This window comes from Trichosurus vulpecula, chromosome 6, assembly GCF_011100635.1.
Source record: "Trichosurus vulpecula isolate mTriVul1 chromosome 6, mTriVul1.pri, whole genome shotgun sequence".
In the NCBI taxonomy this organism is placed as follows: Eukaryota; Metazoa; Chordata; class Mammalia; order Diprotodontia; family Phalangeridae; genus Trichosurus; species Trichosurus vulpecula.
Window position 1 is genome coordinate 193,871,097 of NC_050578.1, and position 288,358 is coordinate 194,159,454.

General features: G+C 40.2%; 3 protein-coding genes and 1 pseudogene across 4 annotated transcripts; 3 read left to right on the top strand and 1 right to left on the bottom strand.

Moving 5' to 3' along the window:
- Positions 1 to 14,643: 14,643 nt before the first annotated feature.
- On the top strand, positions 14,644 to 173,885 carry PROM1 (prominin 1). Its single transcript, XM_036763550.1, has 26 exons — positions 14,644 to 15,007; positions 85,580 to 85,638; positions 94,584 to 94,789; positions 114,242 to 114,362; positions 116,762 to 116,825; positions 118,878 to 118,967; positions 122,752 to 122,969; positions 123,873 to 123,947; positions 128,054 to 128,117; positions 131,019 to 131,178; positions 136,889 to 137,041; positions 143,387 to 143,510; positions 144,508 to 144,611; positions 147,512 to 147,596; positions 150,184 to 150,330; positions 150,768 to 150,839; positions 154,500 to 154,592; positions 156,991 to 157,044; positions 158,119 to 158,199; positions 158,326 to 158,394; positions 161,109 to 161,201; positions 166,730 to 166,845; positions 167,450 to 167,473; positions 167,875 to 167,943; positions 172,553 to 172,592; positions 173,500 to 173,885. The coding sequence occupies exons 1-25, from the start codon at positions 14,785 to 14,787 to the stop codon at positions 172,569 to 172,571; spliced, it is 2,583 nt and encodes an 860-aa protein (XP_036619445.1). The 5' UTR covers positions 14,644 to 14,784; the 3' UTR covers positions 172,572 to 172,592; positions 173,500 to 173,885.
- A 17,806-nt stretch (positions 173,886 to 191,691) lies between these two features.
- Positions 191,692 to 192,363, top strand: FGFBP2 (fibroblast growth factor binding protein 2). The gene has a single exon (XM_036762704.1). The coding sequence runs from the start codon at positions 191,692 to 191,694 to the stop codon at positions 192,361 to 192,363; it is 672 nt and encodes a 223-aa protein (XP_036618599.1).
- Positions 192,364 to 210,605: 18,242 nt separating this feature from the next.
- On the bottom strand, positions 210,606 to 211,018 carry LOC118852591 (annotated as a pseudogene).
- A 16,478-nt stretch (positions 211,019 to 227,496) lies between these two features.
- FGFBP1 (fibroblast growth factor binding protein 1) lies at positions 227,497 to 230,049 on the top strand. 2 transcript variants are annotated; one of them, XM_036765081.1, is made up of 2 exons: positions 227,497 to 227,555; positions 229,151 to 230,049. In XM_036765081.1, exon 2 carries the CDS (start codon positions 229,173 to 229,175, stop codon positions 229,863 to 229,865), a length of 693 nt encoding a protein of 230 aa, XP_036620976.1. In that variant the 5' UTR covers positions 227,497 to 227,555; positions 229,151 to 229,172; the 3' UTR covers positions 229,866 to 230,049. The 2 variants fall into 2 exon arrangements, with proteins under 2 accessions (XP_036620976.1, XP_036620977.1); XM_036765082.1 differs by having other exon boundaries at positions 227,527 to 227,550; positions 229,151 to 229,902.
- The last annotated feature ends 58,309 nt before the right edge of the window (positions 230,050 to 288,358 follow it).

The window sequence follows — 288,358 nt, forward strand, 5'->3', positions numbered from 1 at the left end:
TTTCCAGGATCCATGGCTATAATAATCTCTTGTTCCCAGGTGTTAGATATGAGTTCTATGGTTCAAAACATCTCCGCCATGACCTGTGTAGATTGTTGCGGCCAGGTGTTGCCTGTTTAGATTGTAAAGGTCAGGACCCTGGAGGAGCGGAGTGTAAGTATGAAGTAGGTGGGCATTGGTCAACAAGTGGGGAACTTTTAGGGCTGAAACGCACAAGCCAGGATGCTGTGTGTGCCTTGATCAGCCACCCTCAAGGCTTGGGGGGGAATCTATGTTTGCCTCACCTGGCTCCCATTGAGGCTTGGGGAGGATTTAGAGGAATGCACAAGTTGTGCCTGTCTCAATCCCCATGGAGAAGTAGGGGGAGTTGCGCCCTGCCCCCCCCCCCAGCCCCTGTGAGAAGCTTGATTAGGGAATGCTGTAGGAGTTGGTGCTCATCAACCCTGGTAAGAAGGTTAGATAGAATAAAGTCTGCGTTGTTTCATCGTTAACCCCTTTGAAGCTGTCTTTCCTTTATAAAAGCAGATCAAAAAACCCGTGCTAGCAGGCTATCCTGGGTGTGCTAGGGTGCTTGCTAATATACCAGGCCAAGCTGAAGCATTGTAAAGAGAAGACTTCAGGAGAGGGGTCGCTTTAGGTAACTAAAATTGGTTTGGTTCATGGGATCTTAGATTTAGACTAGAGGGGGATCTCAGGCTCTCTGGCCTAACACCCTCTTTTCAAAGATGAGTAGCTGCAGAGAGCTTAGTGCCTTGCCCAGGATCACACAGGTAGTCAGTTGCAGAAGCCTGTTCCTCCAGCCAATCAGTGCTGAAGTTTTTCTACTACACTGTGTTGTGGAAAAACTTTTGGAATAGTATCGGGACCTAGAAGGACTTAGTTGTATTGCTCCTGCAGCATTAATACCATTGTTGTGGTCTCAGGGCATTGTGAACTCCAAAACGGAAGGGCCAAGGGCGCAGGTCTGCCTTGAAAGAATTCGACCACTCGAGCCTTCTTTCAGTCAGACAAGGATTATTGTGTTGTCAGTAGAAGCTGGTGAGATTTTAACAACCCGAGCAATTTAATGGGGGCGGACTGGACGCTTCTATGCAGACTGTTGGAAGATCTGGAGGGGATGAAGGAGTGGCAAGTAGCCTGGATGGGGCCGGGTGCAGCTGAGGAGGGCTGCAATGAAAGGGCAGTTAAAAGGATTAGTGACTGGGAAGGGCCCGGTGCCTTAGGCAATTGCCAGAGATCTGAGTTCAGGCACTGGGTTGTATGCGAAAGTTTCTGTAGCTTTTAAGTGTCCTTGTCCCATCCCCATCACCTACCCAGCTAGGCAGGGAACTGAGTGCCTTGCCTGGAGTCAGGAAGAAGCAGAGGCTTACTAGCTGTGTGGCCCCAAGCAAGTCACTCAACCCTGTTTGCCTCGGTTTCCTCATCTATAAAAGGAGCTGGAGAAGGAAATGACAAACCACTCCAGTATCTTTGCCGAGAAAACTTCAAACAGCATCAGGAAGAGTCAGAGGTGACTGTACAACAACTCCCCAGTTAGCCAGGGTCGTTTTCTCCTGGCCCGATTTGTTTATATTTTCATTTTGTTTGTTTTTGGTCCAGAACTCAAATCAGTTTAGGGAGCTTCCAGGGTGAAAACTCCCACTTAGAATTCTTTTGTAACCTATACTTTTAGAGAGCCCCTGAGGTTGGGTGACTTGTATAACTCAGCTGGTACATGTCAGATGTATAACTTGAACTCAGGTCTCCTATACCAATGACACCAAGCCAGGCTGCCTCTATTGAGTGGTTAATAATAATAATAAATCACATTGTGAGAAAATGCGGTTTTGGGGATCACTGGACTTCCTAGGCAGGGCCACAGTCCTGAGGAAGAACCCTGTGACAATCCCTAAGGAAGGCTGTGCAGACCACAGGACTCCCAGGGGAAGGCCAAGTGGTAGGCCTAGATTCTTGACCAAGACCAGACCCTAGATAAGCTTGAACTGGTTCAAGGCGTTTGGCTTCTCGAATTCCCGACTGCCTTCTCAAAAAGCATGTGCATGCGTACAAGCCTCTGACCTCTCACCTGACCGACCCTGAGGCCTGGTTTCTGCTAAAGCTTGGGGAGTGAGGGAGGTGGGGGAAGTACACCTTTAGTTCTGTGGAAACAAAACTCCTCCTCCCATTTCTTACAACATGGAATTGCGCTTTAAGGTTTGCAAAGCAGCTTCCTTGCCACATTTCATAGAACTAGGTCTAGACACTATCTTTTGCAATCTCAGATACTATTAGGCACAGCCCCATTTCCAGTAAGCTCCTAATATCATGGTCCTGATCTCTATCAACATTTAATTAAACTTTATGTATTTGTCCAAAAGGTGGATTGTACTGGCTGTGTTTGAGATGTGTGATTGGGTGGGAAGGAGGAAGAGTAAAATAGTTCCCTCAAGGCATAAATCATCTACCAGGATGTTTTCCCTCCTCTACCCAGGCTTCCAACCCTATCAAATTAATTAGTAATTGCTTATCTACTAAATATTGTATTATCCAAGTTGAAAGTTAACTTCTTGAAGCCTGGGGCTGCTTCTTATTTTGTCCTTATATATACCCCAGTGTCAAGCTCTGGGCACTAATAAATGTGGATTGTTGAATGTGGTTACAAAGGAACGGGGAGAAAGCCAAGATGCTGCATGAGAAACTGAACCCTCTCCTGCAGCAGTTACCCACCTCACTTTGGTAGCAGATATGGCGGTTATCAACTACGATTTCAGGGAAGTGGGCCACATTTTCAAAAACGCCTAAAAGTTACCCAGAAGCGACCCCTTCGCTTCTATAAAGGTCATCCAAGGAGATAAATGTGTAGCACTTGCCAATGAGAGAGCCAAGGTGCAGGGACTGCAAAGACAATGAGATCTCAGGTTGGAGGACATAGGCTGGAATCCTGGGCTGGGTAAATTATTAAGGCTTCCAATACTTTGGGCTCACAAGCAAACTGCTTTTTTGTCCTTTACAAGGTCCTGCCCCTGCCTCGAAATATGTGTGAGAAACAGGAGAAACTCGGAGATGGACGGTAAAGACCCAGAACCTGCCTAATGAGATTTCTTTTTTTTATAGTTCTTGGTAAGCCCCAGGGCACTACTGCAAACTGGGACTAGAACAGTCCGGTCTCCTGAGTGCCTGAGGCCAACCTAGTTTACGGCTGCACATTCCGTAATAGATTTAAAATAAAAGGCACCACCGTACAGAACCCCTCTGGAGGAGCACATTTTCTACTTTTCCCAACCTAGCTCTCAACCGGAGGTCTTTACAAGTGCAAGAATCTGGGGGAGGGGAGGAGGAAGGGAAGGTGAAGAACACATTTTCTTATAAATTCAAAATTCTGCAGCACTTGATACACCCCCTCCACCCCCAGTCCAATCACTAGGACTTAAGCACCACTTTGAGAGCGCAACAGGTCCCCCAGTTTCTCGGATATTCCAAGCGAGGTTGGCTGCAAAGCTATGCGGCCTCCTTACCTCCCGGTTGGGGGTAGGGGGGAGGGGGAGGGCGGTGACTTAGGCCAAGCCGCTGTCCTACGCTAAGTACGAACCTCCTAAAGTAGAAAAGCCCCCTCCCTCTCTCCTTCGGGAGTCTGAGCCGGGTTCCGTGCACCCTGCACAGGCTGGTACGCGGTTGGAGGCGGGGGCGGCGTGGGAGTGCAGGCAGAGGAGGGGAGGGGTCTCCGGAACCCCAGCTGGTGGTCCCCTGAAATGGGAGGCTGGGTTCCGTGACTCATAAATCATTCATGAGCCGGGGCTTCGAGGATTGCTGAGCACGGAGCGAGTAAGGGAGGCTGGCTTGTGTGCGGGCAGAGAGACTCTACGCTCTCCGGGAAGAGGAAAAAGAGGAGGAGAAGGCTGCAGTGGTAGCAGCAGCAGCTGCTGCTGGAGGGCAGCGGGAGCCCGCGACGTAGCCTTGTCCCTGGCCGCAGCTGCAGCCCTCCAACTAGGTGTTAAGGAGAGTAGAAGGGAGAGAGGAGAAGCAGCTGCAAGCAGCTGCTGGGTGGTGAGTACCCTCCCCTTTGGGTCCTCTTTCCAGTAGCTGGGAAAATACCTATGGAAAGAAGAGGAACTTAGGGGAGACTGCGTGCACTTGGAAGCCAAGGGAAGTGATGGTCTGGGGGAAGTGGGGAGGGAATAGGGTAGTGCCTCCCACCAACCCTGCATCCAGTGTTAGGGGTGTATGGCAGGAGCTCCAGTGGGGCGAATGGGGCTGCGGGCAAAAAGAGGCATTCGACCTCTGGAGGTGGAGGCAGGTCGAGGTCGGGGATGGATTTGGGGCCGGGGCGAGGACGCTGGGAATTGGGGCTAGAAGGCGGGGGCACGGGGCGCAAACAGGGAGCGAACTTTTGACTGCTGTAATTTTCCAGCGGCGCAGATTAGGGGTTTTCGCTTTACAGTGGGGCAGGCTTTAGGGGAAGAGACGTGAGGGGAAAGCGGTCTGTGTTGGGAGAATAGAGTGGAAAGACTCATCCCGCCCTCCGCCCCCATGTTGTGACTTTATCCGAGGTCCTTAGGGACCTCGGGCTCACCTTCTGGGAAGCTGAGAGTTGTAGGGAGGGCAGCTAGGAGTGAGGCAGTGGGGGGCATAATGGGAGACGGGCTTGTTTCGGGACATGGGCTTGATTACTAAGGTGGAAGATGGGGATCTCCTTCAGGACGAGGATTCCCCGAGGAATCTATATTGATCTTCCCTCCCGCTTTGCTCCCCCGTTGGGAAGGTATGGAGATGATGCATTACCTAGTTTGCAGGAATGGAGAAGCAGAAATAACCAGTAGAGGGGTCACAGGAGCTCCGTTGTCGTCCCCCCCCCCAATCGTCGCCCCCACCTCTTTGCTCCCGTGGGATTTTGGCTAAAGGCATCTTCCTCCTTATCCCTGGGAAATCACACAGAGCCTTCTTAAACTAGGACCCTGCGGGGAAGAGGAAAGGAAAAACTGGAAGCTTTCGATTATTCGGTGGTGGCAGAAGCGCCGGCTTTGCCCACGGGTAGGAGGTGGGGATGGGTTGAGGGAAGGGCTCAGGGGCGAGGGGATTGGGGCACGGATCCGCAGCCAGCCCGGGCTTAGTCCCTAGACACTGGCCCCGGACAACAAAGGAGAGAAAATGGAGAGAGGTGGAGCTTGGTTTCAGCCTAGGAGTTTAGGCGCCTTTGACCACCCCCTCCTGAAACCCTCCGAGTCCGGGCAGGGCTTAGCCCAGTCTCGCTCCTGGGCAACTAGACTGTGCAGAAGGTAGAGCCCTGGCTGTGGGGGCCCTGGATGCCGTTATCCCTCCCCAGCCTGAAGAGGCTGCTTCGGGGTTACGCTCTCTACTGAGCAAGTTACAGTCAAGTTACTCCGGGTAACACCCACGCGCCCCTTCCCCAACGTCCCCCTCCCTTTCATCTGGTAAATTCCTAGAGTCCGGCTGCCTCTCCGTCCACTCCTTCCCTCGGCTTCCTTTGAAACTCCATTGTATTCCTCTGCTTTGGTGCACCGGAGCCACGGAGGGGGTTTGGAGGGGGCAGCCAGTGTGTTGAGCTGGTGGGTTCTGCTGGCTGCCTAGAGAATACTTAAAAAGATAAAGGGGTGGGGAGAAAGCCCTCTTTCTCCGCTTGTGACCATCGGTTGCTATAGGGAGAGGTTTGGGATCTGAGTCACAGGCAACATGTATCTTTTCCATTGGGACCATTCCACCGAGTTGAACGTTTAAGGGAGTCGCAGATAATTGATTTTTTTTAAGGCAATAAAGTGTCAAATAGAGACTACTAGGATTCTTCTGTTCTCTCCTCCCCATGCCCCCACCTCTCATTGGAGTCTAAGTAAGTGGTTCTGCATACGTAGAAGAGAGAAGTCTGTCTATAGTGGAAAGCAGTGCACTGGATTTAGAGCAGACAAGGGCCTGGAAATTTTAGGATTTATAGCTGGAAGGTTATTTCCCCCTCATTTTTCAGATGAGAAACTGAAACCCAGCAAATGTATAACCCAGAAATAAAGGTTTAAGACTTGCTAAGGTGACAAAGGTATTAACTATCTCAGCCAGGTTAGGAACCGAGACCCTCTGATTTTAAATCCACCCTCATTTAGGTGCAAAGAGCCATGAATTTAGAAGTGTTAATTTCAGATGCCCAGATGAACTTACTTTATGTTCTTTTTGAGGTAGTTGTTTTTGCTTTGAATCCAGGATCTCTCCCACCTTATGTGTAATACTCATACATCTAGAGTTAGTTCTAGCCCAGACTTGGGGACTATCCAGCGGGATCAACCCTGGACAAATTAATGTAAGCTGCCTAACACTTGGTTTCTTCATCTATAAAACAAGGAGGTTGAATTAGCTGATTTCCCTTCTAGCTTCCAAATTCTCTACTCATCCCCCCCCCAAACCCTTCCAGAGTCTGTCTTCTACTTAACCCCCAGAAAACCCAGCCAGAGAGAGAACTGAAATTAGGCCAAGTAGCAAAGATAGAGATTGTTTGAAAGCAGGAACCCTTATTGAAAGGACCCTCAAGTGGAAGCAGTGATTCTGTTGAGCACCACAGGGCAGATCCATGAGTGATGGGTTAGAAGTCCCCAAAACCTTGGGAACAACTAAAGCTGTCCAAAAGAGGAATGTCATGCCTCCTGGGGCAGTGGTTTCATCATTGGGGAGACCCTCAAGTTTGAGGCTATATTACCACTTGTCAGGTATGTTATCGAGGGAAATGCCTTTTGGGTAGGAGTTAGGCTGGATGGTGGCTGGGATTCTTTTGCACTGAAATTATGTGAGATTTTGTTGTACATGTGTCTGCTTCCCTCTGTTCATACCTCTTCCTCTTTCCTCCTAACCTAGAAATTCAGAACCCTCAGCAAGATTATCATTCGAATAAAGCACTTCAATGGTTCTATGTGGATATCCTGCCCTAAGGCATGATAATGTGGGATAGTCACTGAGGGAGTTGTTGGAAGAGCCGAGAGCAGTCACAAAAATATCTGCTCTAAAGCCGTCGTTAAAACCCTAGTGCTGCTTTAAATCTAGTGTAGACCATAATTTGAAAGCTTAGCTGTGCACAGAACGCCATTGTGGGCTACCCAAAAGAATTAACATGCCCGCCCTGACTGAACTTCCTAATCTGATTTGGAAGATAAAATAAGACATAAGAACATTAATGTGAAACAGGCTAGCCATTGGCAGAATGGCAAAGCAGCCTTATTCTCTTTTCCCTTCTGGTTGTGTCTTTTCTCCCTTTAGAGGGGCATTGAATATTGGACTTGACTAGGATAACCAGGATTCAGGTCTTTGCTCTAGAGGAGGGATGGGGAACCTTTAGCTGCTGCAGGTTCCTCACCCTTGCCTAGAGCTTCATTTTGTGGCCTTGGGCCAATGACTTTACCTAAGCCTCAATTTTATCATTTGTAAAAAGGAGTTTCAAATTAGATGGCCCCTACTGTCCCTTCCAGCTCTAAGTAATGGTTTTTTAAATTCCTCCACTGTGGTACCACATCTCTAAATCTGTCTACCCCAAGGAGCCACTGTTGTCACCTTTTCTCTTTGCTTCTACACACAGGATTCAAAGGCCTGTAATCTTTATGCTACCGAAACCTGGTTCCACTGGCTGAGTTTGGTTTTAGCCCAGGAATCTTATGCCTGAAATTTAGAAAGAATTGCCATCCCTGGATGGTGGTGATATTTTTTTAGCTCATGATGTAGCCAATTCAGTTTTAACAATTCTCTCCCAAGTAGCAGTATGGCACTGGAAACGAATTTAAAAAGACTAATGCTCAGTAAGTCTGGAAAGCCAGGTTGGAGTTACTCATGTGGTAACTTCTGAATACAAGATGCTTTACATACAGGTCAGGCTCTGTGGCAAAACCAAATCGTTTCTGAATTTTTACTGGCTTCCAAAGGAGTGCTATAAGGTAGGATGACTTTTTGAGGGATGCTCCCCAAGTGGTGCTGTAAAGTGGGATGACTTTGGGGCGGGGTTGTTCCCAGGTAGTGCTATAAGATGGGTGCCTGTAGAATGGGGAGGCTCATAGAAGAGGGGAGGAGAAGTCCTTTGAATTTTCCGTTGGGTTAAATGTAACTTCACCTATATTCAGTGTTTTGTTAACCTGGATGTTTGCATAGGAGGTCAAGGTCCTCTTCTCACTGGGAAGACTCAAAACATGAACCAAATTCTGATACTCGCTAGGGAAACCCCTGAGTGGGGGGTTATAACATTACATTATATAATAACATAACATAACATTATATAATAAGAAGCCTCCAAGACTGAGGTCTTTGTGAACATAAAATTTAGTAGTGAATCACAGGTTATAATCCTGAGACTAGCCTAGTTCACTTTACTTTCCTGAAATGGAACAGGTTGCACTATACTTGTGGTGGCCTTGTATCTGGTTTCGGCTGCCCCTCTACATCATGGATTTGCTAATTGGGCAGGTTGTGACTTGGAATATTTTGCATCCTAAATCTCATTTTATTTTCTGCCAGTTGCTGAAAATGAAGTAAGCTTTACCTAACAGCAAAGCATATAGTATCTTATTCCACCCTGGGCCAATCACACATTTATTAATCACCTACCATGTGCTGGGCCTGAAGGATACAAAGACTGACAGGAAATGGCTCCTATTTTCAAAGAGCTTGCCTCCTGTTGTGAGGAGGACAAGTACACAGAAAGACAATACAAACATATACAAAGTAATTTTGTGGGGTATTTGCAGCTGTTGGGGGTGTCAGGATCAGCCCTGAACTTTGAAAGGCAGTAGGGATTCCACTAATCAGAGGTGAATTGGATGTCTGGTCCAGATGTGGGCGGTAGCTGGGCAAAGGATTGAGGAAGGAGACATAATGTTAGGTGCCAGGATTAGCAAGGAAGCCAGTTTGACTGGAATGTAGAGTGTGTGGGAAAGTAAAGCACAGTCTTCCTGGAGAGGTAGCCTGGGCTCAGATTGTGAAGGTCTCTAGATGTCTCACAGAATTTCTGTGCCGTAGATCTAGTTAGGCAACAATGGAATCCTCTAGGCTTTCTTGAGCCGGGAAGTGGCGTGGCCAGACTTGGGATTTCAGAATATTCCTTTGGCGGCTTTGTGGAAGAAAAACTAGACCGGGGAGATATTGGAGAATAAGCCTAGGCAAAGGGTAATCAGGCCTTGAACTTGAGTAGATTGTGTTAAAAAGTTGTGAGGCTAGAGGTGGTATCTACAAGACTCGACGATGTTAAGAGAGAGCAGGTGAGGATGATTCCTGGCTTGTAAACGTGGGTGACAGAAGGTATGATGGTGCCCTCAAAAGACAGAGCAGAGTGAGGAGGAGAAGAGGTGAGGATGACTCCTGGCTTGTAAACATGGGTGATAGAAGGTATGATGGTGCCCTCAAAAGACAGAGCAGAATGAGGAGGAGAGGAGGGTTTAGGAGAAAAGATAATAGTTCTTTTTCTGGGTATGATGTACCATGGAATAAGCCCTGGCTCAGGAATTGGGATCTGCATTCTGGTGTTTATTCTCTTTGTGATTTTGAGAAAGGCTTACCCTTTCTAGGCTCCAGTTTCCTCATCTGTAAAATGAAGCTTTTGGAGCAGAAGACCTCTCTGTGCCCCTTTTAGCTTGAGATCTGTGATTCTCAGTTGAATAGTGCAGCTGGGACATCCACTTGGAGATAGCTAGGCAGTTGATGATGGGGGACTGGAGTTTGGAAGAGAAACTAGAGGTGTCTATAGAGATCTAGTAAGAGTTAACTGCACAGAGATGCTACTTTAACCTGTAGAAATAACTGAGAAGGAGCAGAGGTATGGGAGAGAGGCAGAGAGTGAGAGAGGTGAGAGGCAGAGGGCAAGAGAAGTACACACAGATGAGCTACGGATGGTGATCTAACAAAAGAGATCTAGGAGAAGCTAGATAGGTAGGAGAACCAAAAGAGGGAGGAGAGTGTCATGAAAAACCTAGAAAGAAGAGATTGGCTAGGAGGAGGGGATATCTGTAATAATTGTGTGCTGCTGAAAGGTCAGGAAGCATGAGGACTTAGAAGTGATCATCTGGCAATTAAGAGATCACTGATAACCTTGGAGAGAATAGTTTTAGTTGAGTGAATTTGGAAGCTAGAAGGCAAGAAGTGAGAGGGAGGTGAGAAAGCTCAGTAGGGAGTATAGACATCTTTTTCTGGAATTTTGGTTATGGAAGAAAGGTGTGGATGAACTGGACCATAGCTGTATGCTGTAAGTTTAGGGGAACTATATTCTCTTCTCTTCGGATATCTCCTCAGAAATAGTAACTTTGAGGTCAAAGAAATGGAATCTGTATATTATGTTGATTCTATTTAAAAAGGGGGGCCTCCACTCCTGTCCCACTTAGATAGTCTAAGATTATAACTAGAGATCTCTTACCCAAGATAGTCTAATGACATGTACTACAGGGGAACCATAAGGGTGACACCAAGGTTCCTCCAGTTAAGGCATTCTCCACCACCACTCAACCTCACAATCACCTGACTGCCTATCTCTACCTTTGAAATAAGAAATATCACTGAGCAGCCTGACTGTCTACCCCACCCTAAAGCTGTGTCATTTCATCTTGCCCAACTCTTTGTGACCCTATTTGGAGTTTTCTTGGCAAAGACACTGGAGTGGTTTGTCATTTCCTTTTCCAGCTCATTTTACAGATGAGGAAACTGAGGCAAACAGGGTTAAGTGACTTGCCCAGGATCACACAGTGTCTGAAGATTGGAAGATCACACAGATTTGAACTCAGGAAGATGTCTTCCTGACCCCAGGCCCTGAAACTCTTACCCACTTCGAGACCTATCTGACCCTAAACCTGTGTAAAACCCAATATGTATCTCTTCTGCAGAGTTGCTGGCCACCTGTTAACTGCCCATTAGCTGATGCTAATTAATTTTTATCTTCTAGCCTTGTCTCTTGATTCACTGACCTCCAGTCAAAAGGACCTAGAGAAGAGGAATAACCCTCCAGGAAGATCTTAGGATCTCGCAGTTGAAGTATTCCCCAACCAAGGTGAGATGTAAGACAAACAAGTGAAGGGATAGGGGATTCAAATGAAAGTCTTTCGAAAGGATGGAGACCCCGGAGATCTAGGCAGATTTGTGAGCAGTTTGAAGGAATGTAGATAAGGATTCCATGAGTAATGAGGCGATTAAAATTAGAGAGAGGGGATGATCGAGGGAGCATGGGATGGAATGGGATCAAAAGGACATGTAAATGGGCTGGTAGTGGCACAGAAAAGGGCTGGCCACCTCTTCCGCTATAAGAAGAAGGAAGAAAGAGGTGGGGGCAGTGATATTGAAGTGATTTGAAATGTAAAATTGGGGAATAAATGGAGCTTTCAACACATGAAGTCATTTTTTACAATGAAGTATGAGAGAAAGAATGATTTGGGTGTTTGGGAGTTGGGAGTGGGAGGGGAAGAAAAGGTTTAGAGCTTATATTGAGGTTAGTGTGACTGAGTTAATGAGGGAAGAGTAAAAGTATTGTTGTGTACCAGTGAGATCAGATAGCAAATTTGTGGCGGATGGATCCAGTTAGCATTCTTCTCTGGCTTCTTCCATTGGTGTTTAGAAGCTGGGAAGAGGAGCGGAAGAGGCATATGGTAGGTGGGAGAATTCCAGACGTGGCGTTTGAAAAGGTTTGAATAGAAATAGGACAAGGTGGCAAGTACCTTAAAGAGAGAAGACAGTGTGAAGTTAAACTAGGGTCAGTATTTTGAAGGGAGGAAAGTGAGGCTGGAGCAGGGGTGATGGTTTGGGAAATCAGAGCAGGGTTGGACTAACTGGAAGGTGGAGTAAGGACTGAGAATAGGTTTAGGAGGAGTGAGCCACAGGGACAGATGGAAGGGTAAGAAGTTGTGGTCATGGGGCAGCTAAGTGGTACAGTGAGTAGAGCACCAGCCTTAGAGTCAGGAGGACCTGAGTTCAAATGCAGCCTCAGACACTTGACACACTTACTAGCTGTGTGACCTTGGACAAGTCACTTAACCCCAATTGCCCTGCCTTCCCCCCTCAAAAAAAAAGTAGCTAAAAGAGCATAAAAAAAAGAAACTAATAAAAAAAAGAAATTGTGGTCGAAGAAGACATCTTCCTTGTAGATTGTGAAGGTGGGAGCATTTAGGACAAGATCAGAGGTATGAGCATCTCTGTATGTGACCAAGTGAAGGTCTAACTCATGGAAGTTGGGGCGGATAAGCTAGGGAGGAGAAATGCTGGAGGAGATCACAAAATATAAATTGAAGTCCCCAAGTATAAAAGAGCAGAGAGGAAGATTGAACCAAGTGCTGAATTCCTTGAGAAAGGAGAATGAGTTAAAGGTTGGTAGGGAAGAGCCACCAGGACCTGGATATAATGATGCTCTTGATGGAGTAACACTCAAAAGAGGAAAAGGCTGCTGAAGGAAGGTGACAAGGGGAGAGTGTGGAAGTGACACCGAGGAACAGGGAGCATACTTCTTCCCCTTCTGGGCCCACTATGATAGTGGGGAGGGGAAGCCAGGCGTAAAACAAGAGAGTCGTTGAACCTATCCTTCAAGTTCAATGGGATCCTCAAATATAGCAACTTGGAAACACTAGCTCTTCCACTTAATATTTGTGAGGACCTTGTTCTCAATTTCCTTTATCCACAAATTAATGGAGGGACTAGAATGCAATAATGTATGAATGCCATATTTCCCCTTAAATAATTAGGGCATTTCAGTAGAAAAAGACTAGAAAAGCATTTGCTAAATAATAAAGTCTAATTATGTCTTAGTTTTTTGTGTGCCCTATATTTTCTTTCCTTTAAAAAAGTGGCTATGGGGGCCTCAAAAACCTGAGCAGCCTAAGCTCTTCTGGACCCCTGAGAGCCAGCCGCTCATTCAACCTGTCTTGTTCCCTAGGAAATAAAACATAGATAGAAGGGAGATGTGGAAACTGAGAAGTAATAACATGAAGTACTTACCCACTCCCTGGGAGAAATCAAGTGGACCTGTCTGCAGTAAGGGAGTCTGCACCCTTCAGAACCCTAGAGGAAAGGCATGGCGAGAGCATATTGTATGACTTCTTAACTTTCCCAGAATAGACTCGCACAATGTTAGAGGTAGAGCTGGAGGGAGCTTTAGAGATCATCCTCGTTCAGCCTTAGCGTTTTACAGATGAAGGTGGATCTGAGTCTTCACCCCCTCCCGCCCCTCCTCTTCCCACTCTCTCAGCATCACTACAAAGTCCTGTTTGACTTCTTTTTATGGCTCAAACTTTTCTTTTTTTGGGGGGGGGGGGAAGGCAATTGGGGTTAAACGACTTGCCCAAGGTCATGCAGCTAGTAAATGTCAATTGTCTGAGCCCGGATTTGAACTCAGGTCCTCCTGACTCCACGGCCAGTGCTCTATTCACTGCACCACCTAGCTGCCCCTCCTTTTGATTTCTAATGTAAAAGCATCCTGAATTTGACAGATAGCACAGACATTCATTGAGTGCTTTCTATGTGCGAGGTACTGGGCTGAGTGCTGGGGGTTCAAATACAAGCCAGTCCCTGCCCTGTAAAAGCTTATATTCATTCATATCATATCATATCATATCATATCATATCATATCATATCATATCATATCATACTTTATATTATATTATATTATATTATATTATATTATATTATATTATGTTATATTATGTTATATTACATTACATTACATTATATTATATTATATCATATGATATATTATATTAATTATATTATATTATATATTATATTAATTATATTATATATGATATGATATGTTATATTATATTATATCATGTCATACTATATTATATTATATTATACTATGTTATATTATATTACATTACATTATATCATATCATATGATATATTATATTAGTTATATTATATATTATATTAATTATATTATATATTATATTAATCATATTATATATTATATTATGTTATATTATATATGATATGATATATTATGTTATATTATATTATATTATACTATATTACATTATATTGTACTATACTATATTATACTATACTGCACTATATTATGTGATATTATACTATATTATACTATAGTCTAATAAGCCATGGCAGGGTGCAGCTTGACGTGGAGATGCCTGGGAATTGGCATGAAGGTCTGGTTCTGAGCAAGATGAGGCAAAAGCTTATCTCAGAGCAGACATCCCAGGGATGAGGTCCAAGGTTCTGGTGCTGGGGAGATCGGGACGTTACCTGGGGTACTATGATGGATAACATGCTGGACTTGGAGTCAGGAAAGCTTGGCTCCATTCCTGTATCTCACACTAGGTCTGCGTGACCCTGAAGTGACTCCTCTGTAAACTGAGGGTGCTGATAAAGGCACCTATTTCTAGGAATTATTTTTAAGGCTCCCCGGTCTTAGTAAATCACCTGACCAACATTAAAGCCTGTGGAAATGTAAGCTGTTGTTCTTAATGTTTACCTTACTGGAGTCTGATATGCATTCTCGTACTTTAGGTGGGAGTTTCTAATTGCAACCTCACCTTTTCCTGGAGTTGCCTGTGAGAGGGGAGGGTGTGAATGTTAAACTGGTTTGTTTTTTTTTATATCTTTGCCAGGGTTGGTGTCTCAGCTCACTCCTGGGAAAGACCTCCTCCATCAGTTCCGAGCAGATGCTCACTTAATCCTAGGGAGGAGGAGCAGCAGCCACCACAGAAGGCTGATGAACACACCTGCCCATGTCACTGGCCTGCTTCACAGAAACCCATCTCTGCCCTTGCCGGGAACGTTTCCCAGCCTCAGAAAAAGAAGCAACCCCCCGAAGACCTTCCCTCATGGTATCTGAATCTTGCTGAACTATGGCTTTTGTCCTCTGCTCACTGCTGTTGCTGGTGCTGCTTGGAGGTCCTATTTCAGAGGGGCAGTCTTTGCACAAGATAACTCCTGGAACTTTGGATCTGGGGTACTTACCTGCTGGAAACTATGAGACCAACCTGCATGTCGATTCTGGGCCAATTGAAATTTTGTTTAGAATTGTCCGAGCCTTCCTTTTTGTGGTGCAGCCCAATCCTTTCCCTGAAGGTAAGTGAGACCAAACAAGTCATTCCTCTTGTTTGATCTTTTTTTCAATCTTCTATATTGCCAGGAGTTTATAAGTGTTGATGGACAAAAGCAAGATGAGTAGTAACTCATTAAATATCTTAGTAATTTGACCACAAGGACATAGAGGAAAGAGTAGGATGTTAAAATCAGGATGATGGGTTGTTTTTTTTTTTTCAGGCTGTCTTGGCTTTTTGTTGGGGAATAAATTTATTGGGGGGGGGGTGCGGGAGGAGTGTAGACACTTAATGGATTTTCCTAAACAACTGAAGGATTTATTATTTCTGAAGGTGAGCTTAGTAATGTTACAGTGCTAGCAGTTAAACTTTAACTCCACGGGCCAAAAGTTAGACTTTGCTTATGGTAAGTGGAGTCCAGGCCAAGCTTGTTTAATCACTTGAGTGTTAAGTAGGATGCACAAACATGAGTTCTAAGAGTCTGGACTGTGGGGGAAGGGGTAGTCTGGTTAACTTGGGGTGTTTGCACCTAATTTATGCACATATTAGCTGTGCCATGTGGGCTGCATCTTTTTAATCCTATTAAAAATAGTTTGTGTTTATATTTATGAGATTATAAAATAAAAATGGCCCTTGGGAAGTATCTGTTAGATTAGGTGTGGAATTTGCATATAGTAGTATTTTACTTTCAGGTTAGCTATCTGTTTCCATTGAACTTAAAAGTTTCCTTGTAGTCATAGTGTGCTTTTTTTTTTTTTAAAAGCAGCTTTCACTTCATTTGTGGAATTGCCGTCATACTTGGATTATTTTGAGGGGTAGTCCTTGATGTATGCTTTGAAAGGCATTTTCATTAAATTAGCAGGAGTTTCCATTTCCAAAAGGTTATATAGTGTGGGTCTGCCACTTTTCATAGGAGGCACCTGTGTTTACACACATATGCACTTAGTAAACTTTTTGATGTTCTTTTTTTATGGAAAAGTTACAGGTTTTTTAATTGAAAGTCAATTTTTTTCCACTTTTAAATTACAAATGTTTCCACTACTTTGGCCAGGCAGTGGAAATATTTTTGGATTCAACAAACTTCAGTAATCATGTAATGCTGTGTCCAGAGCTCGAGGGGTAGGTAGTGTATGTGTTGGGGGGAAGGCAGGGGGTATATCTCACTGCTTCGAAGATGAGGTGAAGGTTGGTAACACTTGTTATTCAAGATTCAGAGTTCTAGGAAAAAGGATCACTTTGAACCCAGAGTCCATTTTTAATTGAAAAAAGTGGAGATTTTTTCAAACATTTATGTTACCACATTAATACTCAAATACAACACTAAGAAGAGGAAAAGGAAAACAAATTATGAATAAGTATAAAAGGAAAACAAATTATGAATAAGTTTAAAAGTATACGCATAATAATCATTATATGCTAACAAGTTATTTCTATGTAGTTTCTCGACAGTATTTTTTAAGTGTGAATATTGTAGATTAAGGAAATGTAGCCTCTGTGGTCTCTGTAGTCTGTATCCGTTTCTGGAGGGTAAAATGCAGATGTTGGGAATTTGCTAATGGAGAAAATGCATTTGCTTTATTTGACGTTTGTAGGGCTCCCCTCCTCCCCCAAGAATCAGTTCCTGTGTAGTATTCTTAGGCATATCATGTAATTAACTAATCCCATAATCTTTCTTTCCATATGTTGTTCCATTTTACTGTCTCTGTTTTTAATGGGAAGGCTACTTTGTAATTTGTTTTTTAAGCGTGTACTGGTTTTTTTAGTTTTCAGTGAATGTGCTAAAGCTAGAAGGCAGCTTTTGGCAGACCATAAAGCTTTAGATGAACTCTGGGGTGTATATCACTCAAGTCCTGCTGTTAATTAGGCTGGGGCTTCAGAAGAATTTCAATCTGAGTGTAATCTGTGAGCTTTGGCCTAGTTTGCTTCTTAATCTTTATCAATACTTTTGTCTTCCAGTTTCAAAGAAAGTGAGTCCCAAATGTTTTAGCAACAGACTAGAAGACTGAAGGAAAAAAAAATTTGCTTAGATTGTGTTGAATAACCTGTTATTGAAAGGATGCCCGCTTAATCAGCTTATTCCCTGATCCACATATATAAATGTGGTAGGATAGAGGTAGTTTACCTTCTGTAATCCTGTTGTACTAGGTTAATAAAGAGAAGGGTAGAATGGTGTATTCTGTAGAATGCTGGACTTCAGTTACTACCCTGCTCAATAAGCTTCTCTGGCTCACTTGTCTCCTGGATAAATACCCACTCTTTTATCTGGTATTTAAGCACATCTTGCTCCAACCTCTCTTTCCATACTATCACATTACTTCCTATGCTATTTCCAGCCAAACTGACCCTTATAACAATATTTTGTCCCTTGCCTTTGTATGCATCGGCTGTCCCCCATGCCCAGAATGCTTTCCTTCTTCTCCACCTCCCTTTAGGGCTCATCTTAAGTGCTACCTTCTAGTGAAGTCATTTCTGAACTACCCCCTCCCTGAATGTTTAGTCATTGTCTCACTTAAATCACATTATATTTGCTTTGTAAATATTTTATATTTACTTAATTGTATGCATGTTGTTCCCATCCCCCCAGAAAGTAAGCTCTGTGAGAGCTTTCATTTTTTTTTTTGACTTTGTATGCTCAGTGCCTAGCCTAGTGTCTGGGATGTAGGGGAATAAGGTAATTAGTCAGAAAGACACTAGTTCACATCTTGCCTTTTACTTAGTAGTTGGGTGATTATGAACAAGTCATTTAAGCTCTCTGAGCCTTCTCAGTTTCCTTTATCTCTAAAATGGAGATAATACCTGTAGTGCCTTTCTCCTGGGTTGCTATGAGGCTCAAATGAGATTAATAATAATAATAATAATAATAATGATAGCTAGCATTTATAGCATTGAAAGGTTTATAAATATCTCCCATTTTAATCATCAGAACAGCCCTAAGAAGTAGGTGCTGTTATTCCCATTTTGCATATGAGGAAACTGAGGCTGAGGTCAAATGACTTGTCTATAGTCAGGGAAGTGTAAGATTTCTTTTTTTTTTTTTTTTGGCAAGGCAGTTGGAGGTTAAGTGACTTGCCCAAGGTCACACAACTAGAAATATCTGAAGCCGGATTTGAATTCCTCCTTACTCAAGGTCCAGTGCAATACACACTGTGCAACCTAGCTATATATCACTTTGCAAACTTTAAAGCCCGTAGTTCAGTTATTTCCTTAGAAAAATTCCCTCGGATAGTAAATGGTTAAGTAATTTGTCCAGCCTCACAGGTGGGACTCTAGCTCTTCTGGCTTTGAGGCAGGTACTCTGTCCCTACGCTGCACTGGCAGCTTTCTGAGGCTTTAAAAAAAGTCAGAACAGCTACTGATCTGCATAGGTAGAGAGCATTTCTTCACTGGGAGTCTACATTGATCAACCCTCAACTTTAGTCTAAATAAAAAATAAGTCGGTGGCTAGAGCTGATATATATAGTTCTTTAAGCTTTTGTCAAATGCTTTACAAACATTTATCTCCCAGAATCACACAGATGGAGAATCGTTGGTCACCAAGTAGTCAAACTGTATGCCAAAAGCAATACTCACATTCTTGACCATTGGTCATAGGAGCCTTTGCTCAAAGCCATTCAGTGAATAGAAGAGATCCACCAGCTCCCAGAGCGACTCATGCCAATTTTTGGACAGTTCTAATTGTCAGAAAGTAGAAATAGGGAGGTGATAACTGCCCTGTACTCTGCCCTCATCAGACCTCATCTGGAGTATTGTGGTGATTTCTGTATGTATGGTTTATGAAAAACATTGATAAAATGCAGAGTATGCAGTTTGGGGCGGGGCAGGGGACCAGGTTACTTTATTCTGTTTTATGTGAGGATCCACTGAAGGAACAGAACACCTTTATAGCCTTTTGGAGGGAAGTCTCAGGGCCATGAGAGCTGGGTTCAAGTATTTGAAGGGCTGTCATGTGGAACAGGGATTAAATTTAAATTTTTCCAATTTGGCCCTCATTGAGGCCAGGGGTAGAACTTGGAGCAATAGATGGGATTTACAAAGGGGCAAATTTAAGCTTGATATTGGGAAAAACAACATGTCAAAAATTAGAGCTGCCCCAAAGTGGAATGAGCTCTCTCAAGAGCTGATGGCTTCCTCTTCCTTGGAGGTCTTCAGGCAGAGGCTGGATGACCACTTCTTTGGGTATGATATAATGGGGATTCCTTTCATGTTTGGTTTGGTTTGGACAACAAGATGGGCACTGAGTTCCCTTCCAACTCTCAAATTCCATGAAGTTTTCCCTGACATCCAGCCTAAAGTTGTCATTTTGCAATTTCCAGCCATTGTTCCTGGTTCAGCCCTCTGGGACCAAACAAAAGAAGCCTAACCAGGTCTCTCTTTTAAGCCCATTCTTTCTCCAGGTTAAACATCCCTCGTCCCTTCAGTTGACCTCCGTGTGACAGACTCAGGTCTATCCTGGATCCTTTCTGTCTTCCTAAACGGTAGTGCCCAGACCTGAACTATTAAAGATGTGATGTGGGCAAAGTGCAAAGGGATTATTGCCTCCTTATTTCTGAAAGTTACGCTTTTCTTAATGCAGCCCACACACTGTTGAATTATATTAGGCCTGTCCTCCATTAAAGCCCCCAGGTTTTTTTTTTCCCAGTAAACTGCTGTTTATAATCATGTGCCCTCCCTCCATGCTGTGCTTGTGAAACTGACATTTTGAACCTAAGTTAAAGACTTAACTGAGAGAAGAAATGATTTGCGACTTCACCTGAATGAATGAGAGTCCAGTCTACAGTACTGGCAGAATTCAGACTTTATATTCTAGGTATGCTGTCTCTTAATCCAGGGGCTTTTCCTAGAAGAGGATGTTACCTCCAGTAGGACAGTAAGTTACTGTGGAAATGGTGAATATTTATGGTAGTAACAGCCTGTACTGCACAAAACAATCTGGATAGTCATGCCATCGAATTGGGATGATGGTGAAGGATTCTTCATTATCTATGACCCCAAATATAGCCATATCCTTTTCTTTATCTCTTTGTCTATGTTCCTCCTCTGTTTCTACCTAATCTACTTATCCCACATATTTTATTTTATGCATTTAAAAACATTATAGTAGTCCATAGTTTCCATCAGACTTCAAGAGGGGACTGTGACACAAAAAAAGATGAAGAATTCCTGCCTGACAGGGCAAGATGATAAGTAGAGTTATTGCAATAAAATATGCCCCCTGAACTTCCCTTATTTCCAAAACTGCCAGTTCTTCTCCCTCCCTACAGCAGCTGTCTGTTGCAGGGACAGATGCAGTCTAAGTGAGGGGTTAGGAAGCAGCAGCTGCAAGAAGCCTACAATGATGGCAAGAGAAGCAAGACAACGAGGCTGGTGAGGCCAAGGGGGTGTTAGTGCAGGCATCTGGCTGGTACCTCCTTCTGTCCACCTCCCTCCAACAGCTGTGGGCCAGCTACAGATGTAGGCTGAGGGAGAAGCCCAGGGCAGCCAGACCAGGTAGTGCAGTGGATAGAATGCTGGGCCCAGAATTAGGAAGGTGAGTTCCACTTCAGCCTAACGATAACTTACTAGTTCTGTGTCTCTGGGCAAAACACTTAACCTCTTTCTGTCTTAGTTTCCTCAACTGTGGGATGGGGATAATAATAGCACCCATCTCCCAGGGTTGGTATGAGGATCAAATGAGGTAATATTTGTAAAGCTCTTAGCAAAGTGTCTGGCACATAGTTGTTGTTGTATTCATCCTTCGTTTTCGAAGAGGAACATGATATCAGGAAAATGATGACATGACTCGCAGTTGACTTTGAATTGAGTGAGGAAGGGCTGCTGACGCATAGTAATTGCTATAGAAACGATAGCTAGAATGGCAGCGATGATGAGGATGAAGGTGATGGTAGCAGAAAATAGAAGGTGGAAAATCAGAGGGAGGCAGATTTCAGTGTCTCAGTTCCACAGACTCCTCACCATTTTGTTTTTTGGAGAAAAAGAGTAGAATACTGAAGCTTCATCTACTAAACAGCTTTCAGTCCTCTCTGTGGGCTGTGAATCATTGGTCTGAACCCTCTAAGACCTTTCTCTATCATTCTGGCTAAATGTGGCTGTCAAACTAGTCGGTGCTGTGGCCCACCTGGAGCTCTTGTTGAATAAATGGGGCTGTGGATGCATATGAAGTGGCCTGGCAGATCTCTAATGTGACCTCTCATGCTGCTAGTTATCTGGAGCCCGCATGTAAAGATAGACTGGGTCATACCCTTTAGAGGCTGCTCAGAAAACAACTCTCCCATTGCAACTAGCTGGGGACCATTTAGAGAAAGAGTTAGATCTGTTAAATAACAGCACCCTTAACAGCTCAGGTTTCTCAGGACCCCAGTTCCAAGAAAAGGCAAGAGAAAAATGGTCCTCCCAAAAAATCTCTATAGAAGAGTTTGGACTGTGCAGACCCTAAGTACATCCAAATCTGTTAGAAGTTTTCCTGTAATTGAAGACTTGGTGCATGATGTCCAAAGAGGGAGAGAGGTAGATGGGGGAGGGTAGAGAAAGGGAAGGAAGGAGAGAGAATGTTTAATTAGCATTTAATGAACTCTAAGTAATGGAGTTAGAAATACTAACCTCACAAAACAGTCTCTACCCTCAAAGAGTTTACGTTCTAATGGAGAAAGTCTCCACTAAAGGGGAGGTGACTTTGGGAAGATGGCAAGCATCACTCTTAAGTGATTTGGGGGTCTGGTTATGGTCAAGATAAGGTGAAAGAAAATTCACCTATCAGAGCCCTAGTCCATGGGTGGGTGGAGGTGGGGGCAAAGATAAGGATGGTGGCCAGAGTGGGCCAAGCACTGTGTCTGACACTGACAGGTGCTCTGTGAATGCTTATTGACTGATCCATATTGCTTTCCTCAAATTCGAAAGGTTAGTTATATAATAAGCCTGCTTGACTTTTATCATCATGAATCCCTTTAAATAATTATTCAGCCTATTTATATTTTCTATCTCATCATTCCATCTTTTATTTGGGGAGGGAGGGGGGAAGGATGCAGTTAAGCTTAAGAAATGGAGCTGTGATTATTCTTCACTGGAGTATGGAAGCTCAAAAGAGGAAAATGTGAGATAAATTATTTAAAGGCCCTTAATAAATGCGCGCACACACACACACACACACACACACACACACACTTTGTAGTGGAGTGAGAAGAGAGTCTGAGGATCTGATTTTGTACTCTGTCTATGCTACTTATTAGAGATATGACCTTGGGAAAGTCACTTAGCCTCCATAATCCTAAAGATGAATTCAATCTCTAAGGTTATTTCAAGATACATAAACCCTGCCATCCTACGTTTTAGAATGCAGATTCCTTGTTAACCATGGTAGACCTCCCTTACCTCTCTAACCCCCTACCATGTAATTCCCATGTGAATGTCTTCTGATATGACTTACTGCAACTTCTAATGCCAAACACAACAAGATTCCTCTCTCTTTCTCTACCTCAGCCAATCAATGAGTGTTCACTGCTAGCAGCTTTTGTCAGCCATGTCTTATTTTTCTCTTTGGGAGGAAAAAAAAAACCCTCAATGGTGTTTCTGAGCATCAGATTGGGACTTCTCTACAGGGATTCTGAATCATGCCCTCTCATGCTTTCAACAAAAATGAGAGAGGAATTTCCCCAAAGACACTGCTGGTAACTTTTCCTTCATAAATACTGTGGACAGGGAAAATGTCTATATTTCAGTCTGATTTTATAGCTCAATAAATGCGATAACTGCCCTGTAGTAGTCTCACAGGAGATCACTTGCTCACCTCACTTATTCTGTTGAGCTGCAAAAGTCCAACATAGATAAATGTGAAGATCTGCTGTGATTATTAAGGATGGGCCTATGTGGATATTAAACCACAGGCCACTTCTTCATATAGTCTATTTGGTGTTTTATAAACTGGCGAGACAAAATGGGCTACTCTCAATGAAGCCATTTGTAACCAGTCTTGTCTTACACAACTGAATTATTCACATAATTCAGGGATGAAGTCTTTTATTTTGTCGGACCTAGCCAGGTAATAGGTTTGTTTAGCTTGATTGCCATTTGGATCGCCTTTATATTAGCTGGATTCCTGTTTTAGTTATTTACTACGCCACCATTCTGCCAGGCTTGAAGTCTTGGGAGTTATTTTTGATTCGTCTCTCTTGAACCAGTCACCAAATCCTATCAACTCTCGCTTCCAAAAAATGCCTCTTTGTACCTGTTCCGCATGATCTATACTCATTAGGGAACGACCAACCTGGTACTTTGGATTTTTGCCGCATGGGTGTAGAATTACTTAATTCAAACTGAAGTTAGTTTAACCTTGAGAAGGTGATTTAAGAAGGTCATGTCTTTAAGTGTTTGAAGGGCTACCATGGACAAGAGGGGCCTGAGAAGGGAGGGTACAACTAGGAGGATTTTATGGAAACTGAACCAGACAAGTTAGGTTTGATTTCAAAAAGCTTCCTAACAATTGGCATTCCATCCCTGAGTGGAATGGGATGCTTTGGGAAATAGTGGATTCCCATTGGAAGCCTTCAGGATTCTTTTTTGGATAGGATGGGGCTAAATGGCCTTGGTATTTCAACCCTTGGAAAATTCTGTAATTTATTTGTGGGATTATGGAATAGCTAGAGGGTAGAATGGATAATTAGTCATTTGAAATTGTAAAAATACTTAAATTTTGCCTTCTTTGAAAAAATCAATGCACAATAGTAAAATTCATTTCTTTTTAAGTATAATAGCTAACATTTATATAGTGCTAACTACCTGCCAAGCACTTTACCAATATTTTCTTATTTGATCCACACAGCAACCCTGAGAGGTAGGTAAGATATTTCTGCAGTTGGACATCCTTGTTTAAACCTCAAGTATGGAAACTCCTGCCTATGTAGACTGTAAGCTTCTTGAGGGCTGGGACTGTTTCTCTTTGTATCTATCTATACTACAGAGAGTATAGATTGTATCTATACTTTGTATAGATACTTCTCTTTGTATCTATACACTATAGTACAGTGCCTGGAATATAGTAAACATTTTAAAAGACTTGTTATGATTGGCTGCCTGAAATTTAGGGTCCTGGACTTGTCTAGGGTCACATCACTTTATGTGTCAAAAATGGGACGTAAGGGACCCCTGCGCCTTTCCATATACTCCCTAGCTGTATCCTTAGGACTCATGGATCTTTCCCATCCATTCCTGTAAATGAACTATCTTTTATTTATTATTTCATCTAGTTAGATGTGGGCCCCTTCAAAGCAACGACTGTCTAACTTGTTCTGTTCATGTCCCAGAACATAAGGGCTTAATAAATGTTTTTTCAGTTCTTTTGATCGTTCCTTTACTTGGAGACCAGCTTTCTATCTACTGCACCAGGCTAGGAAACCCTGAGAGAGACTGAGTAACAGTAAACATGACTCCAGAAAAGGGCTTGTAAATCCTGTTCCTATCTCTGGCTTGTGGGCATTTGAATATTATGCTCTTTTGAACAAGTCTTATCTATCTTACACCTGCTTCCCTAGGGCAAACTGTATGCATGCAGGCATTAGGGAAGGGCACAGGGTTCTGTTCTTTGTGCCTCGTGGATCATCTGAAACTCCTGGGGGTTCCTCGCTGATTAGCAAAAGAATGATGGACTATTGTGAAGGCAGTCCAGGCTTGGGCTAACTGGCCTGTAGGCTGACAGCCTCCCCTGGGAGGCAGGGATCTAGCCTTCTGCATTATGTATAAGCCTCTGGTATATTGGGTAGAACACTGGTGTTGTCTTTGGGAGACTTGTACTGTGATTATAGCTTAGGTCACTTGGAGACATAGCTTCCTCATCTTTGAGATTGGAGAAAACCATGGTTTCACCACCTCTCCTCTGGTGATTATGAGGAAAGTGCTATAGAAAGGATTGCTTCCTGTAAATAAATATGAGGTGCTTTTGTTGGCTTGATTTTTATATTTGTTTATTAATCCCGGCTACCTAGGAAGCTGTATTATAGGTGAGCCATATGAATAAGGGGTGGTGTAGATGGTTGCCCATCTTCCATGGACAGGCATGTGCTTTCCTAAAGAGGCCATCCATCCTGCTTCTGGCAGCTTTGTCATGAAATTTGTGTGGGATGAAAGACCTTCACCAATCAAAAAAAATTAATTTTTAATAAGGAGCCATCTCAGGGTGGGAACAGAAATAAAATTTTATTCAATTCTCGCGAGAATAGGGCATCCTCTGCCAGAAAGGATCTAGCAAGAGAAGCCAAGTACAAGGGACAAAGCACCAATAATTATACCAATTCCTGCCCACCTCTGACCCTTCTCATCATTGGCTGGGAGGTGGACTTACAATCTGAGCACGGAAAAACTAGACAAAGAACTGGGAAATCAAGGCACAGAAACTCCAGTTCCCTTAGTTAATGATTACAACTGAGGTGATATCTATAAATCTAAAGAAGGAGAATAGGATAAAGGGAGGGGGGACCCTCTCCATTCTTCTACAGTACTTTTACAGTAAAGGAAAGCAGGTCACAGTGACCCTATTTCCCGAATAGATATATATATATATATATATATATATATATATGTATATTTATACATGTATTCCCTGGGAAGTCTTCACATTTTATTTTCTCACTACCTCACACAAAATTGTTGTGCTGATGGGGATAGGATCCCAAAGACATGGTCTTTTGGGGGTTCAGATCCCATCCCCATCAGTGCCACCTTGGGCAGATGGTTTATGGTCTGTTTCTTGGCTACCTCATCTGTAAAATGGAAATTGTAATACTATACAACTGGGTGATAGGGTGGATAGAGAGCTTGGACCTGGACATGAGTTCAAAACCAGCCTCAGATGTTTAGTAGCTATATATCTTTATTAAGTCCTTTGATGTCTGCCTCAGTTTCCTTGTCTGTAAAATGGAGATAACAACATGATAACAACACCTGCCTCTCTAGGATTGTTTTGAGGACAAAACGATATGTTCACAAAGTGTTTCATAAATCCAGCAGCCGGGTAGAGCAGTGGATAGAGTGCTGAACTTGTAGTCAGGAAGAGGCCATTTGAAATCCTTTTTCATTCAGTTACTTAGCTGGATGACCTCAAGTAAGTTACTTAACCTCTCTGACTCAGTTTCCTTATTTGTAAAACTTGCATCATAATCACACCTACAGGAGATTGTTTGGACTTGATGAGAAATTTTTAAGTGCTTGGACAACCTTAAAGGGCCATTTAAATGCTATTGTTTCTTTTATTATTTTAATCCTACTTACCTTGCCCTGGAGTTAGAAGGCTCTGTTGAGAAAATGAGCATGACAACAGTTGGGAGAGCAAGGTACAGATGCCCAGGGCTATTTTTGTTAAATAAAACAATCATAATTTATGGGCTTATTGCCTTAGTTGGGAAAGACCTTTGAGGTCATCTAGTATGAGGTTAAGTCGCTTGTCCTGGGTCGCACAGTGAGCAGCACAGCTAGGATTCCTCAGCTGAGATCTCCCGCCCCTAAATCCAAAAAGTGAGGCCCCTTTTGAATGGGACCTGGCATGAATATCTTGATGGCCTCTTCTCTGCCACAGGCCTGCACTACCACAGATTTCAGGAAAAGCATAGGGTTGCCATTGCGCACTCTCCTGGTTGTCACGTGACCTGCAGCAACCAACCATCTTCAGTCTGTCTCTAGTCTAACCTCTCTTCGGGCAGAAGTTTGTAAGTTGTGCAGGTCTGCTCTAGAATTTTGGTTCTCTCTGCTCTAGAATTTTGGTTCTCTCTTCTACTGTATATGAAAGGGATATGGACCTATTATTGTGGGCTGGTTAGAGAAAACCTAAGGAAAAGTCAAAAAATGTTGCAACCCTCAGGAGAGCATTGGGGATCATGGGGACTTGGAAAAGGCTGCTTTTATGGGACTGAGTCACTGGTCACTGGACAAGGTTTAGGGACAAGAGGAACTGACTAAAATGGCTATGGTCCCGAGGCACAGTAACTAAAAAATTTAAATTGAAATATTGCCAAGGAATAGGTTCCATATGTGCATGTCAGGGTAGATAGAAAGTATCATCACATCACGTTGCAAATACAAGTTGGATCCCACCGTGTTCTGCTGTCATTGATGAGGTTTGGGGTTGAGGGGTGCTCAAGACCCCAGAATACCTACATTCCGGGTCCTGCCAAATGAATTGCACCTAAACCTTCTCATCCAAAGAAAAACAAAAGTTTATTAAAAGATTGGCCATATTGGGTAGACTTTTAATTAGCCTGAGCATTTGTGACACTAAAGCCAGTAGGCCAGATTGAGCTGAGCTGAGCGCCTTCATGGAGGCAAGATGGAGGTTATATACAGAAAGATTGTGGGAGGGATCTAGGGTGGCTGAGTAGTCTGGGATGATGGGAGGAGGGGTTTGGGGCATACTGGGGTGACTGGGTTAAGGTCAGACTCCAGGGTGGGAAATAGCTGAAGGCTACCTGGAGATGACAGACAGTAAGAGGGCTAGGTAGGGTATAGATATTTTGATATCTTCAAGGGTGGGAAACAGTCAGAAGGCAGTCGGGGGTAACTAGACAATGGAAGGCCAGGCCTAGGCTATTTGGGCAGGAAAAGCCAGTTCAAGTGGGAAGATTGAGGGTGGGGTTCAAGGGGATTCCCACAGTTTAAACCTTAGCATCTTGAGATCTGTGCCAGACCTATAAGACCTGCTGCCTTCCACTCCTCTTTCTTTCCCTTCACTCCAGGGAAGATCTGAACTCAGGATCTTCTCTCAGACTGAGGAGTGTAGTTAGGAAGTACTTGTGAGCCGAGGACCTAACAACTTAATCTCACTGTAAGAAATGGGAGGAGGAGTTTTGTTTCCACAGAACTAAAGGTGTGCTTCCCCACCCTCCCCCACCCCAGCTTTAGCAGAGACCAGGCCTCAAGGTCAGTCAGGTGAGAGGTCAGAGGCTTGTAGGCATGTGCATACTTTTTGAGAAGGCAGTCTGGGGAATTAGAGAGGCCAAACCCACTTGAACCTGTTCAAGCTTATCTAGGGTCTGGTCTTGGTCAAGAATCCAGGCCTACTGATTTGCATCATTTGCATATGTTAAAGAGGGAAAGTAGGGGAAGTAAAAGAATATAGTTTAATCCTAAACTAAGGCAAGGAAAATCTAATTAACTTCACTTTTGCTTCTGTATCCTTATTATCCTATTTATATAAACTATATAACCTAGGAAAACTATGTAAAAAACAAAGATTGTAAACTAACCATGACTCTAGCAGGAGTGCAGGGAATGGTTACCCCTGCTCCTGCAGCTGTATCAATGTGAGTGTTCCTGCGAGCACTGCACCCACTCTCCCGGGGAGCGTAATAAAATGCCTTCCTCTGCCCACTCTGGTCCTGAATTCTTTGGGTGTGAATGGGCAAATCACATGGATTTTCCTAAGGTCAAGTGAAGGGAAGCAACAGGCAGCGGAAGCTCGCCAGGCTTACTCCTGGATCTTGTCTTGGGGTGTCCTGTGATCCCCGCTGCGGTGTTAAGAGGGCTACCACTCTGGATTCCCTTGGGGAACCCTGTGGTCTGCACAGCCTTCTTAAGGGGACATCACATGGGACTTTCGGCCCTGTCTCGGGAGCCTTGTGATCTTACCGCCATCCTAAGGGGCCATCACTTGGGTCTTCCTTAGGGTCTGACCCCTAGGAGGCCCTGTGATCCCCACAGATTAAGGGATGGCTACCACTTGGTCTTCCTCTGGGAGTCCTGTGGTCTGTACAGCCTTCCCTAGGGATTATCACAGGGTTCTTCTTCAGGACTTTGGCCCTGCCTAGGAAGTCCAGTGATCGCCAAAACCACGTTTCTCACATCACTAAACCTGGTAATACACTTTTTGGTTTGCTGATGAGTCCATGGCCATGCTTCTTTCTGTCATTGCTGCCCAGGGCTCCAAAAAAGCATGGTATGTTAGTGGCCACCAGCAATGGACAAGCCATACAGAAATGATCTTGGAATGATGGGCAAATTGGTTTGAGGCTAGAATCTGGTGGAGAGAAAACATATATAGCTACTCCTCTACCAGGAGGTTTAATTTCTGATCATTGGGTCATACATAATGATTAAATCTGTATAAAATGCATCCTGTCAAATGGCAGAGAGATTGGGGAAACTTTTCCTCCAAGTCCAACATGTAAAAATAGATAAGAAAGATTAAGGGAGCAGAAAGAGCTATGTTAATTGAGCTTTTCTAGTTTTGTTGAAATAAAGCAAGAAAAAAGGCTCTGAGGGTCAGAGTGGACCTTGAACAACATGGATCTGGGTCTCTGAATTTGATGCTGTATTTTGTGAATTTGTCTCATTCCCATCCTTTTGGTGAGGGCACAGTCTCAGGGAACCCCCTTGAATCTGTAATACAGTCTCTGGGAGCCCCCTTGAACTGTCCTTGAATCTTCCAACTAGATCTGGCCTTCCCCTAAGGCCATAAGCCTTACATTATCACTAGGCCCAAATCTCTACCTAGCCTTACCCTTTATTGTCCAGCTACTTCTCACCCTTGATACTATCAGTATCCATGCCTTCAGCTACTTCCAACCCTTAATCCCATTGTCTTGGTTCCTGGACTCTGACCTCATCTCGTCCTCCTTAGACTCCTCCTCAGGACCCTCCCTAAAGCCCTCCTACAATCTTTGTGTATATAATTTCCATCTTGCCTCCATGAAGGGGCTCAGATTCAATCCAACTCAGTTTAGATTGAATCTGGCCTGCTTGTGAAAACAGGTGTCACAAAGAATGGGATTTCTTAAGACAACCCATTATGGTGAATCCCTAATAAACTTTGTCTTTTCCCTTGGCTGAGAAGGCTTGAGTCGAATTCTTTTGGCAGGACCCGGCGTGTTGGTATTTTGGGGTCACGAGCACCCCTAGAAACATGGTTCCCCTACCATCATCATTTTTACTTTAACCTCTTCATTTTGAGCTCCTTAAGGGTAAGGAATATTCTGTCTTTATTTATATTTCCTCTTCATTACCTAGGACTGAACTTTTCAGTATGTGGAAGTTACCTTCCTAGGTGCTATAAAGAGAGGAAGATAGGGTCTCTTTTCTCACACCTATGTAATCGTGAATCATGTTGTTAGATCCTTGGCTCACATATTATTGTATCCTGCTCTGTTGGAGAGAGGATTCTGAGTTCTGATCATCTCAGAGAGCTTCTCCAAGATCACATAATGGGTTAGTAAGAGACCTAGAACTAGAACCCAGATCTCTGGTCTTCCAGTTCAAGGCTCTTTTTACTATGCCAAGTAAAACACTTAATAAATAAAATAAATATAATTTTTAAAAATTTTATATTAAATGGATTATTTTTAAATTACATGACAATTACATATATATGCAAATACATATACAATTAAGTTACATTAAAATATATTAAATTTATTTTATATTACAAAAATAAATATATAAATAAAACAAAAATATACATAAAAATAAATATTTATTGAATGAATGCTAAGAAGCTAAATGGATTGATGGTAGGATAAATTTTGCTTATATTTACTGGGCAGCCTTACTGTTTTAGGTAAAAGCTTGGTACCATTAAATGCATTGAGCAATTTGAATCAATCATCAAGTATTTATTAAGCATCTATTTTTGTACCAGGCACTATACTGGGTGTTGGGCATACATTTAAAAATTCCCAAAGGCAATCTTGACAGCTCTTCTGTTCATTTCTGGGAGGAGCTTATTATCCAACTGCATTGTCCATCCAAGAAGATGCTTGTATAGCTCAACCATTAATTGTATATTATAATCTGGACAAATAGATAGTCTTCATCCATTTGGTTTTTCCTGTATAGATTGTTAAGCTAAACACTTTTGAGTGATTTTTGGATCTCTCTTTTTGGGGGGAGGGTGGTAGGCTCTGTTCTGTTTTGGGCTTGATGAAATGTCTCATTAATAACAGGAAGGGAATAAATTAGAAAATAAGAATAATGAAGAAAAGTTAAAAGAATTTAAATGTGGCAGCCTAGCATTTTATGTAAACAAGTCAGAAGAGAATTGTCCTCAAGGACATGAAGATGGGTGAATAAAAAAAAAGGAGGCTGCTGGTCAGCATCCTCACTGAGGTACGAGAAAGAGAAAATAGGTTTAAATTTTAGCAGCAGGACAGCTATAAGGACTTGTTTCCAGTGCTTAACAACCTTTACTTTAAGAAGGGGATTTATTGAAAGAGATTGTGAAATGTTCTTCCCTGGAGAGCTTTAAGCCTAGGCAACATCATAGCTATTTGGGATGTTTTAAGTAAAACTTGCAGTGGAAGTTGGGGGCAACTTTTAGTTTGTAATAGAGTAAACTTTAAAATGGTGCATTATAGTACCAACTTGAGGAGAAGTAGCTTTTTGGCCACATATCAAAGAATCATTTAACCTTTATAAGTTGACACTGATTTCTGTAGCCAGCATCCTACAAACGGAATAAAGCACTGGTATGTCTTTCAAAGTGGATTTGTGTTTGGAAAAGGGAAGCCATAAACCAGCTTCCCCAAGAGCTCAGGACTCTCTGAATATTTCTTTCGTTTATCTTTCTTGAGATTTCGTTGTCATTTCAAACCTCCAGCATGAGGTACAACTCCAGGTCTTGGTTTTATTGCGGGGATTGCAACAGTGGAAGGTTGGATTTAGTATTCCATTCTCCGTGACTAGGAAAAGAATGTCATTATAAGGCTTCCAAAGGAATGTTCCAAGGAGTTCTTGCCATGCATGGCCTTTTGGAATTCAAAGATGGAGGATTGGTTTGGAGAAGGGAGTATGTGGATATTTTCATGGCAAGAAAGGTGCCTTTAGGCAGTGGTAGGAGTCCATTCAAGGGGGTGGGTGGAAGGAAGACGCATCTTTTACCTTTGGGGTAGATGGTGTCCTGGAAAGGCAGGAGAGAAGGAGGAAGAGCAGGGAATTATGGGCAAATTGAAGTACATATGCAAGTTATAGACCTGGTAAGAGATCCTGCCATAGTAGATAGAGAGTTGTCCTTGGAATCAGGAAGACCTGGGAACGTCTTAACCTCTCAGTGCCATAGACACAGCTTTGATTTTATTAGTTATGGATGGGTTGCTGATCTTAATCAGTGGAAAGAGTTTCCGTACTGGAACTCTTGTACAGGTCTGAAATCACAGGTCTGCTCCCCACTCTTCTCCCTTTCTCCCCCTTCCCCCCAACACATATGGCCTAGTAACTACTGAATGTTTGTCCTTTGTATTTAATGCCCTAGCCCATAAGTTGAAGGAGCTCATCACCACTTTGGCCACGGGGTAGTGAAATTTTAGAACATGGCAGCTCTCCCAGACCTACCTAATAAGGCATAGAGGGATTGTGATTTCTATTCTGGTGAACAGGAGCCTGACACTGTCCCAAATCACAGATCCTTCAAGTATTTAAATGTACCCCAGGTCCTAAGGGATGGATGAGGTAGTCCTTCAGCCTCAGGGCAGGGAGCTTACCTTCTAAGAGGGGATTTCTGATGACTAGCACAGAGATGGTCGAATGCAGAATACATTATTTGAGCATGGTAAAGGCACAAAATGCTATGATAGATCCAAAGAATTTCATTTTACTTTGGATCAGAAAGCTCAGAAAAGGTTTCATGAAATATTGCAATTAAACCACCATCTGAAGATAGTGTAGGATGCAAGTCAGGAGTTAGGGGAGAGGAGAGGATAGAACCTTGGAGGTGACTCATGGGGTTTTTGAAGCAAAATACCTGCCACAGGAACTCATGGCAAGAGATGGGAAAGAAGGCAACATTCCTAGAGCAATGCGCTATTTAGTTAAGGCCAAAGTTAGTCTGAAAAACCTGTTTCAGGGGGGCTGCCTTTTGTTGAGTCATTTGTGTTGTGGATGTTCCCCCTCCTCCCTCAGGCCCTGAGTCTGTGTGCCTTTTTAGAATCTTCTCTATGGAAACCTGCTGTGATAGAGAGGTTCATCTTCTATGTAAACTGACTGATTCATACTCCCATACAGACTGGAACAAGTGCATTTTATCTGGAACTCAGAGTACAGTAAAGGTGAGTTGTATAAAAGAAGGTTAGAAAGGTAGGTAGTTGCTAGATTGTAGAAAGCATCGAATGTCTGCCTCACTAATGTCTTTATCTCTTTGTGTGGGAACCATTATCCATCACTGAGAGCAGGTTGATTTTGTGAAACTTACAACTTTACAAGCATCATGGTTTTCTTTGTTACTGTTCAATCCACAATCCATTTCTTCCTCTTCGTGCCCCTCGGCTCAAGATTTTTTTTTCTCTCTCGCTTTCTCTATTCAAACAACACTCATGCAATTTTCCCAGATGGAAATCTTTAAAGCAAGGATTAAAGGAATAGTTTTGGCTGCCACTGTCAAATTGGCTCCTGGTTTTAGATTGGTTCTTCTATCATTGTTCCTAGAGGTTGATGCCCTCCACATTTGGGAAATACTGGTTTGAGCCTGCCTAAACAAGGGGTTGGCAGGGAAGGAGCGGTCACAGTGGCTTGAAACCAGCCTAAAAAGAAACATAAAGTGACCAACCAGGGCTTCTCCCACTGACTATGTTGTAATCTGAGTCTTTCTGCCTTGGATCTTGTCCAAAAGAAGTTACTAAAAGTGCTTGAAGACCTCTTTATATAGTATGGTGTCATTTATAACTCAGTCCCAATAAATTGACTAAGTATTTGTTGAGTGCTTGTTGTGTGTCTGTTGCTGTTTCAACAAAAACAGCTTTCTGGCTTTAGAGTCAGGAGTCATGGGTACCAGTGTAATCGTTGCTAGCAAGTGCTGAAACCTTGTGAAGGCCAATCTTTCTGCTTTTGATATAGAATAGTAAAATCCCAGAGTTGAAAATGACCTCAGAGGCTGTCTAGTTCATCCGATTCTGAATAGGGATGCTACAGATGGCCATCTGGTCTTTACTTTGAAGACTTCTGATGTGGAGAGCCCAAAATATTCCCCGACAGCCTGTTTTATAGTTTGAGATGGCTCTCATTCAGTGCCTCTTAAACGTTTTTATTCATGGCATGGTATTATTCTGTGCCTTGAAGAATTGTGAGATTCCATTGGGAGACTTGAGCATGTACCGAGTTTGTAACTATAACAGACAATTCATGGTATATCTAATGGAAACTTGGGCGTCCTGCAGCACACGTACCCTTTGAGAAACACTGATCTCTCTGACCTCGTGGTTGGGAAGTTTTCCCATAGTATGTGATCAAGTGTGAATTGGAGTACAATATAGCACCAACATGTTCATTATTCAGTAAATATTCATTGAGCATGTATGTTCAGGGCGTGGTAGAAATAATGATTAAGATGGGATGGGGAAAGGGGAATGACCAGTGTGATTTCAGTTATCAAAGAAGCTTTCAATGAAGATGTGTGACTTTAGCTAGCCCATCAAGGATAAGTGGTATTTTCTAGGAGAATAACAACCTTTTAGCACAATACCTTTTGAGCCCTAGCTTCTTTGGAGATCATCACACTATATTGGGTTTTCCTGAAGCACGACCGGTAGGTGGTACAGTTTATAGAGTTCTGGTTCTGGAGTCAGGAAGACTCATCTTCCTGAGTTCAAATCTGGCCTCAGGTACTTACTAGCTGTGTGACCCTGGGCAAGTCACTTAACCCTGTTTGCCTTAGCTGCTCATCTTTAAAATGAGCTGGAGAAGAAAATGGCAAACCACTCCAGTATCTTTACCATGAAAACCCCAAATGGGGACTTGAAGAGATGGACATGACTGAAGCAATAACAATTAATTACTGAAGTATGGCATTGTATAGTTATAATTGTAAAATTTGGGATAATAAAGCCCTCTTAAATCACATGAGATAACCTTTTTCATGACTAAAGGTAAACTGGAGCCTGAGTGTTGTGGAAAGAATACTCAGTTTGGATGAATGGGACCTGGGGATCCCAGTTTTGTTGTTAACCAGCTGTGAGACCTTGGGTAGATCACTGAACTTCACTGGGCCTCATTCTGCTCATCTGTAAAATCAGAGTCAGATTAGATGACCTATAACATCTTCTAGTTCTTTCAGCCTAAGAGTAAAATTTTACCTGAATGAATCTGAATCTTTGCCTGAATGTGATGCGGCCTACCCCTCTTCTGTTTCTCTTACTGTAGAATGTCTCATCAAAAAGTAACTGTTTGGATCACAGAATTTTAGTGTTTGGAATGGATAGACCATTTGTGCATTTTGATGTTTTGGAAAGGACACCAGACTAGATGTTTTAAAACCTGGCTTTTGCTCCTAGCTGTGTGACCCTGGGTAAGCCACTTAGAAGATCATGGGGACATAGGATTTTGAACTGGAAGAACTTCTTTATGAATCTTCCCATGGTTACTACCTTCCTCTCTTCCCACTCCCCACCCCCTTCGTTTCCATACCAAGGCATTTCTTGGCTGCCAGGATCATAGAGGGGTAAGGGGGAGTGGTACCTACAACAGTAGAGCAAGGTTTTTAAATTTGGGTTTAAAGGGAAAGAACTAAACTGTTTTGAGAAAATTGTATTTCTTAAAGCGCTTTGCCTGGACCCTTCCCCTGCCCCCCCCAACTCTCCTTTGTGGTTACTTTTAGATTATAAGCTCCTGGAGGGCAACCTGGTTTGCTTCACCTTTATGTCCTAGCACCTTGAGAAGTGTCTTGCTGGCAGGAAACATTCAGTTGAATACATGAAGGCACTGTTCTAACCTAGAATGGAAAGCCGTAAAAATGGCTTAGACAGAAGTAGCAAACATCTAAGATGTTCAGATGACATGTGCTTTGTCTAGAGAAGCATTGACCAAGTGTGAGCTGTCTGGCCTGTGTCGATGCCCAGAATTCTGCCCTCCCCCCATGTCTAGCTTTTCAAACTGACTGTATTGTGAATAGGGGAGAGTTAGATTCTGGTCAGGCAGAGGCTAAGGTCTGGAACTGTCAGATATTATATTCCCCTATTAGCCTTCTTTCCGAGGAAGGGATATCTCTGCTTTGGGGCCCAGGAGCTGAGAAGGATATCTGAGGAGGCCTGGATTTGAGCCTCTGTCCTGCATAGCTCAGATACAGTTTTATTCTGGTGGCCAGAAAAACCAGATATACTCATTAAAAGTGATCATAAAATCACTTTTAAAACCTCAAAGCCATAGCTTATCAATTTGGAATGGCTTTAAATGGGCCAAATGACTTAAACCAGAACAAAATGTCAACATCTCTTTTTGTTAGATTTCATAGATAACCAGATAAGTTGAAGAAATAAATGACTCCGGAGAATATTTCTAAAAACCAGAAGCCATGGAACTGAATATTGATTTAAAAAAAAAAAACTAATGTTTTTAGTTTGGTGCCAGCGTTTATTAAATATAACATGTTTGGTAATTGAGACTGAAATTTATAAATGGATCCCTTCCAAACCTAATTGCCCTGAAATGACCTGGCGTACCAGGGAAAGATGGGCTGTAGAAGCTGCTTAATAACCCTGTGTAGGATGGATAACTGAGAGGCCCGAAATAATGAGATTTGGACAGCAGGACTCTGAGGAGTTCGATTGACTATGACATTCTGCTTAATGCAGCCACATCTACCCTAGTATAAGCTGACTGAATCCCAGAGGAAGCCTGCATAGCATGTAATTGAGTTTCTTTAAAAGGTCATACCAAACTATCGCTTGTGAATAGAAATAAAAAGGCTTTGAAGTTCTGACTCACCAACTTTTAAAAACAAGATATATGGCTCGGATGTTTTCTGGAAATGAACAGTGAATTCATAAGGAAATAATAACTTTTCCTAATCGCCTAAAGTTGACAAAGGAACTTGAGTATTTTAGAAATTTTTAGAATTTCAATTAATATTTGCCATCTCCATTAAGATCTTCATCTTAGGCTTCCTTGTTATATGGAACCATGGACAGGCCTATTTAGCTGTAAATAATGATTCAAGTAACTGAGGACCAGCCTGCCCAAGTATTGAGGGGCTTTATCAACAGAAGGTTTGCCACCACTCATTGATTTTCTTTGGCCATCTTAATGATCAGAGAACCATTGAATGAGATTATTTTGTTATATTTTTCTTTCCTTCCCTTTCCCTTCTTTTCTTCTTCTTTTTTTTGAGGGGGGAAGGCAAGGCAGTAGGGGTTAAGTGACTTGCCCAAGGTCACACAGTAAGTGTGTCAAGTGTCTGAGGCCTAATTTGAACTCAGGTCCTCGTGACTCCAGGGCCAGTACTCTACTCAGTGTGCCACCTAGCCACCCCCTTTTCTTTTTCTCGTGTGCAAGCAGATACACTTTTATATATTGGGGAGACCCTATAGTAGACTAGTTGGGCCCAGAGTAGAAGAGGAGGAGGAGAATGCATTTAGTTGCCTTTGGTAAATGGCAAGGTTATTTTAATGACTCCCCAATTCCTCCTAAAACAAAGTCCCATCTTTTTAGTATCAATAGCCTAGTGGTATCATGTGGTTGTAAGACCTAGAACACTGAAGTTTCTAAAGAATTGCAACCATGGGAATAAGCATTTATTAAGCACCTACTGTGTGCCAGACACAGAGCCAGTATTATCTCAGGTAAAGCAGTCCTATAAGGTAGATTTTATTATGATCCCCATTTGAGGAAACTGAGGCAGACAGAGATGAGGTGGGGAGGCAATAGTGGTGTGTCTGATGAGTGTGAACCAGACTACACAAATAAATGACTATGATGAATTGAAGGGAGAGTTGCCATCAAAGTAATGAATGATGAAAGAAGATGAGCCGGTCACATGGTAAGAATGAAACACCTCAGCTGTACATCCCCTGTACTCTCTGGTGTCCTCAATGGCAAGAGAACTTGAGTCAGTCCCCCAGCGTCTTGGGTGGATTGCCTGTGGTAACCCATGGAATCATAGTGAACTAGAGCTGTGCGGTCTAAACCATTGGAGAAATCATTCACAGAGGTGAGATGATGGAAGCAGCGGAGTGGTTGATATGATGTTTTACTCTTTCTGTAATTCTGAAAATATCTATAATAGATAACCATCTGAGGCAATTCATTGCATGCAGTCTTCTGGCTTCCCTGGCTTGGGGGCTTTCTGCTAGGAGGCTTTCCTGAGCCTCTTTTATGTTACCGCCTTCTTTTAAGGTTATCTCTGATTTATCTTCTATATATCTTATTTATATATCGTTTGCATGTTGTCTCCCCCATTCAACTACAAGCTCCTTGAACAGGGACCTTTTTTTGGTGGGGGGAGGCCTTTCTTTATATACCTGCAATTGCGCACGATGCTTGACACATAGTAGGTGCTTAATGCTTGTTGACATGGTTTGATTTTCTTTTTAGGAAATTTTTTCCTATGTCAAGCCTCCATTGATCTCTTTGCAACTCATACCTTCTGCTCCTGATTCTGCCCTCCAGAATCAAAGACCATCAAGAAATCAGCAAGCATTGATTAAGTTCCTGTTTGCCAGGTATTGGGCATGGCACTGAGGCTACAAATACAATGTATGAAACAATCCGTATTCACCAGGAATTTTATTCTAATGCAAGAACACATCCTACCTTTCTGGTATTTAAAGGTAGATAGTATGTTTTTGCCTACCTCATCCCTTTTTTTTTCTTTCTAAGCTCAGTATCCCTGATTCTTTCAAACTCATCTTCATATGGCATGGACTCAAGGCTTGTCACCATTCTGGGATGAATCTAGCTTCTTTGGCAGTAATGGATGCCCTCTAGCCTTCAAGTTGGGGTCAAGAGGGGGCATGTAAGACCAAATGTTAAATTCCCTAGAAAGAAAAACTAAAAAACAAACCAACAAAACCCCCCATAAAAACCTGTGGTTTACTGAATAAAAAGGATTCTTACTGAGCAAGGAGGAGAGGGGGAATTTGACAAAAGGTGAAGACCAAGGTATCAAAAGAGACAATTTGAGTGGATTGTTGTTAGGAGAAACATGAAGTCTAAATCTGGGACAGTCCTCCCCGATGCAGGAGGTGTGATTAGAATTGTCCTTAGAGAGGTCATCTTGGCTCTGTTTTTAAAAAATCATGTAGTGTTCGAGCAAGGGAGATCTTATTATATTGCTTCTCAATAGGGATTTTGTTGTTCACAAGGCTCCGAAGGGGCAGAAAATGGAGTTATTGCTGAGATTGCCTGGGGTGCAGCTAATAACTTTTCCTAAATTGCATCTACGGGAAGCTAAAGGCAGGGTACGTACATATCTGTAAACTCTGCCTTAGTTTGTCTGAGAGCTAGGCTGCTGACCTTCACAGCTCCACACAAAGTATCAAACTTAGGGACTTTTCCCCACTTGATCCTGGTAGGGATACTAGTCCTGATCATCTGTCATTGAGTCATCAGAAAAGACGTCCAGAGGGAAAATTCCTGATTTTTTTTTTAAAATAGGTCTTGGCTACTTTGCTTTCATCTCTGTTGTCGATGTTATCACATTCTGTTTACTCTTAATTGCCATGCATGGTGAAGCCCTGTGAGAGTCTGAAAGAGTCTTAAAGACTATATGGTATTACCTCATTTATTTGGAATTTGGGGGGGGGATGAGCCATTCCATTTAAGTAAACTTTCCAGCCTCAAAACTTGCCCCCCTCAGTGATAAAGCTATTTTTCTGTGAAATTGATCTCATATTACATGGGCATCCTGGCTTGGTGGAAAAGTCACTATACCTTAGCTCTATCTAGAGGCAGCTCTGTCACTAATTAGCTGTGAGGTCTTTGAGCAGTCACTTCACCTCCAAGGGCCACACTTTTCCCCCAGTGCATCATAAAAATGAAGGGGGTGGGCTCAACTATTCCTAAGCTTCATTCCGGCTCTGATATTCCATCTGTACTTCCTTGTCTTCTTTATTATACTGAATAGAATTTAACCTTTCTTTGGATGGCTAAGAAATCTTAGATGTCATTTTTTTTATATTTATAACACAGCAATGCCTTTATAGATGATATAATTTCTGATGGCTATTTTTTTTTTACTCCTTTCTGGTTTTTTTTAAATAGTTTTCTGACTTCTCATCAAGCATTCCTAGCTATTACTTCTTGTTCCAATTGTATGACTTGTCTTTTTTATTTGACTGTTTCTAATCTGGTATGGACTGGGAAAAACCAAGCTTGTTAGTATAGTGTCTAAAGTAGAGGTCCATAGGCTTTAAATGAGAACATAAGAGGGATTAGCACATCCACTTTGACCTCTATTTGGACTGTTTCAGAGTTTTAGAACTTCTAAAATTTCTCAGCTGTGTTTTAGATGGTTGAGGTTGGGAGGTGAGTGAAATATGGATAAATCTACATTTCACTCACCAGCAATGATAGATTATATAAACCAAATACTTAATCACCCCTATTCTCCTCATGTTACCAAGGATGAAATGAAGCAATCAGATGGCAAACTTAAAGCAAGTCAGAGCTCATGCTGTGTCCCTCAGCATAGGTTGGGGAGGAGTGAGGAAGAGATTTTTGTGATGGGAAATCTGGGTATATTTCTAGTTACTTTACATATATAATTAATATTAGGCAGCTAGGTGGTTCAGTAGGTAGAATGCTAGGCCTGAAGTCACGGGGCCTGAGTTCAAATCACTTCTTAGATGCTTACTAGCTTTGAGACCCTGGGCAAATCACTTCCCCATTTTTGCCTCAGTTTCCTTCCTCATCTGTAAAATAAGCTGGAGAAGTCTGGAAGACATCTTCCTGAATTAAAATTTGGTCTCAGGCATTTACTACCTGTGTGACCCTGGACAAGTCATTTAACCCTGTTTGCCTCAGTTTCCTCACCTGTAAAATGAGCTAGAGAAGGAAATGGCAAACCACTCCAGTGTCTCTGCCAAGAAAATCCCAAATGGGAGGGGGTGGAGTGAAGATGGCAGTTGGAAAACAGGGACTCGCTTAAACTCTCCCCCAAATCCCTTCAAGCACCTGTAAAAATGGCTCTGAAGAAATGCCAGAGCTACAGAATCCACGAAATAACAGAGGGAAACAAGTCTTCAGCCCAGGACTGCCTGGATGGTCACTGGGAAGGGTTTATCACACAGTACTGGGAACGGAGCGCAGCCCAGAGTGGACTGCTCTAGGAAGGACCAGGCCAGGAATAGATCTGGTGGAGCAGGCCTGGAATAGATCCAGGCGGAGCAGGCCTTAGGGTCATGAATCACTGACCGGTAGCAGTTACCAGACTTCTCAACCCACAAATGCCAAAGACAACTTAGCTGGTCAGTGGGAAAACTGCTGGATCTGGGTGAGAGAAGTGTGGGGTCCAGGCCCAGCCCTGGGGTGGCAGAGGTGGTGTGGAGGTAGTGCAGCAGCAGCAGCAGCAGGAAGCTCCAGCGGCTACTTCTAGAGCTCTAGCTGCAGCTGCTTCCAGAGTCCCAGGCCCTCCCGGTGGGAGGAATCAAGTGGTGGATCAGAGTGGGAGTGCAGGGAGCACTTTGCTGGTGCAAAGGCAGGATTCTCTTGCTTTGCCCTGCTTGGATCTGGGTCCTGGATCCCCGTTGGTGGTTCTTGGGGAGGAGCAGTGCTGGCCGAGCTTGCTGTGTAGAAGTAGTTCTGAAGCTTGGGACAAAGCACTCTCTACTCTGAAGGTAGTCATACCCTGACAAAAAGCTCAAGGCTCAAGTAGTTGGCTGGGGACATGAGCAACCAGTATAAAAGGACTCAGACTATAGAATCTTTTTTTGGTGACAAAGAAGATCAAAACATACAGCCAGAAGAAGTCAACAAAGTCAAAGAGCCCACATCAAAAGCCTCCAAGAAAAATATGAATTGGTCTCAGGCCATGGAAGAGCTCAAAAAGGATTTGGAAAAGCAAGTAAGAGAAATATAGGAAAAATTGAGAAGATAAATGAGAGTGATGCAAGAAAATCATGAAAAACAAGTCAACAACTTGCTAAAGGGGACCCAAAAAATGCTGAAGAAAATAACGCCTTAAAAAATAGATTAACCCAAATGGCAAAAGAGCTCCAAAAAGCCAATGAGAAGAATTCCTCAAAAGGCAGAATTAGCCAAATGGAAAAGGAGGTCCAAAAGACCACTGAAGAAAATACTATCTTAAAAATTAGATTGGAGCAAGTGACTTTATGAGAAATCAAGACATTATAAAACAGAACCAAAAGAATGAAAAAACGGAAGACAATGTGAAATATCTCATTGGAAAAACCGCTGACCTGGAGAATAGATCCAGGAGAGACAATTTTTTGATCAGGAAAAGAGCCTAGACATCATCTTTCAAGAAATTATTGAGGAAAACTGCCGTGATATTCTAGAACCAGAGGGTAAAATAGAAATTGAAAGAATCCACTGATCACCTCCTGAAAGAGATCCCAAAAAGAAAACTCCTAGGAATATTGTTGCCAAATTCCCAGAGTTCCCAGGTCAAGGAGAAAATATTGCAAGCAGGGAGAAAGAAAAACAATTTGAGTATTGTGGAAACACAATCAAGATAATACAAGATCTAGCAGCTTCTACATTAAGGGATGGGAGGGTTTGGAGTATGATATTCCAGAGGTCAAAGGGGCTAGGATTAAAACCAAGAATCACCTACCCAGCAAAACTGAGTATGATACTCCAGGGCAAAATATGGATTCTCAATAAAATAGGGGACTTTCAAGTTTTCTTGATGAAAAGACCAGAGGTCAATAGAAAATTTAACTGTCAAATACAAGAATCAAGAGAAGCATGAAAAGGTAAACAGGAAAGAGAAACCATAAGGGACTTTATAAAAAGTTGAACTGTTTTGTTTACATTCTTACATGGAAATATATTTGTAACTCATGAAACCTTTCTCAGTATTAGGGTGTAGTTGAAGGGAATATACATATATATATAGGCAAAGGGCACAGGGTGAGTTGAATATGAAGGGATGATATCTAAAAATAAATAAATACAATTAAGGGGTGAGAGAGGAATATATTAGGAGAAGGAGAAAGGGAGAGATAGAATGGAGTAAATTATCTCACATAACAGTGACAAGAAAAAGCAGTTCTATTGGAAGGGAAGAGGGGGCAGGTGAAAGGGAATGAATGAATCTTGCTCTCATTGGATTTGACTTAAGGAAGGAATAACATATACACTCAATTGGGTACCTTACCCTAAAGGAAAGTATGGGGGAAGGGGATAAGAGAGGGGGGATGATAGAAGGGATGGCAGATGGGGGAGGAGTTAATCAGAAGCAAGCACTTTTAAAAAGGGACTGGCTCAAGGGAGAAAATTGAATAAAGGGGAACAGGATAGGTTGGAGGGAAATATAGTTAGTCTTTCACAACATGACTGTTATAGAAGCGTTTTACATGATGATACATGTGTGGCCTATGTTGAATTGCTTGCCTTCTCAAGGAGGGTGCGTGGGGAGGGGAAGAAGGGAGAGAACTTGGAACTCAAAATTCTAAAAACAAATGTTCAAAAAAATTGTTTTTATGTGCAACTGGGAAATAAGATATACAAGCAATGGGGTATAGAAATCTATGTTGCCCTACAAAAAAGTAAGAGGATGGGTGGGAGTGGGGTGACAGAAGGGAGGACAGACTGGGGAAAGGGGCAATCAGAATATGTGCCATCTTGGAATGGGGGGGGTAGAAATGGGGAGAAAATTTGTAATTCAAAATCTTGTGGAAATTAATGTTGAACACTAAAAAATATTAATAAAACAATTTAAAAGCTTTAAAAAAAAACCAAATTGGGTCACAGAGAGTCGGACACGAGTGAAATGACCAAACAGCAACAAAATGTACTCTACAACATAGATGAACTGACCTTCATGTTTCTTACATGTGACCCTCTATTTCCTATCCCCATGCTTTTGCACTGAGAATGCATAGGAGGCTCTTAAAATACCCAGGGTCAGAGGTGATATTAAAAAATCTAATGGAGAGAGTATAGGATTTGGAGCCTACAACTCTGGTTGTAAAACTTAGTATATAATGTCATTCTTCCTTCAGCCAATCAGCTGAGGCCCCCACCGAGGCAGCTCTACTCAAAGTGAGGTGGGAAAGGAGAATGAGCAACTGCAGTTTCAGTCAGAACATCTGGAATCCTGGCTTAGCTACTCTCACTCTCTATGTGTATAGCCTTGAGCAGATCTCTTAACTTCCTCTGGTTCTCATTTTCCAAATACATTTGTAAAATGGGTTGGTTGGACTAGATGAGGGGTGAGAAACCTGCAGCCTCAAGGCCACATGTGGCCCACTAGGTCTTCAAGTGGAGCCCTTTGAATCCAAACTTCACAGAAGAAATCCCTTTAATAAAAGGATTTGTCCTGTAAAACTTGGATTCAGACTAAAGGCTGCACCCAAGGACCTAAAAGGCCATATGTGTCCTTGAGGCCACAAGTCCCTACCCCTGGTCACTGGATGATCTTAGGGTTCCCTTCCAGATCCTGAATCTATTATCCTAATGAAATGTTGCATTGAAAAAAATATTCTGGATTAAGAGCACAATGGCCTTGGGAGAACAGGCTTTTGTTTAAGCTTCTTCCATCAGCAGGTCTTAACTTGGCCCCTCTAACAATCTGGTGAAGCTTATAGCCCCCTTCTCAGAATATTGTTTTTCTTTAATGAAAGAATATGCTATATTTCAGTTAGCAAAATTAAAGATGTAATTTTTTTCCCATCCAAGTGCATGGAGCCCCTGAAATCTATCCACCAGCCCTTTGGGGCTCTGTGTTTCCTGATCTAAGAAGAACTGACTTCAAAGTGAAGGCATAGCCTGCCCAGTATTGTGAATTGGTTGGAAAGTATGTAAGATGAAGCATTTTAGGTCAAAGACTAGTGTCATGGGAATAATGCTGTAAGTGAGGCTTTATATGCTTTACGTACTTTTTTTACATAATTCAGCTACTCCTTTATATAGTCTCGAGCTGAAGGTATGTATGGTTTATAGTATTATCAATTTATTAGAGTTGAAAAGGACACTTTTGAAATCATGCAGTTCACTCACATACCATTTTATAGAGCAGGGGTGGGGAACCTGTGGCCTGGAGGCTGCATGTGGCCCTCTAGGTCCTCAAGTTTGGCCCCTTGACTGAATCCAAAGTTGTCTAGTAGGTTCCCCACCCCTGTGAGAAAGAAACTGACCCCCAGAGATGGGAAATAATTTGCACAAGGGAAGGCCGATATGAAATGATAAGAATCAAGGTTCCAACCCAGGTTCCCTGGCTTTGCAAATGGGATACTCATCCACTATAGCCTTTGTGGACCCCATTCTCCCTCCCCACCCCCACCTTCCAGCTCTTACCAGGGTTTTACAACTAAGATGGTAGAATTTCATGGTAATCTACTAGTAACATTCTTGTCAGACAAAGCTGTCTAAGGCAAAATTATGTGGACATCCTTGGAGGATGATGCTGCTGCTAATGCTTATCTCTTGGGTTGTGTTGTCAGAACAGTAGGTGGGGACGTTAAGGTTCTATGGCATGGGCTAGACATAGGCATCATCAGTTTGATTGGGTTTGGTATGTGGTCATGACTAGCCAGATGCCAATTTGTGAGGCATTGTCAAATTCTGATCCCAGCAGGCTCAGGCGACAGAGTTGCTTAGGAGGGAATATTCTTCCATTGTCAAAGTGGGTAGAAATCTTTAACCAGGAGTTAGTATCTTGAGTGAGGTAGGTGGAGTAAATAAAGTCTCTTTAAACTAGATCTCCCTGGATAACTCTATTCCAAGGGAAAACTTACTTGGTCTTAAAAAGCCTGGTTTCTTAGTGTCAGAAGTGGGGTTCATCACCTAGAACCCGTACTGGGGCAACCTAGCTTATTTTGGTCATTGTGTTCTCTTGGTTCAATAAAGGGCAGCTTTACTGGGATTCTTGGGTTCTTTTTCAACTGGTACCCTAGCATCATAAGATTGTAGAGCCCAGGGGACACCCTAGAGACCATCTAGGCCAACCAGAGGGGAAGTGATTTTCAGATAGCAATGCTCCCTAGCTCTTGGCACTACATAATATTTCCTTGGTACCATATTCTTTTGGATCTAGGATTGGGTTGCTTAGAGGTTCCTGATCAGAACTTTGAAATGCCTGGGCTACATTTTAATTTCTCAAACAATTTAGGAACCTTCCCCTTCCTTCTTTGAGGTGGGATAATGTGATTTTTTTTTTGAAGAAACACATAAATGCTTCAAATGAGCACCTTTTGCATCTTAAAGTGTAGCGTGTTACTATTTTCTTTAATTTGTAGGTACTGGATTTTAAAAAGAGGAAATGCCCGGAGGAAATGTTAGCTTATTTTAAGTAGTGGTTAAGGTTTTCTCCAGGGCATTTGAGACACATCAAAGGAGATTACCTAAATTACTGGAATTATGAGTGTGTAATCTGAAGAGTAATTAGAATAAAGGTAGGAGAATGCTTTAAATCTGGGGGTGGGGGTGGGACTGAGGGGATCCTGGTGCAGGGAGGCTGGGGGTAGAAGAGCAGTACTATCGGGGAGATCTTGAGTTAGGAAAGTATTGCAAGTTTTGAAAGCCCAGGCCTCCGAACCATGACATTCAACATGCGATAGGGATGAACATCTTTTAATCCATTCTTTTTCAAAATGTTATAAGCAATTAGATGTCGGATTTTTTTTTCGTCTTGTTGAAAAAGCTCCAACTTCATAATGAAATTAAGTAGAGATTAAAAAAAAAAGATGTGCTTTATAGCCAATTTTAATAAATTCTACACAGGGATAGCCATAATTCAAGGTAATCTGGAGAATTCTTTTTCTTTATTGTGACAAGTCACAGGATTTAGAGCTGAAAGGAAATTAACTAGATCATCATAAAACCTCGTTTTGAAAGTGAGTTGTTTGTCCTTCATTTTGAAGAGGACCAGTGACCAAAGATTAGGAGAGGTCATATGGCTTGCCCGCAGTCGTCCATCTAATAAGTGGCCAGGCTGGAACTATGGGACAGGTTTTCTGACTCCCAGATCCAGTATTCTTAAGGGAATGATACTCTTTGGGGTTTTGTGGCACAGCTTGTAAAAAGATATGGCTATAAAGAAATGAGAAACTGCACAGTGTGTGGGAAACATTGGGTTGGGAGAGGGATATGAGTCTTGGCTCTGCTCCTGTCTAGCTATGGGACTTGGAGCAAGTCACTTAGTTTCTCTGTACGTCTTAGTTTTCTGATCTGCAAAATCAGGTGGTTAGATTTGATCTAACATCCTAAGATCTTATTCATGTAATGAGACAGATAGTATGGTTAAGTGGTTAGAGAGTTGGACTTAAGAGTCAGGCACACCTGAGTTGAAGTGCCTCTTCAGATACTTAACTAACAGTGAGATCCTCGACTTAACCTTTCTCTGCCTCAGTTTCCTCATAGATTATAAAAAAAATGGGGATAACCATCCCTCACAGGGTGAGAATCAAATGAGTCAGTGTATTTAAAGTGCTTTGCAAACCTTAAAGCATTATGTAAACATTAGTGGATTTACAATTTTAAAAAATTATTTCAATAAAAAACCTCATTGTTTATTGTTACACTTCATATATTTTTAATTACTATTTCATTCTGTAGGAACTGGAAAGTCCAAAATAAAGTCACTGGACCTCAGTTTTTTTCATCTGTAAAATGAAAGGTTTGGATTAGATGACTTTTAAGGCCCTTTACTGCTCTAGACCTAGAATGCTGTGATGCTATGATGTTGTCACTCACTGGCTTTATTTTTTTTTTAAAATTAATTTATTGTCCTGTCTCTGTAAGCCACCTCTTATTCTTTTTGGCATTTTGGCCTTTTAAGGGAGGAAGAGCTTTATTTACTCCTACATATATGACTTTAATCCTTCTAGGCAGAGGTTAGGGAGGTAGGGGAAGAGCTCTCCTTGGGGAGAGGTTGTAGGAATCAAGAAAGTTGCATCCTGTATTGGAAAAAGCCACGTCCTAGCGAAGACCAGCTCACTAACTACTTTGTGGAAATCAGTTAACTTTTTCAGGCCAAAATTTCCTCCTAGGTAGAAGGAAGGGGTTCCATAGCATGATGTAGGTGAAAGTCCCTTCCCAGCAATGACTGTGTCCCTAAATATAAGCTGAGATTCAGGAGTGAGATAGGGTCAGGAGCCAGAGGAAAGTCTTGGCTTTGGCTCCAATATTCATGAAGCAGGAGACTACAGGAGGGAGTCCATAGACAATAACAGTAACAAAATAAGGGAGTGCCCAGTCTTAAAGCCTGTCTGTTTGGGGAGGAGATGTAGGCGTCACGAAAGTAGACACATACTGCACAAACTTCCCAGAAGCTGGTCTTGAGTAAAGTCTTCCCAAGTCAAGAAGCAGTGAGTTAATGGGGTGATCAGGGGAAAGTTTGCATCTGCACAAAGGCATAAAAAACCTGGGAATTTGGGGAAGATGGGATATGGAGTATCTTAGAAATTTATGCATATAATCTTAACTACTAAATAGATAGAGGTTAGTGGGGAGGCATACAGAGACACGAGATGGATTCAGGGTGCCTCCGAATTAGGTGGCCTAATAAAGCCAGTATGCTTTGCATATTTATATGAAGGATTCTTTTGGTGCATTTATTCACAGTGGGGAAACTTGGGTGTTCAGGCTAAGTTTTAATAAAGTATTCCTTTTTATCACAATCCAGGCTTAGGGGTTTCCTTTCTGTTACAGCTAATGAATATACATAAATATAAACTCACTGGAGGTTTGATCTAGCACTCCCTTCCCCCTGCTTGATAGACCTATCTCTGGATGTTAATAAGCGTATGTTTGAAAACAAAGGAGCCATTAAGATTAAACAAACAGAATTAATATTTGGATGGGGGTTTTGTGGAAGTCCTCTCATGGGCTATGGGTTTGAATCCATTTTGCCTGGACCAAATAGATCCCTGCCCAGTAGTCATCACTGATTTCTTGCTGCCTGCTGAATCAGTTCTTCTCCTTTGCTTGGTATTCAAGGCCCCTACAACGTGGTAGTACCCTTTCTTTCTAGCCTTATCTCATTATTCTTTTCCAGATTTTCCATGTTCCAGATAGACTGAACTATTTTCTTTCCTGCCATGATACCTTCATGTTCCTACCTTTATGTCTTTGCTCAAGTTATTCCTATGCAGAATCAAAGAATTTTGAGACTTAGAAGGAACCTCGGTGAACATCTAGTCTGAGCCATGCTCAGATGCAATCTTCATAATAGCATAACTGATGAATGGTCGTCCCACCTCTGCTTGAAGACCTCCATGGAGGAGAAACCTACCACCTTGAAGCAGTCCATTCTACTTATGGATGACTAATCAGTTGTTAGGAAGTTTTCCATCATTAAGTCCAAACTCATCTGGGTGACACAGCGGATAGGGTGCTACACCTGGAATCTGGAAGACCTGAGTTCAAATCTGGACTGAGATATTTCCTAGTTGTGTGACTCTGGGCAGGTCACTTACCTTCTGTGCCTGTCTCAGTTTTCTCCTCTATAAAATGGAAATGATAGCATGTTACTCACAGAGTTGGAAGATCAGCTTTGTAAATCTTAATGGGGGGGGGGGCTGGGCCATTGGGGTTAAGTGACTTACCCAAGGTCACACAGCTAGTAAGCGTGTCAAGTGTCTGAGGCCAGATTTGAACTCAGGTCCTCCTGACTCCAGGGCCGGTGCTCTACTCACTACACCACCTAGCTGCCCCAACTTTGTTAATCTTAAAGGCTGTACATATATGCTAGCTATTACTGTTGTTATTATTAAATTTGTCTCTTAGCAACTTCCATCTCCATTCCTCCTTTTAATGTGTCATCTGGGACCAAACTGAACAATCTTCATCCCTCTTCCAAATGACAGTTCTTCAAACCTTGAACAAAGCTCTCATGTCCTCCCCCTAATTCCTTTTGCCTGTTGAATTTCCACCTTTTCAATGCCACCCACTCGGTGGTCTGGGCACCCCTCACCTTGGGTTTTATGTACTATTTGGGTGCCTCTCTTAATGCACAAATTGTGTATTATAGTCATTTGCATATGTCTTATGTCCGCCCTCTGCTAGAATGGAAACTTCTTGTTGGTCGGGACCATGTCTTATCTAAACTTTGCGTCATTTCCAGTGCAAATCATGACATTCTCTGCATACGTGGTAGGCTTCCTTAGTAAATGTGTGTATTGAATTAGTTTGTACCTATTTTACCATTTCATGTCAGTGTCTTGCATGGTAAAAATATAGAACAGGCTTCCTATGTATTTCTTTTTTGTGCAGGGTCTTAAAGAGAAATACTTCGTTAATTTATTTTGAAAAACATGATGCTGACTGTCTGAAAGCCAGTTAGGTGGTGCAGCGGATAGAGCATTGGGCTTGGAATCAGGAAGACATCTTCATGAATTGAAATCTGACCTCAGATACTAGCTGTTGTGTGACCCTGGGCAAGTCACTTAAGCCTGTTTGCCTTCGTTCCTCGTTGTAAAATGAGCTGGAGAAGGAAATAGCAAACCACTCCAGTGTCTTTGCCAAGAAAAATCCCAAATGGGGCCATGGAGAGTCCACTGAAAGAGCTGAGTAACAACCACAGAAACCAAATGCACAAGGCTATCTGGAGACTTGATTCCTGGGCTTATACATGTTCTAGTCTGTGATGACTGGATCTTCAAGTTGATTTTAGTGAAATCAGGCTGTGTTTTTCAGATCCAGTTCTTAGCATGGAAGGATCAACAACTTTGAAATCAGAGGGCCCTAGATTCATATCTTGGTTCTGTTTCTTACTACCTGTGTGTGACCTAGGACAAGTTATATCCTCTGGTGTTCAATTTTGTCATCTGTGAAATGAAGAAGTTAGACTTAGTCCCTGGGAACTCTAAATTCCATGATTCTTCCAAACTAGTGATTACTAGGGAAGAGATTGGTTGGAGGTTTCCTCCTTGTTGCCCAAGGAAACAAATTTATGGAGCTGGTATTGGCTAGATGAAGATGGTAACATCCCCTAAAGAGGCAAGAGGCTTCATTTAGTAGGCATTCAAGAAATACTTATGAAGTGGAGTGAAAAAATGTTGTCTGTGGTCTATTTAGAGATATTGTAGCATCTCAGAAGTGGAATGAAACGGAACCAGGCAACCTGTATCTGACCAAGACGCCCTTTAGTATCTCTGACAAGTGATCCTCCAGCCTTTGCCAACCTTTGCTAATGATGATAGGGACTATGGCCTCCTGAGGGAGCTTATCCTACCACTGAATAGCTCTAATTGTTAGGAAGTTTCCCCATGTTGACCTTAAGTTTGCCTCACTGCAGTTTACACCCCTTATTCCTTGGTTCTACCCTCTGAGACCCAGCAGCATAAGACCAACAACAATCCTTCTCCCAAGTGACTGTATTCAGATGCTTGAATACAGTAATCATGTCTCCCCTGAATCTCCTCTAGGATAAACAAAATCCCCTATTCCTTCATTCAGTCTTCATGTAGCATGAATGTGAAATCTCTCAAGAATTTCTTAGAGGCAGCTAGGTAGTAAAGTGGATAGAATTCAAATTATGACCTCAGATGTTGACTAGCTATATTGACCTTGGGCAAATCACTTAACCTCTGCCAGCCTCCGTTTGCTCAACTGTAAAATGGGATAACAATAGCTCCTACCACTCAGGGTTGCATGGGGATCAAATGAGATGATGTTTGTAAAACAGCACACTGCTTGGCTTATTTCCCCCCCTCTTTCCAACCAGCACCATTTTGGTTGCCTAACTTTGCATATTCTCCAGCTTTTCAGTGTCCTCCCTAAAATAACATGCCTATAACTTTACACAATATTACAACTATGGTCTGATTAGGACATAATAAAATGGGACTATCATTTACCTCCCCAGATACTTTTGAGTATTCAGGGAATGGTGGGGTCCCTGGAGAAATCAATCTGTAGAGCCCAGTACTCAAAACAGCCAATGAATAATAATGGTAATAGAGAATATTTATATAGTACTTTTAGGTTTACAAAACACTTTACATTTATTATCTCATTTTATCCTCAGAACCATAGTTGAATTTTACATATGAGTAAACTGAGGCAGACAGGTTAAGTTACTGGGAAGTATCTGAGGTCAGATGTGTACTCAAGTCTTCCTAACTTTAGGTGCAGCTCTCTATCCACTCTCTTGACCCGTTCCTACTCACTCCATGCCTATGAATGCCTGTGATGAAAATATCCTTAAATTTGGTGTTATAGACCTAGTGTTCTTAGTAGATACAGCAACAGGGTGTAGGCCAATTGAAAAAGCAAACAAAAAACAATTGGGAAGGGAGAAAAATGAGGTTTAAAGCAAAATGCTATGTTGTAATTAAGAGGTGGTGGAGAGAAATCGGAGAGGACCCAAAAGAAGGTTTACAAAGTTAAGTAGTTTGAGGACTGGCAGAGGCAGAGCTCATTAACGTAATGAGTGGCTTGACTATGGGCCTTTGGTAGGGGAAATAACTGTGAACCTAGACACCATAATGCCCTCCTTACTCAGAAACAGGTTAGCTGATCATTGCTTTCTAGTACAAGTCTGCAACCCAAAGTAATGAAAAGGAATTTTGTGCAGTTGAAATAACTGTCACTCAGCCCGTTCACAAAGGTCTAGTTACTTTTGTGAACGTTGGACCCAAGTTTGAATCCCAGCTCCATTACATGGGGTCCTGTGTGATCTTGGACAAATTTTTTAACTTCGGTTTCCTCATCTATGAATACCTGTAGTACCTACCCTATTGGGTTGCTCAATAAAATAAAATTTCCTATACCAGGTACCCTGCTACATGCTGGTGATACAGAAACAAAAATGAAATAATCCCTGCTTTCAAGAGGCTTTTGTTCTCTAGGCTTTTGTGTATGTAATTATATACAAATATGAGCTAAGAGGAGAGGGAGAAAGGGGGAAGAGAAGGAAAGAACTCATCATGAAAGGAGGTGGTGGTTACAGGAAACAAGGGATTCTGAAAGAAGTTTTAAATATAAATATCTCTGGTATTTGCAAAATGAAGAGGTTGGGCTAATTTTTCTCTCAGGGCCCTTTTAGCTCTAAGTCCTGTGAGTCTCAATTCAGGATTCTAAGGGGTTTGGTTTCCCAGATCCATAAAAGATTAGACATGGATGAAAAAGTGAGGTGGGGTGCTCTCTGGACAATTATATTAACAGCAGAAGCCACATTTAAATGAATGCCTCACATGATGGGAGAGCAGAACATTGAGAGATACAGAATTAGTGAAGTTGAGCAGTATGAGGCCGTTCTGTGTAAGGGCAACTAAACTAGGCTTTATATAGCCCTTGAATTTCATTATAAAGCATTTGTAGTATTTTGTATGTGTATATATAAAATAGCACAGTGTTATAATTCACTCAGTTATAAGCCATCATTCTGTTAAGTTTCAACAGACTCTTTTTTAATAAAGCATAAAAACATGTAATATGTTTTAGAAATTTTTCTATTGAAAATAAAAATGTGGAAAAATTTGGAACCTTTGAGCAGTAAGCTTCAGTTCTGTGGAATATAACTCATGTGCCAGCGCTCCATAAATGAAGCCTTCCTGTCCATTGGTTTAAGGAAGGTTGTCAGCCAGCATGGGAAAACCTAATCTTAACACCGGTTTTGTTTGTCGAATAGGGGAGGACCAGGGCAGTGTGCTGATTCATTTGCTGTGATTGCTTCCTTTTGGTTTATAGTCAGTAGAGCTAAACGATCAATCAGTCAGCCAGCATTTATTAGGCTCTTACTGTGTGCAAGGCACTCTGGATACAAAAGCAAAATGACTTTGGGGTGTTTTGGGGGGCCTTGTACCAGGCCCCTGAGGCCTGGAAAACTTGTTTAATTCCTTGACGGAACCATTGGGCTGAGCTTCAATGAACCTATTTAGTTTTACAGAAAAGTCACTCTTTCATGGAGTAAAAAAAAATTCTGTAGCATCCACACAAGGGTGAAATGTTTTGCAGAATAGAAAGGGATACAATATTTTTTAGACATTAAGGAGCTAAGTAGACTTTACTAGCATGTGTAGAATTAACATTTCCTTGTCTCTTAGTATATAGTGAAAGTATCCCAGGAAAATAGCTTCTTTCTCTCATTTCCCTTCTCCTTCCTTTCCCCTCTCTCCCTCTTTTTTTTTCTAAAAATAATTTTTAAAAATCCATTTATTTTTCACTGCAGCTGTCAATGCCTTCCTCTGTGCTGTTTTCCTACTTTTAATTGAATAACTAGAGTACCTTCTCCCCTAAGAGCTGACACACATTCATTATGTCGTACTAGAATTAATGATGGGGCTCTCTCTCATATCCAGAGGAAGGAGCTCAGGAAACCCCTTGTCATTTCAGTTGCTGTTGCCAAAATATTTGGCACTGTTTAGTGTCCCTTTGACCCCCCTCCATGGCAAATACTCGTGTTTTAATGTTGCTTCATGCTTTATTATGCATGAACATTATCTAGCCAAACCTTACCCTGTGTTGGAGTGTCCCTTAATCACTGAGAATTCTTCAGGGTAAGCAAAAGCTTGTGTTTTACAATGGAATATAGTCCAGAATAGAAATATTGCCCTACATCGTTTATTAGAAGCACATGGTGATGTGGTGCTTGGAATCTTTTGACAATGCTGAGTGCCAGATAAAGGTCTCCTGAAGGATTCATTTGCCTCTTTTAAGAATGATAGACTGTTTTAAAAGACCTGTGTTCTGGGGCTGAAGAACAGCAGCTGTCTTTCAGATAAGTTCAAAAGGATTCCACTCACTGGATTGCATACAAGAGGCAAATGTATAGTAGAAACTGCATGGGGCTTGAAGTAATCGGAAGACCTGCTTCTGCTTCTACCCTGGGTGTGAGGCTTACAACTGCTCGGAACTTCAATTTACTGCCCTGTAAAGTGAGGATTGCTGCCTATGTTACAGGGTTCTTGTGGGAAAAAAGTACTTTTCAAACTGTAAAGTACCATATTAAGGAACTGTAATTATTAATAGCCTTTCTTTTGACTGGTAGCATTAATTAATCATTAGAAAGGCAGTAGAGTGTAGTAGAATATTGGACTTGGAGTCAGGAGGATCTGGTTTAAAATTTGTCTCTGATACTAGCTCTGTGACCTTGAGAAAGTCACTTTCTACAATAATGGTACCTAATTCTCAGGCCCGCCTATGATGATTAAATGAGATAATGCATGTAAAGCACTTTGTAAAGTTCTATATCAGTGGGAGCTATAAATTTTTTTTATATATCAGACTTTGGATTTCATCAGCGTTAGGGAGCTTCCCAATGAGGCCTTCCCTCTACCAACACAGGTCAGTTCACATTTGTTCTACAATTTACTGTCAGAGAGTCTTCTGGGAGGGAATGAGAGGTTAGGTGACCTTTTCCTAGAGTCGCACAGCTAGCGAGCATCAGACCTGAGACCACAACCCAGGTTTTCTTCCCTCCTATCATGTGGCCTCATAATTCTGCTACTGCTACCAACATTATCATAGCAAATCCAGCATTTTCCTATTTTGATTCTAGCCCGTCTATCTTTTAAGGGAGAGAGGCCGTGAATATAGCCAGATTATTAGCTAGGCTCTTGAAACTTGGTCCGTTTGTTGTCCCCCCAACCCCCAACCCTCCCCATCTCTCAGTGGATAGAGCACTGGGCCAGTAATACATGAATTCAAATCTAGCCTGATTCACTTCCTAGCTGTATGACCTTGGGCAAGTCACTTAACCTCGGATTGCCTGACAATGGATTCACTAGATCCATTGGAGAAGGAAATGGCAAACCACTCCAGTATCTTTGCCCAGAAAATCCCAAATGGGGTCATGAAGGGTTGAACATGATTGAAAACAACTGCACAACAACAAAGCTGAATGCCTGGAAAGAATAATTCAATGCATTCAAGGACTTTTTAGGGTCAGTATAGGTGTAGAGGTCGAATCTCATCCAATCTCCTCAAGAGAAATTGAGTCTCAGAGAAGCAAAGTGACTTCCTCAAAATCTTACGGGTCATATGTCTGAGATTCAAATCCCCCATATTTGAAATTGGCTGATCAGGAGGTAAGGGCACAGGTGAATGGGATGGATAATTGTGAAGGCTTCACAGGGTGTGTCTAAGGGAGTAGGAGGGGTTTTGGGATTTGGGCTTATGACTCTGGAAGGTCAGCCTGGAACTGTGGGCATGCCCTTACCCCTCTCTCTCAGATGTTAGAAGATAATGAACTTCCTGTGAGCTGTTTGTTCTCTGCTCCAGGAAGGTCTCTCCTCCCCCTCACCCCATTTCTTCTCCTAGACTTTCAGATGCCACCCTGGCAGTTGAGTTCTGATAGGGAAAAACCTGAATGGACCAGGTCAACCTTGGTCCTCTGTGTAGTTTTTGCGCCTAGACTGTACGTCTACCTCCTAGCCAATGATGAGAAGGGATAGAGGTGGGTGGGAATCTTTTTATTAAAGAGTATAAATTAGGCCAGGTTCCCTTTTACCTCACCTCCTCCATTATGGAGGTATGCCCAAATCTTGCAAGGTTTGTAAAATAAATTTACTTTGTTTCTCCTAAGGATGTCTCTGCTATTATTTAAATATCCTGTCCCATACAGATTGGAGGGCCCACCGAGATTTGCACTCTCCATGTGGGCAGGCACTGGACTCAGGGCTTAGTCAGCATGCGCATCGGAGACTTGTCCCAACTAGCTGAGTGCCTGAGGGCAGGCCTGGTGTATTATGAAGGCAGAATTTATAATTTCAAAGAGAATCATATATATGTCTGAAAGGTTTGGAACTGCAGGATATAAGAAATTCTCAAGGTGGGAGGCAGAAGAATTAAAGCATGTATTTAAACTCCAGAGTAACAGACCCACAAACCAGCATCCCCATTTTGATATTTGGATCAAAAGCCTCCAGGCCCAATAAGTTCACCTCACAAGAGTAACCAGGAGGCCACAGAGAAGCATGATGGTATAAAGTATAATCATATACATGCTTCCCCTCTATGGTAAAAAGATTACCCACTGGCCTCAAGTCCTTGCTCAGCACTCCTCGATCCACACGTAGGTCAGCTCTGCTACTGGCAGCTCCTGCTTCAGCTTCGGCTGTAGCTGTCTCTGGCTCCAACTGAAGCTGTTTTTAACAGTCTGGCTAGCAGCTTCTGTGGGGGTGTAAGACCCACCCACAGCTTCTGCCGGCATGCCGGGGAAGCACAGGTTCTTTAGATCTGCTTAACCAAGGGAAGCAAGGTGAAGGGGTTGACAAGCTTACTTTAATCCAATGCAGGCCCTCCCTGGAGTTAGCCCTACCCCACCAAGCACCCAGCAAGGCTCAATGAGATAAACTGAGTCACTCAAAGAAAACAAAGGCAATTCTGCTTACACCTGGTCTCACTGGAGAGTCACAAACTCGGAGGAGAGGAACTCGGAGAAGCAAAGTAAAAAGGGGGAAATTTGAGTGCACTATGCACTGAGTGGAAATTGGCTGGCCGTGAAATTTTCAGTCGCGAACAGTCATATGCCGTGTGACCCAGGTTAAGTCCTCAGTGTCCTCTGTCTGTGCGATCCAGGAGTGTCGACTGACAGATTTAAAGACTCTAAGAAGACACTGGGGGACTGAGCTAAGATCACGAGGTCTTAGAAAAAACCAAGCCACCTGGCCCTGGAGTGCCAGAGGATTGGAATTTGTGGGGTTTCTAACCCAGAGACCAGGATGACCTGTCTCATGTAAATTGGTTGCAAATCTCAGCGCTTGCTTGGGCAGCCTTGATGAGCTGTACCAAAGTAGAAAGGAGTGGCTCTAGAAAGAGCTCTTAAAATATTTGGCTCAGGTGGGGAAAATGGATTTCCCTTGGTAATGTTGGAAGTGGGTCTGAATTCGAATTTGAAATTGTTCGTGTGAAATGTCTGTCTAGCTAATGTTTTGTCTGTGTTTTTTTGTTCTATGTTCAGGTAAAAATGTTTAACTCTAGGAGACTGAAATGGGCTCCTTTGGTATGAAAATTGTTAGATAAGGAATCAGAGCTGAAGCTGCCAGCCGGGAGGGCTGGGGGCTCTAAATTAAGGGTTGGTTAGATTCTAAAGGAAAAGTCTGTGTATTTTGTTATTGAGTTAGCCTATCTAACATCAGGCAAGTGTTTAAACTGTAGAGGAGAAGTAAAGGGGTCTGTATGAAAAATTGGATGACCACTTTAAAGAGGTTCAGTGGTCTGCTTAGGATGTGGTTGAAAGTTGTTGGTCATTTTAACCTTTAAGTTTTAAGGTAAAAAGAAAGCAGCTGGGAAAAGGAAAAGCTGGGTGAGTGTGTAATTTATTATTTACTTGGAATGCTTGAGGCAGTTTGGGTCAAGATTAGGGAAGAAAGATTGAAATTGGAGATACAGAGGATAAAAAGAAAAAAAAAGTTTCAGTAAAGATTGGGAAAGAAAGGGAGATAGAAGCTGGAAATAAGGGATTTAGGTGGGTTGCAGAATAGCAGCTTGAGACTGCCTGGCTAGCCAGGAGTCCATGTGCTGCTCTTAGCTGCCAAGTGTTCTTGGCCACAGCCTTCCCCCACCCTCCACATTGAAAGACTGTGGGGAGCTGAAGCTAAAAGAAACTTGTAACCTGATTGGGAAATAGGTCTGATTACTTAGTGATGAAAGGTTTTATTGAATCTCTGGGTATTTACTATAAGAAAGATTTTGATTTGTATAATCGTTAAGCTTTGCCCATGTAAGGTATCACTGAATTTTGTTTTCACAGAGATTATATAAAATCATGATTTGAAGCCATATACTAGTGGCTAGGGATAGGAATTAAGCTAGCCCCTTGAAAATTAGCATATCTAACTTGCTCCTTTGTTCTTAGAAAGGCTTCCAGGCCCAAATGTAATACACCTAGGGGAAAGCCGTTAGCAACTGAGAGAGATTTTTCCCCTCCAAGTTATCTGAGAAAGCAGGATGAAGGGGAAACTGAGAAAAATATTTTAGCTTGGTAGAAAGAATGAGTGGGGGAGTTGCAAACCCATGTGCTCTTAAGGACCACTCCATCTTATCTTTCTTAAGAGTCCAAAAGGTTTTTTTTTTGGAAGAGAAGTGCTGGCACCCCTTCCCCCTCAAAATCCTTTTAGGCATTTTGTTAATTGCCACTATGCATAAGATGAAGCTTGGAGAAAGCGGGGTGCCAAATTCAAATCTGGATGGTTCATGAAAGGAGATAATGATATGAAATAAAAGTTTTTCTTTTCTTTTATAAGTTCATTCATGGCCAGGCAAATATTCCTAATATTTGGGCCAGAGGTAGTGAGTGCTGAAGAATATGCTAAATAAATAAAGTGTATTAAAGATATTAATGTATTAATATGTTATGCATGTATTTATATATTAATGTATTAATATAGAAATACCGGAAGTAATAGGATCAACAATTCCTATATGTGATAATCTCGAAATGCAACTGACATCATCTGAAATTTATTGTTTCTGTATTTCTAAAATCATATTGTATTTCTAAAATTCTCTTAGATTATGAAGTTTGAGAAGACCATTATGTGATTTTAGTCTGAGTTTGATGTATGTGAATTGGGTGCTTTTAAAGGATGTCATGAAAATTTGGTGATTTTAAACTGTCATATTTGGTTTAGAAATGTATTTACCTAGACTGAAATGAGTAGTTCACATTTTACATACATAATAATGTTTAGGGCATTATTACATTTCTATAGTATAAATTTTGTTAGAGTTGCATTAGCTTAAGAAGTTGGACAATTGCTGTAACCTAAGAAATTATAACTTTCAAGTTTTGTCTGAAAGTTCAATTGAAATTGTTTTTGCTATAAATCAAGTATTTATACATCTTGTTGGGTCCTCTTGTAATCTCTGTCAATTTAGGATATATTACGAACTGTTAAAATGTGGTTTTATAAATAGTAATCTTTTACAATGCTAAGAGTATTGGGCCTTAGAAATTAAAATGCTACCACTAGTGATTAAAATAATTCCTCTTATAATCTAGATGTTGTTAGATTAAGAATTGTACTTAATTAAGAAATTGCGGTTGTTAACTGAACCAAGGACTTTTGGATATTCAATCGTGTGTGAAGTTTTCAGGGTTAGAGGAATTCCTATGGGCAAAGCTTTTGAAGTCCTGGTAAACTTTGTAATTGTGATAAAGCTAATTTAATTGGGTATGTAATTTATAGAAATTAAGGGTTCTCCTCATTACAACACCTTTTTGACTAAAGAATTTTTGTGATATCTAGAAATTCTGTATTAACAAAGAATTGAGTTGTTATAATACTTTGAAAAATATAGGGGTATGATTTTCAAGCCTGTATCATCTAGAGATATATTTATGTATGTTAATCTGGAGGTTTATGGACTAATTTGTGATGGCACTTTGGGAATTTGTGAATGAATCCCAATGTTTAAAGGTTATTTTGGTTTAAGAAGGAGAGAGACATATCTCATTTTAGAGCTGTCCAAATAATTTTTCTTCATGAAAGTTTAGTGAGAATCCCTGTTTATATCAGGATCAATTTTAAACCGTTTTAAAGAAGGGAAAATACTTTTGAAAAATGCTCTGTAAAATCTTTTTGTATGACTTTCAGAAGGCCTGCTGAATTTCCACCTGTAAGCTAATTGGTTGCAGTTCAAACCTACTGTGAGTTTTCCAAGTTCTGGGTGAGAACCTTATACTTGGGGAATTAATGCTTATCTATAGAAGTCTTGGGGGAGGGTGGTTAAAGCATGTGTTTTAGGTACCCCAAGAAAGGCCCATTTAAGGTCTTATTCTACATTTTTGAGTAAGGAGGCAGTCTGTGCATTCCTTACTCCTCCCCACCCCCCCCTTAGTTTACATAAGAAGAAAGAGTTTTACCTTTGTCCACCTGTCAGAAGGGAAGGAAGGGGGAGGAGCAGCAGTTACTGGGATTTGACTTTTTAATGAAAGAAGGAGAACAGTAGGGGTCAGAAGCCTCCAAACTTGGCTTCTTAAAGTCAGCAGAACTGATAAGATTAGACTAGACTTGAGATGGGGTTTGGTTTGGTTAGTTTTTATTAATGAAGCTTGCCATCTGATGGAAAAGAACCCACCCCCAGGGGGAGATGATATTGCAGATCTCTGTAATCATAGATAAGCAGGTAGTGACAAAAGGGAAGGTATCTGCCAGAATCGGTTACCATTGTGAAAGAAGTTGGTTTTATGGGGAAAAATGGAAAATTGGATAAATGCAAATATGTGAAATCTTGTTGTTTTTAATCAAATGACTAGTTACATTGGTACTCTTGTATAGCCAAATGAAAGATAATATGGTTTCTGAAGTATTAATGGGAATAATTTGGGAAAAAAGGGAAAAGAAGGTTTATGAGATAATATTGTTTACAAATGTAAGGTTGAATCATTATCCCATAGACTAAGGCTGGGATTTAAAGTTATATTGTATCTATGTGAGATAGAGTTCTTAGATGTTTTAAAGTGATAAGAACAATTAAGTATTAATACAAACAGTGTAATTAATTACCACAACTAAATCAGAGACATTTTCAGTTTAGGGAAAATAATTTCAATGTAAGTCTCTTTAGAAGAGATAAGTTGTAGAGTATTTCTGTACTTATGGGAAAAGTTAAATGTGGATTTGATTCTTTCAGATCAGGCATAATTAGAGAAGAATATAAAAATAGAGGAGAAACTGATGCAAATGTGTTAGAGCAATAACTTATGATCTTAATGGGAAAACTTTATGAATAAGGGAGGAAATGCATGCAAGCTATTTAAAGCTAGTTTTAAGGATGTTCCTGAAGCAATGTGAGATTATATTCATTCGATCTTGCCATTCAAAGACTTAATGGGACTGTTAACTGACTTTTTCTGAGCCTAACTCCAGTTGTGAGTATCCAGGAAGGCTGACCTAAGATACCAGCAGCCCTGTGGGAGGGCAGGCATGAGCTGCAGGTATGATTTCTTGGCAAAGTTGAGAGGGCAACTGTTCAGCATGTGCTGAGGTGCGACCCTCTTAACTTGATCCTCTCAACTGAAGCCTGGCAGACTAGGCCTGGCTCAATGCAGCTTGCAGTTTGACATAACTTCTGCCTGGAGTTGATAGGAAGCTGGGGAAAATATGGTCCCCTTACTCTTAAGTCCCTACTCTCTTGGTGGCAAATTTCTATAATCAGAAGGTTTTGTAAGTACAATAAAAAAAATCTATTGATTATGGAACATCTTAGATTACTATAGGACTGGAAGTAGCGTTTTTGCATAGGTCCATATATAAGTTAGATTTTTTTTTCTTGGTAATGGTATGGAGACAATTAGGTCAAGGGCTTGTGAGAATATTATTTTGCTATTTGGTTAATATCAAGCTTGTCTAGGGTTTTGCTACAATTAATAATGTTAAAAGAAGAATGGTTTGTGGTTTATTTTGCAAACGCCATCAAAGAAATATGGCATGACAAAAGTTTATGATATTGTATGTACTGTGATAAAAATTGGTTATTTAATGTGTTTATGTATGTACTGGAGCCTGTTAATTCCTTAAGTGAGATATCATCCTCCTGGTGAGGAAATTAATAATGAGTGAATGTAAGACATAAGAAACTGGGTTCTGATGTGAATTTCTTAAACAGAACAATTGGTCAAGGTTCCAATTGTGAATTTGTAAAACGATCAGGGTTATAAGGATTAGAAATAGTAACTTAAAATTGTGCTAAGGTGATTTTTGTAGGAGAATGGACAGAAAGCTGGTTCCTATAAGAAGACAAGAGGAAGGTGCTGGGATGCTGTGCTGAGAGCAAATGCCAAGGACCAGAAGACTTTGGGTGCTCCCTGCCAGACAGCTATACAGGAAAAGACTTTTTGAATCTTAAAGGGACAATTGCATCATCGTTTTCCTTTGGGTCTCTGTATCTGTATTTACAAAGGGAACTGCCCCCTTTGATTTGTCAATGCGTGGGAGATTTTGAGGAATGGAAACCTTAGAAAAGGGTAATGGGGACGCAATTTATATCAGCAATGATGTGTGAAGCCTTCAAAATCGTAAGAAATCAGAAGGGGGACTGAATGGGATGGATAATTGTGAAGACTTCACAGGGTATGTCTAAGGGAGTAGGAGGGGTTTTGGGATTTGAGCTTGTGACTCTGGAAGGTCAGCCTGGAACTGTGGGCATGCCCTTCCCCCCCTCTCTCAGATGTTAGAAGATAATGAACTTCCTGTGAGCTGTTTGTTCTCTGCTCCAGGAAGGTCTCTCCTCCCCCCCACCCCATTTCTTCTCCTAGACTTTCAGATGCCACCCTGGCAGTTGAGTTCTGATAGGGAAAAACCTGAATGGACCAGGTCAACCTTGGTCCTCTGTGTAGTTTTTGCGCCTAGACTGTAAGCCCACCTCCCAGCCAATGATGAGAAGGGATAGAGGTGGGTGGGAATCTTTTTCATTAAGAGTATAAATTAAGGCAGGTTCCCTTTTACCTCGCCTCCTCCATTATGGAGGTGTGCCCAAATCTTGCAAGGTTTGTAAAATAAATTTACTTTGTTTCTCCTAAAGATGTCTCTCCTATTATTTAAAAATCCTTTCCCATACACAGGCAAGTGGAAGACTTTCAGAAGGGACTCATGTCTTGGTACCAGGAGACCTAGTTCCCATCCTCCTTCAGACACACATTAGTTGTACAACATTTGACAAATCATTTAACTGTCCTGAGCCTCTAATTTCATGGTATTTTGTTCCAATGAGTTTAAATTAACTGCCTTTTTCACTGGGCCACACTGCCTTCTTTTGTGTGTGTCTGGTAGTTATTTTGTTATTCAGTTGTCAAATCCATTGTTGTCTTGGAAACAAGTGCCTCGGGGAAGTTTGTCTTCAGGATTCTTGGAAAGGGATACAGTGGAATTGATGTTAATCCTCAGTTTACATCAACACTGCCTCCATTTCCACACTATTCATGCCTCCCTGCTGCTGTGAGAATGTCCTAAAACCTAGTTGTATTGGCATGGGAGAAAAGGCAAAGCTCCTAAAATTACGAAGTTGAAAAATTCTAGTTTCTGTAATTGTGGAACACAGTTCTCTTTTTTTTTTAAAAAAGAGGAGCAATAGATTTGAGGCCTGAAGCCAACTCTCCACAGTTGCAGTGGGCACCATTTGGTTTAACAATCTGAAATGCCCTGGCCTGTGTAGAGGTATAATGACAGAAATATGCAAGACTTTAACCACACCCAAAAGACAATCAAAGGAAGTAATTTAAAAATGCAGTACCAGCAAAAATCAACTTTTATTCTAATGTGTATGGCCAGATGCAAAGGTCATGGGAGACAAAGGCAAAGGAGGCACTCTGCTTGAGTGGGATTTCTTGAATCTGCCTTATCAGAATGAGCCCCAGGAGGACAGATTGAGAACTAGAAGGGCCCCGTCTAGTCTAATCCCTTTCATTTTATAGGTGAGGAAGCTTGTCCAAGAGAATTTGGATGATTTGCCTAGGGCCGTTCCCCTGGTAACTATAACTGCATGGGGAATTGAACCCAGATTTCCTTTGATCCCTGCCCAGTACTCTGCTACCCTTCTCAAGGTAGAAGGAGACAAGCTGAAATTTGAAATGAAAGTTTACATTCATTTTCAAATACATCACAACTCCACATATTTTGGACTGCTTGATTGGGGAGGGTTGGCCAGGTAGCAATACAGGATAGGCATGTAGAAAGAACCAGGAGATCTGGGTTTAAATCTCAATTCTAGCTGTGTGAACTTCGGGAATGACTTATTGTTTCTTGAGCTTCAGTGTCATAGAATATAAGATGAGGATACTTGTAGTAATGATCTGACAAAGTTATGGTGACAGAATGTATTTAAAAGAATATTGCAAGCTTCAAAACAGTATGTAAATGTTAGTGGGGTATGTCAATATGCATGTGTGTACACATATATAATGAAGTAGCTAGACCATTGACTATATTTTAAGAATATATATAGTTTTCCAGGGCAAGGTGTGGCGGCTCATTCCTATAATCCCTGCTAAAGCTTGCAATTTGGGATTTCCGCATTGCATCAGGCTAAGGTTGATGGGGTAAAAGGTAGCACCAATATGGTGAGTCCGAAGGGTTGGAGGGCCTAGTGAAGGGCCTCTGGGTTGCCGGAGGAGGAGCAAACCAGCCCACGTTGGAAATGGAGCTGATCAAAGCTGATCAGGGTGGTCATTTGCCACTGCACTTTCAGCCTCAGAACTTGATAGGAAGACACAGTCTCAAAGAGACAAAAAAAAAGAAAAACAAAAAAAGAAAAAACAACAAAACAATAATGTAAAGCACATACAGGACAAAAAAGAAGGCTAATAGAAGTGTTGCCTTGTAGAAGTAGCCATAATGAATAGGTAAGCGTGTGTGATTAGTCCTTCAGCTGTTGGCATATAAATGGATACTTCAAAGAGCCTTTATGGTGCTTGAAAATAGTTTCTTGAGCGTGAATGAAATTTTTACTTAATTGATTCATCATCTTTTAAAAAATAAAGCCCCAGTTTTTTTGTCTTAAATCTGAATTACAAATGGTTAGCCTTGCATTAATTTGCTTAACATAACTAGGTTATGGTGGCTTAGAGAGAATTCAGATAGATGTGTATGTTTATTTTCAAAGATTTATAGCTATTCCATGGTTCAGCACAAGATATTTGTCAGAAACACAGGCAAATACTGCCCTGATTTCATTTTCTCTCCTTCCCAATCTGAAATGTACCTGCTGTCCTCTGTACTTCAATCCCTTGTCCCTTTTTCTTAGCAACATTCATTATGTTGCCACACCCCAGTTCTGGTCTATCCTACCTTCCACCTTCTTCACTCCTACTTATATCTTGCTGTTTATGACTGGAAGATATCACACAACCATGTCTGCTGACTGAGTCTATTGCAGATTTATGTTATATAATCTCAACTGGGCCTCACTGGTCTCTAAATGCTAAATCTAATTGCTTTATTGCAGTCCTGATTACTCTTGACTTCTGTGTGGGACGGGATTTTCAAATAATAAGAGAGAGACATCTTTAGGAGAAGCAAAGTAAATTTATTTTACAAACCTTGCAAGATTTGGGCACACCTCCATAATGGAGGAGGGGAAGTGAAAAGGAACCTGTCTTCATTTATGCTCTTAATGAAAAGATTCCCACCCACCTTAATCCCTTCCCACCATTGGCTAGGAGGTGGGCTTACAGCCTAGGCATGAAAACTAGACAGAGGACCAAGGTTGATCTGGTCCATTCAGGTTCTCCCTATTGGAACTCAACTGCCGGGGTGCTGTCTGAAAGTCTAGGAGAAGAAATGGGGTGGAGGGGAAGGAGAGACCTTCCTGGAGCAGAGAACAAATAGCTCACAGGAAGTTCATTATCTTCTAACATCTGAGAGAGAGGGGGAAGGGCATGCCCACAGCTCCAGGCCCTGACCTTCCAGAATCACAAGGCCAAATCCCAAACCTCTCCTACTCCCTTAGACATAACCTGTGAAGTCTTCACAATTATCCATCCCATTCACTTCTGCAATATTTGACACTGCTGTTGTTCCCTGCTTCCCCGATCTTCTCTCCTGTCTAGGTTTTCATGACCCTGCTTTCTTCTGGTTTTCTTTTTATCTGTCCAACTGCTCCTTTCCAGTCTGCTTTGCTGGGTCTTTGTCCATATCATGCTCACTAACCATGGGTGTCCTTCAAGGCTGTGTCTTGTGCCTCTTCTCTTTTGGCTTGAAACTGTCTCACTTGATTACATCAGCTCCTGAATTATCGTCTCAATGCAAATGATTCCCATATCTATATATCCATCCCTGGTCTTAGTTCTGACTACGGTCGTGCCTCTCTAGTTTCCTCTTGGACATGTCCACTTTTATGGTGTCTCGAACTCACCTTGTTGAAAATCCTGTTACTGTATGATCATCCAGTCACCCAAGCTCACAGCCTTGATGCCATCTCACTTATCCAGTCCATTGCCAAATCTTGTTTCTGTCTTCACAACAGCTGTCATTCATCCTCCTCTCTCTACTGCTATATCTGTAATCCTGATTTGATCCTCACCACCTGTTGCCTGGTCTATTACAATAATGGAATTACCTGCTTCAAGTCTCTCCCCACTCCCAATACATCCTCCAGTCAGTGGCCAAGGAGAATTCTCTAAAATACCTGTTTGACTTTGTCACGTATGTCCCTCTCCCCCAGCCCCCTTCAAGGAACTCTGCAATCCCTGGACACCTTCTCTGCCTACTACAACTGACCAAGTCTCTTTTGTGCTTAACAAATGTTCCTACCATCTCCTCAATTGAGCACTGGATAGAGTGTTGGCCCTGGAGTCAGGAAGACTCATCTTTGTGAGGTCAAATCTGGCCTTAGACACTCAGTAGCTGTATGGACCTGGACAAGCCACTTAACCCCATTTACCTCAGTTTCTTCATGAGCTGGAGAAGGAAATGGCAAACCACTCCAGTATCTTTGCTAAGAAAACCCCAAATGGGGTCACAAAGAATCAGACAGGACTTAAAAAGCCACTGAACAACAAATTCCTTCAAATTGTCATCCAATGTCTCTCCTCCCTTTCATAGTCAAACCTCTAAAAAAAAAAGCCTTCCAGAATCGAATTGTCAATTGTACCTCTACAACAGCATGAACTTCCTTTGCCTTCTCTCCATGTAGCAACCACTCTAGCTCACCCTTATCACCTCCCACCTGGACCTGCTGTATTAGAATCCTCATCAAATTCCTTGCCCTTTTTTCTTTCTGCTTTTTAATCCATCCCTCACACAGCTGCCAAGTTGATATTCCCAAAGTCTAGGGCTAACCATATCTCTTCCCTTCTCAAGAAGCTCCTGAGGCACTCTCTTGCCTCTAATATAAAATATACACTCCTCTTTTTGCCTTTAAATCAAGGATTCTTAACCTGGAGTTCATGGACCCTAAGGGGGACTGTGGAGGTCTGTGAACTTGGATGGAGGAAAAAAAAATTATGTCTTTATTTTCCCTTACCTCTAGTCAAAATTGAACATTTTCTTCAATTATTTAAAAACATAGAGGCAGCTGGTGGTGCAGTGAATATAGTGCTGGGCCTGGAGGCAGGAAGATCTGAGGGCCCTTCCAGACTGAGCTTTATGATCCTAGGATGTTTAATTCATACCAGGAATTGATTCTAGCTAAGATCTACTGAACTCTGGCCCAACAGACTCTACCAGGAAGTCTGGCCTGCTCCTCATTGCCCTTTTCTGTAAAATGAGGGGATTGAAGAAGACGATCTCCTGGGCCTGAACAGCCCACTATGTCATTCACCTGTCAATTTCCACTGCCTCTAGTTTGGAAAAGCATTTTTATAGTGCATGTATTTGTAAGATCCAGTTCATTTTTCTCTTCCTATTTAGAAGTAGTGAGGAGTTCTATTAGCTTTATAATACCCGTCAAAATGGGATATGCACATTGGTTAAAATGATTTTTTAAGATGGCCAGGGAATTGGCACCCTCTCATAAAGGGATCAGCTCTTTATGTTTTGGTTACCACATACCTGCTAAATAACAGCTGCTTTTGCCTCTGAAGGGATTAAGTTCTTAATGCCGTTATTCAAAGTGTAATGCTTTGTCTCCCAAATTTCCTTAGCCTTTTTGTAATTTTACTTACATTCAGCTCTTTTCCGATTTTGAAGAAATACTTTAGAAGCTGGAGATAGCCTGCCTGCCTACCTTGCCAGACCAAGAGCGATTTTTCATTTAGGAATGGGCCTGTGGTCAAGAAGAGCTAACCCATTCAGGAAGTAAAACTTTATAGACATTTCAGTTTAATTCAGCAAATTTCTATTATGTAACCACCATGTACAAGATGAACAGTAATAACAATACAAGTATTTATAAGAATGACAGTAATACTACCGGGTAGCATTTATATAGATAGCACTTTAGATTTGTAAAGCACTTCACAAATACCTCGTTTTAGCCTCACAATAATCTGGGAGGTAGGTGCTATTATTATCTTCATTTTACAAATGAGGAAACTAAGGCAAGGAAATTAGGTGACTTGCCTAAGGTCTCAAAGCTAATCAATATCTAAGACCAGATTTGAATTCAGGTCTCTTTTACTCTGAGTCCAATATATCTATCTGCTATATACATACACACACACACACACACACACACACACACAGAGGGGTGTGTGTGTGTGTTTGTATGTACATGAATATGTACACACACATATATATGTGCCTCTTTTCTTTCTCTCTCTCTCCCCCACCCCCCATATCCGCTATACCTGCTGTCAGGAAAATTGAAAACTAGTAAGGGCAGGGTACAGCAGAAAGACCCCTGCACTGGCTGTTGACTCATGGAACCTCATGCTTAAAGCTTAGTGCCCATGGGATCTTGGACAAATCACTGTACCTGGGCCTCAGTTTCCTCATAAAATGAAAAGGTTGGACTTCATAGTACCCAAAGGCCCTCCAATGTATAGATGCATGAGCCCAAATACAGAGGCATATATGCCCAAATGAATATTATAAGACAGGAGACGAAAAGAAGTCCAGACCAAGTGTCATAAAAAGAAAAATGAAAGAGATATTACTTCCAGCTAGGGATTTGGGTCAGGTTTCCTGGAGAAGAGAGCACCAAGCTGAAAGAAGTAATAATGGGCTTTAGGGGGTGACGATGGCTTTTGTAAATACACAGAGGCAGGGTGACATCAGGCACCATTTAGTAATCCAGTTTGGCTAGAACATCAAGGAAGCAGTAGAATCCTGCAGAAGTTGACCAGAACCCTGGGTTTAGAACCAGATTATGGGGACCCTTCAATATCACGATAAGGAGTTTGTATATTGAATGAATGGCTGAAAAAAATATTTATCAAAGATCTTATTATGTGCCTGGCACTGTGCTAAGCAAGCAAACAAGGCAATCCCTGCTCTCAGGGAGCTTCCCTTCTAATGGATGGGAACACGCATGAATAAGAGTTAGAAAAGGTAGGAAAACAAACCAAGCAACATTGCCAAGAAGAGGCCTAGGGCTGGGGCTCACTTATCAGGACCTGAGGGCACCTGAGGCAGAGTCTGAATTTGGGTAGGAGGGGAATGAAGAGGAAGACAGCCATCGTGCAGGCTCTGTGGCTTGGAAATGCCATTTCCAGTGACAGTAAGTAGGCCAGAAATAGAAAAAACCTTGAAATTCACAGTAGCCCAAACTGTAATATAAATTTATAGCAGCTCATTACCAGAAGGTTGGTCACCAATTAGGTAATTCATTTAAAAAAAATTCAGGTGATGTGTTCCTTGAAGACTAAGATAATAAGGTATTGGGGCGGTCTGAAATGCACACTGCTCCTTAACATATGACATATCTAGCTGAGAATCTCATACTGCTTTTGAACTTCAGTAAAACCTGAAAAGGCCTATAATAGCTGAAGTTATCATTTCATGGAACCCTTTGGGTAGAAATTTTTGCAATTCTGGTTTAAAGAAATGCACCTGAATTTTTTAGCCATATCACTATATAAAGTATTAAGATTTTCAGCAACTTTATGTAAGATACAGAAAACATTGCCTTGCATCATTTTGCTGATAACTCATACTTTGTGTATAACTGCAGTGACACTTGGAGAACTTCAGACTCGTCTTCTCAAACCCCTCTATGTAGCAGATGAAAACTGGAGAGGTTAAATCACTTATCCAGTGTCCTGTAGTAAATTAGTGGCAGGGAAGGCATCTCATTGCACAGAATACCACGATCTCAGAGTTGAAAAGGACCATTGACCTCCTAGTGCGCAAGGATGGTTTTTCCTTTTTAGCTTGTGTCTCTAGTGCCCCGAATTGCACCTTGAACACAGGAAGAGCCTGATGCTTACTGCATTGCATGGCATCTTGAAGACATCTAGTCAAATCTGTACTTGTCTGAGAATCATCTCTACAATATTCCCAATCAGTGATCAGCCAGCTGTCCCTGAGAGTCAGTGCTATAATGGAAACAAGGCTACATTTGAGTAACAAATATCTCAGTTCAAATCCGGCCTCTGACAGTAACTGGCACGGTGCCTGGGACATTTGTGGCTGTTCAGTCATTTTCAGTTGTGTTCGACTCTTTGTGACACCTAGGGTCACACAGTTAGTAAGTGTCTGAGGCCAGATTTGAACTCAGGAAGGAGTCTTCCTGACCCCAGGCCCTGCACCCCACTGCATGACGTACTTGCCCTTAAACCATCGGTGGGGGAGCATTTGTTTTTAAAAGCTGAGTTTTTTTTTCTATCAGGGAGGAATTTGACATCCTTGAGCTCACTGCAAAATTTCTCAACTACAATCCAAATCATTCTCTTTCTTTTCCATCATTTTGTGGGATTTACTCATGTATATATTCATATGTATGTGTGTGTGTGTGTGTGTGTGTGTGTGTGTGTGTGTATACACACACACACAGATAGATATATATTTTATATATTTATATATATATATATGTATATGTCTCCCTCTCCCTCCCTCCATATCCACAACTCATTCTTCATGTGCAGCCCCAGACTATCCTAGATGTGTGTACTTACGTACTAATTCAATGAACTAGCTAGCCAATTTTTTGTTTTAGTCTCAACAATAGACCTTTTCCCTCAATCATTCTTTCTGTTTGCATTGTTTCGCTGATAATTTTTGGGTAATCAGGGATCATGTTAAGGAGACCATAGAAATGTTGGGCTTTGATACAGTCAGTCACTTGGAAACAGGATCACATGGAGGAACTTATCGTCTCTGGGGGCTCTCTCTTCCATTTGGACTTTGCCCAGGACATGCTCCATGAATATAGGAAAAACCTTTGGCAAACATATATACATACCTCACCACTTTATGGCTTTCTTCCTGTTCATAATCAGAAGGTCATTAAGCATAGTTATCTCTGTCGTATCTCAAACAGTCTTTTATGATCATAACAGATGCATGAGAGACCCCCTTGCTGGAAGAGGCTTTAAAAGGCTGAGTTCGGTTTAGGAAATCGAATTACTTTTTTCACATGTTTGACTTTAAAACTCATGGGGATTTTGTCCATTCCACACCTTCTAGTCAGCTGTAACACAGCTACAGGTCATGCTTGGGAAATCACTGTTGAAAGCCTGCCTCATGGAGTATACTTGGAGTTGTTTCATCAGTGTTCAACTCTGGAAATTTTACTGTTAACCTAAGTTGAAAATGCATCATTATGAAAACAAATGAATTTGTTCCATTTTTCATCTTTTTGTTCTGCTTTGACCTATGAATGTTCTTGGGGTGTGTGGTTCAATTGTGTCTCATGCCATACTTTATATAGTCTTATTTTTACGTCCATTGCTTTGTGCTGTTTTATAAAGTGATAATACTTGCATTCTCCCATCTTCCTTTGTTGTTGAATCATTTCAGTTGTGTCCAACCCTTCATGACTCCATTTGGGGTTTTCTTGGCAAAGATATTGGAGTAGTTTGCCATTTCCTTCACCTCATTTTACAGATTAGGAAACTGAGGCCAACAGGGTTAAGTGACTTGCCTGGGGTCACGCAGCTAGTGTCCGAGGCCTGATTTGAACTCTGGAAGATGAGTCTTTCTGACTCCAGGCCCAACACTCTTATCTATTGTACCACCTAGCTGCCTTATCTTCCTCTGTAGTGTTTTAAAATTAAATTTTTTTTATTGATATCATCTTGTGTAATATCACATGCATTTTTCAGTATGTTCCTTCCTTACCATTTCTGGAAAATTGCCTTTTACGTTAAAGAATAAAAAAGAAAGAGGAAGAAAAACCAGTTCAGCAAAACCAAACAATGAACCAATCAAGTGTTATATATAGTATTCCATCACCATGGTCTCCCACCTTTGGAAAGAAGAGAGGGAGAAAAAAAGAAAAACAAACTGGTGCAACAACTGTACACAGTCAAGCAAAATGATTTCTCAAACTGTCCGTATGTAGAAGTGTTTAGGGGTGGGAGGGAGAGAGAATAAATACTTGTTAATTGCAAAATAAATAAAAAGAGAGAAGTACGTTCTCCTATTTCTTCTTTAGGGCCAAGCTTGGTCATTATAATTTCATGGTGTTCAGTTTTTATTGTTTTGTTGGTTTTTTCCCAGTTACAGTATTGTAGTCATTGTGTATACTGTTTACTGGTTCATTTTATTCAAGTGGATTTTTCAATTGAAATCAATATTGCCCTTGGCTGGCATATCTCCCTACTTGGCACCATAGACCATCAGAAGTCAATAAAAGGTATTCTGAGGAACCAGCAGCTGGGAGGGAGGATCAGGGTTTTCACAGAGGAGGTGACCTCTGTGCTGAGCCTTGAGGGTTCTGTAAAGTAGAGATAATAGAGGGCATGTTTCAGATTTAGGGATGGAGAATGCTGCCACACTGTCTCCAGGGAATAATTGGATAGCAGGGAAGTGCATGAAAGGGAATAATATGAATAAGGTTGGAAAGGTAGATTGGGACCGGATTATAGAGAGACTTGAATTTGGATGTTATCCGAGAAGTAATAGGGAGTTACAGAAAACTTTTTGAGCAAAGAGATGATGACATGGGCAGACCTTTGGAACATAACTTAAGAACATTACCGTTGCAGCTTTGTGAAGGGCACATTGGAGAAGGGATAAATTCATTGGAAATGCTAATCATTTTCACTAATGTTACCTCATTTTATCCTTATAACAACCTGGGGAGGTAGGTACTGTTCTTTTATTTTCTCCGTTTTTCAGTTGAGCAAACTGAGGCAGAAGTGAAGTGATTTACCCAGAGTCACACAGCTAGCGTCAGAGGCCGTATTTAAATTCAGACTTCTTGACTCCAGGCCTCCTCAGAATGTAGTGTTCTACCCACTGTGCCGGCTATTATGATGTTTAGGCAAGAGGTGATGACCCAAACTGGAACAGTAGCTTGGTGAGTAGATAGAAGGGGACAGATTTGAGAGGTATTATGAAGGTAAAATGGACAGGACTTTGCAACTGATTGGACATGGAAGGAAGGACTGACTTGTCCAAGGTAACACTAAGATGACACTTGTCATACCCTCAGCCAAAATAGGAGAGTTTGAAGGAAGGGTGTTGTGGGTGGGGCAAGGGGGAAGTAGTTGATAATTTCTAGTTTGGACATGTTGAGTTTGACATATTCTTGGAATCTCCAGTTCAAGATGGCCAGTGGTTAGTTGGAATTGTGGAGTTAATTCAGGAGAAATAAGGGGACTTTTCTTCCTCAAACTGCTCTTACTTTTCCCAACTTCTTTTTTCCTGCCAATGACAAGACAATACTGTCCTTACAGATACCTAGAGATACCTAAAGTTGTTACCCACTCCTCCCGATAGCCACTCATTTGCCAAATCTTGATTCTATTTCCTCAGTATCCATTCCCTTCCTTCTAACTACTCGTAGCTACCAACTTGGTCCCTACCTTCCTTCAAGGGTCAGCTCAGGTCCTGTATCTTGATCTTCCTCCTGTCTTTTTCCTGTCTCTTCACCCCCTTGCCACCCCTCTTTGCCTCCTCCTGGAGATTACTTTGTATATAGATTTTGTATTCATTTATATCTTTCTGTATTGCTTCCCCCACAGTAGAAATAATTTGTAGACTCCGTGAAGGTAGTAACTTCACTTGTGTGAACCTGTATGTGTTTTGTCTTTGTGCCACAGTATGTAGCAAGCACTTAATAAGTGCTTATTGAATTAGTGAATGAATAGGAATTTGAGAATTACAGAACAGGCTATATCTTTCATTAATAATTCTTTGTTGGTTTGTACTTTTGGGTTATGTTTTACATTTGGAGACAGTCAGGTTTAGAAATTTGGTAGCTAATATATTACTTAGGTAGAAACTCAACTTATCATACAAAATAGAAGGATCATAGGATCATAGAATGAACCTTGAAGGCCACTTGGTTTAATCCTTTCATTTTACCAGTAGGAAAACTGAGACCCAAGCAATGTTAAGTGCCTAAGATCACACAGGAAGTAGTCATCATAGGTGGTATTTGAACCCAGGTCTTCTGACTCCATGCTAAGAGAAGAAAGGTAGGAGCTTTGGTTGTTACAGTTGGAGTAAGGGAGGTATCGTTTTCAGTATTACTAACTGTGGCTGATTCAGTAGACATTTACTTAGTCACACGTATATCTAAGGGCCTTTGCTAGGCCTTGTGGGGATTACAGAGAAGACAGCAACATCTCTAGCCTTGTGGAGTTTCTCATGTAGCAGCAGAGTTAAAACCATGCTACAAGGTAGAATGTAAAAGTCCAGAGAGAATGGTACCATACCAAGAGCCTTGTGTGAGGACAGATGGTCAGTGCCTGTGCATGGAAGTCTGGGAAGAGATTGAAAGCATTAACATAATTCAAACTGGAAATGATCCCTACCAAGCAGATCTTTTTAATTCTAGTTAGAAAATATGTCAGGCATTAAGGCCAAGGATTATTAGTCATCTAAAACTCTATGCACATATGCTCAGTTAGTTATGTCTCGAGGGTCCAAATAATTTTTTGAGTGTAAGTTATACCTTTATATTTCCCTGGTTTTCATCACATACAGTCAGAGAGGAAGCTAGGTTTAGGGCAGAGGTTCTTCTTTTTTTTTTCTTCCAGGGAAGAGTATTCAGTTGTCAGGACCGTGCATCCTGGGCCTCCAACAATTGAAAGCACCCAGAAAATGACTTACTGGGAGAGACTTGCAGGGGAACCTAGAGAGACAGGGCGTGGAACTTAAAATGGTATCTGGGGCTACTCTAGTTGCATTTCTGGAAGCCGAAGGAAGGAAAGTAAAAACCCATAAAAGACTTTAAAATTGTCCATAGGGAGACACAGCAGCATAATGAGGAAAACATTTCTTTTCCTTGATAGATGCAGGGACATCTCGGGGGTCCCTGAGACCCTTTCAGGGAGTCTGAAAAGTTAAAACTATGTTGATAATAATTCTAAGATGTTTTAATTTTGAATATGGTAAATATTGAGAGAACCCCATAAACTAAAAGTTCTTTGGAGGACGGTATCCTTAATGATTTTTTTTTGTGTAAGGGAGTCTTGAGACAGTCTTTATTTTATACCTGTCAACTGATCTCTACAAAAACAACCAGATTGTCATTAGACTTTTGAAGTCATGGCTGGTAACTACAACAATCAGAACCCTGATGTCTTTCAGAGTTGTTTTTCTTTTTTTTACATTTTCCTGATCATCCTGAAAATTGTTTCTCTAATTGCACTTTGGATCAGTTCGTACACTGTTCATACACATTCGGGTTTCTCCAAATCCATCATAATTGTCATTTTTTTATGGCCTAATAATATTCCATTACATTCGCATCACAATTTGTCTAACCATTTCCCAAGTCATGGGTTCTTCCTTTGTTTCCTTTTTTTTTTTGGCTAAAACAAAACATGCTGCTCTAGATATCTAATTTTTGCAATTTAGGTTCTTTCCTTTTGTCCTCAACTTCTTTGGGATATATGCCCAGAGTAGTGTTGATTGTAGTTTCAGATTGCTTTCCAGAACGGTTGAAAAAAATCCTTAGCTCTACCAACTGTACAGTAATGTCCCTTCCTCAGATCCTCAAACAATCAGAATTTTCCTCTTTTGTCACTTGTGAGTTGCTCGGAGTTGTATTTTACATCTCTCTTAGTAGTGATTGGGAGAATCTTTCACATGACTCATAACAGTTTTGTTGTTCAATTACTTTCCCGTCATGTCTGACTCTTGGTGACCCCATTCGGGGTTTTCTTGGCAAAGATACTGAAGTGGTTTGCCATTTTCTTCTCTAGCTCCTTTTACAAATGAGGAAACTGAGGCAAATGGGGTTAAGTAGCTTGGCCAGAGTCACCCAGCTAGTAAGTGCCTGAGGCTGGAGTTGAACTCAGGAAGATGAGGCCCAGCCCTCTGTGCCACCTACTTAATAGCTTACAATTAAACTATTGCCCACTATTTGACCCCTTAGCTATTGCATAATGCCTGTTTATACCAATGCTCTGTAAACCTGGGAGATCTTTGTAAGAGAAATTTATATTGTTTACACTCCAGAATTTTTTCCTTGTTGCTATGTTGAATTTTACACTATGTGATCTGGGTGTGAGCTAAAAGACTATAAGCCTCAGAAAGGCAGATGCTGCTTCTATCTAAACTTTGTATCTACTCTATGTGTTCTCTACAAGGAAAGCACTTAATAAATAATCAATGAACCCATGAATGAGAATAAATTGTAGGGATCACTGAAGACTCTAGAGAAAATGAGGGTATGGCTCAAAGGTATAGCTTTTGGAAAGAAAAATCATATATCTTTTTTTCTTTATCTTTTCCTTTCTTTTTTTTTCCACATAGCCTTTTACCCTTTGTGTTGTGGTAGCAAAGAGTGAACCTGAGTATATCCAGTGGGAAACTGGGATTGGTCATTCCTGTCCTAATCATCAGATTTCTTAAGTTTATTTCTCTGCCTTCTCAGGTGCCAGCTTCTCTTCTGCTCCCTGTTTTCTGTTAGTTTTCTTATTGTTTTTATTTGTTGGCATAGTGCAGGGAAAAAGAAATGTCCTGGGCCCATAGACAAGAGAATGAAGGTGAGATTACATAATAGGAGAATGCTTCTATGTGTCTACCCCATCTTCCCTATAGCAAGCAACTGGAGACTATGCCTGTATGTATGTGTGTGTGTGTGTATGTGTATATGTATGTTGCTATCATATTTGTCAGTTTTATTTGCTACCTAGTTGCGCCAGGAGTAGAAAAGAAAATTAATTTTTAAAAAATTTAAAAATCTGAAGCAAATTTGAAACAGATTTTTAGCTTCTGCAACTTCTGAGTTTTAGCTCAGGTTCTGTAGGTCTCTATACTGTGGCTCTCCACACAATCCTCTGGGAAATGCAGTTCATAAATACAGTTCACAGAATAACATTTCTTTTTCCAACCCCATTCCCTAACCCACTCCCCCCCAAAAAGTGATATTTTCCTTTAACTAACCATTGTGGGAAATGGAAACTATGCATATGCTCTCTCTATAGTCATTGTCCATGAAGTGGTCATGTCCCATGACTTTAGCAGTGATTCCTGTGCCCCTCCAAGTCACTTGAAATAGGTGGGAGAGAAAGAAGATTTGACTCTTGAACCCCTGGTTTCAACTCAGTTACTTTCCCTTTCCACACATTGCCCCAGGGCTCAGCATTTCTTCCTTACATTCTGCCCTTGGGGATCTGAACTGATTCTTTCCCTCTATGGACATTAGGGTTTTGAACATTGTAAACAGAATCATTCTCTCTGACCAGATCTATTTTATTTTTTTTCTCTTAACAATTATTTTATTGTTTAGTATTTTAGTTTTCCACATTGATTTCCACAAGATTTTGAGTAACAAGTTTTCTCCCCATTTCTACCCACCCCTCCCCCCCCACTTTAAGATGGCATATATTCTGATTGCCCCATTCCCCAGTCAGCCCTCCTTTCTGTCACCCTACTTCCCCCTCCCCATCCCCTTTCCCCTTATTTTCTTGTAGGACAGGATAGATTTCTATGCCCCATTCCCTATATATCTTATTTCTCAGTCGCATACAAAAACAATTTTTTTTGAGCGTCTGCTTTTAAAACTTTGAGTTCCAAATTCTCTTCCCTCTTCCCTTCCCACCCACCCTCCGTAAGAAGGCGAGCAATTCAACATAGGTCACACATGTATCATTATGCAAAACACTTCTATAACAGTCATGTTGTGAAAGACTAACTATATTTCCCTCCATCCTATCCTGTCCCCCTTTGTTCAATTTTCTTCCTTGACCATGTCCCTTTCCAAAAGTGTTTGCTTTTGATTTCCTCCTCCCCCTATCTGCCCTCCCTTCTATCATCCCCCCTTTTTTAGCCCCTTCCCCCTACTTTCCTGTGGCCGTAAGATGCCCAATTGAGTGTGTATGTTATTCCCTCCTCAGGACAAATCCAATGAGAGCAAGATTCACTCATTCCCTTTCACCAGCCCCCTCTTCCCGTCCAACAGAACTGTGTTTTCTTGCCACTTTTATGTGAGATAATTTAACCCATTCTATCTCTCCCTTTCTCCCTCTCTCGATATATTCCTCTCTCCTCCCTTAATTTTATTTTAATTTTTTAGATATCATTCCTTCATATTCAACTCACCCTGTACCCTCTGTATATATATGCGTATATTCCCTTCAACTACCCTAAAACTGAGAAAGGTCTCATGAATTACACACATTATCTTTCCATGTAGGAATGTAAACAAAACAGTTCAACTTTAGTAAGTCCCTTATGATTTCTCTTTCTTGTTTCCCTTTTCATGCTTCTTTTGATTCTTGTGTTTGAAAGTCCAGTTTTCTATTCACCTGGTCTTTTCATCAAGAAACCTTGAAAGTCCTCTATTTTATTGAAAGTCTATATTTTGCCTTGGAGCATTTATACTCAGTTTTGCAGGGTAGGTGATTCTCGGTTTTAATCCTAGCTCCTTTGACCTCCAGAATATCATATGCCAAGCCCTTAATGTAAAAGCTGCTAGATCTTGTGTTATCTGATTGTGTTTCCACAATACTCAAATTGTTTCTTTCTGGCTGCTTGCGGTATTTTCTCCTTGATCTGGGAACTCTGGAATTTGGTGACAATAATCCTAGGAGTTTTCTTTTTGTGATCTTTTTCAAGAGGTGATCGGCGGATTCTTTTAATTTCTATTTTACCCTCTGGTTCTAGAATATCAGGGCAGTTTTTCTTGATAATTTCTTGAAAGATGATGTCTAGGCTCTTTTTTTGATCATGGCTTTCAGGTAGTTCAACGATTTTTAAATTATCTCTCCTGGATCTATTTTCCAGGTCAGTGGTTTTTCCAATGAGATATTTGACATTGTCTTCCATTTTTTCATTCCTTTGGTTCTGTTTTATAATATCTTGATTTCTCATAAAGTCACTAACTTCCATTTGCTCCAGTCTAATTTTTAAGGTAGTATTTTCTTCAATGGTCTTTTGGACCTCCTTTACCATTTGGCTAATTCTGCCTTTCAAGGCATTCTTCTCCTCATTGGCTTTTTGGAGCTCTTTTGCCATTTGAGTTAGTCTGTTTTTTAAGGTGTTATTTACTTCAGTATTTTTTAGGGTCTCTCCTTTAGCAAGTCATTGACTTGCTTTTCATAGTTTTCTTGCATCACTCTCATTTCTCTTTCCAATTTTTCCTCTACTTCTCTTCCTTGCTTTTCCAAATCCTTTTTGAGCTCTTCTGTGGCCTGAGACCAATTCATATTTTTCTTGGAGGGTTTTGATGTTAGGCTCTTTAACTTTGTTGGCTGTATGTTTTGATCTTCTTTGTCACAAAAAAAAGATTCTAGAATGTGAGTCTGCAGCCTTTATGGCTGCCTGGCCGTGTTCCCAGCCAACAACTTGACCTTTGAGTTTTTTGTCAGGGTATGACTGCTTGTAGAGTAGAGAGTGCTTTGTCCCAAGCTTTAGGGTCCAAGGGCTGCTGTTTTAAGACCTACTTCTACTCCACTGTCACTGCAACTGCCACAGCAGTGCTCTTCCTCCCCCAAGAACTGCCAACCAGGATTGTGACCCAGATCCAAGCAGGGCAAACCAAGCCCTGCACTCCTGCTCTGGTCTGTTGCTTGATTCCTCTCACCCTGTGAGCCAGGGAGTCTGGAAGCAGCTGATGCTAGAGCTCTGGAAGCAGCCACAGGAGCTTCCTGTTGCTGCTGCTGCCACCACCGTGCCACCTCTGCCACCCCCATGGTTGGGGCCAGACCGTGGTCTTTTTCTGACTGGATTTATGTATCTGTTTTTCCCTTTTTTCACCCACTTAATAATATTTCATTTTTTCTAATTACATGTAAAGATAGTTTTCAACATTCCTTTTATAAGATTTTGAGTTTCAGATTTTTCTCCCTTCCACCTTCCCCCTCCCCAAGAAACAAACAATCCAATATAGGCTATACATGCACAATAATATTAAACATATTTCCACATTGGTTGTGTTGTGAAAGAATAATCAGAACAAAAGGGAAAAACCATGAGAAAGGGGAAAAAAGAGAGAAAATAGAATACTTCAATCTGCATTTAGACTTAGTAGTTCTTTCAATGGTTGTGGATAGCGTTTTTCATCATGAGTCTTTTGGAATTGTCTTAGATCACTGTATTGTTGAGAAGAGCTAAGTCTTATCAAAGTTTATCATCACACAATGTTGATGTTAGCTGTATGCAATCTTCTCCTAATTCTGCTAACTGCACTCAGTATCAGTTCATGTAAATGTTTCCAGGTTTTTCTGAAATCTGCCTGCTCATCATCTCTTATAGGACAATAATATTCCATTACATTCATATTCCACAACTTACTCAGTTATTCCCCAGTTGATGGACATCTCCTCAATTTCCAATTCTTGGCCACCACAAAAAGAGCTGCTATAAATATTTTTGTATGTGTGGGTCCTTCTCACTTTTTTATGATCTCTTTGGGATACAGACCTACTAGTGGTATTGCTGGATCAAAGAATATGCACAGTTTTATAGCCCTTTGGGCATAATTCTGACCAGATTTATTTTAAGAGGTTGCTTGGTGAATGTAGTCCAAGGAAAGGGAATTGGATGGCCCAAAGGGAAATTTTCCTCAAACTCTGGGAGCCTAATGTCCTCATCTGCATTATCTGTATATACCTATTAAAGTGAGTAACATTCTTTACAACACAGCTACATTTGCATTTCAAAAGCAACCCTGTAGATCACAGCTTTCAGTACTACTGGTTAGGGCAGCCTTTGCCCTGAACTTATTGTAGCTACATTGACATTCTTATTTATAGTCTTCCCTTGGACCAGGCTTTTTGACCAGTTTTCTGAAGACTGTGCTGTTCATCTGCCATTTGCTTTATATTTCATGATGTCAAAACTTCCACAGTTAGAGCTTACCTTACATAATTTTCATTTTGATTGGCAGTTCTGTGATGGGATTTAGGAGACACCTGATGCTTTCCCAACAACAAATACAATTAGGAATCATCTCTTAGGGCCCACTGCTTTGGGGGGAGGATTTTTTCTGCATGTGCTGAGCATCAACTTCATGTACATTTCTGGTAACCTCTTACAGAGGATGGAATTTTCTTACTTTGCCCTCAGATTCAGGGAATATCCCCACCCGCCTTCTCCCTTCCTGGGGGTGGAAGCATATATGTTAACATCTCTCATGAAGCTGAGATAATCTATTTTTAGATATTAAAAGTCATATGTATAATTAAGCAGTGTTTTCCAGGAAGGGAACATGAGAGTTGTGATTATAATCAGGGGGTCATCACTTGACCCAGGAAGCTGCAAGTGGTGTGTGTGTGTGTGTGTGTGTGTAAAATAAATGATATGCATATTATGTGTTTTTGATGTAATTCACTCAAAGTTTTGCAAATGTTTGATAATGATGAATAATGATACCCTTCTTAATTCCTTCATGTTCAATGAGTCCAGCAGATTTAGGATGAATTCATAGTCTCCATTTCCTACAGCATTTGACTCAAAGGAACTTTGCCCACTGGATAAGGTGATGGCTAGGGAGGACCACATTTGGATTGCTGTATGGCAATCTATACAATTATGACCACACTTACACAGTGATTACCTCACTCACTGCTCATTCTGGTAACAGGTATGAGTACGGATAAAGAGAGGAACAGCCTTTTAAAAAGGAACTTGTGTTTTACTAATTGCGATAGCATCTACATGCATATGAAAAATAGTAATATGTACGTAAACGCATGTGGGACAGATGAGCGATGGGAAGACCACCGCCAGTCAGCTTATTATTGCTAGGCTACTCAACCAGTCATAGAGTGGACTTAGAGGAGGTGGGAGTCAGCAAGTTTATGCCTTCTGATAAAATTGAGGACCATTATTTGCCTTTCCACTGCCTTCTAAGGAGGAATGGAATAAACATTTATTAAACACCTACTGTAGACCAGGCACTTCGCTAAGTGCTTTGCAAATATTATCTCTTTTACTCTCACAACAACCTTAGGAAGTAGATGTAATTATTATTCCCATTTTATAATTGAAGAAACTGAGGCGGACAGAGATTAAGTGATTTTTCTTGGGGTCACACAGCTAGTAAGGCCAAATTTGTATTCGAGTCTTCCTGGACCAGTATTCATTGAACCGCCAAACCTTGCCATATGCCTTGCCTCTATAACTTATAGTCCCCTGACACTGTTATGAACCTTGTTATATGACCCAAGAATCTCTGGGCCTTTCTATCAGTTCTGCAGCAGAACTTTTAAAAATATGCTTTCTCCCCGTATTAGAGTATGAGCTCTTTGAAGGCAGGGACTGTGTTCTTTCTTCTCTTTCTATCTCTAGCACTTAGCACCATGTTTAGTAGAGTAAGCTCTTACTAAACACGTTTCCATTTATTCGTTTTGTGTGTGTGTGTGTGTGTGTGTGTGTGTAAAATGGATCTATACACTATATTTGTATATACATGCATATGTGTATACATGAGATTTTTGCTTGTTTATTGGCTTGCATATTGGTTTGCATTCCTTCTCAATAACTCTGCAGCCTTCCCCTTCTTCCCCAAGGATTGATAGCCCTGAGGTTTGTGACTACTTTATTAAATAGTAGATATTTCCAAAAGCTTGGATTCCCCTGAGTTCCCAAATTGAAAGCCACATTAAAATATGATGTTATACCTAAAACACTGAACCGCTCTGCCATTAACAGTGTAGATAATTGAAAGTTGATTGTATAGGGCTTTTGAGGTATATCAAGAGGGGGCCGTCCAGATGTTAGGATCTACTTGGTTTTAGAATTTCAAAAGCTCTCTGATTATTGCCTGAGATTTTGGAAGAACTATTGCCAAGCATTCCAGGTCATATAGAAAGAGTGAAATTCAGTCTTTGCATAAGAACTTTCAGAATACATTTCTGAGATTCCAACCCAAATTTGTATTTCTTCTAAGAATCTTTCCCTTGGAAGACTGATTCTTTGGTGACATAAAACTAAGGGATTGGGAATTGGGCTGGGATGGCGGTGGACTGCGATCAACTTGGTAATTCCTCAGAGACTTAATGATTTATTAAAGAGAGGTGAGGAAGAGAAGGCAAGGAGAGATCTTGGCAGCGCTTTATGGCTCCTGATGTAAGATCTTGGGACTTATTTCAGTTGAGTGCATTGTGTTTGTTAAAGATGTATAGGTTTCTGCAACAATGAAATGACAGGTGAGTGGCAGCCCTACTTATCAGAAGTCAGGACTTCCTGCACCTCAGGCCTTTGAAACACTCTTGAGAAGCCCAGAAAAAAGCAAAAACAAAACATAGTCTCTGAGCTACAGAAATAGGTCAGAAAGGTCATGCATGAAAGCCATTTATGCTTTTCCTGTTTAATAGTCTGTAAACTCAGTGAGGACAGGGACTGTGTCTTAGCTATAAACTTAGCCTAGCACAGTGTACCAACTGTGAGCACTTCATGAATATTTGTTGAATGAATAAATGAAATGCCTTTTAGGACTCTCTCCAGAACCTATTCTTCTTCAACTTCCAGAGTCTTTCTCTTCCTTCCGCACTCTCAGCATGGTGGCTGTCTTCTCTGAGAAGTCTTGTCTGATCCTTACGGATGAAAATGTTCTCTCTCCCTTCAGATTTTCTGAGAGTACTTTTCTGGATCTTTTTCTTAACCCCTACACTGTATTATCCTAATCTGTGTATATTGTCCTAGTGTTTCATATATATATATATATATATATATATATATATATATATATGATCTCATTTGATCCTTACAACAGCTCTGTGAATTAGATCATACTGTTATCTCTATTTTATAGATGGAGAAACTGAGGCTGAGAGAATCTTAAGTGTTTTCCCCAGGTACACACAAGCTAGGAAGTGTCAGAGGTAGGATTTGAACTCAGGTCTTCCTAACTCCAAGTCTAGTGCTCAATTCATTGTGTCACCCATCTCAATCAATAAACATTTACTAAGCATCCATCTCCTATTTGCTAGGCTCAGTGCCTGGCATAATGTTATATATTTTACCAGAAAACTGTTAAAATTGAAAAAAAAATAACCAAATTTGGGGGTATCATAATGTAATCATTTCTGTGGACTGCATTGTTCCCCATCAGTGCCAAATATAGAAGGGAGACTGAACCCAGGCTTTCTTCATGTTATCCCTTCAAGTACTTGACACACCACATCAAAGCTTTTCAAAGTTAGAAATAAAAAAAAAACAGACTTGAAAGAATGAATGAGCCTTTGAACCGGATTAAAGTTGCAAAAAAAGTAGAGTGTGTTGTACTTGAGTTTGGGGGCTCAGATTAGAAAGTTAAGGCTATCACTTTGTAAAATTCTGCTAGCTAATGGACCTTTCCTGGCAGCAAGCCTTTTGCTTGCACATTGGAATATGTAGATACTCTGTGTCAAAAAAGAAAAAAAAACCCAAAAAACAAAAACAAAATATATTTGCCCTTTATAGGTGGGAAACATTTTCTGCAAAGCCTAATAAATGCAGGTGTATTCCATTTTACCTTACGTGAAAAGCTAAACTTTTCCAATGCTTAGCACAGTGCATGACACATAGTAGATTCTTAATGAATGCTTATCGATTGACTGACTGAAAACAAATTATAGAAGCTTCATTTTGCAGAAAGATTGACCACAAGGTCCTGTGGTAAGTGTTTCACAGAGCTAATGTGAAGTTTTAAGTGAGAGAATTATATATAGCAATTTGTAAATCTTGCAAGCCCTATGTAAATGTCAGTTATTTTTATGATTTCACAATAAAATGTAAAGTGCTATGTAATTGTTGGCGAGGATGATTGTTCTTATTTATATACCATAAAAATTAAAAGTGAGATCAAAATTTTCAGGATCCTAATTTCAGAATGCACACATTGGTAATTATAAATCCTTTGCTGACCTTTTTACTGATAACTGTCATTGTTCTGATGGTTCTTTGTGTCTGTGTGTGTTTTTTATTTTTAGACCTCATCAGAAAGGCTGTACAACAAAGGTTTGAGCACACAAAGGATGATTATCAGAAGGTAATATTCTTTTCAGTCTCTGTGTCGTTTGTGTTCTTCAGAGTTTGGTATGTGCTTTCTCTCACCTGAAATCAGAGCCGATCATGTAAATGACTCGTTACTTAATTTTGTGTCTGATGCCCATTGTGACTTAACCTGTTGGTGGGAAAGTGGAGTTTACGGCCTTGTAGAGTATTAGTCAAAGTTCCATTAATGGAATATGTTACATTTCCCAAACTAATAAAATATTTTAAAAGCAGGACCTAAAAGCAAAACTTCGTTCAGAGTGGATTCATTTCAGATTGAAATTCCATAGGTATTGACTTGACATCACTTAGCGAGGTATGACCCCCACTCTCTGTAAGACTTAAGCCTCACAATGGACACCTCTGTTCCTTTAATCTTGGGTTGATTGTTAGTGTATGTTGGGTTTGGGAGGGAGGGATGGGGTGAGGAGTGCCAAAGGTTTGTGTATCCTGGGTGGCAAGACCCCCAACCAGCTGTCATGTCCTGTTGGGGGGTTCATTTTTCTCTTCATATGACTATAAATATCAGCATAATATCTGAATGTCGCCTGGAGAAGGTAATTGTTCACTCAGTAGCTGACCTGGTACTTCTTGGAAGTCAGCAAGTTACTTTAACTAACAGAAGCATTGACTTATTTAAATGACTGTTGTGTCCCAAGAGTGCAGATATTCTAAAGGGACAACACCCTGGAGGCCCCAAATGAGGCACACTCAGTTAGTGAACAGTGATCCTCGGGAAAACACACACACTCAGAAACTCCTGGGAAAAAGCTTACAGGATGCCTGGATTATGCAAAAGGGAGATTACCGAAGAGATAAATCAGATTCTCCCCAGGACTTTAAACCCCTTCTTGACAGTGAAGTGGGTTCATAAGGTGTGCTTAACTCTTTAAGGTCACTAGTTTTGTTTACATATCTCAAAAATGTACATCCGTACCATCCCCAACCCCTCACCCCAGGAAAAGAAAGATATTGTTTTCTCCCTTAAAGAATGAATTGGTCTAGTAATTGCAGCCTGCCGTGTGGTTTGACCCCGAGAAACAGTATGTCTGCCAGCAGCTGGTTCTGGGTTGTGAGAGAATGCTTATGACTGTACCCCATGATTGTAGGGCAGGGGTGCTTAACAGCTTTTTTGTATTATGAGCTCTTTTGGCAGCCTGGTGAAGCCCATGGGGCACCTTCTCAGAATAATATTTTTAAATGCATAAAATAAATAAGATTACCAGGGAAATGAGTTATATTTTTTTTGAAGCCTGGAAAGTTCTCATTTTATTTTAGGCAGTTATTCTGCATTCCTAGTGAATGGTTACCTCCCGTATGGAGAGTACCTCAAAATATTTTTAAAGCAAATTCATGACCCTAAGTTAACTTAAGAACCCATCTCTAGGAGATAGTTCTAAAACCATGGAAATGGCCCTGATGAGCCTTGGGGCCAAGATTTTAAGAAAAGACAGCATGTAACTCCTGAGCTAGAAAAATGTGATGCGTTTGGTCAGGTGGTAGAGCTCGGGCTCTGCTTGTCTTCAAGGAGACCCAGCCCCCAGCTCCTTCTGAGTCCACCCTCAAATGGATCAGAAACAATGATAAGGCTGGGTATGTTAGCAGCAAAACATCTGAGCTTGAGGGAAGGCATGGAACTAGGTCATTTGCCAGAAAACTCCATGGATAGGGTCATCATAGGATCGGACTTCACTTCATCAGGGGAGTGTCTTTTAGTACTATTACCTTACCCAAGTGTGGTCTGGTGTGAAGAGGGCCAGATTTGGGGTCAGAAGCCTAAGCTTGAACCCCTTGGGCAAGTCTCTTCCCTTCCTGGGCCTCTCAGTTTCCTCGAGTGTAAAATGAGGTTGGAGAAGATGTACTCTATGGTTCCTTATATTTCTGGAACCTGTGACTTAACATCAGGATTGGGCTAGGGACTGGTGCTGTGGTTTCTTGGGTAGAGAGAACTTAACCCAGAAGAAAAAATTTCCCTCTATCAATGCAGTCATTCGCATTCTTTCCAATTTATAGTCTCAGAGAGTTGCCTGGAACATTGAGAGGTTAAGTGACTGGCTCAGAATCACGCAGCCACAATGTGTCAGAGGTAGGATATGAACCCAGGTCTTTGACTTTGAGACCCAATGTCCATCCACTACACCATGGTGGCATTCGTGATTTAACAAACATGCATACATATATTGGCACTTTATATAGCCTTCCCCCATACAGGTCCTCCTTTATACCAGAAAGTGGCTTGGAGAAAATAAACTGCCACATTTTCTGCTTTTATAATCTGAGGCCTTCTAGCAATAGAAGGTAAATATATGTCATTAGCAGTATCCTGGAATCAAGATTAACTATTACATCTGAAGCTACATGAATTAATGCATGACCCAACATTCCTAAATGTGGCTTATATTTTCTTTTAAATAGTTTTCTTTCTGCCCTGGGTGATATGGTCGAGGACTCTTTGAGGGCCATCCTCTATCTTTCCTGTTAGCGGCTGCTAAATGTGCATAGCAGATTAATAGGTAATCCTTCCTTCCCCTCCATCCCCACCCCCAATCAGTCGGGGGTGACTTGAATCCTTTCCACCTGACCATGTACCTTATTACCTTTGTTATATTGTTCCTGTCACAAATAATCTGATTAACTCATCACAGCTTATGGATCAAGGAGGGTTTGTTGTCATCAAAGGGTGATTCACTCTGTATTCATGCTTAGGAAGCTTTAAAGACCCTTTGAGGCCATAGAGGCTTTAAGAAAGTCACATTTTTAGGGGAGAAGAGAGACACCTCTCTGACTTATAACCATGATCACAAAAGGGCCACATGGTTCCATCTAGGAAACTGCCCCCCAACAAAATATTGTGGTTGTAATATAGGCGGAGTCATGTAGTAAATAGATATCCAGCCTCAGATGCAGGAAGTCCTAGGGTCAAGTCTCTCCTCTGACACATGCTGGCAGTGTGGCCCTGAGCATTTAATAACCCCTCGCAGTCATAGTAACTCTCTAAGATTCTGAGTTATAGTAGAATTGCAGATCTGTTTTAGTAGGGCAGCTAGGTGGCACAGTGGATAGAGCACTGGACCTGGAGTCAGGAAGACTCACCTTTGTGAGTTCAGATCTGGCCTCAGACATTTACTAGCTGTGTGATCCTGGGCAAGTCACTCAACCCTATTTTCCTTAGTTTCTTCATCTGTAAAATTAGCTGGGGAAGGAAATAGCAAACTACTCCAATATCTTTGCCAAGAAAGCCCCAAATGTGCTTATGAAGAGTTGGACAAGAGTTGGAAGAGTTGGGAAAAGTTTCCTCATGGAGAATTCCCTGAATCACTTAAGTAATAGGTCTCTACCTTGAAAAATATTACAACTGTAAAATAGACTTGATTTTTTTTAAATAAGAGATGGATAAATATAAACTGCCAAATAAGCAGTTGTCACCTTTGGAGGCTACATATTTATTTCAGAGTTGTTGCCACTATTCAACAGATTAAATTAGATGAAGAATTTATTAAGCATTTACTATGTGCCAGACACTGTGCTAAATTGGAAATATAAGAAAAAAGAAAACCCTTAAAGTCCCTGTCCTCAAGGAGCTTAAATTCTGATGGGGTAAGGCAAGAAAAACAACAGACAGCTGGAAATCAGGGTTAAGAGGGAGTCCAGAACAGGGCATGATGGAAAAGTAGCCTGGAGTTTGAGGCCTCAGCCTGTAAGCATGATTGCCATATGGATACTTTGTCAAATTGAGGTTTGGGCAGGAACCTATCAGTCAGAGCAGGCAGCCTTAAGAGGGATGACAAGGCATCAGTGTGTGAGAGAGGACCTTTGGGTAGGGATAGAAAAGCACAGCCTGTTTACCTGAAATGCTGTTATCCAGCTTGAACATTCTTTGTGACTAGATTGGATTTTACTTGCCTTTGATAACCCCTGAGGTTATCCAAAAGTTTCTTGCTTCATGCTCCAAAAGGACCTCCCGACTAGGAAGCTAGCAGACTTTTAGCAGGGCAATCCATGCCTCTGGAATAAGTATTGAGCAGCTAGGTGACTCAGTGGATAGAGCATAAGGTCTGGAGTCAGGAAGATCTGAGTTCAAAGCCAGCCTCAGATGCTTACTAGCTTACTTACCCTGGGTATGTCACTTAACCCTGTTTGCCTGTAAAATGAGCTGGAGAAGGAAATGGCAAACCACTCTAATATCTCTGCCAAGACCCCGAATAGGGTCACAAAGAGTCAGACACGACTGAAATGATTGAATTACAACAATTCTCAAGGCAAGGCCCTCACTCACTTGACTGCAGAGGTTTTGGTTTTTCTTTTTTCAAATTCATCATCATTACCTTTCTAGTCAAAACCTGGATGTGTTACAGTAATGAAATATATCATCTTTTGGATTTTGTTGGCAAGTCCTCTGATAACTGTCCTTTAGCTAGCATGACTAAATTACCAGTGAATCAGAGGTCCTAGGTGAGTGCTGGCCTCTTCTTCATTTTCATTCTGTTGATCATTTTCATCCAAAATCTTGAGTTGCCTTAATTCCCAATTCATCACTGAGTATAAGAGCTTTGTATGGTCAAGTTAAACCTTTCCATGGTTTGCTTCCACTAACCACCTGTCTGTTCACCTCATTATTTTTTCCTGGATCTGTGTTTAATACTTAAACTTTCCTTGTTCATTTAATCACTTTGTTACTTTTTCTTTCCTGAAGTTTGTTCTTGGAACAGGTGCAGTCTTGTTTGAATTTCTAACCACTGCCTTTAATTAGGCCCTTTTGTTTTACTTTGACATAACTATGATGTGCTTCTTTAATATTCATCACAATTGTAATTAGGTTTCTAATGATTGATTATCGGTATAAGGTAAGTCATCTTAATTGTTCTATCTATCTCAGGTCATGATGATCTGTCCTGGCCTTTGACATAGACCTCTACTTTCCACTGAGAACAACATATTCAGGGTTTCCATAAATAGAATGTGCACAATCTTTGGTGCACTCAGACTGATGTGTACCTCAGGCAGTGTTTATTAAGGGACGAGACTTTTGGAATTGCTAGCCCTCCTAGCAATTATTGAGTGCCCACTGTGTGCTTGACGCACCACTGCTTTTGGTGCTATGGAAGATCAAAGAAATTTCAAGTTATGATTCCCAGTTTCAAGGTGTTGTGTCCATAAACCCCGAAAGAGAAGCCCCAAACAGACCACTGCTTCAGGCTTTCTATTGTTCTTTTATGTAACATAAGCAGTTCAAACAAAAATAAAAAACCTGGAGAGGGCTTGTTTGGCTCACTTGACAAAACAGCTTGTTTTGCTAAGATGTAGCTGTTGTTTGCAGATGCTGTTTTTTTGCCTTTTTTTTTTTTTACACTTTAGGCTTTCTTTTGAATGCTTCTATGTGGCTACCTGGAAACTGGACATAGCAGGCCCTCTGTGGTAGGATGCAGAAGGCCTGGGGGACCTGTGGACTGTGCCGTCCCTGAGGAGATATGGCCTGCTTCATCACTTGATTTGTTGGCCTTCTGGCATTTCTCTCATTCCATGGCCCAGTGCTCATCCTGTTATTCAAATGAGAACATATCAGGTGTTTAGATATCTTAACCAAGCTTCATTAACATTGCAAGCATTGCCCTTCCCAATCTATTAAGGCCTGAAGGCTGGGGCTGAGTCATCAGGGTGTTCCTTGCTTTCCCCTTCACCTCATGTTTTTGGCTTCAGTGTTGCTATTATCACCCTTCTGGGCTAAGAACAAAGTAAAGAGTTTTAGCAGATCTACTTTTTATGTCTATTTTTTTGTCCCCTAAAGACCCTCTCCCAAGACGACCCTCCATCTTCTATCACCTCTTACTTTTTCAGAGGAATAGAAGATTGAGGGGATAAAAGGTTCTTCTATTTTGAGAAGATGAGGTGTAAATGATACTAAATTCAGAGTACAAACTCTGACAGGTCCCACCAGGTTGGAGAAGTCTGGATTACAAGCCAGCCTGGTGATAGATTGTTTGACTTTATTGACAAAGGCTAAGCCTGGCTGAAGTTCAGAGGCATTTTTTACCACGTCATTTGCAGAGTGATGAATTTTTGGGTTCCAGCAACTCTCACAGAACATCTACTATGTCTTAGACGGATTGCCATCCGAATTGGTGGGGAGGGGATATTCTCCCTGCTCGTGGTCATAGTTGCTTGAAGTACTACTGAAGAAGGATTTAGATTAGGGAGTTTTAATTGGTTCTTTGTGTTCCAGGCATATGGCATCCCCATCTCCTGTCTTCTTCCTTTTCACTAGCTGTTCTCCATCCCTGGAATGCTCTTCCTCTTCATCCCTACTCCCTGGCTTCCTTCAAGACTCAACTCCGATCCCAGCTTCTTCAAGGGGCCTTTCCTAATCACCCCACTGCTAGTGCCTTCCCTTTGAGAATACCTCCCATTTATGTTGTATATATCTTGTATGTTCGTAAGTTTTTCATGTGTTCTTCCCTCATTAGAAAGTTAGCTCCTTGAGGGCAGAAATTGTGTTGTTTTTTTCTTTTTGTGTCTCGGTCCTTAGCACAATGCCTGGCACATGGTAAGTGTTTAATAAATCCTTGTTGATGATGTTGGAGTCTGCAGACCCCTATGAAATCAGTGGGTAGATTTTAGAGGTGTCTATGAATTTGGATGTTAAAAAAATTATACCTTTATTTCTATATAATTGGTTTTCATCATAACCTTATGCATTATGCATTTAAAAACATCATTCTGAGAAAGTGTCCATAAGCGTCACCAGACTCCCAACTTTGTACACACAATGCAAAGTAAGACTAAGAAGTCTTGATTTAGAGTCTATAAGAACCATACCTGAACAGTCTAGCTTGTGGTAGAAAATCACTTACTGATAGCATTAAGGTATACAAATACTAGCAGCACCAGTACTTTTAAAGATTTGTAACTTCATTATTGTGGGCTCCATTTATTCTGACATATATTGCACCATATTCCATACCTTTAACATGATTTTATGAGTTACCATGGCCAAAAAAATTTATTACCTGGTGGCCAATTTTCTGGTGATGAATTTCTGAACTTTGTAAGGCTGGTGCATGGATAAGCTTCCCTTGCCAGGTCCATTCTGGAAGCCCATCTGCTTGAGGGTTCCCTGGAGGACCTAGGCTCTCTGCTGACAAAATTTTTGAGAGCTCGGTATGTAAAACTCCACACAATGATTAGAATTAGGAATTAGAACTGGGTTTGAGTGGAGGAGAACAAGACCACCAGTAGAGAAAAAGGCATTGTATTTTTCTGCTTCCCTCTTTTTTGTGTCTATCAATTATACCTTTTGTTCAAGATAACAGTTTTAGGCAGGCATTAACTATTCCCATGATTTTTCATTTGTGTTTTGTTTGTTTTGTTTTTTGCTGCACGCTTCATCTGCTTTGGCTTCCACAGCCAGAATTTATTGTCTTGATGCTGAAGGTAATTGACCCTGTTGCTATTATTATTATCATTATTCTATGTTGTACTTTAGCTAAAAGCAGCCAATGGCGATGCTTTTGCCAAGATGTCCTATGATGTCGTCTTTCTTGTGATGCTTTCAGTGAGATGTGCATGTTTTCTGTTTTACCTTAATATCTTCTCCAATGTCTGCCATGTCTAAACCTTCTTTTTCATTTCAAGCTTTTGTGAATTCATTTATGTATGTATGTATGTATGTATGCTATGTGTGTATACTATGTGTGTATGTATGTATTTTCATCATACATAAAATATTATAAATTATTCCCTTTGAAGCTCAGTTTTTTTCAGTGTATTAAGAAATAGCAGTATTTTTAAGAGCCACTGGAATACAGTGAAAAATGTGCACGCGTACATGCATACATGTGCACACAGTGACTGGTTTCCAATGGAAGACTTTATCAGAATAAGACAAAAAACTCACACAAAAACCCACCTCATTTTCTTTGCCGTGCTGCAGAAAGTATACTACAAAGTTCCTCTTATGTAAATGTATTGCTTTGAGCAAATATAGGTAATTGTATTCACGGACTCCCGGAATGAGATGAATTTTCTGAATCTAGTTACTTTTCATGCTGTATTTTCGAGTCCTATTCTCTGGGTTTAAGGCAAGATGAGTCTGAGCTCAGGGAAGATATTATTGGGTCACGTAATTATATACCAAAGTCATCTTGGCTCTTAGGGAAGTATTGAGCAGCTATATTGGGTCATACCTGTGGTCTTTCCTCTCCAGGAGAAGCATCCTATGGAGGAAGGGAAGGAGGGAATGATTATATTCTCTGTTCTCAACATTAAAGTTGAGGTCTTTTTTAAAAAAAATTACACATTTAAAAAAAATACTTTCAGTCCCAAATTCTCTCCCTCCCCCACCCATTGAGAAGGCAAGCAATATGATGCCCATTGTATATGTGATGTCATGCAAAATATATTTCCATATGAGTTATGCTGCAAAAAGGAAGAAAAAGTAAGAAAAATAAGCTTTTCAATTTCATAGAGTTCATCAGTTTTCTCAATGAGTTCTTTTCTAACCTCTAACCATTTTTGGTTTTTTCATTTAAAAATTCTCCGTTACCTTTTTTGAATCCATTTGTACTATCCGTTGGTTTAATACGTTCTTTAAGTTTGCTGTCCATTGTGGGAAGCAGTGTTTTCCTTTATTTGTGTTAACCTAAGCATCTCAGGAAGTCTCAAAAACAAGATGAACCCTCACCAAATATTCTAAAGTCAAGCCATTGGTTGCTTTGGGTTTGGAGTTGTGCGTTCTGACCTCTACTAAGTTCAGAGGGAGCACATCACCAAAAACTTGTAGCCTCTTTGGCCAGCTTTGCCATCTTATAGATAACTCATTTCTCTGCTCTCTTATGGTTTTGGAAAAAAAAAAGAGACTCAAGCGTGGGATAGTAAAGTGGTAGTCTATGAAATGAGAACCATGGGGATGCCTAACATCTCCTGTGCCTTCTGTTTGACTGCCAGATTGCCCACTATGAAATCGGCTTTATTGTGTTGGCCGGCCTGGGATTGCTGTTTGTTGTGCTCCTGCCCCTCATTGGGATGTGCTTCTGCATGTGCCGTTGCTGCAACAACTGTGGCGGAGAGATGCACCAGAGACAGAAGAAGAACGGCGACTGTCGCAGGCGCAGCTTTGCCACATCACTCTTTGTGGTTTCCTTGATAATGAGGCAAGTAAAGTTAATGGGCAGCTCTTTCGTTTATGCTTTTATGGATTTGGTGCCCCTGGCTCTGAAGCATGTTTAGAAACCTTAAAAATCAAAAGAAATGGGTTTTGATGTTGGTCTTTTTCCAGAGAAACAAGTGTACTGTAGACAAAAGAACACTGGGCTCAGAGCCAGGTGAAACCTGGGTTCAAATCTTCCCTCTGATGCTCACTTGGTGTGTGATCTAGTCAAGTCACTAAACCTATCTCAGCCTGTTTTCTCCCCTGCAAAATGGGATAATTCTGTTAATTCCTCGCAGGATTGTCTTTGAGGAACCAGTGAGAAAAGATATTCAAAATAATTTGCTTGTCTTAAATCACTATGTCATTGTCAAATGTATTCAAGTCCCTTGAAAGTTAGAGTTGTGGGGTGTGTAGCACACTTGTCTCCTTCCATAACAATCATTTGTACTTTTCATCTTTGGAAAATCACAGAATCTTGGCCTTGAAAGGGATTTTAGAAATTATTTAGGTCTAGTCTCCTGCCTCTTGGTAAATATCTTGGGAAAATGGCCATCACACCCCTGATTGAATACTCGAAGTGATGAGGAACTCATTGACTTATGATGTACTTATGGTGTTCCATTTGGGGATGAGAGCTCTCTTTTATAGAATCATAGGTTTTAGAGTTATTGGAAACTTCTTTCTTACATGGATCCAAAATCTTCTGCCAACTTATTTACATCCAATGGTCCTGCTTGATCCAAATTCAGTGATAATATTCTTAATGATAATTGAATTTCTGTTTTATGGCACATAGATAGAAATAGTTACCCAGGCACATAATAATGATGCTTTTGATTTAAAACAAGTGATGAGTGTTGGATATGGTTGTGACACAGAAGAACGTGAAGGAGTGCAGGCTGACACATTGATTTATGGCACAGAAATACTATTTTTTTCTTCCGTTTTTCTCTCTATGATGCGTTCAGTCATAAACATGCTGTTTTAGGCTAGTGGAATCTGCTTCAGCCCAAATGAAGTTTCTCAGTGAGTATAGTTGCATAGACTACTGAAAAGCCACAGCTTCAGATGCAAGGTTTGAAAGCTCCTTATTCACTTGATTTCTTATTTTTGTAAGTTATGCATTTGTTTTGTCTTAATAAACCTATTGTTTTCTAGCTGCTAATATGTAGACTCAGCTTAGAGATATAACAGATTGTACCTACAGAGAGGAACATGGAGTTTAGAGCTAGAAGGGCCTCTCATCTCCTTTATAAAGTGGCTATATTTATCAATATATACATATTATATATAACATAATATAAGCATCACATATAATATTATTACTGTATAGCTTCTCTCTTTCTCATCTCCCTCCTTTTTTCCCCCATCTCCATTTATATAATATGTATATGTATATATCTATATCTATATATCTATATATATCTGTAGCCTACCTATATCTACCTATCAAGAGCCTTATGAGCAATAACAAAGGTTGTACCTATACTTAGGATCATAGGGTTTATAAATGGAAGAACCCTCTGCTCCTTCATCAAGTGGCTTATAATCAAAACAAAAGATAATCTTGTTGTACAAGATCATAAAAGTCTTTTGGTCATGTTTATTAAGCCACACTTTGGGCAAGATCATCAAGGCAATTTCGTTAGTATTTCTTAGGTATCTACTATGTATGTACCAAGCTCTTTGCCAGATTCACTCTCAGAATTTTGCCTCCTGGTATGGACATACAGTAGTATTATCTTCATTTCACCAAGCATTTTTAAGCATTTACTATGTACCAGATTCTAGAGCTACAAGTACAAAGAATGAAACAATCCTTACTTCTAAAGAGCTCACATTCAATGATGAGACATGTATAGCATACATATGAAGTGAGTAATACAACTATGTACAAAGTAGTTATTTACAAGATAGTGTGGGAGGGAGGACACTAGGATTTGAATAGAAAAGACTTCATCCAGAAAATGGTTCTTGAATTGCATCTTAAAGAAATAGGACTCTGAGGTGGAAGTAAGGAGAGAGTACATTCTATAAAATTAGAACAACCAATGCCAAGGCACTGAGGTGAATCTGGGGTGTCAAGTGTAAAGAAAAGAGAAGAGGCTGGTTTGGCTCAAGCAAAGAGTACAAGAGGGAGAGTCGTGTCTAATAAGCCTGCAAAGTTAATTTGGGGCTGTGGGGAGTTTATATTTTACATAGATGCAATTGGAAGCCACTGGAGTTGGTTGAGTAGGAAAGTAACATGCCGAAGCTGTGCTTGAGGAAAACTACTTTAGCAGCAGTTTATAGGGGTGAACTAGAGTTGCAGTCAGAGAGACCAGTTGGAAGTCTGTTCCAACAATCTAGGTGATGGGTACCTGAAACAAGGTGGCAGCTATGTGAGTAGAGAGAAGGGCTCAGATGTTCTGAAGGTAGAAGTGGCTCGATTTAGTTGGCTATGTGGGAAGAGAGAGGTGGGGAGTCTGGGATGTGAATAAGCTTATGAATGTATTGGGCTAGAAGTATATTGGTGCTATTGACAGAAATTCTGGAAGAGGAAGTTTTAGGAATGATGAGGAAATATAAATGTTTGGCATTGGATATGTTGAATTTGAGGTGTGTTTGAGGTGATGCCTCCAGGGAATGCTGGGGCAGGATTTGCATGTAACCTACATAGAGGTGATTTAAAAGCATAGGCACCAGTGAGCTTACCAAGGGAGTATAGATGCAAAAGAGGAGAGGACCTAGGACAAAGCTATAAAGTGTACCCACAGGAAGTAGGTGTGAGATAGATGATGACCTACGAAAAGAGACTTGGAATGAAGGGTCTGATAGGTTGGAGAAGAACCAGGAGAGAAAACTATCACAAAAACCCAAAGAGAAGAGAGAATCCAGGAAGAGAGGGTGGTCAGCAGTGTCAAAAGTAACCGAAGGATGAGGATCGAAGACTAAATGACTTAGCAATTAAAAGGTCATTGGCAATTAGGTTACTTAAAAATTATTAATCACATTGAGGTGACTTTTATGTTTAGAAGAGGGAGTTCATGATAAGTGGTCACAGTTTTGTTTTTTTTGGGGGGGTGAGTATAAAATGGTACTCTACTGAGAACAGTGAGTAGTGGATTGTGTCCATGGCTTGAGGAGAGATAAGGTTTAAAGATGTTATGGAAAATGTGATTAAGGGTGATAGTTATTCAGGGAAGAGTAGAAAGGGTTGTTGAGTAGCTGTCGAGATTAGATGACATCAAGTTGTAGATGATCCAAGGAACAAGGTTGTGTGCCTTCTTCTAGTACCGTTCAGCAACACACAAATAAGATCAGAGAAGGCGGATGGTAGAGGGAGGTTTCCAGGTTTGGGGTATGGAGGGAGATGAGCAGTTGTCAGTGTAAGGGAGCAGAATATTAGAAGAGCTGTCAGAGAGAGGAAAGTGAGGCCAAAGCGGAGACCAAGGGATTTAGGAAGAGAGGTAGAACATTTAGAAGTGGTGGTGATGGTGAATATATGGTAAGGTGCAGGGAAAAATACAAAGTTTTGTTCAGAAAGAGGAATTTCAGAGTTCTGGATCATGGACATGAAAAATGTGTGGGTGATAATGTAATTGAGAGAATGACTATTCCTGTGTTTTGAGTATGAATGATGGTGCAAGCCATGAGAGTTGAGGAAGTTGTTGAAATGGAAAGTTTTTTAAAGTATCTGAGGGGATATCAATATATACATTGGAATCCCCAAGTACGAGGACTAGAAAGGAAGAGCCACAAGATAGACATTAAACTCCCAAGGAAGAAAAATTATCCAGGGGCTGGTAGATCACTGCTACCCGGATGAGATTCGGTGATATAACTGGACAGAGTGAAGCTTGAAGGAAGGAAGGTGAATGAGTGATGGTGGCAGGAAGAGGGTTTTAGAAGTCACTCTAAGGAACAAAGAGGGTGCCTATTCCTGATCCTGGATCCATGTATTTGGGGAGAGCAGATAGGACATTAGTGAGGGCAAACCTGATATTAGAGTGGGTGGTCAGGGACGCAACCTTTTCTGGAGGGGTTCATTCAGATTTTCATGATTAGAAGGAGATGGAAGGAATATGACAGGAAGAACACTAATGCAGATGGCAGTTCGTTAATAATAGAATGACATTTCAGAGTATACAATGGAAGGGGAAGTGGGATGTGGGTACTGGTGGGATAAGATTGAGATGGTTGGGGTGAGAGCCGAGCATAGTAGTGGGGGAAGGAAGTTTTCACCCAGGGAGCTTTCAGTGCTCAATCATAAGGATTAAGAGAGAAGAAAGATGAGGTTTGCTAGCCATAGGACCATAGACAGGGTGTGCTTCTAGGTCACAATTCTAGTATTAATTGCATTTTCTCTCTCTTTAAAGCAGCTGTGGTCCTGGTTTGGTCATCATGGTCAGATGGTGAGAGGCCTTGGGTCAATGGCCCTTCTTGATTGTGAATGGCTGAATTCTGATTAATATGCACATCTTCCTCATCAGGAAAGGCAGCAGAGCTCTGCTGATAGTTTCTTTGGTTGTGATAGTAGTAGAAGGGAGTGGGGCATAATAATTTACTAGTTCTAAGGAATGGGGGTTCCACATGTTTTGGTGGGGAGGTTTTGAGCCAGGAGGCAAAACTTGGGGTAGAGTACCACTTTGTGGCAGTAGTGTGGGAGTAAGAAGGAGGCAAGGGCCTTAGAGAGCCCAGTAGGAGAATGGGACACTGCGGTATCCTCTCACAGCACAGGAAAACACTACTAGCCCAGCTTCCCTTCTGTTGGATCAAGGGAAACCTGGATCCTCATTGTTGTTCTCTCATGCTAGCTGGCTGAGAAACTGATTTTGCCCAGGCTCATTTCAGCTAGTAAATGTCAGAAGAGGAATTGAAACTAGGTCTTCCTGACTCCAAATTCAGCACTCTGTATACTGAGCCTACTGAGTACCCTTAGATGAAAAATGATAGCCCATGCTCTGAAATAGGAGTGTCTAGGACATGGCGTATATGTAAATAAGTGTTGCATAAGACAGAATGTGATGGGAACAAGAAAGAGATTCAAACAAAACGCTCTAGGAGAGTTGGAGGATGAAGAGGTTATTTCTAGTTGAGAGGACCCAAGAAGGTTCCATAAAGGAGTTTGTACTTGAACATATACATATATATGTATGTATCTATTTAACCTTGGTAATGGTGTGGCATAAATTACACTGACCATTGGGTCTAGAAGGAAAAAGATCATTTAGGAAATGAAAAAAAATGTGATTCTGTTTACATTTCTCTATGAAAATAACTTAGCTGTCATTTGCATCAGTGTTCTTCATATGAAATGCTAGATCTTAGAAGTTCATGCACACCTGCTAGACTATTAACACTGGTGTGCCTTCATGAAGGCAGAATCATATTTAAAATGGAAGCCAAGATGGTGGATTAGAGGCAACCCAACTGAACTCTCTGAACCTCCAAACAACTTTTTGAAAATTTATCAAATCAAATTTTGGAGTGGCAGAGCCAACAGAAGGTCAGGGTGAAACATTTTTCTGGCCTAAGAAAACTCAGGAGGTTAGGAAGAGAAGTTTGTGACGCTGAGTGGAAACCTGTCTAGAAACTACACATGCTATGTAGTAAGTCAAGGAGCTCTCATCCCGAAAAAGGCAAGGGGATCAGACAACTGGTCAGAAAGAGATTACAAAGTGCCCTTTGCTGGTCCTGGGTACAGCTGGCACACATTGGCAACTCTTGCCCATGTGTACTTCTGGGTTGTAGTTCCAGGGTGGAGAGGAGTGCTTGGGGAACAAGGGGCCCTGGTCACAGTTCTAAAGCAAAGATGAGTGGGTATTTGTTGCAAGGAACCAGGTGTCCTTCCTGGGTAAAGACTAGAGCACAACCAGGAGATCAGTGATCATACCATTCCCAGCAACACCTTGGAAGCACCAAAAACTTGCAGCACCTCCTCCCAACTAGGTCCGAAGATAGCAGACTCTCAGGTGACCAATGCCGAATTTTAACATAAAGTTCAAAGTGAAAAAATAGGCTGGGAAAAAATGAGCAAATAACAACAACAAAAAAAAGAATTTGCAGTATAAAGCTTCCACAGTGGCCGGGAAAACCAAGACAGAAAATCAGAAGACAGCTATGTGAAAACTCTTACAAGCGAAACTTCAAAGAAAAAATGCTAATTGGATCCAAACCTGACAAGAATTCCTGAAAAAGTTAAAGAAATGAATGATAGAGGAAAAAAGGGGGAAAGAAATGAGAATGATGAAAGAAAATTATGATTAATAGGTTGAAAAAAGACAAAAATATTGAAGAAAATAACACCTTAAAAATAGAATTGGCCTAATGGTAAAAGAGGCACAAAAATTCACTAAAGAAAAGGTCTCCTTTAAAAGCATAATAGGTCAAATGAAAAAGGAAGTACAAAATTTCACAGAAGAAAATAATTCCTTAAAAATTAAAATTGGGTACATGGAAGCTAATGACTCCATGAGACATCAAGAAACAATAAAAGAAAATCAAAAGAGTGGGAGAAAATAGAAGAATATGTGAAAGAAAAAGTGCTCTAAGACAGGAAAATAGAAATTGAAAGAATTCGCTGATCACCTCCTGAAAGAGATCCCAAAATGAAACTCCCAGGAATATTATAGCCAAGTTCCAGAGCTCCCAGGTCAAAGCAGGCAAAAAGTAACAACTCATATATTGTAAGATCACAGTCAGGATCATGCAAGATTTAGCAGTTTCCATGTTAAAGTTGAAATATAATACAGGACAAAGGAGATAGAATTACAATCAAGAATCATCTACTTGGAAAAACTGAGTATAATCCTTCAGGAAGAAAAATTTATTGAAATAGAGCACTTTCAGGCATTCCTGATAAAAAAGGCCAGAGCTGGGTGGAAAATTTGACATTCAGACAGAAGACTCAAGAAACACAAAAAGCTAAACATAAATAGAAGTGTGTATAGAATAATTTTACATACATATACTTATTTGTGTCTAATGGTAGCCATATCTAGGGTGTGTGGGGGAGGGGAAAAAGACATTTACATTATAATTCTGTTTTATATTTGAAAGGAATAGCAAGTTGTACATAGTAGATCTACAGTTTCATATGTAATCATCTTTTTTATTATCCTATGTTATTTAACTTAAACCTATCAGAATTGGTTCGAAGAAGGAAGAAAAGAGTGTGTGTGTGTGTGTGTGTGTGTGTGTGTGTGTAATATATAGCACACTTAATTGCGTATAGAAATGTAACTTACCCAATAGGAAAATAAGAGCGATAGGGGATCGGAGAGGAGGGAGAGGGGATCATATAAGGGAGTATAAGGGAGGCAGGGATTAGAAGGAAAATATATTTCAGGAGGGACATGATAAAAAGAAAGAAGAAAATGCAATAGAGGGAAATACACAGTAATTGTGAATGTGAATGAGATGAGGTTACCCATAAAATGGAAGCAGATAACAGAATGAATTAGAAACCAGAATCCAACAATATGTTGTTTACAAGAGTTGCATTTGAAATAGAAAGACGCAGAGTCTGGATCGGAATCTGATATACTTCATCTAAACTAAAAAAAACTAAACTAAACTAAACTAAACTAAAAAAAAGGCAGGGGTAGCAATCATGATCTCAGACAAAGCAAAAAGAGACCTAATTAAAAAAGAGAATTAGGGAAACTACATCGTGATAAAAGGTACCATAGACAATGAATATCAAAAGTTTTTGCAGCATGTTTCTCTGATTAAAAACCTCATTTCTCATATATATATATAATATATAATTGAATCCAATTTGTAAAATTAAGAGCCATTCCCCAGCTGATAAATGGTCATCAAAAGGTACAAATAGGCAATTTTCAGAAGTAGGTATCGAAGCTATCTATAGTCAAATGAAAAAATGCTTTAAGTTACTATTATTTAGAGAAAGGCAAATTAAAACAACTCTGATATACAACCTCGCAACTGGTGGAAATGACAAATCCTGGAGGGGATGAGAGAAAAATAGGTACACTATTGAACTGTGGGTGGGGTAGTGAACTGGTCTAACCATTCTGGAGAATAATTTGGAACTAGCCCATAGGGCTATAAAACTGTATAACCATTACTCTGTCTGTATCCCCAAGAAAATAAAAGAAAATGGAAAAGAGACCTATATGTACAAAAATGTTTGTAGCAGCTCTTTTTATGCTGATAAAGAATTGGAAATCAAAGGAATTCTCATCAGCTGGGGAATGTATGAACAAGTTGTGGCATATGATTGTGATGGAATACTGTTGTGCTGTGAGAAATGATGAGGGAGAGTGTTCAGAAAAACATGGCAAGACCTATATGAACTGACGTAAAGTAAAGTGAGAAGAACTGGAAGATCATTCTGGACAGTAACAGCAATGTTGTAAAAGATAATCTTCTGTGAAAGCCTTGACTATGATCAATACAGTGATACAAGAAAATTCTAAAGGATTCATGATGAAAAAATGCTTTTCCCTTACAAAGAGAGTACTGATGAACTGAGTACAAATTAAAGAATAATTTTCTCACTTTATTTTTCTTGCTCTTTTTTTAAAGTAATGGCTAATATGGAAATAGGTTTTGCATGATTTTACATGTATATTTGAAGCTTGCTTGTTTTCTCAGTGGGTTAGGAGAGTGGGTAAGAAGGAGAGAATTTGGAATTAAAAATTTAAAAAGAATATTTAAAATTACAAATTAATTTTTTAAACTGAAGTTACAAATTGCTGATCATGCATAATCTGGTCTGGACACAAATAGACATATTAAAAATCTGCATTGTAAAAAAATAAAGCTGCATTATTGGTTTTGATAATGCAAAATTAGAATCCTAATTATGAAGTCTGTTGTCTTTTCTTGCCGTGGGAAACAGCTAAATTTCATTTTGTGCTTGATGTTTCTCAGCGAGATTGGGGTTAGGACAGCATAAAAGCACAAAGTGTAGGTAGCATCATGTTTTAAGATCTGAATTCCCTTCACACTTGATGCTTAAGGCAGTCTGGGATAGAATCAGTGTTACCACCGGATGCCTGGCTGTCATTTCTTCCTCTTGAAGTGTCCTTAGGAATGAACAGCTCCTGCAGCTGTGGGGGATCTACCACCTCCCTAGCTACAAGAGAAAAAATGTCAATTAAGGCCAGAATGCTTGTCATCCCCAGCAAGGAGCCCTGAGCATTTCCTGTGAGCCATGGAATTCAACTTCATTTGCAGACATATGGTATAGCGTTGCTGATTCTGTAGACATGTCCTTACTAATCAGCTCTAACTGAGAAAGTGTCATTCTGAAAAACCTAGAAATAGATTGGTTTTCCCAAAATCTGTTTTAGAATTTTGTTTTAGCTAAACAACAGCCGCCTGTTTCATTCCTGCTTAAGATATTTGAGATAATTATGGGAGCATGTTTTACCTGGTATCTCTATAGTTAGACATATATCTACAGCAAAATACATGTATAAAATAATGACCTATTTGTTTACAAAAGGTTTGCTTTAATTTCCTATTTGGGGTTTTCCTTCTCCTGGAATTCAAACCCATAGTGGCCATATCTCATGGATATTTTTTCCTAAGTGGCTGAATTATTTACGTCATATTTAAAATGTCAAACTATATAAAATTTATAAACCTGTTAAAGCCCTAAAGCCAGAAATAGGCTTGACATCCATTCATGCAAATAATGGAGGCTAAATTTATCTTCCTTTTTTTTTCTTTGCTCTTGAGAACTCATTAGCATCAAACATTACCAAGATTTTTTTTTCTGTAGAATTATTTTATTATGTGATTTAAGTCTGAGCTAACTTACCAGCTATGAAAGTTTTTCCCTCCTCTTCAGCCTCCAATCAAAATTCAACCTCAGTTCAATTTGACCAACATTTCTTAACTGTGCACAGTCACTGTGCTTAGGCAATAAATGAAATAGTCTACAAAGACGTGGTCCCAGCCCTCATGCAGTCTACAATGCTGAATTGATTGCGAGTGGAAAAAGTTTGATGCCTTGGCTACAGTATGTAGTAGGAGAATATGATACTTGCACAAACATCTAGGTCAGGAGCACTGTCTTTTGCCTCTTTTTGTATCCTCAGTGTTTAGCAAGGAATAGGTGCCTAAGCAATGTTTATTGATTAATTAATTGACTGAGAAGACCAGGGAAGGCATTATGTAGACCAGACCTGTCCAACCTTAGGTTTTTATTGAAACAATAGACAATATATTTTTATTTGCTATTTTAGTGAGAGCTCTGCGGTAGCTCGGCTTCATTTACTAAAGCATTCATGTAAATTTCCATGCTTGTAGGCGGACAGCCCTGTTGAAGACAGTGGAATTTGCTTTGATCGTTTAAGGTGTTAGTAGAAAGTGTACAGTCCGGGGTTGCGGTGGGAGAGGAGAGACAGGCATTTCAAGCGTAGAGAATGGTGAGAACATAGGCGCTGAAGAAGGAAAGTATAGAGTGTGTATGAGTTAAGTCTAAGTAGCTTGATTTGAACAGCATGGGGCAAAGAAAGGTGGTAAATGCTTCAGAGGAAGAATGCAGGAGTCATGGTCAGAAGAACTAGGTTTCATTCTTGGGGTTTTTTTTCTGTGTATGATCTTGAGCAAGTGACATTTTGGGCCTCAGTTTCCTCAACTGTAAAGTGAGCCAATTGGACTAGATGATCTCAGAGATCCCAAACCAGCTCCAGGTCTGTGATTTTTTATGGAGTGGAGTGTAATGTATCATAAAGCATCACTGGGGAAGCTAGGATGACAGGCCAAGCACTTTAACTGGTAGTTGGCTAATGGGGGGCCATTGAAGAGTTTTGATCCCAGGAATGACCTGTCCATATCTATTCAGAAACAGCAGGAAGGCTGGTTTGAAAGGGAAAGAAAGTTGAAATGGGAAATTTCTTAGGAGGAAAAATAATTAATTTGAGATTATATTATAATCCAAAATCATAAATCACTCCAAGGCTGATAAACTATTAGGGTTCATTGAATCTCTTATTAAAGAAGAAAATGGAAAATAATTTTATCTTAAAAATTCATCTATGAGTTTACATTAAAAATGTATTTCTTATGATAGGGCAGGACTTACTTGAGATTTCATTGGCATCAGGATCTACCAGATGAGAAAATTCCTACTTCCAGTGAAGGTTGGCAGCTTCTATGAAGCTTGTGGTCTTTAAAGAGTTATCTGAAGCACTGAGGCATTAAGCAATAGGCCCAGGGAAGCTCGGCTGTTATGTCTTAGAGTTTGGTCTTGAGCCCAAGGTCTTCCTGAATGTGCAATCAGCTCTCTCTCTCCACTGTGCCACAAGTGCCTTTTCTTGAGGTAATGGATGTTAAAACAGTTTATAACCATAAAACATTGCATTCTCATGCACGTGTGTATACACGTGTCTGCATACACATGTATGCATGTGTGTTGGAAATGCTTGTGTATGTGTGCACATATATATTTGGACAGAGCATAGGCTATAAAGAGGCAGTGTGTGTGATATAGATGGAAGAGTGTAGCAATCTGAAGAACTGGGTTTGACTCTTGACTTTTTTCCCTACTGCCGTGGGCAGGTGACATAGTTTGGGCTTCAATTTCCTCAGCTGTAAAGTGAATCTGTTGGACTGGATGATACTACAAATAAGCATGTGTAGTATGTGATGTAGTGTGATGATACTACACATAAGTATGGATCCATGTATGTATATCTGTAACTGTATATCAGACATTTTATGTATCATCTTAGGGTTTCCAAAACATTTTATATACATTATTTCATTTGATCCTCACAGTCCCTTCTATGAATTAAATGCTACAGATATTATCCCCAGTTTCTAAGCAAGCAACATGAGACTAAGATGGTTCAGATGCTTTGGGCAGGCTTGGGTGCACTGCTGGTAAGTGTCTGAGTCAGGATTCCTGTCATCAGATTCAATGCTTTCTCCACCACACCCCACTGCCCCTCTAACAATGTGAACTTTGATTATTATAATTGCATCTAGATGAGCTTGACCTTTCAGGGAGTTTTCTCAGCATTAATTCATCTTAATAGTTAAATCTCTTTTTACTTTATTTTTAGGTGGGGGGGTAGGGAACACACAACATATTTTTAAAAATTTGTATCCTTTCGCTCGAATACCTCTTGGTCCCTCGAAGAATTTCTTCAAGTTTGTGTTTACCCGTGTTTAATCACTACAGGTTTTAGAAGCAGGACTAAGATGAGGACTAAAGGAAAAGCAGGATTTCTTTAGTGAGATTAGATTAGGTAAAGTTGATGTCGACATACAGAAAGGACATCCCAGATGTCCAGATGCTGTAAAGAAAGAAATAGAATGTTTGTGTGTATAGGTTTGTGTGTGTGTGTTGGGGTGTGTGTATATACAAGTTTAATTGTAGCCTTTTTGGGGATGGGGGAGGAGGATGGGGGAAAAAAGAACAAAGTAAAAAGTGCATAGCAGAGAACAAAAGAAAATTTACAAGGAAACAAAAGAAAAGATGAACAGCTCTGAACACAATGTGTGTAGTATTTTATTACATAGACTTTCTTGTAATGGAAATTTATTGCTGTATATTTTGAACCCTCTTACATTCTGCTGTGCACATGGCAGTATTTTTTTCTTTTCTCATTTTATATTTAAACTTATAATGTTTGTTTTTCTTTTCTTAATTGTGTATTCAAGTTTTAGTATTTAAGTTTAAAATGAATTTAAAAAGAGGAAAATAGACATGCAGAGTAAGGGATGATGATACAGGGTGAGCATTGGAGAAAATAGCTTCGGCCTGATAAAAGAAACACAGAGCAATATACATGCTGGGGCCCTCCCTCCACCACCTTACCCAAATACAAGTAAGGCCTGTTTTGTTTTATTGTTTGTTTGTTTTTTTCGGCTTTCATCTTTGTTCCACCATCACACAGTATAGTGTTTGGTAAAATACATGGGAGGAAATTTAGTAAGCGCTCATAGAATGGAATGAGATTGAGAACCAGGAACCCTGGGTTTTGGTTCTAGGTCTTCCTCTGCCACTGGTAGACTATGTAATAGTGGCCCTTTCACCTCCATTACCCACTCAGGGTCTCAGTTTCCTCATTCCCTAAAATGAGGGGTTCAGGCTGAATGATATTTTAGATCCCTTCCAACCAAGGGTATGTCAGGACCACCTCATACCAAATGTTAAATTTTCAATTGGAATGTTTGCACCTCAGAAATCAAACACAGCTTGATTATTGTTTTGTTGATTGTCTAGACTTAAGAAGTAAAGGCAAAAATATTAAAAATGCAGATTAAACATAAAAGTTCTATGGATACATTTTTGGAGAGCCTCTTCTTTCCCTCCTTCTCTCCCTACAAAACCCCCCAAATCAAAATCCATGATATATAAAATGGGGGAGTGATAACATTTGTGTTACCTACCAGTTCTAGGTGGTTTTCAGGAAAGTGCCTTATAAAAGTTAATGTGTTAAAAAACGTGAATGCTTGTTACTTGTTTGGGTAAGTCATCCACACTGGACTTCAGTTTCTTTTATCTTTAAAATAAAAATGAGGGTCAATGTGATGTAGCAGACAATAGGCTAGGTTTGAAGTCAAGGAAACCTGGTTTTGGGTCCCAGTACTTAAGACAAATACTGGCTGTGATCACAGGCAACCTCTTAGTGTCCTGGTATGAGTGCTGTAAGACTCATTGTAGTGCAGTTGTCGCTCTGCATTGGTGCATTTTGATACCAAAAGTTCTCCACAGTGATGAAAAACAGACCTAGAGAAAAAGTTTAAAATAAAAATAAAAGTATCAGACAGCATAATAACTAATAGCCTTTTGAGCCCTAAAAATTCTGCCTCTGTGATTATGTGAATTAGTCATTTAGCTACATACTCACAGAAATACGATTTTGATTTTATACCACTCCAAGGAGTATTTCAGTGACTTGGTTTACTTACTAGAGATGACAATACTTTTTTACTTGACAAAGCTTTCTTTTTAAAAGCTCAGAATTCTTAGCTCACCCCATTATTTGGTTCAGCAAGAGGATATCAAACCCAAGTGCAAGGTCCTTCACCATAGATTACATCTGAAATTAATTGAGTGGTAATTTCACTGTGAAAGTTCCAGTCAAATTTTTCTTTTCCCTTTTTTCCTTTCTTTTTAAAAATGAACAGGTACTGGGGAAGAAATATTTTTGCACTGGGGAATCTTCTATCATGCCCTTTGTTGGTTTGAGACCTTTTCCATCTGCAGATGTGGAGGGAGCTAGAATTGCACCAGATTGGTATGGCGAACATCTGTTCATATGATCTGTCTGGCCATCACTCCAAAACAGAATAGCTTCCCTTTGCTGAATTGACTGTTTAAACAGATGCACTTCTCTTTATTGTATTCTAGAAAATGTCAAGTTCTCCTTCACTTTTCTCCCACCCCTTGTTTCCTTACACTTTCATCACTGCATTTTTATGGAGCTTTTATAAAGTGACGAAAAACCAGATATTCCCCTTGACTTGTCCAAGTTACTAAGCCGAATGAGATTTCCAGATTTGAGTCAAGTAAATGAGTTTTGGTAACTCAGCATCAGTGAAATTTGAATCTTGCTTGGTCCTTTTCAGAAAACTGAATTCCTTCTTGAGAGGATGTAATTATTGAATCCTGGCTTGGTGAACACAACCACTTTGGTATAGAGAAAGAGCAACCCTAAAAATTGAAAGGCTTTTGTGAGCTTGGCTTCAAGGATTAGTTACTCTGGATAAAGGGGGTGGGGAGAGACATGGAGAGGGAGAGACACAGACTGAGACATCCTCTACAGATAAATATCTCATTTTTTCACTTATATCCCCAGTGCTAAGTATGTAGTACTTAATATGTACTTTAAAATTCATTCATTAATATAGATATTTACTTATGGATATGAACATAGATATCTCTTTCAGCATAGAGGCAGACATTATAGATATGATATGTCATCTTACTAATGTAGTAAAATTATATAGTTAATAGCACACAAACACAGACACATGCACAATTCCTTTTGATCAAATGGGATCCTGGAGTTTTCCTTTATTATTTCTGCAAATTGCTTAGCCTACTGATTCATCCAAAGTCATTCTCACTTTTGTCAGATATGTGGGTTTCATTATTTATTATCACGGGCATTCATATCCTCAGGTTGTAAACAAGCCTTTGTTCAAGATGGTTTTCCTTATCAACTGACTAACTTGGGGAAATCAAACCTGACTTTCACTTCTTGCTTTTCTTAATGAATTAAGTTTTCCGAAAATGAGAGATCCCTTTGAAGGGATCCTTTGAAGGAAAGGGTTCACTTGAGGTTTTTTTTCAACACAGTTTCTTCTTTCCCAAGTCCCCTGACAAAGGACAATGTGGTTTTTAGGTAGATAATGTGAAATAAGGCTTCTAGTCAAGAGTAAGTTGACTAAGTCAATGATGCATTGGCTTGCAAATTATTTTTAATGCTTTGACCTTTAAAAAAAAGTTTTAGTGATGCCTTTTGTTTTTTACGTAACAGGCATTTCTGGAGAGAAGGGCACAATGCTTCTTCCCTCTGTCCCTCTACCCCAAACTGAACCCTTATAATAAGAGGGTAAAAAGGTTAAACAAAAACAGATATCCTGTAGAAGGACTATATGACAATATATACAATATGTAATCTCTTTGCTGAGAGAAGGGCAGTATTTTTAATTATCTTTTTCTTTTCTGAGACCAAAATTAGTTATAATTATTAATTAATTAGTTATAATTATCCTATATCCTTTTGGTTTACATTGCTCTTGTCATTGTGTGTATTTTTCTGCTTATTTCTCTGTGAATAAGTTTTTTTGTGCCTCCCCCTTCTCCCTCCTCTTCTACCTTGGCAGTCTGGTAAAGCCCACTGACCCCCTTTCTAAGAAAAATGTTTTAAATGCATAAAATAAAACACATGGGAATTAAAAAGAGAAACCAATTATAGTTAACAAAATATTTTTGAAAGCAACTCTAGATTAAGAGGCCCTCGTTAGACAGATGGGCAACTAGGTGGTATAGTGCATAGAGTACCAGGCTTGGAGTCAAGAAGATCTGAGTTCAGATCCAGCCTCAGACACTTACCAGCTGTGTGTAGGTGTATATGTGGACAACTGCTAGGTGGTGTAGTGGACAGAGTGCTGGGCCAGGACTTAGGAAGATGTGTCTGCCTGAGTTCAAATCTGACCTCAGACACTTACCAGTGTGGGATCCTGGGCAAGTCACTTAATGCTGTTTGCCTCATTTTTCCCAATTGTAAAATGAGCTGAAAAAGGAAATGGCAAACCACTTCAGTATCTTTGCCAGGAAAATCCCAAACGGAGTCGTGAAGAGTTGGACATGACTGAAATGACTGAAATGACTGAACGATAGCAGTTAGGCAGATTTTCTAATTTTCTGTGATTTTCTTGTGGTCCTAATTTCTCAGTAGATAATAATTTCATATGTATTATAGAACATCCACTTTGTTTCTAGTTCTTCGTTAACACATAAAGTATTGCTTTATGAATATATCTCTTAAAAGTTAAGGTTTAAGAATATTAACTGTGTGCTTTTCATTTTACATTTGAAAAATGGATTTTTCTTAATGCTTGCATTTCAGAGGAGTAAAAAATATGGAGAACAGCCTCTTCCATCAAAACAGCATTAAGTCTGGTTATCCTTGATAATAACATCAGATTTGAAGTTGTACAAAAGCACTTATGTCAAAGTGGGAAGAAAATACATAATTATATGCCCTTAATTTAAAAAAAAATCATTGACTATTTAGTTGGTACATTGAAATCCATTTGACAATATGAACAGAAAATGTGACATCTTTATCTTGTTGACTTGACAAGTCACTGTCTTTGAATTATCTATTTGACTGTATGCTCACAGACTTGTGTACAGATTCATCTGCATTCTGACTGCAACATTCAAAGAAACCTATTTCAGTTGTTATGTCTAAGCTCTTTATCCTGAAGCCCCATATTACGTTGTAAATTACTTGAGGGCAGGGATTGTATCATTTTGACTTTTTTAATCGCCGGCATCCTGCATATGGTAGGCACTTCAACAGATTGACATCAAAGGTTCAAATATAAAATTTCTTAACATCTTAAAATTTAACAATTTAAAATTAGCATCAAAGGTACCATTTAGTTGTGTAATGTCTATTTCTAACTATTGTTTTTTTTCTTGATTGAGTTTATTCTGGATCAGCCAGGACTCGGATGTGTCTCACACTCAATATGCAGCAGCTAAGTTCCTTTGCCGATTGCTAGTCTTCATGTTTCAGGAGTTAAAACAATTTCTTGAGAAAAACAAAAAAAAGAGGCAGCCTAAGACTTCCATATAGATGACTACCCGGGAATAACCCGTTACAGGAAATCCACTTTACTCCCAGGAGTAGCATCCCCTCCATTGTAGACATTGCAGTCATCGAGTATCCCTCTGCCATTACCCCTCTCCACTTCTCAGCTCTAAGGAGGCTTGGTGCGGGTCAATAGTCAAAATGTTTGGTGGTGAGGCTGGCCTGAATCAAAAGAGAGACAGGTGGAAATAGAGCTGCATTTGGGGCACAGATACTTTGGTTCATATACCTGCTTTGCAGAGATCTTCTGCAAAAAAACACAATCATTCAGTTGCTTTTTTTTTTTATAAAATGAGGAATTTGACAAAAACCTCTAAGGGCTTTTCCATATCCAAAATCCAGTTGTAGAGTAGAGAGAAGGAAGTGTAGTCCCTGAGGCTGTTGTTGCCCTTCTACCATGGGGAAATCCCCATTCTAAGTCCTGATCATAGACAGACAGGGAGAATCAGTGATCCCAACATCATAGGCCACACAAGTTGAAGCTGGGGTTTTGGACTCCCAAGCTGAAAATCTGAAAGCATTTTTGCCCAATGGAAATAGTGTCATACATGATAAGAAGTTCTGGTCACTATGGTTACCATATGATTTTTTTTTTCCCCTCAGAGCTTCAAGTGCTTTATGGATAAAATAGAATTTTGTCGGGCTTATCTGGGAACCTAAACTACCACAGAGAGCATTGGGTTTTTTTTTGGGCAGGGGGGAGAGAATGCAATTCAATGTTCAAAACAAATTACTTGCAAATTAACTTTTGTGGCACAACCCTTGGGTAAGGTGAGAACTGCATGTAAACTTAATGCAAATCTCAGCAGTAGCTTTTGTTCAAAAAAGGAAAATAAGGCAGATTTGGTCGTTGAATTGGAAACTTGGAAACCCTTCTCCCTAGTGATCTTTGAGTTCCTCAAAGGGGAACACACCTTCCAACTGAATTCCGGGGAACAGGATTCCCTTAAGACCTATGGAAAAATGTACCCTTGGCAGTTTTGTGAGATTGTATTTAGTTCCATACCTCCACCTGGTGGCCGAATGAACTTTTCTTATAAAACTGAACCCATGACTTACAACATTTGAGGTCTTAGTGAGCACATGGGATCATAAATCTAGAACTGGCAGGGACCTCAGAAGTTATCTAGTCCAATCCCATCTTTTTTACAGATGAGATAAGTGAGGCTTATTGAGGTTAAGTGACTTTCCAAGGACAGAGGCAGGATTTGAACCCAGGTTCTCTGTTATTTTGCTAAATGACTTTTCTTTACCTTATGAAAAACTGGTCAAATAAAAGGAATGATTCATACTGGGTTTTAAAAGGTCAATTTAAGACATTGAAATATTCAGGAAATATATTTAATTTTTAAATTTTTTTAAAGAAAATTTGACAATTTCATGTCATGCAGACTTAACTGCATGTTAATATGATTTATAATTCAATTCAATGTACATTTATTAACATCTACTAAATGGGCAATACTTTGTGAGGTGTTTATGGGCTCAAAGATAAGGAGGATATAATCTCTGCCTTCAAGAAACTTATATTCTGGGGAGGGGGAGGGTGAAATGTGGTGTTTGTGTATGTGTGTTGAGAGCGAGGGTGGGGGGAGGAAGGGAGAGAGAAGGAAAAAAAAAGTGAGATCTCAACTTGTGTAACCTGGGGCAAGTCATTAAATCTCTGTGTCACAGTTTCTGCTATAAAGATGGCCTTTGGATTTGGTGGCTCTTGACATCACTTTGAATCTTATGTAGCAGAATATATATAATGTAGTGCCAAGGTCAGAGCCAAAGTGATAGGAGAGATTTGAAGGGGAGAAACCAGTAAGAGGAGAGAATGAATTGTCGGGGAATGCTTTGTGGAAGGTGGGGGGCTCCTGAGAAGGGCCTGGAAAGAAGGGGACAGGTAGTGCAATGATGATGCACACAAAGGAACAGGGCCTGTCTTTCAGGAGAATATTTCACTCTGTGGACCACAGGTCAGTAGTAGGACTGCCATGAAGTGTGTTCCAAAAGCCTTGTAGAGATTTATGGAAGGGTGGGGAAAAATTTGCCACCCCTTTATGACTGGAGAGAGGCTAGGCCATATTGGCCTTGTTATGTCCCTCTGTTAGCCAGAAATTCTCCCATCCCGTGGAAACATCTCTTCTTTTTTGTCTCTGCAGCATCGGTGTTTTTTGTGCTTTTGCCACAAACCAGCACCTTACAACTCAAGTTCAAGGAATGTGGCCACTAATAAAGAGTAATTTTAAAGACCTGAGAACTCTTCTGACTGATACTCCAGAGGTAATGACATAATTTCTTAATTTAAGATGATGAAATCCTGCTGTGGCATGATTTTATGCCTCTTTTTTTTGCAAGAGGAAGTGGTGACTTTTAAATAAAGGAGTGTGGTTTAATAGGAAGAGAACTGGGTTTGAAATCAGAAAACCCTATTTTGAATCCTAATGCTGCTCATCTGTGTAACCGGACACTTTTTTTTTTTAACTTCCCTGGGCCTCAGTCTTCTCCTTTGTAAAATGGGAATAAAAGTAGTTCTACCTGACTCAGAGTAGTGGAGGGAAAAGTGTATTATCCTGTGTGTCCCAAAAATTTTAGTGCAGTTTTAAGCTATGAACGCTTTAAAGCTTTTAATAAAGCTATTAAAAGCTTGAAACATCACGAAGATTTTTGGGACACCCTGGGTAAATCTAATTTACTATGGACTGAATAATTTAATTCTTACGGTAACCCTGTGGTTTGAGTAGGGTAGATGTTATCTTCTGCCTTCTTTCATTCCTTTACAAGGAAGGCATCATGGCCGAATGAGAAGTAATGCATGTGTAATCCCTGAGTAAATCACTTAGAGTATATCAATTTTCTGCTCTGTATCATAAGAAGCAGCATGGTGTGGTAGAGAGAGCTCTAGATTACAGAGTTAGAGGACTCTGTGACTTATCTACCTGCCCTGTCCTGCACCTCTCAGGGCTTTAGCTTCCTCATCTGCGAAGTGAGTGTGTTGGGACTGGCAAAGTGACTTTCAAGGTCCCAAATCCTGTAATCAGTTCTAAAATGTACACTTCCTATAATTGTTGTGTGAACTGTGAAGCATTTTATAAGTGATGAGCTGTGATGGTGATGTATATGTATGTGGTGAGGACAGAGCCTACAAGAGGTGGTAAGGATCTAGCACTGTTTGATTCTCTTTTAGATTATGCCTTATCCCAGGGTCCTAAAAATATTCTGTCCAGTGAGATTATTGTTCCTTAAATATCCAAGATTATTGTTTTTTCACTAACAATGAATATTAATCAGTTCATTGAGTTTTTAGAAGCCATCTAATAGAATGAGGGCGTCTAGAACAGAGCCAGGAGAGATGAATTTTACTCCTAGTGACTGTTGTCTCACATTTTCCTTACTTGTTAATAAAGTCTATAATATTTTCTCCCTGCTTAATTTTCTATTTTAACCATTTTCAAGATTCAAAAGAGATGTATTATAAAATTTTTTCACTTTAAAAAACTGCCAAATTAAACCCATCTAAATATTCTTTTCTTTTGCTAAAAGCATAGATGCTGGGTGGGATTCAGAATCAATAAGTAAGCATTTATTAAGAATTTACTGGGGGCAGCTAGGTGGTGCAGTGAGTAGAGCACCGGCACTGGAGTCAGGAGGACCTGAGTTCAAATCAGACCTCAGACATTTGACACACTTACTACCTGTGTGCCCTTGGGCAAGTCACTTAACCCCAATTGCTCTGCCTTCCCCCTCCAAAAAAAAAAAAAAGGAATTTACTGGTTACCAGGCACCATCCTAAGTTTGAACATACAAAGACAAAAATGAAATCCTTTCTTTGCCCTCGTGGAGCTTATATTACCTTCTAATGGTAGAGACACCATATACACATACAATTATCCTCAGAATTAGTGTTTGCCTTTTGTTCTTCAAGAGAACCATGGCATCAGGAAGGTTATGCCATGATTTGCAAGTGAATTGGATTTAAGTGAAGGAGGGCTGTGCAAAGTCATCAGCCTCCTTTTCTCCAGAGCCATCTGGGTCCAGTGGCAAGATATAGATCAGTATGACTGGAGATGTCCCTGGATGCAGTGGGAGACCTCGATCTTTTTAAGCTGAGGTCTTTCCAAGGTCTCACTCTGACTGAGGCAACACGCATTCAGTGACTAAGGGTAGATAAGAAATGAGCTAAGGAATGGGCCCCTTTTACCTAATCTAAAAAAAATTGATCTGGGAGGGAAAGAACCTCAGGATTTCTAGCCCAAACAGAAACAATTGTTACTTACATTCACCCTGAGCCAATCAGGGCCCAAACAGTATCCTCTTAGAATGAAGGCTATGGTGTGGACTCAAGGCCTGTCACCATTCTGGGATAAATCTAGCTTATTTGGCAGCAGTAGATGCCTTCCAGCCTTCAAGTTAGGGTCAAGAGGGGGCAGGCAAGACCACATGTTAAATTCCCTAAAAAGAAAAACTGAAAACAAACAAAAAACCCTGTAAAAACTGTAGTTTATTAAATAAAAAGGATTCTTACTTAGCAAGGTGTCTCCTCAGATGTTGGTGCCCTTCTTCCCCAAACTTTCTTGTATTCATTTTGTGTCTATTCTGTGTATAAGTAAGACTTGAGGTGACACGTTGGTAGGTAAGAGATATTTCTACCATTTAATCTTTTTCTGTATTTTTGTTTTCAGCAAATCGACTATCTAGTGAGCCAATTTGATACCCCAAAGAATCAAGCGCTGTTAGATCTGGACAGTAAGTAATTTTAAAAAAAATAGCCATTTCATTCCTTTTTTAAAAAAAATACTGTGAAAATCTCCCATAAAGCATAGAATGTCAAATATAAGCCACACTATTATTATATACGGCATAAGCCAATATTCCATTAGTTCTTTGTTCTTGCTCATGTCGGTATTTCCTCTATTGACACAATCCAAAACTGCATACATCCCTGTTCATCTTGTGTGACTCACAGCCATAAGCTTGCTTGTAGAGTAGTATATGTTCGGTGTGCTAGTTGTCATCCCAGTTTGGCGGAGGGTGGGGGCCGTTGTATTGAGAGGATTTTTTTAAAAACAGTAAGTGTGATTTCATTGGTGTCAAGAAGCTTTCCAATGGGGAAATATCCTCTGCTATTGCTTATCTCTACCCTTTTTGCAATTTAATCATAGAAAGTTTCCTGGAACAACTGAGAGGGTAAGAACTTTCCCAAGGTCCCAGTCCCAAAGATAGTCTGTACAAGGGGTGAGACTTGAACCCTGATCTTCCTGACTTCAGGATTAACACTCTCCATTGGCCATGCTGCCTCCATCCTAGAAATGCCAATTGGAATTGGGGGACGAAAGTACTAGTATTGAAGTAGGTCATCTCTAAAATCCCTTCTGGCACCAACAGTCTGATTCTAAATTTCAGAGGCTTAGAAAAGAACTAGAGGTCACTGCCAAGTGCAATATCTACCATACATTCTAGTGTTTTGTTTTGTTTTTAGAAAGCCTTTGAGTATAGTTTTTCATTTTTAGTTGCTCTGTATTCATTGAGGTTGGTATTTTAGTTGCAGTTTGGTCAGTTCTTTCTGGAGCCCTAATAACTCTTAGGCAGAGGAAGCTTTTACTACTTCTGGTTTTATTGCTATTCCTGTCAGAGGAGAGAGTGGATGGCAGCAGAAGGTGCTCTCAGTATGAGTCTTTTGGTGCTTCTATTGCTTCCCACCACCTGAGATAACCTTTTAAAAAGATATTCCAATAAAATCCATGGCATCAGTAAACAAAACATTCCAGAAAGTTGGGCTTTGTTCACCCACCTAAGATTGAATCCAAATCTTATGTAGCAAAATGTGACAGGCTTGGCAGTTAACTTGGTGAATCAGGACCATAATAGCTACAAATCTGAATACTCTCATATTTCTGTAGTTCAGGTTAATTTTAGAAGGAACAAATATGAATTACTGGGGAAGTCAATTAGGTTTTTTTTAAAGAAATACAATTTTAATATTTTAATTCATTTCAGCCAGGATTTATTAAGTATCTGCTAAGTACCTGGCCCTGGCATACGTGGAGCATTTCGTGTTGTTTATATTTCAAATATACACAAACAACTGATTTTTAATCAGACTTTTCTAAATAAAAGCCTCCTGACCTTCTTCATGGAAGAGACAAAAAACCTATTCGAAGTTAATGTTATTTGTAGATTAAGTCGCTATACTAGAGTCCCTTTTAAAAAGTTTATTCCTATAAACATTTGCTTCCTAAAATTTTCTAGAAATCATTAAATTTGTTTGGGAAACCTGTTCTGCTGATGGAATCTCTAAGTCAGCTTTGGCCAAGTTAAGTTCAAGCTGTTACTGATTTTAAATGAATGGTTTCCAATTCTGGGAGATTTATTTAGGTCTTTTTTTTCTTCTCCCCAATCTTTTCTTTGTATAACTTAGAAGAATACAGTTGTTATTTTTTTAAATTTATGTAAATACTGGTGGATGCTTAGCTCTAGCTATTACAAATACTTTCGATGCGTGCCTGAAACGTGCCTTGGCATCATGCTCCCAGAGGCTGAAATCATTCCAATTCAGCATGTATCAAGAGGCACCATGAGTGTGCTCATTACTCATGCCTGCATTTAACTAAGAAAAATCCTTAAGGTTCTTCATTTGTCTGGAAGTCAATCTTCATCTTATTTCATACTTTAGTTGAGGCAACTATGTTTAGATTCTTAACTGCAGGTCTCTTCAAACACCATCATGCCCACAACAGGACAATAAGGAAATACACAGAAGCTCTCCCTCATCGTCAATTTGGTTTCTCTCTAATGCAGATATTGGACCATTGCTTGGAGGCCGAGTCCAAAATCAGTTGGGAAAACATGTCCTCCCAGCTCTTGATGCAGTTCTGAATATGGCAGGAGGTAAGCCCCATGTTGCATATTAGTCACAACTGTGTCTCATACACAAATGATATATGGCATGTGGTGGGTGGAGAATATTTGTAGTAGTTGGGATGTTTTCTACTGATGGCTCCTCTTTCTTAACCAGGATTCCTATATCCTGATGGCAGCAGTAAGGGCTGGCTTTTGTGGCCATAGGACTTTCTCTTAATTCTGCTCTTATGTGATTATATTTATCTTTTTTATCTGGATTGATTTCATTTGTTTTGGGAACTTCTGGTGTGAACACTCCCTCCACTGTTAAATATCAAATATCTAGAGCTAGAAAGGACTTCAGAGGCCATCTAGTCCAACTTACATCTTTTACAGATGAGGAAACTGAGACCTAGTGAGGTAAAGTGATAGGCTGGAAACTGTGAACAATTTGCAATCATAAGGGAGTTGCCCAGGATGCAGTGAAAGAGGAAAAGATTTGCTCATGGTCATATAGCTAGTATGTACCAAAGACAGAATTTGAACCCTGCTTTTCCGAACTCCAAAGATGACTATGTCCACTATGCCACCTTACCTCCTATGTGTATTTACAGCATAGTAGCTTTGCTTATGCTATAGGCATACTCCTGAAGTTATATTAAATGTAATGGTTATAAAATGAATCATTCTAACTATGCTCTTTGGAATCAATATTTAAAAGGATCCTATACAGAATCTTTTTATTAAGTGATATGTCTTTTTTTGTAACTGTGTCATCAGTCATTCACTAGCTTATGAATTTAATTTTCCTCCACTACCCTATTTCTGTTATCTGGAGGTGCATCCTTTTTAGCACCTTGATAACAGGCTTTGAGTGTATCATGCAGCTAATAATTTTTGACTCTCTCTTGTATGCAGAGCACTGTGCCAGGTCCTGGGAGAGATAAAGAGGTTAGACAAGACAGTCCCTGCCCTCATGAAGCTCACAGTCTTACAGGGGGAAGATAAGACACAAACCCAGAAAATTAGCATATATGCATATGCATACATGATATGCCAGCACTCTGTCCACTTGACCACCTAGCTACCCACACAAGCCTGAGATCAAAAAATGGCATCACACTATTGGCTAAGGAAGACTTGAATGAAAAGTGAAAATCAGATCTAGAACCCTTAGTACTATGTTCTGTGATGCTCAGGTACTTCAAGGGTTCCTTTCTTTTACTGGTTGCTGTAGCATAGTGGGAAAAGTTGTATGTGTGTTTGTTGGGGATGTGTTAGGGGTGGGTCTGTGAATTATGTTATTGTTCTGGGAATGAAAAAGAAACCCACCTGCAAGTTTGTATTTACTGCTCTAGGGGACACACCAGATACAAGGGGGAATGTTGGTCATGATCCTGAAATGTCCTATTGGGTCTGATTGTGTCCATACACTAAAAGCCTTTGTCCAGATCATCATATTTTCTTCATTATCCATCATTCTTTTGCTTTTTTTTAAACTTATAGTGAAAGTGGAGAGGGCTACCAAAGGTAACAAAAACCCCAAACCCTAAGTTAAATTGTGTGCTGTGTGGTGTGGAGTCTCTATTTTAGTGAACTGTTCCTCATTTTGGTGTGTTTTCTCCTTGTGTGTGCCTAGTTATATCTGTGCTGTGTTTTCCTTTTCTTGGGTAGCACAGTGAAGTCTTGGCTGTTGGGCTCTAGGCTGTTTGAAAAAGTATTTCAGGTTGAGTGTTGGATTGAGTTTGTTAAATATATTTGATAGCCACCAGCCAGGACTAGGTCTCAGTTATTCAAGACGGAGCTTCCCTGGTACTATGCTTTATACTTTGGATACAAAAAAAGCTGACATTTCTATGGCACTTTTACAATTTAGAAGGCAATTCCTTTAGAATAACCTATGAGATTGGTAATGCAAATATTACTCTCCTCATTTCACAGATGAGAGGTGCTGAGGCCCAAAGAGAAGGCACAACTTTCCCAAGGCCACAGCTGGCAAGTAGCACAGCTTGGACTCAAATCTAGGTCTTCTGATTGCAAATCCAATAGGACTTACCTCTGCCTAGAGTAGAAGAGTTCTTGGCTTGGAGTCAAGAGATCTGGATCTTCTTCATGTGCTTACTATTGTGTGGCACCTATTAAATCTTTGACAAATGCTTTATCTTTTTGTTTCTCTTACTAGCTGGATAACCTTGGGCAAGTCAGTAAAGTTCTCTTAGCCTCAGTGTCCTCCCTCATCTGCAAAGTGAGGATAATAATGCTTTTGATATCCCTTTACAGGATGGTTGTGAGAAAAGTACTTTGTAAACCTTAAAGTATTATAGAAATGTGAATTATTCTGTCGCGTCCCAAGATACAACTCCCTACCCACAGTGTAACATGATGTGACCAAGTTTGCTCAGAATATAGGTTTTAGTGCTCTTTTTACTACTAGCTCAGAGTTTTAACATGTTCCCATTGTATACTTTGGCCTAGCCTTACCATCCATCAGGGAAGACCATGCAGCCACCACCTCCCTTGGGGCCAATTCCTGGTGGTTGAAAAATAGTTTTACTCCAATTTTCAGTTGCCATAATTTTATTTGATCCCACATCCATCAAAAAGATGCCTCTTAAAAAGGCAAGTCTTGACTGGTATAATTGAGTTTACACAGTACTTGATTCTTTAAAAGAAAGGAAGGAAAGAAAGAAATTTTTTTAAAAGTATTTTTTTCATGTAGAAATTAGCTATGATATTAGCATGTTGCCTATTTTCTCCTGTTCATCATAGCATTGTTATGGAAACCCTTTTCTACTCCCTATAGTTGCCTAATGACCCCATTGCAAAATGGGTTCCAAAAAGGAGAGAAAATTGGGTTCATTATAACAGTACAATATTTTTACATCTACAAACACCACCAAGAATGTCCATGCTTACAGAGCCTTTGCCCTCCATCTCTGTCATTGCTTAGCATTTCTCCTCATCTATTAATTTCAAATTATGTCTAGAAACCAGGAATCTGATGAATGTAGTCTAATTTTTGGTCCAGGAAGGTGGGAAAACAAATAAGAGAGTTGTATGTTATACTGGAAGTTTAGGCATCTGACTCTTCTTGTATGGGTTTAGGTAAAATATTTCTCAGTATAAATTTTGACCCAAACCAGCTAGAATTTGTAGGGCTTGTCAGGTTTTCCATCCAATTAAACATACATTTATGGAATGCTTATTATGTGGTAGATGCTGAGAAAGCTGACAGAAGTAAGTAAGATATCACCATTTGTCCTCAGGGGCTTATAGTCTCCTGGGGTGGTGGAAGGAGATGGATTATATCTCTTTAAGGGATTGTAAAGAAAGACCACCTGGTGAAAATAACATTTGCCCTGAGTATTGAATACTGAAGGATTGGCAAGATTTTGACACAACTCTGTCATGAGGAGAGGAACCTGACATTGTGATCCCGGTCATGGTAACTCCAAGCCTAATCCCATGTTTTCTAGCGCATCCAGGCTCATTCAGAGCAGTGAGCATGCCATTGTTGTCGTGTGATGGCTGGAATACCTGTAGTTGGTACCAGTCATTGTCTCTTGGTTCAAACCAAAACTAGGACTCTGAGAGAAAGTTTCTGGCATGCCAGGGTTGAAGAGAAGCTGCTTCTTTATGGCCCCTTTTCTTCTCCCTGCCTTCAGCTCCCAGCATATATTTCTGATTGCCTCTTGAAATAAAATTAGCATTCAAATTCATAAGAGTCCCTTTAGCTATATAGTTAGCTCTTTGGTGACAGCAACAGAACTGATTGTTGTTCACCAAGTAAATGGCTTACTATATCCTAAAAAGTATGCCTTTATGCCTACAGCGATCAGAGAAACCAGAGAAGCGTTAGAGAATGTGAGTGCCTCCATGGAGATCTTGCAAGAGGGTACCAACAGACTCAGCGCCAACCTGACCGATGCCAAAGAGAACCTGAACAATACCCTCAATGATGCTGCCTGCTCAGAGGCTCAGGCTGCCTCCACCTGCAACGTTATTAGGAATTCATTAAACCAGCTGAGTATCAATGCCAACTTCAGTCGGGTAAGAAGAGTTCTCTCATCTGTAAGGGGAGAGCTTCATTACTCAAGCTTAGCCGTCTGATTCTAAGAGGAGAGTAGCTTATGAGCTGAAGCTATCATCCGCCATGTTCCTTTTCAGGTTGGCAGCAAGGGGAAGTAAAATGAATACAAGCCTCTTGTATTAAAATTCAGTGCTGTGTAACGTGAACATGGCCAAGAGGAAACTTGACATTTATTGGACAAGGATTTTTTTGTAGATTGTAAGGACTTTTTACATAAATATTTCTGTTTTGTTTTTTGAGACTGGATCTCTCTATCTTGCCCAGTCCATCACTGTTTTAATCTCACTATATATTTTTTTTTCGTTTTTTTCTCACTACATTTCTTTACCCCTTCTTGGGTAGCCTGGAACCTCCTGGGGGCTCAACCCATTGGTTCCAGATTTAATGCTGACACCCTATCGACTTTAGCCCTGTGGCAGCTCAGGAGAACACCATCCCCATCCCTCAGCCTCAAGCCTTCCTAGTAACACAGATTATAGGCCTATGCTCCCATCCCCTGTTCACACTTGTACATATGTAATTTTGTAAAAGAGCTAGATAGAGTCAGCCTTAGAGTCATGAAATTCTGGTTTATGTTCTGTGTCTAACACGTACCAGCTTGTGTGACTGTGGGCAAGTCCTTTAACTCTCAATTGCTCTAGGGACTGAAGAAAAGTCAAGTTAGGGACAATTGTTGACCCATTAGTGGAAAGAACGTCCACCCTTGGAAGGGCAAGGAGTGTCTTTCTGCTTCTCTTTCCCAACCCTTAGCACAGTGTCTAACTCATAGTAAATCAATGCTTGCTGACTTTCTGAATGATTGATTACCAATATTGCTACATATTTTGACCTTTTTTGGGGGGGGGGGTCTGTTCCCTTTTTAGCTTCCACCGGTGACCTCACAGCTTGCCAAAGTCAGTGAAGTTCTTAAAATTGATTTAGCCAGTCTGGTTCAAAAGGTATGTTATTGGAAATTACTACAGATTATCCTGATTAATTTAGAATGGTTGAAATGTATTGGGGGAGGGGGTGTTGCCAGGTTGAGGCAATAAAGGAAAAATGAAATGTTGGGGAGCTATGACCGCAGAGGAAATTGTAAGAGGCTGCTTTCTCCAAGATAATTTCATTCCTTAATGTTAACTGGGTAGATGTCTGTATACTTTTGTCTACTGCATTTAATCCACAATCTCTTCCCAGTCGGTGGTCTTTCCCCACTGCTTCCTAGTGGGTCCCACCATTACCTTATTATTTGCTATTCATATCCATGTCATTTCATAAATCTGACACATAGAATCCTCCTAGTTTGCTAGAGGACTTCCCCTAGGGCTTTTAATATTTTGTAAGTACTACTGCAGAACTGAGGATGTTCACCTGTTAGACCTTGCCCTTAGACTGGCCCACCTTTTTTTGCTTACAGATGCTCATCAGCGTCTTAGATACCTCTTACCATATACAAGCCCTCCTTTCTAATGGGCAGCAATCCTCTTTATAAAAATGCACATTCTGTATACCAGAGATGCAAAATCTATAGGTAGACAATATGTAATCTGGATCATGACAGCTCTACATTTTGTTTCTTGGGTTGCCACGATTGGGGAATTTATCAAGTCATCAGCCTACTGGTGATGAGCCTCTCAATATCTAATCAGTCATGTCCTTGGAAAACAGACACATTCTATTGCTGGGACTGTACTTGAAACCTTTGCAGCCTGAGAGAACCTGCTAGAGATTAGGCTTCTGGTGCTTGAAAAGTAAGGTGCTCCCCTTGTATTATGGTGGGACTTCATTTTAATGCAGTCAAGGTAATTTCTGTTGATGGAATCATATTTCCAATTAGTTTTCAGTATAAAATTTTAGTTTTATTGCAAAAGGGAAAAAATGTTAGCTATGTATCCAAGGATATCATGGCGGAAATATAAGATGAAGGAAAAGAAGGAGGGTAGTTATGACTGGGAGAAGGTATAGCTCAAGTGCTGAACTGGTATCCAGAAAATATTTTAAAAAATCCAGAAGAAGTCCTTAAGTCCATTGAGTAGACCCTCTTTGTAGAAAGGAGATGAACAGGAATTTCATAGATAGATGGTGGGGATGGATTATTCTTTGAGCTAATAGAATGCCCATATTGATGAAATCTGAGATACTTTAAAATATGAAAAACTATACACACACGTAATACAAATATGTGTGTATCTATATATGAAAAACTAGCTTTGTATGCATAATATGTGTTTGCACTTTGCAGTCTGTTCAGACTGAGCTCTCATGCGTGCTTGTGCATGCACACGTGCGCACACACATGCTCTCTCTCTCTCCCTCCCCCTCTCTCTCCCCATTTCCAGGCCTTAGGACTGGCCATTCCACATGCATAGAATGTACTCCCTCTTTCCTCTTCCTCAGATTCCTCTTCCTTTAAGAAGCAGCCCAAGTACTGTCTTCTATATGAATGTTTTCCTGATTCCCTACCTGCTAAAGCCCTCTCTCCCAAAACTACCTTGTATATTTAACTACTTTGGATTTATTCAGATTTATTCACTTTATATTTTATGAGTTATCTATTTATATGTTACTTGTCTGCCCTATTAGAATGTAAGTTCCTTATGAGTGAGAATTGTTTCATTCACCATATTTGTATGCCCAGCACGATGTTTGACACATAGTAGCGACTCAATAAATGCTCATTTATTGATTTGTTATTGATGATGTTCATGCACCTAAACACTATGTATTCTATAAGGCAGATTTTAGCATCGATAGCCCCTGACCTCAGGGAGACTATAATCTTAGTTACTTTTACAATATGAGGTAGCTGGATAAATAAGTTCATTAATTTACTTCATCAAATATTTAAGTACCTGTTCCATGAGTGGGACTGTGCAGCGCACTAGGGATAAGAAGACACTAAGAAAATAATTGCTGTCTTCACAGAGAACCTGTGTTCTTGGTGGATAAATGACTGGACCTTGAGTGAGGAGGACCCGTGTTCCATTATCACCCAAGATACTTAATAATGTGACTCTGGTCATGTCTCTTGACCTCTCTGCCCCTCACTTTCCTTATCTTTAAAATGGGGATAATAATAGCACCTACTCAATAAGGTTGCTGTTGGGATCACATGAGATGATCTTTGCAAAATGCTATATAAATAAATGTCAGCTATTACTGCTAGAATTATTGTTAGGAAACATCCAATGTGTGGAAACTATAGATGACACAATTTGATATAATTTGAAGAGGGACTGAGCAGTAACATGTGATGGAGAGGGCTTGGGGAATTGAGAAGAGCTTTGCATAGGAGGTGATAGCCATGAAAGAAACAGGATTCTAAGAGTCACAGGAGAGGCCAAAGTAAATTTCAGACTTAAAGGACAGTTAGTAGAAAGGAATGGATCTGAGAAATAGAACACCAAGTTTATCGAACAGCTGGAATAATCTAGTAGTAGAACTGGCTAGAACATAAGGGTGTATAAAATAGATGAATATAAAATAGGTCATTATGGCAGTGTAGAGCCGAATTACAGACTGAGGAATTTGCATGTTATCTCAGAGGCGATAGGGAGCCACTGTGGATTACTGAGCAAAGGAGGTGATATTACTAGATTTTTTTCCCCTTTTTGGCAATCATATGGATGCTGGATTGGGGTGAGGAGAGTTTGGAAGCAGTGAGATCAATGAGATTATTACTGTAGCAAGCTCGTCAAGATAACAGCTTGAACTTGTTAGGGTAGTTGTGTAAGCTGTGTTGAAGAGATCGATGCAAGAGATGTTATGAAGGACAGGACTTGGTGATTGGTTGTGTGTGAGGAGGAAGGAAAAAGGGAATGGTCAAGAATCCCACCAATGTTGAGGACTCATGTAACTGGGAATGATGGTGTTAACATTGGTAGAAATTGAAAGGTTGTGGAGGGGGGAGCAAGCCTCAATTTTGCATTTTGCAGACTTGAGTCTGATAAGCTGAAGAGAGAGGTCCTAATGAGCAATTGGTGGCACAGGTATAGAATTCAGGAGAAAAACTCTTACAGAGCATATAGTTGTCTTCATAGACATGATACTTGAACCAATGGGAGCAGTTCAGATCATCACGGGAGAGAATGCAGAGAGAGAAGAAAGAACTCATTATAGAAGCTCAGTGGATGGCTGTATGTGGGAGATGATCCAGCACAGGAGAATGAAGTTTGCTGGTAAATGGGAGCAGATACAAGAAGTAGGGGAGTCATGGAAGATGCTATGTTAAGATCTTTCTAACTCTTAAGATTTATGACCTATAATTTAATACTGGCATGACTGGAAAAGGATATTACACACAAAAATCTGGCCAACCACTGATGATGCCTAACTTAAGGCAACTTTAATATATGGAAATTTACGCTTAGTGAAAAAATAAATCATGGTAATCTTTTTGTTTTACTCTGTGATACCCCTATGGGCAAAACAATAAAATAGCTTATATAATTGAAAAAATTTACCAAGATACTAAATGAACACTTGAACTGCCAATAACAGACCCAAAGAGACTTAATAAATAAGCAATTCAGCAAATATACAGACTGTTAATAGAGACATTTGAAAAAGATTCCAAGAATTCTGTCTCTTAAATCTCAAATTTAACTACATGTATGCTTTGTGACTAGTAAAGTTTATTATTTTTTAAAGGCTAGGCCCTCTCCCATGGTTCCCTGTGAGGACAGATTTCCAATTTTACAATGGAAAAAAAATTGAAAAATGTTTCAGAAATTGTCTTTACAGACAAATTTTCAGGAACACATTTCTATGATAACATCTTGTACCCTAGCTCTGTATGAATTAAGTCACTTCTTCCTGCGATAGCCGTAAGGATTTGTAACTTAATTTGCTTTGAATTTCTTATTGAAAAACAGTATTCAAGTTCTTTGCTAGAAAGTAACTTTAAAAAAAAATCTACAAGGGCATCGGGGAAGTTGTTTGTTGTTTGTAGTGTTATTTATGTCTGTAAGTCAGATGTTACGTTTATGTTGTCAAGGCTGAAGAATAAGTATGAACCGATTTTTCATTACTGTATGAATTCCTTTTTTTCCAAAATATATTTTAGGGATATGCAGCATTTAATGATACGCCTAATTTGGTGCAGAATCAAACCAAGAATATTCTGGCAGGTGAGACTGATAAAATAAAGAGTCATTTTCCATCTCTGTGGCTGATGCTTAATATCTAAACATGCTTTTGTTCAGGTCCACTAATTAAAGAAGTGCTTAGAGTGATGGTACTCTTGAATCGTTGGGAAGCTGCCAGCTTTCACTTAAATGGTAGCTATCAGATGAAGACCTGCAAAACAAAAATTGAGAGATATTTCACTTTTTCTTCCAGTTTAATATTTTTAAGTAATAACCCATGTGTTTACTCAACTAGTGCCACCCAGCTTTGACTTCATAATTAAGCTCCACCATTATGCCAGACCTTAGAATAATGTCATTTGGCTGATTGCCAAAAGGGCACATTAGATAACTGGTGACAACGTAAGTCAACACTTGAACCCAAGTGGAATTACATTCCAACATAATTATTCCATTTGTCCTATTTAGATAATTTTTCCTGTGTACCTAACACCCCTTCCCACCCCCACCCCCCATGCTTTTCACAGCACCAATTGACTCTCAGGTAAGTTATGCACCTATTTTTTTCCTACAAGCTTTTTAAGAAAAACATATTTTCTGCAATGCTGGTGAAATGGTATTTGAAATGCACATAATTTTTGTTTAAGATTCCATAGAGTCAGATGAAATTTTGAAACAATTCCACTTGTCTTAAAAGTTGGATATCTATTCCAGTAGGATATGATTATTTGCCACTACAAGCAAGAAAGTATACTATAATTAATTCTTTTTGGTATTATAGTGATAAACCAATGTTAATCATTTCACAGAGGCAATCTCTGCCAATGTGTATTAGATGAATCTCTCTGATTGCTAAAACCGTAAACCATGTTTCAATGCCTCTTCTATTAGCTTGCTGTCAAAGCACCCTTAAAAACATGGGTTATTTCAACAGATATTAAGTGCCTGTTATGTATAAGGTCCTGTGCCAGGGGCTTGGAGGGATGCCAAGATAAATACGTAGTATGTGCTGTCAAGGACTTTACAACCTAGTTTGGGAGATAGTCTATGTATTTGGATGTATTTCTATTATAAAATATTATTTTATTCATAGTTTTTATAAAGCTATCTTATCACCTTTTATTAAAGGAGCACTCTTATGAAAGGACCACTTTTTATTAAAGTATTTTTATCCCATTGTATGGATTTTGAGATGACTTACATATTTTTTAAATGAGATCTTTCTTCCTCTCCCCACCACTCCCCAGATATTAACAGCATTATTGTTGGTTGCGGTATACTTCTCATATAAACTTGCTTACTAATCTCTATTTAATTTTTGCTTCCGTTGTGGACCTGTTCTGCCAATATACGCAGCTCTTCCTTGTAAGTTTGGCAAAGCTATGCCCACACTATGGGAGATAGGTTACCTGTTGGGTGGAGTTTCCTAAAACAAGCCAGAGTTTTCTCAGAAGGCCATTTTAAACTTAATTGAGTAGGTTCCACCTGATTTTCCTGAGAAGTCTTAGGTAGTTGGGCTCTAATGCAAAGACAGTAGTAAATGAGATGATAAAGACCATCTGACTGAAAGTGGCACTAGATCCAGTCCATAGCTGTACTATAATAAAGGGGAAAGAAATCATTAAACCATCTGAAAAGAAAAGCTTTGAACACAAAATGATTGGATTAATGTCTGTCTACAGACATAGTTTCTGTGCCAAAGAACCAAGGCTAGATTTAGGTCCCGGGAGGTTAGGGTACAGGCCAAAGCTTTTCTATGCAATTAACTGTCAGTGTTTGTAGAGTTCTCATTTAGGGCATTGTTGTAGGTCCTATGCGGAATACAAAATATATGATCTAGTCACTCCCCTTAAGAAGCTGAGCTGGTTCTTCTTTCCTGTGTTGCTCCTGAGGCTGGGGATTTTCACTAGACTCTTAGCAACATCTTTATGATGGAGTCCCCAATGTTTTAAAATCATACCATAATTACAATGTCACTACAGCTTGTACCTTGGAACTTATTTATGTTTTGGTGTTTTAAATAAAAAAAAATATTAATGGGAAAAAAGTTAATTTGAACAAAAGATGAGAGGAAGATAAATTCTCCTAAAAGATAATCTATTTCACATCATTTTTCACAGAATTTAGATTTTGAAACAGATGGTAGACCTCCAAGGACCACTGAAATGATCTCTGTCCCAAGTGCACTTAGGGAGATCTGTGGCATAGCATGTATGTGTCAGCGATTATAAGGCATAAAAAGCAACCTGGGTAGGTAGAGGAGGGTGGATGAGCCAACTTTGGAAATCCCCTCCCCTCTCTGAAAGGTTATGTGTCTGTGGTAGGGCATAATTGACCCAAGTCCATTACTGGAATGCATGGTTCATGTATCTTTAACTCATTTTAAAGAACAACATTCGTTCAGGTAGAAAGTCCATTTTGATTGAGAGGCTGATGCTTTTTGGCCATGTGGAGAAAATGTAATAGAATGTTAAGTGCTTCAGTGAGTAACCTGAGAAAAAATCATAAACCCCAAAGACTGTGCTTCATCTGAGAATTGAGGCACCCGGGGGGCATCCAGAAACGTCCTTGAAAATTACCTGCCTCTGTTGGGTTATTTCCTCAGTGCAGGAAATGCCAGTATAAGGTTTCAACATTTCCAAGTTAAGAACCTTTTCTTTTTTACTCAACTAAATAGAAAAAGAAAACTCTGGCTTGATTCCACATTCTGCATTATTCAGTTCTGTGTAAAGGGTGTTATTTTGTTAATAACGGCTTTTTAGTGGTTTGGCCGTGTTCATATTTGCCAGAGCACCTGGCTTTGTTTTGAGGATAGAAGTAAGTGAGGAAGGTCGGGGGTCAATATTGGTGTTCGTTCATGCTTTTCATTTTGCTTCTGAGATGTTTTTGTGGGTTTCTCCCCTCAGGTTGGTAATTTTATAACAGAGATGTATTTATTTTCAGATGTCAAAAGTGTTTTGGATTCCATTGGTACAAATATCACTGTTGTTATCAAAATGCTTCCTATTCAGGAGACGATAACAGATTTCATAATTTATCTTACTCAGACTGAGACGTATATTGAAAATTATTTCCCCTTAGTTGAGCAGTACGACTTCTATAGGTGAGTACTTGCCTTAGAGATGGTAAAGTAGATGAGATCTAAAGAGTATTTTTACATTCTAGATTTTTTGGATAGTCTTGTGTGAGGAAATCCTACAACAAAGGTATAGGTTGGTGGTTGTTAAATCTGTATGGTCAGAACAAGTGGATGTTCTTGAGTGAAGATGGGCAAAATCTTCACAAAGTTTCACATTTTTATAGAACTTCAGAATGGAAAGGGACCATTTAGTTCAGCCTATGGCCAAAAGAGTCCATTTAGTTCAGCCTATGCTTGAATAGGTGGCACAGTGGATAAAGCAGCAGGCTTAATCAGGAAGACCTCAGTTTAAATCAGGCCTCAGCCATTTACTAGTTTTGTAACCCTGGGCAAGTCACTAACTTGTTGGTCTCAGTTTCCTCATCTATAAAATGAGCTGGGGAAGGAAATGGCAAACCACCGCAGTATCTCTGCCAAGAAAACCCCAAATGAGGTCACAGAGTTGGTCACAACTGAACAACAAAAATACTTGAATGAAAATCTTCTCTATAATGTACCAGAATGGTCATTAAAGCAGGTGCTTAAAGACATCCAGGGAGGGAGAAACACCACTATATTCTGAGTCATCTGGACAGTTCAAATATGTACCATAATTTTAAACATTTAAAGTAATCCAGGAGAATATTTTTAAAATGACATTTGATTTTTCCCTAGTTATATCTAAGTACAATTTTTAGCATTCATTTTTTTAAAATGTTGAGTTCCAGATTTTCCAGGAGAATATTGACAAATCCTGCCAATATTTTGACAACTAGATTTGGAACTGGAAGGGTCCTCAGACATGATCAGTCCACCCTCCTTAGTTTACAGAGAAAGCTATCAAAACCCAGAGAAGGGACTTGGCCCAAGGTCACACTGTCGTAAGTAGCTGAGCCAGGATTTAAACTTAGATGCACAGGCCCCATATAGATGCTCTACCACTGTGGTATAGTACAGGCAAGATGATATGGGTTATCAGAAAGAGGATAAATCTCTGTTGGCTGGGCTGCTAAAGAGTCTTCATTGGAGGAATTAAGATTTCAATTCCATAATTTTTTAAAAATTCTATAAACATTTATTAAGTGCCTACTATGTGCCAGATGCTGGGCTAAACTTGAATTGGTAAGCTGGTGCTTGGGACATGAGGAGCATTTCAGTGAGTTTGGGGTGGGAAGAGAAAGAAGAATGCAGATCAGAAGAGCAGAGGCACAGATGAGACTGAAAATACCTAGGGATCAGTGATGAGACCACTGTGCCTAGAACCAGAGATGGCCCATATAGGCAAGGAGTAAGAGATGAAGTTGGGAAGCTAAGTGGGAGCCCGATTTTAAGGACTCTTAAGGCCTGGTTTAAGGAGTTTGGACTTGGTCCTGTAGGTAATGGGGAGCCACTGAAAATTTTTAGTTAGGAGAATGAACCTGAAACTGTTGTTTTAGAAAGATGATATATAGGATGGATCCGAGGGGGAGGAAGATAAGCTGGAGAGTGTCCAGATAATGGCAGCTAAGATCATGAAGGGCCTTCAGTTCATGTCATGTAAAGATAATTCCTCAGTTTCACCCTGAAAAGATTTAAAGGGGCATGAGTCTTCAGATATTTGAAGTGCTGTCATTGGTAAAATGGGCATCTAGGTGACACAGTGGATAGAATGTCACACCTAGAATCAAGGAGACTCATCTTCCTGAGTTCAAATCTACCTCAGACACTTGCTAGCTGTGTGACCCTGGGCAAGTCACTTAATCCCATTTGCCTCAGTTTCCCTATCTGTAAAATGAGATGGAGAAGGAAAAACAAACCACTCCAGTATCTCTGCCAAGAAAGTGCCAAATGGGGTCACGAGGAGTCAGACACAACTAAAAATAACAACAGCAACAGCATGGGTACGAGGGATCAAACTTGTTCTCTTTGGCCCCAGAAAACAGAACAGGCAGCAGAGAGTGGAAGTTGTAGAGTTAAGTAGAGATCAATGTCAGGAAATACTTCCTAGCAAGTTTAGCTGTTCAGCAGTGGAATGGGCATCCTCAATTTCAAGAGGCCATGAGGTCTTCCAGCAGAGTCTAGATGACCATGTGGTTAGTGGGGATTCTCTCCTCTATGGATCAGACTAGATGGCCATGGAGGTCCCTTCCAGCTTCCAGATTCTTTGATTCTCTGAAGAATAGAGAGATTGGAAAACTTGTTGAGGGGATTTATAACGATGGAGCTGTGAAATAATGAAGGTCTGAACTAAGATAAGAGTAATGGCCATGGGAAAGAAGACAAGAGGAGGAGCTTCTCTGGTGTATTGGAAGAAGCCCCAGCTGGGAGTTAAGTGAACGAGCTATAGGCCGTGGGACAAGCCATGACACATCGCTGACCTTCTGTAAGATGGGGGACACTGAAGTCCCCTTCAGCTCTAAAATACAACATTTTTAATGTAGAGCCAGGAAAATTTGGTGATTTACTGAGTGTGTAGGGAAGGGGAAGAGTCAAGGATGGCTGAAGTTTTAATTGAGTTACCAAGAGTGGATGGTACCTGAACAGGGAGATTCATAAAGGGGTAAAGGCGATTGTCTCAAGGCTGTGTCGCCTCTTAGGACAGGCCATTTGCCCTGGGAATACTGGTAAGTCAGCACTTAGCAGCGTCTGGCACATAGTAGGCTCTTAATAGATGTCGATGGATTGATTGCTGATTTTGCTGGATTATCTAGTCTGCTTAGATTTTGTCATCTGCGTTTTTTTCTGTAGCACATGAGAAAGGAATGGTGGTGTTGTTGAAGGAGCACCGGAATCCTGGAGTTAGACCTGGGTCTTTTGGCCTCAGCCTCCTTCTCTGTAAAAGGAGGGGCTTACCATCAGTGATCTCTAAGGGCCTTTCCAGCCTTAGGATAATGTTTCTTACTCCTCCCCGCAGCATATACATCTCATAGTACCAATAACAACAAGCGTTTATTGAGCATGCATAGTAGTAATAGTGACAATAATAGCTCACATTCATATAATACTTTAAAGTTTATCAGGGACTTTACACTTATTATCTTATTTGATTCTCACAGCTCTATGAGGTGGGGGCTATTATTGTTATATACCCCATTTTATAGATGAGCAAAGTGAGGCTTAGAAAAGCTAAGAGATTTGCTTCCAACTATCAACTGAGACAGGACTGAAACTCAGGTCTTCCTTAGCACTCTATCCACTAGAGCATCTAGGAGTCCCTGGACAGAACCCGGGGATATGATGATATACAAAGACAAGATGGAAAAATAATAATAGGAGTTTATATTCTACTGAGTTATTGATATACATTATTACATTTGAACCTTAGAACAACTTGTCGAGGTAAAAATGTCATGTGACTCCCTCGGTGGTGCAATGCAGAGCGTCAGACCTCAGTTCATATCCATCCTCAGATACTTTCTGGCTGTGTGACCTTGGGCAAGTCATTTAACCTCTGTGAGCTTCAGTTTCTTCATCTTTAAAATGGGGATAATAATAGCGCCTATCTTACGGAGTTGTTATAACCATCAAATGAGATGACAATCGTAAAATGCCTGGAACAGAGTAAGCACTATATAAATGTTTACTACTGCTGCTCCTCCTCCTCCTCCTCCTCTTCCTCCATTATTGTTATTATCATGTGAGGAAAAGAGGTTCAGTGAAGTCATGACTTAACTGTGGTCCATAGTTACGATCCCATATATTATTGACTCTGTGACCAGCACTCCAGGTGCTCTGCCTCCCTACAAGGAAGTAGTTCAGTGAGTCATTTTCTCAGGCATTATAGAGTTAAAGTGATTTCATTTGGTTTTATTTTGTTGTTTTCAAATATTTGATTGCGTGTCTCCCATTCTTGAAGATTCCTCAGCTGCTGGGACAGACTGTTAGAGCTTGTGGGCATGCCAGTTAAAACTAATTGAATATCCATTATTCTAGAATGCCTAAGCAAACTGACAGCATCTCTGTAAAATGGAGATTGATGTTCTTTGGGCACCTGATTTAGGATGCTTATAACATTTCTAAATATTTAATGCATCTGGATTTTTTTTCCAGCCTAGAGAATGGGATAGTGCTCCTAAAGCCTTATTCCTATGATTTTAGTCTATTGTTCATAAAGAACTTGTGAAGAAGCCCGATGTTTCTTAATTCTTTCTTCACTTCTCTTCACATAAATAAATATTAATGATAAACCTTGAAAAGGCTTGACAAGCCTCATAGCAGTGTTTATTAGTAGTCTCCAAAGAGAGCTTATTTAAGTATTGCTTAAGTAGAAAGCAGTAGTCGAAAGAACATTGGGATTGGAGTCACAAGACCCGGGTTTAAGTCCCCGTTCTTATACTGACTGTGGCTAAGTTGCCTGGCCTCTTTAAGCTTTGGTTTTCCATGTATAAAATGGCGATAGTGATACTGTCAACTACCAACCACTCAGATTTTAAACATTGTCATCTCTCCCTGGTACAACTGAGCTCCTTAAGGGTTTGTGGTGGTGGCAGTGGTGGTGTTTGTTGATTAGTTTCAATCACATAAATAAATAAATGAATGAATGAATGAATGAATGAAACCTCATTTGAGGTTTTCTTGGCAAAGAAGCTGGAATGGTTTGCCATTTCCTTCTCCAACTCATTTACGGATGAGGAGACTGAGGCAAACAAAGTTAAGTGACTTCCATAAGTCATATAGCTAGTAAGTGTCTCAGGCTGGATTTGAACTCTGATCTTGCTGACTCCAGGCCCAGAACTCTATGCACCACCTTGAGTAAAGGACTATTTTTGCCTTGCTTTGTATGCCCAGTGCTTAGCAAAATGCCTCGCTCATAATAAGCCTTTAACTGATTGAGAGGGTAGACTTTGCGGCTCTGGACAATTCACCCAACTTTAGAGTCCTAGACAACTCTAGATGACAATAAATTGGGGGACAGTTGCTGATTTGCAATGGTGGATGTGTCTTCCTCCTCACCAGAAGCCTGCTATACTGGTGAAATCACAGGTGTAGACAAAAATCAAGTGGCATATAAAACGTGTGTTGCGGCTGCTAACCCGATACCTTCTAATCCACCACTCCTCTTTGGGAAGATACTCTCAAAACCAGCAAGTACTTCTGGTTCACACCCTAGGTCCTGCTTACAGGACCTCGAGCAGTCCAATCCAATGCAAGTCAGTAAACATGTACTAAAAACCTTCTATGTCTAAGGCACTGGAGATTCAAAGGTAAAAATGAAATAGCCGCTGTTCTCAAAGTGCTTACATATTCTACTGGGGGAACAGAGCCACGTATATAGATTAGTAATTTTGGTGGGGGAGGGGGATGAGGCAGTTGGGGTTAAGTGGACTTGCTCAGTGTCATACAACTAGTAAGTATTAAGTGTCTAAGGCCAGATTTGAACTCCAGGGTCGATGCTCTATCCACTGCACCACCTAACTGCCCCCAGATTAGTAATTTCAAAGAAGTCAGTACAAAGTAATTTGGGGAAGATAAATACTAACAAGTGAGTAATCTAAACTTGTAGGATTTGGTATCTGATCTATGTTTTGGGAAGGTGAGGTTTTATATTAGACATGGTTGAGGAAAGAAGTGCATTTTAATATAGGGGGACATCTGTGGCAATTTTGACTAAAGGAAGAATTTTATTAAGAATGTTTGGCCTTTCCCATTGAAGTTTCTTGTATTTGTTTCCATATTGTGCGAATGTTATGTACATATTAATTGTCATTTTCATCAGATGGCTGTCTTGTTTAATCGCCTGTTGTTTGCTGATCCTGATTCTGGTCTTTTACTACCTGGGATTATTGTGTGGTGTCTGTGGTTATAACAAACACAAGACTCCGACCAACCGTGGCTGTGTATCAAACACTGGAGGCAACTTTCTCATGGCGTGAGTACTTTCTTTCTTTGTAACACATTCAAGGGAAATGTTCCAGAGTTCCAGGTTGGAGGATAGAGAGTAAGATGATCCCATGGATGGCCCGTAACAATTTAAAAAAACCAAAGACCTAGCACTATGGATATTCTTTAAGTTATATGCAGCTGTTCACATGTGATTTCTTTTGTTTGGGTACCTTTCCAATGGGTAAAAGTATAAGTGAGCATCTAAGCTAGTGATCTCCAACTTGTGTGCATGTACCCTGGAGAGGAAAGGGTGAGCAAGATGATCCTTTCAATTGTGGGAAGAAAATACTGGAAATTCTATTTGGATTTATTTTAGCTAAAATAAGGAATAGGTTAGACTTTAAATATTTGGTATAGAAATTGAGGTACCCTCACTAGGTCTGTATGTTAGACGATCACATGTCACAGATAATACTTAAGATATCCTAATGGAAGAGTGGTAGTGCCCCAAAGTAGAAAGGTTGACTGTGGCACCCTCCCTAATTCATCTCTTTTCAGTGTATTGTAGTTTATGGGACATGCTTAATTGGATTTATGGATTACATTATGATAAGTTGGAGACAATTTTCTAACATATTTAAGAATCTTCCCAATGAATAGTTTTAGGGCTTTGAACCCATTTGTTACAAATGTAAAAATGCAAGAACATTAAGGTAAAGGGAAATTCGCTGGCTTGACTTTTGATAAAGAACCTTTGCATAATTGGTGGATGGGATTGAAACTGTCATAGTTTAGTGAGCCCAGCCAAAGATTCACTTCTTCCATTTGAAGCTATGTATTTATGTATGTTTCAAAGACATCTTTTTCGGACAAAGCAGCCATTTAATTTTTCTTTAGTAATGGTAGGAGAGACCCTTTTTGCGTTCACTAAAATATAATAAATTTACTTCATAAATTACTTAGTGAGTTCAGTGTGATGTGCTTCATCATTTTTACAAATTTTGGTTTACCAATTTGCATTAGTGATTTAAATGTCAGGTTTTAAGTTCAGTTTTGTTTACCTGAGACTTGAAGTGAGTAAGCCAGGGAGGAGGAGATGAGGAAGGGAAAAAATTACTGCCATGGGGGTCAACCAGTGAAAATGCAAAGTTAAGAAATGTCATGTTGTGTGTGAGGAAAAGCTAGAAGGTTAGTGTCACTGGATTGCAGAATCCTTGGAGGGGAGGAAGTAAGTAACAAGGCTGGTGATGCAGGACTATAAATAAGGAGCCATTGGAGCTTATTAAATAGGTTAGGTGATATATTCAGATATGCACTTTAGGAAGATTGATTTTTAAAAAAATCTATATATTTATAGATACAGATATCAGTCAAAATTTGCCTTTTCACCCTCCCACTGCAACCTCCCCACCTCTCAGTTGAGAATCAATCAGGACAATTTTTCCCACTGGTCACATCCAAAGAAAATGTTGATCTTATCCTTCACTTTTGAGTCTTTCACCTCTTGCTCAGGAGATGGACAACATATTTTCTTCTTAGTCCTTCTGGAATTGTGGTTGATCATTACACTCATAAGAGTTCCTAATTTTGTTTGAAGTTGTTTGCCTTTTCCATGTTGCCATTATTGTATAAATTGTTGTTCTGGTTCTGTTCACTTCAAGTGGTATCAGATATACAAATCTTCCCAGGTTTCTCTGAAGCCATCCCTTTCATCACTTCTTACAACATTGTAGTATTACATCACATTTATATACCATAATTCTCCAATTTATTGGTAGTTCCTCAAATTCCCGTTCTTTGCCACAGCAAAAAGAGCTATAAGTAGTTTTATGTATCCTTAGTTTGTTTCTTTAGGATTGATCCTTCCCCTCACTTCCTCTTTCCTTCTATTTCTTTTAGTGAAATGTATTTCTGTACCCAATTGTGTGTGTGTGTGTGTGTGCGTGTGTGTGTGTATGTGTGTGTGTTCCTTCTTTTGACCAGTTTGGATGAGAGTCAATATCCCTCATATCCCTTGCTCCTTGTTTGTATAGATGTCTACATGCACACCCTGATTATGTGAGATAATTTTCCCTAACCTTCCTTCCCTCCTACTCCAGTGTTTTCCTCTTCCCTTCATTTTCCATTCTTAAGGTCATTAAGATATAACAGAAATCCTCCCAAGTCTTGTCTAACTGGGACCCCCAATAACCTCTGATGATGTTACAGGTCAGAGGGGACAAATACATCTTCTCCCCATATTTGCTCAGTCCTTAATAATTGTTCATTCAGGTTTGCCTTTTTATGTTCCTCTTCACCCCTTTGTCTGAACTTCAAAGTTTCTATGCAGCTGTGGTCTTTCCAACTGGAATACTTGGAAGTCCTCTATGTCTTCTATTTCATTAAAGTTCCATTCTACCATCCCTACCCCCTTGTACCATACTCAGTTTTGCTGGGTAAGTTATTCTTTGCTGTAGCCCAATATCCTTTGTCTCTGGGATATTGTATTCCAAGTTCTTCACTTTATAGTCATGGCTACTAAATCATCTTTGATCCTGACTGTGGATCCTTAGCATATGAATTCCTCATTTGTGTCTGCCTGTGGTATTTTTTTTTCCTTTGACCTGAAAACTCTGGATTTGGCTGGGAGTTTTAATTTTGGATTTTCTTTCAAGAGGAGGTGACCAGTAGAGTCTTTTATAGTTCTACTTTGTGCTACTCTAGTTCTAAGAGCTCTGGGAGTTTTCTTGTAAGATTTCTTGAAATAGGATGTCAACAGTTTTTTGGTCATGACATCCAGAGAGTAAGTGATTCTTAATTTTTTCTCCTCAAACTATTTTCTAGGTCTGTTGTTTTTACTAAGAGAAAGCTTACAATTACTTCCTTTTTTTATTCTTTTCGCTTTGTTTTAATATTTCTTGATGCCTCATGGAATCACTGATTTCTGTTCTTCCATTCTGATTTTCAGGGAGTTTGGTGCTTGGGTAAGGTTTTTAACCTATTGTGCCAAGCTGTTAATTCCCTTTCTAGTTCTTTCTTTTAGAGCCTGTACGTTTCTAATTTTTTCCTCAAATGTTCTCATTCCATTTATAAAGACATTTTTAACTCTTTAGAAACTCTTGCTTCATCTCTTCTAGAAATTTCTGTTTAGTTTGTGCCCAAGCTGTTTTTCTCTGAGGCAATGCTTACAGATGCTTTGGAGTCATTCTCTTTTGGATTTGTGTCTTGAGTTTTTTTGACACCATAGAAGCTCTTTCTTTTAGCCTCTTTCTTGATTTTGAGCTTGATATTAAGGCTGAGCTCTGCTACTCTTCTGGCCTGGGCTAGCCCTATTGCTACTTTCTTGAGGATTAATGAAAAGAGGTTGAATGTTCTGATATTTCAGGATCTCAGGAACAGGCTATGGACCTGCAAGCTTTCAGCGCTCATGGAATGGCCTGATTGCTGTGCCCTGGTTTGTACTCTGCAAGTTCCTGGCGTGAGTTTGGGTCTGAGCGAGAGTAGTCTGGGGCTGGACTCTGCTTCAACATCTAGCTGAACAGATTCCTGCCCTGGTTATTCCTCTGCAGGCTAGACTAGATGCTAGAAATTAAACTATCATCTGTACCTGAGGTCTGACCTATACCACTGTCACTGCTGCCTTCTTAACTTATTCCTTTCTTGGTGCATGGTCAACGGTTTCCCCAACCAAGACTTCCACTCCTTTGCACAGTGTCTCTTCAGTTCTCTCTGGATATATGACCCAGAACTTGGTGCTATGTGACAATGTTGCCAGTTCACACTCATCCACATCCCATGCCTCAGTATGAGCTTAAAGCTTCCCATTATAAGTCTGGGACCTCCTCTTACCTAGCATAGAGCCTTTCTGTGGGCATTCGAGTACACTGAGGTGTGCTCCTGACCCAATTCTGTCCCCAGTGTCTGAAGATCTACCTGTCTTACCTACTTATGCTGATCTGGGCTAGACAAAAGGCTGAGACTTTTTCTGATTTTTCCTATCTCGAATTGGTCTGGTGAATTTTCTAGATCTGTTTTGAGGAGTCTTTTGGAAGGAGTTTCACTAGCACTCTGCCTTCTTCACTCCTTTCTAAATTTGACAGCTGAGTCGAGGATGGATTGGGGTGGGGAGAGACTTGATTTAGAGGGACCATTCAGCCTGCTGTTATAGTAACTGTCTAGGTAGGAGGTGACGAGGACCTGCTCCAGGCTGGCAGCAGTGTCAGAGGCGAGGGGGCCAAATATGATAGATGTAACAAGGCTAGAAATAACAGGACTTAGCAGCTGATTGGATCTGGACAGTGAAAGAGATTAAGAAAAAATGAGAGTAGCAGTAGAATCTTGCATTATAAGCTGCCTGTGAACCAGACTACTATCAGAGTCCATTTGAGGAAGAAACTAGTCTTTCTCTGCTGTCTTAAAGTAGAAATTAAGAGCAAGGACATGTATTCATGCATTTAAACTTAAGATGTTAAATTCCCAAGGGAAAGGTTCACTTGTGTGCTGATTTGATTCAAAATTGAAACTCTACCTGGAGAGCTATTGATTGTGAGTTTACTATTTAAAATGCCGCCATTTTGTACTCTTGATTCCCCTTACCCCCAAAGACACAATGGAATGAGATATTCTATTTTGGTGTGAGTGGCTTGAAGGGAGGAAATTAAGTTGCTATGTATTCACCAAGTGCACCTTTCATAAGTTGTCTTAAACTCCCTCCTCTTCTCTTCTCTCCCTCCCCCCCCAATGAAAGTACAGTTTAGGATGAATCCAAAGCGTGATTCTCAGGCCAGAAAACACCCCCACTCCCACGCCCAACACATCCCTCTTCTGCTTAAGCACAATGTAGTTTTCCTACAGTTTGTATAATGTATTCTGTGATTGACAGAGAATACGGAGATGCTGAATCCCAGAAGAGATGCTTATTTTATTAAGATTTAATTCATTTCATTGCCCATGAGGAGTTTTAACCCCCAAGTTTTTTCAAGATTGACTTCAGGTGATCCCAAGTGTTTGGTGGTGGTCTCATGTCTTTCCTGTTGGTTCCCTCAGAACTGCTCCTGCTTTCCCTTGTTTTATAGACATAACACATCTCTTGTAGACATCTGGTAAACAGCCAGAGAATTGCAGGAGTAGGAAATATGGTAGGCACAGTCAGGATAATCAGACTAATTAGAATTGTTAGGAGAATGTGTTATTTCATTTGGAAAATGGTTTAAATGATCTTGGAAGCCCAGAAGGAAGAAGTGAAATTAGCTGTGGCAACATTTAAGTTGCAGCTTCTTCTGTCTTTTAGAAGGGAAGGGAGACGGGAGGTGGTAATATGACTTCCCATGACATTCAGCCTGGAGGGAGGGATAAAGAATAAAAGATACCTTTAAAAAAGAGTCAGCTGCAGCTATAAACCTCTATGGTTAGTTGAGCCTAGTGAAAATGGCAAATTGTTGTTAATAATAAAGTCATTGATAGCATATATGGACATAGAATTGGTTGGGGGATGGGGCAAAGAAAATAACAGTATTACTTCCTCTAATCTAGATGCCATTTTGATGCCATGTGGGTAGAAGAGGGGTGCCACTAAACTTGAAGGAGAAACAATTCTCTGTAGTGGCCCACTGATCCTCACTGGATTCAGATGAACCTAATGTAGCCATTGAAACAACTTCTCAAGTTACTGATGGTCCCACCTTTATTCTCCTTTCTCCTCCTTGATCAGTCCCTGGTTACTTTTACTCTTCCAGATATTTTGAGTCTCTTATCTCTGGGTAGAAGAGACCAACTTTGGCTCTCACTCTTTCTGTGTTTCCTTTTTTTTTTCTTTTTTAGAGTTGGGGGAAAGGCAAGGCATTTGCCTGAGGTCACACAGCTAGTAAGTATCAAATGTCTGGGGCTGGTTTTGAACTCAGGTCCTCCTGACTCCTGGGCCAGTGCTCTATTCACTGCACCACCTAGCTGCCCCATCACCCTTTCTTTAGACAACTCCATTGCTACTGTTAGCCTCCAGGACTGGTTTTCTGTCTGTACCTTAATGAGTGTTATTGAGCTATCTACAAATGAAACCTTACAGAATGTTTTGTTTGTTTCTTTTTATTCAGACCTTTGATGTTTGAAGTATCCTTCAGTTATCTGGAATATTATCTGATGACACTTATTCATATCTGCAGTATTAGATCCATAATACTCTATTTGATAGAATGGTCATAAATTTGCCGACCACATTTTAGGGCCATGCGGAGAACAAAGATAAGGTTTATTCCATGCAAAGGGAAAGTACCTCACTTAATAGTTTGGACTGACCTGTAACCTATAAAAAGCTATAAGTTGTAGGTCCATCATTTCTGCATATTGTTTTCAAAGACAGTAAATACTTTGTGAGTCTTAATAGACTGGTTGATCTTTTTTTTTCTTCCTCCTGCAGTGGAGTTGGATTCAGTTTCCTGTTTTCCTGGGCACTGATGATCATAGTGGTTTCCACATTTGTTTTGGGTGGAAATGTAGAAAAATTGGTCTGTGAACCCTTTAAAGACAAGGCTATATTTCAGGTAAAGGTGTGGTTAGTAATGATTTTGGTTTGGTTTTGTGTGTGTGTGTGTGCGCACGCGCGTGTGTGCCTGTGTATTTTGGTGTCATAATTGAAACTTTTAAATTCCTATAATTAATGTGTGGTTGGGGGTGGAGGAGGAAAGGCTTTTGGAGAGTTGAGCAGAGAGGAGAGGAGGAAGCAATTAATCAAATGAATTGAGGGTCTTTGTAGCAGTAAGAAAAAGAAACAATTAGTTTAGATTCTTGGTTGCAAATAAAATAATCAATGTTTATTATTCAGATTAGTAGTTGCCTTTTAAAACAATGAACATTCTTTGTAGAGTCAGTCTATAAATAAAATTATTTTTAAAAGTATTCTGTGAAGCAGAGATCCTATGCCAGAGGTCTTCAGCTATCAGAAGAGGCAGTATTGAAATGGAGTATTTATTGCCATTTGGTCTTAGACTTCTCCCTACAGAATCAACTACTAAAGACCGTTAAGCAAGCTGGTCGTAGTAAGGATATTTTAGTTATTTGGCTGCACCAGTGGAAACTAGGTTCAGGCCACTTTTTTGCTAAATTATGTCCTTTTGGTTTTATAATTACATACAAGCCAATTGTTCTCCTATTTCTGGGTCTTATCCCACTGAACAGAAGGTGCTTGGTATTGCATCACATTTGATACTCCATGGTAAAGCCATGCATTCAAGATCCATACCATATGGTAGGGGAAGGAGCATTTAGTTTAAACTTGGGCTTGAATCTAAGCTTTGCTGAGTGTTACCCTAGGTAAGATGCTTACCCCTTCTGAGCGTCTTTTTCGGATGTAAATCCTGTGATCCATTTCCTACCTTTTAACTGGAAAGTCAAAATTAGAACGGGAAAAATTAAACTGTCTTCTAAATACCTTATATATAGAGCAAGTGAAGAAGAAGAGGGAATGTTGAGGTTATTTTTCACAAGATTAATGTAATGAATTACCTATATAATAATAATAAGAGGACTTTTGGGTTCTAGGTTTTGGATACCCCCTATTTATTCAATCCACAATGGAAAAACTACCTTTCGGGTCTCCTGTTTAAAAATCCTGATGTTAATCTCACCTTTGAACAAGTTTACAGGTACAGAAATTACCAACAAAAGCTTTACTATCACATGATGATGGTTTTGTCTGGTTTTCATTTTTCAGCATGAGAGCATTACCTTCAGAAGTCTTCACTAGTAGTTTCTTTAGAATATCCCCCCCATTTTCATGGTAATTTTAGTGGCTCTTCTCCAGTGTCCCCTGCAGCTCCATTTTGTCTTCTAGCCTAGAGAAGGAACTGGATTTGGCTTCTGAAGATCTGACTTTGAATCCCAGCTCTTCCACTCACCAACTATGTGACTGTGGGCCAATCATTTCATTTCTCTTAGCTTGCCCATCTGTAAAATGGGAATAATACATGTTTGTTCTGAAGAAAGTAGATTGTAGAGCCATTTAAAAATATGAGGAGTCATTTATTACCTAGGGAACAGTATACAAGCATTCCTAGAGCTCTTTCCTGGGTCCTAAGTGATAGCTTCAAACCCACAATCTTGTCTCTCTTTTCCTTATATGATTAGTTTGCACATTGAAAATCATTTACCTTTTTTCTCCCTATTCATAAGGCCTTAAAAAATTCTTCTATAACTTATTTTCATTGAATGGGCATTTAACAACCTGGAAAAGTTTTAGCATCATCTGCAAACTGAGGTAATTCACTGAATGCTCCATCTTGTAGCTCATGCATGAAAATATTAAATAAAGATAATCTTAGCATTAATCTCAGAGGTATCCCACTGCTTACTTCCCCCAGAGAAGTTCCTGTTTGTTATTTTTGTAATTATATCACTATCAACACACTCTAACAAGGAAAGAATCAAATATGTAATCTTCAGATATGGATAGGTATGATACTGGTGATTTCATTGATAAAGGGACACGTGGATGAGGAAAATCTCTCTACCAAAGCGGGTTGGCACCTCTCTGAAAATTACAGTATTTGAGAATTGCCTAGGGCACTGATAGATCAAATGATTTGCCCCAGGTCACACAGTCAATTTGTGGCAGAATCCAGGTCTTCCGGAATCTGAATGCTGCTTTCTATCCATTAGTTCTGCTGATACAGTTCTGTAGCTCACAGTGCCCAGCCCATTGTAAGCACTACATAAATGGTGGTGGTGGTGGTGGTGGTGGTGGTGGTGGTGGTGGTGGTGGTGGTGGTGGTGGTGGTGGTGGTAATGTCAGAGTTTTGGAGAGTTGGCCTGGGGGGCCCTGAGAAGTTATGTGACTTGCTCACAGTTGCATGGTTAATGTATGGTGGAGTCAGCACTTACTGACCCTAAGGCCAGCCCTCTATGCAATTATACAACATAGCCTCCTAATCAAATATCTATTATCTAATATTCATTTTAACATAATAAGGATAATATTATTGGAACCAGTCACCATTAGACTCAGCTCCCACCCGATTTTATTATAATGATACTATGTACTTTTTTACTTTCTAAACTGCTTTCACGTGTGTAAACAGCCCTTAATTTATGAGCAGGTTCATTTGATTGGAACTTGGAACTTATTTTTCCATAGAAATAATATTATCAGTTGTAGGTAAGGTCCTTGGCCATCCTACACAAGCTCATTTAACTTATAATTTACTTCAGTCCAATACATATTTATTGTAAGTCTATTACACATAAGGCTCCTGTGTCAAAAGTTATTACAAGTTTCAATTCAGGGTACCTGGAACATACACGTTCAATCTCCGGATAAGACATCAGTATAAGGAGTGAGAACTCTCTCCATCCACCAATACTTGTGGCATCACAATTGGGACTTCCAGAAGAAGATATAAGAGTCTTAGCTTTGGATTTGTGACTATGGGAAGGGGAAGGATGAGGGTATCACAACAGGGAAGAGGAGGAATGTAGTTCCAATTGGTGAGCACAATTGGGAGACAAATCTTTGGCCAGAATCATTCCTCTTTACAGATAGGGAAACTATAGCATAGAGAATTTAGCCCAAGGTCACATAGCTGAATGTTGTCCTTGATTTGGAAAGCTGATACCTTACAGCTCTCGCGTAGATATAATCAGTCCATATGATTTAATTTTATGTGTAATCGGCCCAAATAAAACACAAAAGGGGGACAGAGGTGGAATGGGGGAAAATCCAGTACTAAGGGAGAGATGTCATTGGTAGCTAGATAAGGCTTCAGTGGTTCTGCCACCTCATTGATGTGGATTTTCCTTCCTTCCATACATATTTCAACTCATCCATACCGCCTTATCCTTTGATCTTTATTTTTTTGTCCATATTATTCCACACATCCTGCACTGGTTATCCAGTGTGCTGGAAGCCTTTAGATTGAGTATTGTACTTGGACTTGGGAGAATAGCTGAGTTCAATTCTTTCCTCACATACTTATTAGTAATGTCACTAGTCAAGCCTTATTCTCTTTTAGCTTCAGTTTGCTCATTTGTAAAACGGGGATAATAATTAGCACCGTCCTCACAGGGTTGTTTTGTGGGGCAAACAAAATATTATATGCAAAGTATTTTGCAAACCTCAGGATGCTCCTCTCTTATCCTTCACATTGGGTATATAACCTACTACCATTTCCAATCTTACATTTCTTTGTTGCTTTAAATATTTTCTCTGATCCCGTTCCCTTTCCCTGTAGAGTTATGGAGGTTTGCTTCCTAGGATATTTTTCTATGGCTACTTAATGCTTATATAAAGACCAGAAAAAATCCAAGAGGGAATATTTACTGAATGCCTGGACAATTCCAAAGGTTAGAGAGATATCAGTGAGCCTTGGAGATAACTCATTATGCTCTTGCTTCCCCCGATATATCCTCAGCATTCGAACCTCTTCTCCCTTCTCAGATTTTAAGAAAAGAACAGAAATTTCAGATAACTTTCCTCTTAATCATCAGCAAAGAACATAGATAGCACCAGCTCAGCCTTTCTGAATATGATTGATGTGTTTATTTCCCATAGTGACTGCAAGAAAAATAAAGGCATTTATACCTCTCTGCAGCTTGATAAATTCTACAATATCAGCAAATTTCTGTCCATTAGTCAGGTAAGTCAATAGAACTCAGTATGTAATGGACACATTATTCCATGTAACGAAGTTATCTCTCATGCTGCAGAACTTGCCTTGTGGGTTTACCAATAATAAATGGTCTTAATGTGGTTTGCTCAAGTCATACCTTCTTGGGGAAGGCTATATGTTCCTCCACGGCGGAGTCTTTTGGCACATGATGCTCCCTTCTCCGGATTTGTGAGATTGATCATGCAGTGGGTTGCTTGTCCTTTGGGAAGTGACATTGTTAACAAAGGACCAGAATTTTTCTCCTGGACTTGGAGTCAGGAAATCTTGTTCAGATAACCATCTCAGACGCTTACTAGCTATAAGATCTTGGATGAGACATTTAATACATCTAAACCTCTGGTTGGTAGTCAGTAAGATAGGGGTAACCATGTCTGTAGTACTTATATCATCAGGTTGTTGTAAGGCTCAAATAAGGAAGCATATTGCTTTGCAAACTTTGCAGCAATATATAAACATTTGTTAGTCTTATTAAAGCCCCAGTCTCTTCAATGATGTGGGTTTAGGGCCTTCAGTGGCCTGTTTTTGAAAGGCAGCATGATATATTAGAAAAATCCTGGTGATGGGATTAGAAGACCTAGATTTGAATCCTAGTTCTACAACTTAAACATTGTGAGAGCTCAGCAAATCATTTCAACTCTTTGGGCCTCAGTTCCCCTATCTATAAAATGATGATGATAATTCCTGTAGTACCTGCCTTGTAGGCTGATGTAAAGTAATAGATGAAAAGTTTGTAGATTTTAAAATTCTATTTAGCTGTCAGCTATTAGTATCATTACTATAAGCACCTCCCCCCCGCCCATGATGACTTTACCAGTGATTCAAATTGAGTGTGTCTTACCAAATTCAGTCAGATCACGCTTTATTATCTGCCTGTATCCTCTGCCCCCCCGTCCCAGACCTTTGCTCATGCCTTCCAGTCATCCACATCTTCCCTGTTATTCAAGGTGTAACCGATGATATATCTCTAGTAGGAGACAGCTTAGTAGAATGGAAAGATCCTTCAGTTTAGAGTCCATGGCCTGGCTCTTCTGTTAATTGACCCTTGGACAAATGTCTTAACCTTTCTAACCTCCCTTAAAGTTTCCTTATTTTGAAATAATCTCCCTGTTCTCTGAAATTTGAGGATATTTATGTTTTTAAACTATTTCACTTAATATTTTGTGATACAGGGTGTCCTCAAAGTCTTACTGTAGTCTGAAACTTTAATAGTTAAGGTGCAGAAGGTCGTGATGGAATAGGTGGGATTATTGGGAGGCCTTGGAAAAAGCTCATCACTCTTGACCTACTGACCTTTAAGGTTTTATGGTTTCATAATTACCTTAAAAACTTAAAAGCCAGGACAGCTAGGTGGTTCGGTGAGTAGAGCATTGGCCCTGGAGTCAGGAGGACCCGAGTTCAAATTCGGCCTCAGACACTTGACGTGTACCTAGCTGTGTGACCTTGGGCAAGTTACTTAACCCCAATTGCTCTGCCAAAAGCAAAAAACAAACCAAAAAAACCTTAAAAGCCTTTTGAGACATTGTATTCAACATTGTCTTACCTTCCTGTTGCTTTTCCTGTCCAGTCCCCAACTATGTGACTCTTCTAGGGCAGGGACTATTCATTTACATCTCCAAAGGTTCTGGGCGTAATAGGAGGCACTGCTGACTAAATACTATTTGTTTGGTTGTCTGGTTTTGGGGCTGCCATGATGGAGAGACTCTGCCAGTAAGGCTTTAACACCGTGACTCTAAGGCATAAAATAAAATACAGAGGATTTAAGTTTACAGACTGAAAGTTAAGAACCCCTGTTCCTATTCTTAAGTGAAGTACTAGTCACGTAAGGAATTAATACTCCCTACTCCTTGTTAGGTGGTTTGTTTTCTCCCATCCTGCCAATTTTTATTCCTTATTCTCCTTCCCCTCTCTCCCTCCCTATCTCACACCCTCTCTTTCTACCTTCCTCTCTTTCTCTTTCCCCTTCTCTCCTGCTCTCCATCTCTCTCCCCTTTCTTCTTCCCTTTCTTTTGACTTCCTCTCTCCTTCTTCTTTTCCCTCCCTCTCTACCCCTTTCCCTTCTCTACTTTCTCTTCTCCCCTCCCTTTTCTACCTTTTCACTCCCTCCTCCCCGTAATACCTTATCTGTACATATCTGTATTTATATTGTCCCCCCTGACCCAAGTAGAATGTAAGCTTCTTGAGAACAGTAACATAAGACCATAGAGTTAGATTTGGAAGAAACCTTAGAAGTTATCTAGTCCAGCCCACCCTCCATTTACAGATTAGGCAACTGAGGCTCAGAGAGGTTAAGTAATTTGTCCAAGGTCTTACATGTAGTAATCAGCATAACCAGGATTTGAACCCAGGTTATCCAACCAGCACTCTAACCACTGTGCTGTCTTTTTGTGTTTGTGTCCCCAGTCCTTATCTCAAAGCCTTGCACACAGGAGATTTTTTAATTAATGTCTGTTGAAATCAATTTAATGAAGTTATTTTCTTTTCACTTAAAGAATTCAGTGTACAAATCCCTGCAAATTCATTTCTACTTTCCATGTTTTTTTATTTTTTAATACAGTATACCCAAGATCTAACAGTTCAATTTGAAAGTATTAAAATAAACCTCAGCACCATAGTTTTGCTGGATGAAGTAGGAAAAGAGAACCTCTTGAATTTCAGTTTCTCAGGAATAGATGGAATTGATTTTGCAGCTTACTTGGCTGAGGTAAGATTTCTATATTCTTGAATCTATTATTTAGAGAAAATTCAAGCTTTGAAAATATTTATGTCTTTTACAAATGATATGGATTCTGTTACCTGTAACAACAGCAGCTGAGCCCAAGGTTTGGGATCTGGAGATGCAGCTTTTAATCCCAGTTCTGAGGTTTACCAGTTTGGCAATTATAAAGAAGTCATTTAACTTCTCTAAATTTGCTTTTCCTGTTTGTAAAGTGGGGATAACATATACAGTAGAGTGTAAGCTCCTTGATGGCCAATGGCCAAAACTGTTTAGTTTTTCTATTTGTTTCGTATCATTGGTGCTTGGCACATTGCCCGGCACATAGTAAGTGCTTAATGAGTACTTTTTTGTTATCTCATTCATTTGTTGAATTAAATACTTGTACTGACTATCTCCCTAAAACTCTTGACATCCTTTTTTAGGTCAATAAGAGTATAACAAAAGTGGATCTATTATCATTTGCCAATGATTTAGAAGCAAGAGCAGAACAGTTGGTAAGTTTAAATTATTTATTGGAATGATATGTTGTTGACAGCTGTTAGGATGTAATGTATGTAGTTTGCTTGGCAGTCATTAAAATGCTACATAAATGTGAATGATTTTTATTATTCTCATATGTGTGAAAACCCTTGGGCACTGATAGCAAGGGCTCTCACTTCTCCTACTAAGGGTCCTTGGCTTGGGAATCACATGGATCAGGTCCAGTCATGGAAGAACTTGACTTTTAAAGGGTAAAGTCAGGCTTTTCTTGAATTGTCTGCCTCATTATGTCCCCTACTCCAGAACAGAACTTTAGGGAAATCTTGTAAACGTAGCTTACGAATGGCTCAAGTCTAGGATTTCTTTTGAAGGTGTTAATATGGTACATTCTAGAAGGGAACTCATTATACAAAGTAGATCAGGTTTAGGACAGATCTGTGTTTCCTCCAATACCCCCACCCTACCCCCACCCCCCCAAAATGCTTAAAACAAAAATAACTCATAAGTACACATTGACATACAGACAGTCTTCAACATTCACAACTTCAAGCATTCATGTGATTTTTTTTTTTTAGTAACCTCATTTTCACTTTGGCATCGGCAACCACACACATTTGCAGTTATGTATGGTAGAGAAAAAAATGAATGTCCAATGTGTGAAAGTTTGTGGAGAGGTTGGTATCTTACTAGGCACTTCATTGGTCTTGTACTCCTTACCATTGAAGCTCTCCATATGTATTCATTACACATTTTCATTGTTTGTCTTTAAAACTTAAGTTTTGTGTTGCAGTTATGCCCCCAAAGTGTAAATGCAAGTTCTTTGGGCTCTAAGCCCAAGTGTGCAAACTCAGTGACATAGCTTAGTGAGAAAACAAAGGTGTTAGATAAACTTAATGCCAGAATGTCTGCAGTGGGGAATTAATTTTTTGTTACAAAGAATTGTATGTAGATAAGTTATTTTCAGCAATTTCTAGCAAAAGATTAGTTTTTGATGGACATAGGAACCTAACTCCCTATTTCCTGTAGGTTCAGTGTATTGACATTCGTGTTTTTGACATTTTCTAGGAATGTTACCCTTGCAAAAGTTAAGGGTTTACTGTATTTAAATTATGATACAATAAATAAAAAACCAAATAAATAACATGTTGTTGGTACTTTGAGGCCTGAAAAGCATTTTACAAATGTTATCTCTTTATCTTCACAGAAACCCTGAGAATTGGGTACTATTATTGTCTCCACTTTACAGATTAACCATTGGTTAAGTGACTTACCCAGCATCACAAAGTTAGCAAGTTTCTGAGACTATATATTAACTCAATTATTTCTTTCAATTAATTTTTGGTCATATCTTTCCATGGCTCTTTATTACATGTAATTTTTATTGCATCATGATCTGAAAAGGATACATTTAATATTTCTGCCTTTCTGCATTGGATTGTGAGGTTTTATGCCCTAATAAATGGTCACTTTTTGGGTAGGTGCCATATTAGCCTGAGAAAAAGGTATATTCCTTTCTATCCCCATTCAGTTTTCTCCATATCTAACTTTTCTAAAATTCTATTGACTTCCTTAATTTCTTTCTTGTTTATTTTGTGGTTCGATTTATCTAGTTCTGAGAGGGGGAGGTTGAGGTCCCTCACTAGTATAGTTTTGCTGTCTATTTCTTCCTGTAACTCACTTAAATTCTCCTCTAAGAATTTGGATACTACAACACTTGGTGCATATATTAACTCAATTATTTCTGACTCCATCTCCAACCCTGTATTCACCATGCCACCTACCTGTTACTCTTATTTATACTCTCCTAGGAGATTGATACTTAGAACACAAAGACATGAAGCACTATGCAAGACTGTTGAACAAATATTTCACGTTTACCTTTGTTCTTTACGGTCTGAGAAACTCCTTTGAGATACATAATCTTCATGTAAGCTCAGTTATGACTTGGTTTCCTACTCTTGATGGTGCTCATCTTCTCCTTTGAGAAATTGTTTTGGAGATCACCTCCTACCAGAAAACCACAACCTAGACCCAGAAGCTCCTTGCCTCTTTAACTCACGAGTTTCCTTCCAAAGTTAGGGGCTCAGGTTTTCTATTGTCACCTGTGCTCAAGGAAAGAAATACAGAGCAAAAGAGGCAGCAAAAGACTTGAGGTTTTGTCTGACTCATCTAGATGCTTTCACTGCCATGTGTAAGTAACCATCATTGCTGCTAGGAGAGAAAGGGAGAGAGATCTTCCTTTGGGAAGTCTAAGGAAAGGCTGTTAAAAATCCAGAACTATACATTCTGAAGAGAGGAAAAAGAACTTGAAACACATTTTCATTTTTACTTTTAAAATTCAGGTTTTGTTTCGTAATCATGACCCCAAATCATAGTGCAGGTCGTTTGGGCTCTACAACCAAACATACAAATTCAATGGTGCAGCTTAGTGAGAAAATAAAGGTGTTAGATAAACTTCATTTCAGAATGTCTACAGCCACAGAATTAATGTCCAGGTTCTGGCTTCCTGGCAAGACATAATCTCCAAAACAATTAATGAAAAGTTCTCTCTCTGTGTAAAGTTCACTGAGCAGAAAGCCTTTCCTATAACAAAACATAAGGGGACTGACCAGAAGCCTCAAGTTGCACATAACCTTTATCAGGGGGCTCCCAGGATGGGCATATCACCAATGCATGCTTCAGGAGGTGGCCATTGTTATCTATGCCATTCTAAGCAGTGTTACTGACAAATTCCTGCATATAAAAGGTGCCCGTTAGGTACTCTTTCTGCATAACCCACATTTCTAACAATAAGTTTCATAAGGCTTCCTGGTTTTTTTTTATTTTTTTTAATAATTTACTGTCTCCATTATTTTTGATTCTACAAAACAGGAGGTAAGTATTATTATTTTAATCATGTCTGCACTGCAGGGGGAAGGCAGTGTGGAGTAGCAGAAGGGGGACCCTGGACTTGGTCTGGAGACCTGAATTTGCATCCCAGCTTTCTACTCCCAGGTCCTATGGCTCTGGAGAAAGTCATTTGTTCTATGTCCCTGAATCTCAGAGGTTCTCTCATTTATATAAGTGGAGATAATAATACTTGTCCTCCCTGTCACCCAGAGTTGTAGTTGAGGAAAGAGCTTTGCAAAACCTTAAAGTTCCAGATAAAAGAGAGTTGTTATTATAACCACATCCTAAGTCGTGCTGTGTCTGTTTCAGCCAACCAAAAACAACAAAGTCCACTTGTCTTCAGGCAAGGCAGGGAAAAGGACTTTGATTTAATCCTTCCCAAAGCATTGAAGCCCTTATCATGAGTTCTTCTGCTGAGGGCATGAGAGAATGTGTAGGGTCTAAGAATTTAAAACTTTACTCTCTGTATTATGTAGAGTACTTTAAATGGAGAGAGGACAGCAGAGAAATTCATCAAGCACCCTCAAGCTTGGGTTTTATCTACTGGGCTGCTGTTTTTCCTTTCCTTTACCCATTCCTTTGCTTTTTCATAAAAGCAAATGAATCAGAAAAGCTTAAAAATCAGTCTCCAAAGGTATCTATGTACACCCCCAGCTGCTCCCTTTAAAAGGAGAGATGCGTATCAATACCATACTCCCGGATTAGTTCATGTTACTAATGTTATTTTTCCTGGAAAAGCCTAAAGTGCGTACTGATATTGCATTTTTTTTTTACTGTATTTCTAGCCCAAAGGAGCTTTGGAAAATGCCCTGAAAGGGCATGCAAACAACATTCGAATGATCCATCGTCAACATGTGGTCCCTATGGAGCAGGAAATGGTAAACATGAGTAAATAAATAAGTGCCCAAGATGTAACTCACTGTCACTTTTTTTTTCCTACCAAAAATTCATTCATAAAATCATCTCCAGTTTAGAGGAATGAATGGCATGTTTCCATTTCACATATGTTAAGCTAGGTTTTAGTGTTACGGCTATTAAGAATAACTTGACTGTTGTACTCCAATGTCTGCAAAATCGTAAGATAATTTCACAGAAAATGGCTACCACTTTAGCAATCTTGCTTGCTGGTTTTCACTTTTGCTTTTTTAGCCTGAGTGTTTAAGTTCCTCTTTATGTGAGTGGGATACAGCCTGTAAAAATGCCTTTTAGGACATCTCTATGCTTATATTTCTTTTCAAATTGGCTCTTACTTATTTTCCAATTCTTTCTCTCCTAACTGACTGTCAAGAAATATGTTAAAGCCAGGGTAAGTGCCTTCTTTTTATACAGTAGATAACCTTGTGAGTCGTTGTCTTTCTGCTTTCTTCTGTTGTGTTTGATTCTCCCTTTGTCCTAGTCACTGTTTTCCCTCTTCTTCCCTCTTAATAAAATTAAATGTGAGTATGTTGTCTGTGTGTTATGACATGCTTAGGTTAACTGGATCTTTCACAAATAGACATGGTCATCATGATCATCAAACATTTATCAAGCACTTTGTGTGCCAGGCATTGTGCTAAGCCGTAAGGATACTAAGAGAGCCAAAAACAGCCCCTGCCTACAAGGAGCTCACGTTCTATTAGAGGAGAAAACCTGTGAACAACTATACACTAGCAAGATAAACATATATAGATATAGATATATACAACAAACTCAAAAGGGAAGAGAGTACCATTGTCAAATGTGGGGGAGGGTGGTGAAAAGAGCACCTGGAAAAGGTGCAGTTCAGGTGTAGTGTTGAAGAAAAGTGGAAGCATCCCAAGCATGGCGGATGGCCATTGTAAAAGGTGGAATGTTGTGTTCAGAGGAACAGCAGGCAGGCATGTATCATAGATCATAGAGTATAGGGAGGGAGGAAAAGTGTAAGAAGACCAGAAAGGTAGGAAGGGGCCAGCTTGTGAAGGGCTTTAAAAGCCAAGTAGAAGATTTTATATTTCATTATAAAGGTAATGGGGAGCCACTGAAGTTTATTGTGTGTTGGGGGTGGTGGCTGATACAGTTAGATCTGAGCTTTAGGAAAATCATTGTGTCTGGGGAGTGGAGGATTGACTAGAATGGGAAGAGCTTGAGTAAGAGACACCATCCCAGGCCTAGCCATGATTTCTCTGGACCACGTTGCCATGTTGTAAGTGAGCTCTCTCTGGTCAGGGATTGGTTTTCATTTTGTTCACCGCAGCCTAACACACTGCCTCACACATTGCAGGTGCTTATTTAAATTTTGTAGGATTCATTTTGAGGAAAGGGACTCAGAAATACTTAGGGGGAGGGGAGGGGAGTGATTGGAGGGGAGTGATTAGAGGGGAGATTTGGATGGGTGCTGTCACTGTCTTCAGTTATTTGAGGGTTTGTCTTGTAGCAGTTTTAGATGAATTGGGGTAAGCCCAAGGAACAGAACTAGGAGTAATGGATGGATGTTATAGGAAGGCCTGTTTTGAATAAGAACTTCATATTAATTAGTGCAGTCCCAAAATGGGCTGCCATTTAAAGTAGTGAGCTTCCCATCCTTGCATTTCATTTTTGGTTTTGTTTTTTTTTGAGGGGGGAAGGCAAAGCAATTGGGTTAAGTGACTTGCCCAGGGTCACACAGCTAGTAAGGTGTGTCAGGTGTCTGAGGCCAGATTTGAACTCCAGTCCTCCTGACTTCAGGGCCAGTGTTCTACTCACTGTGCCTTCTAGCTTGCATTTCTATTACTGATATACTGCTTTTAAAATGCTAATAAGCTCCTTTTTAACAATACTAATATATTGAGTTTTTCAAAAAATTAAGTTGATTATTATTATCCCTTAATTTAAAAAAAATCATTCATGCTAATTAGCCAATTTTCTCTCTCCCTTTACTTTTTTCCTTTCCTATATTCATTCCTCTCTCCCTCTTGCATCCCTACAAAACACCCAACTTCTAAAAACTGATACTTCCAATTCCCACAGAAATCAGTAACCACTAATCAGCTATTCATAAGTTACTATTTTTTTATTCTAATGAATGCCATTTGATGCATATGGAAATAATCGAATGCTTATTTTTTTTCATGTTCTGATATTTCTTGAATTAGAAAGAATTTTTGTACAGTCATTCACTACTGTTGTCAGTATCTAGCAGTTTTCATAGAATGAGGCTGTTCCGCCACTATTAAGCCTATCCAGATTATTCCCAGATCAGAACAGTGATGGACTGATAGCCAAAGAATCTTGCTGTCTCTTATAATGATGTGGAAAATATGATTTTTGCTTATTTCCCAGAGCATTTTAAATCAAAGTATCAGGTTGCTGCAAAAGACTGCTACTGAACTTATGGTAAGTTTTTGTTGTTGTTTGTTCTTGCCTCTGGGGAGGTTCTTCTCTTTTAAAATGTCCTCCACCCAGTTTTGGGGGAGAATTACTTCATTGTACACTTTAGGGAAAGAAAAGTCCTTTTTATCTTCAGCCACTTTAAAATTCCAGACCTGTAACTTCTTATGCAAGCATCTGTAAGTACATTGGAATAATATAATAACAGGGGCTTAAAGACTTTATGTGGCTCTATTTTTGCAGTCCCCTCAGGGTACTGGGTTTGGGTTAGAAGGCTGAGCAGTCCTGCTGGTGTAGACCAGTTCTGCTCCTCAGCTATTAGTTATAAATGGGCAGCCATGACCCCGTTTGCCATAATCACTCTGGGTGCTGCTTTCTACTCACTGATACAGTCAAGGTCATGGTTTTTGATGCTTACATGGGCCAGTTAGTTGGGTTTGCTGTCTTCAATGGCCATAGACTGGGCCCCTGACCTTATCTTTCAACTTCAGAAATGCCTGTGGGGCAAGAGACTGAAGTGATTAGTGCAAATCTGCTTGTGCTAATTCCTCAGTGATGTCATTTGGCATTCATAGTAACCACTGTGGACCATGGTTGAATAGGCCAAATGGAATAAATAGAAAGGATATAGGAGTAAAAGAAGTCTGGAGACCTAGATTCCAGTCTATTTCCTGCCACAGACTGCCTGTGAATCCTGGATCATATCCCATTTCCCCTCCCTGAACCTTCTTTTCCTCATTAGTTAGAACTAGGCATGAGACTGGACAATTCCTTTGGCCCTTGGTGAGGGAAAGAGAGCTGGACTTGGAATTAGTAAAACGGGGTTCTTATCTCAATTCTGACACTTCCTTTCTATGTGACTTTTGGCAAGTCATTTTACCTTAATTTCCTTATTTGGAAAGTAGAGATAAATAACCCTTATGCTAACTTAGAACAGCTCTATGAAGTGAGTAAAGTAGTTTTTCAACTTTAAAGTTTGTATGTGACTTTTTTTTTGCTATTGATCATACACATCTGCATAAGAATCTCTAATTATACTCTTATATGTCTTGGTACTAATATAATAACTTTTCCCCCCAGGTTAAAGTGTCTCAAGTCATTACCACTGTGGAAGGTGCTCAGTTCCTCATTAATAATAATGCTTCCTTTATTATTATTGAGGTAAATCCTTTTTATTTTTAGAAGGTGTTTGTATGCATATACTGTGCATACATATGTATATATTCTATTGGTAAATATAGATACATATGCTTAAAGAACTATTTTTTATATTCAATAAATTTTCAGGAAACTAAGAAGTATATGAACATGATCATAGACTACTTTGAACAGTATATTCAGTGGGTCAAAGATTCGGTAAGTTTGCTATCTTTCATGTTGTCAGCATAGTTCATTCGTATCATTCAGGTGGTTAAACATCAGTGAAGTTAACAAATGCATTTTCTCATCACTTGGTTAGCTGCAAATAAAAAGTAGCTTGGAGCTCTTTGAACAGGGGGAGAGCTTGGGCATTTAACATGAAGAGGAGTTTCACCATTTGTGGAAAAGGAGTAATGGTCCAGACTTGCTTCTACACAGAGCAACTTTTCCCCCTTGCCTTCGTTGTTGAGGTGACTTGCTGTGGTTGGTAGGAAAGGTACCATTATCCAAAGGTGATCTCAAGCCTGTATATTCATGTGCTGACAATTCCATGACTCCTGGAAAACTCTTAGTAGGACCTGCTTGCCTAGATTGGTCTCCAGGATTGCTGGAGATTTCCAAAAGCTTCAGGCTCAGCTAGGCCACCAAAGTAGTGGTCATGTTCTTCCACAGACTCAACTGCTGACTAATTCCATGAGTATGAACAGGTCACTTCCTTTATCTCAGTTTCCCCCTTTGTAAATGAGTTGATTGGATATGACAATTAAGTACCTGTTGTAAATGGAGAACCATGTCAGGCACTACACAGATGGTCCAAGAAATATGAAGTAAGACACAGCCCTTCACTATGTTCTGCTTCCATTGTAGTGGAACAATACAAAAGATACATAAGTGCTATGTGAGACTTGCCATAGCAGTGAGGGGTCAGGGGAGGAAGGCCACATGTTCCAGGCATATGGAGTAATAAAGTAGGAGGAGAAAAGGCACAGGGACAGAAGAACATGAGGCATGCACAGAGGATGATGACTATTCCATTTGGGCTGGCACATAGTCCAAGTGGAGAGGAGCAGTGGGATGTGGGGCATGGAGAAGAAGGATGGTGCCATATTGGGGAGGATATTAAACTCCAGCTTCAGACTTCTCCATCTCCTCTTCCTGATACCCTCTTCTTCCATGGGTTTCAGTGGATGCCTCTATGCAGATGGCTCCCAATTCCACATATCCTGTGCTAGTCTGTTTATAATGAGATATTTCAATAGATTGCTTTTGTCACTTCAAACTCCTGTTCAAAATTGAGCTCATCACTGCCCATCTACAACCACTTCCTCCCTCCTCTTAACTTTCATTTAATGGCACCATCATCTTTCCCATCACCCAAGCTCAAAGACAGGCACAAGTTTTCTTTTACCCTTCCCTTTTGTTCAGCACCTCCAAAATTCACTCAGTTGCTAAGTTCTCTCAAGTCTGACTCCTAAGATATTTTGAATGTCTACAGTGAAACTGGTCTAGTTGGAAGTCCCGCTGTCATCTCACCTAGACTGATTATAACTGCCTCTTAACTTGTCTTCCTGCTTCCAGCCCATTCCGTGTCCAAACTGTTTTCTGAATTGCTCTTGGATCACGTTACAAGCCTAATTAAAAAAAACAAACTCCTCAGTGGCTCCCCATTGCTTGATCTTGGCATTCAAGGCCTTCCACAATCTGGCTTCAGTTTGCCTTTTTAATTTTATAGTAGCACATTACAACCCTAATTAAAAAAAAAAAACTCAGTAGTTCCCCATTGCCTGATCTTGGCATTCAAGGCCTTCCACAATCTGGCTTCAATTTGCCTTTTTCATTTTATAGTAGTACATTACAACCATAATTTAAAAAATAATCTCAGTGGTTCCCCATTGCCTGATCTTGGCATTCAAGGCCTTCTACAATCTGGCTTCAATTTGTCTTTTTAATCTTATAGTAGTACTGACTCTCCACGTATTTCTGTTCAAATCTTCTCCTTCAATAAAGTCCAGCTGAAGAGCTACCTCCTTCCTATTCCCTTCAAGCGAAAATGATCTCTCTTTCCTTGGATTTTTTTCGTAAAATTTTGTCTGGACCTGTAATTTTCATTTATCTTACTCTACAATGTTTGGTTTTATTTTGGTACATGCCTCTCCTCCCCTTGTAAAATTATAGATTCCTTAAGAGTAAGATCTATGTTGTTGTGTACACTTTTGTATCTGTAGCTCCTAATATAATGCCTTGCACACAGCAGGAATTTAGTAAACGTTTGTTGAAATTGTGAATTTCATTAAGGAAACAATGTAGAGTCCTTGGAGGTTTTAATTAGGAAAATAGCTTGGGGGAGATTTGTACATAAGAAATATTAATATGGCCGTAGTATGGATGATGTGTTGTATGAGGGAAGAAAGTGGAGGCTATCGAGATATTCTAGGTGATGGTAATGTTTGTATTGGTGTGATGGCAGGGGACAGAGGGAGGAGGACAAGCAGTATTGGGGAGGTGGGACCAGTTGTCCTTAACAAATGATGCAGTTCATGTGAAAGTGAGAGAGGACCGCGTGAATGAAACCAGGCAAATACATGGATTTGATTCCCATCTGTTCCGTTTCACTTCTCCCTGGCTGTGCTCTTAACATTAGCCAGTCATCCTAGGACAGTGATTTTGCTTCTGGGTAAATAGCAGAGTGAATAACTCAGGACAAACCTCTCCCCATTGCTGGAAAAAAAATAACTCAGCGCACATGCTTTACTGATGATGAAGGACTCTGTTGATTAATACAGACTTGGGAAGTTGCTAATATATTTTTACAAAGCTTTTTACTGTCAGAGTTTTATTATATAAGTTTCGGTTGAGGTAAATGGCACCTCAAAATCAGAAATATTTCTCTTGACAACCATTTCTTTCTTTCCTTCCAATTCCATCTTTAGATCGCCTTGGATGTGGCAGCCTGCAGACCCCTGGCCAACATCATAGATACTGCTATAGAGATATTTCTGTGTAGCTATATAACTAACTCTGTGGTAAGTGATCTTTGTCTTCAAAAATAATGACTCAACCATTTTCTAAATATTAGTTTTTCATTTGTATTGTTCTTTTTCCATGTAAATATTTATATGGTTTTGATGTTGTTTAGTCATTTTCAGTCACGTCTGACTCTTCCTGACCCCATCCGGGGTTTTCTTGGCAAAGATGCTGGAGTGGCTTGCCATTTCCTTCTCCAGCTCAATTTATAGATGAGGAGCTGAGGCAAACAAAGGACTTACCCAGGGTCACACAGCTAGGCAGCATCTGAGGCCAGATTTGAACTGGGGAAGATGAGTCTTCCTGACTCTAGGTTGGGCACTCTAAGCTATGGCACCACCTTGCTGGGACGTGAAAGAAGGGATGGGATGATACAATATGATATGCCTCATATTTCAAACAGATATTTCCTCAGAAATACATCCAAGATGCTGGATTGCTTTGTTAGAGCAAATTTCCCTGTGTCCGGAATGAATGGGCAATTAAATTAATTGTATCCTAGTTAGGAGAGACTGCTGTCTGCTATGACACAGGAGGAGAGAGTGGACTTCAAGGCAGAAGGCCTGGATTCTAGTTAAACTAAAATAAATGTATCATAAGGTTCCTTCTAGTGACTCCAAGCTCCAGATGTGCCTAGACATGTAACCATAGGAAAGTCACATATACTACCCTGGGCCTCAGTTTCCTCACCTTTAAAATGGGGGTAATAACATCTGCTCTGCCTACTACTGAGGACTGTTAGGATCATATCAACTAATGTATGTAAAGTGCTTGCAATTGTAAAAAAAAAAAAGTCACATTAATGCAAGCTATTATCATTCACTAGAAGTTACAATCAAAACATGGATAAATAAATAGTTAATGCTCCTGGCCAATTCTTTTATTCAGAGAATCAGAGTAATGTAAGATGTAATTGGCATTAAAATTATGCTAACCCTACCTTAATCTTTGATTCAGGACTTTCTAGTGCCTTGGGCCAATTACCATTAACCTTCCCCCTCTTGTGTTTCAATTAATATGTCAGGAAGTAAATATTTTTTAAAAAAATGTTCCATTTTGTCCTGTCCTGATCAACATTTTAGCCAATAACTTGAGGTGGAGAGGGGAAGGTATGGCGCAGTGTGATCCAGTGGGGAGAGTACTGGGTCTGGAGTCACGTGACCTGGGTTTAAGTCCCACTTTTGATGCTCTTAACTTCTTAAGTAGTAAAGGACAAGTCATGAAACCTCCCTAGGTCTCAGTTTCTTCCACTGCAAAATAAGGAGATTGGACTCTTAGGTCCCATTAAATTCTCAGTCTGTGATCTTTGGAAGATAAAGGGGAAATGATTGTCAGAGATGTGGGTGGCAAAAAGCCGAGGGAGATAACTAAGATACTCAGTGTCAGAATCATTATGCACAAATGCTCATGTCACCATGGGCTAGATCTGATAAGAAGCAATGGAATGGGAATAAGTGTCAGGCATAGAAACCCCAACTCTTCTGATGTGTCTGTGAAAAGGTTTGAGAGTTTCAGTTGGCTGTAATCTCCATTGTGAATCCACAGTGTGAGATGGCTGCCAAAGAAAACTCATGCCATCTTAGGCTGTGTTCTTCAGTGAATGGAGCCCAGAAATGGGGAGATAGTGGGCCCAGTGTCCTCTGCCCTGGTCAGACCACATCTGGACGCTTGTTTTCAGTTCTGGGCTTGTGATTTTAAGGACATTGATAAACTACAGCGCACAGAGAAGAAGTGACCAGAATATTATGGGGAATGCAGACCAGCACTTGAGGAACCTGTAAAGAAATTGGACCTGTGCAACCTGAAGAAGAGAAACTTTGGGACTTGGAGTTTAGGTGAGGGAGGGGGAGAGGACCAATGTATGAAGAAGAGGATTTAGTTCCAGAAAGTCCCCAAACTGAGATTTATGGGTAGAAGTTAAAAGGAGAAATCTTTCTGTTCATGAAGAACTTTCTAGTGGTTAAACCTGCTAACAACAGCATGAACTTTTTGGTAAAGTCATGTGTGGAGATGTGCAGGCATTGGTTAGATAGCTAGAGCTGGGAGCATAGAGTCTGACCTGGGATAAGAGTCTGGCCTGGATCAGTCTATAAAGTTCCTTCTGAATCTAAGATTCAGTTATAGAATGGTGATATTTGTGAAGCACTTTTTGGTTAATAAATTAGTTTCCCTGCAAAATTTTGAGTAAGGTAGGGTAAATGTCATGCCTATTTTATGGTAAGTCAACAAGCATTTGTTAAGCGTTTACTTTGTACCAGGTTCTGTGTTGGGGATACAAGAGAAAGGGTGGGGGGGAGAATCACTGTCTCTGCTCTTAAGGAACATGATTTTAACAGGGGAGACAATGTGCATACAAGATATATACATAGTATGTATGTGATAGGCATAACTGCTCAATAATGGGACACACACAAGCTATATAGACAAGATAGTAAAGTAATTTAAAAGGAGAATGCATTTGTAGCTGAGAAGACTAGGAAAAGGCTTCCCAGGGAAGGGGGCATTTGAGCTGGGGCTTGGAAAAGTCAAGGAAGCTCTGAAGTGTGGGGATCAGACATGGGGGAACAGACAGCTAGTTCAAAGGCTTGGGGATGGAAGTTGTAGTTTCATGTTCAAGGAAATGAAACTATAATGAATCATAGAGTTCTTGAAAGAGAGTAAGATGGAAGAAGGTTAGAAGGGGCCAGGTTATGAAAAGCTTTCAATGTCACAGGATTTTCTCTTCTGTCTTAGAGGTAAAGGAGTCACTCAAGCTCTTGGAGCATGGGGGTAGGCAGGGGACAGGCAGGGTTAATGGGGTGATGTGCTATGACCTAGATTTTAGAAAAATCAGATTTGACACTTGAGTGGAGGATTGATTGGAGTAGGGACATTCTTGAGGCAAGGAGACCAGGCAGGAAGCTATTTCAGTAGTCCAAGCAAAAGATATGATGAGCCTGCATCAGAGTTGTGGTTGTATACATGGAGAAGAAAGATTATTGCAAAGACAGAAATGATAAGATTGGGCAAAAAATTAGGGAAACTGAGGCTGATACAAACTAGTAAGTATTAGAACCAGAAGGAGAACAAGTACACACACATAAAATTTCATCAATGAATAATTCAGTGCCATGTGAATTTATAAGAGAAGTCAGTCATTTGATTAATTTAATTCAGTAAGCATTTCTTAAGCCCCTGCTATATACAGATTATATCACTAAGAGAAAGAAAGACCAATAAGACATGGTGTTAAGCCACAAGGGGCTTAACAGTTTAGTAGGTGAGATAAGGCACCTACATTGTTAGCTATTATTTGCTTATTGTGTTTTATATTTTATTAGACAGACACAAACTTCGATTCAAGGTCTTAGAAAGGAAATAGGATTTCTAACTAGTGGGAGGAAGTAGGAATCATAGAGGTCTTCATGGACTAGGTAATATTTTTTAGCTAAATATTAAAGGATGGGCAGGAATTAAACAGATAGAAATTTTGGGGGGAGGTGAAGCAAAGAGGGCATACCAACTCTATAGAATAGCTTGTGCCACAGGAAAGTGCTGGATGTCTTCAGAATACAGCAGTTAAGTCTCATTTTCCTGGTGTGTACAGTCTTAGGGGTGGTGGTGTAGATTAAATATAATGGTGGCATATTATTGTAATCAACATTTGAGTGTCTGCTGTTTGCAGAGCATTGTCATAGGTTGAAGGGAGTTAATTTATTTAAATAAGACACTTTATTCCTTCATGGAGCATGTAGCCAAAGAGGGGATGTAGCAAATGTACAAATAACTTTTTTAGAAAGTAATACAGAATTAATGGACCAGAAAGTTCACTAATGAAAGGCCAGAGTTGAGGGAGGAGGGATAAGTCACTACTAACTGGAAGGATCACAGAGGTTTTCTCTTCCTAGAAAAGGTAGCATTTGAATTGGGCTTTAAAAGATGGGTAGAAATTCAGCTTGTTAGCGCAGTGGATAGTGTGCTGGGCCTAGAGTTATGAAGACTCCTCTTCCTGAGTTCAGATTTGGCCTCAGACACTTACTAGCTATGTAACCCTTGGCAAGTCACTTAATCCTGTTTGCCTCCTTATCAGTAAAAATGAGCTAGAGAAGGAGCTGGCAAACTATTCCAGTATCTTTGCCAAGAAAACCCCAAATGGGTTCATGAAGAGTTGGACAGGACTGAAAAACCACTAAACAAAAAAGGAATTGGGGATGGGGGAGTAAGACTTTAAGAGCAAGACTCAGGAAAGTAGTGGGTGTTGTAGAGGATGGTGAGATGGTGGCATATCCTCTTGATGTTGTTCGAAGGTGGGGTATATCATAATCGCCCACTTTCTTAACAGCATAGAAGGCCCCAGCAGAATCTTTATATACTTGTTTAACTATTGTGCCAAGCTCTTGTGCCCTATGTAAGGAACACTGTGTATTTGCTTCCTTGAATGTGTTTGTCCAGCGGCTGAAATGTAAAAGGAGGCTGCAGTGATATAAGGAACAAATTCCCCTTCAGAGAGTATCAGCTCAAACTTCTCCGACCCTCCCACCGCCACCATGCTCATTCAGCGGCTGCTGCTCATTTTGACATGCTCATCAAGAAACTGGACGACAGCTTCTTAGCTGGTCTCTTCCAGCACTATCCCAAGGGTTACATGCAAATGATTCCTCAGTCAGGCCTCTTAGCAAGAATGCAGAGAGAAACTGTGGACCACATATTTTTGACATAAAATTTAGGATCTTAATAGTTGGCATTTGCATGGCTTACCACGCACTTTACTTACATTATCACATTTTATCTTCACAACAGTCTTGGGAAGCAGATTCTGTTCTTAGCCTTGTTTTGTAGATAAGAAAACTTTGAGGTTCCCTCCTCCACTGAGAAGACAGTAAGTGACATGCTGTGGTGACCCCTCTGGGCAGTCACAGAGCCAGTCTTGACCCAGCTCTCTCCTGATTCCAGATCCAATGCTTTTTCCAGTAGCACATGCAGCTTCATAGAATTTTGAGAGCTAGAAGCATCTTTTGAGATCACTTAGTCCAGAGACTCTTACTCCTTTTTTCATTATAGACCTCTTTGGCAATCTGGAGCCTATAGAGGACCCACTTCTTAGAGTCATTTTTTAAAAATTCATAGTTGAAAGAAATGCTGAATTTCAGTTGGAAGTTAGTGAAAATAAAGTAATTTTTTCCCATCCATGTTCATGGACCTCTCATTTAAAACCAAAAAGAAGTGTTTCTTTGTTCTGTTAGAGCCTTGAGGGAGCCACAGGAGCTTCTTGAGTAGAAGAGAGACATAGCAGACTTGTGCTTTAGAAATATCATTTTGGCAGCTGTGTGAAGAAAGTTATGAACCCTTGATCTAGTCCAATTCCTTTTTTTACATATTCAGAAACTGAGGCCCGGAGGAGGGCACATACTTGTCCAAGGTTACCCAGGTATTAAGTCACAAAGGACAGATTTGAACCCAGGACCCTTGATAACAATCCAGTTATTATTATTACTCCATTCAAATGATACGTATCTTAAATTTTGCCTTTTGTTTGTTGTCTTTCCAGAATGCATTCTGGTTTGGCTTGGGAGGTGCCACGATATTTTTAGTTCCTGCTATAATTTTTGCTGTAAAGCTATCCAAATATTATCGTCGAATGGATTCAGAAGATGTCTATGATGAGTAAGTATGAGGACCTGAGGGAAGGGGCTATCGTTAAAATGGAGATTTCCCACAGAGTCCCCATCACCCCACACCCAAGTAACTTCAATTCCTTAGAGATTCTACTTTTCCTGCTTTGTCATAAAAACAGAGGAGAAATACTTTGTGTGTAGCTAGCTAGGGCTTATTCTTGTTAACATTTAGCTCCCCTACATGAAATGTTAGCAGTCCCACTAAATATTCCTTTGCTCTAGGGGTCCTTGCCTTAATTATTTTCTCTTTAACTTCCTTGCTTTCTTTAACCAATCTTCTATTTCTTATTTACAGTTCTTCTGTCTCAGGGACTTGGCATTTCACTTTATGATAACTGTTTTTACTAGTTTTCTTTTAGCCATATGTGGTTTTTATTTTCCTCACTGTCCCATGAACTTATGTACTGTGTTTATTTGTTTTTTAAGTTTCATCCACTGTAATCCTTGGCCTGTTTCTCCCCAAGTTTGCACATCCTTTTTGCGCATCCGTTCTTCCGTAGTAGAAAGGCAATATGGGAAAGTTGCTATTAACTCCATGTGTATATTTTTTTAAAAAAATAATTATGTTTCCCTTTTTGTTTTATATCTTTTAGTGTTGAAACTTTACCCATGAAAAAGTAAGACTTTTTTTTTTAACGGTATTTATTCAAATCTTTTCATAAAGTGGGTGTAGGGGATTTATGTCACTCAGTGCTGGACCTCTGATTAATAAGAAACAGGTCTATGACAAAACAGGTCCAGATGAAAATTAAGTAAATGTAAAGCCTCTTAAAAACAGATTTATATGCATCTATATATTATCTATATATTTAATGTACAAAAGTAGTTGTTTAGAGTGTTTGGTGGTGGTTTCTAAAGGATACAGAATTTGAGTTTCAGATCTTTTTACTTGCTCTGTGAACATTAGCTTGTTTTTACATATTTTCCTTTGCCATTTACATTGTCTTTGTAATCCATGTTTGTCACTTCATCTCAGCAATAACATAAGTCTTTTTTTGGTATATTTATTTTGTTACAGTATGGAAAATGGTAATTATGGTTATCATAAAGATCATTTTTATGGTCTTCACAATCCTGTTATGACAAGGTAACACAAAAACCTGAAACTGCATGCCTTATAGTCCTGGCTCTTTGTATACTATATTAATCCTCTAATTGCATTTTCTGCATGCATTAAAAAAATCACTTTTTTTTCTTTTTTCTTTTTTTTTTCTTTTTTGCATGACAAGTAATTGTTTTAAGTGGTTGGTCTTTTAAATCATGCCCTATACTGTATTAGATTTGATAATGCTTTCAAGTATTTTGGTGTATTTAAAAAAAAAAACGCCTGAATAATTGTGTAAGAGATCACTGAATGAAGTCATCTTAAAATGGCCTTGTAGAGCAGGTAAAAGGCCAATGATGATTAAGTGCATGCACATGTTTTGTTTAATCTGAATTCTCATACACTGCAGTCACTGAATCACATTGTACTAATAAGGCTTATTGAGTTTATTTAGCAGACCTTGGGGAGTTTGTTTTGTGCTTCTTTGTTATGGAGATAGGCAAATGATGGAAAACATACTCAACCAGAGACTCCTGAAAGAAACATCTCTAAAATGCGTAATCTAGACTTTTCTATAATGTTGAACATGTGTAAGCAAACGTTCCGTAAGCAGTGGGTTAGAAAAACATTGGAACTCCTTAACTTCCACCTGGATGTTTGGGACTTATAGTAGTAGCAATAATAATTAGCAACAGAGGGAAATTGTCATTCATGATGGCACAGAATGAATGCTTCATTTTTATTGCTTAATAAGCTATGTTGAAACACAGCCACATGCCTGTTAATGATGTTGATGCTACTTGGCTAAGAAGATGATTCGTCTCTTTATACCAAAATTCAGAGTAAGAGAAATCACTTCATTTTGCTAAAGATGCAAATTACGTGGGCTTTTACAGTGTCAATTTTAGGGGATTGTGCACATTTTGGAAATTAGTGTTGGTGAAAGTAACTTAATCATTTAATGCAAGAGTTCAGTGATGTCGGTGAGGCTGAGAATTGATCTACGGTAAATACTGGTTCTATCTCACCCTTCTGAATTCCATATCATTTGACCTCCCCAAACTGAAAGATAGCTTTCAAACAGTATTGTTATATACATTGTCCAGAGATGTAGAGGAAGACCCACATGTTATTTGGACCCCTTATGGTAGATTTAGGAGAGCACATGGGTTAGAGTCTCACACGGTGGACAGACAAGGACAGATTATAATCTGCATCGTTAGAAGAAGTAGCCACCTCAGTGAGGTCACAGATTGATCATTGAAAGAAATATAGGTGCGTCCATTCTGTGCCATAGTGGTGGCGATCTCTCCAAGTTTTCTTATCGTAGAAAACAACATTGTGCTCTGGATACTCTGTCTCTTCTTGAATAATCTTGAAGAAACTTTTTATAATTAAAAAAAATCTAGGGTTTTTTATTACCCTAATAGCAAGTCCCAACCATAAAATTCATGTCATTTCTTCATTTTCCTCCAGCATAGATCAAGTGGTGGAATCCATTGAGGTTTAGAGTCATTAAAATACATTTTACTTTCTGGTGATGATGATACTTAGAAATGAGATCCCATTCATCACATGGGCACTCTTGGTTTGCCATTTGGGTTCTTCATCCACATAGAACCTTATTCAGATGAAGGAAGCAATCTGAAGATGAGTGGTTCTGGTCGCCCTCATGCAACTTCCTCTAACACAGCAATTCTTAATTATTTTTGTTCATAGATCCCTATGGCATTGTGGTGAAGCCATTTTCAAATAATTGAAGGGAATGCTAAATTTCACCCAGACGTTGGCTAAAATAAAGGTGTGATTGTTTTCCCTTTCAAATTCACAGACCCCTTGAAAACTATCAACAGAGCCTCTGGGAAGTCCTTGTACCCTAGGTTTCAGTTCTAAGAAGAGTAAGATGCATAGCAGGAATGTATTTGAAAAAATGAGCCTAAATACTTGCTTTTAGATGCTTGTTCCTCTTGGATATTTCCATGAGTTTATGATAAAGTGTTTTTCAGTGACAGATCCACAGGAAAACATTTGGTAACAAAGTGTTCAAGGTTGAGAGAAAGAGACTTGACTGCTTTAAAGAAAAACATTCTTAAAGGAAGCAGCTTATGCTTACCAAGTCACGTTAAATTGGACAGAAATATTGTTGCATGTTGAGTTCTGGAAACTTGTGTTGAATTTACACCGTGGAGCTAGTGGTATATCTTGCTGGCTCTGAATGGAATCTTCAGTTTTACGGGCCATGGTGGAGTCTTGAAGGGAGCAGGGAGTTGGGTTCCCCTCCTCTCTTGAATACATTGTTTTTCAGTAACTTTAATTTGTCCCTGGTGAGGAACTGAATCTATGCAGCATTGTAAATCAAATACATGGTGGGACACAAGATGGTATCCTATATCACAAAAGGAAAGCCACACCCATGCTGCCATATGCAAATGTGAGGAAAGGGAGTACAGTGGATAGAAAACTAGTCTTGGAGTCAGGAATACTTTGAATCCCACATCTAACACTTAGAAGCTCGGTGACCCTAGACAAGTCATTTAATCTTACTCACTGTTGGTTTCCTTGTCTGCAAAAAGGGTCTTTTGTGAGGGTCAGATGAGAGTATTGTATGGAAATTAGTATGAACCATAATAGTGAGAAGTACAATATAAGTGGGAGCTATTCTTATTCTTCTTAGTATTAAATTTGGTTTTTATTTCTCTGGACCCATTTGCCCCCTCTGCCCACAGTTATTGTAAAACATTGGGGCAGCGCTCTGTGCTCATGCTGACTTCAAGCACAAGAAAAGGTGTCTACAGAACCCAAACTCATACTTCAATGGGAGACTTTCTTTCCCCAAGTGAGACAGGATGTTGCTTCTCCCCAAACCACAGAGGTTTGAGGAAGGCAGCAATTTGGGGCTATTTCCTTTAAAGAAGGAACAGTCCAAATAATACCAAGTTGAGAGGAAAGGGGCAACATGTAACAGTTAGCACTTGCTATGTTCTAGGAACTGCATCTCATTTGATCTGAACCGCAACCATGGGGCATGGGGGCTGTTATTATTCCCGCTTTCTAGTTAAGGAAACTGAACCAGACAGAGAGGTTAAGTGACCTGTCCAGGGTCACACAGCTAGGAAGTATGTGGGGCCAGATTTGAACTGGCAACCTCCAGACTCAGGCCCAGCGCTCTATCCACTGCCCCAGTCACCTAGCTACCTCTATTTTGCCATTTGGTCAGCTGAGCTGGGAAGGGTGCTTCAGTCAATAAAGACTGTAGCTGGTTTACAGGTTGAAGAATTCTTGACCTCAGGGTTCTTATTTGCTGCCCACGCTCCCCTGGGATTGGAGCTTTCCAGGTTTTCTGAAGGCTCTGTTGTTACCCATTAATTCTGGGGCCCATAAATAGGTTGGATACAATGAATTTATTTGAGTCCAGCAATGACAAAAATAAGGGATCTAGTGAGAAAGTAAGGAAATATATACATATTTACACGTCTACATACAAACATGTATATATGTATGTATATATGAGTTATACGTAAATTTTAAAATAATATATTTTTATATATAAGCAGGGCTTAAGACAGTGAACGATGAGGAAAAGCAGATTTGGAAGACATTTAATAAGTTATATTTCAGGTATCATTTCCTCTCATCAATGACTGGAAAAGGAAGACTATTTTCACAGTGTTTTTGAGCTGATCAATGCATTAGTTGGACAGATTTACTTTAGACAACCATAATTAGCATATAATTCATATTACTGTGCTCTTAATCAGCAGCATGACCATAAAGCTGTAAAGTAGAAATTAAGCAGTAGCTTGATTTCAAGCACAGAGGGTCTTGTTTATAATAAAGCCTATAATAAAAATGCAGTGTGTCTTCAATCTTCCATAGAGATGGGGGAGACAAAGCTGCAATCTTGTTGGGGAGCAAATCATTCCTGGCTTCCCTCTTTTTATTACTTTTGCTAGTTTACAGTTTTCCATTGTGTACTCCTGAGGGAAGGTTAATTTTTCTGAACTTGGTAGTATTTTTCTTACATTGATTTTTTTTTAAAAAGAAAGTTTTCTGGTAGCTTTTCCTGTGTACTTTCTTTAAAACATCGGGAAAAGATACAAGAAACATTTAGCTCATTGGTTCCTAGCATCTTTTGTTTCCAACATGTGTTGGATTGCCCCAGGGCAATCCAATATCCTGCTCATATTCTTTTAAATTTATTAAGTGCTCACAATATCTAGTAATAACTTTTGTCCCCAAAAGCTTCATGCTGAGATTTACATCATATAATCATAATAAAAAGATACCAAAAAAGACGCACATGCTTGTTGTCACAGAGGAAGAATAAGTCTGCAGTGTAACTGAGCGATTGATTCTTCACTGCCCAAGGTGCCATTAAAAGATTTTTTTTGCCCCAAACTTTGGGACCATCATCACAAAACCCCAAGGGGTTTGCAGATGGCTGCATGGGAACCACTGGTTTAAATGACTCTCTTTCACTTCTGTGCATTTCTTCTAAGGATGCTATTAGGACTTAAACATTTTGGAAGCTTTTCTTTGCCACGGATGTTTATGAGGTCAATTTATCCTAGAAGCCTTTAGGTCTTCTCTTCCTCATTACCACAGTTGTATCTTTCCAAGAGTGTTACATCTTTCTTTTCCTTTTTTTTAGTGCCATGGAACAGTGGTAGAGAATATTGGAATTGGATGAGGTAAGCTAGCAGTTTCTACATGAAATAATTTGTGACTCTAGCAGAATCAATTTTCACTTTCAAGAACTTGGCCATATATAGTGAATTATGATAGAAATTTTAGCCCTTAAATCAGCCAGCCTGCTAAACGTTACATATGTGCAGGGCTAGTTGAGATCATTGTGACATAGTGGATCGAGAGATGGCCTTGGAACGTTTGAGTTTTAATCTTGCCTTTGATAGGTACTAACTGTGCAACCTTGGGCAAGTTCTTTGGAGTCTCAGTGCTCTAGGCCAGAGATGTCAAACATACCTGTGAACCACAGCATTTGTGAGTGTGTCTCTGGCCCCAATCAGATTAAAATGTAATCGGGAAATATTTCACAAAATTAATAAAAACACAATAAAACATAAATAATGCATTTTAAAACCAAGTCAATACGTGGCCTGCAAGGATCTTTACATACTATTTAGTGGCCCCAATTTCTATTTGAGTTTGACAGTACGGCTCTAGGCCACCCTCTAAGAGTGTAAGTTGTTGAGATGGTGCCAACCTGTATGGATCCTCAGCTGAGAGTTCCTTGTACCAATAAAATCACGGGTTAAGGTCCCTCTAGCTACATCATCTGCACAGGGGCTTTGTGCCACGTCAGTGAAATTTAGAGGGCATAAAAATTTAACAAGTATACTCAGCAGTGTAGAATAAATGAGGCTTGTCTCAATTATTTTTATGTTATTTTCATGTCATGAATTATAAAAGGTGATTTGAGGGCATGTTTTATGCTGTTTGCCCCAGGTACCACAACTGCTAGTTACAGCTCATGTCAGGGGTTTACTTAGGATTCTGTATTATTAATTTTTTTTGTGTTAATCCTATTTTGATGACTTTAAATGTTTCTCAAGTTATCTTATGAACATTAATTTTCAGCCTCAAGATGCACACATGGAAGAGAACATAGAATTCTACCTATATTCTGATCTACAAGCACCTTTCAAATCCAGTATGGTTTTTGGTGGCTTACTAGTAGTAACACAGCTTTAAATCAAGGAACCATATGATGTAACATGGGTTGCCATGATATGAGCTTATGGATGGTGCATTTCCCGACTAGAGCTCTATCACCAGCACGTTTCTCTGGTTAACCACTGTTCAAGGCTAATGCCACTGGATTTTCAATGTTGTGGGGGGTGGGGGAAGATGTTAGTTTTCGGTTTTTACTTTTTTACACTGGGTTTCTATCTCAAAACCATGCATACCTGTATATCGGCTCTGTTTAATGCTATTTTTCAGGGAATGATTGCCTATGTGTAATCGTTCCATTTTGTTATATGGGAAATGCATTAAACTGACAACGTTTACATTTAAAATACATTTTATATGCAGTAATTTTGTATATATACCTTTTGTTACCACAGTCTTATATGAGTGTTTAAAAAAAATCTTAGTATTGAGTAATTTACTTTCAAAATGAGCATAAACCAGCATGATTGGTGTTGATTGTTGGTGCTGTTCAAGAATCTGGTTTTGTTTTTTTTTTTAACTAAAGTATGTGTGTGAATTCTACAGTATGTCCTTTTGGGCCCACATGCCACCTACAGGGTATTTCTTCTACTCTTTAAATGATTTGTTAAGATCATTTTGAAAAGAATATATAGAAGACAAATATGAGAATCAGATTGATTCTTCATAGTAATTTGAAAAAAAAATTTAAAGATATATAGGGTGCTTGGTTTCTTCAGGTCTGGGAAACTGGAATGGTTTTTTAATAGGTATCAATTCAAGAGCGCATTTAAATTCATTTTTCTCATCTGGGAGAAAAAAAGGACTGAAGTTATATCTCTTGGAGGTGACATTTCAAATGGGTTTGAAATATTCAGGATTATTTGACCATAAAAATAATTTTTGTATGGTTTGCAAATAACTCACCTATTAAAAATGAGGCTGTGTGGAAAATGATCACAATTTTTCAGACAGACACAATGCTGGAAGAGTAGTCTTTGCCAGAACCCCTGTTTTTCTGTTTCTATGATAAATAATTCTTTGGGACGAGATCCTAAAAATGATGTGAAAGCACATAATAATTGTTTGCTGTGAATTTTTTCTGCTAGATTACTCACTCATCGGGTCGGAAGGGACAGCATTTCAGATAGGCAATATGTAGCACGTGTATAAAGTTATTCAAAATGTCAGGTTTTTTTAAAGTTGTATTTTTCACTTGAAAAATGATGTCCCCAACTCATTCCAATAAAAAATATTATGGCCTACTTGGTTTGTGCATGGCAATTGTTTTCATTCATGGGGGAGGAGAGGAGGAGGAGGAAGGAAAGTGGTTGGAGGATACCAAGCTTTACCTGTGAAAACTTAGGTTTGTTTCAGTACATCATGCATTTATCAAGTGCCTACTGTGTTCCTGATACTGGCAATACAGAAAAATTCCTTCAAGGCATATATTTCATTAGGGGAAAACAATATATCCATATAAGCACAGAATTAATTAACAGCTTCTTCAAAGAATGAATAAGATGGTGCCTTTTCAAAATTATTTGATCCTAATAGTGGGACATCCAGTGATTTGTACTTGGCCCTTTCTGCTATTCAACATGATTCCTTAGGTGAAGAAATGACATGCTTATCAGATTGGCAGATGTCACAAAGTTGGGAGGGATGCTGAGTTGGATAATAGGATCCAAAAATATCTCAACAGGCCAAGACATTGGGCTGAATCTTAATGAGATGCCATTGAATAGAAAATCCTACACTTGAGTTAAAAAAGCCAGCTGTAAAGTCCAAGATAAGAGACATGAATAGACAGTACTTCGTGTGAAAAAGATCTAGAAACGTCAGTAGAATACCAGCCCAGTATCAAACACACATCAGTTAAGCATCAGTTGAGCACCTTCTGTATGCCAGGCACAGTTCTAGGCATTGGAGATACAAATACAATGAATGAAATAATCTGCCAACAGTCTGACAGCAGCTAAAAAATATTAATGTAGTGTTAGACTACATTAAAAATAAGACACAGGAAATTGGAAGTATAATGTTTTTGCTTTTATGCAACATGGCTAAAATGGAAGTATATTTTGCATGACTTTACATGTATAATTGGTAGCATATTGCTTGCTTTCCCAATGGATGGGGAGACTGGGGGGAGAGAGAGTTTGGAACTCAATTTTTAAAAAAGACAATAACAAATTGTAAAAAATAATAAGGCATGGTATTTTTACCTTGCCTTGGTCATATTTTTGTGCTCTGTCCTGGGCAGCACATTTCAGGTATGGCTTTGAAAAGCTGTAGTGTCTGAAGGACCAGAATGTTGAAAAAACTGACCAGAGAATTCTGCCATGGAAGAATTGGATGAAGAAACTTGGTGTTAACCTAGCCCAAGACAAAGGTGGGGGCTGGGTGGCATCCAACTCCTGTCTTGAAACATTTGAAGAGCTTTCATGTAAAAGTGAGATAAGATTTTCCTTGCTTGTCCCCCAGACAAAATTTAAGAGTAATGGGTGGAAGTGAGAGGGACAAATTTTAATGTGACCTAAGGAAAGCTTCCAATTAGAGCTATTCCAAATTGTTGAACTGGACTGATCACTAGACAGTGATGACCATTGTCCTCTAGAAGTTTTTCCTTAAAGATATCCAGATAGCAAGAATTACTAAAAGACCAAGAAAGTAGTCGAGTAATTGTTCTCCGGTAGAGTGTAGCTACTGGAAGAGGTAGTCACTGTCTAGGGCCATATTTGTGCAGCAAGAGGCAGAATATGAGAGGTCCTGACAATAAGCTTCTAGCCTAACTGAGCATCATTTCCTCTATGACATTGGAATGGACTGCCAAGAGGAGACTGATGAAAGCGCTCAGGAAATTAAGGAGACGTAAATGAGCACACAAGTAGGTCCATTTAGTTAAGACGATAAGTATTTGAGAATAGCCACCACATTTGTCATTTGCTTACACAGGCCTCCCTCTTTTCATGCAAACAAAATGTTACATTGCCTGCTCATTCACAAGGTTCCTTTATTTCTGCCTCCTGTCATTGCCAAGCCACATGAATTAGCATAGGTTCACAGGCTTGGAGTTGAAAAATCGTGGGTATTCCAAACCACTTTCTCTAACTATATATTTTTAAAATTGTAAACCAATTTATTCAAGTCAAGCAGCTTGACTAGAAAATTTTTTAGGGTCAAGTTCTTTATTATAGTAATTTATCCCCACTGAAAGACCAAGATTACACATAATATCTGTTTGCACTAAGTTGTTGATAGCCCCATAGTTAAAAGTATCTAATTCGTATCCTAATTTGAATCATTCAGATGGAGTCTATGATGGATTCAATCTTTGGATAATTTATTTGGTGGCAGAGGAGAAACAAAATCTAATTCATTGCTTGCTGAATCAAATGGAGCCATGTTTGTTATTTTTGGATGGAACTGTGCTGAAACTGATGTGATAAATGTGGTAATGGACTAAGGTGACAAATGTTTTGTTTGATTTCACAGTGAACCTAAAACACAATGGTTCTGAATTTGAAAAGAGTTGGTAATTGGATACATAAGTATTGACTCTGAGATAGGTAGTGATATATTGATTCATCCAAAGCTTTTATTTTTAAATGTATACTAGAAGGCAATGGGAAGCTGCTTTTTAATCTCTGTCTCAGCTCATCTTAAGGTGTTTCTGGTCTAATTTCTCAATTTTTTTTTAAATACTGGGTATCTCTCACCCAGCCTAGAAGAGCAGTGGATACTTATGGGCCAAACCCCACTGCTAACTGGCACAGAAACAGAAGCTTTGACCTGTTCCATTTCCCACCTGGGCTGTTTCACTCCTTAAACAGCCTTCTGGAGGCACCACCCCTAAGGGGCTCACCACATTAATTCCTGTCTTAGTGTGGATGCCCAATTAAGTCCTACTGCAGCTCAGAACTCTTCAGCTCAAGCAATCTGCCAGCCTTAGCCCCTCCAATAGCAGGAATTATAGTTATGTGCCACCATGCCTGGCTAATTTTTATTTTCAAAATAAAATCTGAAAATGTATGTGAGTGTTACCAACTGCACAATCTGGACAGTTCAGATTTATTGAGTGCATACTATGTTCAGGTTTCCATGAAGTATGGAAGAAAGAGCTGGATCTGGAGTTGGGATTTGGGATCTGCAAATGTGTCAAGTGTCAAGTCACTCTTTCTGGGTCTCAGCTTCCTCATTTGTAAATACAGAATGGTTCAATTAGTTGACCTCGAAGGTCCCTTATCCTAATTCCCAATATGCCCCAAACTTCAGCATCGATGCCTCTCAAATTAGCCTGGGAAATAACTGCAAACTCCTAATGACTCTGTGCTCCTGTTACCTCAAGTCTGTAGGCATTCCTTCTTTGCCAGAGTTCTCAGACTCTTAACAGGCTGGTTGAGGCCAAATTATGGTGGGTATTAAATGTCAGAAAAAGATCAACAATGATAGAGTTGGCCAAAAATATGATAAGAAATGTTTAATTGTTTCAGTTGTGTCCAACTCTTCATGACCCCTTTTTGGGGTTTTCTTGGCAAAGACACTAGAGTAAGTTTACCATTTCCTTCTCCAGCTCATTTTACAGATGAGGAAAATGAGGCAAATAGGGTTAAATGGCTTGCCCTGGGGTACACAGTTAATAAGTGTCTGAGGCCAGATTTGAACTTAGGTCTTCCTAACTCCAGGACCAACATCAGCCACTGTGCTACCTAGCTGCCCCGTGATAAGAAATAGATATCACTTGGGCAGAAAATTATAAAATCCAGCAAAAGCGAGGTGCTTTTAAGTGCTGACACAGTTGTTACTGAGATGTATTATGTGTTTGTGCAGAATGCTGGGCTAGATGATGCTCAAGGTGAGTTGCACAGTGATAACCTTTGTCCTCCAGGAGTTTTTCATTAAAGATATCCACATAGCAGGAATGACTAAAAGACCAAGAAAGTAGCCGAGTAATTGTTCTCCAGTAGAGTGTAGCTACTGGAAGAGGTAGTCACACTCTAGGGCCATATCTGTGCAGCAAGAGGCAGAATATGAGAGGTCCTAACAATAAGCTTCTAGCCTAAGCATCATTTCCTCTATGACAGTATTACCCCTTTAAGAAAAAAAGGGGGGGGGGGGTGAAGGTACACTGTCCATAGCCTTGGACCCAGAGATCTCAGGTAGCTGTAGATAACAAGGTCAAAGACATACAGGAACATCTGATAACGCACCAAATAATGTACAGCAGCACTTTTTGTAGTTGGAATGAACTGGAAACCAAGTAGATGTCCATCAATTGGTGAATGACAGTACAAATGGTTAGCATATGTATAGTAGGATATTACTACACAATGAGAAACGATGCATTTGAATAATGCAAAGAATGGGAAAATGTGAACTGATGAATGCCATGAGCAGAACCAGGGTATATGAGAGTCTGGTCATATGTGCAGGGAGAGCAAGGATACATATAGATACAGTGCAGCTAGGAGGCGCCATAGTGCACAGCGCCAAGCCTGGTGGCAGGAAGACTCATCTTCATGAGTTCGAATTTGTTCCCAGACACTAGTTATGCGACCCTTGGCAAGTGGCTTAACCCTGTTTGCCTCAGTTTCCTCATTCATAAAATGAGCTGGAGAAGGAAATGACAAGCCACTCCAGTATCTCTGCCAAAAAAAAAACCCAATAGGGTCACAAAGATTTGGACACAACTGAAAAAATGATTAAACAATACATATATATATATATATACACACACACACACACACACACACACACACACACACACACATATATATATATACACACACATATATAATGTATATGCATGTTTGTGTATATAGGTCTATAAATGGAAAACAAAGTGAAACTAAACGTTACATCATAATATAGACCAAGCTTGGCCCTGGAAAAGTTGAAACAATGCCCCTCCCTTCCTCCCTTAGCAATGGCATGGTTCTATGAGTATGGGAAATGGCATCAATTCAGATTTGGTTGATAGGCTAATTTTTCCTTCTTTATTCTTTTGTAGCAAGGGACAGTTCTCGGGACCGAGGAGGTGTTCAGAGGATGTACTGATACCATTTTTTTTTTTAAAGAAGACTTCACAGTGTAATACAAACCTACTGTGAAAAGATGCTTAGAGCACATACTGAGCATCACACATAGTTGGAGCATGACTGAATAGCTCTGTTCTCATCTTGTTTTGTTTTACTTTACCTCTCTTGCTCCTTTTGGAACATTCTTAATATTTTGCTCTAGATCTGTTTTTTCTCCTGTCTAGTCATTCCTTTAGACTGGATCTAACCTGTGCTGCCAGACTTCTTCGAGCATATCCATTCCTGTGATAATCCTGCTCTCCAGTTCCAACTCTTGGTATCATAGGTTGATATCACTTCATTTGTCTCTTCCTGCCTTCCAACAGAGACTTCCTTTTTTTTGTGGAATGAACACTTGACTACTCTGAACTGCCAGCATCTTGGCTCCTAACCCTAGCCCTGACACCACCACCTGTCTGGATAGGGCAGCAGCTACTTGCCAAATGAGTGTATGTGTGAGGTGCGAAGGTAATGCCTTTAAATATTTATGTGATCACACATAACCTGAGCAATATTTCCTGCTTTAAAAAAGTAAGCAATGGAATACAAGGAAAAAAAGACTTTAAATATGTATTTCTTTTATATCCAATACAGTGATTTGATCATATGGGGTTGGTTCAAAACCTCCATCCAGTCCAGAATAAGTATTCCCACAACCACTGTATGGTAAACTATAACAAAATGAACAACCAGGGAAGTTTTGCCAAAATCAGGAAGGTCCCAAAGTTGATCTGTGGGGTACAAAGGCAACATTCCGACTCTTAACCCTAACTAGGACACCATTCCTATAGGATCAAATGACTATAACTAGAATTTATATAGTGCTTTAAATGTTATCTCATTTGGTTCTCACATGAATTTATAGTTAATATTCTCTCCAATTTACAGATGAACAAATTGAGTCTGAGAGAGGTTATGTGACCCAAAGTCATGCAACTAGTGGAAATGCTGGTTTTATTCCACAAATTAAAAATAAAATAAATTTTCTTTAAAAATTTGAACTCAAGTCTTCCTGATTCCAAGTCTAACTCTAAGCACTCTACCACCTGTCTTCCTCTAATATAAATCTAAATTCTCTTGTTCGACTTTTAAAAAATTCCTATTTTATTTTCAATTCATGGAACAAAGCAAGCATTTCCATAACGCAGTACAATAAAAAAGACAATTGCACGTGGAACTACAAGTCTACCTGGAGATGGCTACCATTAGACACAAATAGATCTATAAATTTATTCTATCTGTACTTCTATTTATCAGTTCTTTATCTGGATAGGGTCTTTCTTCACATGTCCTTTATTTCTTTTTAATCAATTTATTTGTAGTTTTCATATTCACTTGAGTTCCAAATTTTTCTCCCTCCTTCCCCTCCCCCTTTCCAAAATGGCATGCAATCTGATATAGGCTGTACATGTTCAATCATATTAAACATATTTCCACATTAGTCATGTTGTAAAGAAGAATCAGAACTAAAGGGAAAACCACAAGAAAGAAAAAAAGAAAAAGAGAGGGAGAAAATAGTACGCTTCAATCTGCATTCAGACTCCATAGTCCTTTCTCTGGATGTGGATAATATTTTCTATCATGAGTCTCTTGGAATTAGATCACTGTATTGCTGAGAAGAGCTAAGACTATCGAAGTTGATTATTGTACAGTTTGCTGTTACTGTGTACAATTTTCTTCTGGTTCTTACTTCACTCAGCATCAGTTCATGTAAGTCCAGGTTTTTCTGAAATCTACCTGTTCATCAGTAGTATTCTATTACATTCACATACCACACTTTGTTCAGATATTCCCCAACTGATGGGCATTCCCTCAATTTCCAATTCTTTGTCACCACAAAAAGAGCTGCTATAAACACTTTTGTACATGTGGGTCCTTTTCTCATTGTTATGATCTCTTTGGGATACAGACCTAGAAGTGATATTGCTGGAACAAAGTTTTATAGTCCTTTGGGTATAGTTCCAAATTGCTCTCTAGAACAGTTGAATCAGGTCACAACTCCATCAACAATGCACAAGTGCTCCAATTTTCTCACATCTCCAATATTTGTCATTTTCCAGTTTTTCATGTTAGCCAATGTGATAAGTGTGATGTGGTACCTCAGAGTTGTTTTGATTTGCATTTTTCTAATCAATAGTAATTTAGAACATTTTTTCATAAGCCTACAGATAGCTTTGATTTCTTCATCTGAAAACTACCTGTTCATATCCTTTGACCATTTATCAATTGGGGAATGATTTGTATTTTCATAAATTTGAAATATCATTTATTTTTAATTTGTATTTATAATAGTCAAAATTACTTATTTGCTCAAAGTCATTCTTAAAACAACATTGCTGTTACTGTTTTTTATTTAAGGTCTTTCACAACCTACCTCTCCAGACTCTAACATATTATACTCTTTACCATATACTACAATCTTGCCAAAATGGCCTCACTAGTCCTCACGCATGGCACTCCATCTCGTCTTGGCCTTTGTACTGGCTGTCTTCTTATTCCTAAAATGCCTAAGGTCTTTATTACAGAACCACCAAAGTTATGAACAGTGTTAACTGTATGTCACAAGGTCAATCACAAATATGGCCTTGAAAACACTTCTAGATTCTCATAGAGGAACTTTCATTATACCACCCTGACACAAAATATACTGTACAATATTTGTAAACAAGAAAATGGGAAGGATTTTTAAACAGATACACCATACCTTATATTTCCAAATGAACTGTCCATTTTATAGGAGTGACTTCTGCCTAGGCAATGTGATGTAGTAGAAAGAGGGTCTTGGACCTGAAGTCGGAATATCTGGATAATGTCCTAACTAGCAGATGGTCACTAGCAAGTCCCTTAACTCTTCTGAGCCTCACATTCTTCATCTGTAAAATGGGTCGATAATACTTGCACTATCTACTTCAAAGGACAGTGTAATAAAAATATTTTAGAATCCTTAAAGTGCTTTTGTTTTTTGGTTTTTTTTCTTTTTTTCTTTTGTTTTTCCTGGAGGATACAACATGTGCCCAAATGATTGTGCTACATAGTACAATGTGATGAGGGCAAAGAAAATATTTAGATAAAGTACTCTGGGACAAATAGAGGAGGAAAGGATCGAGGAGGACATCTGAGCTGGACTTTCAACCAGAGAGGAAGGTTTCACCACCAAAGGGTAATAGGATTTAGAGTTGCCAGGGCCCTTAAAAGATCATTGAGATCAACCCTTCATTTTACAGATTAAGAAACTGAGAAGTCCTAGAAAAGTTAAACGATTCATCTAAGGTCATGGAGAGGTAGTAGATAGAAGAAATACTGCTATTCGTACTCAGATTCTGTCATTCCACATCTCCTACTCTCACCATTATGCTATTGGAGGAGGAGAAAAGGCATCTGGCATTGGTGTGGTCTGGTCTATAAAATGGGGTTATCGTCTCATCCCAGGCCTATCTATTTAATAAGATGGCTGTGAGGATGAAATGAAAGAATTTCATGATTGTAAAGAGCTCTATAACCATGAACAATTTCTAGTGAGCAAGTTGCTGTTACGTATCTTTTGTTGGCTGCTGATTCTCCAAAGGGGCCTACATAGCATGTGAATGTGTACATGTTAATTCGGATTATGATTAATTATCTTCACAATCTGTTCCTGACCACACCAGTCAAGGAGTTTCTTGTTACCTGTTCCAAAGCCGCAGTTTGAGAAGGGGAGATTTGAGGAGCCCTGGTGCTTGTGGGGGTGTATGGCTCCTGCCAATATCCTCAGAGCAAATTGGAATGGTTAAGAATCCCCTGTGTGGTCACACATGCTGTATATGGGACATGGGAACTCAGGATATAGTAGAAGTAAAGTCCCCTCCATGAAATTCCAAAACCATTCCCCTCCACATACCTTGTCATGTACATTAGATTTGTGTGCTTGCATTTGTTTGACTGGAAATTTCTTCATTATGTGATGCTCCATTAAATATAGGCTCTTTTCTGGAGTTTTCTAGAAACCGACTGGAACAATGTCTTATATTTACTATTTGTCCTCTTTGCTTCCCTTGATTCTTCCCAATAAGAGCAGTCATATAGTGTCAAAGGAGCAGATGGCCAAAGCAAGGGGTCAGGATTTGCAGCAGTAAGTCAGCTGGAAAATGACCCCTGACAGAGCCATGGGAAATGTCCAGCATGGCCTCCATATCTTCTGTAATCCAAGGGCTGGGCACAGGAAGCATGGGTTGAGGTAATCCCAGTTCGAAAACATACACTTCTCTTGGCTTAAAAGAAAGTAGTTGGCAGTGTGGAATCTCTTCCAGATGGGCAGAGTGGAAGGGCCATCCTGGGTCATAAAAGGCCATGCATGTTGCCGCCACACTGAGAAGTTAGTTGGACAAACTACCTATATCCCAAGAGATTGTAAGACTATGGTTTGCAGCTGTGTGAAGGTCACATGTGAGTCCCACAATCCAATGCTGACAGGGAAACATGGAACAAATGAGAAATGGGACTTCAGAGGGGAAAAATAATTTAGCAGAATGGAACTTAAACTTCCTAGGTTGCATCCAAAGGGGAGAAATGGCACCTCTAGGTCTTTTGAATTCAAATGCATCTCTTGTTTTTGCCCTTAATCTTGTCTCATTAAATGTTTTGTTCCTATGTCTTTCTCAATTTCATTCGTTTACAAATTCCTAGATTTTTAGTTCAAGGATGGTTGATCACTATAACCCTCTGAACCCAGTTCCATCCTTTGCAAAATGAGAGAATTGGGCTACATGATTTCTAGAACCCTTTCCTGTTCTAAATCCTGGGAATCTAAGTTAAGTGACTTGCTCAAGCTTGCTCAGGTAGCTCCTGGTAGTGTCAGGTCTACAGCCAAAGTCTTCTGTCTCCAACAATATTCTGTCTATAACAATAAACAGGATTTATTGAGTACCAACTTTGTCTATAGCACTGTGGAACACAAAAGAGATGTTGTTAGGGAGGATCTCTGATCCACAGGAGCATACAATGTCATTAATGAGACAAGATATCAAAACAGTGAAAGTCATTCTGCTATTTATAAACCCAGTGGGTGCTCCAGTCAGGGTCTGAAGGCCAGAGAAGGAGGACATGGCTGTGGACTAGAGCCCCTGCGGTGGGGCTTATGGAGCAGGTGATGAGAGATAGCTAGGATTTGCATAGGATAAAGGGAGAAGCAATCAAACATTTGGTGATTTGAACAAATTCCACCCATTCCTTGGATTTCAGTGGAAATCTATATTGGCAGATCTTTGTGCTTTCTGAGACACATCTGGTTGTTCAGCCTCAGTAGTGTTGGGTTTCCACAACAGAGGAGCTAACAATCCAATAAGTTGGTGCTTTAGCAAATTGGAACTAAGATGTTAATGGCTTCTAAGAAATCATCTGCAACTTCCTTGATCTCTTCCAGCTGTAGGTCTATGATCCCATGTTTCTTAGTGAGAAGAATGGGATTCCTAGACCTGCTTCTTAAACTAAAGCCGCTCTGGTGGTGGGTCTTTTCGTCTTATCCTTCTATAAGGTTATCAGTGGAAACAAGAATCTGGTCAGATTCTGCTCAACAAAGAAAATGACAAAGACTCTATGTTCTCATTTATTATGAGACTCAGAAGTCCCCTGTGTGAGCAAATGACTGACCATTATCCCTAATCTTACAGTGGAGGTGGTGGATTGACCTTGCCTAATTATATGGCTAGAGGAAAAGAGAGAAAGGAATAATAGGGATGTGAAATTTTTGTGACTATTACTGTAAGCTCATTCAGGTTTGTTTTTGTTTTTAATAAGCTGTTAAAATATATGGTTTGCAGTTTCCAACCCAGGGGCAAGAGTCAATGATTCAGTACCCTGAAAAGGGGAAGTGGTTGGAGTGATAGCTAAGAATCAGGAAAAGTGAACAATGCCCATTGGCCTTAGGGTACATTTGTCATATTAGCTCTGCCAATGAATAAAGAGCTAATGTGGACTTTCCAAGGAGGCACAGGTTAATAGCTAAAAAGCAATTTAGTCTGGAAGGATAATTCATGCCACAAATGTGGGAGGTGGCTCTCGGTAGCGTCAGGTCTAAAGCCAAAGTCTTCTGTCTCCAACAATATTCTGTCTATAACAATAAGCAGGATTTATTGAGTACCAACTTTGTCTATAGCACTGTGGAATACAAAAGAGATGTTGTTAGGGAGGTTGCAGACAAGGTGGAGAAGGGTGTGGTGGAAAGAAAGCTTCAGAATAGGTGGGAGAGCCAAAGTCCGCCAACCAGGTGAAAAGATCCATCTTGTTGAACCTGTTTCTAGTGGACCAGACAGAAAGGAGACATGGTTCAAGGTAAGAGCAGTCTCTGGGCATCTGTTTCAATAATCCGGCTAGCAGCTGCTGTGGGGGTGAAAGACCAACACAACCCCAACAACAAGAACGCTACCAGCAGGCTGCAAAAGCACAGGTTCTGTTGATCTGCTTAACTAAGGAAAGCTACGTTAAGGGGTTGACAAGCTTACTTTAATTCAGTATACAAATATCATTCACTTAGTTCAGGGGAAAAAGCCAGCATTCTAAACTTCAGAATAAAATACAAACAAATTACAAACATCAACAGACAGACCTTGTCTGATTCAAATCTCAATACATAGTTACCAGAGTTTTAAAAAAGTCTCAGCATCCGGGTTACAAGCTGGAGGGCTCCTAGCTACAGCTGCCCGGAGTCTCTGCCTCAGCACCACCACCAGTGAGAGCCCTGCGCAAATGGCTCTGTCTTCTCTTCTTATAGGGTTTCAGACGTCATCAAACGTCATCTGAATGACTAGAACTTAGGCTCCTGTGATTGGCTCTTGGGTTAGCACCTCCCCTTAGCCAGCCCACCTTGGGCCCCACCCCAGTCACCAATCCACACCCACATGGGTTCCACACCTAATAGGGGTTTGGGCCTGGGGCTTAGCACCTAGTAAGGCTCAATGAAATACACTGAATTACTCATAGGAAACAAAGGACAGCTAAGTGCTAAGAGCTCATTTTGCTTACCAACACAGCATCTAGGTGGTACAGTGGATAGAGTGTTGGGCCTAGAGTCAGAAAGGCTCATCTTCCTGAGTTCAAATCTGGCCTCAAGACACTTATTAGTTTGTGACCCTGGGCAAGTCACTTAACCTTGTTTGCCTCCATTTCTTCTTCTGTAAAATGAGCTAGAGAAGGAAATGACAACCCACTCCAGTATCTGCCAAGAAAACCCCAAATGGGATCACAAAGAGTTGGACACAATTAAAAACTGAACAAAACAAGAGCAGTCCCCAAGTCTAAAGTATTGTGACCTTCAGAAGAAGGACATGTTGACTAAGGTTGAAACCTGAAGAAAAGATAGCTTTATGGGCCTCGCAGTGGAATGTCTTCCCTATTGGGATTCTACGAGGGGACAGGAAACAAAGACTTGTTTCTGAATCAATGGCATAGCAGAATCACAGGATTTCAGTCATCTAGTCTAATCTCTCATATCTGAGGAAGTAGCATCCAACCAAACTCAGCAGAAAGCATGGTGTGGAATCCGGGTTCCTGTCATCCTCAGAGCCAGGAAAGGAAATGCTAACTTCAGGTGCTAAAGACTGTGTCAATGGAAAACAACTCAGCTTCCCATGGGGCAGAGGACCAAACTTCCACTGAGGCCAGAGGACCAAGGAATGGACTTCAAAGAATGTCACCTAAGGGGCTAAGAAGAGGATAAGGACCCATTTAAGTAACTAGAGAGAAATATCTGTTAGAAATAAGAGAAACCAGAAAGAGAAGTGTCTTTGAGATCAGGGGAGAAGACAGTATCTAACAGAAGGGGGTGATCAATGGTATCAAATGTTGCAGAAGAGTAGGAGAACTGAATGAAAGGCCATGAGATATGCCATTGGTGATCTTTGAAAAAAGAATTTCTGTAGACTGCTGGAGTTGTAAGTAGGATTATAGGGTCTCAAGGGGAACAGGTTTGATAAGGACAGAGGTAGAAGCATCATGGGCAAACAAGCTGTGGTATATGAATGTAATAGAATACTATTGTGTTATAAGAAATGAGGAGCAGATGGACTTTGTAATAACCTGGAAAGACTTATATGAATTGATGTTGAGTGAGGGGAGCAGAACCAGGAGAACATTATACACAATTACAGACACATCGTATCTGTGATGTCTAACTTTGATAGACTTAGCTCTTCTTGGCAATGCAAGGTTCTAAGATAACTCCAAAAGACTCATGATGGAAAAAGTGATTCACATCCAGATGTATTGGTAATTAAAGTAGGACTTTTTTTTACTGTTTTCTCTTTTAGAATGCTAAAGTAATCAAGTGCCTTTGATTAAGTCTTACTAGGTGCAAAGTCCCAGGCCCACACCCTTTTGCTAATTAGGTGTGAACTCTTATGGCCCTAAGAAGGCTATATATAAACTCAGAGGTTAGCATTTTGTTTGGGGCTGTTACTCACTGGAAGAGTGTTGGTGTGGAGACTCTGGGTAGCCATTGTTAAGAGCCCCCCCAGCTTTGGAGAAAATCCAGATGTTGGTGCTTCTCTTTTTGGTAACTATGTATGTGATGTCTTGATCAGACAAAGCCTGTCTGTTGAATTGTGTTATTTGATCTGTTGATATTTTCTGTTTGTAATTTCTGTTTGTATTTGCTCTGAAGTTCAGGGTGCTGGATTTTCCCCCTGAACTAAGTGAATGATAAATGTATGTCTGATTAAACTGAGATTATTAACCCCTTAAAGTTGCTTTCCTTAGAAAATCAGATCAAATAACCTGTACTAGCAGCCCTTCCATGTGCTGTTGTTATTGGCCTCATACAGCCACAATAGTGAGCAAGCCACATTGTTGTTACACCAGAGAAAGAATTATGGAGTCTGAATGCAAATTGAAGCAAACTATTTCCTCTTTTTTGTTGTTTGTTTTTGTTTCTGTTTTGTTTCTTCTTTCTCGTGGTTCATTCCACTGGTTATAATTCTTTACAACTTGACTATTGTGAAAATATGTTTAGTATGAAGGTATATGTAGAACCTATATCAGATTGCATGCCATCTTCAGTGGGAAGGGAGGAGAAAAGGGAGGGGGAGAAAATTTGAAACTCAAAAACTTGAGGAACCAAATGTTGTAAACTAAAAATAAATAAATAAATTTAAAAGAAAAAAAAAGAAGAGGCAACTTTTTCAAGAAGCTTTGCAGTAAAGGGGGAGAGAGAGAGAAGGGATGAATGGCATCTAACTGACCCAACAGATAACACTGGACGTAGAGTGAGAAAAACCCAAGTATGAAGTTATGTGAACCTGGGTAAGTCACTTAACCTCTTTCACTCTTAATTTCCCTGTGTATAAAGTAGGGATAATAATAGCAACTACCTCCCAGAGTTCTTATGAGGCTCAAATGAAATGATTTATGTAAAGCATTTTCCGGACCTTAAAAGACTATATAAATGTTAGATGTTATTATTTTGAAATTAATGAAAAGCATTTATTGAGTGCCAAGCATTGTACTAATTACTCGGGATACAAATTTTAAAATGGCAATAATCCCCCCACCTCCCAGAAACTCACACTCTAACTGAGAGAAACAGCACATGTATGAATGGGTTTGACTGAAGGATGTATAGAAGGTCGCAGAAGTCCTAAGGGCATAGCAGTAGAAATGAATGATTTGCCTTCTCTAAGGTGGAAGGGCAAGAGAAAGGCTCTTTAGGACTGGAGAGATCTGGACACGTTTGTAGGTGGATTAAAGGAGCCAGTGACAAAGGAGAGGTTGAAGATGTTTGAGAGAGAGAAGAAATGATTGCTGAAGCAAGGTGGGTGAAGAAATGGAGGACAAAGGTAGGTGGATTGGCCTTAAAAAGCTGGTGCCTTATTTATGTACATATTGTCTCTTTCATTGGAATGTAAGCTTCTCGAGGGAAGTTGCTTAGCTCAATCCCAGCCTAGAGTAAAAGAAAACAGAAAGAGCAGATGATGAAGCCAAAACATTTAGAGGAAAGAAGGAGAAAAGCAAGGGGAGCTCCTGTGAGATGCTCTTAATCTTCTCAGTGACATAGGAAGCTAAGTCATCTGCTATATATCTGGAGATAAGGAATGCAGTTGAGGAGGCTGAAGAAAGAAGAAAAATATGGAACAATTGTGGGGAGGAAGGTGAAGAATCAATAAGAATAGACAGGAGTAGGGTTGTCCAACAGCTAGGAAAGCCCAAAATTATGGACCATAAACCTGGAGTGGGTAAGATAAGCTAGTTTTTAAAATCTTTTCTTCAGTGCAGTGGCAGTGGGAATAAAAAAAAGTGTGTGGTAGAGGTTACTTAGGAATGAGGATCAGGAAGTTTGGAAGGGTAGAAAGTTGGGGGCAGGAAAGGGGTGTGTGTAGGGAACAGATTGTGGCGATTCCAGGATATGGCATTAAGGTGGAAGATCATGGGGCCAAGCCTGCATCTGGACACAATGGAAACCAGAAGAAGAGAGAGTTGAGAACAAAAAGATGGAACGAAATGCAGCAGTAAATTTAATCTGAATGAGATATGATTTAGTGTGAGTTGGAGAAAACATTGTACAATCAAAATAATGATAGATTTGAAATCTGAGGACCTCGGTTTGAATTCTAATTCTGTCATGTATTAACTCCTGACTTTGAGAGAGTGGCTTAATTTTTCTGGGCCATGTTTTCTCATCTGGAAAATATGGAAATTGGATTAGATGGCCTCTAAGGTCCCTTACAGCTCTGGATCTAAAACTCTATGGTGGTGGGGGGGCTGGAGAAGGAAAGAAAGAGAGAGAGAGAGAGAGAGAGAGCGCACAGTGGAAAGTTAACTGATGAGAGAATGGAATTTCAAAGTTCCTGATCTTTTGAAGCCTAAGGTGTGACCATGCCAGTGAGTGGAGGAATCGTGTGATGCAGTTGTTAGGAGGAACATTAGTGTGAATATTGACACTCTTAAGGATGATGGCAGAATATTGAGTGGAGAGAAGGATCAGGAATAACCTGGAGATGGGTAGATGACAGCAACAAGGATGTGGTACAAATGGGTTGTGTGGCTTTCCATCCCAGCAATGTCTACCGCTGTGCCAGGCTCCAATAAATATTCTCTAAATAACTCCTGGATGGATTCAAATTGATTTTTATCAAAACTACCAACATTAATGCTGAGGTCCAGTATAAATCAAGCTGTCTTTCCCAAGGCTGTTTTAACAGACTCCTGGCTCATCTGAAAACCATTGGACATACAGAATCACAGAATCTCTGAACCCCAAGCCCACTGGCAGCAGGAGCTGCCACCTCTTGCTCTTCTCTGGTTCTTTTTGCTGCAATAGTTCCTGGGCCAGAGGAAGCCTCCTTTGTTCTCCTGGGAGGACAGAGGAGGAGAGCCCTGGGGGTCAGCAAGAAGCTCACACATCCTGCTCCAGTTGGGAAACTGGTTCAGAACACATGCGAAGTATGCTATGGCTGGTATGGTGGAGGGTGGACAGGAGTGCACGTCCATCTGGGGAGAAGTGCCTGTGGCTGACTGTTCAGCACAGCCAGCAAGGAAAGAAGGAGAATAGTAGAGGCAGGTTAACCGCTGTGTTATCAATTTTATTCTTCTTCTTACATACCCTAATGATCACTTACGTGCCCCAGTGATCATCTTGTGTGCCCTCTGTGATGTGTACATCTCATTTTAGATACCTAGGACCCAGAGGCCGACTAAGGAAAAAGGCTAAAAGTAACTCAGAAGAGGAAAATATTCCATCCTCTTCATCCTAATGTTGATATAGCTAATGTGTGTGTGTGTGTGTGTGTGTGTGTGTGTGTTATAAACACATAGGCACTGCTGAGTTACACCATTCTGGATATACTTAGAAAACAGTCTCTCCTCCTTCCCGTGAGGGCGCACAGTTGGCTATTTGACACTCCCTCAAGCTTAGCACTGCAGACACAGTTGGGTTTTTCATCGAAGATTCAACCCACCAGGACGGAGAAAGAGGTCTTTGTCCAGCCTCTCTTTAAGTTGGGGCTGGCCTGACTTTCTGGTTCCTTCACTGCTTGAGGCTGAATTGTAGACGGTCTGTGTCAGGGTTGGAGCCACCATGCCATCGGGGGCCTGCCTTCTGTTAGTGGTGGTATGTTGTCTTGGAGCTTTGGGACAGACCCCAAAGCAGAAGAAAATCAATCACGGGGAAGAGATTCACTTTCAGACAAAGGGCAAAGATGCTTGTACTATGCGGGTCAGTGATCAGGGTGAAATCCACCTGAGGCTTGAGTGCAGGAACCAGGGCCGAGCCTCCTGGTGTGAGTATAGTGGGAAGCCTGGGCTGTGTGGGGCCTTCATCAGTAATCCGACTCTGTACTGGAGCCAGGTGGTGCTGGGCTTAAGGAGGCTGAATGAGCCCTGCCTGGCAGCCCCAGTGCTGAGGCCCACAGTATGCCAGGGTGCTGGACCTGAGGCGCAGCTCAAGCAGGGGGCTTCTGGCCTGAAGGGTGCTCACCTCTCCAGCCAGCAGTCTGAAGCTTCTAGGCCTTCAAAATTAGGGCCCAGGTCTGAGGGACCACTCCAAAAAGATTCCCAGGCAGTCCAGATGGGCAAAAGGTCTATTAAGAAAGTTGGGAAAGCCAAGCCCACTGCCCCACCTCCAGTGAAGCCAACCCAACAAGGACAGCGTGCCCGAAGAGAGGAGGAGGCCATGAGGATGGCGAAAGAATACTGTTGGGAACCCTTGCAGAAGATCTGCTCTTTTATCATTGGCATCTTTCTGGGCTAAGGACCAAGCCCTCCAGGTAAAGCTTTTGTCTCTCAGGATACAGAATAACAGCAGCGCTTTATGCTTTGCAGAATGCTTTCTTAAAACTCATCTCTCTTACTCCTCACAACAACCCAAACAGGTAAGTGGGGCAAGTGTCCCTGGATCTATTTGGTGGGTGAGGAGATTAAGACAGGTTTCCACAGTATCTCACAGGTGGCCAATGAAGGATCAAAGAATCATAGGCTTAGGGCTACGAAGTCTCCTTAGAGGCTGGCTAATCCAATGCCTTCATTTTACAGATGAGAAAACTGAGACCCAGATGATTATTAACTGGGCACCAATTAATATTCGGGCAACAAGGATTTATTAAGTGCTTACTATGTGTAAAGCACTGTGCTAAATGCTGGATATTTGGGTGGATTTGCAATCAGGAAGATTTGAGTTCAAATCTTGTCTCAGATACTTATTAGATGACAAATTTCTTAATTTCTCTAAGTCTTGGGTTCTGTATCTAGAAAGTGGAAAAAATACTAGTGCCTACCTCCCAGGGTTCTTGTGAGAACCAAAATGAGATGACTGGGGAAAAGATGCACTTTGCAAACCTTAGAGTGCTCTATGAAATGCTAGTTTTTGTTATTAAAAACAATCCCTGCTCTGTAGAAGCTCACAGGCAAATGGGGGAGACAACTTGAGAAAAAATTCATAGGTGAAGTAAATGGAAGGTGACCTCCAAGGAGAGGCGCTAGCATTTGGGGCTGGGGAAGGGGAGACTGGGAAAGGTCTCCTGCAGAAGGTAAGAGCTGAGCTGAATCCTGGGGGAAGCCAGGAGGCAGAGGCGAATGAGAAAGAGCATTCCAGATATAGGAAAAGAGAGCAAATAGCAAAAACTTTAGTCCTCCAACTCCAGATCTAGCACGCTATCCTTTGCACTACACAATTTGGAATTGTAAAGCAAGTACTTTGACTCAACTTTTACAATTACTCTCACTGTTGTGTGGAAATTTTTATGACCAGGTAACACATCTGAATAGTTTATCCTATTCTGGGAGTGTTGCATTCACCTAAGCTGCAGAGCCTCTAAGGACTAAGGACTGAAGTCTAGTCCTTTCCCTTTGTTTTACTGATGAGGAAATTCTCTTTCCTCTGATAAAGAAACTGAGGTTCAGAAATGGGAGTGTCTTGAAGCCAGAGCTCCCAGACCCTAGTCACAGAATTTCAGAATCAGGGTCCTCACCCCAGTTCCCTGAGCTACTCACTGTCTCACACTACTTCTCCAGACAGTACTCAGAAGAGGAATTATAGGCACTGTGATCCAGAAACCTAATCACTAGTGGGTGTTGCTCTGAGACTCAAAAGAGCAATTAAATGAGTTAAACTGGGAATGAATGACACCAACTTTTTTTTCTCTTTTAGGTTTTCTTTTTCAGAGACCTCTGGCAGCTGGAGAAGGAGCCCTCCTTCCTATAGGGTGCAGTGTCTTTTAAGTCTCTGTCCTCAGAATGAATAAACTACTCGCCCGTTGCCGAATGAATAAACTACTCGCCCGTTGCCAAATGAATGAATGTTTCAGCTACTGGGTTTTCTTTGTTTGTTTTGTTTTTTGATTTTGTTTTTTGGTATGTTGGGAAGGAAACACTCCCTTTATGAGTTTATGGTTCAAAATGATAAACTTTATGTGAGATTGCAGGGTTAGCTCAGGGGCTTGAGGCCCAAATGTAGTTTTACAGCTTGTTTTCAAATCTTAGAAGCACTAGAGGGAAACTGAGATATATTAAACATTATTCCATTGTTCTTAGATTAGCTTTTCTAACAAGATCTGTATTTTGCAAAGCTCTGTATATGCTATGTTGAATGAACAAGTACCTGGAGATGGGCTGCAGTCCTGTATGCTCTGCCCTTTGTGTGTCAACAATAAAGGAATGGTTTCAGAAGCCCATGTCAGAGAATCTGTGTCCTGCCATTTTAATGGAAAGAATGAAGTGGTTCCCTTGGCTGGCCATTAGTAGCTATGATTCATTTCCAAGAGGATCAGGGAGAGAGAGCATGAAAGAAATCTTTACTAGGACACACACACACACACACACACACACACACACACACTGCACATACAGGAAGGAGCAAGAGGAGGCTGCTATCAATGGTTAAGTAAAGAAACCAGATGAAATGCCTGATAAGGCATGAGCAAATAGCAACACCATATCCTCCTAGGTTGTGTGTGTGTGTTTGCCCTTGTTCTCAAAGAGGACCATGATATCAGGGAGATGATGACATGACTTGTAGCTGACTTTGATTTGAGTGGGGGAGGGCTGTGCAAGGTCACTTTCTCCCCCAGAGCCATCTGGATCCAGTGGCCTGATATTCACCAGGATAACTGAAGATGGCCCAGGATGTATGAGAGACCCTGGCCCTTTCAGGCTAAGGCCTTTTCAGGTTATCACTTTGAATGAGGTAATGCCCATTCAGTGAATAGACCTCTTTAAGAAGTGAATTTTGAGGAGGCAATTGGGGTTAAGTGACTTGCCCAGAGTCACACAGCTAGTGTCAAGTATCTGAGGATAGATTTGAACTCAGGTCCTTCTGATCCAGGGCCAGGGGTCTATCCACTGCACCACCTAACTGCCCCTCCTCCTAGGTTTTCTCTATTCAAAAGAAGCTTATGATGGTCCACATCTGTATATTAACTCACTACTTTAGGGACCTTAAAGTAATAGTTCCCCCTTAAAAAGTGCTTTAGTTTGTTAATATTAATAATAGCTGACATTCACATAGAACAGTAAGGTTTGTCAAACACTTTGCCTACATTGTTTCATTTGCTCTCCCTGTGAGGTAGGTGCCATTTTACAGATGAGAAAGAGCGATTTTAAGTGGCTTGTACAGGGTTACAAAGTATCTTCTTCATGGCAACCCCAGGAGAGGAAAGCAGTGTAAAGAATTAATACGTCCATTTTATGGATGAGATAACTAAAGTTGGGAAGGGAAGTGATTTTCCCCAGGTCACACAGAACCCAGATTCAAACTCTAAAGAGTCTCATGCATTCCATCACACCACCTCTCCTACAACAGAACAATGACATCAAACCTAGTTTCCAAGACATTCCCTTTTCTACCTACATTTCAACTCCCCGAAGCAATTTTATAAATAAATGATGCTATGAACAAATCACTCTAAGACTGTTAGCGTTAACAGCCTCATGTTATCCTCCTGGAGAGAACGGCATTTAAGAAGTAGATCTTGGAGAGGCAAAGCTGCATCCCCAAAGGATGTGAATCTCTACTCATGGAATTTCAGGCCCTTTCACAGGCGAGTGGGGGCAGATAATTTGGGGGCAGGGAGCTTCATCATTTTTGTTTGGTCCGAACCTACGATTCCATTGACGTTTGGAATTTTCCCACTGCGGCAGTTTGAGGAGACCTATGTAACTTAAAGTCTTAGTGGCTTGAGGAGCATGAAGAAGTTAAATGGCCTGTTTAGGGTCACATCTATCTAGTAGTATACGTCAGAGGCAAGGTTTGAACACAGGTTTGCCTGCCTCTGGGTCACACTGACTCTCAGCGGGATGAGTGCCTTCAGATCACCTCACTTACAAGATGTGAACCCGTGGCGACAGCGATAATACCTGATATATTTGTATGTATCACTTTAGGTTTTACAGCGTTTGATGCAGGTTGTCTCATCTGGTCTTAATGACAGTCCTGGAAGGTGGATGCCCCAGATAACATTAGATGAGGAAGCTGTGGCTTCAAGACTTGAAGTGACTTGCCCACATTCATACAGGTATTATGATGAAGGCTAATCCTAAACCGGAGCATAGGTTATATCTATTGCTTCTATGGAAATATGAACTGTTGGAGGCAGCACCTAGGTGGTGCGATGAATAGAAAACCAGACCTGGAATTGGGAAGACGTGAGTTCAAATTCAGCCTCAGACGGTGTGACCTTGGCAAGTCACTTAACCTCCCTCTGCCCCAGTTTCTTCATCTGTAAAACAGTGATAATAATAACATCTAAACCCTTCCCCCCTCTCCCCATGGTTGTGAGCCTCAGTTTCCTCATCTGTAAAATGGGAATAACTTTGGCATCTGCCTCCCAGGGTTGTTGTGAGGATTGAGTGAGATAATTATGTAAAGTACTTAGCATAGCACCTGACACATAGTAGGTGCTTTATAAATGCATATATATATATGTATATATACATATATATATTTACATAAATAAAAAAAGAATTGTTTTACCATTCATTTAACAAACAGTGAAGAAAGCAAAGGTGATTAGGCTGAAGAAGAGGAGACTTTAGAGAAAGAAAATTTCAGAGGCCATCCTATGGAAGCAGTAGATTTGTTATGCATGGTGCCAAACAGCAGACCTGCAGATGGTATGTCAAAGTTACAAGAAAAAAAATTTTAGCCCAACATAAGATTCAAATCTTGTGTTTAACAATGAAACAGGCTCCCTTGTGAAGTAGTGAGCTCCCCATGACCAAAGGTGCTCAAGCAGAGGCAATTTGACCCCGTATAAGCTGAAACAACTCAATGAGAACAAAACCAGAGAAGGTAAATGTCAGAGGGAATTTCTACCCCAGAGAGTGGGATGATGGACTAATTGAGCCCTACAATCCCTTCTACTTCTGAAGTTCTATGGTTCTGTGTAGCTATTACTCGGGGACTAGGCTTCAGCCTAGGTCAGGGGTGGGGGTCCTGCGGCCTCCAGGCCACATGTGGCCCTCTAGGTCCTCAAGTGCAACCCTTTGAATTCAAACGTCACAGAACAAATCCCCTTAAAAGGCCTCAAGGCCATGGGTTCCCCACCCCTGTACTAGGTACTTTGGGGCACATAGGAAAACAAGGTTCTGATCTGTGCCCTTAGGGAGCCTCTACTATCTGGATGGGGCAGTATCGTGGAGTGGGAAAATATTGGATTTGGAATCAGAGGACCTGAGTTCAAATCCCAGCTTGCATCCTGTGTATCCTTAGGTAAGTCGCTTCTTCCCACAAGGCTTCAGAAGTTTCTTCATCTGTAAAATGGAGAGGTTGGACCTAACCTCCAAGAAGATCCTCTCCAGCTCTTAATCTATTGTTCCGTAGATATTAGCTCACAAAGGGCCAATGATTTCTGTGTAAACCCCAAACCACTCAGTCCAAATCTCAGCCTCAGTTTACATTCCTGGCTTCCTTCTCCTTTGTTACCTGAGAGGTCAGCAGATCCCAAGAGGTCTGGCTCCCACTTCTCAGGTCCCACCTTTGGTTTTAGAGGAGAGTCAATGTAGTGCTACAAAGGACCTTGGAACTCATAGAGTCCAACGCCCCCATTCTGCAGATGAGAAATCCAAGGCCCAGAGTGATTAAATGACTTCTCTTATACCACACAACTAGTAAATGTCTGAAGCAAGATTTAAATCTCAGTCTTTTAGACTATCTACTACATAATGCTGGTGTTTCCTCATCTGTAAATGGCGGGAGTAAGGGGTGGAAAATGGATTGGATTGGATCATCTCTAAGGTCCTTTGACAGCCAGGAATCAAGGGAACTGAGCTCAAGTCTCTGCTTAGCCATTTGCTATCTCTATGACCTTGGATGAGATGAGTTACTTCCTTGGGCCCCAATTTCCTCACCTATAAAATGGAGGTCATAAAGATACCTGCCCTCCATCCCTCTCAGGGCTGTTGTGAGGAACAAATGAGAGGTGGTTGTATGTGAAAAACTGGAAAATACCAGTCAGATTATACAGGATTACTGCTGCCTAGGGCCCCTTCCAGCTCTAAAGTTTTATGATGCTATGAAACTGAGCCCTTTATTGCTGAGGTGATGGGGAGCAGTAGAGAAATCCCAGTCAACAGCATCAATCAGAGAAGAGTTTCCCTCCCTATAGGCCCAAGAGGCAGATCCTTCTAAAGACAACAAATAGATCTGAAGCAACTTTTAAAACCAAAAAGCAGAAGTGCTTAGGCCACAAGGCCCTGCCAAAACAGGCTGGGAGTGGATTGCTAGGAGGATATGGGCCTGGAGGCCTGCAGGAAGCCTCTCTCCATCAGTTAGAGGCTGAGACTTTTCAATGACTCAATTTCATGTTACCTTGAAAGGAAACACAGTGTGCAAAGAACCATCCATTAAAAGGGGCAAAGCTGCTTTTCTATTTATTTTTTTTTTAACAACTTGTCTCCTTTAAATCACCTCTCTCCTCATGAGCTTCTTGCCAGCTGCAGAGTAAACTTGAATGTATTTTTTTTAACCTATGTAAGTACACATCCTTTGAGCCTTCCTATTGGGACAGAGGTAGCTTGGACTCTAGCCTGCCAGTGAGGCTGCTTCAAAGACCTGGAGAGGGCACCGAGTAGCAACTTGTTGGCCTGCTTAAGTCTGAGAGGCCCCTTTGTATTGTGGAAGACAGAGAGGAGGTGTTGAGCGTCAGGAAGGCCAGGCAGTCAGAAGGCTGCTGAAGAAGTGTGCCTCCCACATCTTGGCAGAGGAGAGATAGACTAAAGGCACAGTGTAAGGCACAGATTTTCAGACATGGCTACTGTGTTGATTTTTGCTTGACTACACATATTTGTCACAAAACAGGGTTTCTATTTGGGTAAGTGAGGGTGAGGAATTAGTGGAGGGAAAAGCCAAAAACAGCATAAAAATACACAGAAGAAAATTTTAAATTTAAAAAGGTCAGAAAGGGACAAAAACAGGGCCATTTTGTTACTCTCTTGTTAAATCTAATATGTATTTTAAAAACAAACTAAATATAAGAAGACAAATTCATGGTTTCAAATGTAGCCTCAAAATGTCTAGTTCATCTTCAGCATTCCTCTTGGTCCTGCTGTGGGTGGTGACATCTGTCACTGCCACTCTGGGGGTGCTGCCACCAACTTCAATGACAACCCCACATCTTTCAACCTTTGACATTTCCCAGAGTCATCAACTGGTCATAGGAGTGGCAAGGATCTGGGGGATCCTCCTCCCCCAGGAGCAGTTTCTTTTCAGGATTCTTTCACTCTTGGATTCAGCCACCTTTTTCTGGAATGCATGATTTCAAATTTGCTTGCTGTGTCATACACAGACCCAGAGGTGCACCTTATTCTTTCAGTCACAAGCTGTTTCCCATATGGATCATATTGTTGGTGAGCTGTTTCAGTCACGGCCACCTCTTTGTGACCCCATTTTGGTACTTTTTGCCAAAGATATTAGAATGGTTTGCCATCTCCTTCACCAGCTCACTTTACAGATGAGAAACTTAGGCAAACAAGGTTAAGTGACTTTCCCAGGGTCATACTGCTAGTAAGTATCTGAGACTGGAAGATGAATCTTCCTGATTCCAAGCCCAGTGCTCTATCCACTATGAGACCAAACTTGAATCATCTGCCTTTATCCAACAATGAAAGCATTGACACATTATTAGGGGTTGTTATTAGTAGTCAAATAGAAACCCCTAGTCTTTCAATAGTATGGGATCCAAGATTTATGGTTGGAAGGGACCAAAGGAGTGATCTGGTCCAACTCCCTCATTTTACACATTAGGAAACTGAGGCCCAGAGAAATTAAATGACTTATTTGAGGTCATGCACGTAGCAAGGAAAACAGTCAGAATTCAAACTTGGTCCTCTGACTCTAACTCGAGAATTCTTTGGGAAAGGATCTGAGATCAATTACTCATGTTTAAATGTTAATGTCAGTCAATGAGTGATCTCTTAGAGGAATGTTCGCATCTTAAGCCTGACGTAGTATTGGAACACAATCAGCGGCTTTAAAGTCAAAATAACTGGTTTCAAATTCCAGTTGAAGCTCTTACTAGCTATGTGAGGTAGGCAGGTAGCTTTATCTTTCTGAGCTAACTTGGGTCCTCATCTGCAAAATGGGACAATAATACTTGCAGTGTGTACCTCTCAGAGTTGTTGGGAGGAAAGTGCTTGGTAAAATTTACAGGGTTCTAGAAATGTAAGTTCTGTGAGCTCTGGGTGCTTCAGTAACCAAAAGAAAGAGGTTATTTGAGATAATCTCCAAGGCCCCTTCTAGCATTAAAATCCTACAATTTTACAACTTTTGTAGCAGGAATAACTAAATCTCAGAGTTGTTAGGAAAACTCAGAAGACATGCACCTGAACAGGAATCCTCCCTACAATACTGCTCATCCTCACTCTATTTGAATACCTCCTGTGATGAAGAACTCACTGCTTCTCAAGGTATTTCATTCCAATTTTGGATACTCTATGTGTTAGGAAGAAAGGCTGTGTGTTCTACTAAAGGAGCTGAAAGTAATCATGTGGTTCTTTCACTTTGGTTTTTTTATTCCAAGGATAAGACTTTCCTGGTGCCCTTGAAATCACATGGAGATTTTGTGTCCTTCCTTCCCCTTCCATAGGTCACCTAAGCCCCAGTTATCTGGGGGGCACCATCACATGCCCTGTGTAGCATGGCCTTCAAATATTTCTCCTGCATGAATTCCTTGAAATAAGTCCATTTCAACTCACTGTGGTCTCACGAAGTATATTTTAATGCCATTCATTCTTTACGTGGTCAGCCCAAGTGGGTGACCATGTGCATCTTTTATGGGCTTTCAGAATCAGAGCTTGAAAGACCCTTAGAAGTCCTCTACAGTTGAGGTGAAGGGGTCTAGGGCTAAGTGAGATGCCCAAGACCAAATAGATAAGTGACAGAGATGAGTCTTCTGACTCTAAATCCAGAGCTGTTTTTGTTTGGTTTGTTTGCTTAATGTTGCTATCTCTTCTCTGTTGGAGGATTAGTGGTGCCAGAGGACCTCCTTGTTGGTGATCCTGTCTCCCTTAATCTGTGTGGGGGATGGGGGGTGGGGAGGGAATCAACTAATCAGATATTTCTTGAATGAGTACTATGGGCTAAGAACCATTTTAGTCACTTTAGAAGAAAAAACTCACTCCACAATGTATGTACCTTCACGTGGTCATAATAATAGCTAATGTTTATAGAGTGCTTTCAGGTTTGCAAAGTCCTTTATGAATATATTATCTCATTTGACCCCCATGACAACCCTAGGAGGTAGGTGCTAATTATTATCCCCATTTAGTAGACGAGGAAATCGAGGCAAAGAGTGGTAAACGACTTGCCCAGAGTCACACAGCTAAGTCTTCCCAACTCCATGCCCAGCGCTCTAACCACTGCACCACCGACCTGCTACATATTGCTCTCAGTGATCATCCTGTCTTTGCCAGATAAATGTATGGGAGTGGCATAAGGAAAATGTAGTCTATTAGAGAAGGCAACATATGTAGTAGAAACATCACTAAACTGTGGGGTCTAAAGGCCTAGGTCGTGGCCCCAGCTGGGACACTAACTAGCTGTGTATAGGTCACTTGCCTCCTTATTATTCAAATGGGAGACTGGGTTGGAAGACCACTAAGATCCCTCTTGAGCTCCATCACTCAGTGGTTCCAAGTTTATGAAGCTAGGTTTAGCCACCAGTTATCAGCCTTTCCTGGAAGTCATCCCAGAGTGCGTGTATAAAGGAGCCAAGAGACGCAGAAGAGCCCTGTAAACGATGGCTGGGACCCAGATCCCCAGGGTTCATCAAGTCCAAGCAGAACAAAGTCCTTGCTGTGTCCACTCCTGTGAATGCTTCCCATTCTGCTAGGCCTACACTGATGAGAGTCAATAATCAGCATAAAGAAGGCTTTTAAGGAGTGTTTGGTCATCTTAGGCCATGGGGGGATCCTAGGGAGAGCCGGGAGGTCCTGTGGTGTTACTTTAATGACAGTTTTAAAAATATGCAGCTAAAATCATCTTATTTGTTTTATAGCATCTGACGGATTTGAGATGGAGGAGACCTACGGCCTGCTCTGGAGCCGAGGCCCTCTTCATAGGGAGCGTGAGTACATCTGCCAGCCCTTTCAAATGTTGACAGAGCTACCAACTGTTTACCTTTTTTCCTTCACATCCGCACTTCCTGGCAATGCAGTTCCAGGTGGCAGCAGTCCCTGAAAGAAGGAGCCATGGAAGCTGTGCTTTTCCACCTTCATCCATTTTTTGTGGCTGTTCTGAGCTCATAAGAACTCTGTCTAATTTCTCTCATGCTTTTAGCAAATATGTAAACATGACTCACCATGGCTAACACCAGCCGCTGGAAGGACAAATGAGTTCTGCATTTCTTATATGCCATGTGGTCCTTTTTCTTCCTCTAGGCTACTCACCCTTTCCCTGACCTAGAGCCAGATTAATGATTCTTGGCTTTTCCCTACTCTATACCAAAGGATAGATCCACAGTTGTATTGTAAGCATAGAATCAAAGAATATTAGAGATGGTAAAGGGCTTTGAGATCTAGTTCAAATTGCCCATTTTACAGTTAAGGAAACAGGTCCTTGGGGAGGTGCTTTTCCCAAGACCACAAAGGTAGTTGGTGGCAGAGCCAAGATTTCGCAATGGGGTGTGATCTGGGGTGTGGTAGGAAATGTTTAACAACCAGCTTTGGGGAGGGGGTGTTGAAGGATGCAAAAGTGCATACTGGACACACTTTTAGGTCTTAAACTGCATCATGAATATTTTCTCCCTCACTTTCTTAAGTCTAAATGATCAACAAAATAATCAGTCAAGCCCTGATTCTAACATTTGCCAATTTCAGAGATGTAAATGCTCATCCCAGAAATTTAACAACTGGCTGGAGACAGCCTGTATGAATGAGCTGGCTACAGAATACCCCTGGAAAAATCACTGATTCTGGAGCCAGAGGACCTGGGTTCTGTCCCTACTTCTGAAGCTTAGAGCTTGAGCAAGTCCTCAGCTTCCTGAAGCCCTGGTTTCTTCACATAATAAAAGAGGAGTCTGGACTCCTTGGCCTCTAGGTCCATGAGCCTATGAATTTAGGTCTCCCGACTCCTCATTCATGGTTCTTTCTGTTGTAATTCTATCACACAGTATCTCTTTGGCCTGTTTCCTCTGATTTAGTTTTCCCTAGAGCAAAAGGGCAGGCAGCTGGTTACCTCTGCTGGGTTATGCAGATGTATACAACTAACTCCTATGTAGCAATAACTCCTGTACTTAACAGCTATGTATTTAACCACTTCATTTATTGCCAAAGAATGAGCTATTCTGTTTAATTTGAGTTTTTTCCAGATAACTGGAAATTTTATATGTTTATCTAGGAAAAAAATTATTTTAATCATTTTTGATGAAAATCTTTCTAAAATATACTTTCTAAAATATACACATACTCTTGCCATCTTCAGCAGAAAATAACAAACATAATTTAATCCAGAGGCAATCCAAAGTAGGGGAAGAGGCATAGGACTGGCTCACAGCAGTCAGTCAGTCAACAAACATTTATTAAACACTTGTCATATGCCAGGTCCACTCTGCCCCAGGTCACATAGCCAGTAGGTGACAGAATTAGGATTCAAACCATGGGCTCCTGAGTCCAGCCCTTTCCATTCTGCTATGTGTTATCTCAAGAAGAAAGGCTAATGGTTCTTTTGCCTGGAGAAGAAAGGGCTGAAATTAAATTGTTTTTGCTGTTATTATTAAGTTTGTAAGACTAGTCGTATGACTTTAAGCAAGTTACTTTCTGAGATTTTATTTCCTTATCTATGAGATGGGGATAATATTAATTATATTTCTTTCTACATAGAATCACTATAGGGCTGAAATTAGATAATGTATGTTAAGATAGGCAGCTCTTAGGTAGTTAGTTGTGTGGTTGAGAAGACCTGGGCTCATGTTCTGCTTCTGACAGATGTTAGATTCCCTACCCTGAGCAAATTACTTTAATTTCTTTGTGCCCTAGGCACCTAACTCCTAAGTCATAGATAACTGCCCAGGCATCATCGGTGGAGAAAATTTCTACATAAGGAGTCCTCTCTGTTGATGTCTCTGCCACTGTCTCACAGTACGACCCTAAGCAAATCACCCCATCTTTCTGAGTCTCAGTATCCTTGTCTGTAAAATGAGGGCATTGGACTTGATGATCACTGAGATGCATTACAGCCTTATATGCTAAGACTGAATAACTGGCCCAACACCACCACACAGCTAGATAATAAGTCATGTATCGATGGGGAAGGAACATTTTTCATTATTTTGAAAACCTAGGCCTCAGTGACATGCAATCACAGCTACATAAGAACTGGAAGAAACTGGAAGAAACATTAACTGTGAATTTTGAAATTTTTTCGTTTGAAAATTTCGATTTTACAAATAGATGGGCATGCATTAAATAAAGAAAATGACACAGTGACCTACTTTTAAGGTTATGAAAGGGAATTAGAAGAATGATGGTTCTGTCCTAGTCCTATAAAGATACTAGAGCAAATCATTTTGGAAATATTTAGACAAGCACAAGTTACTGAGTAAAACCAACAGGGGGTGGAGCCAAAATGGTGGCTGGAAAGCAAGGACTTGCTTAAGCTCTCCCCCAGGTCCCAATAAGCATTTATTAAGCACCTACTATGTGCCAAGCACTGTGCTAAGTACTGGGGATATAAAGAAAAGAAAAAAAAAGAATCCTGCTCTCAAAAAGCTTTGTAAACCATAAAGCCTTGTGTAAATGTGAGCTTGGGGTGGCAGCGGGGAGGAAATTTCAGACTTAAGCTTAACTTGGTCAAGGTCATTTGTTATGTGGAAACCAAGTAGTTACACCCAGACAATGATTTGTTTAGTAATGTATGCAGTTGCACAAACAAAACAGGACCAAGGTCCTTGGTAACCGAGGACCCAGAACCCTGGTTTTTCTATACAGTTAACATACAATTTGGAGGGAGTAAAAACAGGAAAAACAGAATTATAGGGATTGAGATACCTGTTTTGTTATTGGTGGAGGGGATTGGGAGACAGCAAGGTGAGAGGGAAGGGTAGTTTTAGAACATTCCTTAAATCAGGTGACCTTTTGTAATAGCTAATTAATAATAACTAATGAAACAATCTGAGCATAGATGATTAATTGGCTAGCCATTCAAAAGAATGGGTCAGTGGACTCCCCAGTTAGTCCAAGGATCCCAAATACAGAGTGAAACAGAACTTTATACCTTTTTGGGTATAGTTAATCAAATAAGTCCAAAAACTAATTAGAACAAAAAATTTTTTATATCATTTAATTTTTCCAATTACACGTAAAGATAATTTTTAGCATTCATTTAAAAAAATTTTTGAGTTCCAGATTTTCTCCCTCCTTCCCTTCCCTTCTCCCTTCCTAGATATAGGTTGTATGTACGCAATTGTGTAAAACATGTTTCCATATCAGTCATGCATAATAAAAACAATTAACCAGGATACAAACTTAGGTAATCTAATTTCTAATTGGAGGAAAGCTTAGGGGATTTCCAAGTTGGGAGAGGGAAAGAATAAATTTTGGTACAGTTGGGAGGGGAGGCTTCATCAAATGAAAAGATGTTGATTAATTATATCCACCTGCATGCATGAAACAATAGATGACTTATCTAGTTTTCCATGGATGAATACCAGAAAAACAACAAAACGGAGGAGAATATACTGTATTTTCCCATGTATAAGATGGGCCCTTTTTCGAAAAATTTAGGGTCTGAAAACTGGATGCATCTTATACAGGGATTGCAGATTTTTTTACTTGCATTTCCCACTTTTTCACGCTTGTTGTCTTTGCACTCATTGTTTCTCATTTGTTACCAGTATATTAGGTTACATTTTGCCACATTCTGCCCAGAAATGGCTCAGAAAAGATTTTTGTACAGTGTTGAATTCAAGTTAAAAGCGATCCAGTTTGCGAAAGTGAGTGGAAATCGTGCTGCTTAATGTAAGTTTGGTCCTCCTCCAACTGAGAAAACAATCCGAGACTGGCTACCGGAAGAAGAAACCCTACTGAAAACTCCACAGCAGAAGAAGGCCGTGAAAGGCAAGTCAGCAAAATGGACTGATTTAGAGAGGGAATTGAAGATATGGATTGAAGAGCAAAGGGCAACTGGAATTTAAGTGTCCACAAAGACGGGCCAGCATGAGGTAAGAAGAATTGCTGATGAAAAAGAAGTTACTGATTTCAAAGGAGGACACAATTGGTGCTTCAGGTTCATGAAATGGAATAGACTTAGTATGCGTACATGCACCAGACTTGCCCAAAAGATGCCTGAAAACTATGAGCAGAAGGTCCTTGAATTTCATTGTATTGTTGTATGAATTTTATGATGAATAAAACTTGAATTCAATAACTTTATATAGTACATTTTTTTTTCAAATTTCGGGCCACAAAATTAAGGTGCATCTTATATGTGGGGAAATACAGTATGTAGCAGTGCAAGATGGAGTCAGTGTTCAAAGATAGAATCAGATTGGTCCTTCTGATTCTCACTCTAAACTAACAGCATCTTGTACGTGGTCTTCATTTTATCTTATCACTTTGGGAGGGAGAGTAATTTTATGATTTACCCAAACTGGGGTGACTTACAAGTTGCTGAAACATAGCTTCACAAAATGGTGGATAAAGGCAAAATGTGGTCACCGATGTTATTTTTAATGAAACACATTTTCCTCAACTCTTATAGTGGATTATGATACAGTAAATGCCCACAGGGGCTGTTGGCAATGTGAACTAATGCCTCTCCAATAAATGGGCCCAGATGAAGTTCTTACATCTACTTTTCTACATCTCCCTTGCTGTGTTTCTGTTTCTATCATTTCAAAACTTTGCCCTCTGACACCCCCCCCCAAAAAAAAGCACAAACCTCTAATCTGCTGCTTCCCTGTTAGTACTAGGTTGGGAAAAACAAGACAACCATGTTTGTTAGTATTGTATCTGAGGGCCAGAAGAGCTGTCTAATAATGAATATAGCTATATGAGTGTTTGTACATGGACCTTATACCACCTGTTTTGGCTGTTCATAGACCATTCTAGCTTCTTCCCTGGTCCCTGCCTAAGTGGCTATCAATAAACACTTATTAAACGTCTGCTGTGTGCCAGGTAATGTGTTAAACACCAGGAGTAAGACAAATTACAATCCCTGCCCTCAAGGAATTTATAATCTAATGGGGGAAGTGACATCAGGATAAATGTGATATTATTATACAGAGTTTTCTTTTTTTTTTTTGTTCTTGCCCAACCTCTGACACACACTGGCCGGGTGAGTCTGGCCAGGCCACTTAACCTGGGAGTGCCCTGGGAATTTCTCTATGACTGTAAGTATATAGAAAGTATTCTCCTGCATTTCTCCCTCATGAGGATGATGAAATCACAAACCTGCTTAAACAAACAAACAAACAAACCACCACCAAGCATCTCTCAGCTTTCTCTTCTCTAGGCAAAAAGATCATAGTTCTATTAGCCATTCTTCTTGAGGCAAAACATGGATGAATGATAGAAGAAGACACCAGCCTCATATGGGGAGATCAGAGTGTGAATCCTGGCTCTACCACTTACTGGATGAGACCTTGGGAACTGTCCCTCACTGGGATTATGTTTTCTCTTTCATAAAAAAAAAATAGTAGGTAACATTTATATTGCACCCACTAGGGGCTAGACTCTGTGCCAAGTGCTTTACAATCATCATCTCACTTGATGCTTACAACAGCTCTGGGAGTCAGGTGCTATTATTATTCCATGTTATTATATATTATCTTATTTTACAGATAAGGCAACTGAGGAAAACAGAAGTGAAGTGACTTGTCCAATCACACAGCTACTAAGGGTCTGAGACCAGATGAAAGTGTGAAATGAAGAGGTTGGACTGAAGGAGAGAGGAATCGTGATGTAGTCGACTTAGAGTCAAGAACTCAGACCCTTCCCCCCTGCGTGACCATGGGCAAGTCACTTAATTTCTCTGTGCCTCGGTTTCCTCATCTGTAAAATAAAAGGGTGATTCTTGATGACCTTTAAGTCCCCTTCCTTCTTGAAATATATGATCCTAGTTTGTCTGAAGTCCCATCCAACTGATCATCTATGAAAGCATAGAATGTGCATCTGGGCATTGTAGTAGAAAACAGTGGTCTTGAATAGAGTCATGGTCTTTGGGTTTAGAAGGTCCCTTTAGAAGGTCCTTGTAGCATCACAGATACAGAGGTGGAAGGGACCTCAGAGCCGGCTAGTCTAACTCCCTCATTTTATAGATAAGGACACTGAGGCCCATAGAGTGACTAACCCAAGATCACACGGGGAGTTAGTAGCAAAGCCAGGATTCAAAGTCTAGGCTTATGCTTTGAACCTATCTGTTACACTGCAAGGTTCACCCTTGAGCAGAAATACTTCTCTGGGTTTTATTGCCAAATATAAAACCAAGTGCCTACCTGGCCCAGAAGCAGTTGTATTTCTGCTGTGTGAGCCATTAACCTGGTGGGGCCTTCGTCCTTATTTTCCGTCCCTCACAGGGAGCTCCTAAGTTGTAAGCACTGTCTGTCTTGTGTCTTGCAAAAAGGTACTTTAAAGGCTGGCGGTTTTGTAGGGAAAGTGGGCATTCTGGACTGCAAATGCTAACAAAGCAGATGGCGGTCAGTAATCTCCACCTGGTGAAACCAATCCCCATGATTCTGTGTGGCAAGTGCTTTCCTAGTCTGCCTGGGGGAGAGCAGTAGAAAGGTTGACAGCAGGCCAAAGCCAAGGGGACTCTAACCGGATAGGAGATTCTTCACCCAGGAGAGAGATGGATTGCCTGGAGCACTCAATGTACTGGACTAGAGTGGTCAGAAGGCCTGAATTCCTTTTCCAATTCTGCCATGGATTTGCCATGAGACCTGGATTGAGTTTTCTTCTTTGTAAAATATGGGAGTGGGCCAGATGATGTCTAAAGTCCTTCCAATAACTTCTAGGGAGATGACACCCATATTTATCTATCCAGCCTAGTCTCTAGTCGCATTTCCAACTGTGAATTGAGAATTTCTGACTGGATATCCTATAGGCATCACAAAACTGTTCAAAATTTGTTTCAAAAAATAATCTGTTCAGAACAGAATCCATTATCTCCCTGTCCCCCACCCCACCAATCTACCTTTCTTCTAAACTTCCCCATTTCTGTCCAGGGCAGCACCATCCTTTTGTCACCCAGTCCCACAGCCCCAGGGTCATATATACTGCTATGAAGGAAGAAGAAAGAAAGAGGAAGAAGAAGAAAAAGAGAGAGAGAAAGAAGGTGAAGAAAGAAGAAGAGAGAGGAAGGAGAAGGAAGAAGAAGAAGAAAAGGAAGAAGAAGAAGAAGAAGAAGAAGAAGAAGAAGAAGAAGAAGAAGAAGAAAAGGAAGAAGAAGAAGAAGAAGAAGAAGAAGAAGAAGAAGAAGAAGAAGAAGAAGAAGAAGAAGAAGAAGAAGAAGAAGAAGAAGAGGAAGAAGAAGAGGAAGAAGAAGAGGAAGAAGAGGAAGAGGAAGAGGAAGAAGAAGAAGAGGAAGAGGAAGAGGAAGAAGAAGAAGAAGAAGAAGAAGAAGAAGAAGAAGAAGAAGAAGAAGAAGAAGAAGAAGAAGAACTGGCATTTCCCTGGCACGTTTCAGTTTTACAAAACACTTTCTCCAACAACCCAGTGAGTGCACAGATGAGGAAATAGTCACCTTTAGGTGTCAAAGCAGAGGTTCATACATGGATCTACTGCTCCAAATGCACCATTCTTTTCCCCTCCACACTCTTCAGTGTGGCTTTTGCACTCCCACCTTTTGGTCACACCAGTACATGTACACAATATAAATATCTTTCCTTGTATACCTATTGTCATTTTGTTCTCTCATCTCACCCTTGACCCCTACCAGCTGCAGGTGGGTCAATTCATCCTTTTGGATCTCAGTTTCTACTGCTGGAAAACGAGAAAGTTGAACCATATCATCTTTGCAGTCCCTTCTCTTTCTAAACCTTATGATTCCAGAAAATTCTCTCTGATTTTTTCTACCTGTATAATACTAATCAGCATCACATAGCATTTTAAAGTTCACAACATACTTTATATGTCTTATCTCGTTCAGGTTTCACAACAACCTTGTGGTAGATGATTACTATTATCCCCATTTTACAGGTGAGGAAACTAAGGGGAAGAGTTTAAATGACTTACGTAGGGATCCGCAGCTACTGAGCATCTGATGAAGGATTTGAACTTAGGTTTTCTCGATTCCAAGTTCAACATCTATCTGCTGTTCCGCTAATCCTCTTTTTTTTTAGATTTTATTACTTGATTTTATTTTACACCAGGTGGTAGATGCAAATCATTTCTTTTTAATAAAGTATAGACAATTAGCTTCACTCAGAATACACTTTTAATGCACATTTTTAAAAAAAGAATTCATCTTACAAATTGTTTTGCAATCCAAATATACAATAGCTTGGAAAACAAATAGTTTAGAAAACAAAAGCCAATGTAGAAAGACTGATTAAAACAACGAAAACAGTACAGGTTTCATATGGCTCTGATTTTACAGTTTTCTTACTGCATCATCAACATCAGAAATCTGTTCCTTCAGCTGGGTCCATTGTTCTGGATTTAAAGAAATACCTTTTCTACCAGGTTTCTTTACACCTTCCAGTATTCTCTAATAACAATCGGGACTTTTCCTTTAAAGTCCTGTACACAGACATATCTCATTTTTCCAATCTGGAACCTATGGTCATCTCAGCTGCTGTTTTGCTTGGATGAAGCTAGTGCTTCAGAACTTTCTCCTGTCTTTTGTTTTTTTAATGGGTTTTTCTGGAAGTGCTTCCTTTTTCCTCTTTGCCTTTTTGTCAATTTCACTGTCAGAATCACTCCCAGATGAGCTTGAAGATACAAGTTCCTTTGATTTGGGCATCTATCAGTTCCTGCGGCCACACACTCTGCTGTTAGCTCGGAAGTCCAGTCCTCCCCTTTGAAAGCTCAGCTCAAATCCCACCTCCTCCATGAAACCTCCTCCAAATTTTCCCATACCTATGGATTATGCCTGCAATCCCTAAACCATTCTTCTCAGAGTCTGTACCATACCATTTTGTTACTTGATTGTACACTGTCTTATATTATTTATTCATTCATTTACATGTCTTTTCTCCCAGATTATATTGTAAGTATTTGGAGGTCAGGGACCATAAGTTATACATTAATGTCTTCATCTAATACAGTTCTTGATTACTTCAGGGATCTATAATTTCTTTAGTGTACATGCTTCGTCACAAGATCTATCAACACAGATAGCCACAAAGTTGTAAAGACAACTAGGTAGCACTGTGGGCAGAGCACTGGACCTGGAGACAGGAAGACCTGAGTTTAAATACTGCCACAGATGCTTACTAGATGTGTTACTGTGGACAAGTCATTTAACCTCTGCCTTAATTTCTTCCTCTGCAAAGTGGTGATAATAGTACCTGTCTAAAGGGGTGGTAGTGAGGACAAAATGAGATAAGATTTGTAAAGCACTTTGAAAATCTTAAACCGCTCCATAAATGCTAGCTTGGTACTGTTAGCAATGGTCTTAGAGAGTTGTTGTGGCCCCAAATCCATCATCCTACAGCCACCTTGGGCATACAGTAAGTGTTTAATAAGTACATAAATCACAGCATCATAGAAGCTTTGGTATAAGGGCCTTTAGAGCACATCTTTTCCAATCTTCCTCCCAATCCAGGAATTCCAGCGACAGCATCCCCTGACAAATAATTATGCAGACTTCCCTAGAATTTCCAGTGCCAAGGGCTCTCTGCACTTCAAAAGCAATCCATTTATAGGACAATGGGCTTTAGAACTGAAAGGGACCTTAAAGATCATGTGGCCCAATCCATTCCTATTTTTAAAAACTTTAAAAATTGCAATCCAAGAGGGAAAGCTCCTAAAATCTCTGTGCCGAGAGGCTGATAAGAACCCATCCCTCAATAGGTATGTCTCTTAGAATTAACTTCATTGCTTTAGAATCACAGGCTCACTAAAGCTGTAACCAGGGCTTTGCTCCAGGGCACTGAAATTTAGAGGGTACTCATAGTACTTAAGTAGCTTAGAAACAACTAAACTGAGTACTCTAGCAAGAAAAACTGGTTAAAGCAGAAAGCTAGCAGATAATGAGCTCTTCCCACCTCAGTCCTGTCTCCTGACCCCAGCCCCCTACTATTGGCCTCCCCAGAAGCAGTGTCACAGTATCTCACAGTTTTACCCCCACAATGAGACCTCAGGACTCCAACAAGGAGTCCTAGACTTCCTCCTCACACTCATACCTGAGTGATCCTGGATAAGTCGCATCACATCTCTAGAACTCATTTTCTTCAGTGGGGGGAGGGGGTGGGTGCAGGTTGATGAAGGTGGGGTATGAGACCAGATGGCCTCTCAGGTCACTTCCAGCTTGAAATCTATGATCCTCTGAATTTATCTTAAAAGACCAGTTTGAGGCGACTCCAGAGGATCAATAATGAAGTATGACACCCAATTCCAAGATGCAGAATGAGACAAACATTTTTGGACACGGAAGATGTATGTATTTGTTGTGCTTGAGCATTGATGATGTTGGTGGTGATGGTAGTGATGATAGTGATGGTGATGATGATAGTGGTGGTGGTGGTGGTGGTGATAGTGATGGTGATGATAACAATTTTAAAAGTTAGAGCTGGAAGAGACCTCAAAGATCATTTATGCTGGGTAAGCTTTGCCTGGTGAAGAAGAGAAAGCTAGACTCCCACCTCTATCCCCAACCCCCTCCCCCAAGCTAGAACTCTCTTTTTGGAATCCACAAGCAATTTCATAAAGTATTAGTTTTTAGAGCAGCAAACAGTGATGGCCTTGTTAACGTCCAATTATAGTGTTCTTTTTTCTACAGATATTTCTTTTTCTAAAACAAAAAGTTATAGGGTGTGCTTAAAGATTGAGGTATCTGCAGACATTTTTAGATCTTGTAACAGATTTGTGGACAGAAAAGTTCCAGAGATGTGTGAGATAAATCACAGTTAAATTAAAGGTACTTTAATACAGCTTTATTACACATAAAAAGATACCTGAAACCACTGGGGTTACTCCAGCATCTGAAATTAAATAGTGAATAGAATTTAGCTGCAGAGGTGCAATATAAAATTGGGAGGAAACAGACAATTTCAGTCTGATCTTTCAATGACTTGCTTCCACAGGGAGGAGCTGTGGAGTTGCAAATGTTTCTGGGGTGAAGTACAAACACACACAAACATACACCTATTTCTATATAAACACATATAGTTATATGTGTATGTATACATACACACGTGTATACATATGTGTATATATGTAGTGTGTATACACACACACACACACTAGTAAAGAGAAAACAACAGAAGTAAAATCATTATTGAATCAGAGCTCCAGGTTCTGACACTTGCTATGATGACACATCTCCCTCTTACCTGGGAAAACTGGCTAAAAAACTTGACTCTGACCATGAAAACTCTCAATTATTAGGACACTTGTTTTTCAGAAAGGATGGAAAAGTTTTCTAATTTGGAATTTTAGAGATAAAAGGAACCTTGGAGGTTATCTAATTCAATCCTAGACACTAGGGGCCTAAAAAGTGGAATGATTTACTCAAAGTATCTGTGTATGGGTAAATGTTTAACAACCAGTTCTCTGGGAGAAATGTACTATACAACACATTTTCAAATTTATCCTGTATTATTAACATTTTCTCAATCATTTTCTTAAGTCTAGACAATCAATAAAGCAATAAATCAAGCCCCGATTTGTAGCATTTGTTGATTTCTGAGGCTCATGCTAAAAATTTTTACAACCGGCTCTCTGGAGCCAGTTTTACTTGGCTCCAGCATGCCCTTGGCTCCAGATCATCTGTCTGAATTACTGATGGCTCTAGTACTAAAATCCAATTGTTTTGACTCCCAGTCTTGTAGTCTTCCTCCTAGACCGAACTGCCTTTCCACAAGGAGTTAGAGTGTAAGGGACCTTGGAGGTTTCCTACAGGGCTTCTTAATCTGAGGTCCCTGTACGTTTTTTTCTTAGTATTTTGATAACTATTTTAATAAAATTGGTTTCTACTATAATACTATATATTTTATTGTATGTACTTAAAGCCATAATTCTAAGAAGCTTCACCAGCCTGCCAGAGGGATCCATAACACATAGAAAGTTGAGAGCCCCTTTTCTAACTTAACTTTTTCATTTAGAGATGAAGATATTTGAGCAAGAAAGGTTAAGTGACTTGCCCAAAGCCATGCAGATTGGCAGTAAGAGAGCCAAGATTCGAACTCGGGTCCTTGTACTCCAAATCTGGCATTTCTCTATGCACCTACACTGTCTCCTGCACCTAGCACAAAAGAAAAATAAGAATAGACTTACAGCAAATTGACACAGAATGGTGAATTTCCTCTTTTTTTTCTCTGCATTCGAAGATGACACTAGCTTAACTTTCCCACATGTGTATATTTGCATTTTCCTCAGGATGGGGACTAGCCCTATGATTTCACTGACATAGGGAACTCCCAGGAAAGGAAACTTCAGCGATCAATGCCGGTTGGCACCTTCTCTGCAGTCTTGTAGTGGGAAGATGTGGGGGTGGGGGGAGGAGGAGAGCTGGGGTGGAGAAGGGAAGAACCATGCACATAAACGACTGCAATTGCTCTCTCCAAAGTTACTAACCACCGCTGAATGGCCAAATCTGATGGGCTTTTTTCAATCATCATCCCTTTCAATCTATCTGCTACATTTGATGCTGTTGACCACTTTTTCCTCCTGGCTACTTCTCACCACTTTGAGTTTGGGGACACTATTTTCTCCTCTTTCTTCTTCTACCTGTAGCACCTTCCCAACACCCTTTGCTGGCTCATTCTCCATATCATGCCTCCTAACTTGAGACTTTCCATATGGTTCTGTTCTAGGTCCTTTTCCCTTCTCCCTCTATGTTGTTCTCTTACTAATTTCATCATCTCTGTGCAGATGACTCCCCGATCTATATATCCAACCTCAGTCTCTCTCTCTCCTGAGCTTCAAAATGGCTGTCGTAGAAGCATTTCAAACTCAGTATGTCCCAAACTGAATTCATTATCTTTTCACCAAAAACGCCTCTTCTTCCAAACTTCTCTGTTTCTGTCAATGGTACCACCATACTTCCAGGTTCATAATCTCAGCATAAGCCTTACTCACCCTCATCCCATGGACTCCAGTTGCCAAATTTTGCTGTTTCTACCTCCATATCCTTTGTATCTGACCTGTTCTCTCCACTCATACACAAATCTGTACCACCTTAGTTCAGGTCCTCATTACCTCTCATCTAGATTACTGAAAAAGCCTCCTAATTTGTCTCCCTGCTTTCAGTCTCTCCCCACTCTAATGAATCTTCCACACTGTCAAAGTCATTTTCTTTAAAAACAGAGATGACAAGGTTACTCCCCTGCTCAACCAACTCCTGTGACTCCCTATTGCCTATAGGATAAAATATAAACTCCTGTTAAGATTTAAAACTCTCTTCTGGCCCCAACCTATCTTTCCTGCCTCAATGAACATTATTCCCTCTTCCTCACTTTGCAATTCAGCTAAACTAACCTTTTCTCTGTTCCTCACACATGATATTCTATGTCTTTTCATTGGCCAAACCACATTCCTGAAATACATTCCCTCCTTACCACCAGCTCATAGAATTTTTTTCTTCCTTTAAGACACTTCTCATCCCCTGAAATGCTAGTGTCTGCCCTCTCAAACTACCTTGTGTCTAATTTTGTTATGTATTTGTATTTATTTCATTTATATTCACTTCACGTATTTTTATTTGCATACTTGTCTTCCTCAGTAGAATGTAAGCTCAGTGCTAGTTGGCATTATGTCATTCTTCATATTTTTATCCCTAGTGCCCAGTATAGTACTGGGTACATGGCAGGGACTTAAGAAATCATTACTGATTGATTAAATGATTTGCCTTAGACCATATGGCTAGTGAATCTCTCAGGTGAGATTTGAACACAACTCTTCCTAATTACAAGTCCTCTACAAAATAACCAGGCAACACAGCCTCAATGGACCTTAAATGAATGAATGAGTAGACAAATAGATGAATGAAACACATAGAATAACCATTGAATTAAAAAGCTAGATGGGATCTTTGAAGTCATCTAGGCTAATCACCCCTGTGTCTAATAATAGCCCCTACAAATGGTCCTCCATCCTTCATTTGAATGTCATCCGTGATGAGGAACTCACTACTATCTCACGAAAGGTCCTAACAACCTGAAAGACCTAAGTGTGGGCCAATGAGACACTGTGTCTACAGAGGACTGCCCTCACTTGGTCCAGAAAGACTCATCAACAGAGAATTGGTGGGAAGAGGGGAGGGAGCAGGCACAGAAAATCATGAAACTATCTACTAAGGTAGAAGGAATACCAATGAAATCATGAAAATCTTGAAATATTAAAATGGGTCATTTCTATATGTAAAACCCACCAGGTCAGGTTAATATAATTAGTCCAGCATTCTCCTCGGTTGATTAGTTGACCGGTGTATCTCTTCATTCAGCAACAGCTTTTCCTCTCTAAAGTGACTTAGGTCTCTATCTTCCTCAGGCTACTTTTTGGCCTATGATGCTTCTCTGATTCTACCAAGAGCTCAAGGTCATTTGTCCATAGGTTTGTTTTTGCACTCTCAGGACACTGTTGATAAAACATAACTCTTAAAGAATTATCTTTGATTAGTCCTTCAAAAACCATTCACTGAATATCAAGAGGATGTGAAATCATTGTACTTTATCTAGTAGGTCAATGGAGATGTCTGTAGTGCTGAACTGGAAGAGTTTGGGGGAGAGGCTAAAGCACTCACTTTCTAATGACTATTTTCAAGTGTTGTATTCAGTTATATCTGAATAAAGCACAAAGTTGGAGGTTTTACATTATTTTCCTCCCATTCTTTCGAATTCTCCTTTGTTCATGAGAGTCAAGGACGTGGTGTCAACAGCCATGTTGCAATAGTCTTATGGCATCACCTTGGACTGGTTCTTAGAAAGAGAGAAGTAACAATGGACTTGGAATCAGGAGACCTGAGTGTGAATCCTGATTTTGACATGTTTTTTCACCACAGACAAATGACTTCTCTCTGAAATTCGGTTTTCTGGAATGCAGAATGAGGACAATAATATTTGCCTCATGGGATTATTGTTAATAAAGCACATTGTATACCATAAAGCACAATAAAAATGTGTTGTTATTATTGGTCACATTAATTAATAATATAGAGATAGTAACTATATCTATGATCTTCTTGGTATGAGGAATAACTCTATCCATGAAGGTTGGCAACTTCTCTACAATTTATAGAGTTGCCTAGAATATTGAGACTTTTAGGTGACTTTCCCAGGGTTACCTACACACATAGTATAGGTCAGAGGAAGCATTTAAACTCAATTCTTCCTGAGTTCAAACAAGGCCAACTCTTTATCCACTATGTCACACTCTCTCAATAATAGCATATGATACATAATCACTTATTTTATGAGAATTCAAATTACTTTTATATTCTGAAGTCCAAAATATCTTTTAGTAATGAGAGTTCTTTGAGATCGGGAAGTACATAAGGTTCTTGCCATGACAGTGAAAAGAGCAGTGGTCTTGGAGTAAGAAGACCTGTGTTCAAATCCCACCTTACTATCTTGGGCAGGCTACAACCTCTCTGAGCTTCGGTGTCTTCATCTATAGATGGAGGGGGTTGGCCTCGTTGGCCTCTAAGGTCCCTTCCAGCTCTGAACTTATGATTCTGTGACTCAACATTTTTTATCTGATCCTGTTGAACCATGTTGTAGTCTACACCCACATTCCATCTCTGGGAGCACATGGTTGATAAAAGACATTGGGCTATGGAATGTTGTTCTTTTAAAACAATTCAACAAACATTTATTGAGTAAATATACTATGAGAGAAAGAACTCTGAAACTGGGGTAAGAAGACCTTGGTTCAAGTTCCATATTGGTTCAATTTCATTTAACAATCATTTGTTAAACCATTATTGAGCCACTTTGATAAGGACAGGGAATGTTGATTGTTTGACCCTGAGCAAATTCCTCAACATTTGCCAGGCTGTTTCTTCATTTGTGAAACAGACATGATAATATCTGTGATGTCCTTGGCCTTGAAGTATGGTTAGCTCTCTGGAAAATGGCTAGTCATCTGGAACATTACTTCCACAGTGTTATTTTGAGGCTTTAATGAGATAGTAACTTGTGTTTGCATGATGTTTTAAGGTTTAACAAATATTTTCCTTGGAACAACCTTGTGAGGTAGATAGTAGAATTTCATTCGATGAATTCATGATCTCATTAATGTGAATATTTCCTCCACATGCACAGATCACAATCCGATCACGGCTTCTTAGCCTATGCAAATTGTGTTCATTTAAAAATCATGAATATCATGTCAGTTTAAAAAATTAAACAGATCCACCAAAGATCTACTCAGCATTCTGAATACCTTCTTCTAGGTCTTTTTCCACATCATGGTTTTACAGTAGTACTTGTACTAGCCTTTCGTTGGCCATTAATCTTGCTAAATGACTGGCCCATTTTCTTTTTCAATCATATAGTAGAATACAGGCTCCTTGAGGGTGAGAATTGTTTCATTATTATTTTTTTGCAATGTCTTTGCATAGGTGGTGCCTAATGTAGTGCCTGGCACATAGTAGCTGCTTAATAAATATTTTAAAATCTATTTCTTTCATAATAGCTTTTGAGCTCCTTCTTGTGTGTGAGTTGTCTCAGAAATCTGCCTACCCTTGCCCACCATGTTTCTCTTCATTGACTTTTCAGGCCACTCACAATTTTTGGTTCTTTGAAGCTTGTGGAGCTTTAAGACTGACAGTCAGATAGCTTCCCAAGAAGAATATTTGTGTTAAAAAAATATGGGGTTTGTCTTAGAGATCAGTTTGGGACTATCAAAGGCATTGTTCAATTCCCCAAATGTAATCCAACCTCATCATATTTCAATGGACCTACCTCTTTCCAGTGTCCAGTACCTGTCCTGGATTTGCACACTAACTAAATGGACTGGTTGCCTAATCACATATCATAGTTTGAGATAGGTGTTTTTTGGTCCAATTTTGGTCTTGTATAAATTGTTTGGCCAATCTTTTGGGGGGTACTTGGGGATCTCACTGAGGAGGACCTGTAACGTTCTTGGGTTTGATGCAGTTCTAGCACAATGTTATCTGAAAACAGGAGCATCTGGATAACAGCAACATTGCTAGGGAATCCCTCTTTCTCTCACCCCTGATAGAACATTATCTGTAACAATGGCGAACGCTTGTAGTGGATCAGCATAGCTTTTCCTTCTGTATGACTGCCTTGAGGTGAATAATTGAAAGATAGTTGGACAGATTATCCTTATGGTTGTGTCTCTTAAAGAATCATGTAAGATCTCAACTTGTATGTTAGAAGTTCCTCGTTACCCAAAAGCCTGTAATCCTGTGTTTTGCTTTCTACTGTGTTAAATGTGGTGGGTTTTTTTTTTTACAACCAACACAATAAATACATCGGGATCACATATTTTCTGCACTTTCATGCAATTGTCTGAGATGCTGTCCACTGTAGCAAATCGTTTGTGAAAGTCTGGCTATGCTCTTCTCAAACCAAGGAAAACTGCGATATGTGTGTAGTTCATTCCTATAAAAATTGTATGATGATGAGAAAGTTAGTGTATGGGGGGGTCATTGTTGTGACTAATACCTTTATTTCATCTGTAACAGCATCTATGTTTTTTCCAATCCTTTTGCTATTTTCCCTCCCTGAGAGAACTTGTAACATAATTCTTTTGTGAACTTGATCTGGTTTGGACCTTTCTTCCAACTTCATCCGCTCAAGAATTGAGCTGTTCTTAGAGGCCAAATGTGATGGTTCTTCCTCACCAAGTTGTCAGGAGGATCATACGGGAGAATGTCCATGAAGGGCTTGGCAGACCTCAAAATGCTGCAGAAGTATTGGCTCTCATAAAGGCAGTATGGTGTTGGTGCTGGACTTGGGGTCAGTGAGGGCCTAAGCTCAAATGTCTCCTCCAACAGTTATTACTACATAACTATCAGTAACTCATTTCTCCATCATCTTCAGTTTCCTTATCTGTAAAATGGGGGTGACAAAACCTTCAGTACCTATATCCCAGGCAAGAACAAATTATAAAATAAGTGGCAAGCCTTAAACTCATCTGTAAATGTTATTTAAATTATTATTTATACTAGTTGGAAGTGTTAGGTGGCAAAACGTGCTGGACTTGGAGTCAAGAAGACCTGAGTTCAAATCTTGCCTCAGATATCTACTAACTGTGTGACCCTGAGAAAGTCTTTCAGCCTCTGTCACCCACCCATTCAGCCTCATTGATAAAATGGGGGTAATGATAGTACCTGTCTCCCAAGGTTCTTACGAAGCCAAATGAGACAATATGTGTAAAGCATTTTGCAAACCTTAAAGCGCTATGTAAAAGCTAGCTAGTAGTAATAATATGAATGTAGTCAATTGTGCTGTCATCCAATTATCCTCATTTTACAAGATACAGACTGCACTTCGGAGAGGTTGTGACTTGCAAAAAGTGACACCCTTGACACTTATCGGAGTTTGTGCTTCTATGAAGGTTCCTTGACTTCACATCCACTATACCATGAAAAATGTTTGCAGAGCACTTTATAATGGCCATCATAGAATCATAGCATCCTAGAGCTTTCTAGTCAATAAGCACTTATTAAGCACCTCCTGTGTGCCAGGCATTGTATGAAGTGCCAAGGATACGAATATTAAAAAAGAAATATAGTCCCTGCCCTCAAGGGGTTTACAGTCTAATGGAGGAAGCCAGTGCACAAAAGGAAGCTGAAAAGGGGGGGGGGGAGGGTTATGTGGTAGGCATGAGGGGCCATGGTGGAGAAGTAAGTCAGAAAAGTCCTAAAGTAGTGCAGCCATGTGAGGAATAAGGAGATGACTGAGCTGAACTCTCTCCTTAAAAGCGGGTTTGAAGTTCATGGCCCCACTTTCCACAGAGGCAGAATGTAGTGATGAGATCTAGTACCAAGGCTGATGAGACCACGTAGGATGCTCTGTCATGAGTGTGTCTCAACAGTGAGCTTCCTGGGACATGGCAGAAAAGTTAGAATTACAAGAATGAGGGATCTATGAGGCCATCTTGTCCAGCCCCGTGATTTTATAGATGAGTGAATTGAAGGAAGAAACAAAAAGAAACTTTTGGGGTTGCTGAATCAACACTGTACATTCACCCTGGCATTCGCTGTTCAAGAAATTCAGAGCATGGAGCGTTGGCAAGTCCAGACCTCCTGTCTATAAGGCATGGCTTGCAGCTGTAAGAGAGAAATCCTTTTCCTTCTTTAAGGGGATGTTCAGAATCCCTAAACTCAAGTGACTCATCAGCCTCAGCCTCCCCAGAAGCAGAAACTATAGGCAGTTGTACTGAATACTTGTTTTTTTACTCTCTGAGGGGACTTGAAGAAGTCAATTTATGCCTCTGTATTTGTTCACAGGCTCCTGAGTGGTTTGTATCTTGGGCGTTTTCTATGTTTCGTGAAATAAAGGTTTTCTTCTACCAGATACCCTTAATATACACTGAGTATCTGTGTGGGAGTTGGGAATTCCATTACTTACATTTGGGGAAACCTAGACATGAGCCATATTTTAACTTTATTTTGGAAATGTTCTTGAAATAACTCCAGGTGGAGGCAACAAGTCAAAGAGAGAAACTAACCTAATCCTGGGTTTGTGAGCCCTGAGTCTTTGGAGGGGCCCATAGGTTACACCTCTTTACATTTTTCATACCTAGTAAAATAGCTTGCACATAGTAAGCCCTCAGTAATTTTTAATATGATCATGATAATTTCTTCTCTTATTTTTTAAAAATGAAAATATCAAAGTATAAGGAAGAAATTACTTTCTGAGACTACTGATCTTCCTGGCTTCTTTTAAGTCCCAGCTAAAATCCAATCTCCTATAGGAAGCTTCCCTAAAGCCCTCTTAATTCCAGTGCCTTCCAGTGCCTATATTTTTTTCCTATTTATCCTATATATATAGCTTACTTTGTGTATATGTGTTTACATATTCTCTCCCCCTTTAGAATCAAGTTCTTGGAGGACAGGGACTATTTTTTTTTTGCTTCCTTCGTGTTCCCTGGCACAGTGGAGGCACTTAATAAGTTTTTCTTGAATTGAATTGAACACATGACACGTGGCTGAACTCATTTCCTTTTAGCTGATGACTAGGGAATACTTTTCAAATAGTCCTGCAGAGCAGTAGAAAATGGACTGAATTTAGAGCCAGAGGCCCTGGGTTGGAATATTGGCTGCCTCATTTGCTGGTCGTATGCATATGATCTTCAGCAATTCATTTAAACTTTCTGGGTCTCATTTTCCTCATCTGTAAAATAAGGGGTGAGGGTTTGGACTAGATGATCATTCAAGGTCTCTCTTCTAGCTCTTAATCTGTAACCTTCCAACACTGGTGCTTATTCAGTCAATCAACTAACAAACATTTATTAAACACTTGTTCTATACAAGGCACATTCTTAATGAGCACAATTAATGTACTGCTTTAATCTTGCCTCTTAAGAGGAATCTGATTTCCTTCTGAGGCTCTAGTTGAATTTCTTGTTTTGCCAGACCACCCTGATCTCAGTTGTCTTACAAAGCACCTTTTATTTTTTTGCATATGTCCAAATGCTGGTGGAAGTCTGGGAGTGGGAGAAGGCTGCTGTGGGATATGAAGGGAGGCAGGGCGGCATAACAGTTGGACAGCCTTTGCAAGAAGATGGGAGTTTGATGAATGAAGAAGGGTTGATCTCTGAAAGGTAGACATATTCGTCTCACATGGAATTCCAGTATCAGTTCCCAACCTGTTTGACTCCTTTAACTAGACACATTTGAGAAGGACGTTCTTTATCACTGATCACATTTTGGGAAAGGCAGGATATGTTATACTCCTCTTCTCCAAACCCTTGGCTAATCATGATTTTTCCTTTAGGGCTTCACATAGCACTTTGTTTTGCTAACTATCTAACATAATGTAATCTGTACTATGGATATCAGCATTCCCCTTCTAGACAAGCTGTCAGCCCTGTGACTTTATCTTGCCTAAATTTTGTATATCCTCTGGTACCTAGTATAGGGCACTACATACAATAGGCATTTAATAAATGTTTATTATTCTGAATACAGCAGTCCTGTGTAGAATGATATTTAAGGGGTTAAAATTGTAAGTAAAGGAATATGAAAATGAATTTGTGCTTTGCACAAAGCACTTGCTGGCTTAACCTTCTGTGTGAAACAGTGACGTCTGGTATGTATATGAAGTATGACTGTTATTGACACAGTGGAAGGCTCAATTGGCCTTCATTATTTTTTGTGGTTTAATATACTTTCTTACACTTTGTACTTTCTGGAGTAGATACATTCACTGAACTAGTATTAATTGAACCATGTGTTGGACCCTGTAAGGGAGAGGAGGATATATGTAACACATCTCTGTTCTCCAAGAGCCAAAGGCCCTAGCAATTTGGGATGGACCACTGAGTGTCCTGCTTCAGCCCTCACTGTGAATCAGTAGTGGCCATGAAAATTTTAATTGCTACTTGACCTAAATCCCAAAGAAGAAAAGGACCCAAGTGTGCAAAAAACATTTAGAGCAGTTTTTTGTTGTTGTTGTTGTTATTGAAAAGAACTGGAAACGAAGGGAGTTCCCATTAATGGGGAATTTGTTGTTCAGTCATTTTCAGTCACGTCTGACTCTTCATTAGCACATTTGGGGTTTTCTTGGCAAAGATATTGCAGTGATTTGCCATTTCCTTCTCCAGCTTGTTTTACAGATGAAGAAACTGAGGCAAATAAGGTTAAGTGACTTGCCCGGGGTCACACAGTTAGTAAGTGCCCGAGGGTGGGTTTGAACTCAGGAATATAAGTCTTCCTCATTCCAGGCTCACTACTCTATCCATTATGCCACCCTTCATTTGGGGAATAGGTAAACAAATTATGGTAGATGCATATGTCCTTTAAGCACAATTGTACTTAAAGAAATTATGCAAAGGTTCAGAGAAGCCTGGGAAGACTGAAATGAACTGATGCAGAATGAGGGAAGCAGCAATAAGAAAACAATTTTTACAGTTGCAATAACATTGCAAAGAAAAATGGCTTCGAAAGACCAACTAACTGACGACTCCAGAAAACTGATGATGCAGCATGTTAATCTCCTCTTAACAGGAAAAAGATGAACTCAATTTGCAGGATAAGAAATACATTTTCAGTCATGGCCAGTCAGTGTGTTTGTCTTGCTTAACTATGCTTATCGGTTACAAAAATTTTCTTTTTCTTTCTTTAATCAGGTGGGAAAATCAGGAAGCAGGAAAGCTAGTAAGAAAGTTATTGAAAAGAAGAGAAAAGAAAAGAAAAGAAAAGAGAAAAGGTCTTTGAGGCATTTAAAGAAATGCACAAAAGAAAATAGAAAGAAGTTCGGAAGGAAACACTAGAACAGCTTTGAAAGTAACATCTTGAGTTTACTTTTACCGGGTTATTTAAGTAAGCTGTACCTAGTAGAGATCTGTGGCTTCATACATAATCCTCTTTTTCCACATTTTATATGTGGAAATATCCATCTTTTTGATGTTTCAGAATAAAGAATTTTAAAGTTTTTATTATAAAAAAATAAAAATTTCCAAAAAAATTGTAAGCTTGGAGTAATAAACTATAAAGCCAGAAGGTTAATAATGACCTAACTGTTCCCCCCCCCATATTCCTTTTTTTTTAATGGGGCATGGTGGTATTGCCTAGATTATTTCTGGAAGCCATCTTCTTTGCCAGGTAACTACTACAAGCCCATTCTTCCAACTGAATATATCCACCTAAAAAAAACTGGCAAAATTCATCTGGCCACAGTCCAGTATAGAATCAGAAAAACAGTCATATTTAGTACTGAGTCAGAAGCATTTTTCACATGAGTTGTTCTGGGGATGTTCAAGCAAAACACCACATTTATAATGGATTAACGTCTTTTCTTACTTCTCTGGGCAAAGCAAATTACGTTTTATGCAAAAAAGTGTTGACTAAGAAAAGTGCTCTCTCTTAGCTCAGAACCTGCTCTCTCTTAAAGTTTTAATGAGGTTGTGCCTTTAATCATAGTTGCTATTTCAAAGTGTGAAAAAGAATATTGGTCTGGATAGGATATTACATGGAGAAAACAGTTGCTTTAAAATTTGCTTCTCAAAATGGGGGCAGGGATATCCAAGAGAGAAAATTAGAGTTAAAAGCACCTACTGGTGGTTATTATACTTCCTGCTCGAAGAGGACCAAAATGACATCTCTCTGTCGGGGTCCAGGTACAGTGTGTCCAACTGTGGCTGATCGGACCGATATAAACTCACAAGGTTCTACCATGGGTTGGACACAAATAGTCCACACAAACATTAGAAGTGGAGACATCTCACATTTCCTTTGAGCTGCTACAATTCCGCTTTGTTCATCGAGCCTGGTGACTTCTTTGATGTGGACATGCCATGCTGGGTGCCTACTATGTCTAAGGTGAAGTAATCGGTAGAGAAGAAGCCTTAGTTAGGAAAACCTGGTTTCAAGTCCCACCTATGATACCTCTTTTCTGTGTGACCCTGAACAAATCACTTAACCTTTCAACGTCCCGGGAAACTCCCTAAACTGCTATCTTGTATAGGTGGCTGTTGGCAAAGGAAACTTCTTCACAAGGGATTCACTACATCAATGGAATCACAGGTCTGGTCTAAAAAGAAAAATGTGCAAGGCATTAGGTTGGTTATTTTGGGATACAAAAATGAAACACTCCCTGCTCTCCAGAAGCTTATATTCTGTTCCATTATAAGTAAAGAGGAGAGGGACAAAATTTGTAATTTTATTGATGAAGGGAGCGCCTAAAAAGGGATTCCCTCTGCCAGCGAGGCTCACCAGTGAGTCTCTAGGTGGAGCAGGGGATACAGCCCTGGACCTGGAGTCAGAAAAACCTGAGCTCAAAATCTAACCTCAGACTCCTAGTAGCTACATGACCCTGGACAAGTCACTTAACCTCCTTTTCCTCATCAGAAGAATGGGGACAAGGGTAGCACTTATTTCACAGGGTCGTTGTAAGGATTAAATGAGATAAATATGTAAAGGGTTTTACAAATCTTTTTTTTGTTTTTTTTTGGGAGGGGGAGGGAAGGCAAGGCAATTGGGGTTAAGTGACTTGCCCAAGATCACACAGCTACTAGGTGTCAGGTGTCTGAGGCTAGATTTGAACTCAGGTCCTCCAGACTCTTAGGGTGACAAATCTTAAAGCACTAGTTAAATACCAGCTATTAATACTACTACTGCCTCCTCAGCTTATACTATGAGACTCAGAATGACTTGGCCAGGTCATTCACATAAGCAGTGTATGTTAGAGGAGAAATTTGAATCTGGGTTCACGGTTATATGGAGCCAGCTGACATGTCTCCACAGAACCTTGCTGCAAGTATACCCCCCTGATAAACTTGGTAGAGCCCCAGAAGTTGATGATTTTTTATTCTGAGGACATTTTCAGCAGAAAATGATTAAATCCTGACTTCCCTCTTTATCAACCTAAAAAAATCTACATTTTTCCTTAGCTTAAAGGGGAGATAGACTCTTAGACCAACTGAAACACTTTCTGGGTCTTAGCCCCAGACCCTTAGACTCCAGCTGAAACACTGGTCACCACCAGCAAAGGGCAAGAAGCTGAGGAGAGAGTCTTTTCCCTCTTATTTAAATATTCTGACGCAGTGTGTGACTTGGAGCAAATTACTTCCTCTCTCTGGGTCTCAGTTTCCTTCTCTGCAAAATGAAGGAGTTGATCTCTAAGTTTCTTTCTAATTCTGGTATTCCACAACCCTTGAGATCTAGGATCTATGTGTGCAATGTGCAAAGATACTCTAGAACATTATATACACCACAAAAATTAGGACCAAAAAAAAAGTCCCAACTTTTCCTTTGCCATTGAGCCTGCTGTTTATGAGTAATGAGTTATCTGGGGTTGGGGGTGGCAGCACAGAAGCCCCAGAGATAGCTCAGCAGAGGCACTCATGGCCAATAAGAACCTTTGAGACGAGCAAATTAACTGAATGCCAATCTTCCCCGAGGTTGAAAACTGAAGGACTTGGCTAATGCAATATCTTATTTAGGCAGACACACCTCTGTCACTCCATGGCAAGCAGGCAGGCCATGGGCTTTTACACGTTACAATCCAGAGCTGGCATCCTCTCAAGTGGGTGTAGCCAAGGGAAGAAATGAATAAAATCCTAAAGGTATTTTTTTTTCTGTAGTATCATATTGTAAGAGCTTGTGATTGGGCTGTGGGAGTGCCCTGGCTGTATAAGTAACACCAGTGGAGTATAGGTTTTCTGAAAGGTTACAGAGCACAGTCCTGAATTGCACTGGAGTCTGAGCTGGGTAAGGTAAGTGGCTTTCAAGTTTCTATTCTGCTTTCTAGGGGAGGCTGGTACCATGTGACCAAAGCCAAGAATGTCCCTCCAAGTAAAACAGCAGTAAGTTTGAAATGTCCTTTCCTGGGTTTGAGTCCCATCCATGTGCCACTTACTGGGTGATCATGGACAAGGCACTTAACCTTGCTAGGTCTTGGTCTCCAGCTCTGTAAAGAGAGGGAATCAGTCTGAATGATGCCTAAGATCTCTTCCAAATTGAACAGTTTATGATTCTGTGATTCTGTTTCCTATAACTTTTTGAGTGAGTTTAGCTAAAAAGCCTGGGGAACCTCTAAATGCTTTGCCATGTTTAAAGATGAGTAACACTTAAAGTGTCCTATTTGCCTTCACCTTCCTTCTTTCCTTCCTTCCTTCTGTCCTTTCTATTTCTTCCTTCTTTCCTTCTTCCTTTCTTCCTTTTTTCTTTTCCTTTATCTCTCCGTTTCTTTCCTTCCCTTCTATTTCTTTCTTTCCTTCCTTTCTTTCCCTCTTTCTTTTTCTTTTCCTTAATCTCTCTTCCTTTTCCTTCCTTCCTTTTTTCCTTCTTTCTTTTTTCTTTCTTCCATCCTTCCTTTTTTCCTTCCTTCCTTCTTTCATTCCTTTCTCTCTTTTTTCTCTTTCTTTTGCAAAATTCTAGTAGTTGGGTAAATTACTCCCTTTCTCCATAAATAATGCTCATAGATTTGGAATTTCTTTACCTGTAGAGATGAACAGAATATTTAGATTGGACTGTGTTTATAGATCATCTAACATAGCTTCCTCAGTTTACAAATGAAGAAACTGAGGAGAAGGGAGGGTAGTTAACCTCCATGGGAGAGAATCCTTTGTTTTCATGTATAGTTTATATTCACTTCCTCACATTTGCTACAAACAGCAGTGAAGTAAGAAATGGATAAATTAATCAAAGGGGTGGCATCATGGAAAGAGCTATCTATGGATTTTGAATGAGAATATCTGGAATCAGTCCTGCCTCTGTTTCTTTTTTTTTTTTGGAGGGGGGAAGGCAGGGCAATTGGGGTTAAGTGACTTGCCCAAGGTCACACAGCTAGTAAGTGTTAAGTGTCAGGCTGGATTTGAAATCAGGTCCTCCTGACTCCAGGGCCAGTGCTCTACTCACTGCACCACCTAGGTGCCCCATGCTTCTGCTTCTTAATGCTTGAGTAATCTTGGCCAAGTGTTCACGTTTCTTTGAGCCTTTGTTTCCTCATCTGTAAAATTAGAGAATTGAACTAAAATTTCTAAAGTTCCTCCCTGATCAAAATCTGTGAACCTAGAATTTTGCTATTTACCCAACTTTAAGCAAAGCTCTAGGGAGAAGCATTTGCAAAAGCATTTTTTAAAAAATATATATTGGACTGGCAAAGGTCCCCCAACCGAGAGAAGGTGGCTCCTCCAGCATGAGATGCTGTGACTGTCGTAACTCCAGGAGCCAGAGATCCTCACCCTGTATGTGGGTCATTCAGGCCATATATTACGGAGAGTCTTGTCATCAGTGACAGTGGGACAAAGAGGAGGGAGGAGCTTCTGAGAGGAAAGGGCCCTCTGACTAATCTGACTTTGTAAAACAGGTTTCACACCCAAATTGGAAACATGAAGGTGAAGTGCATTGCCCTGTTCTCCATCCTGCTCCTGGCCTCACAGCTGCTCTTGGTAGACTGTGAAAAACAAAAGAAAAGAAAAAATGGGAGAGATGGTGAAGAAGAAAGGAAACAGCTTGGCTCTCCTGACAAGAATGAGAGAGACCGGAAAGCTAAGGGAGGAAAAAACCTCCCTAGGGGCAGGTTTTCCACTCAAGACAATGTCCCCTGTACTTGGGCAGTGACTGAGAAGGAGGGTGTCACCTTGAGGGTTCAATGTAAAGGACAGGAAACCCAATTTGAGTGTACCTATGCGGGTAATCCTTCCTCCTGCCCCCAATTTGTAGGCAATGAAAAAGCCTACTGGAAACAAATTGGCCGTGCCCTGCGGAAACAGAAGAACCTTTGTGCAGACCCAAAGAGTGTCCTCAAGTCCCGTGTGTGCAAGAAGGGTGCCAAAGAAGCCCATCTCAAAATGGTGGACTCCACCATTAAGAGGGGGAAAAAGGATCCCCAAACGCCAGCTTCCACTGGCAGGCCAGCTGCTCTGACCATCCAGTCCACTGGTCAGCAATTGACTACTCAGAAGTGTGTGGAGGACATTGAGGTGATCAACCAGAGAAAGATGGCAGAAGAGTATTGTGGGGAGTCTTGGAGCTCTCTATGCACCTTCCTGCTCACTATGTTCCAGGACAAAAAGTGCTAGCAAACTCTAAGGAGAATCAGGCCCATTCTCAGTACCTGCCCCCAGTTGGAGCTTCTCTCTCTCTCTCTCCATGTGCTGCATAAAATTGATCCACGCTTCCCTCTATGGCATAAACTTCCATGGTGCTGGAAGGGAGGGAAGTACACCTATGTATTTAAATGTGTTTTGTAATTTTTTCTTGTTTTGTATTTTGAAATTTATACTTCATTAGATTTTATTTTCATAGAGGCTGCTAAGAATTGTCAGCAGATGTTACAAAGGTTGTAAAGAGGTTGTGTGCATACACATAAATACATATATACACACATACATGTAGGTGCATATATACATGCAAATGTGCATGGCTGCATGTTTATGTGTATACACATGTATGTACATGCATACATACATATATGTGCATGCACATGGCAAGTTCTCTTCATTCCCCCTTTGGGTTCAGTAAGCTAAAGAGATGGTTTCAGTGCAATGCACTGTTTGACAACCTTATAGCGCTCTTCACCTGGTCAGGCACCCCAGCTTTGGCCAAGATAATAAAGTTTTGCAAATATGTTTAGCCAATGTTTGGTTTCTCTATGTCTGCTGCAATAAATAGGACCAGGACCAGAAGGGTAGATAGCGTAAACAACCCTCTCTCTCTGGATTATGATTTCAGGGATCTAAGAAGACTCTTCTCCAGAGCCATAGCTAGTGATATTAGTGCCTCAGGCCAAACAGCACAATGTCACTTTAGAACTGGCCAAGAGGTAGGGGAGATTCTGGGCCACTTTCCCATAGATGAGAGATCAAGACCCCAGGACACCACAAGTTTATTGTGTGCTAGAGAGGTCACCATATGGAAGGAGAAGGGTGGGACTGAGCAAGACTGGGCCTGGGAGAAGTTCATAGAGTGGGGGAGAAATGAGAGGTACCCCCCACCCCCACTTCCTAATTTATCATTTGCCCTTGTAACCAGCACCTATAGCAAGGCAGCATGGAATTGTGATCAGACAGCCAACCTAGGAGTCAGGAAGATCTGAGTTCATACATGCTTATGTGGCCCTGGGCAAGTCACTTAATAGCATTAGCACTATTAGCATTATCTGGCCAGCCTTATCATTCTGACCTTGAAGCTTCATCCCTTGAGCTTCCAGTTTTGATAATTATTGGGAGACAAATCCTTGACCACATTTGAAGTCCTTCAAAATCATCAGTTGCTTGGTGTTAATCTGGTACAAGCTTTTGATACAAGGATGGGGGACTAATGATATTTATCTAATGCCTTAAATACATTTTCTCTTTGGATCTTTGCCATAATTCTGTGGAGTAGGCCAGCCAGGCATTATCATCCCTATTTAGAGATGGAGAGTGGAAGTAGAGAGGAATGAATCCTTTCTCCCAAAGTCATATAGTTAGTCAAGGGAAGGGAAGAGAAGGGAAGGAAGCAAGGATAGGGACTCAGAATTAGAACTCAGGTCCCCAGATGGCAAATCAAGTGCTTTTTCTATTACATCATACCATCCTTCCAAGAGTGTAAAGGTTCTGGGCACACTGATGCTTGTTTTGGTTTAATTCACACTTTGGGCCCTGTCCCAATGGTGTTAGTCTAATAAATCTCTTGAGGGACTATCCCTCATGCCTGTCTGAGAAATGGGTAAGAAGAGTTATGAAGAAGTGCCAGTCTAGACTCAAGGTTTCCCAAGAGCAATCCTTGTCCCAGGTACAGGCTAGAGGAAGAGAGAAGAGCTGGAGGAGCATGTGTCCTAATAGCCAAAGGCCCTGAATTCAAATCCCATCTCTACCATTTGCTACCTACATCACCTTGCACAATCTGTTTTCCCTCCTTAAGACTCAGTTTCCTCACCTGTAAAATTTAGGGGTTTGACTAGATGATCATGTTCAGTTCTAGGTCTTATGACTTGTGATTATAGGAAATGCTTTGAGTATCAGTGTCTAAGACTTGACATTATATCGTTGCTGTCATCATATCTGGTACCTATATGATAAGAATAATAAAATAGCTAGCATCTTCATAGCGCTTTAAAGCTTATAGAACATACGTTGGGCAGTGAGGAGGTGCAGTGCGTAGAGTAGTGGGCCTGGAGACAGGAAGATTCACTGTCCTGACTTCAAATCCAGCCTCAGACATGCATCAGCTGTTTGACCCTGGGCAGGTCACTTCACCCTGTTTGCCTCAGTTTCCTCATCTGCAAAATGAGCTGGAGAAGGAAAAGGCAAACCGCTCCAGTGTCTTTGCCAAGAAAACCCCAAATAAGGTCACAAAGAATCAGACATGACTAAAAAAGACTGAACAACAGCAAAATACATACATCATATCAGTCGATCTCCACAACAACCCTTTGAAATATCTCCTTTTTTGCAGATGATGAAGCTGAGGTTCAGTGAGGGGGGTTAACAAGAGAAGGGAAAGGTCTATCAATCGATCTGATTTACTTTTACTTTGAAATAAAAATTTTTACTTAGCTTCTCTATTTTCTTTGTGGATTAAAACAACATGCACTGAGTCACTTAATGCAATTTGGTCCTTTGAGGTATTCTTAAATGCTGGTCATTCGAGTCACTTGGGTAGTAAATTACAGAAGAGGGACATGAGCCCAGGTGTCTCCTAATTCCAAGTCTGAAACCCTTCCTGGCATTTATATAACAACAAAAACTACTATTTTCATACTCCACCACTACCTCTCAATCACTCTTCACGATGTCACAATGTCAACATCAACATCTAGACATTTCTTGCATGTAGTAGCCACTCAATAGATATTTGGTGCATAAATTAATGAATGAAAGAATTTTCTTTGCTTGGTCAAAGGTTACCAAATACAGCTTTAGGCCCTAATTAAACTAGGATATGACTATAGACTCTTCTGGGTGACCTTAAATCACTCAGAAAGGGTTCAGTCATTTCCCTTCTCTGGGCCTTGGTTTCCTCAACTATAAAATGAGTGGGTTGAACTAAATAATCTCTGAGGTCCCTTCCTGTTTTAACATTCTATGAATTTATGGATCTCCTTCTAACTTATACCTAAGGAGGATATGAAATCTGGATGACAGCACCCGCTATTTCATGCCATAGTCTATCCAGAGAAAAATCCCTACAGTTATATATTGAGAACAAATGTTTTTTAAAGGTGCCTCTTACATTGTCTTCCTCCTCAGCTTGGCTCCCTGTGTCTCAACTGTGCTTCCTTCCACAGTGTAAAGCCATGTGAAAGGATTAGGAGAGACTGCTTCCAAGGGAATACAAAAAAATGGTTTAAAAGTGATGCCACTGGCGAAGGATGGGCTAGCCTCAGTGGACATGGAGTTTAGACGTTCTCAAATGAGAGTAGTGTCACTGGCAACATTTCTATAGAACCTATGTTCTCCTTTCTGTATTGATTTATGCATTACCAAGTGATTTCCTCTCAACTGCTCTATGGGGCAGGTAAGGAAGGTTTTCTTTTCCCCATTTCTCAGATGAGGTAACTGAGGTCCAGACATTAGTTTTGCCTGTGGTCACATAGCTAATTGTAGGCAAACAAAGGTGTGGAAGAGAGAGACTTCCTATGAAGGTATGGAGTGGACCAGATGGCCTCCAAGATATCCTCCAATACTGAGATGATATGAGTCAGCAGTGGAGTAAGGCAAGAAGAGACATTGAATTGAGAATTAATTTATGAAATCATGAAATAGGGGGAAGGCACACCTGGTTCTTTGGATACTAATTGGGAAGGACTATGATGGCAACAGGAAATGGGGCTGAAATCATGCTTTAATAAGGCACAGCAGGCATGGGGACAAATAGCCCAAAAAGTACAGAGACAAGTGGTGAAAAGTGTCCAGAAGCTGACCACGTGAGGATGGGGATGGTGAGGTGGAGGCAGGCAGTCAGCGGAGGCGAAGAGGATCTTCAAGGTGAGAGGCACAGATAATCAATCCCATCACCAAGAATTAGGATTGCCAGCACTTGGCAGCAGGGACCCATGGAGATGGAAGGGGGCTCAAGGGACAGGAGTTTGATGCCCCATTTTTATAGAGTTTTCTAGAACAGACTGACTGTTATCTGGGCCGCCATGGGGTTAGTTTATCAACTATCATTCCAAAGTTGTCAGTAAAACTCGAAGTTAACATGTCGGCATCATCTCAAAATGATCGGCACCATTTGAGGACCTTCTGTGAAATGACTTCAGATGGCTGAGATTATATATCTGAGGACCAAAAGCCTCTGAGAGCAAAGCCTAGATGGCTTCTGCTGATTCAGCAAGTTACCAGGATGTGATTTTTGGTTAATATGTAACATGATTTATAAATGATGCTCCTTTGATCTTTGGGACGAATTGTACATGACTTCCAGGTAATTTCTAGGCAATCTTTGCAATCTTAATACCTGCTATTGCCACTTTAAACTGGCTCCTTATAAACTTAATATACTGACTAAAGGCTGTGTTTGTCCTTCGTTTTTGAAGAGGACCATGACATCAGGGAAATGATGACATGACTTGCAGTTGACTTGGATTTGAGTAAGGGAGGTCTGTGCAAAGTCACCAGCCTCACTTTCTCCTCCTGAGCCATCTTGGTCCAGTGGCCTGATATTCACCAGGATGATTGGAGATGGCACAGGATGCATTGGGAGACCCTGGCCCTTTTAAGCTAAGGCCTTTAAGTGAGTACTGACTAAAAGGGGTTGGGGGAAGGGTGGTCAGGAGGACAGAATAAAATACAGTTTTAACACAGCCTCTGTCTATGGTGTACGGCAGAGGAAAAGGGGTTAGAGGAGGGAGAGAAAGGAGAGTACAATCACCCCAGACTTCCAACAAGTGTTTTGATCATTATCAGTGCCCAACTTGATATTTCATTGTGATGATGTTATAGGGCAGCTGTTGGTACAGGGTCTGGAGTCAGGGAGGCTAGAGTTCAAATCTGGCCTCAGACACTTACTGATTATGTGATCCTGGGCAAGTCATTTAACCTGTCTGCCTCAGTTTCCTTAATTGTAATGTGAGGGTACTAATAAGCACCTACCTTGCAGAGTGGTTGGATTAAGTGAGACTATATTTGTAAAAATAAAAGCATGTAGCACAGCACCTAGCACATAGTAGGCACTATAAAAATGTGTATTCCCTTTCCCCCTTCCCTTCCCTTTTTGGGTTTTCTTCCTCTGAGGTCAGAGTTTTCCATCATCTTACACAGATGAATTCCAAGAGGAATTCATTCCACTTGGAAAGAAAGTTTTCCTTTGAGCTTTCCTTGTTCTTTTTCTGTGTAGCCACATACCAGTACTGACTTGAATGACTAGAATCTGTCACAGTTCCCGCACAATCCCTGGGACTCCTCTCTGAAAGTTCTTGGCAAAAGTAGTAAAGAAAGTCAGTGACTGAGGTAGCCATCATAGAAACGTTAACACAGCATCTCATTAAAGGACACCAAATATTGATGTAGCAAGCATGCTGTGGCTCATACTTCTAGAGTGAGGTCAGCCACATCACCTCCTCAGGGTTCCAGGGGGTACCTTGAGGGGCTGGGGCATCTCTTCTCTAATACCATTGCCCAAGCCACCCCATTCTAGGTGGATTTCCCTCACTGTTAGCTCCCTGGTGACCAGTGCTCCAGTTCCATTTAAACACTTAACATCAGTTAGCTTTTACAAAGGGGTATATATGTATTACGAATGGGCAGCTAGGTGGCACAGGGGATAGAAAACTGGGATTGGAATCAAGAAGACTCATCTGCATGAGTTCAAATCTGGCCTCAGACACTTGTTGGCTGTGTGACCCAGGGCAAGTCGCTTAACCCTGTTTGACTCAGTTTCCCCATTTGTAAAATGAGCTGCAGAAGGAAATGGCAAACCCCAAAATGGAGTCAGGGAGAGTTGGATACTACTGCAACAACTCAACAACAAAACAAAAAAAATTGTGCTTTGAAGATATACAAAAGTAGAAACATCTTCTCCCTGCTCCAGTATTTCCTGTGCCACCAGGTTCCTGTCCAGATATAACATAACTACTTTTTTTTTTCTTTTTGAGGCTGGGTTTCTCTATCTTGCCTAGGATGAGAGTACAACAGCCATCCAGGGCTTGATCTCACTGCTGATCAGAATGGAAGCTGAAGTCTGCTCCTTTTTTCCAGACATGTGCCACTTTGCCCTTCCCTAAGAATCTCGGTGGCTCCTCTCTCAGAAGCTCACCATGTTGGCGTCAGACTTAGTATGGATGCACTTTGTCACCTGCACCTCAGAACTTTGTAATTCAACTGATCCACCAGCCTCAGCCTTCGTTAGTAGCGGGGACTGCACATGCGTACCATCACTCCTCCTGGATGAGTTCTTGTCTCAGTTGTGCCAGACTGGGTCTGGAATGACCCTGGGATATCGGTCCTGGGCTGGTAGCAAAGCCTAGCATGGACTACAATTCCTGGACTGTCAGATTGGATTTCTGGAGGTTTGTTCTCCTAACCTTTTGAATCTTATAAATTCAGAGACTTTAGATTAATCTCTTTTACCCAAAACAAAAGAACAAAAGAGGCAGAGGGAAGGAACTGAGACCCATTTTCATGAGGCCACATATTGGTCTTGAAGAAAGAAGTCCATCCCCTCTTCCAGCATTGCTTCTCACTAGACACTGTCAACAAAGAATTCAGACCAAGAGCAGAGATCACCAAGCAAGCAGCAGAGGAAAAGGGCTGAGGCCCTGGTAAGATGTGTCTTAGGCACCCTCCAGTTAGGGCCATGTAGCCAAAGAGCCTATCAGTCATCATGGGGTTAGCAGATTGTAACCAGTTACAAAATCTGAATACAGGATTCAAAGTCTCTCCAAGACATTTCCATTGCGTGTCGTCATGATTCTTCTCAAAGTATGCTCCCCAGTCTCTTCCACATGGGGATTAGCATTAGAGGCTCTCTAGGCATGTACCAGTTCCCCATCAGACCAAGAATAATTTGATGTACCTGCTCAGTGGTGTGTAGAACACTAAGCATGTAAGAATAATAGCAGGATAGCAATTTACCCTTGGGCCGTTTCCATCTGAACTCCATCCAAAAAGATAAGAAAAGGAGATAACAATGATAAGAGTAATAATAATAATAAAAATAACCCACATTTTATAGCTGTCTGAGACCAATTACTTTCCAGATGTTCTTATTTGATTCTTCGGACAACTCTAAGAAATGGGTGTCATATCACTGTGTCTCTGGTGTATGACAAAGCAAGGAGCACTGGATTTGGAGTCAGGGGACCTGGGTCCTCTCTCTCTACCTGTGTGACCCCGAGCAAATCACAAGATCATAGCTTTGGAACTGGAAGAGACCTCTGAGTCTATCCTATCCAGTTCTCTGGGTCTCTGACACCCAGACAAGTTCAGTGACTTGACTAGTCACCTACAGGTAGTAAGTTCCAGAATTAGGATTTGAACTCATACCTCATCCAGTGTCCTTTCCACTGTAGTGTGCTGCCTCAGTTTCCTCCTCTGTAAAGTGAGGGCACTAGATAGTCTTTCAGCTCTAAAATTATGATCTTTTAAAAATATATACTTAATTTATTTATTTTTAGTTTTCAACATTCAGTTCCATAAGATTTTGAGATTATAATAGTACTGATTCAGACATGGTTTTGTAGGGCCCTTATGATAACTCCACAGCACCCTCCCCATCTCCCATCCTCCCACACACAAAGGATCCATAGGCCATAGACTAGGAACCTAGTTAAAACTCTTCTTTTTTCTCTTTCTCTCTTTCTTTCTTCCTTCCTTCTTTCTTTTCTTCCTTCCTTTTTTTCCTTTCTTTTTCTTTCTTTCTTTCTTTCTTTCTTTCTTCCTTCCTTCCTTCCTTCCTTCCTTCCTTCCTTCCTTCCTTCCTTTCTTTCTTCCTTCCTTTCTTTCTTTCTTTACTTCTTTCTTTTTGGCAAAGTATGAATCAATAGGATCACAGAGTAGAAGCAACTTTTCCAAGATCACAGAGTTAATAAAAGGCAGAACTGGTCATAACACAGAGGTCTTCTGATTCTCTGTCCAGTGCTCTCTCTACTTCCTCATTTGTAACCAAGTCTAAATAAACAAGATGGTGGGCTTAGTCCCAACAATGTTCAGGATTGGATTTGCAAATGCAGGGTGATAGCCATTCTTTCTCAATTGCTTCTAAGCCTACTCGTCTATCAAGGAATCTGTCTTGTACCTGAAATTACGTTGCTTCTGCGTAGGCAATTGCTATTAGTTATAAGGTGGGGAAGGCAGAGAGATCCAAATCTTTTGGACTGAGCATGGGGAAATTGTCATTGCCTATCTTTGCATCTGGATGAAACTTCTTCTCCTGCAAAGAAAAAAAGGAGAGGGATGGTATCGTTGAATTTTAGATTTACGGGGAACTCACCGTCTGAAATCTTCTAATGCAGTCAAACCAGCCTACTTGGTTTCCCTCAAACATGTCTTGCATTTCCCCATCTCTGCATTTTTGATGTTGTCCCAGACTAAAAATACTCTATTCTTTTTCCATATATAAAAGTTTTACCCATCCTTCAAGATCCACCCAGTTCAAATTTCTTCTCCTTTGGCAAAAGCATTGCAGTGATCTCTTCATCTTCTACAATCCTAGAGTACTCATTGTCTGTATTATTTACATGAGAATTAATCACATGCATTTTTTTATTCTGTTTCCAAGTTCTGATTGTATTGAATCATTAATTAGCTCTTGAATTTTTTTTTAATCTTTCACACATTTGTCTCCCCAACTGGGTTGTAAGATCCTTGAGAGCAAAGCTTATGTCTTGTAGTTTTTTACATTTTCCATGGCACCTAGGATAATGCTTTACATAAATTTAATACATTGAAGGATCTGTCAATCTTATTGGTCTTAGGATCTTAGCTCTAAAGCTATAAGAGATCTCAGAGGCCATTTATTCAAACTTATCATTTTACAGATGGGCAGAATGAAATCAAGTGACTTGCCCAGGGGGACACAGGTAGTAAGTATTAGAGATTTGAACCCAGAACCTTTCTGTATTCCAGAACTTGTGTTCTTTCCCCCATATTCCCACTGACGCTACTGCAGTTCATCCCCCATCCATTCCTTCTCTTCAGAGGTCATTAATCACAACCTATTCTTCATGATCTTCCATAAATCCCCTAAAGAACCCAGCCAAGGGCTAGCAGCCTTCTTCTGTTTCTTTTCATATTTTCAGGATTGTCACGTAATCAGTCCCAGGTTGTCCATCTACTGTCAAGCGCTTCTCTGATCCTTTTCTCTCACAGAAGTCATTGTGCTTAATATGGCCTTGAATATGACAGGTACTTAATAACTGTTTATTGATTTGGTTGATGGAGTCAGAGAAACTGAACGTGCTGTTTTCATGTTTCACCACCTAGCACAGTACCTGGCACAAGGTAGGTAGTGGTACACATAGTAGGTGCTTAATAAATGCTTGTTAACTGACTGACTTCACTGATACTGTGAAACCATAAACACTTCACTAGTCTAATACTAAAAATACCTACGGACAAATGCACCTATATACAGACATGAACAACCCTTGCGTGAAGAGATCATTCCAACATGTTTTAACAACCCAGCTAGCAGCTCCTGTGGGGGCATAAGATCCCCCCCACAGCCAGCACCCAGGAGGCTGCTGGGACACTGGGAAAGCACAGGTTCTTTTTATCTGCTTAAACAAGGAAAGCACGGTGAAGGGGTTGACCAGCTTACTTTAATCCAGCATTCAGTTATCATACAGACAACATTCATTTAGTTCAGGGGAAAAAACGCCAGCATTCAGTTAGTTCAGGGGAGCAAAGAGACAAGCATCAAGAGATATACCAAATACAGATTCATTCACATACTTCAGGGGAAAAAGCCAGCACCCTGAGGTTCAAAACATTCATTTAGTTCAGGGGAAAACAAACCAGCATCCTGAACCTGAAAACCAAAATACAAACAAATTACAAATATCAACAGACAGACCCAATACAATTCATAGTTACCAACATCTGGGCTCGGCCCAAGGGCAAGGGCTGGCCCCGAGTCACGCTCCCCACCACTGCTGCACCAACCGGAAAAGGAAAGAGGGTCCTCAAGCTGTCCTCTCCCCTCTTATAGAGTTTTTGACATCATCAAGCACCGCCTGAATGACCAGAGCCGATTGGTTCTTGAGCTGGCCCCTCCCCCTAGCGTAGACCAGGTTAACACCCAATAGGGTGTGGCTCTGGAGTTAACACCTCCCCTCAGCCAGCCCCATGACTCATCACACAGGAAGTTCTCTGATTCCTGGCATGGTTTCTGGGCTTCCTGCCCCAGGAAGAGCAAGCACCAGCATCCAGCGAGGCTCAATGAGGTAAGCTGACATTCAAAGAAAACAAAGGCCATTCTGGTTACACAACACAAGGATAATTTCAATTTCCCAAGTGATTTGAACCTCAGTTTCTTTCTCTGTGCAATGGGAACACTATTACCTACCATATCCAATTCACAATATATAGAACTGTGCTCTGCAACCACACAGCTCACCATGCACATCAAAGGTTATTATTATTATTAGCTCCCTGAATACTGTTACATAGATCTTTCCATCAAAGATTAATCGCACATTTCCTCTGTGTGATAGGTAGACTGATCCATAGGCAATCCCCAAAGTCGCCAACCAATAACTCCCTAAGGCTCTGGAAGGTATCCAAAGCCACCTTCTAGGGCCTCCGAATCAATTACATCTTGTCCAGCCTCAGCCAGGAGTAAGGCAAAGGTATATATGTACAATGGCATCCCCTCCTAAACATTGGAGAGGAGCAGCTTTGCTTAGCCTTGGAGTTCATCTATAACATGCAATTGTTCCTTCCTGTTGGCCAGTTTCTAGGGTGCACCTGCTCTGTGACCATTTGTCCCACAAGGAGAATTCCCTTATCAGGTGCAGGAGAGTCTGACTATTCTGGCAAACCATCCTTCAGTCCTCTCCTAGTCCAAAGCAGCCCTAAAGAAAGTCCTCTCTTAAGAATGGCTCGACAGAACCAGGAGAACATTGTACATAGTAACAGCAACGCTGATCAGCTTTGATGGACTTAGCTCTTCTCAGCAATGCAATGATCTAAGACAATTCCAAAAGACTCATGATGGAAAATGCTAACCACATCCAGAGAAAGAACTATGGAGTCTGAATGCAGATCGAAGCAGACTATTTTCTTTTTTGTTTATTTGTTTTTTCTTTCTCGTAGTTTTTGCCTTTTGTTCTGATTCTTTTTTCACAACATGACCAACATGGAAATATGTTTAATATGATTGTACATGTATAGCCTATATTAGATTGCTTGCCCTCTTGGGGAGGGGAGAAAGAAGAGAGGGAGAAAAAAATGGAACTCAGAATCTTTTTTTTTTGGCTTTTAAACTTTCACTGTTTATTTAACTTATAGATATATTCAAGGCTAGATGTTCAAAGCAACCTTCCATAGAGTACTAGAGACAAATATTCCTATGATTTGCTATTCAGAGACTCCTGGTGTTCTTGATAAGTGGCCTCTGGGGCCCTCCTGCTATGATGTGCTACGGATATTGCCAGGGAAGATAAGATAGTGGGGAACTGAGACAATATTTTGTTTCAAGGATAGGCTTGGGTTCTCTCTCTCTCTCTCTCTCTCTCTCTCTCTCTCTCTCTCTCTCTCTCTTTCTCTCTCTCTCTTTCTCTCTCACCTTCCCCTCCCCCCATTCCACTCCTTCTTTATCATCTGTCCTTTCTTTATAGGTTCTGGTTTTTTGATTTATTAATTAAATCTAAGCTTTAATTTCTTCTCTATACTTTAATTCATCCCTATGTGAATCACTTGAATGGAGGGTTGGAACTCAGAATCTTGTAAAAGTGAATGTTGAAAATTGTCTTTACACATAATTGGAAAAAATAAAATACTATTAAGTGGGGGGGCATAAATAGATAGATTAATAAATAAATAATAAATAAATGAACGAATGAATGAATAAAAGTGGCTCAAAACTGAACATTCTGGTGAGTGCCGAGACTAGAGACATTTTAAATTTTTATATTTTTGTCTTAGATGCTTAGCCCAGTGCATGACACTGAGCATTTAATGCTTTTTCTTTCTTTCATTCATTCCAAGTGATGTTCCATTGGGTTTGAGAAGCCTCTATTCAATAAGTAGCATGGTTCTTCCATGGTCCACGCCTGGGTTTTGGTGTATGGTAAGGGGAGGGCAGGTTGTGGGGTAAAGTTAACTCAGCTGCTTGCAGATCCTCTTCAGAGTGTCCTGGCCCACAGCCCACACCTTAGAAAATAGGCTTGTGGGCTTGAAGCTGGGGGTAAACCTGAGTTCGAATCCCTGCTCTAAAACTTACCAGTTCTTTTTACCCTGGGCAAGTCATATTCTTCTCTGTCCCAGACTCAGTTTTCTCATCTGTAGAATCATAGTAAAGATACTTTGTGCTGTCTACTACCTCATAGGGCTTTCGTAAGGAAAGCACTTTGCAACCTCATCTGCTATTGAAATGTGAGTTCTTATGGGTCAAGTGGGCTCATGACTTGGTTTGTCAGATTTCAGGATGCACCCTGGACATTCTCACTAGTCTGAGCCAGAAATACCTTCTCATCTGTCTTTCCAAGAAACCCAAGTTCTTTGTTACTCAGAGAGCTGAAAATCAATTGAAGACTTAACTGCTGAGACTCTTTGAAGAAGACCCTTCTAAAATGGCTCAAGGATCTGGTCATTGCCAGGAAAAAATAATCATCCTGTTAAGTGCAGGCATGAAAGCCTGAAAGCAGTGAAAATGGAATCCTGGAACTGGAACCCACTCACCTGAGAACTCCTCAAGCTTCATACTTGCCTCCAGGTAAGAAAATACTCCAGACTTCAAAAGCTGTAATTCCTAAGGCAAACAAAAATAGTACCTCTATCCCTGGCCCTTATGAAACTCAAAAGTCTCTGCAGAGATGGTGTTGGAGTTGACCTTGGGCTGGGTTGGTGTGAATGAGACTAAAAAACTTCGTCATAACTGACTTAATTTGCCATTTGTGATGATGCTGCTTTTTATCGACTTGTTTACAACACAGGTGGAAGAGAGTCAGCCATTGTATTGCCCTGGTTAAGAGGCTGCTCTTTTATTCAAAAAAACCCCATACATTTTGTTTCATTTTGTTTCGTCTTTCTCATGGTTCGTTCCATTGGTTATAATTCTTCTTTGTAACATGACTAATGTGACAATATGTTTAATGTGAATGTATATGTAAAGCCTATATCAGATTGCATGCTGAATTGGGGAGAGGGGAGGGGGGAAGGGTGTCTTGGGGAGGGTGGAGGAGGAGGGGAAGAAATTTTGGAATTCAAAAGCTTGTGGAACTGAATGTTGTAAACTAAAAATAAATAAACATATTTAAAAAAAACATACAGGTCCTGTTTCAGGGCACTAGCTCACCTGTTAGATGGTTACTTGTTGCTAGAGTCTCTAAAGTTAAGTCCTTGAACAATCCACATGAGTGGGGAAGCCAAATAAGGATGCAGAGGTGTACAGTGCAAAGAGTGTTGCCAACTGAGACTGGGGACCTGGTTTCAAATCCTACCTCTGATACTCACCAGGAGAAAAGATAACCCCATGTATATTTCAGAAATCTAGCTAAGGTTCAACTTTCTTCCTTGGGCTATGGGTTGATCAACCAGTCCATAATAGCAAAAGTAACTACATTCATATGGCATCTCTGTGACCTTGGAGAAGTTATGTTAAATGAATCTCAAAGCCTCAGTTTCATTATTTATAAAATGAGAGCGTTGGATCAGATGGCCCCTGAGAGTCCTTTCGATTCTAAATCTATAATCTGATTAAGAATTTCTGATTCTAGACAATCCAGGTGCCAGGGAGACTCAGACCCACTTCACTTGGCTAAGTCTTCAGGTTTCCATATCCGTGTGTCTTCTGCCTACAACCAGCTTGATCCTTGCCCTTTCACAATCTCACCATAGATGTTCTACTGGTAACAAGGGATAGGGATTGGTTTTTATGATCTGTGGATTTCCTTACAGTCAGTTGCTGCTCATGGATTCCTGGGTATATTGGTCTTGTTTAATTCATTCAACCACAACAACAATAAAATAATAGCTAACATTTAAATAGTACTTAATATGTGCTAGTCACTGTGCTAAGCAATTTGCAATTGTTATGTCAGTTGATTGTGCTTTTATAGAGTGGCTACTATGCTAAGTAAATATGGCAGGGTTTGAAAAATACCATAAAACACAGTCCCTGTCCTCAAGGCATTTATAATCTGATTTCGCTAAGACACTTGGAAAGTATTAAGTGGTAACAAGATAGTGAATACAATTAGGACCGTCCAAAAATGGAATGGTCTGCCCTGTGAGTAATGCTTGGCAGAGATATTAAAAAATAAAAAACCCCACACTGCAAAGTTTAAAGGAGCTTATAACTGTGAATTATTGTTATTAATCACTGCTTTGGGTGGGTTCTTGGTGCTGCCTCTATTTATTTATTTTTAGTTTTCAATATTGACTTTTATGAGATTTTGAGTTTTAAATTTTCCCCCTTCCCTTCCCTCCTCCCTCCTTAAGATGACATACAAGCTGATATAGGCTATACATATACAGTTATATTAAACATATTTCCACATTAGTCATGTTGTGAAAAACTTACTTATGGCTGAAGTCTCTAAAGTCCTTGAACAACAAACAGAACAAAAGGGATAAACCATGAGAAAGGGAAAAAAGATAGAGAGAAAATAACATGCTTTGAGCTACATTCAGACTCTAAAGTTCTTTTTCTGGATGTAGATAACATTTTCCATCATGAGTCTTTTGGAATTGTCTTAGGTCATTGCATTGCTGAGAATAGCTAAGTCTATCAAAGTTGATTATTACACAATGTTGCTGTTACTGTTACTGTGTACAATGTTTTCTTGGTTCTGCTCAGCATCAGTTCATGTAAGTCCTTTCAGGTTTTTCTGAAATCCGCCTGCTCATCTTTTCTTTTGGAACAATAGTATTCCATTACATTCATAAACCACAACTTGTTCAGCTATTTCCCAATTGATGGGCATCCCCTCAATTTCTAATTCTTGGCCATCACAAAAAGAGCTGCTATAAATATTTTTGTACATATGAGTCCTTTTCCCTTTTTTATGATCTCTTTGGAATACAGTCCTAGTAGTGGATCAAAGAGTAGCACAGTTTTATAATCCTTTGCGCATAGTTCCAAAATGATCTCCAGAATGGTTGGATCAGTTCACAATTCCACCAACAATGCATCAGTTGTTTTTCCCATAAGGTATTTTACATTTTCTTTTATTTTTTTCATTCTTTTGAATTTGTTTGATTGATTCTTGATGTCTCATAGAGTTATTAGCTTCAACTTGCCCAATTCTAACTTTTAAGGAGTTGTTTTCCTCAGTTAGCTTTTGTCCTTCCTTTTCCATTTGGTCAATTGTACTTTTTAAGGAGTTGTTTCTTCAGTGGATTTTTGTATCTCCTTTTCTTTTTGACCAATTCTACTTTCTAAGCCATTTTTCCCCCAAGCTGTTGACTTTTTTCACAATTCTCTTGCATCATTCTCATTTCTTTTCCCATTTTTTCTTCTACCTCTCTTATATGATTTTTAAGCTCCTTTTTGAGCTCTTCCATGAGTTCTTTCTGGACTTGAGATTACTTCCCGATTTTTCTGTGGGGTTTTGCCCTAATGGGCATTGTTGTCCTCTGAGTTTGTGCCTTGATTTTCCCTGTCACCATAATAATTTTCTATGGTGAGATTTTTTTGTTATTTTTTTTACTCATCTTTTTTAGCGTTTTTCCTTTCTTTTAACTTTGAGCTCTGCTCCCAGGGTGAAAGGGGCACTGTCTCAGGCTTCTTGTGCCAGGGGCTGCAGGCCCTGGTTGTTTACCTGGTACTTCACTGATATTGCACTTAGGTCCCTGGGGGACCCTTGTGTCTAGTGCTGGACTGAGGAGGTATTGTGAGGATGGCTGGTACTGCTGGAGGCCATAGGGGTTGGCAGCTTACCTGGTGCTGAGCTCGGATCCTAGTGTGGTGTCTGGGGGGTGCTGAGGCCGGTGGGGTCTTTCTGCATTTTCCCTGGGCTATGCTGAAGCATGTGGAGGTCTGGCTGCTGGAGGTTGCTTGTTTGCCCTAGGGCTACACAGAAGCCTGTGGCAGGGGCCTGTTTGTTTAGGCACCCTTGAGTTGGCATCTACCTGTTTGCCTGGGGCTACACTGAAGCATGTGGTAGTTCCAGTAGTTGGAGTCTGCCAGTTCCCCTGGCTATGCTAGGGCACATGGGAGGTCTTGGTGTTGGTGTTTGCCTGCTCCACCTCACTGAGACTCAGGATCTCCCACTGGTTTGCTGAGGTGGGACTTGCTGCTGGCTTGCTTGGATTCTTCCTATCCTGGACTTCACTCCCCTTTTACCTGAGTGAGACAGACCTTTCTTGTCCATCTTCCAAGGTATTTTGGGCTCAAAGATTATTTCACCTTGTCTTTTTCTGGTTCTACTGTTCTAGTGTTTGTTTTGGGACACTATTTTATGGTTGTCTGGAGGTGATTTACTGCTTACTCCGCCATCTTGGCTCCTGGAAGTTGCCTCTGCATCCTCTAGTAATATTTTTATCCCCATTTTCTAGGTGAAGAAACTGAGATTCAGAAAGCATAAGCAACTAGGTGTGTAGCTAGTATCAGATCCCGGTCAATTCAATTCAATTAACATTTGTTAAAAGTTAAATGTCCAGGCACCCTGCTTGGTGCTGACAAAAACCAAGACTATCCCTGCCCCTTGCATTCTCCTAGAAGATGTAGTATTTATGCAAATAAGGAGATCTTTGGAAATTAGAAGGAGAGGCCTATGAAAATCAGGGTGAGTGTGAGATGGGGTGGGGGGAGGATTTGGATTGAGAAAGTCTTCACCTAGCAGGTGACACCAAACCTAACTCTGGGAGGAAGATGAGGATTCTGAGAAGGGATGAAGAGGGAGAGATTCCAGCACTGTTTAAATGGAGGAATGAGAAAGACTGGAGAACTGGAGAAACAGAAAGTCCAATTAGGCAGGAACATAGACTGTATCGAGGGAAGTAATATGAAATAGGATTACAAAAGGTCAGTTGGAGATAGATTGTGAAGACCCGTGGCAGACTGTGGAATCTGTATTTATCCTAAAAGATATAGGGAATTGACTGAAGGTTTATGAGCAGGGGAATGGCCTAGTTCTGGGACTTAGGCTGAGCGCATTCATTCCTTCCCACAGGTAATAGGTTATCATCGAGGATAAAATCCTTAAGGGTAGGGACTGTGTCTTATCTAAAATGTTCATTGACTCCCAGCACCCAGAACAGTAATCTATACACATTAGTAAAATAATAAATTAATCTTATTAATTGACTAATAAATAAATTATTATTTATTTGTCAGCTGGACAGATGTTGCAGGAATTACTGATAGCATCTTTCTTGGTAAGATTAACAAAGGGATAGGGACTAGATCAGTAGTTCCATTGTATAGTGAACTCCTAAGTAAGGCAACTTCCTCTACTAATTTAGGCAGCACCTTCTATACAAGTTAGAATTTTAAGAGACTTCCCTAGAGCATTAAGAAGTTAACTGACATGTCCAGGGTTAAACGCGCAGCATGTGGCAACCTCAAGACTTGATCTCCAACCACTATGGTACTCTGCATCTCTGCTTAGCATAAGGACTTCCATTTATGTAAGTAGCACCTGCCCTTTCCATATTGTTTGAAGTTGTTGAGAGAAGATATTTTCTGGGCACAGGAGTGAGGTTGACCAGAAGAATACATAGTATACAGGCTCATCCATGAGTGTTGCAATGCTAGGAATTCTACTTCCCACCCTAGGAAGTTTGGGAGGGGTGGGGGGTGCTAGCAGTTCCTGAGAAAATAATATTAGTAAATAAGAAATTGGCTATTATTTTCAACTATTGTATCCAGTACACAATTGTTAATTGAGGCTATTTTCTTGTCCCCAGGGGCTAGATAGCTGGCATACATATCTCTATAGATTTGAGTCCTATAATCAGCAAATCAGCCACAAAGAAGGTATAAACCAATGCCTGTGCTCTGTAGCCAAATCACATGGGGCTTCTCTGCCAGACCACATACTTTATTAAACGTTAACTCTCTCTCATCTCCATCCTCTCTGCAATCCCTCTCTTCACAGCCTATTTTCCTAAAACCACCATTCTGATCAAGTTGTTCCCCAGCTCAAAAAATCTTCAGTGGCTCCCTATTACCTCTCCCCCGACCAAAGGCAGGGAGAGTTGAAGACACAGCTTTAACTATGCCAGTTCACTTTCAAAAGTCCACTTTTTCACAAGGCACTCTGGGAGGTTAGGCACAATGCAAAACCAAAAATATAACAATCCCTGCCCTCGTGGAGTTACGATGAGAAAAACAGTTTGTGAACCATTATTCTTCCCTTGTTGTTGTGACTGTAGGTAGTGTTATTCACAGCCAAAGGCAATTCTGGTAACTAGCTTTCATGGAGTATAGACCAATTAATTCTCAGAATTAGACACTATCCCTGGCAAGACACACTAACACCATAAACAATAAACTATGCAATCCAATCTTTTGTCTGTCCACTTTCTGTTAGTTCCTTGTCTTCAGTGCCAATCTTCCAGACTTAGCTAGAACATCTCTAATAGGAGCAGTGTAGACTGAGGCAGATTCCGAAAAATTAGGACATTACGATGATGTTAATAAACTTAAGTGGAGAGTTGAAATGGATAGTCCAATTTACCTAATCGTCAGGGGTTGGGGAAGTGTGTGCGCACTGTTTTCTACTTTAAAGGCACAAGGGCAATTTTTTGTTTAAAGGCGTCTCATTGTGAATCAATTTATGATAGAAAATAAATCAAACTGTAATGTCTCATTTAAAAAACATTTAGGTACCCCATTGATATATTTGGTTTTCTCAAAGCAGGGCACAGGGGCAGTGTGGAAAAAACACAGGGAATTGTCAAAACTTTTATTTTTAATTTGAGACTTTTTAGATGAAAATGTTTTTATACTGAATCACACATATGCCTGCATTCTTAAGCAGAAATAAATGAAATATATTAACCTTACTGGTTGATGAGAGTATTAGGTTGGGAATTTTGAAGAACCAGTACAGAGTCTCACGTAGTTGAGCTAGCCACAGAACTTACTAAATAACATATAACACATAGACCTACATATACCATATGGACTTACTGAATAATATTTAACACATGGACATACATATTACACGTAACAGGTGGGCATACATAGAAATATGTATATTCCGATCCACCCCACTGCCATCTGCAGGCGTCCTATATTTATCTAGTTCCAAGGAAATGAGGGTGAACGTGTATAAATAGCTGCTTTCAGGAAGTCTCTTCTATTCAGACAATAAAATGATCGCTTACTAGCCTTCAGATAGTAGGGGTTTTATAGTTTTATACTGAGGTAGACAAGATGTGTAGGAGTCACTTATCAAGGCACTTCAAGAAGAAAAGATAAGGCTTAAGGGAGATGATGGTAGAATTCCTTGGGTGTCAAGAGCTGCAATCATGGACATTAACCAGTCTTCCTAAGTGTCACTATCTACATGTCCCACTCCCACCCTCTTCCTTGCCTGGTCTTACTAGCCTATAGTGCTCCCTTCTCCTTTGGGCAATATTGCCATCTACCCGTAGACAACATAGGATAATTCTTCTAGCAAATAACAAAAACTGAGGATCATGACCAAAGACACAAATGAACTAGACAATAGCTTAGAATTCTTTTTCCTGGTGGCAATTGTATGTACCAAAACCCATGACTCTACCAGTGCCTTCAGCATATTTTTGATTCTATTCTTCTATTTGGGATATTGTTAGAAGTTGCTCTGCTAATCAGGTATTTTACATTGACTGGAGTAGAGGTAAGAATTTTTGTAAGATAGATGCATTGTACATGGAAAGCTTGTTCCTATCTATAAGTGTTGAGAGTTGATTGAATCCATTGATCATGCCACCCCACTTAGTTCTGTTGACCTTAACCAAGTTAATAGCACCTCTATTGAATCAGTCAATCATAGGCTTTAGACGAAGTGCAAAAAAGTCTTTGATCAATGCAGAAGTCCTTGAAAGAAATTGAAGTGGAATGATATCACATGGGAAGTGGGCCTGGGTTGATTGAGGGATTTGGTCATGCCCAATAGAGCTTGTAAAATGCTCCAAAGTGGTACCAGGGATTTGAGCAACTAGAAGCTTCGGGTGGAGATCTTTTAGTCAAGCCAAGGGGAGAGGAGGGCAGGGGAAGGAGAGGAGCAGAGTCTTTAGCCTCAGTCTTAATCTTTTCCCACTTTGTCCTACATCTGGTCAGAGGCAAATCTTGTGAGCTTTGAAAGATCTGGAAGGTTTTAGATTTTCCATTGGCATCTCAGTAACATCCCTCAAAGAACTGACTGCAGTATCTGTACCAGGGAGCCAAAGACAGACTAAATGCAGTGAGTAAAAGCAGATTCAGGGTTCTAAAACAGGAGTTCTCTGGGGTCTATGAACGTAAAAAATATTTTTTATAACTGCATTTCAACATAATTGTGATTCAAGGTATTTTATTTTGTGCATGTAAAAACATTTTTCTGAGAAGGGACCCAAAGGTTTCACCAAGATTCGTATAAAGGGGTCCATGAGACCAAAAAGGTTAAGAACCCCTCATCCATGAGCATCCCAGCAGAGAAGGTATGCTATACCTAAGAAAAACATCTTGAAACCCAGTTTTTTAAAAATTAAAGGAGCTGTCTATTACCTGTCTCCTTTGCCACGTGTACTCCCTGCCCTGAAAGAGCTAGATAGATAAGGCACATCCACAAAAACCTACAGTACAAGGTAGGATGTAGAAGTTCAATAAGCAAGGTGTCAAGTTACTAGGGCAGCTAGATGGTACAGTTGATAGAACCTTGGACCTGGAGTCAGGAAGACCAGAGTTTAAATCCAGCCTCAGAGACTTACTAGCTGTGTGACCATGGACGAGTCACTTAACTTCTCTTTGCCTCAGTTTCTTCAGCTGTAAAATGGGGATAATAATAGCCCCTACCTCCCAGGGATGTTATGAGGAGCAAATGAGATAATAATCGTAAGCACTTAGCACAGTACCTTGCATATAGTAAATACTATGTAAATGTTAGCAATGATGATGATGATGATGATGGTGATGATGGTGATGGTGATGATGGTGATGATGATGGTGATGATGATGATGATGTTGATAACGATGGTGATGATGGTGATGATGATGTTGATGATGATGATGGTGATGATGGTGATGATGATGATGGTGGTGATGATGGTGATGATGATGATGGTGATGATGGAAATTCAGAGAAGAGGAGGTGACCTACTTTCTTTAGACATGGAGACATTTAGAGAAAACTTGTCGTCATTTAAAAGCATATCATTTAAAAATGCAGCCAAAGAGATTATTTTCATTTCCAGTTCTGTCAAGGTGTCAGCAGCATTTATTGAGTGCTCAAACCTAGGGTAATGAATTCATCTGTTATAAAGCTCCTTTACCTTTCCTTGTTTAATCATCCCCACCCCTCATTCGCATGGCAGCAAGAGAGAACAAATGCCAACATTTAGGACTCATAGACCAAATTCCTTTACCACCTTTGCCCTGTTATTTATGTTTGTATGTACATGACCTCTCTCTCCAAGTAGGCTTGTAGGGCTCTCAGGGGTAGGGACTGGATTTTATATCTCTTAATATTTTGACAGCACCAAATGGATGCCAGGAACATGGGATGCTACAGGGCTGGGAGGGGGAAGGAGGTCCAGGGTTACACCCCACCCCCATGTGTGGGAAGATTCCTTCCAGAGCTCTCAGCCACTGAAGATGCATCTGATGATGGAGCCCAGAGCAGGGGACAGGAGGCAGTATTGAGGAGCAGTGAGTGTTTATTAGTTTTTGTTTTGTTGTTTACAAGCAATTTGCTTGCTTGCTTGTTTGCCTGCTTACAATTTTTACAAGCAAATTGCTAGCATGAGGACAAAAAATGGTGGATGTGAAGCAGGCCTGAATATTGTGGGTCTAGAGCACCAGAGGAGAGTCAGGGATGGTGGTAAGATCTAGGTTTTGATAGGAGAGCAGCGAGTGAGCACAGATGCAGAGTTGGGGAGGTCCTGCTATGGTGGCGCCATGATGGCAGGCTTTGATCTTCCCTGTATAGTTATTATCACATATGGGGTACACTCGTGGATGTTTGCCTCAGGTAGGGTTTGTTTGCTTGTATTCCTGACACAGAATATAATAAATAGTGTAGAGAGGGTGATGAGGAGAACTATAATGGTTAATCTAAATTGTGGCACAGTTGAACTTGTATCTGGGGGAGATACCAGCCTGCCTAGGAGTGGCCTGTACAGAGACCCCCTCAGTAAATCAAAGAATCATAGCATTTCAGAGTTGGAAGGGACTTTAGCAGCCATCTAGTCCAACTGAAAGGAATCCTCACTATTATAACAAATAGCTGTCCAGCTCCTACTTGAAGACCAGGAAAGGGGAACCCACAGCCTCTGATGGCAGCCCCTCCTACTTTCAAAGAGTTCTAATCATTAGGAAGCTTTTCTTGACTTTGAATCTAGATTGGTCTCCTTGTAACTTGCTACTCCTGGTCCTGCCCCCTGGGACCAAATTGCACAAGTCTGATTACACCTGCACACGATAACCCCTCAAATACTTGAAGCCAGCTATGAAGTCCCTCTGTGGCAGGTAAAAGATGAAATAACTGGAGGAACAAAGGTTCAATCTTTCAAGAATATCGATTTATTAAGAAATACATGGCAATTGCCTGAGAAAGCAGGACAAGACCTCCTCAGCTTAGGCCCGGATTAAAAACAATTAATCAAATAAGGCCAGTTAATTTAAAAGAAACAAGACAACATTAGGGAATCTGATTTTTAATTAGGGACTTTCCAAGTTGGGAGGTGGAGTATGAACAGTTACAATTCTCTGAAATCAGAAAAACAAGGGTCCTATTCCCCTCAAGAGTCTGTAAACAGTCAAAGGAACATGGAAATAATAACTGATTGATCAGTACAGGGCCAGTTTTCAGATAAGACATGTGGGCTGCTTGAGGTGTACGACTGGGAGAAAGCTCCTTGCATCAATCTTTAGGTCCGACTGAGTTTCTGGTCAGCATAACCCACGTCCTTAGTTAAGGGCCTCCAAGCAGCAAGCAGAGGCGGCCCAGCTTCCAAGCCAAACAGGGCTAAGGTCAAACAATACAATAAGGTTTTCTCCCAGTTTCCACAATTGGATAACGTTTTCTCACAAGCCAGAATTCGGACTAGAGCCGTAATTGAATACAAAGGGAACTGAGCTAGCTCCATGATGATAAGATGGAGTTAGTGTGTTTCACTCGATTTCCACCATTACTGTCCTAATTACCTCAATTCTTTCTATTGGGAAGGAGGTAAGGCCTTCATCTTCTCCTTCTTGTACTTCCTGCAACTTGTCCTCTCAAAACATCCCAGTTCCTTCAAGTGACCCTCATCTGACCTAAATTCAAGATTCTTTCTTTAAGGTGCCTTACATATAGTAGGGTATTAATAAATATTTGTCTAGGAGATACCATAAACTGATGGTAGAGCAAAAGATATGAGAAGAGGTCACAGCCACTAAGCCCTTTAAAACATACTTTAGGAAAGAACATTCTTACTCTTGAAATGACTAAATTAGTAAAAGTCTAGCTCCATTACAGTCAAAGGACTCCTTGAGCAAGAAATTTTGAAACATTGAAAGAAAAAGGAAGCAGCTGGTACATGAGTCAGAGTCCTGTGGCCTCAGGCATAAGAATATCAAAGGGACTAGGAAAGGCTCAGAAGTTGTCAAGGATATTGATGTGGTTGACCTTGTGACTCAGAATTATCACTGCCCAAACTGTCCAGTGTTCTCTCTGTCCAAGACCTCAAGTAGCTTATAGTGTAGCCTGACACCAAGGAATGGATATCGGAATAAGAGACATGGGGGAACACAACCATGGGAGCTGGCAACCACCTGATCTTGCTTCAGAGAGGCCTCATTGAGCTGTCTAGCTCTCCTTCTTTCCAAGGTATCTAGTGCTGCAAATACTAGTCCGGAGGTTCTGGCTCTCGTTGCTTTGATCTGCTCCTTCAGAGTGAGAGAGGTGGAACTATGCCCAAAGGACAACCGAACTGTGCACACCCTTTGAGCCAGCAATACCACTGCTAGGTCTGTATTGCAAAGAGATCATAAGAAAAAGAGAAATGGACCTACATGGGCAAAAATATTTATAGCAGGCCTTTTCATGGTGGCAAACTATTGGAAATTGAAGGGATGCCTATCAATTGGGAATGGCTGAACAAGCTGTGGTATATGAATGTAATGGAATACTATTGTGCAATAAGAAATGATGACCAGGGGGATTTGAGAAAAACCTGGAAAGACTTGTACAAATTGATGCAAAGTGAAATGAGTAGAACCAGGAAAACATTGTACATAGTTTCAGCAACATTGTGTGATGATCAGCTATGAATGATTCAGCTCTTGTCGGAAACATAATGATCCAAGACAAGTACAAGTGACTCAAGAAGGAAAATGCTATCCACATCCAGATGAAGAACGGATGGATCCTGAATGCAGATAGATTGAAGCATATTTTTTTCACTTACTTTATTCTGTTTCATGATTTTTTTTCTTTTTAATCTTTCTTCTTTCACAACTGTGAGTAACATGGAAATATGTTTTACATGATAGCACATGTATAACCTATATCAAATTGCCTACCATTTTGGGAAGAGGGGAGGGAGGGAGAAAAATTTGGAACTCAAAATCTTGTAAAAATGAATGCTAAAAATTGTCTTGATGTGTAATTGGGGAAAAAATAATTTTTTTTTAAAGTGAGAGACTCAGAACTATGTCTCAGAGCTATGACTCATAGTTGCTGCTTCCTTCTCCCATGGCTCAAGCGCCTTGAAATCTTTCATAGGGTAAGAATGTAGACTCTCCCTTGTTCTGGCTCATGCTTTCTCTCTACAACCTTAGGCACTTTTCCCATGCAGATCTGATCCCTATCAATAATTGTCATGATTACCTTGGTAATAGACAATCATTATGTTTTGCATGACTTCATATGTGTAATAGGTAGAGGAAGTGGTGGAAGGAGGGAGATAATTTGGAACAGAAAATAAAATTTGAATTTAGGTAATTAACAGTCATAAAGCTGAGGTGTTAGATTGCCTATGCAAAGCATATCCCATACTTTCCTTCCTCTACACTAGGAATGCTTTAATTCCCAGCTTTGTTCCTAAATTTTTGACCTTAGGAAATCATTTCACCTCGATGAACCTCAGTTCCCTAATCTATAAAATGAGGGGATTTGGTAAGGTGATCCTGATGGTCCCTTTTAACTTTAAGATCTGATGAAATAGATAGAAGATGAAGGAAGTATATCCTTCAAGGTTAAATGCCATCTCTTCCATAATGTTTATTCTGGCCCCCATCTACATTTTAGTTGGTGCCCTATCAACAGTGAAATTGTTATCACTGTGGAGTATACTCTGTTTCGCATCGAGACAATTTTCAAATAGAACTTTGGAAGGTAAATATCTGTGCTTTTTTAAGATTACCTTGGTTTTCTCCCATGGAAAGTCAACACAATTCAAAAGGAAGCAGGCATTTGTCAGAACAAAAATCTGATGCCAAGACCAACTAATTCCAATAAGTTGTAAAATAGTTTCTTACCGAAATATCAGTAAAATGTAAACTAATGATTTCACATTTCTGATTACCTTAAATTTATTTTATTGCGGTACAGGGGAAAAATAGTTGGGCTATAAAACCTAAATCATTATCCCTTCAGTTCAGCTCTAGACTATACAGGTAATCCCTGATCAATTTTAAAATAAGTACATCCTGAAAAGGTCTAGGGTTCACATAAAGTGAATATTCCATGTAAATGTGGTTATATATCATGCTACTCTTTGGTCATGTGCTATACCCACTACAGAAACGTGAAATCATTAGTTTACATTTTATTGACATCTTGGTAGATAACTACTTTACAACTTATTGGAATTAGTTGGCCTTGGTATCAGATTTTTGTTCTGACAAATGCCTCAGGTTCCTTTTGGATTGTGTTGACTTTGCCTAAGTACTTCTTATGCTTTGATATTGAAGAGTTTCTCACAATTCCCTTTCATTTAAAACAATAGATTTTGGAATTCGTTCAGAAGGTCATGGTTTCTACAAGTTTTCCAAATTCCCCTGTGAGACATGAAGTAAAGAAAACAAGAAAAAATAGCCTCCTTTGAGAGAGACAGAATCCCAAAACACAGTGTTTATTTTGTTTTTCACCTTGAACATATATAAGGCTCCCACTAATAGTAAAATTACGAGCAACTTTTATGGGATCCAATGGTCATCACAGTTCACTGACATTTCATATTCCAAGACCTCATCCAATGTTTTGTGGGATAATGGAATGGGTATTGAACTTAAGGTTAGAAGACCTGGATCCAATCCTGGCTCTAACACTTGGGTGACCATGGACAAGTCATTTAACTTGTCCAAGCCTCAGCTGTGAAATGAGGATGATGTTTAACTTTTAAAGTCAATAACTATTTCTATATTGATTTTTTTCCTCCCTCCCATACTCTTCCCTCTTTTCTTCCTTTGTCACATAGCTAGTATCTGAGACTAGATTTGAACTCAGGTCTTCCTAACTCTAGGCCCAGCACTCTATCTGCTTCCCCACTTAGCTTCACCATCACTCCCCTCCCCATCTCTGAAGAATTAAAGTTGAAGGACCCTAGAAGGACAATGAAGGGGCTCATGGTGGGTATGCGTCACTGAAGAACATAGCTAAGAACAGTGTGGGGGAAGCCGTGTAAAGAATGCAATCAGAAATATGTCTGATCAGAGTAGGTGGTCAGGGATAATCAATGGACAGCCAATTTGTTCCATTGACATTCACCCAGTGTATAGAGAACTACAGAAATGCTGGGTAAACCCCTGTGTGGGATTTACAAGAGAAGTAGACAAGAGTCTCCCAGAGGAGAAGGCATAGATGAATTTTTGTTTGCATGGTTGGTGGAAGTGCCCACATTGATCAAGTCATAGAGCCTTTGAAATACGTGACAAGGAAATGTTGGGAATACAAAGATAAAAATGAAGGGGACTCTGGCCTCAGGGAGCTTACATTCTACTAGGGTGACGCAGAGTACACCCACACATATACATATATGTATATATGTAAATATAATACAAAGCAGAGTCCTAAGGGAGCAAAGAAAAAGCCAGATGAAGTATTCTAGGAAAATTTCAGGAAGAAAAATATTACCAACTTAGAGGGATCAGAGAAGGCTTCAGTGAAAGAAGTGATACCTGAAATGAACACTGAAGGAATACAAGGATTCTGAAAGGCAGACATGAGGCACCGTTAGACATTTGTGGAAAGGCAGGAGATGGAATTCTGAATGTTTAGATCAGGGATCAGTAAACCAGTTTCGTCTGGCTAGAACAGAGGGTCCAGGAAATGCAGTGATATCAGTCAAATAAGGCTGGAGGGTAGTAGAGAAAATGATTTGAAACCTTAAAGTACTATAGAAAGCTGTTATATGTTCCAGCAGAAAGGGATGGCCATCTCTCTGATGTTAGAGATGGGAGTTTGGTTGGACTGGATGACCTTTAATATCCCTTCCAACTAAGTCCCTGATTACAAGTCGATTTTGTTTACATGTGCTGGGGAGCACAGTAAGCTAGCAGGAAAAAAGAAATCACATGCACATTCCCCTTCAAATTATTTCATTATTCACTGCCCTCCATTTACCCTTTTCCAATCCTGACTTATTGGAAGGAGCTGGATAAGGACTTGGGAGACCAGCTCTGCCCCCAACTAGTGTACAAAACTGAAAAAGTCAACCTCTCTTTCTACTCATTAGTTTTGTCAACTTCAGAATGAGACGATTGAACAAAATCAGCTCTAATTCTAGTATTCTAACATTCTATGATATTATGTCTCCATGGCAACCATTACTGAGGTAGAAATAGGCAAAACCTGCCCAGGTCTTAGAAGGAAATTGCCACAGAAGATGTTGATTGCTCCATCATTTGATGATGATAATAATACTAATAATAGCTAACATTTATATATTACATATATCATCTTATTTGATATTCATGACACACCTGAGATACATGCTATTATTATCCCCATTTTACAGATGAGGAAAGTAAACTGAGGCAGGGTACGTGACTTGGTCACCTAGCTAATAAGTGTCGGAATTCAAACTCACATACTATTGACTCAAAGTACAGTAGTCCAGCCATCATGCCACCTAGCTCCTCACAATAACATAGCTGTCTTTTACCTCCACGATAGTCCAGGTCTTCACTCTCACTTGTCTGGAGTACGGCAAAAACCTCCTTACAGGTCTTCCTGGCTCTCCTCTATCCACTCCAGTCATTCTTCACAGCTCTGACAGAATAACCTTAATTGTATACACATTTGGTCATGCTACTCCTCTGCTCAAAAACCTTTAAAGGCTCCCTATTGCCTCTGGAATAATTTTCAAACTCCTCTCTGGAATTCAAGGCCCTCTATTATCTGGTACCATTCTACCTTGCCATATTTATCTCATATTACTCTTTTCCAGATACCCCACCCTGAAACAGAGTAATCTCTGCTCTCCCCCTCCCCGCCCCCCTCCTCAGCTTTCTTTACTCTATGCCTTTGTTCACCTGTGCTGAGCTCTTTTATTCAACCTAGCGAGGATTTACCCACTGTGTTAAAACTCAACACAATTGCCTTTTCCTCCAAAGACCCTTCCTTATCTGTCCCTTCTCCTTCTTCTGCCCTTTAGTCGGTAATGACTAAATCTCTACCCTCCAACCTCAGGCCCCACTACAGAACACTCAGTTTTGTGTTATTTGAATGTACTTAGGTAATATTGTGCATTAAAACTCTTTATGTTGGTGTCTTATAAGGGCTTCTAAACTGAGAAGTTCACAAAGAAAAGCTTTTTTGCCTAAATTTTGCATTTCCCCCAATTTCGAGCGCTGGGTGCTACAGAAATGGAGTGTGTAATGTGACACGTCATAGGGTGATCATTATGTTAGACTTTTTTGGAGGGGGAAGAGATTATTTTCTTTTTCAAAAAAGGAGAGAAAAGACACGCATCTAAAAACCTCTGTCTCTGTCACTTTTTTTTTTTTTGCCAAGATGCACATTACTTCTAAAGCATTTTCTTCTTTTATTTCTCAGCTGTCTTAGTCACTCACCTATTTGGTTTAGATCACTCAGACTGGTTACCTAACAACTCTCAGAAAGCAATGGAACAGGAAGTTAATGAATGGACCTGGGACTAAGCCATTCCTTGGAGCAGCCCAACCCCTCTTAGCCTCCCTCCTCCAGTAGAAGTACCAGCCCCCAACGCCTGATATCGCCCCATCTAGGACAAGCCAATCACTGTGGGAGCTGTACACTCACAAGTTACCTATTTCCTGCCTTAGCCAAAGCTTGGGTAGGTGTGGCCTGGCTCAAGTAACACTCTTTCTCCCCATTTCTTTCACCCCAACCCTCCCACTTACACCTGCCCTGGGCTCCCCTGGGAGACTTAACTCTTCAGTGACTTCCCTCCAGTCCTCTCCTCCCCCACCTCATTATCTGGAGGAGTGATTGCCCTAGGGTTCTTTGGATGCTTAAATTTCCTTAACTGTCTGCTGAGGAATTTATGTGAGGCTGGACTTTATAAAGAAACTTCTTTGGCTTGTGTCCAAACTGGCTTGTTTGTTTTCATGGGAAAGACGATTTCTGGGAGATGAATGCATAAAACTGGAAATTAAGGTGTGGAGGATATAAAGAAATTTGGATGTGGAAGTAATCAGGGCAGACCTTAAGAGTCCTCAGTTAGAGACTTAAAGGAGTTATTTTATAGGGTTGCTAGCTCTGCTCTAAAATATCTTTATTACTTCCCTCCCCACCCAAACAACCAAATTTCCTTTGAAATGCAAATACTTTTAGAAGGGGAAATATCCCAGTACTCATCTAGGCTAGGGCCTAAAGCTAAGTTTTGAGATTTGAGGCACAAGATGGGACCTTAGGAGAAAGCAGTTTTTGGCTCACAACCTTCTTTCAGCCTAGAATGGTTCCTCTTCTTTCTATTATCCTTTCCCCCACCACCATTCTACTTACTTTTCAAAGTTCACCTCAAATATCAACTCTTCTAAGAAGCTTTACTAAGTCATCCTAGCCTAAGCAATTCTGAATATGTGTATGTGTACGTGTGTATGTGTGCATGCGTGTATGTAGGCACACACACTTAATAACTGCTTTTGGATTGGTTGAGCCCTTGAAAGGTTGTTGTAGCAGGTATTTTAGGGAATTGGAGGACGGACAGGAAAAGAAATACTATGTAACTCTTCTTAGCGATGGTGGTGTCATTGCTGGCATGGGAAATGGCTTAAGCAAAAGCATGGAGATGGGAAAAGGAAGTGGTGTAAGTAGTATAAGGTTGGACCTAGATTGTGGAGAGATTGAATGTCAGGATCAGAAGCTGTTTATATTTTAGTTTGGTATCTCAATGAGAAGATACTGAAGACTTTCTAGTAGAGGAATAAGTTGGTCAAAATAGTGTATTAGGAATATTATTCAAGCAGAGAGCAAAGGATAGATGGGAGAAGGGATAGACTGGAAGCAAGAAGACCAGTTGGGAAACTATTATAATAGTCTAGGCAAGAAGAGATAAGAGCTCTGAATAAGGATGATAGCTATAGGCAAAGAAAGAAGAGAATGGAAGTGTATGACATTGTAGAGGTACAATCAAGAAGACTTGATAATTCATTGAGTAAGGGGATGAGGGATAAGGAAGATTAGAATACAATTCCAGAGTAAATTGTGTGAGTGACTCATAATTGGTTTCCCTCCATCCAGATTTTCTCATCTCCAATTCTTCCTTTAAATAGCTGCCAAATTGATATTCCTAAAAATACATGGCATTCGCTGTCAAAAAGCATTAATGGCCTTTAGAATAAAATATAAAATGTTTCTGCTTAGTGTTTAAATCCTTTCATAATCTGGACTCGGGCCACTCCTTGAGGCCAAGTACCTATTCCAGTGTTCACATACTCTAAACTAGCCTAACTGGGATGCTAGCTGTTCCTGGTACATGGTATTATATTTCCTCCCCAAACTACCTTTGTATTTTTGCACAGTTTGTCTTTCATGACTGGGATGCTTTCCTTCCTCACTCCCTTGAAACCAGTACCTACCTCTCTTCAAGGCTCAACTCAAATTCTACCTGATCTCCTACCAGCTGTCTGCTCAACATTTATTTCATATATTCTCTATTTTTAATATCTGTGAACATGTTCTATCGCCTCAATAGAATGTAAGCTTCTTGAAGACAGGGCTAGTTTTACTTTCTGTATTTGTATCCCCAAGACCTGCCACATATTAACTCTTTTAAAAAAATACTATTTTATTTTTTCCAATTACATGTAAATACAGTTTTTAACCTTCATTTAAAAAAATGAGTTCTAAATTTTCTCCCTTCCATCCCCCTCCTTAAAATGAAAAGCAATATGATATAGGTTATATATGTGTCATTATGTAAAATATACTTCCATATTAGTCAGTCATATTATGAAAAAAGAAACAGACCAAAAGGAAAAAAAACTTGAAAAAATAAAGTAAAATAGTATGCTTCAATTTGCATTCAGACTATATCAGTTCTTTCTCTGGACTTGGATAGCATTTTCCACCATGAGTCTTTTGGAACTGTCTTGGATCATTGTATTTCTGAGAAGAGTTAAGTTAGTCATAGTTGATCATCGCACAATGTTGCTGTACTATGTAGAATGTTCTCCTGGTTCTTCTCATTTCACTTTGCATCAGTTCATGTAAGTCTTTCCAGATTTTACTGAAAGCCACCTGCTTGTTATTTCTTATAGCACAATAGTATTCCACATAACAGACTCAATAAATTATTGTTTATTGATTTAGCTGGGGGGATAGTGGTGCCATGAACAGAAACAGAGAAATTAGAAAAAATGAGAAGGTTTGGAGTATAAAGTTGATGAGTTCAGTTTTGGACAAATTGAATTTGAAGTTATCACAGGAACATCTAGGTGGATTTCCAGTGGGCAGTTGGATATATGGGAATGGAGCTGTGGAAAGAGGTTAGTGAAGAATAGAGGAGATGTAGACTTGGAAGTCATCTGCATTATAATCTAAGCCATGAGAGTGAATACAGCTATCAATGGGGACTTAGAGAAGATAGAAAAATTAGAAAAGAGAGAGAGAGAGGTGGAAAACACAATCAAGGATAAAATCTTGGGGAACATTGAATTTACACAGAAGGAGAAAAAGGAGGACAATGGCAAAAGAGATAGAGGAACAGAGAAGTAAGAGGAAGAAAATGAGAAAACAATGTCACAGAAACCAAGTCAAGTTATCTAGAAGGTATTTAGATGTGTGTGGGTGTGGAGAAGAGCATGTAAAAATGTTTTAGAGAGGTCACAGAGAATAAGAATAGAGTAAAGGCCACTTATTTTCTGGTGATAAAGCTATTGAAGCTCTTAGAGGGGTTTCAGCGCTATCTGGAGGACAGAAGACAAATTTCAAGGAGTTTAGGAAAAATTGTGTTGTGTAAAAGTACTGACAATGTAAGCCTCGATAATCTCTTTGATAGAGACAGAAAGGTGCGAACAAAAGGATGATAGCTTGAGGATATAGCAGGGTTCAGGAATAGTTATTTTTATTTATATTTTTAGAATAAACATCTTGCCCTTTTGTACATAGAGGCAAAGGATCAATTGAAGAGAGAGATGGGACAATTGGTGGAATAAGACAAAGAAGGACTTGGGAGTCAACAGAATCAAGGATAGACAGTTTGGCTTAGGAAGTAGAATGACAACTTTATGAGACCAGAGGATAATAAGTATGAATTTATAGGATAGACAATTGAGGCCTCCTGAAAGAGGCCACAAACTAAGAAACCAGCCCCTTCAAGGGTGAATTCAAGTCTGGTTCCCGGGAAAGATGTTTTCCTAGTCCAGTTTGGGATCTCAGGAAAGATAAATAAAGCCATACCCATTTCTTATTTAACTACTGGGCTTGTTAATAGCTTATGAACCAAGGGTGGAACACTTTCTCAAAAAAGGAAACAAGTACTTTCATCTCACTGCCTAAACTGGTACAACAGGGGAATGTTGTAAGATAATCTGCATGTGAAACAATGGTTCTGCTTGCTTCTAGGTTGATGGGCACCTGGGCAGAGTGATCTGTAGGTAGTTCCCCACCTTTTTGTGGCTGTGGCTACTCCTCCCTTAGGACATGGTTTTTTCTTTGACGCTCCCTTAGCTCCTCTCCTCTGGGGAATAATTTCCTTTCAAAATCGGCTGCAGGTGATGGTTACTGTTTGACTTGCCCACCTAATTTTCTTCCAATGCTGTTCCCAATGTATTTTGATGTCAAGAGAAATCCCGGTGAATGGATACTCTCTATTCTGGGGATCTGTCAAAACAAATTAAGAACTTTCTCTCATAGTTATGAGCCCCCAGCCAGAAATCTCACTCTGGCAGACATAGCAGTTTTGACTATTTCTCGCCTGCCTAATTCATTTCCAGTCACCACACCACAATGCTTCATTTAAGCATTAGGTTTTTTAATAACATAAAGATGCAAATAAACATATACAAAAAAACTAATAATCTATAGCTTAGCCACACATTGAGAGAAAACAAGGTTACTTTTTCTTCATAAGATCTGTGGAAAAACAGAAGATGTGGGTATTTCTTGGGATGATTTTGGCATGGGGAGCTCTACACTATAGGCTGAAATCAGGACCTCACCATTAGTCAGAGCTTCTGGCCATTGCCTCCCTCCATACCTCTGTGGGCAACCTCCTCTTGTTCTTCATTATATCAAGGTCAGATGTTACCATTCTGTTCCTTCTTATGTGGTCAGCCAGAACCTTCACTACACTGTTTCGTATCTTCTTGTTGCTCCCTTCAAAGACCATCCTTTGCTCAGAGTCAAGCCTCTCCTAAAGAGGGCAGGGTGTTCTATCACTTTCCCAAAAGCTTCCCCAGCCAGAATCACCTGTAGACTTGTGCCTCACCCACTAGGCCTTCAGGCTCTTGACATCTTCTGGAGAGATGGTCACACCTAGATTTAGCAAAACAAACATTTTAATGTTTTATTAAAGCTTAACAGTGAGCATCAAAATAATGAACTCAACTTAGTAACTTTTAAATACTTAACTTCAAACATGAATCATCGTAACGATTTTTAGTTACTCCCTCTAACTCAGGGGCTCTAAATCTGGCAACTGTGAGTTTGGGTTTTTTTTTATCTTTGTTTCCTACTTAATGTATTTTATTTTTTCCAATTACATGTAAAGATAGTTTTCAACATTCACTTTTATAGGATTTGGAGTTCCAAATTTTTTTCTCCCTGCCTTCCTCCTTTCCCCCTTCCCAAGACAGCAAGCAAATCTGATAGAGGCTGTACATGTACAATCGCAGTAAACATATTTCCACGTTATTCATGTTGTGAAAGAAGAAGCAAAACAAAAAGGAAAATCCATGAGACAGAACAAAAAAAGAATGAAATAGTATGCTTTGATCTGCATTCAGATTCCATAGCTCTTCTCTGGATGTGGATAGATAGCATTTTCTGTCATGTGTCTTTGGAATTGTCTTGGTACTTGGAACATTGTATTGCTGAGAAGAGCTAAGTCTATCAAAGTTGGTCATTGCACAATGTTACTATTACTTTCTTGATGTTCTCCCTCCTGCTTCTGCTCACTTCACTCAGCATCATTTCATGTAAGTTTTTACAGGTTTTTCTGAAATCTGGCCTGCTCATCATTCTTATAGCACTTCTTTAGCCCTTCCCCAATTGATGGGCGTCCCTCAGTTTCTAATTCTTTGCCACCACAAAAAGAGATGCTATGAATATTTTTGTACATGTGGATCTTTTCCTCCTTTTTATGATCTTTTTGGGATACGAACCTAGTAGTAGTGTTGCTCGATCACAGGGTAGTACAGTTTTATAGCCCTCTATAGTTCCAAATTGCTCCTCAGAATGGTTGGATCAGTTGTGAATTTGTTTTTTTACTATTTTGATAATTTCATTTCTATATAATTAATTTCCTTTGTGATCCCATGCATTTTATTTTGTTCATTGAAAACCATCTGAAAAGGGGTCCAAAGGCTTTCTTTGACTGCCAAAGGGGTCTGTAACGCATAAATATATTAAGAACCCATTCCCTAACTTCTTATCAGGATTCATATTTATTTGTATTCTTCACATTTGTTAATATTAACTGAATTAGAATCTTCTATTACATTAAAGTACCACAATTTATTTAACCATTCCCATATTGTTAGACATTTATGTAGTTTAATTTTTTTCAATTACATATAAGGCTGCTATGAAAATCTTTTAATAGATTTTTTAAAAAAAACAATAAAAACACATTCAGGATATTTTCAACAACAGAATTATTTTATAAAATGAGTATAATTAGTGTGTGTGTGTGTGTGTGTATGTCCCCTGCCAAATTGTTGTTCAACAATATTTTGCAAGTTTGTAATTCTAGTTGCTATGAATGTGTACCTTTTCCTGCCCAGACCCAGCCAGCATTGAGTTCCATTGGTTTGAATTATTTCATCATTTCACAAGCATGGAGTGATATCTCAGTATTATTTAACTTGTATCTCTTTGTAAAGATTTTGACAAAGTCTTTCGTGTTACTCTTATGAATAAGATACAATTTTGTGGGCTAAAAGCAAGATACAGTTTTTGTGTGGTGGATTTGGAACTATCCAGTTACATGGCCAGGCCCAAAGAGCATCAGTCATTAATAGTTTGGTCACTCAGTTTGGGAGGAGGCTTTCAGTAGAATCCTCTGAGAATCTGCACTTGGTTCTGTATTATTTACTATTTTTTATTGGTAACTTTTAGAGAATATAGAGATAGACTTACCCAATTTTCAGATGGCTTAAAACATCAAGAGGGGAAAATGGCAGTCACAGAGAGCTAGCATGGCTTTGTCAAGAACAGGTCATGTCAGACTAACCTCACTTACTTTTATGACAAGGAAACTTGACCGACATTAACCATTAAGGAGTGGCGTTAACCCTGAACACCTAGAATCTGGCAAAGCATGACAAAATTTCTTGTGGTAGCCTGGTAAAAAAGATGCAAAGGTATAGGCAAAGTGATATTTCAATTAGCTAGATTCTGAACTCATTAAATGATGAGACCCAAAGGTAAACCTGACTGGATGTCCCTAGCAGAGTGCTCCAGTGATTTTTTTTTTACCTTGTAACCTTAAAAAAGAATTCAAAGATGTAAAATACTTATGAAATTTGCAAATGATTACAAAACTAAGAAAGATGGTTAATGCACTGAGTCAGGATCCACAAATTGTTCAATAATAAGGCTAAAACTAATCATACAAAGTATAATAAGGAAAAATGTAGTGTGTCACACTTTGAAAGTTCCCCTAATAAGTCTTTTGTTTCCCTGCTAATACGTAGAACTTTATCTTAGAATGGCATTCCTTTTCTCTTAAATCTGACAGAGAGGTACATACTGCCTTGGGAGAGTACCCATTATAAGCTATGAGTCATTTACACAATAGCCTAAACGAGTTTTAGATATTTTTCTGAGAATAGTCTTTGATGAATAGTATGTCATTAAAAGGGATGCAGTTAGAACACTGCTAAGCAGGGATAAGCAGAGATGCCTCTGAAATAAGAAGACTGAGGATAGTAGTTGAAGACAAAGGCCACCTCTATAATTTTCATGTAAGGTACCATAAAGATCACTTGGTTTCACCTCACCATTGTACATATGAGACTCCAAGAGGGGAAATGATGTGCCCATGGTGCCATGGTTTTATTAGTGGTCGAATGAGGACTGCAGCCCTGATTTCCAATGCTCTTTCTACCACTCGTGAGTTATCTCAAAGTTACCTTTGGTCTTAGATGAGAATAAACCAAGTAAAGTCTGAGAAATGGCTGTGGAGTTTCCCGTGTATTGGCCAAATTCTTTTCATGTTCTTTTCTTTCTTAAAAATAATTAGTCAATTAATTTCTAGTTTTCCACATTTACTTCTACAAGATTTTGAATTCTAAATTTTCTCCCCTTCCTTCCCTTCTCCCCTCCCTCAGATGGCGTGCAATCTGATACAGGCTCTACATTCATGTTTTTTTTCTGAGCAGAAGTATGAGGTTTTCTTGGCCCTTGATTGTTTCAGCATTTTATTTTCTAAAATTCGTTCTTTGACACATTCTGCCTAATTTGTCCCCTAAGGCAGGAAGGTATCGAGCCCTTCCATTTTGCACCTAATTTTTCTGCTCTGGTTTCTTCAGGAGGTTTGTTTTCAGTTGAATGAAAAAGAATAAAAAACACTGGGTATAATAACCCTGAAGCATGTTACTGTGGTATAAGGAGCAGTTTGTTGGAGTTGGAGTCAGAAGACTTGGGTTTAAGTCCTGGTTCTGCTTTGTACTGCCTTTGTGATTTAGGCAAATCAGAGTAGCTTTCTGTGCCTCAGTTTCATCAGTAAAATGGGGAAGTAATGGTTATATGTCCTTCCTCACCTATCTACCTTGTTAGGAGAAAACTACTTTATAAACCTAAAAGTCTTATGAGTTATGATCATAACCCTAATGGGATGTCACTAGGCCAAGGAACTGGGGATGCCAAGAAAGATGAGCAAAGTGGGTTGTGTACCTTCTTGAATCTTTCATTTTGACTACAAGAGCAATAAGTATTTGGCTGGCTTGAATATCAATCAGCCTAAATTATTGAAACAGCCTCCTAATTCATCTTCCTGCCTCAGGTCTCTCCTCACTCCAGGACACCTTCCACATCGCTGCCAAAGTAATTTTCCTTAAGTGAATATCTCACCGTATGACTCTCCTACTCATACAACTCCAGGGGCTTCCCGTGGCCTCAAGGATAAAATAGAAATTCATTTGTGTAGCTTTTAAAGTTCTATACAACCTGACCTAATCTATCTTTTCAGCCTCCCTGGCTGAAATTGCTCTCAATTCAGCATTTCAACACACTTCCACACTGCAGTCCGGCTAAACTGGTCCTCTCTGGGTTTTTTATTCAGCATGCTCCGTCTCTGTCTCCCATGCCTGGAATGCACTGCATCCTTACTTCTGCCTCCCTTACCTCTCCCTCTCTTCCTTTTACATATAGCTCAGGATCCATCTTCTACATGAAACCTTTTTGAATCCCCAACTGCTAGTTCCCTCTTTCCCAAATTGCCTTTATTTAACTTTTCTGTTGCTGTTCAGTTATTTCAGCCATGTCTGACTCTTTGTGACCTCATTTGGGTTTTGTTTTTTGTTTTTGGCAAGGATACTGGAGTGGTTTGCCATTTCCTTTTCCAGCTCATTTTACAGATGAGGAAACATGAGGCAAACAGGGTTAAGTGACTTGCCCAGGGTCACACAACTAGTAAGCGTCTGAGGCTAAATTTGAACTCTAGAAGAAGAATCTTCCAGATTCCAGACCCAGTATTCTATCTACTGCCACACCTAGCTGCCTTTTGTGTGTGCATGTGTACATATATGCATATGTATATATGTAATTTTTACATTTATGTAATTAATATATTTATACTACATATTATATATATCTTATACAAAGTATGTACTTTGTACAAAGGATATGTTTTCTATTACTCTATACAAAGCATATATTAAGTACATACATAATATATATTTGTATAACCATATATTACTATATAGTACAAATAAATATGTAACATGGAGTAAATATAAATATAGTTATGTAATATATTTCGTTATTGACTTTATGCTACATATTTTTAATATGCTTATATTTTCCTCATTAGAATATAAACTCATTGTTAATAGGGATAGTCTTATACTTTATACTTGTATTCCTATTGCCTAGCACAGTGCCTGGCTTAGGTGCTTAATAAATACTTGTTGTTTGATTGAGTAAGGTTTGGGTGATTTTTATGTTTCTCAAAGCCTGAAACATGACAGATGCTTAACAAGTGCCTATTAAATTGAATCAGATAATGCAGATACCACAACTTCAAGTGTTAAAAAAGCAAAGGCATTGGGGGCAGCTAGGTGGTGCAGTGAGTAGAGCTCCTGCCCGCAGTCAGGAGGACCTGAGTTGAGATCCGGCCTCAGACACTTGACACATGTACTAGCTGTGTGACTTTGGGCAAGTCACTCAACCCCAATTGCCCTGCCTTCCCCCCTCCAAAAAAAAAAAAAAAGCAAAGGCAAAGGCAGTACCTTCACGGCCTTTCCTCACCCTGATTAACAAGATTAATCATTGACTCCTTACCAAGCCTGTCAGACTTTCCCCCAATGCATGTGTCTATCTTTAAAATCATCAGCAAGCCTAATCATGCCAGCAATTGAGAAACAGGAAGGGGATTCTCCAACATGACATGCTCGAGGAAGCAGTGATGGAATTTGGATAAAGTGGAAAAGAAACCTACTATTTAAATCTCATACCTGTTCACTGACAGACAAACCCAACCAGGGCACATGTGAATCATCTCCTAGAGGAGACAGGTATCTCAGTAAGACAATGGACCATTCAATTCCTTCCCCAACACTTGAGCTACCAAATGATGTCTAGGAAAGAATGATGATTCATTAAGTTGCAGACAGTACTAAGTGACCTGATTATGGTCCTGAAAAGGACCAAAAATGATGGTGATGATGACAAGCAAAGAAAAAATCATAGGAGTCTACTAGGTCTATACCCCTGACAGATTAAATAGAGAAGGACTCAAACGTAAGTAAAGATATTTATAGTAGCCCTTTTTTGTGGTAGCAAAGAATTGAAATTGAAGAGGTACCCTTCAGTTAGGGAATGGATAAACAAATTATGGAATACGCATGTGGTAGAATACAACTGTGCTATAAGAAATGATGAAGGTGATGGTTTTAGGTAAACCTGGGAAGTCTTTAATGAACTGGTACGGAGTGAAGTAAGCAGAATTGGGGGAACAATTTATATGATAATAGCAATAATGTTAAGACAACAACCTTCAAAGACTTGGATTTTTGGTCAACAAAATGGCCAACCACAATTCCACAGGACTCAAGATGAAACATGCTACCCACCAGCTGATAGAGAGGAGATGGATTCAGAACCTATCTATCTATCTATCTATCTATCTACCTACCTACCTACATTGACTTGGCCTTTAGTCACACAGCTCATGTTGGAGGGAAAGACTGAAGATTAGTCAAGAGAGATTCACTGAGTCTCTGCTGTGTGCTCAAAAATATACAAAGAATCTTGTTCTATCCTTCCATTTATTCAGCATCATCTCTCACTTTCATATGTTCTACATTCCAGACAAACTGAATCACTTGCCATTTCCCAAATTTATCTCAAGATCTCTAACTTCTGGGGCCTTGTTTATGCTACCTAGATCTTAAAAGATGGGTAAGATTTTGCCAAGCAAAAGCCCCGAGGGACAGCATTCCTGGAATAGGGAATAGTGTAAACATAGTCCCAGAGGTCTGAAAGAAAGCACAAGGTAGTAGGGATTAGGAAATACATGAGATGAGACTGGAAGAAGATTATGGAGAACCCTGAGTACAAGGCCAAAGTAGTAAGTAATAGGAAGGTTACTCTCTTTATCAGCCAGATTCCTGGAACAAGCTATCTATATAATTCCTCCCACTTTCCTCTACTCCCACGGTCCTCAACTTTTAATCTAACTTCTGACTTCACTCAATTGAGACTGCTCTCTCTAAAATTACCAATGATCCATCCACTAATTGACAAATCCAGTGGGGGATTTTTTCTCAGTCTTCTCTGTTGTATTTGATGCCATAGACAATCCTTTTTCCTGGATACTCTCTGCTCTCTGAGTTTTTGTAATATTACTCTCATCTGATTCTTTTCTTCACTGTCGGCCATTTATTTTTGGTCTTCTTTTCTGATTTATTATCCATATCATATTTCTGACTGTGGGCGTACACCAAAACTCATTCCTGGGGCCTCTTCTCTACTCTCTCTATATTCCCTATTAGTCACCTCATTGGGCCCCATGGGTTTAATTATCATCTCTTTTGAAGATGACTGAAGGATTTATATGTTCAGCCCTACTAATCATGTATAGATTGAAGACTAAAGAAAGAATAGGAATGATAGTGGAGGCAATCTTCTGGAGAAGATGGGAGGAGATGAGATCAATTGATACAAGTGGAGAAGTTGTCTTTGGTCAAGAAGAAGGGCCACCTCTTTATCAAACACTAGAGTGAAGGAGAAGGTTGTGGAGAACAGTATCAAAGGGATATGAGATGAGAAGGGGAGAAGGGGATTCTGAAATAACCTCAATGTTGTATGAGTTATAGTCATCAGATGAGAAGGTAGAGGGAAGGAGGTGCTGTGGAATGCTTGACGAGACAAGAGAATATTTGGAACAGCTATTCTAGTGAATGTAGTAGAAAATTAATTAGTGAAGAGTAGAATTACCTTGCTGTAGTTGAGATTAAATAACACAAATTTGTGGAGGGACTCAGCACAGTTTCATGACTTCCTGTGGCTCTATTCAGCGTGTGTGTGTGTGTGTGTGTGTGTGTGTGTGTGTGTGTGTAGGAATAAAGGAGACAGAGGGTGGAGGTAATCCAGAACTGGGGTTTGGAAAATGTGGGGATTAAAAATTGCCCAAACTACAATAAAAGAAACTGAGGCAGAGCTGTGAGCTAATGGCACTTTATTAAAGGGTCCATGGTCCCCTCTAATGAAGTGGACCTCAGAGCTGCCTCACGATCTAAGATGCCCTCTTCCTCCAGGACCTTAGTTTTATACTGCTTGATACCCAGATAACAATGATGGAGCAGACCAAAAATACCGAGTCTCATTGGTAAATAGAACTTGTTCTTAACTCTCCAGGATGGTCTACGCAAAATACAGAATCCCATTGGTAGACCATCAGGCTAATGAGCAGATCTCAACAGACCTTTCAGGAGGTCATACTAAGCCAATGAGCACCCCCATGGGATCACTCATTGGCCAAGTGCTCATCATCATCTCCCCATGTTGGGCAATAGAAGGATGACAAGGGATAGAGGAGTAAGAAAAATAGCTGGGGGACTTTCCATGTAATTGAGTCACCTCTGCCACACTGGGCTTGGTCACCACAACAAGGAAAACAAAGGTGGAGGTCCTCTAGTTAGCTTCCTATGATTAAGCAATTGAACTTACAATCTGCAGCTCACCACTCCGAGGTTGAATATCAGAACTTATAATCACTACACCTATGGAATTGATTAATACTGATTAATAGGAGAAGCAACCAAGATAGTTGAAGCAATCCAGGGTTGAATGAATACATTAAGGGGTTGAGATTTGGAAGGGTTGGGAGTATACCCAGCATAAGGGTGATATTGCAATATACAGAAGGGTGGAGTGACGGAGGTAATGGTGAGAACAATGAACCAGCGCTAGGGATCATAAAGTATGGGCAGAGGTGTGCTGGTAAATATTTAACAATGGTCTCTGGGGGGAAAATACATGCATGACACACTCTTAAGTTTAATCTATATTATTAATATTTCTCTATCACTATCTTAAGATAATAAGCAGAACAATAAATCTAACACTGATTTGTAGTGTTTGCCCATTTCTGAGGCATAAATTCTTACATTGAAAATTTAACAATCAGTTCTTGTAAGATTACTTCCTTTATAACATAGTACAGTGGATGGAGAGCTGGCCTAAGTCAGAAAGACCTGTGCACTCTATAGTTCTAACCTCCTCTGATTTATACTGGCTGTGTGACCCTGAGCAAATTAGGGAGAGAAGAATAAGTATTTATTAAGCCCCTACTATGTGCCAGGCACTGTGCTAAGCATTTCACAAATGCTAATTGATTCTCACAATACCCCTAGGAGGTAGTGTAATAGTAATCAGGGCAGGACTTTTTGCCGTTCTTCTCTTTTAGGATGCTAAGGCTATCAAGTGCCTTTAATGAGTCTTGCCTTGGATCTTTTTGTTTTGGAGTGTTTCTCAGCACCACACCCTAAATGCTAAGTTGTCCCTAGCCTTCAGGGTCCTGAACAGGGTATAAGAGCTCTGAGGCTGGTGTTTGGCCTTTGGGGGCACACTCATTGAAAGAGTGTTGGTGACAAGACTCTGAGCGAGCTGTTGAAACAGCACTCCACCCCCCCTCCCCAGCTTTGATAACCCAGATGTTGGTGCATCTCTGGTAACTATGTATTGCTATAGATAGACTGGTTTGTGTTATTTGCTCTGTTTATATAATGTATCCTTGTAATTTCTGTTTGTATTTGCCCTGAAGTTCAGGGGGCTGATCTTTTCCCCCTGAACTAAGTAAACGATATGTATGTTTAATTAAACTGAGATTGTTAACCCCTCAAAGTTGCTTTCCTTAGAAAAGCGCATCAAAGAACCTGCGTTGGCAGCCCTTCTGTGTGCTGGTGTTGTCGGTCTTGCACCCCCACAGCAGCTGCTAGCAACATTGTTGTAGGTAGGTGCTATTATTCTCCGTATTGTTGCACTAAAGAGCCAGCTGCGTGAAACAGCGGATAGAGTCAAGAAGACCCGAGTTCAAATTTGTCCTTAGATACTTACTAGCTCTGTGATGGTTTAACTGCCTCTGTTTCCTCACCAGGGGTGAGGAAAATGGGTATCAGAATACCACCTACCAACCAGGGTTGGTGTGAAGATTAAAATGAGATAATATTTGTAAAAAGTGATTAGCATAGTATCTGGCACAGAGTAGGTACAATATAAGTGCTTATTCTCTTCACCCCCTTTAAAATCAGTTTTCCTTTCCGTGCTCCAGGCAATTGTCTATGATTCGTAAGTTGCACAGCAAGTACTGATCTATGTTGGTAGAAAGGGTATTTTCACTGGGAGTTCCCTGTACTGGTGAAATCGTAGATCTGGTGAAATCTTCATTGTTCCCAGCGCTTAGCAGCACAACTAGCCCACAATAGGTACCTAATAAGGGCTTGTTGATTAATTTGAAGTTTCTGAGCAGAGGAATGATAGGATCAGACCTGGTGTATAAGGGAGAGTATTATTGGGACAAGGATATGAAGGATAGATTAGAGGTGAAAGAAGTTGTTAAAACTAGGCAAGAGGCCCAAGGGGTCTCTTTATATAGGAAGGGGTCCATCAAAGTGGAGCTAATATAAGCTTTAGAATTACAAGTTATGGTTTTAGTAAGAGGCCTAATCATGGTCCTCATGTTGTAAGGATCAGATGAGGTAATAATTGTAAAGGGCTTAGCACGGTGCTTGGCACATAGTAAGCACTATATTCATTCACATAGACTTTCATCCTGGAAAGAGAATGCATTGATGAATTGATTTAAATTTTTTTTTGTCTCCTATTTCTGATTTGTAAATTAATAGATTGTTAGTTAATAAAACTGGTCTAATGTGAGTCACGTTAGTATGAATCAGTTTCCCTAAAGCATGATCACTTCTAGGTAGACCGATATAATCAACCTGCCAAGCCTGAAGCATTGAGGACCTAGACCAGACCTGAGGTGGCCCCACCAGGACATTTCTGGTACAAAAGGTATGGTTCGGAGAAACCAGTTGGCCCAGTTTGGAATACCATCATGCAGCTGCACAATCTCTGTCTTCTAATTCTAGGACCCATTCCATTCATGTAGATTCTCAGAATTGTACGAACCTTAGAGGTTATCTAGGCCAATCCATGCCTGAAGTATCAATTCCTTCTCCAGCATCCTTAAGAAACAGTCATCTGGCTTTCACATAAAAACTTCTGGTGAGAAAGAAATCTCTTCCAACATACCACGTATGGGTCCATGGATGGATTTCAGGATAGAAAAAATTACGACTTTATTTTCACTAGCCTCTAAATGAAATTCAGCCTTTGCTTCAGTCATTGAAGAGCACCATTCTGAGCTCCACAGGCTTTACCGGATGACCAAAGGGGTCTATGATTCCTCCAAACTTAAGAACTCCTAAAATAAGTATTTTTAAAAGTCTCCTAACTTCTTAATGCCCCAATGACTTAAAAAAAAACACCTCTACCTTTCAATATTTTCTTAACAAAGCCCAAATTTATTTAATTTTCTAAACTGAAAAACTTACCCTGGTGAATGTCTTTTGATTTCTCCAACTACATTAGGATTAGAATTTCATTATGTTGCAAGTGTCTGCTTAGGCAAACTCACGGTGGCCTGTCATACAGTTATGTCACCATCTTGTGGTCTCTCAAGATATTGCCACTAATGACTTTTTAATTCATGCTGTATTTTCACAACTAGAAGCAAAAAAAAGATTTTGTTCTAGGAAAAGCAGTGCCTGACAAATGTTTAGCTTTTGTTAATTGCTACAGACTGCATGAGATTAAGCATAGGGCCAGAAGTTTCCACTCATGTTTTAGAGTTTGATTATTTAGAGGTCCTTGTCCTAGACAGTAAAATGCTTCAGAATTAAGAGAGCAAATTGAATATAATAATTTGTCATGTGGCTATCGGAGCCATATTTTTTCCTGGTTTGATTGGTGACAAAAGAATCCTTACCTTGTGATTCCTTTCTTTTCTAAATTCTTAGAAAATCTCAAGGACAATAGTGCTTTAGGAATCATAGATTAAGAGATAGCTGAGGGCAGCTAGGTGGCACAGCGAATACAGCACCAGCCCTGGAGTCAGGAGGACCTCACTTCACATCCAGCCTCAGACACTTGACACACTTACTAACTCTGTGACCTTGGACAAGTCACTTAACCCCCATTGCCCTGCCTTTCCCCCTCCAAAAAAAAAAATAAAGATAGCTGGCCCTGAGTGAACTTCAGGGTCATCTAGTCCAACCCCATACAGCTGAGGAGACTGAGGCCCAAAGAGGCAAAGAGATTTAGCGACACTCAGATGGGAGGATGAGGTGAAGGAGCCCAGCTCCAAGCTCGTCTTATTCCAAATCCAGCCCTCTTTCTACTATACCACACTTATTCATCTGGTTTGATTTTCCCTATGGCCTATTTTGGAAACAATATGTAATTAAATAAATTCACTTTTGTCCAGCTTGGGGCGGTCTTCTGAGTCCGTGATCTTTTACATTGAATTAAATGAAGTATGTATTAATTGTATTCCAGAAAAAGAAAAAACCCTTCTGTGCTAGCCAGTTCAGCAAAAGGAGACAAGATGTTTCTTTTTTTCTATTCGAAATCCCCTTTGGAGATATTGTGGACAAATAGCACAGAAAGCTCTGAATTTTCCTCCAAAGCACAAAATCTCCCTATGTTGGCTTGCCTTAAAACATATCTGTAGTAAAAAGATGGCTGGTGAATAGGCCATATCTGGCTTGCTCTAGGCATTTGCAGTATAAAATTGTCCTCTAATCTGCTTTCCACTTCAGCATCTTGCGGATCAAAGAGCTGATGGTGCATTTCATATGGGGTGAAGGGTTAGCCACAAAACTGTCACTCTGGGCCAGCTATCTCTTAATCTATAATTCCTAAAGTACTATTGTCCTCGAGACTTTCTAAGAATTGAGGCAGTTAGGTGGCACAGTGGATAGAGCCCCTACTTTCTGAATTTGAATTAAGTACCTACTATGTGCCAGACACTATACTAAGTATTTTACAAATTTACTAATTACTACAAATTTTGTTAAACTTGTTTTACTACTAATTACTACAAAATTTTACAAATTTACAAATTACTACAAATTCGAAACAGCCTCTAACACTTAACTAGCTGGGGTGACTCTTGGCAAGTCCCTTAACCTCAGTCTACCTCAGTTTTCTCATCTGTAAAAGGGGTGGGGGAGGGTGATAATAGCACCTACCTCCCAGGATTGTTATGAGAATCAAATGAGGTGATATTTGTAAAGCACTTTGTAAGCCTTAAAGTGCTATATAAATGCTGGCTGTCGTTATTAATTTTTGGTTCTGGTAACAAGAATGTATGGAAAGAGGCTAGAAATGGTGACAAGTTACAAAATCACAAAGGTATGACTGAAGATCTTACAAAAAAAGAGGGTCTTAGGCTTCTGCACGTTGCAAAGTGAGCTTCATCCTGTTCTTAGCTTATAATCAGGGCATATAAGAGCCCCTCTAGATGTGTCTCCCCACACGCTTTCTCTCATTGCTGGAGATCCCAAAGTTCCCTCTGCTTTTTCTTTCAGACTTCCTTGTACTTTATCCTCTATCCCTTCACTCACCTGGCACCAGGCATTCTCAGGGAAGACAATACCATCCCCTGGTGTTAGAAAAAAACGCAGTAGAAGAAGAGAGGAAGGTCACCCCAGGCATTTCCTCCCAGATTCAGATAAACCTACTGGGATGTAGGCTCTTAGAGAGGTATAGGGTGAACAATGAAGCGGAAGTTAGACACCAGGGTAGTTCTTATGAAGTAAAGTCCCATTCCTTTTTTTCCATTCTTAAAATTAGGGGTAAAAATGACTGACTTGCCTACCTTACAGGCTTGTTTGGATATACTCCCTGTTCACAGAGGCCTGAATCATATTTTCTTATATTCAGATCTTATAAGAAGAATTAGAGGTACATTTCAATGTACAAAATGTACCAAATGCTTTAGTCTGAGAACCTCTGAATTTCATAGCTTGACTTTATATATATATATATGTATATATGTATGTATGTATACACACACATATATACATATACATGTGTGTATATATATATATATCATCTCAGAATTTTATAGCTCATTGGTTCAGTGGCCTGAACCAACTTGTACTCCCCAAAAGAATTGCCCTCCCCCATCCCATGAGAGATTGCTAGGTGGTAGAGCAGTGCACTAGCTTTAAACTCAAGAAAATGTGAATACAAATCCAGCATCAGATACTTATGGCCTGTGTCACTTAACCTCTGTCTGCCTCAGTTTCCTCAATTATAAATTAGGGATAATAAGAGCACCTACCTCCCAGGGTTGTTGTGAGGACCAAATGAGATATTATTTATAAAGTGATTAGTATAGTCCCTGGCACATAGTAGGCACTTAATAAATGCCTGTTCCTTTCCTTCCTTTTCCTTTCCTTTTTCCTTTCCTTTCCCTTGCCTTCCTTTCTTTTTCCCTTCCCTTTCTTTTTTCCTTCCTTCCTTCTTTTTTTCCTTTTCTCCTTCTTTCCTTCATGTGGGAACCATTCCAAGATAGTCTCTATGCAGATGAATGCAATCAGTAGTGAAATCACTTGGGCAAGTTTCCCTTCCTTCCTTCCTTCCTTCCTTCCTTCCTTCCTTCCTTCCTTCCTTCCTTCCCTTTTTCCTTCTTTTCTTCCTTCAACCATAAAACAGGAACTAGTTTCTACCTGAAGATGTCCAACAAAGAGAAATCCAATACCTCTGGAGGCAATAAGAAACATTCTAAATATTAGGAAATTGATTTTTTTTCTCTTTGATATCAAGTCTAAATTCACTTATTTGTGACTTCCAATGCTTGCCCCTCATTCTGTCCTACAATTCCAAATTGAATAAGCCTAATGTCTTTTCCACTAGACAACCTTTTAATCCTTGATAACAGCTCTTGCTTTCTCTCTGAATTTAAGCTTCCCCAGGCTAAGCATCTCCAATTCTTTCAATCACTCCCAACATAGCATAGACTCAAAGCCCTTCACAATCCTGGTTACCTTGCTCTGGACCTTCCCCAACTCATTAATGTCCTTCTTCAGTTGCCTTGCTCTGAACTGAACACAATATGTTAGATGTGATCTGACCAGCAGAGTAGAGTATGATAATGACCTCTTTGTTCCTGGAAGCTATGCCGTTCAAGTCACAAGAACTTTGGGGATGCCATATCAAATTATTGACTCGTATTGAGCTTACTATTAAATATACTAAGTCTCCTTGATCATTATAGACCAATTACTGTCTGACCATGTCTCCCCTATCTTGTCTATGTGTAAGATTTTACATTTTCTTGATTAAATTTTATTTTATTAGATTCTATCCAACATTCTGTACTGTCATGATCTTTTTGGATGCTTATTCTGTCACATAAAATATTAGCAATCTTTTCAGCTTCTCATCATTTGCGCAAAGTCTAACGTAGAAAGTTGTGATAGTATAGGAAAGCTTTGTTTTTCAGGACTGGAATTTCTGGCAATAGGTGGTCTCCACGATGGACACAGCCTCTCCTCCTGTCTGGCACATTAATCAACCAATCAACCAATCAATCAAGTATCCATTGAAAGACTTCTCTCTACCATACTTCTGTCCCATTTCTTTTTCTGTAACTCCCTATATTTGTAATATTTCATGCGAGGAACTTTCATCTCTCTAGCCAGCTTTTAGCAGCTTCCCACCAGTGACACTAGAGGTGAAAAAAGAATTAGTATCCTCTGCTAGAGCTCCCACTTCTCCCTATAAGACCCTGGCCTTCATCATCATCATCACAGAATTATCTTGCTGTATGGGATGACCCAGTATTCTCCTGAAAAACTCAGAGGAGGGCAAGTGCCAAGTTATCAGGCCCAACTTTCATAGGATCATTGAATTTCCTTCCCCCTTCTATGCCTTAAAGATCATTTCTCTGGAGGCCTGGACTCTCCGCAACTGGCCGAATTTAAGATGTATCCCATCACCTCTGGAAATCCCATTATATCCTTGTCTCACAAGTGTCCCTTGAATGACTGTGATCTAGATGTATACTTTCCTGTCTTCCCTTGCAAATGATCCCTCCTTATGTTCTCGGTAGTCTTGAGGTAAGCCATGACATTCCCCTTTTTGTGTAATTTAAAATGCACTGAATATAGTCTTATTGCATTTCCCATCATTGGCCAGTTTCCCTCTTAAATGGGAACTTAGTTCCCAAAAGGTTGTTGTGGTGGTTTGTTCTTTGTTCTCAAAGAGGATCATGACAGCAGGAGGATGATGACATGACTTGCAATTGAATTTGCTTTGAGGGAGGGATGGCTGTGCAAAGTCACCAGCCTCACTTTCTCCTCCAGAGCCATCTGAGTCCAGTGGCCAGATATTATCAGGATGACTGGAGATGGCCCAGGATGCAGTGGTCCTTGGTCCTTTTAAACTAAGGTCTTTTCAAGTTCTCACTTTGAGTGAGGCGATGCCTATTTAGTGAATAGGCTTCTTTAAGAAGTGAGTCAAGGGATGGTCCCTTTAATAATTAAAAAAAAATCAAACTGGGAGGGGAAGACTGTCAGATTTGCTGGCCAAAAGAGAAATAGTTACTAGTTACCTTCACTTTGAGCCAGGAGGGTCCAAAAATAGCCATTAAGTGGTGTTGGGCAGGGACCAATTGTTGTCCAGTCAATGAGATCCAGAGTGAATTTGGGTTTAAGGCTTGGTCTTTGAGAAAGAAATCTAGCCAGTAAACCCCAAGTTAACTAGATGGGTTTCGGCCATCAAAATTTACCTCCCTTTGGGCAGAACACGCTCAAGTAAGGGCACAACAGGAGAGAGGAGAGTCCCCAAAAGCAAATGCAATGGATTAAGACTAGAGCCCTTTATAAGTGTTTTTACAAGCCAGCATAATCTCCTCACTATTACCCAAGCATGTCTTGTATATCCCTGTTTCTGTAGATGTCCTCAGGCATATGATAACCTCTTCTAGAATGCCATTGCTACTCCTTGCCACCTACTTGAAGCCTATGCATTTCTCAATGCCCAGCTCAACTTTCACATTTTCAGGGTCCTGTAATCTCTGACATTGACCTTAGAATTATGAAGGAAATAGGGAATAGCTCAGAAGCTTATGTAAATGACTCTATGTCAAAGGCTCATCACTACCCAAACCTTGTGTCTTGCTTTGTGTCTAAGACCTTAGCCTGAAAGGGCCAGGGTCTCCCACTGCATCCCAGGCCATCTCCAGTCAAATTGGTGAATATCAGGCTACTGGACCCCGATGGCTCTGGAGGAGAAAGTGAGGCTGGTGAACTTGCATAGCCCTCCCTCACTCAAATCAAAGTCCACTGCAAGTCATGTCATCATCTCCCTGATGTTGTGATCTTTGAGAACGAAGGACAAACACAACAACAGCAACAGGACCTCAGGTAACATACAACATGGCTCAGTACACATTTCTCCAGTTACAACACAGGATACACAAAGAGAAAGCTATCCAACAACAAGTCACCAGACACTTCCTATTCCACAGCTGCCTTTCCTCTACTACAAACACACCTCATCTGGATAAATATCTCCCTCCTTTTAAAACAACACTTTTGTGACAGCAGCTGAATGAGTAATCCAAATACCATTTGGGAAGTTCTGCATTTTAGGGCTTTTATTTGATGCCTGTAGACACACAACCTCCAAAAGGGAAAGAAGCTGGTGAAGTCCTCAGGATTATTACCCAAAGCTGCTGCCTTCCTTACCCTCCTCCCCTATGACTCAACTACCCCATCTTCCTTAGACGTGGCAATTAAACAGTCAGAAAGCACTAGCTGGATTAAAAAAGAATCAATTTCCAGCAGTAATTTCCTTAACTCTTATATATATAACACAGACCACCCCTTGTGTTCTTGGGAAACTGCCCTTAAGTTAAAAGTTAATGCGTGTGATACTCTCCTGCACAATTAGATGACTATCTGTTTGCTATGATGCCTTGCAAAACTCTTGCAAGTGTATTTGCCTGCAAGCAGGACATATTCTCAAAATTGCAAAACTTTGTTCTATTAGACATGCCTGGACATTTTACAACAGCATGTGTGTTATTTTGATGGCAACTGAGAATAAGCCTTGTTGATTTCCTTCCCTGTACTGATTCAGTTTCATCAGCTCACCTCTCAGCTACCAATTGGAACCCTGAAGGAGATCTGCTTTCCAATCTCATGACACTTTGCTTAAAAATCCTTTGTACAGTGTTGGAATGATGTTGGAATTTGTCTTTTTTCTGTGTAATTTTGATGGTCTCCAATGATGTGGTGCAAATGCTGAATTTCTGTTGATCGCAGCAAGCTCTCAGACTTCACCTACTTTTCCTCTTGAGCTTGGATCTTGGAAGCCTCAAACTAGTCTTCAAAATGAATGAAAACTCTATTTTTAAAAGAACAGTTTAAGTTCTCTACCGTTATTTATTACCAGCAGGAAATTAATTAGTGTGAAGAATTAATTTACTCTCAGATTTTTACCTTAACTTTTTCTTTTCTTTTCTGTTTTTGCAGGGGGGAAGGCAGGGCAATTGGGATTAAAGTGACTTGCCCAAGGTCACACAGCTAGTATCAGGTATCTGAGGTCAGATTTGAACTCAGGTCTTCCTGGCTCCATGGCCGGTGCTCTACTCACTGCGCCACCTAGCTGCCAATTTACCTTAACTTTCAAAGGTTACTTTCCATTCAAACAATAGGATATTTGCATTGTGCCTATGCTGTACACAAACTAGAAGAGTTTGGGCTTCTCCCCATCCTACCCCATCCATGTTCCTCAGTAATCTCCTTGACCTCCTCCTCAGGCCTTTCATTTAATTCATCAGTACATAAGTATTCATTTATTTTGGAAATTTAATATTTTATTTTTCCCCATTACACATAAAAGAATTTTTTAACATTTGTTTAAAAAGTTTTAGAGTTCTAAATGCTCTCTCTTCCCACCTCATCGAGCAAGCCAGTCAGTTTGATATAGATTATACATAAGTATTCATGGAAAACATATTTCCACATTGGTCATGTTGTAGAAGAAAACACAGATACAAAAAAAAAACCCAAGAAAATAAAGAAAAGGAAAAGTATGTTTTGATCTGCATTCAGACTCCATCAGTTCTTTCTCTGGAGATGGATAGCATTTTTCACCACAAGTCCTTCAGAATTGTCTTGTATCATTGTATTGCTGAGAATAACTGAGTCATTTACAATTCATCATACAATATTGCTGTTACTGCATACAATATTCTCTTGATTCTGCTTATTTCACTTTGTATCAGTTCATGTAAGTCTTTACAGGTTTTTCTGAGACCGTCCTGTTTGTCATTTCTTGTGGCATAATAGTATTCCATCACAATCATATACAACTTGTTCAGTCATTCCCCAATTGATGGGCATTCTCTCAATTTCAATTCTTTGCCACCACAAAAAGAGCTGTTATAAATATTTTTGTACACATACCTTTTTTGTTTTTTATACCTGGAATTGGTATTGCTTGGTCAAAGGGTATGCATGGCTTTATGGCAGTTTGGCCATAGTTCCAATTTACTCTTCAGAATGGTTGAAGCAGTTCACAACTTCCCCAACAATGCATTAGTACCCCAATTTTCCCACATCCCTTCCAACAATTGTCATTTCCCTTTTCTGTCATATTGACCAATTTGTTTTGTGTGTCATGGTAGCTCAGAGTTGTTTTAACTTGCATTCCTCTAATCATTAGTGATTTAAAGTATTTTTTTCATATGACTATAGATAGCTTTGATTAATTCATTTGAGATCTGCCTGTTCATATCCTTTGACCATTTATCAATTGAAAAATGGCTCTAATTTCTATAAATTTGACTAAGTTCTCTATCTATTTGAGATATGAAGTCTTTATCAGAGAAACTTGCTCTGATTTTTTTCACAGTTATGATTACTAACTATGCATTTTGCTCCATTCTATTTCCCCCCATGTTTGTCCTACTCTCTCTCTCCTTTTATACTGCCCATTTTCAAAAGTGTTTTGCTTCTGACTTTTACCTCCCCCACTCCATCCTCTCTTCTATCAACTCCCTCCCTTCTCTTATCCCATTTCTCTCCTACTTTTCTGTAGGGCAAGATAGATTTCTATACCCAACTGCGTGTGTATGTTATTCCCTCTTTGAGCCAGTTCTGATGAGAGTAAGGTTCATATGCTCTCTCCTACCATCCCCCTCTTTCCACTGTAAAAGCTCATTTGCAACTCTTTTATGTCAGATCATTTACCCCATTCCATCATTCCCTTGCTCCTTCTCCTAGTACATTCCTCTTCCTCATCCCTTAATTTTAATTTTTTAGATAATCATCCCATCATATTCAACTCACATCCATTCCTTTTGTCAATGTATACATCTTCTAACTGCCCTACCAATGAGAAAGATTTTAGGAGGTACAAGTACCATTCTCCCATGTAGGAATGTAAACAGTTTAACTTCACTGAATCCCTTATGATTTCTCTTTTCTGTTTATCTTTTTATGCTTCTCTTGAGTCTCATATTTAAAAGTCAGATTTTCTATCCGGCTCTGGTCTTTTCACCAAGAATGCTTGAAAGTCTATTTCATTGAATATCTATGTTCTTTCCCCTGAAAGATTATAATCAGTTTTGCTGGGTAGGTGATTCTTGATTGTAATCCTAGCTCCTTTGCTCTCTGGAATATTATATTCCAACCTCTCCAATCCTTTAATGTAGAAGCTACTAAAGCTTGTGTTATCCTGGTTGTGACTCCAGGATACTTTAATTGTTTCTTTCTGGCTGCTTGCAATATTTTCTCTTGACCTAGGAGCTCTGGAATTTTGCTATAATATTCCTGTCAGTTTTCATTTTGGGATCTCTTTCAGGAGTTGATCAGTGGATTCCTTCAATTTCTATTTTATTCTCTGATTCTAGAATATCAGGGAAGTTTTCCTTGATAATTTCCTGAAAGATGAAGTCTAGGCTCCTTTTTTATTGTGGTTTTCAGGAAATCCAATAATTTTAAAAATATCTCTCCTGGATCTATCTTCAAGGTCAGTTGTTTTTTTCCAATAAAATATTTCACATTTTCTTCTATTTTTTCACTATTTTGATTTTGTTTTATTGTTTCTTGCTGTCTTCTAAAGTCATTAGCTTCTACTCGCCCAATTCTAATTTTTAAGGAATTATTTTCTTCAGTGAGCTTTGTACTTCCTTTTCAGTTTGGTCAATTCTACTTTTTAAGGAGTTCTTTTCTTCAGTTAATTTTTGTACCTCTTTTTCCAATTCTGCTTTTCAAGGCATTCTTTTCTCCATTGGATTTTTGTGCCTCTTTTACCATTTGCCTATTCTGTTTTTAAGGTCTTATTTTTTTTCAGTGTGTGTGTGTGTGTGTGTGTGTGTGTGTGCTTCCTTTACCAAGCTGTTGACTCTTTTTTCATGAATTTTTTTTTTGCATCATTTCCCTTCCTAATTTTTCTTCTACTTCTCTTACTTGATTTTTAAAATCTTTTTTGAGCTCTTCCATGCCCTGACACCAATTCATATTTTTCCTCGAGGCTTTGGGTACAAGAGTTTTGACTTTGTTATCTTGGGTTTGCATTTTGATCTTCCCTGTCACCATAGTAACTTTTTATAGTTAGGATTTCTTCTGCTGTTTGCGCATTTTTCTAGTCTATTTCTTGACTTTTAACGCCATGCTGCAGTGGGGCTCCACTTCCAGAATGGAAAGGGTACTGTCACAAGCTTCAGGTTTTTTGTGCTGATGTTCTTGGAGATAATTCTGGGTACCTGCAAGTTTTCAGTTCTTCCAAAGTGGCATGATCTGTGGAGAGGCATGCTTACTACTTTTCAGGCACATACTCTGGTTTGTGAGCGACCACAGGCATTCTTTCCTGTCCTGGAACTGTGACTAGCTCCCCTTAGGAAACAAGGCCTGGGGTGCTAGTGCTCCTCCTCACTCTGTTACTAAGACCCATAACTGCAATCTGGATTGAAATGTGGACAATGCAACAGAGTCCTGCCCCCAGTGCCAGCAAAGGGACCCCTGTAATCTCATTCTGACTGGTTGTTCAACCCCCTACCATCTGTGGACTGAGAAGTCCAGAAACTGCCACTACCATCACTGATTCAGTTGCCCGCTAGGTATGCTCCTGGTTTGTTGGGGCCTAGTCTTCACTGGTATGGCCTGCACTAGACTGCCCTCCACTCTCACCCTGGTGCAACAGACTTTTCCTGCTGACTTTCTCAGTTGTCTTGGGTTGGAAAATTGTTTCACTCCCTAGGGATCTGTGCTTCATCCTGTACTGTTTAGCATTTTCATCAGTGACTTAGATGAAAATATGAATGGTATGCTTTTCAAATTTGCAGATGACTCAAACCTGGTAGGGAGATGACAGAGTCAGTTTCCAAATGGTATCAACAGACTAGAATTTTGAGCCAAATCAAAGATAAAATTTAATAGGGATAATAGAGTCCTACCATTGGGTTTAAGAGAAATCAGCTTTACAAGTACAAGATGACTATATCACGATTATGGCTAGACAGCATTTCAACCAAAAAAAATATGTGGAGGCTTCAGTGGACAGCAAGTGCAATACAGCAACTCCCCAAAAGGAATGCAATCTTAAACTGCATTGATGCATATAATGTTCATGAATGAGGAAATGCTAGTCATACTCTATTATCCCAATTCAACCACATTGGGAATATCATACTCAGTTATAGGAACCACAGTTTAGGAAGGACACTGATGAATAAGCTGGAGAGAACCCAAAGGAAAACATCGGGAAAGCTGAAGGGCTTTGAGGAGAAGGCCTATGAGGATTAGTAGATGAAAGTGAAGGTGTTTAGCCTGGGGAAAAGAAGACTCAGTCATCTTCATGTATTTGAAAGCTTGACTTATAGAAGAGGGATTGGATCTGCTTTGTCTGGCCCCAGAGGGCAGAAGTAGGAACAATGGGTAGAAATTTCAGAGGGGGCGGATTTAAGCTTGATATAAGGAAAAACTTCCTAACAATCCGGACTGTCTCAAAGTGGAATGGGCTTGTCAGTAGGGCATAAACTGAGGGCTACATCAGTTATAATGAGAAAGAATTCAGTTCAGGTAAAGGGTAAACTAGATGACCTTGTTGGTCCTTTCTAATTCTGGGATTCTGGACAGTGTGAAAGACGTTGGATGCAGTTATACATTTCTAGGAACTAATTGTACGTAATAAGGACCAAATATTTTGAAGTATCTCTATCATGGTTTAAAAGTATATAATATCAGAATTATTAAAGTGACATCTATATCATGGCATGCAGCTGAACTTGCCTCTGACTCCCAGCCCAAGGAGAGTGTAAGATGGCCATTGGATAAAATAATAAATAATCATAATCATAGCTCCTATACATAATATATTATATATAATTGTATACTATGTAATATATATTACATGTTATATATAATACATATTACATATATATAATTTATAATACCAGAATCATATGTAATTAAGTATGTATGTATATGTTGTACAAAGCTTTTCTTACTCATTTCATTTGAGCCTCACAACCACTCTGTTAGGTAGTCACTACAGTTACAATTATACCATTTCCTTCCTACAAATGAGGAAACTAGGGCTTAGAAAAGTTGAATTATGTAGTTACCCAACCAGCGAATGTCAGACACAAGATTCAAACCTAGGTAATCAACAAGCATTTATTATTTGCCTGCTGTGGTGCCAGGTACTTCACTAAGCAGTGGGGGAATAAAGAACTGCAAAAAGAACTACCACCTCCGCAGCCCCCTCAAAGACCTCAGTCTAAATTACTCTCAAGTCCTGCGCTTTTATGACCAAACCACACTGCTTCTGATATGACCTCTAAAATAACATTTCTGATAAAAGTTAGTATGTGAGTGAAAGAAAAAACTAACCCCAGGCCACCATATTTGGAGTTCAAGGGAGATTCAGGTAGATTTAATTTCCAATCAAATTCAATCCTATAAACATTTAGGAGCTCTACAATCCTGTTTCTGGATGACTCAGGAGCTTACACTAAGAGAGGATGAAAAATCTCCTAATTGGCTCCAGAGCCAGGGGAGCTGATGACCCTGTGGGTACATGGGAAAGGTGAATAATCCCTTCATTTCTCTCCTTTTCTGGTTATGAAGACTGGATTGTTCCAAGCTTTATTTGGGAGTTTTGCGGAAGCCTCAGATGACACAGAAAAAGTTTAGAAACTCAGAAATACATATGTCAAGTATGATATAATATCAACATAAGATCCAAATGAATAAAGAAGTGATTGCCCTGTCTCTGTCTCTTTCTCCCTCCACCTGTTATGGTAATTGGGGTGGAAATTTTTTTAACCATTTTCTCTTTTGGAATGCTGAGGTAATCAAGTACCCTTGATGAGTTTTGCTTTTCAAATGTAATGGCAAGCAAAGTGGACCTTTTGTTGTCTTTGTTTTGGAGTGCTTCTCAACACTAAGGAATCTTTGATTGAATCAGGAGTCTTTGATGGCCTGCTTACTTGTCAAGGGAAGGCCTAGTTCACATGGATTTGAGTCACATGGTTGTGATGCCCTTTGACCCTGAGAAGTATATATAAACTCAGAGGTTAGCATTTTTTGCCTTTCGGGGTACACTCATTGAAAGAGTGTTGGTGATTCGACCAGACAAGACTCTGGGTAGCCGTTGGAGGCCCACCCCCCAACCCCAGCTTTGAAAAACTCAGATGTTAGTGCTTCTCTCTCTGGTAAGTGTATGTATTGCTATGGATAGATAGAAACCTGTCTGCTGATTTGTGTTATTTTGCTCTGTTTATATAGTTTCTGTTTGTATTTGCTCTGAAGTTCGGGGTGCTGCCCTTCCCCCCTGAACTAAGTGGATGATATATGTATATTCAATTAAAGTAAGTTTGTTAACCCCTTAAAGTTGCTTTCCTTAGAAAATTAGATCTAAGGACCTGTACTAGGAGCCCTGGGGTTGCTGCTCTTTCACCTCCAC

Bases quoted from the DNA above. Each gene is read 5' to 3' on its own strand.
- FGFBP1 (XM_036765081.1), top strand. From the start codon at position 229,173: ATGAAGGTGAAGTGCATTGCCCTGTTCTCCATCCTGCTCCTGGCCTCA.
- FGFBP2 (XM_036762704.1), top strand. From the start codon at position 191,692: ATGCCATCGGGGGCCTGCCTTCTGTTAGTGGTGGTATGTTGTCTTGGA.
- PROM1 (XM_036763550.1), top strand. From the start codon at position 14,785: ATGGCTTTTGTCCTCTGCTCACTGCTGTTGCTGGTGCTGCTTGGAGGT. The intron at 131,179-136,888 runs GTGAGTACTTGC...CATTTTCATCAG, and splicing joins GAGCAGTACGACTTCTATAG to ATGGCTGTCTTGTTTAATCG. The intron at 161,202-166,729 runs GTAAGTGATCTT...TTGTCTTTCCAG, and splicing joins GCTATATAACTAACTCTGTG to AATGCATTCTGGTTTGGCTT.